Source organism: Zosterops lateralis (genome assembly GCF_965231275.1).
Source record: "Zosterops lateralis genome assembly, chromosome: 29".
Classification (NCBI taxonomy): Eukaryota; Metazoa; Chordata; class Aves; order Passeriformes; family Zosteropidae; genus Zosterops; species Zosterops lateralis.
In genome coordinates this window covers 4,640,781-4,914,633 of record NC_139789.1, presented here as the reverse complement: position 1 = coordinate 4,914,633, position 273,853 = coordinate 4,640,781, and the positions used below count along the sequence as shown (strand labels likewise).

Here is a 273,853-nt window from a genome sequence, read left to right as displayed (position 1 = left end):
CAAAGCAAGATGCTCAGACACAGATTTTTTTTGGCCTCCAGGCAAACAGAGGTGCTCCAATGCCAACCAGGACAGTTGGGAACACAACCTGACAGACGCTCAGAATTCAGCAGGGATGTCACCCAAATTTCTTAAAAAAGCACTCAAATATTCCAGTTTTTTTTTTTCCCCTTATCACTGAGGGAAATTACCCAAGAAAAATCCAGCTGAAAATACTGAGCAAGAGAAACCTCTCTTTAGATTTCCTACCATGATAGAACCTTGTATTACATACCCTCTGCTAACAGCCTCCTCCTCCTCCAGCTCCCAGGGATGCTTTTTCTCCAGGAGGAAAAGTGAAGGCAGTTGCCTGAAGAAGTTAAATTAGGTGCTGCTTTTACTTCAGCAAGAAGCACAGAACCTGCACTGTTTCAGTATTTGCACTGCCAGGCTGCTCAGTAACAAACCTGCTCCAAAAATAAAGCGACAAACAAGTGAAAGAAAGAACACACTCTTCTCAACTGGCAAAAAAAAAAAAAAAAAAAAAAAAAAAAAACCTACCTAAAAAATAAAGTCAGATGTTTCTCTGCTCTCCGCAAGGACACCTGAGAAAAAGTTCAGGTTGCGACGAATTCCAAAAATAAACACGAAAAATTTGCAGATAAGAAGAGGAAAAACATACCAAGGCTGCTGACTAAACACAGAGAGAGACCACAGTGCCACGAAAAGACTCCCCAAGTCTGAGCCCAAAAACCCCCAGAGAATTCAGACATTCAGACAGAGAATCTCTCTTGCCTGACACAGGCAGCTCAGCCAATTCACACATGCAAAAGAAGTGGTGTGGCCACTGAGCCGGCACTTAATTGTCTGACCAGAATTTTTTTGGTCTAAATTTAACAATCCAGGCAAAGGAGTTTTGCTGGAACGTTTTTGCTTCTCTTAGCCCGAGTTAGGGTAAATGTGTTTCTTCCTGCTGTCAGTAAATTTAGCCTTAATGACAAGTAAAAAGGTCTTTAGATGGAGTTAAATGGCTTTAATTGTAGGAGAGAGCTCAAACTTGCAGCCCAATGCAGGCAGCACCCACATTAGGTATGGCTCCAAATGGTTGCAGGAAGGTTGTGGAAACATGCCTGGAACTATAACATCAAACCTTCCAGGTAATAAATCTATTTCTTCTCCTCCCTTCACGTTAAGAAAACCCCAAAGTGTGCTAGATTTTAATGCATTAAGAACAAAGTCTGTAATTCAGGAGCAGAAAAAAATGTTTGCTGTTGGTTTTTAATCACTGCCACGCTCCATGTCAGCCCAGAGTGCCTGTTCCAAGCAGATCCAAGATATCCCATTTACGTCCCTAAAGGTTAAATATGTTTTTACTTTATCCATTACCGCCTCCCTCTTCCCATTTCCACATTTGCAAAGATTAAACACTGAAGCCGCTTCCTGAGCAGAGCTGGGTGTTTTGGGACTCTCCACCAGCTCCAGGATTCCAGGCCTGGGAGAACTGGTTTGTGACAATGCGCTCGCTTGGCTGCATCGTTCTCCTCTGGAAAAAACACACTTTATTTCTGGAATAAAAACAAACCTGTGACATCTGTCGGGAACACAGCTTTCAGACACTCAGCCACCTCAGTGGCATTAGGGAATGAGGCAGGAAGCATTTGGGATTTGCTGCTTTGTGGGAAAAGCAGCAGCAGCTTCCCACAAAACACACAGATAACCAAAAGTTTCCCTTTTAGTGCTGATTAAATGCGAGAGAAGGAAGCAAAGAGCTTGTGGCCAGGACCACCGGGCTCCCATCAAAACACAGCTGCCCTGCAAGGACACGGGGTGGGAACAGCCAGCAAGGTCACAGCCACGGGTGTCACTGAAAGCACTTTTCAAAAGAAATTGGTCGCAGAGCTCCTACGCACTTCTTAAGGGACTATTTATGGGAGCAGAAGTTGTTCTTAATTCTGCAAGAAGCAGAGGTCACGATTGGGGCTCCGGCAGCTCTGAGGGTTGAACATCTCTGGAAGGGGGGAACAGGTGCTTGCCTGGCTTTAAAAAAAAAAAAAAAAAAAAAAAAAAAAAAAAAAAAAAAATCTATTTTAATGCCACAGGAACTCTCATTTCAGAGCAAAGTCCTGCTCAGTGCTGTCTGCAGTCAGCAGGATCTGCCTCAGACGCTGCTGAAGGAAATGAAGACACCCTGGTGACAGAGACTCCGACCTTCCCTGCTCCGTCATTTTTTTTTTTTACAACAGTTTCACTCTGAATCACGAATTTACGCCTCCGTTTGGGGCCGGGTGTTGGAGCCCCACGAAAAAAAAAAATCAAGGGAATTAATGAGCTGCTGCCACCTAATCAGGGCGTCCCTCTGGCAAGTGGCAGACGCACAAGGGAGCACTTCAAAGGGCCTGGAAGTCTCTCCCTGGGAGCGAGGGCTGCTCCCTTCCCCAGCATCCATCCTGGTGGCAAGGTGAGCCCAAAGCCAGAGTTGGCTTGCTGGCCTTATATGGCTTCCAAGGCACAATTTCCGCTTGCCCAAGCTCAGGCAGGGTGGAAAAAAATTTGCTTCCTTTGCTACTCCGCCCATGTTGGGCTGTGAAAAAGCATCTAGTGAAATCCTGGATGGGAAGGAAAGGGATGGGAAGAATTTCAGCTCCCTGGAAGAGGTGAAGCCACGGTTTTGGCAGCACCTTTGGGTCACCTCAAATGCTGGAGGAGCCCACACACAGGGAGGGGTGCAGAGAAAAGTTGGAATCACAGCTTTTATTCTCTGCATGCTCTGTGAAAAATTCTGATTTTTCTCACTATTCAGCTGCACTTGTGCCTTTCACATTTGATGGCAGCAAGATTTGCAGGTTAACAAGGAGTTGGGAACATTATTTCCTTTCATTGGTGCAGCCGTAATACACTTTATCATATACCAGGAGCACAGAAAACATCCTTGGCTCAGGTTTCCACACTGTTTTATGCACAAGTCAGAATTGCTGTGAACAATTCGACCTCCTGGTCACAGTCAGGTCCATGTTATCCAGGTTTAGTGTCATTATCAACTTCTCTGAGCATCACAAACAGACCAACCCTCCTATTCAATAAATAAACACAGCCACATCCATCATCCTCAACATCCACCATCCTCAACATCCACCATCCTCAACATCCACAAGTAATGGCAAAAAAACAGAGCCCAGCACATGCAGGCAATTAAAAAGCTGCTTAATTTTCAATAAATGCTCTCCTCCTGTGCATTATAAAGTTGTTTTTTTACTAAAAAAGTCTGCAGAGTCACTTTTTTTCCCCAGCTTTGCTGGCCTGTATCAAGATCATCCTTTTTTTTTTTTTTTTCACAGCAGATTTCTCTCAGTGCAAGAAAAGCAGGCAGAGATTTATCTGCAGCCATCAGTGGTTTGTCCTCACTCTCACCTGCTGGTCACCAAATGGCAGAACCCAGCTCATCCACACACACAGATTTCTCTCAAAAGAGAGAAAAATTATGGCAAAAGAGCTTATAAAACCAAGTTTTGCCCATTCCCTTGTTCCCTTTTTTCTTCTGGGGACTGAGAAAGGCAGAAACACACAGCCCGTTTGATTTTCTCATAGAAACCAGGAGCCAAAACCAACTGAAATCAGCGCCGGAGCTGGAAAGGTACAACAAAACTCACACAAACATAAAGTCTAGACACTGAAATGTGGAAATATGATTCAAATAACCACAACTGGCACATAAAGCACTGATTGCAGCCCGTCGCAGAACGGGCCTCGGTGGAGGGAGGGATAGAGAAGGAAGATGAAATTAGCTTTTCCACCTCAGATGTAGAAAATATAGATCCTGTGGGCACAGTGATATGGATTGAGACGGAGTTTCTTCCGTCCTGCCAGGATTTTTTTGTTAAGATTTTAAGTAAAAAAAGTCTGCTCTTGCTAAATAACAACAATCAGATGAAACTGCCATCTACAATCACGGAATGGTTTGGGTTAGAAAAACCACTAAATTCAGTTTATTCCACTCCATGCCATGAGCAGGGACATCTTCCACTATCCAAAGTTGTTCCAAGGTGGTTTTGGACACTTCCAGGGTTGGAGCAGCCCCAGTTCCTCCAGACCTGCTCCTATCTCCTCACTGATCCCATATGAACCTGCCCCAGCTATCACATGGCTGCTCTTATCAAAAGCACGGCTCAACTCACACATCTATATGCTCAAAACACAGAGCCCAAGCAGCCAAGAGGATGTTTGTACTGATGAAATCTAAATACTACCAAAGATTTAAGCAATTGGTCGCTCTCAGGAAGTTTTGTGGTACCTGCTGAACTGCACCACGTGTGGACGTGAAGCTGAAGGACAAAGTCTGTGTCTACCATTAAACCCAACAGAGTCCAAAAAGGAGAAATATCTCAATTTTTCACAAAAATTTGAGCTGAAGTGTTTTCTCCTGTATAAAAGCCTGCACAGAGGGAGAAAGCAGAGGGTTAACCACGATCAGGCTGGAGCAGAGCAGGGAAGATTCCAGGTGGGTGGAGGTGGGCAGCTCACTCAAGCCCTGCTCACCAGAGCTGACCTCTTTTTTTTTGAGTTAAACAAATGCTGGTTTCTTTAAATTAGAAAAAGGCACTAATCCAATGTAAAGAAAGGAGAGACCAAGAGCACGGAGCTGTGTTTTTTCTAGACTGTAATGCAAAAAGGATTGGATTTTGGGGAAGTCTGCTCTCTCAGTACAGCAGGGACACACACACCACTCAGCAAACCGACTGCTGAGGGGTTTAGCAAGCTCTTTAATATATAAATTCTTGAAAAAAAAACCCAAAATCCCCAGTTAAAAGGCAATACCAGATTACCAGGGTATGTAAAAGTTACCTTAGGTACATGGGATGTTCCTAAGCAACACATGAGCTACTACAGAAAACTCTTATCAGCAAATCCAAGCTCCTTTCCTGGGTAATTCATCTAGGTCAAGCTAAGGCACGTTGAACACCAAAGGCCAGTTTTGGTGATGCCTCTCTCTCTGTATCCACCCTGGATGAAATATTAGCACAGTTCAGGTTATCAGCATGTATTTTTCCTGAGCATTAAATTCACTGCAGATCCTCCAGAAACAGCATTAACCTTAATTATTCAGAGGTAACTCGATCCCAACCTTCCTGATGTTATGACGCTGAGTGACGACCACTTTTCCCTCACCTTGCCAACTCCTCCTTCCCCAAAATCCAAACAAATCCGGGATATTACACAACTATGACCCCCAAAAATGAGGGTAACCCAGCACAGGATCTCAGACACAGGGGATCCCTTCAAAGTCTACCTAAACTCCATCCATTCAAACGCATTCTCGTGTGCATTAGCAGCAAAAGCACTAAGTCAGCCAAAATGTATTCTTCTCCCATGGATTAGCTGGCACAAATTAGTACGGGAGTGACGCATGCAGTCTGTCCCTTCCCATTTTTCAACATGCACAAACACCGGGGATTTGGAGACGCTTCGCAAGTTTCTGCTTACAAGTTACAGGCCGGGTTTAAATGGTCTGAAACGCGCAAATTGTTCGGAGATAACACTGGAGACCTCAAATGCTCCTTTCCCAATAAAAACCTCCCCTCCCTCGGCGGCGATAAAGGCGCTGCTGCTGTCCCAACAAGGCAAAGGAACTGTTTCAACAGCCACCAGGCCCTTGTGCCAAGCTGCACCAGGACAAAAAAAACCAACTCGACAGGACAGAGAACTTGAGAAAAGTCCTGATGATGTTGGAGGATTGCTCTGAGCTGACCAGCAGGAGCCACTCCAGGCGGGACACGGGTCCTTGGGAGACACGTTGTTCAGGCTGGAGTTTAAAAAGATTATTGTAATAGTTTTCTTTTTTGCTGTTTAAGTGGAATGAGAAGTCAGAATATGCTGGAAAAGAGCAAGGGTTTGATTTTGCTGGGTAAGGAACACAATCACCACATCCAGCTGCCATCGATAAAATATCCCACTTAAATTTAAAAAAGTAACAATCCAGCCCCATATAAATAACATAAAGGGTTAATCTTCTAGCTTGCTTCCCCCTGCATTGCCAGAGAGCAAAAATTATTAATTCAAATTCAACCTCTCCAATTAATGGCAGGGTATGTTTTGCTGATAAAAAGCAGATCATGTTTGATTTAAGAAAAAAAAAAAAAAAAAAAAAAAGAAGAAAAAAGAAAGCATCATCAGTCACAAGGATTCTGTCACAAACTTTCTATTTTCCCTTGGCACGTCACCAATTAGACCTAGTTCTTTAGTCTGCTACCACCAGTATGAAAAAAAACCATAATGGCTTTATAATTTGCCACCGAATCCCATAGCAACTGTACGTCACTTTAGATGTAAATTACAGACAATTCCTTCCAATGCCGTTTGAAAACTATAGAGATGAATCTATAATTTGAGCAGATCCAAATGCTATACAGTCGAGAGAGAGGGGAAGAAAAAAAAAAAGCTTCTCTAAATAATTGAAAGGAAACTGCCACGGGCCAAAACATTGCTTGTGCACAATGTTCAGAGTCTCTTTGTCCCCTTCCTTCCAAATGGGAGGTGCCACATTCAGGTCAACGTGAAGAACATTGAGCAGGAGTTGAGCAGTTCAGGGCGTTCTGCAGATCCTGTCCCATTTTTGCTGATGAGCCGTACGTGTGTGCGATGAGCTTCCTCTCCAGCCTCCTCTGATTCATTCAGTCATGTCACCGACTCATGTTCCCGATGTCGTAAGAGCCTCAATTTTGATGGACTACAGCACTCAGTGAATTAATAGGACAGGAAAAAACAGGTTACGGGGAAAGGAGGAATGATGCAAAAAAAAAAAAAAAAAAAAAAAAAAGCTTTGAGATAATTCGATGAATTTTGATTCGAAAGCCGGATTTGTTGTTCTCCTCCTGACACCTGCGAGCAGCTTTCAATTCTCAAGTCAGCATGAATACACATTACCCTAAAGACCCTGTAATGACAGCACAGCCTTCATTTTGTGTTTCGTGCTTTGAACACAGCAAGATGAAGGAATCTCCAAAACCTGCTCCAAAAGCCAAGGCTGGGAAGTTATTTCAATAAATAGCAACTCCAAGGGGTCGGGTTAACCCTCATTTTCAAGGGATTGTTTCTCTCCGGTTGGTTTTAGAGCAGAAAAATGATGATTTGGGAAGCCACTTCTATCAGACCACAGTCCCAAAACTCAGCTGGGTGAGCACAGGGACAACGTGCTTTGGTTATCTCAGCTTAGTCCCCAATAAATATTTGTGCATCTGCCAAAGTTCACCAGTGAATCAACCGGTGGCTTCAGTTCAAAAACACTCCGGGGTAGAAAGGGGCAGAGAGGGACAACGAGAGCAGGACGTGCTGCTCAGCTGCATCACCAAGAGATGCTACAATCTTCTTTAAATCCTCCTAAAACCACCAGGGCAAGGCAGGAGCAGAGTTCAGCCATCCTTAGGTCAACATATTAAGTGACAGGAAAAAGGTGTGCGACTGCATCACGTTGCTTGCTATCAAACAACCACAGAGAGTGGTTTACAGAAATGTGTGGAAGTTGGGAAATTCCCAGGTTAAGGTTCCAGGAACAGCCCTAAAACACTGTTTATGTGCCATTGGCACCTTCACCACAAAGGAGATGGAGCCACTGCCAAGGGACACTCAGGTTTGCCGTGCAGTGTCTGAATCAGGCAGGAAGATGGGGACTTACCCAGCAGGATGCTGCTGAAAAAACAGGTGTGAAAAATAAAGGATGAATGATAGCTAAGGGTGGTAGGTGAGGATGGTAAAATATCTCCTCATTGAGGACAGGAATGAAAGAGGAAAGCAGAAGTTCCCTTGTACCTGGACAGGGGCTGGAGCAAAGCTGGGGGAAGAGGAGAAGTGATGGGAAAAGTCATAGAATCATCTAATCCCAGGATCATTTGGGTTGAAAAGACCTTGAAGACCACCCAGCTCTACCCCCTGTCACAGACAGGGACATTTTCCACCAGATCAGGTTGCTCCAAGCCCCATCCAACCTGGCCCTGCCTTTTTGGGGGCAGTGGGAATGCCTAAGCACGTACACACCCCCAAAAGGAAGGCAGCAAACTGCAGGCTACTCTAGAATTACACTCCCTGGAGAAACCAGAGTTGTGAGCACACCAGACTGGCTCCATTTCATCAGTGGACAGACCAACTCAGGACACACTTCCCACCACTGCTCAGCCCTCTGAGCTCAGGAGACAGAGCTCTCAGTTTCACAACTGTGGGGAAACAGTTTCAGGGGCAGCAAGTTTCACAAGGAGCAGCTGGGTGACATCTCACCATGTCCCCTCTGAAGACAGTGCTAATTCTCTTTTTAAGGCTCCTATCTCTTTCAGGTGAGCTACTGAAGAAATCTTCCCCAGGACTGAGAGAACCAGCAGCTCTGTGAGCTGGAGCTCCACGTCCTCTGTACCTGACACAGGAACAGCTGGCTAGAACAACAAGAGTTGAGGATCAATATCTCAGAATCACAGAACGGTTTGAGCTGAGAGAGACCTTAAAGCTCAACCTGTTCCAAACCCCTTTCATGAGCACCTTCCACTAGACCAGGCTGCTCCAAACTCCATCCAGAATGTGGATCCCTGACCATTTTCTTCCCTAGGACACAGACAACTCAGCAGAAACCCAAGAGCACAGCTCAGCAGAGGCCCAACAAGACAAATATCTGTTTCTCCACAAGCCTGCTGCCTGATCCACACATGGTGCAGTTCCACACCAAGCCTGCAACTGCTCTGGCACCAGGGACACTCCAAACAAATGGCAGCTCGCCCGGCTGGGTGATCATTTTTGGATTATGTAATCCCAATACATTATTATTAGACCAAGAACAAACTCGACCAAGGAACTGAAGACATTTCCCTGCCCGTTCTGGCAGAGGGACAGAGCCCTTGTCGCAGGGATCGCGCACGGACGTGCTACCCCGGTGCCCCAAACAGGTCAGACTGCACACATTGGAACTCCAGGTAACACAAAGAGCAGGATTGGATTCCAGGCCATTATCCACATTACACAACTCTGGCCCTCAGTTCCACCACCGTTTCAGACCAAACCAAACCGAGCCGAGAGGAGCCTGAGCAAGTTTTTTCCATTTAACGACTGAGGCCCAAAATTTAAAGCGGAGCTGGAGTGGACAAACACAGGCTGCAAAAGGTGTGTGCTGGAGGTGGTTCCTGGCAGGGGCCGGGCACTTCCGAGGAAGCTGAGACATTCAACAAGCCGAGGAAACTGTTTATAGAACCGATGCAGAAGGAGCATATGTGTTTAATAGCCCACTAATTGTTGCGTTATTCACTACACAAACAAGCAGCTCTTCTGCCCTTATCCCTTCCTGCCCAGTTAATCACCAGGAGCCTCTGACTATTTCTCTTTTGGGTGGCGGTGAAGGAAGCAAAGTTCATTAGTGGCCTTTGGCCACCAAACAATCCCGAGCCCAGACTTCATTTAGAAAATAAACACCACTATTCATGTGTGACATGGACTCGGAATAGCTTCCCAAAAATATTTAATGCAGCTGCCTGGAGTCTTCCTACTCTCCCTCCCCCAAAATAAAAGGCTTTCCCAATATATAGGGGAAGAATTATTCGGATTATGTGTTTCATTTTTCACAGAGGAAAAAAAAAAAAGCTAATAATTCAGTATACCCAAGTCACTTATTCCTCCTGACTTCTCATAATGCTGATAAACACTCATTAAAATATAAGTTGATAAACCCTGGTATAGTCATTACCTTCGTCCTCATACAGAGATTGCCCAATTCAGGGATGTGATGTAACCAACACCCTAAATTAAAAATAGTGTTGTGACAACATATGGTTTATCCTACAGAAGCTGGCAGGCAGGACGTTCCTAATGACAAACGGGTTTAGGCTCCCAGCTTCCCCCAGCAAGGTGAGGAGACAGAAATGCTCGTCGCAGGATCAGAGGCGGCAAGAAAAAAAATAAAACAAAAATAAAATCACACTAAAAATTAACAGTTTTGAACCTCTCTCCGGTCCATCCCAACACCAGCTGCCGTGCTTTGCCATTATTCTCTATTTACATGACTAATAAGCTCTTCTGGACGCATTTCAAGGAAAACGGCACGGAAAAGACAATCTGGAAATTTCAAAATACAGCCTGAACGTGCCTTTCCTCTCCTCCCTCTCCCCAAACCACCACCACTCCCGGGAGGAGAACACCGAACCGGCGGGGGATGAACAACCGGGGTGTCCCGGGGAGGGGACAGCGATGGAGTGACCCCAGCCCCAAATCCGGGATGGCAACACCGGGAATGAACCCACCGCCCTCCCTCCAGCTTTGGAAACCCACGTCATGTTCACCGGGGAAACCGGGAGGGGGGAACCGACGTCCTTTAGCCCCCCTCCCCAGACATTTACGGGGATTGACGGCAGCTCCCCGTCACCTCCTGGGGAGGGGGGACACACTGAGAGCCCACCCACCCCTGTACCGAGACCCTGGGGTCCTGTCACCCACCCCGGGGGGACACACTGGGGGTCCCCGCTCACATATAAGGATCCCCCCACAATAATTACAGAATGAGGGGGGGGAAAAGCACCGACACCTCCCGGAGCCCCTTCTGGAGGATCACGACCCCTCCCCGGTCACTCACCCACCGGGGGGACCCCGCAAACACCACCGGGGATGAGGAACACAGCGGGGCGTTACCGGGAGTCCCCTGCGGTGTCCCTCGGGCACCGGGATCGCCCCCCCCGGTTCCCCGGTCACTCACGGAGAGACGTGGGGGGGGAAGGCCGGGAGGCTCCGCACTCCCTCAGCTCCTCACTGGGAAGTCCCCCCGCCTCAGGCCGCACTCCCACCTCACAGGGAGCTCTCCCCCCTCTCACCTCCCCTCACATCCCGCCGCTGCCGCCCTCACAGCTCCGTCCGGGGGGCCTCGTGGCGGCCGCCCGCTCTCCCTCGGCCTCCGCCCGCCTCACAGCCGTCACCCCCTTACCTTACAGGCCTGGTAGCTCTCGAAAGCGCGCAGGGCGCTCTCCGTGAGCTTGACGTGGAAGACGGAGACGCGGGTGCCGCGGCCGAGGCGGCCGCAGGACAGCCCGTACCCGCGCTCCGCCTGCAGCGCCGCCATCTTGGGACCGTCTCCCCCTCCGCGCCTGGGCCGCCGGGGCCGCCCGCCGCCGACACGCCCCCTCTTATGAATTATTCATGATGCGCCTCTCCGCCGGCCACGCCCACGCGGGGAGCCTGTTGCTGGGGCGAGGAGGTGGGCAGCGGGCGCGCTGATTGGTTGGGTGATGCCGGGCGCCGTGCTGGATTGGTCAGTGGGGAAGGGGGAGGCGGGGGTATGTAAATAGAGCGCGGGGCATGCTGGGGAGGGTGGTCTGGTGCAGACGGGGAGCGCTGCGGGAGCGTGGGGAGGGGGCGGCGGGTGGGGGAACCCCCCCCCCCCCCCCCCGCGATGGACCCCTGGGAATGAGCCTCTGACCCACCCCGGGCATTTAACCCTCCGGGTGTGGGCTCCTTGGAACCCCTGACCACAAACACTCAGCCGGGAAACTCTTGAACCCCCTGGACCTCCCAAGCATTACATCCAAGGGCGTGAGACCCCCAGGCATGAACCCTTTGGGTATGAGCCCCCTGGGCATGACCCTGTGTGGTGGACTCCCCCAGGTGTGAATCCCCCAGGCATGAACCCCCCAACCCTGCAGACCTCCCCAGTCATGAGGACCCCAGCATGGACTCCTGATCCCCAGGTAGAGCCTGAAGGTTCCAGGCTTCCCCCAGGGCAGATTTTGGGATCCCAGGCTTCCCCCTAAGCATTTTCCCCCCTTTAAGACTCTATGTGTCCCCATGTGTGGCAATAAAGAGGCCCGAATGTGAAGGAATTGTCCTTTATTTGGGAAGTTCACAGTCAGTTTGGGGTGCAAGGACAGTGCTACAGCCCCCCCAAGAGCAGAGCTGAGGCTGGGCAGCGGCGGGCGCTGGGGGGGCTGCAGGGCAGGGAGGGACCCCCGATGGGCTTGGACCCACAGGAAGACAGCCTGGACAGGGGGTCCCCAGCGCTCCCCTCCTCCATCCCTCCCACCGCGGGTTTCTTTGGCTTCCTTTGGACATTGCACGCTCCAGGGATGTGCAGAGGAGGGCAGCAGGTGCCTCCAGGAGGGCTGAGTCCCTGCCAGCCCCCCAGGAAATCAGGGAATGTCGCTGCATCTGCCCCTGGGCACATCCACATCGCTTCCCACAGCTTCCTTCTCCGTGCCTCTCCCTGCCCATCCCGTCCTGGCAGCAGCATCACAACACTCGGGATGGGCACAGCCAGGACATGAGGCACCTCTCGCTGACCCCCACACACTCAGGGCTGGGGGCTGAGCCCCTGATTGCCAGGGGGCTGCCTGGGGGTCCCTGCTCTGCCAGCAGCTCCCTCCCCACAGCTGCACCTGCCCAAGGTGCCAGGAGGGACATGGGGAACGTCAGGAGAAGAGATCCAGCACCTCTGGCAGAGAAAAGCATCCGTGTTCCTGGAGCTGCGAGGCCGTGGGAAGGGGTGGCAGAGCCTGGGGGGAGCCCCTCGGCAGAGACAGAGAGAGGCAGGACACACACACGGGTCCTGTGCCAAGGGGCCACCCCGGTGCCACCCTCAGTTCCTGGCCGCGATGACCACGGACAAGGCCACGCCGCCCAGCGCGATGGCCGTGGCACCAAAGAGCCACTTCCAGGGGATGGACTGTGGAGCAGAGCATGGTGACGTGAGGGGCTGTGCCCGTGGCAGGGGACACGTGTCACCCCACCTGCCCTGCCTGCCCTGCCTCCTGGACAGGACATCCCAAAAAGGCCACAAGGACAGCGTGTGCTGCCCGGCTGACAGCGCTTCCCAACGGGCAGCTGGGAGCAAAGTCCAGACCCTCCAGCTGGCATGGCTGGGATCCGGTGGACACAGCCAGGAGCACGGGCTGTTATCAGTGTTCTCCAGGCACAGCCCCCCTGCTCCCACAGGATCACTGTCCTGACACAGCCCGTTCACATCCTGCTCAGGAGCAGGGCTGTGTCCCTCCTGTGGGACCTGGGGGACACTGACACACCCCCTATAGATCCCCAACCCGAGAAAGCCTTACCCAGGGCAGTTTGTCTTTGCATTTCCCAGGGGTGCCAGCAGCACTGGGATTCCCCAGCATCTTCCTGTACATCTCTGTCTCCACGTTCCTCTGGTCCGCGTGTTTCTTCACCAGCTTGGAGAGCTCAGCGTGGATGGTCTGGGGAGGACAGTGTGGTGTTATCAGCCCTGCACCATCCCTGCCTGCCAGGGAGGGCACAGCAGGTTCCACCACCCCTGGGAAGTGCAGGAATGTCGTGGAGGAGCTTAGAAACAGCTGAGGGGGTGATCAGGCCTCATCCTGCCCCAAGGCCATGGGGCTGCACCAGGCTGGTGTGGGACACCCTGTGGGTCCAATGCCCCTCTGTCCTTTTTGGCTGCTCAAGCCACTCCCCGCCTTGCAGCAGGGAGCAGAGCCCAGGGCTGATGCCAGACATCAGGAAAGGGATTTTATCCTTTAATCGAGACAGGAAAGTGTCTGCCTGGAGGACAGACATGCGCCAGCTTCTCCCACTTTCTGTCTGGAAAGCAGGCTGGGAAAGCGGGCTGAAAACTCAGCCTGGTGGGAAGTGGGATTGCAGCAAGACCCGCAGCGTGTCCACACCTGCCCTGCTGGGGCAGGAAAAGGCCCCTGAGTCCTGTGTAGGGCCCAAAGGATTCCCAAAAGCAGCAGGGAGCTGAGCAGGGCAGTGTGGCAGGAGGACGTTGTGGTGGCCCTGGTGGCACGGCCATGCTGTGCCCTCTGCTGGGGGACACATCTCCAGAACACCAGCTCTGCCAGCCTGTGCCACGCTGGGAAAAACTGCCTCCAACACAAAAATCTGGACGTGTGGAGGACAAAACACTCCTCCTTGGAGCTCACCACGGCTGTCACATCATCAGACAACCACCAGCTGCTCCCAGAACACTTCCAAGGGGTCAGGAGAGGGAGGCAGGTGGAGCCCAGCATTTCTGGAGTGTTTTCAGCACCGGTAGCCGTGGCCCCTGAGTCACCCACGCCGCGACTGGAGCCCGGCAGCAGCCGGGGAGGGCAGTAATTTGCTGTACTTGTGGTTTCACTGGACACGTCACTGCCGGGCATTTGGATTTTCCAGCCCTCTCCAATTAAAAGCTCCATCGGAACTGGGGAGCAGCCGCCCTGCCCAGGGACGTGCCAGGGGAATGGTTTCCAGTGCTGCTCCTTCTCCAGCCTGACCTTGCTGGGAAAGGAAGGGTTTGGGGTCCTGCTCGCCCTTCCAAAGGTGCTCAGACCACCCCTGAAGGTGCTGTGGGGTCACCAAGCACCTGTTTGTGCCACATCCCACCCGTGACCTTCAGGGATCATGACACAAAATCCTGATGGGTCTGGTGAAATCCCCATGAAAGAAATGGATACAACAGACCCAGACAAGCATTAAAGCCCATCTGGAGAGGCAAGACCCTCAAGGACAACCCTGTGCAGGCAACACCTCCCTGTCTCCTCCCAGTCTCGCTCCTGCTGGGGTCATTTCCTGGCACTGGTTTTTGATTTCTCCCGAGGCTCCAGTCCTGCAGCTGATCGTTAACTGACAGGAAATTCCTGACCAGGAGCTCGCCCTGCCCGGGCGCTGGACCGAGGTCTGGCTGCTCCCACCACCTGGTGATTCACTCCTGGGGCTGCTTGGCGAGTTTGTGGGGACTCAGCTCTGCTCCACTTCCCTCAACCGCAGCACGAACTGCCCGAGCCACCTGGGGAACCTGGAGCAGCCTGGACCATCCCCAGGGGATGGCTGGAGTGGCAGGGAGTCCTGTCACTGTCCAGGACCAAAGGTTAACCAGGCAACCTCACAATGTGGAGATAAGGGACCCACCAGCCCAGCCACACTCCACGTGGTCCATCACTCCCCAGGCTCTGGGGGTTATTCCCAGCCTCCCTTCACAGAGCTGGGGACAGCTCCAGGGGGCTCTCAGCCTTCCAGAGGGGACAGGGACAAGAGAGAAGCATCCAGGACACCCCCAGCTGAGGGGGATCACGGGCAGCACACACCTCCAGCCTACCTTGTTTGAAGGCTCCAGCTTCAACGCTGCCTTCAGGATGGGAATGGCCTCTCTGTATTCTCCCTGCTGAGCCAGCACCTGGTGGAGGGTGACACATGGATGGAGCAGAGCTGAGGCCTGTCCCTCAATCCCCTGCCAATGCCACGGAGAAGGGACCCCTCCTCACCTTCCCCTTTCTGAAGAGAGCCTTGATGTTCCCCGGCTGGTGCTCCAGCACCTGGTTGCACGACTTGAGAGCTGCCTTGAAATGGTCCAACTTCAGCTGCGAGGCCGCCAGGTTGTTGAGACACTTCACCTTCACGTCCAGCAGCTCGGCCTCCTCGTCTGGACTGAAATCCACTGCACAGACCCCCGAGGGTGGGTTACAGCAGGGCCAGGAGCCCAGGTGAGCTTGTCTTGAGTGGGAATAGGTACCTTTGGAGCTGGAGCCCACGATCCTGAGGGCGATGTCGTAGGAGTTGATGGCCAGCACGTAATCTGCCTGCTGGTAGAAGAAGTTGCCTCGCTCCCTTTTGCGGTTGGCCAGTTGGATTTTCTCCTTCCCGCTGAGCAGCTCCAGGTCTGGAGCGTCCTGAGCTGCCAGCAGCTCCACCTCCAGCGTCAGGGATGTGTTGGGAGGGATGTCAGGGCTCCTGCACAAAGCCAGGCCACCACTGTCACCTCTCAGGTGCTGGGGCTGGATGGATTTAGCACAGAAATCCAAGCCAGGGAAGATTCCTGGGGCAGGGAATGATGTGGATCTTTTTACTCGAGGCAGGACATGCTGCTCGTGGCCAGTGAGGAGGAAGCAGAGGTTGGACAGCTGGGCTGTCACCAGGAGAGCAGGGCACAGCTTCCCCAGCCCTGTTTGGGACCACCTGCTCCACCTGAAGCGCTGCCAGCTCACCTGCCCTGAGCTCCGTAGCAGTACTTGGCGTCTGACACGATCAAAGCTGTCTCCCCCATCTCCAGGAGCTGCACACACAGGTCCAGAGCCTGCAGGGAACGACGTGGGATCACGGAAAGGACTGTAAAGATCATCCAGTTCCAACCTCCTGCCACGGGCAGGAACATCTTCCACAAGATCAGATTGTCCCAAGTCCCTCTAACTTGGCCAAAATCATGGAAAGGGAGCACGAGGAAGGGCAGAGGGGCCACTTTGATCCACAAATGGGATGTCACTGATCACAACCCCCCCTGCAGCCCCTGAGGTGAGCTCCTGCTCCCCAGGACAGTGACAAAGCCAGGTGAGCTCCCACCCAGTGCTCACCTGCAGGACATCACAGTCCCCCAGCGTGAAGGTGAGGGCAGGGTCCTCCTCCACCACGGTGCCATCCTCCAGCGTGGCCTTCAGGCGGATTGTCACGTCCTGGCCCTTCTGGGGCCGGCTGTCCACCCCCTGCCCTGCCACCAGCGTCTTCTTCCTGAGCAAACCATTCCCTGGGCACGGAAAAAACAGAGACACATCGGGACACGGTGGGGAGGGAAAAGATCCCACCCTCCTCTCCTTCCTGCCCGGCCTTCCTGGCACCTGCAGCGCTGAGGAAACCCGAGAGGCCCCAGAATCTTGGGGGACTCACCCAAAACATCGAGCCACTCCTGGGGGTCCCCGGCCGCCTCCCCCGTGCCCGGCTCCGGGGGCTGCGCGTCCTCCCGCGGCCGGCCCACGTCCTCCAGCGGGGGCAGCTCGCTCAGGTCATCCTCGTCGTCCTCCCCTTCCTCTTCCAGGACCTCGAAATCCTCCGCCGTGTCCAGCTGAGCCGCGTCCGCCTCCTCCTCCAGCTCGGTGCCGGTGCCCGCCCGGCCCGGGGAGCCGCTCCTGGGTTCCTCCCCGCTGGACGCCATGGCGGCGGAGCGACCTGGAGCAGGGGAGAGAGAGGACAAGGATGGGGCCTGCTCTTACCGGAAAAGACGCTCCGCCGGACCGGGAACCGCCGGGACCCTCCGGGAGCGGGGGATGCGCAACGGGACAGCGGAGACTCCGGAGCGGCGGGGAAGGATCGGGCCTGGCGGGGGCGGGGGCTCGGTCCCGGTGGGCTTGGGGGGGTTTTCCCGGTGGGATCGGTGGGGGGAGGGGGGTCCCGGTACCGGGAGGGGGGGGGGGGGGAGGGGGTACCCGCCCCACGTGACCACCGCGCGCCCCCCGCCGCTCCCACCTGGCCCCCCGAACGCGCGGGCGCAGGCCCCGCCCCCACGCTCCTATTGGCCCGGCCCCGCCCACCGCGCGACGCCATTGGGCGGGGAGCACGCCCGTCAACTGCACGCTCCTCCCCTCGACGCCTTAAAGGCGCCGCTACCGGCGCGGCCGCCCTGGCGGGGAAAACAGCGGAACCGAGGGTTCGGCACCGGTACCAGGGGTTCGGCACCGGTACCGGACACGCTCCGTGATGCCCGCGGGGGTCGCGACCCTCTCACCCGGCCGGTCTCTGACACTTCCGGCTCGGCGCGGTGACGTCGAGGGGTCGCGCCACACGTGATCCCACACCCGGAAGCAGCGCGGAGCCGCCGCCGGTGCCGCCCCCGGTACCGCTCCCCTCCCGTCATGTGAAGCGGCGGGACGGGCTCCTGCAGGTGCGGGGGCATTGCTGGTGGGAGGTGACAGGGACAACAGTGAGTGTCCCCGAGGGAACCGGGGGCTGGCGGCGCTACCGGGGGGCTCGGGGACCCCCGTTACCGGCGTGTGGGGCCGCCCCGGGACGGGGCACAGCAGTGGGATAGCCGGTACTGGGTGCACGGCAGGGCGGAGAGGGACCCGCTATCACGGAAGGGAAGAGGGGTGGTCTCCGTTACCGGCGCGGAGGCTCCGGTATCTCGGGTGAGAAACAACCGATTAAACCCGAGACCCCGGGGCTGAGCCGCCCCCCTCGGTCCCGCAGGCCACGATGGAGCCCACGGCCTCGCAGGTCTTCTGCGGGAGAGTGCTGGGCATGGTCAACGCCGAGGACGTCAACGCCATCATCCTGGCCCAGAAAAACATGTGAGTCCCTTTGGGAAACAGCCGGTGGGGAAACCCGGTACCGGCACCCGGAGCTTTGCCGAGCTCCCTGTGCCTCCCCCGAGCAGGTTGGATCGGTTTGAGAAGACCAACGAGATGCTGCTCAACTTTAACAACCTGTCCAGCGTCCGCATGCAGCAGATGAACGAGCGTTTCCTGCACCACACCAGGACCCTGGTGGAGATGAAGAAGGACCTGGACAGCATCTTCAGGAGGATCCGGTGGGAAACGGGGTGGGAACGGGCAGGGAGATGGCTCGGGGGCAGTAGGGGTGTTAAAGTGGGGCACAGGTTGGAGTTTTGGGGGGTAATGAGGAGGGAAATCTGTTGGGGAAGGGAAAATGTATGATTGAGTAGCGAGTGGAGGTTGGAGATTTGGGTTTCTGTGATCCTGCTCTGGGTGGGATGGGCTGTGCTGCCTCAGGAGTGCTCAGGGTGCTCACAAAATGTGGGATTTAGAAATTCAGAAGCACTCCGTGTGCTGGGGAGGGAATCTCTCAGCTTTGGGATTTGTTTGGATTGTCTATGTGACTGCTGGAGGCTGAGGGAGCTGTAGGGCAGCTCAGCTCCAGATCCCTCAGCTCCCCACGGACTCGGATTGTTCTCTCCTCCCCAGGACACTCAAAGGGAAGTTGGCAAAGCAGTACCCGGAGGCTTTCAGCAGTGAGTGATTCCTAACACGGGGGTTTACACAGTCACAGAATGGTTTGGGTTGGAAGGGACCTTAAAGCTCATCCAGTGCCACCTCTGCCATGGGCAGGGACACCTCCAACTGTCCCAGGCTGCTCCAAGCCCTGTCCAGCCTGGCCTTGGGCACTGCCAGGGATCCAGGAATAGCCACAGCTTCTCTGAGCACCCTGTGCCAGGGCCTCCCCACCCTCCCAGGGAGGAATTCTTTCCCATTATCTTATCTATCCCTGCCCTTTGGCAGTGGAAAGCCATTCCCCTTTCTCCTGGCACTCCACACTCAATTTTCCTCCTGTGGGAAGAGTCTCTGTTCCTAAGAACACATGAGGCATTTCTAAGGAATCAGGAGTCCATGTGCTGGCCTGTGGCTGCTTCCCTAAAACTCCAGAAAACTTAATTTCACATAAAACCCCAGGAAATTGCAAACAACCCCTAATTTACCTGCTGGTGATTTGGCCAGATCCTTTAAATCCCTGCTACAAGCAGAATCAGGGAATTTTCTCTCCTGGTGCCCCAACACCCCAAACAAGCAGAATCAGGGAATTTTCTCTCCTGGTGTCCCAACACCACAAACTTTAACAAGGAGAATCAGGGAATTTTCTCTGCTGGTGTCCCCAGCACCCCAAACTTTTAACACCTCCCTCTCTCCCCCTCCCAGACATCCACGAATCCCCCATCCTGGAGGACGACGACGACTTCGACCCCGTCCCCAAGAGCACCACGACCACCATTGCTACCTCTGAGCAGAGCACGGAGTCCTGTGACAGCAGCCCCGATGTCATTTCCCCCACCACCAGCCAGGATTTTGAGGATTTATCCCAAGGCCAGTACGATGGGCCAGCCGTGAACGGACAGAGTCTCACAGATGAGGACACGGCCAACGGCCTGGACTAGGAGGCCACATCCTGCCCCCCTTTGGAGAACTTTCTAATCCTGTATTTATATTTGTGTGTCTCTATTTTTTTTTCGCTCGGGAAGAGGGGAAGCGAAGGATGGCTGGGAGAAGCTGAGGGAGGAAGGTGCTGCCTCTTTCTTGCCTTGATACTGCTGCTGAGAGAGGGGTAAAGGCACCGCTGGCTTCAGGGGGAATCAGTAAATCCTGGGTTGGAAATGCCTCTTGTCCTCCCTCGTTCCTGTGCTCAGGAGAGCAGCTAAACTTCATCAACTATGTAGATTTTTTTTTTTTTTTTTTTTTGGTGCAGAAATGCTGTTTTTGGGGCCACAGGTGTTTATATTTCATAAGGAATGCTGCCTCTGTGCCCACCAGCTCTGTCCCTGCTGCTGATGGACTTGTGCTGGCTGCGTTTTCCACTGCTGGGATGAGCCAGAGCTGTGTTTCCCTTTGGTTCTCACACTCAACCCCTCACATGGTGCTGCTGGTTGCTCCACAGGTTGCTCCAGGAACAGGAGCTGTCCAGGTCTTTCTTTTCCACCAGCTTTGTGGTGTGGTGGAGGAATTGTTTGGCTTTGGGGTCCTGATGGCCTGGGAGGGGGTGAGAGTGGGGTTTGGAGGACTGGGTTTTGGGGCTGATCCTGGAACAGGAACTGTAGGACCCACTGTGAGGTTGTGGAGTCAGCATGGGGATGGTTCCAGGGCTGTCTGGGTCCATGGGGTCAGTGGTCTTGGCACTTTGGGGCCAGTCATGGGTCCAGTCCTGTGGCTGTGGGGTCAGTGTGGGGCTGGTCCCAGGGCCCTGTGGGCAGTGCTGGGTTTGGTGACCAGTCCCAGGGGCTGTGAGCAGTGCTGGGTTTGGGGACCAGTGCTGGGTTTGGTGACCAGTCCCAGGGGCTGTGGGCAGTGCTGGGTTTGGGGACCAGTGCTGGGTTTGGTGACCAGTCCCAAAGGCTGTGAGCAGTGCTGGGTTTGGTGACCAGTCCCAGGGGCTGTGGGCAGTGCTGGGTTTGGGGTGGGCAGTGTCTGGAGACTCGTCCCAGGGGCTGTGGGCAGTATCAGGTTTGGGGACTGGTCCCAGGGCTGTGGTCAGGGTTGGTCCGGTCCCAGGTCCGTGCAGACCCTCCCGTGGCCTGTCCAGTGGTGCCGGTGTCACCCCGGCAGTGACGGGGCAGTACCGGGGTCACCCCGGCAGTGCCGGGATTATCGCGGGGCGGCGCCGGTGTCACCCGGCAGTGACGAGTCTGTCACCGCGGGGCGGGGCCGCTGTCCCCACAGGCGGGGCCGGTGTCCCCACAGGCGGTGACGGGGCTGTCGCGGTGCCGGTGTCACCCCGGTAGTGACGAGTCTGTCACCGCGGGGCGGGGCCGGTGTCCCCACAGGCGGGGCCGGGTCCCCACAAGCAGTGACGGGCCGGTCGCGGGGCGGGGCCGGTGCCCCCACAGGAGGGGCCGGTGTCCCCACAGGAGGGGCCGGGCCGTCGCGGGGCGGTACCGGGACTGTCGCGGGGCGGTGCCCGTGTCCCCACAGGCAGTGCCGTGTCCCCACAGGCTGTGCCCAGTCCCCACAGGCAGTGCCGTGTCCCCCCAGGCGGGGGCGCTGTCCTCACAGGCGGTACCCATGTCCCCACCGGCAGTGCCGTGTCCCCCCAGGAGGTGGCGCTGTCCCCACCGGCAGTGACGCAGCCGCAGTTCCGGTCCCGCCCCCCTTTCCCTCAGCAGCGCGGCCACGGGTGCGCGCGGTGCGGGACCGGAGCGGGCCGCGGGCCGGGGGTGCGGGCCCTGCATCCCGGGAGGGGCCGGGGGATCCCGGGATGGGGGCTGGAATACGGGAGGGAGGCTTGGGACCGGGGGAGAGGGGGCTGGATCCCGGGATGGGGCTGGAACCCCGGGCGGGGCCCTGGATCCCAAGGGAGGGCCCGAAACCCGGGGTGAGGGCTGGATCCCGGGAAAGCAGGGCTGGATCCCGGGAAAAGTGCTCGGGAACGGGGTTTTCAGAGGGTTTGAGGGGTCGGGGACGGGACACGGCCACAGCGGGGCCGGCCCGGGCTGACTCGGCCGCTCCTCCCTCAGGTGAGAAGGCGCCAAGATGCAGATCTTCGTGAAAACCCTCACGGGCAAAACCATCACCCTCGAGGTGGAGCCCAATGACACCATCGAGAACGTGAAAGCCAAAATCCAGGACAAGGAAGGTACTGGCGGGGCCGGGGGTCGCGGGGTGGCCCCGCGGGGGTCCCCCGGTGTCCCCAGCACGGTGATTGTGTCCCGCAGGAATCCCCCCGGACCAGCAGCGCTTGATTTTCGCGGGGAAGCAGCTGGAGGATGGCCGCACCCTCGCTGACTACAACATCCAGAAAGGTGCTTATTTTGGGGATTTTTTTTTTGGAGGGCGATTTTGGCGTGCTAGTGCTCCTTTCCCCACAGTGTGACACTGATCTCTCCTTACAGAATCCACCCTGCACCTGGTGCTGCGCCTGCGAGGGGGGATCATCGAGCCCTCCCTGCGCCAGCTGGCCCAGAAATACAACTGCGACAAGATGATCTGCCGCAAGTACGTCCCTTGTGTCCCCTCCCCGTGTCCCCTCAGCCCTTTTCCTCCTCCCAGAGCCCCTTCCAGGTCCCTGTGTCCCCTCCCCATATCCTCTCAGCTCTTTTTCTGCTCCCAGAGTCCCTTCCAGGTCCCTGTGTCCCCTTCCCGTGTCCCCTCAGCCCTTTTTCTGCTCCCAGAGCCCCTTCTAGGTCCCTGTGTCCCCTTCCCTGTGTCCTCTCAGCCCTTTTTCTGCTCCCAGAGTTCCTTCCAGGTTCCTGTGTCCCCTTCCCGTGTCCCCTCAGCCCTTTTTCTGCTCCCAGAGCCCCTCCCCAGTGACACGGGGGGCTCTGCTGAGCTGTGTCCCCCTCCCCTCAGGTGCTACGCCCGCCTGCACCCCCGTGCTGTCAACTGCCGTAAGAAGAAGTGTGGGCACACCAACAACCTGCGCCCCAAGAAGAAGGTCAAGTAGAGCCTCCAGCCTTGCTTGCGCTGGCAAATAAAGTATTGCAACGCTTAGTCCTCGTTTTCTGGTTTTTTTTTTTTTTTTGCCGAAATTGGTGTGGTTTGCAATAAGTGGGGGTTGTGGTAGGGCAGGAGAGGAGAGGGAGGGATGGAGGGGTGGTGGTGGTCAGTGGCTGCAGCAGTGTGTGCACGGGCTGGGCCAGCACTGGGATACCCCTGCTCACCTGTGGGGATCATCCAGGGACTGGACCAGCACCAGGACCACACACAACCCCCCTGTTCATGCACTGGGACCCCCCCAGTCACAGGGGGTGATTCTCCAGGACCCCCTACATGTCCCTACTCATGCACTGGGACCCCCCAGTCATAGAGGGTGACTGTCACCAGAACCCCCTACACGTCCCTGTTCATGCACTGGGACCCCCCCAGTCACAGGGGGTGATTCTCCAGGACCCCCTACACGTCCCTACTCATGCACTGGGACCCCTCTGGTCACTAGTGCAGGGTCTGGATGGACACCAGGACCCCCAGGCCATGTGCCCACAGCACAGAGGGGCACCGGGACCTCCTCGGTCCTGGGCTCTCCCTGTTGGGCTCCAAACCCACCAGGACCCCCGGCCGCGTGTCCAGGGACCGGCACCGGGACCCTCCCTATTCACGGAGATCCCACTGCATCCCCCTACCCATCCTATGGACCGGACCGGGGACCCGGGACAGGGAACCAGAGACCCGGGACAGGGCACCGGAGCCCTGGGACAAGGGAACTGGGGACAGGGCACCGGAGACCTGGGACAGAGAACAGGAGACCAGGACAGAGAACTGGAGACCCGGTACAGGGCACTGGAGACCTGGGACAGGGAACCAGAGACCCGGAGACCGGGGACAGAGAACCGGGGACCAGGGACAGGACACCGGAGACCCAGGATAGGGAACTGGAGACCTGGGACAGAGAACAGGAGACCTGGGACAGAGGACAGAAGACCCGGGACAGAGAACTGGGGACCAGGGACAGGGAACCGGGGACCCAGGACAGGGCACTGGAGACCCGGGACAGAGAACCGGAGACCCGGGACAGGGAGCCGGAGACCGGGGACAGAGAACCGGGGACCAGGGACAGAGAACCGGGGGCCAGGGACAGAGAACCGGAGACCAGGGACAGAGAACCGGGGGCCAGGGACAGAGAACCGGAGACCCAGGACAGGGCACTGAGGACCAGGGACAGGGCACCGAGGACCAGGGACAGAGAAACGGAGACTGGAGACAGAGAACCAGAGACCTGGAACAGAGTACTGGGGACCCGGGACAAGGGAACCGGAGACCGAGGACAGGGAACCGGGGACCAGGGCCAGGGCCCCGGGAGCGGCAGCACTGCCGGTCGGTGCCGGCAGGGGGCGGCGTTACCGCGCTCCGCCCCGCGGGCCCGGGGCCTGCGCCGTGCGGCCGGGCCGGGCCATGGTGAGCGACACCGGGACGGGAACGGGACCGGGAGCGGCCCCGGGGGCGGGACGGGGCATCCCGACAGTTACAGGGGGGGTCCCGGTGCCGGTCCGGGTATGGCCAGAGGGGGGTCCCGGTGGATCAGGGGGTCCCGGGACCGAGCCCGTGCACACATGGCCGGGATGGGGGTCCCGGTGCCCACCGGTATCGCGGGGACATGTCCAGGGGGTCCCGGTGTCGCTCCGGTTCGTGCACAAATGGCCTGGGGGCTCCCGGTGGGTGGGCAGGGGGCTATGGGGGGTCCCGGTGTCTGTGTGCACAGAACCGGGGGGCTCCCAGTGGGTGGGCAGGGGGCTATGGGGGTCCCGATGCCCAATTGTGTTGTGTACACAGAACCGGGGGGCTCCGGTGGATGGGCAGGGGGCTATGGGGGGTCCTGGTGTCTGTGCTGTGTACACAGAACCGGGGGGCTCCGGTGGATGGGCAGGGGGCTATGGGGGGTCCTGGTGTCTCTGTTGTGTGCACAGAACGGGGGGCTCCCAGTGGATGGGCAGGGGGCTATGAGGGGCCCCGGTGTCTGTGCTGTGTACACAGAACCGGGGGGCTCCGGTGGATGGGCAGGGGGCTATGGGGGGTCCCGGTGTCTCTCTGTGTTGTGTGCACAGAAGCGGGGGACTCCGGTAAAGTCCAGAACCCCCCCGAGACCCCCAGAACCGGGCGAGCACTCATTGCCCCGCACTGCTCTGACCCCCCTGGGCGGTACCGGCGATACCGGGTCACCGGTGCCACCACCGCTGTCCCCTTGTGTCCCCGCAGACGGGCCAGACCGTGCGGGAGCTGCTGCAGCGGCTGCGGGAGCTGCAGAGCCAGAGAGTCCAGACCTACCGGCTCTTGGAGGAGTGAGTACCGGACCGGCACCGCCCCGGGGGGCGGAAACCACCGGGGGCACGGGGGACACGCGGGGCACCCCCAGCAGGGGAACCGGATCCTTCATCCCCATTATTTTGCATCCTGTTGGGCCGGGGCCATGGGGGTGGCTGATGAGCTCCAGCTGGCAGCGCTGGACACCTGAATCCTATTTTAGCATCCAGCAGATGATGATGGACTTCCTGGGATGCAGGGGTTGAGAGTGTAAAGGATGAAAAAAAAAAAAAAAAAAACAAACCTCCAACTTTCCCTGCTAAAAAAAAGAGTTTTCTAACCCCTGTTCTTGGTGAGGGGTGAGGCTGCCTGGTTGTGCTGCCAAATCCAGGCAGGAAAACCCTCCTGGTGTAAAGGATGGGAAAAAAAATCCCAAACCTCCAACTTTCCCTGCTAAAAAAAGTTTTCTAACCCCTTGGTGAGGGGTGAGGCTGCATGGTCATGGTGCCAAATCCAGGCAGGAAAACCCTCCTGGTGTAAAGGATGGAAAAAAAAAATCCCAAACCTCCAACTTTCCCTGCTAAAAAAAGAGTTTTCTAAACCCTGTTCTGGTTGAGGGGTGAGGCTGCCTGGTCATGGTGCCAAATCCAGGCAGGAAAATCCTCCTGGTGTAAAGGATGAAAAAAAATCCCAAATCTCCAACTTTCCCTGCTAAAAAAAAGAGTTTTCTAACCCCTGTTCTTGGTGAGGGGTGAGGCTGCCTGGTTGTGCTGCCAAATCCAGGCAGGAAAACCCTCCTGGTGTAAAGGATGAAAAAAAATCCCAAATCTCCAACTTTCCCCTGCTAAAAAAAGAGTTTTCTAAACCCTGTTCTGGGTGAGGGGTGAGGCTGCCTGGTCATGGTGCCAAATCCAGGCAGGAAAACCCTCCTGGTGCTGCCTGTGGTGTGTGAAAAGGGGACTCAGCTCCACAATGGGCACCCCAGGTGTGGTGACAGTGGCTTTTCCTGTCCCCAGGGGTCACCGGGCGTACCTGGGCAGTGCCCCCCACTATGACTTCCCCCGGTACCGGCAGCTGGTGCACGAGGTCACCGTGGCCTTCAGTGGCATCTCCCGGGAGGTGCTGGACATCACCGGACGCCTGCGGGACCAGCTCGGCCGCCCCGACCTGGCCCAGCACCTGGCCCGGCTCCAGGACAGGGAGCAGGAGAAGCTGCAGCTGGTGGGTGTTTGGCTTGGGGAGGGGTCTTTGGGGCTGGTTTTGGGGGGTCTCAGCTCCAATGGTGTCCCCCCACAGACAGCACAGCTGCAGCTGGCCCGGCAGCAGGCACAGGACCAGCCCGAGGTGGATGTCCATCAGCAGGAGGTGCAGGAACTCAAGCACAAGTAGGTGATGGCCCTGTTGCTGTCTCCCCATCATTTTAGGAAAGCACCATCCCTTTAGTCCAGGACCCTCCCTGCCACCCCTTCACCCCATATTTTTGGATAGCACCCCCTCCCCAACCCACAGAATCCTGGAGTGCCTTGACTCAGAAAGGGACTCTCAGGAATCACAGAATCCAGGCCAGGAGCCCCTTCCCTGTGTTTCCCCGGCCTCCCTCCGGCCCAGGGGGGCCCAGATGGTGCCTTCGGGGTCTGGCGGCGCTGCGTGGCCGCGTCCCCTCGGCCTCCCCGGGCTGAGTGTTTCATAAACAGCGCGGGGAAGGCGAGGCGGCCCACATAATACGCTCCATATGGGCTTTATTTATAGTTTCCATCCGCTCTCGTAGGCTAATTAAAACCATTGAGGCAATCAGCGAAATTCTCCAGGACCTTAAGTACGATTCGGAAGAAAGTTGAGTGATGGGTGTCCCCGTGGGAACGGCTGGAGGGGCCAGGCTGGTGGAACAGGGGCCCCCTGTTCATCCCCCACCCGCTCCCGGTGCACCTTGGCAAGGTGGGCATTGTCCTCTGGGTCTCTTTTCTGGAGAAGGGGTGGGGAAGCCCCCTCTGGGACAAGTGGGGTCCCCCAAAATCTTGAGTATCCCTCAGCAGAGGGGTCCAGCATGGGGCTGGTTCCCTTTCCTGGCTGTGTCACGGCTGTGCCAAAGGCAAACCACACCCTGCAGTGCCATATTTTGGCCCCTATTGAGGTGGGCACCCCCATGGACAGCAACCCCCCCCTCAAAACCAGATTTTGGAGACCAGCTGTGCCCCCAACCCCACTGCAGCTCCGGCGCTCCACGAGCATTTTTTTATATTGTCACCCCAAATAAACCTGTCCCCACCGAGCTGGCCTGAGTGGTGTCATCTCAAGGGTTGGTGTGACCCCCTCTGCCACCCTCTCCACCTTGTCTCTGTCCCCTGGGAGCCCTGGGAGGGGTGACAAGGCCACGGGCCCCATTTGGCTGCCCGCTGTGTCCCCGTCCCCGCGCAGCGCGGCCGCTCCGCTGACGCAGACCCCGCTGGGCTTTCAGAGGTTTATTGGCATTAAGCTTAAATCTGTTCCTAATTGACTGAAATGGAACCAAAATAAGGCTGGTTTGAATCAAAACTGGAGCAGGCGCTGGGCAAACCCCAGCAGCCTCCAATCAGCCCGCGTGGCTCCCCAGGGATGGACCCCCCCAACCCCGCTGTGCACTCACAACGTGGGACCCCGGTGAGAAAATCGCTTCCCAAAGGGGAACTGCGGCGAGGGTGGGGGTCACCCGGGAAGCCCCCGCCTCTCTTTTCATCCCAGAGGCTGCTCTGGCTGGCAGAGCAAACCCCCCGTGCCCCCCACGGTTGGGCAAGGCTGCGGGGTCTTCTTGTTGTCGCGGGGTCGGGATCCCACAGAGCCCCCAGGGCTGGGCCAGCCCGGCCCCCCAATCTCACCCCACCCCATTCCCCAGGGCTGGGGGGCCGCGCTGCGCCCCGGCCGCCTCCCAACTCCCCCTCGGCGGGGCCGGGGCGGACGCGGGTGGTCCCGGGTGGGCGCCGGGCGCCCCGTCCCATCCTGCCGGCGCTCGGTCCCCCGCGGGCTACAACTTATCGCCGGGAAGAACCTGCGGAGAGGAGCAGAGCCCCGCGTCGCCCCGGGGTCGCCGTCACCCCCCAGCATCCCTGGGGTGGGGGGTCACCCCTGGTCCCCCCCCCACCCCCCTCCCCGAGCCCACCCAGCCGGGGAGGAGAAGAAGTGAGAAAGGCTCCTTACCTACCTGGTTGCGTGTTTTGTGCGATTTCTGCAGCCACACGCGCCACTGGTCGTAGAGTTTGATGCCCAGGTTGGAGCAGCCGTAGGCGTGTTTCTTCACCCAGCCGAAAAACTGCTTCAGCTCCCGCCGCAGCGTCGTGTTCTGCTCCCCTCCTTTGGGGTCGCAGCCCCCCGCCACTCGCTCTGCGGGGACAAACAGGGGTCAGTGTGACATGGGGGACAAAGGGGGTCAGTGTGACATGGGGGACAAAAGGGGGTCAGTGTGACATGGGTGACAAAAAGGGGGTCAGTGTGACATGGGGGACAAAGGGGGTCAGTGTGACAGATGGAGATAAACGGGGTCAGTGTCACAGGTGGGGACAAAAAGGGGGGTCAGTGTCACACGGAGGGCAAAGGGGGTCAGTGTCACACGGGGGGGACAAAGGGGGTCAGTGTCACAGGTGGGGATAAAGGGGGTCAGTGTCACATGGAGGGGCAGAGGGGTCAGTGTGACAGGTGAGGACAAAAGGGGGTCAGTGTCACAGGTATGGACAAAGGGGGTCAGTGTCACACGCGCCTCAACACCCTCCCCGTGCTGTGAATAACGAGGGCTGGGAGAGGAACACGAGCAGCTTTTGGCTCCCAGCTGGGAAAGCCAGAATTGGCTCCTTTGTAAGAAATCCAGGTACTGGGCATGGGGCAGGGAAGGGCCCCCGGTGCTCAGGGAGGGGAATGCAGTACCAGTGACACCCCCGAGCCCTGCCGGGGGCACTCACCGCTGCGCGGGGTGGAGGCGGCCGTGGGGTTGCTCCAGTCGCTCCAAATCCCGGCTTTCTTGGAGCCGTAGATGCTGAAGGGGTTACAGCGCACCTGGACGAAGTAAACGGTGCCGGGGCGCAGGCCGGCCAGGCGACAGGAGGTCTGGTTGCCCACATCATCCACCACCTGCAAAAGGGAGGAGATTGGGGGATTGGAGCATCCCCTCGGCCACCCCGCGCTGTCCCACCCCGCGGTGCCCACCCACCTTCCACTTGGAGCTGTCCTCCACCCGGTATTGGATTTGGTACTTGGCTTGGAAGAGGAAATCCTTGAGGGCCGGCGGGGAGCTCCAGCGCACGCTCAGCTGGTCCTCCAGGTCGCCCACCCTACTGACGTGCACGTCCGACGGCGGGTCCGTGGTCACTGCAGGGACAAGGGCAAAGGGCTGGCCGGGGACCCACCTCGAGGCCGTGACGATTAAAAGAGCCGCGGATGTAAAATCGACTCGACTCGGAGCACAACAGCCTAATTTGATTAGGAGCAATTCTGCTCACATATCGCCCATTTCCTGCTGTGCCCCCAGCCCCAGCTCAGAGTCACCCCCTCCCCTCGAGGTCACCGTGGCTCACCCACGTCGAGGATGTCCAGCATCACCACGTCGGACACGGCCACCCCCAGGCGGTTGGACGCCTCCACCCAGATCTCGTAGGGCGTGAAGAGGGCCAGGTCCTTGGGGATGTGGCAGGAGTAGGTTCCTGCAGTGTGGTATTCCTGGCAGGTGTTGTCCTGGCCGTACCACCTGTGGGCAGGTGATGGGTGAGGTACCAGCATTGCTCCCCCATTCCCGGGATGTCCCGTGGGTTGTTTTTTGGCCAGAATTGAGGGACCAGCCCCGTGCTTCACCCAACTCAACCAAGGCCACATCAGCTTTTCCTCACCCTCCCCAGCTCTGTGAGGAAACTCATCACTCCAGCACCACCCCTGAGCAGGAGGCATCGAGCTGCTCGTTCCCTGTTTCCCATTAAATCTCACTCCAAGGTTTTTAACAACAACGGGGATGAAGGTGAGCACCCACCTGCGCTTGTACTTGAGGGTGTAGTTGGTGTGCAGGAAGGTCTCCCCTTCTGTCCCCGGCGCCCACTTGCAGGTCAAGTCCTTCATGTTTTTGGACCAGCAAGTGATGTTGACTGGTTTTTCTGGGGGTACTGGGAGAGACAAAAAACAAAAAAAACCAAGAGTTTCCAGAGCTGTTTTTTTTTTCCAGCCACAGAGACACAAAACCCCAAATCCGAGCTGCATTCCCAGCTGAGCCTCTGTATTCCTGGGAATGCGTAGCGACCCAAAAAACAATCCCAAGCTGCATTCCCCATCCTGATTCCGTATTCCAGGGACGTAGCATCGTCCTTAAAATAGCCTGAGATAAAATCTTACGATTATTGGTTCGGACAAGCGAGTTTTAACCGAGGCTTTGCCGAAACGGCCTCTGAGCTACGGGCGGGTCGGGGCTCCACCAGAGCAGCTCCTGGCTCGTTTTGGTGAAAACCAGGACGCTGATCCCTCCCTGGGGATCCCTGGCTTCTCTCCCTGGTGCTGGCTGGACCCTGGCACAGAGCAGCTGACCCTGGCATGGAATTGCCAGACCCCAGTACAGAGCAGCTGGACCCCAGCACTGGCTGGACCCCGGCACAGGGCAGCCAGACCCCAACACAGTGACCAGACCCCAGCATGGAGTGGCCAGATCTTATCACAGAGTGACCAGACCCCAACACAGAGTAATCAGACCCCAACATGGAGTGACCAGACTGCAGCATGTAGTGACCAGACTAGAGCATGGAGTGATCAGACCCCAGTACAGTGACCAGACCCCAGTATGGGGTGGCCAGACCCCAGCACAGAGTGACCAGACCCTGGTGTAGAGTGACCAGATCCCAACATGGAGTGACCAGACCCCAGCACAGTGACCAGACCCCGGCACAAAGTGACCAGACCCCAAGATGCAGTGACCAGACCTCAGCAGAGAGAGCCCAGACCCCAGCACAGAGTGACCAAACCTCATCACAGAGTGACCAAACCCCACCACAGAATGACCAAACCCCATCACAGAATGCCCAAACCCCATCACACAATGACCAAACCCCATTACACATTAACCAAACCCCAACACAGAGTGATCTGACCTTAACACAGAGTGACCAGACCCCAGGACACAGTGACCAAACCCCAACACAGAGTGACCAAACCCTATCACACAGTGCCCAAACCCCAACACAGAGTGCCCAAACCTCATCACAGAATGACCAAACCCCATCACACATTAACCAAACCCCAACACAGAATGCCCACACCCCATCACAGAACGACACCACCAACGTACATCCAACATAAAGGCAGGAGCCGGCCAGGATGCCACCATCTCTGCTGTGACACACCAGGTTGTCCCCCGACTGCTGCCTGGAGCCGTTGAGACGCGCCAGGGCCACGCTGAGCGTGGAGGGGCCCAGAGTGGAGTAGGAGGCGGCCGGGAGGCGCCGCCCGTTCAGGGTCCAGTACAAATCCTCGGCTTTGAGCGGAAAGTCCGGGCTGACCGTGCAGGTGGCCACCAGCGAGGAGCCGATGAGCAGAGTGGGGTCTTGGGGGGAAATCACCGCGGGGTCTGCAGCCGGAGAGATGGAGAGCCAGGGGAAAAAAAAAAAAAAAAATCGATTATGGAGGGTTTGGTGTTGAGCTGATGAGGTTATGGCTGTTTAAATGCATCTACATCTGTTTAAATATATTTTATATCTATTTTACACTGATTTAAATGCCTTTATGTGTTTTAAATGCGTTTTGTGTCTGTTTAAATGCATTGTTTTGATATTTTACGTCGCTTTAAATAATCACGTCTATATAAATTTAAATCATCATATGTGTTTTATATTAATTTATCTATGTTTTATATTAATTTAAATACATTGTTCAGCTATTTTACATCCATTTAAATAATCATAAGCCTATACTGATTTAAATCAGGTATCTATTTAATACAGATTTAAATCACCACGTATCTATTTTATATCAATTTAAACACATTGGTTTCTATTTTACATCAATTTAAATACACTGGTTTCTATTTTACATCGATTTCAATGCGTTTCATATCTATTCTTTACTTCTGCACATTTTACATCTAAAGACATTTTACATCTTTTATATCTATTTAAATATTTTTATATCTATTCTGTATCTCAATACACACCTATTTTTATCTGTTTAAATACACCTTAAAGGTACTTTTATATCTACATACATTTTATATCCAAACAATTTTAATATCTATTTTTATATCTACATCTATTTTAGAACTTTAAAAAAAAATACTTTTAATATCCACTTTTTATCTTTTTTTTTATTTTTTCCCCAGGGCTGGGGTGGGGCTGGGTTGCGGCTTTGGAAGTTTTTCTGTGACAAAAAGGAAAATTTGAGGGGATTTTTTTTTTTTCTGCCCCTCTCTCCTTTTCCAGCACTGCCAAGATCCGGCATTTCCCCCTCGCCCGAAGGTGCCTCATCCCCACCATGTGCTCCCAACCCCCTGGACATCCCGAGAGCCCCTCTGGGAGGGAAAATTCCCAGCCTGGATTGTCCCAGGACCACAAGGCTTTTCCCAGTCCAGTTTATCTTGGGACCACAAAGCTTTTCCCAGCCCAGTTTATCCCAGAACCACGAGGCTTTTCCAGCCCTTTTTATCCCGGGACCACGAGGCTTTCCCAGCCTGGGTTGTCCCTGGACCACGAGGCTTTCCCAGCCCAGTTTATCCCAGAACCACAAGGCTTTCCCAGCCTGGATTATCTCGGCACCTCGAGGCTTTCCCAGCCCTGTTTATTCCTGACCATGAAGCTTTCCCAGCCCAATTTATCCCAGGACGACGAGGCTTTTCCAGCCCTGTTTATCCTGGGACAACAATGCTTTTCCAGCCCTGTCTATCCCGGCACCACGATGCTTTTCCCAGCCCAGTTTATCCCAGAACCACAAGGCTTTCCCAGCCCAGTTTATCCCGGCACCTCGAGGCTTTTTCCAGCCCGAATTACCCCAGGACTACGAGCCTTTCCCAGCCCTGTTTATCCCAGGACCACAAGGCTTTTCCCAGCCTGAATTACCCCAGGACTGTGATGCTTTTCCAGCCCTATTTATCCCAGAACCACGAGCCTTTCCCAGCCCAATTTATCCCGGGCTACAAGGCTTTTCCTGCCCTGTTTATCCCTGAACCACGATGCTTTTCCAGTCTGGGTTATCCCTGAACCACGATGCTTTTCCTGCCCTGTTTATCCCTGAACCACGATGCTTTTCCAGCCTGGTTTATCCCGGGACTACAATGCTTTCCCAGCCCGAATTACCCCAGGACTATGATGCTTTCCCAACCCAGTTTATTCCAGAACCACGAGCCTTTCCCAGCCCAGTTTATCTTGGGACTACAAGGCTTTTCCCAGCCCGAATTACCCCAGGTCTATGAGGCTTTTCCCAACCCTGTTTATCCCGGGACTATGAGGCTTTTCCCAGGCCGGTTTGTGCAGAGACCACGAGGCTTTCCCTGCCTTGTTTATCCCGGGACTATGAGCCTTTCCCAGCCCAGATCACCCCAGAACCATGATGCTTTCCCAGCCCAGATCACCCCAGAACCACGATGCTTTCCCAGCCCAGTTTATCCCAGGACCACGATGCTTTTCCTGTTCTGTTTATTCCGAGACCCTGAGGCTTTTCCTGCTCTATCTATCCCAGCACCACGAGGCTTTTCCAGCCCTGTTTATCGCAAGACCACAATGCTTTTCCCAGCCCGGTTTATCCCGAGACTATGAGGCTTTTCCAGCCCAGTTTATCCCAGAACTACGAGCCTTTTCCAGCCTGGATTACCCCAGGACTATGAGGCTTTCCCTGCATGGTTTATCCTGGGACTATGATGCTTTTCCAGCCCTGTCTATCCCAGAACTGCGAGCCTTTCCCAACCCTGTTTATCCCGGGACTACAAGGCTTTTCCCAGCCTGAATTACCCCAGGACTAGGAGCCTTTCCCAGCCCTGTCTATCCCGGCCCTACGAGCCTTTTCCCCCAGGTTTTATCCCGGCCCCAGGATGCTTTTCCCAGCCCGAATTACCCCAGGACTATGAGCCTTTCCCAGCCCTGTTTATCCCAGAACTACGAGCCTTTCCCAGTCCAATTTATCCCGGGCTACAAGGCTTTTCCTGCCCTGTTTATCCCAGAACCACGAGCCTTTCCCAGCCCAGTTTATCCCAAGACCATAAGGCTTTCCCAGCCCTGTTTATCCCAGGACCACAAGCCTTTTCCAGCCTGAATTACCCCAGGACTGTGATGCTTTTCCAGCCCTATTTATCCCAGAACCACGAGCCTTTCCCAGCCCAATTTATCCCGGGCTACAAGGCTTTTCCTGCCCTGTTTATCCCTGAACCACGATGCTTTTCCTGCCCTGTTTATCCCTGAACCACGATGCTTTCCCAGCCCAGTTTATCCCAGGACCACGATGCTTTTCCTGTTCTGTTTATTCCGAGACCCTGAGGCTTTTCCTGCTCTATCTATCCCAGCACCACGAGGCTTTTCCAGCCCTGTTTATCGCAAGACCACAATGCTTTTCCCAGCCTGGTTTATCCCGAGACTATGAGGCTTTTCCAGCCCAGTTTATCCCAGAACTACGAGCCTTTTCCAGCCTGGATTACCCCAGGACTATGAGGCTTTCCCTGCATGGTTTATCCTGGGACTATGATGCTTTTCCAGCCCTGTCTATCCCAGAACTGCGAGCCTTTCCCAACCCTGTTTATCCCGGGACTACAAGGCTTTTCCCAGCCTGAATTACCCCAGGACTAGGAGCCTTTCCCAGCCCTGTCTATCCCGGCCCTACGAGCCTTTTCCCCCAGGTTTTATCCCGGCCCCAGGATGCTTTTTCCAGCCCAAATCACCCCAGGACTATGAGCCTTTCCCAGCCCTGTTTATCCCAGAACTACGAGCCTTTTCCAGCCTGATTTATCCCAGGACCACGATGCTTTTCCTGTTCTGTTTATCCCAGAACCACAAGCCTTTCCCAGCTGGGTTTGTGCAGAGACCACGAGGCTTTTCCAGCCCGAATTACCCCAGGACTAGAGCCTTTCCCAGCCCAGTTTATCCCAGAACACAAGCCTTTCCCAGCCCTGTCTATCCCGGCACCATGATGCTTTTTCCAGCCCGAATTACCCCAGGACTAGGAGCCTTTCCCAGCCCTGTTTATCCCAGAACTACGAGCCTTTCCCAGTCCAATTTATCCCGGGCTACAAGGCTTTTCCTGCCCTGTTTATCCCTGAACCACGAGCCTTTCCCAGCCCAGTTTATCCCAAGACCATAAGGCTTTCCCAGCCCTGTTTATCCCAGGACCACAAGCCTTTCCCAGCCTGAATTACCCCAGGACTGTGATGCTTTTCCAGCCCAGTTTATCCCAGAACCAGGAGCCTTTCCCAGCCCAATTTATCCCAAGACCATGAGCCTTTCCCAACCCTGTTTATCCTGGCACCATGAGTCTTTTCCTGCCCGGTTTGTGCAGAGACCACGATGTTTTCCAGCCTGGTTTATCCCAAGACCACGATGCTTTTCCCAGCCCGAATTACCCCAGGACTAGGAGCCTTTCCCAGCCCTGTCTATCCCGGCCCTACGAGCCTTTTCCCCCAGGTTTTATCCCGGCCCCAGGATGCTTTTCCCAGCCCGAATTACCCCAGGACTATGAGCCTTTCCCAGCCCTGTTTATCCCAGAACTACGAGCCTTTTCCAGCCTGATTTATCCCAGGACCACGATGCTTTTCCTGTTCTGTTTATCCCAGAACCACAAGCCTTTCCCAGCTCGGTTTGTGCAGAGACCACGAGGCTTTTCCCAGCCCGAATTACCCCAGGACCACGATGCTTTCCCAGCCCTGTTTATCCCGGCACTACAAGCGTTTCCCAACCCTGTTTATCCCGGGACCATGAGCCTTTCCCAGCCCCATTTATCCCAGAACCACGATGCTTTTCCAGCCTGGTTTATCTCAGAACTACGAGCCTTTCCCAGCCCTGTTTATCCCAGAACCACAAGGCTTTCCCAACCCTGTTTATCCCAGGACTACGATGCTTTTCCAGCCCTGTGTATCCTGGGACTATGAGGCTTTTCCAGCCCAGTTTATCCCAGGACCATGAAGCTTTCCCTGCCAGGTTTATCCCAGGACCACGAGGCTTTTCCAGCCTGGATTACCCCAGGACTATGAGGCTTTCTCTGCATGGTTTATCCTGGGACTATGATGCTTTTCCAGCCTGGTTTATCCCAGAACCACGAGCCTTTTCCAGCCCTGTTTATCCCAGAACCACGAGCCTTTTCCAGCCCTGTCTATCCCAGAACCACGAGCCTTTTCCAGCCCTGTCTATCCCAGAACCACGAGCCTTTTCCCCCAGGTTTTATCCCGGCCCCAGGATGCTTTTCCCAGCCCGAATTACCCCAGGACTATGAGCCTTTTCCAGCCCTGTTTATCCCGGCCCCACGAGCCTTTCCCAGCCCTGTCTATCCCAGAACTACGAGCCTTTCCCAGCCGTGTTTATCCCGGGACCACGAGGCTTTTCCAGCCTGGATTACCCCAGGACTATGATGCTTTCCCAGCCCAGTTTATCCCAGAACTACAAGGCTTTTCCCAGCCAGGTTTATCCCAGAGCACGATGCTTTTCCTGCCCTGTTTATCCCAGAACCACGAGGTTTTTCCACCAGGGTTTATCCCAAGACCACGATGCTTTTCCAGCCCGAATTACCCCAGAACCACGAGCCTTTCCCAGCCCTGTCTATCCCGGCCCCAGGACGCTTTTCCCCAGGTTTTATCCCGGCCCCAGGACGCTTTTCCCCAGGTTTTATCCCGCCCCAGGATTTTTTTCCCAGGCGCGCTGCCCCGGCGCCTCTCCCGGGGTGTTCCGTGTCCATCAGCCCTTTATCAGCTCCATCCGCACGCGCCGGGCTAATATCCCAAATTACCTCCCGGAAAGTTCCCGCGACCTTCCCCTCCCCTCCGACCTCCGGGCCCCGATCGCTTTTCAGCGCCCGCAGAGTTCCCAAAAATCCCCGTCAAACCGGAAAAATCCTAAATTTAGGGGGGTTAGGGGGGTCTGCCCTGCCCTTCTCCGCCTCCCATCCCTCTGGAATTAATGCTCCCAAAATTTCTTGTTATGCCGGGGGAGATTTAATTAGAAATTAGGAATTAAAGCATCAATATCCATGGATTGGTACCAAACACCCCGAAATATTCATGGGACCCCGAAATATTCATGGGACCCCAAATTTCCACGGGATGGAGTTGGGTGCCCCAGGATACCCCGGGATGGTGATGGATCCATCTCATTTCCCAAAAAAAAAAAAAAAAAAAAAAAAAAATCCCTTTCCCGAGGCTGGTGAGGCCTCTGGAAATCTCTGTATTTTTTATTTTTTTCCCTGGATTTTTTATTTTTTTTTTTTTTTTTTTTCCTCCTCCGAGCAGGATCCTCTGGAAGGGCAAATTTTCTTTCTTTCTGTATTTTTTTTTTCCCCAGGATTTTGTTCTTTTTTTTTTTTTTTTTTTTTTTTTTTTTTTTCTCCTCTGGAGTGGCCAATGTTTTTTCTCTCTATTTTTTTTCCCCTGGATTTTTTTTTATTTTATTTTATTTTTTTTTTTCTTCCCCTCTGGAGGGGCCAATTTTCTTTCTCTCTATTTTTTCCCCCTGAATTTTGGGGCTTTTTTTCCTCCTCTGATCAGGATCCTCTGGAGGGGCCAATTTTCTCTCTCTCTATTTTTTTCCCCTGAATTTTGTTGTTTTGTTTTTTTTCCCTCTTCCGAGCAGGACCCTCTAGAGGGGCCAATTTTCTTTCTCTCTGTATTTTTTTCCCCTGGATCTTGGGGTTTTTTTTTCTTCTCCTCTGGAGGGGCCAATTTTCTTTCTCTCTCAATTTTTTTTTCTATTTTTTCCCCTGGATTTTTTTTTTCCCCTCCTCCGAGCAGGACCCTCTGGAGGGGCCAATTTTCTTTCTCTCTGTATTTTTTTTCCCTTGGATTTTTTTTTCTTCTCCTTTGGAGGGGCCAATTTTCTTTCTCTCCGTATTTTTTTTCCCTGGATTTTGTTTGTTTTTTTTTTTTTTTTTTTTTTTTATTCAGGACTCTCTGGAGAAGCCAATTATATCCACATATATATCCACATTATATTCTTTTTTTCCCCCTGGAATTATTTCCCCCTCCTTCAGCACCGAACATGTGTTTTAAAAGGGAAAAGTGTGAAATTTTCCGAGCGCGGAGAGGGAAAAGGGCCGGAGAGAGAGAGAATGTGGAATGTGCAAGTTGCAACGAAAATAAAATACCTGCTCGGGGGTTTTATGGCTTCTCTATTGCAAAGGGAAAAAAAAAAATAAATAAAAAATACTGATCAGGTGCTAAGTAATGCTATAAAGTAAAACCACATTTCCAAGGTGTCGGGAACGTTTATGCTTTTCTTCCGAAGGGCCGGGTTTCATTTTAGTTTTATATCGGAGTTTAAAAGGGTTGGGAAAGGAAAAAAAAAAAAAAAAAAAAAAAAAAAGGTGGAGGAGAGAAGGAAAAAAAAAATAATAAAAAAAGCTCTGATAAGTGTCAGAGATCACAGAGTTTAAAAAAAAAAAAAAGATTTATTGAGCTGCGCAGGGGGTTAAAGGAAAATAGAAATAATTGTTCCTGAAGAACAAAAGGGAATTTGGGGAAGCTCCGAATTCCACAGGAAAAAATAAAATTAGATATAAATGTGTAGTTAGAGCTCTTGCAGTGAGGTTTGAGGGGAGACACAGTACCCAAAAAAATCCACTTTATCCCTCTTTTCCACTCTTCTCCCCAGTATATATATATATATTTTTTTTTTTTCCTTTCTCATCCCCGAGTGGCATTTCTGGTGCCCATCCCTGGGCTGGAGGAGGGATTTATAAAAAGCCCAGGCATTCCAGTGCGGCCGAGGGAAATTTTCACTCTCTAAAAGGACATTTGGCTTCTCCTTCGCCAGAGCCGCACGTCGAGGGGCGGCGGGGCCAAGGCTGCCCAAGACCCCCCTGGGGAGGGGGAAAATGGGGGGCCTGGAAGGGGATTGGGGGGAAAAAGATAAGGGGACAACCCCACTGAGGGTTCGTGTTATTTGTTCCCAATGGGATCAACCCCTCCAGATATTGGGGTGGGCATTGGGGGGGCCAGGGCTGCCTGAGACCCCCATGGGGAGGGGGAAAAATGGGGGTCCTGGAAGGGGATTGGGGGGAAAAAGATAAGGGGACAACCCCATTGAGGGTTCGTGTTATTTGTTCCCAATGGGATCAACCCCTCCAGATATTGGGGTGGGCATTGAGGGGGCCAGTGCTGCCCAAGACCCCCGTGGGGAGGAGAGAAATGGGGGTCCTGGAAGGGGATTGGGGGGAAAAGATAAGGGGACAACCCCACTGAGGGTCTGGTTGTGGCTTTGTGTTGTTCCCAATGGGATCAACCCCTCCAGGCACTGGGGTGGGCACTGGGGGGGCCAGGGCTGCCCAAGACCCCCATGGGAAAGGGGAGAAATCTGGTTAATTGGGAGGAAAAAGGTGAGGGGACAACCCCACTGAGGGTCCAGCTGTGGCTTTGTGTTGTTCCCAATGGGATCAAACCCTCCAGGCACCAAGAGCTGCTTTAACAACCCCCAAAAGAGATTTTTTTTGAGCGTTTTTTCTCCCCACCCAACACCTCCGGCAATTCCTGCCCCGATTAACCCCTTTAGGACCCCACCGAGGGTCCGGCTGTGGCTTTGTGTTATTCCCAATAGGATCAACCCCTCCAGGCACCAAGAGCCGCTTTAACAACCCCAAAAGGGATTTTTTTGAGCCCCTTTAGGACCCCACCGAGGGTCCAGCTGTGGCTTCATGTTGTCCCCAATAGGATCAACCTCTCCAGGCACCAAGAGCCGCTTTAACAACCCCCAAAAGGGATTTTTTTCAGCGTTTTTTCTCCCCACCCAACACCTCCGGCAATTCCTGCCCCGATTAACCCCTTTAGGACTCGTCATTTGAGGAGTTTTTTGGCTCAGGGAGGTGCCGCTGCAGTTTTTTTTCTGGCGGGTCCCGTTCGCCCGTCGGGAGCCGGGAACATCCATCGCCTTGAGAAATTCCCATCATAGGGAGGAAACCAAACTTCCTGCGGCGGGGAGAGAGATCTCACCCTCCCCTGGCTCCCACCGCGGGGTTAAAGGAAAATAGGGCAGCGGGGCGGCGGCTGGGATGGGATTTTTGGGGAAATCCATCGGGTTTAGGGTTTTTTTCCCAACCCCAATCCCCGAAATCGCTCCAGGGCTCAACCCACAGGTGGCACCTCCTGGACCTGCCCCAGATTTGGCATCACTGAGGGGCTTCTTAAATTTTTTTAGGGGGGTGTCGTTGTTTTCCGTAGGGTAAAAAGGGAGATTTTCATTGTTCCGGGTGGGAAAAGGGGATTTATTGTTCTCTGGGGTGAGGGGGCGGCTCTGGAGGGGAAAAGGGGAACCCCCTTGTTCTCGAGAGGGGGAGAGGGGGGTCTTGGGGGGTTTTTTTTGGGGAAAAAGGGGGTGATGGCTCCAGGGGGTGCGAGGGGAAGGGGCTCTCTATTGTTCTCGGGGCGGAGAGCGGGGGTTTCCATTGTCCTGGGTGGGGAAAGGAGCCGCATTGTTCTGCGGGACGGGGGGGGCTGGACGGGGACAGGGGGACAGCGGCCCTTCTCGGGGTCCCCCTGCTCCATGGGGAAAACAGGGGGGGGCTCTGCTCTGGGAAAAACGGGGGGTCTCTCCCCTCCGCTCTCAAGGATGGGGGGCAACACCAAAAAAAAAATAAAAAAAATAAAAATAAAATTCCTCTATTGTTCTCTGCGGGCAAAGGGCGGGCAGGGATGGGTTTGGGGGGTCCCTCCTGCCTTGTCTGGAGGCCCTGGGGGGGTCCTGGCTGCTCTCCAGGGGGGGGGTCCCGGTTCCCCTCAAATCTCAGCCCCGAAGTGCGCCCGGTGCCGCCTCCGCCTCTCCCAGGATTGGAGACAACAGGACACCCAAGGGTGGGGGGCTCCGATTTGGGGAGGGGGATGAGACAAGCGGAAAAAAGCAGAAAAACCCCCAGGGGGGCTCCTCACAGCCAACGGGAGCTCCCCGGGGGGCTCCGACGGGACCCCCGCGGACCTCGCGGCGCTGCGGGTACTCACAGGAGAGCGGCTCGGCCCGGGGCTGGCCGGGACACAGGAGCAGCGCCAGGAGCAGCAGCGGGGGCGGCATGGCCTCTCCTCCTCCTCTCCCCCCCGGTGCCCGTCGGTGCCCGGGGCGGCGGAGCGGAGCGCACCGGCACGTCCGGGGAAGTCCCGAGCAAGTCTGAGCAACCCCCGGTTACCAAAGGCCCGAGTGAGAGCGGCCCTGGCCCCGCCCCGGGACCGCCCCCGGGGGGCACAAAGGCACCGGCCACCCCCCTATTCCCCTATTCCCCTATTCCCCTATTCCCCTATTCCCCTATTCCCCTATTCCCCTATTCCCCTATTCCCCATCCCGGGACCGGCCCCAGGACCGCCCCCGGGGGGGCAGAAAGGCACCGACCTCCTCCCTCTATTCCCCTGTTCCCCATCCCGGGACCGCCCCCGGGGGGGCAGAAAGGTACCGACCAGCCACCCCCCCCTATTCCCCCATTCCCCATCCCGGTACCGGCCCCGGGACCGCCCCAGGGGGGGCACAAAGGCACCGGCTATCCCCCTATTCCCCTATTCCCCTATTCCCCATCCCGGGACCGGCCCCAGGACTGGACCCCCCTCTGTTCCCCATCCTGGTACTGGCCCCGGGACCGCCCCTGGGGGGGCAGAAAGGCACCAGCCACCCCCCTCTATTCCCCATCTCGCTCCGGTACCGGCCCCGGGACCGGCCCCGCCCCATTCCCCATCCTTTCCCGGTACCGGCCCCGGGACCAGCCCCCCACCCCATTCCCCGTCCTTTCCCGGTCCTTCCCCGGCCCCGGCCCGGCGCGGTGCCCGCGGGACGCTGAACGCCCCCGGTGTCCCGTTCCCCCCGACAGTCCCGCCGGTGAGTAAGAGCCGCCCCGGGGCCCGGGGGTGACTCAGCCGGACCCTCCCGCGCCCCCCCATCCCCGCCCTGCCGTGCTTTCCCCACGCTCCGAGATCCAAACCCCTTTTATTGCTGCTTTTGGGGTGGAAAACAGGAATATCATCCCATAAATCCCGATTTTTTTTCTAGCGAATCCATCATTTCTCTGCGTTTTCCGTCTCCAAACCTCAAAGAAGTGGGAAAAACACCCTAAATGGGTCCAAATCTCCCCAAATTTGGGTTGTGTTTGTCCCCAGGGGTGGTGGCGGGTCTGGTGGTGCCACCAACGTGGGGACAAAGGGAAAAAAGTGGGAAAAACATCCCCAAATGGCTTTAAATCCCCCCAAACTGGGGCTGTGTTTGTCCCCAGGGGTGGTGGCGGGTCTGGTGGTGCCACCAGCGTGGGGACAAAGGGACATCCCCCCCTGTCCCCCCCTGGCACCGAGAGACCCCCAGACAGGTCACAGAGCCCCTGGTGGTGGCAATGCCACTGTCCCCAAGTGTGACAAGAGGGGACACCGGGGGGGTGGCAGGGGACACTTGGGTGGCCCCATAGACTCGGGGTGGGGGGTGACACCCCCTGGAGCTCCGAGGTGTTGGACAGGGATTGCAGAGACTAGAAAACATAATTAAAAAAAAAAAAACACAATCCCCCCCCCCCAAAAAAAACAAAACCAAAAAACCCCCAAAAAAACCAAAAAAAACCCCAAACCAAAACAAAAAAAAAACCCAAAAAAATCCCAAAAACAACAACAACAAAAAAAAACCAAAAAAAGAAAAAAAGAAAGAAAAAAAAAGAGAAAAAAACCCCCACCAAAACCCCAAAAAAACCCCCAAAATAATAATTAAAAAAAAAAAAAAGAAAAAGAAAAAAAAAAAAAAAAGGCGAGGAGGAGGGAGCCCAAACAATGCCTTTTTTTTTTTTTTTTTTTTTTTTTTTTTTTTTTTTTTTCCCATCGTCCCGTTTTTTTGGAAGCTTTTCTGAACTGTTTTTGTTGAAATTTCCCAAAAATGTCAGACTCCGGGAGCCACCCAGCCTGAGAAACTTCAGCCCCAGCGGCCGCGGTCTGGCCGAGTGAATCACGGCTGCGGATCCCCCTCTGGGAAAACCACCCGGGGCTGCAGCCAGGGCTGGGAAAAAGGGGAAAAAATGAGAAATTCCCCCTCTGGAGCCGGACCCAGGAGCCAGTGCCCACCTGCATTACCCAGACCATTCCCCCATCTATTTTTTCCATCCCTGGTTGAGGTTCTTAAGTTTGAACCGGGAATTTGGGGGCTTTAGAGGAGGATGGGATCTGCAGCCAGGGCTGGGAATCGAGCAGAAAAAAGAATTTCCCCCTTTGGAGCCGCAGCCTGGAGCACAGTGCCCACCTGCATTACCCAGACCATTCCCCATCTATTTTTTCCATCCCTGGTTGAGGTTCTTAAGTTTGAACCGGGAATTTGGGGGATTTAGAGGAGGATGGGACGAGGGGAAAAAATGAGAAATTCCCCCTTTGGAGCCGGACCCAGTTGCACAGTGCCCACCTGCATTACCCAGACCATTCCCCATCTATTTTTTCCATCCTTTGGTTGAGGTTTCTCAGTTTGAACCGGGAATTTGGGGGATTTAGAGGAGGATGGGATCTGCAGCCAGGGCTGGGAATCGAGCAGAAAAAAGGAGAAATTCCCCCTTTGGAGCCGCAGCCTGGAGCACAGTGCCCACCTGCATTACCCAGACCATTCCCCATCTATTTTTTCCATCCCTGGTCGAGGTTTCTCAGTTTAAACTCGGAATTTGGGGGATTTAGAGGAGGATGGGATGCCCTGGAGGGGGTTGCCCAGCTTTGATTGTGGCAGAAGCATCAACAGAAGGTGTTTTGATGCTCTGATGGGGCACAGGGGGGACATGGTGACACCTGGATATGGCACAATGTCACCCCAGGTGGCACAGGGGATATTTAACCTCCCAATTCACAGCATGGGGACAGAGTGAGGGGACAGGGGTGTCCCCAAGCCTGGACAGTGCCAGGGTGGGCGTCAGCAGCCGGAGGTGACCCAGCCGCGCTCTGACTCAGCCCCAGCTGCGCTCAGCGCTGCCCTTTCACTGTGACCTTTAAAGCTGCTCCCTCCGGCCCACGGGCTCGCAGGACGGGCTGGGGGAAAGATCCAGCCCGGATCCCCCTCTCTGACCCCCCAAATCGGGGTTTTTTAGGTGTCAGTACCGAGATATTCTGAGTTTGGGGCTGTCCTGTTGTTTCCCCAGTGTGGATCCATTCCCAGGGTCTGCCCTCGGCGCCCAAATCTCTGTTTCCCCCCCAAAAAGGATGTGGGTGACCCCAGTGACAGCCCCAAAAACCTCTCTGAGCATCCTCGGTTCGGTTTTCCACCTCCCCGTCGTCATTTGTCACCAAAAAAGGGCCCTGGATTAATTTAATTGCTTGATTTCCCAGCCACAGCTCACTCCATAAAATCCTTGGACGCAGACAGCATCTGGCTCAAGGGCCAGGGTGTAAAAAACAAACAAGAAAAAATAAAAATCAAAAAAAAAAAACCCAACCCCAAACCCCGGGAAAAAGCGGGAGGAGAGCTGCCTCGACTGCCTGCATCCTTTTAAAGTGACCTGGGGGAAAAATAAAGAGGCAAGAAATGCAAAGAATCCAGCAGGCAGAGTTTGCTTTCTATTCCTCTCAGTCACATTTCCACATCCATGGGTAATTTATAACCCGCTTAACCCTTTCCCTGCCACCCCCCCCCCCCTTTTTCTCCTCACACTTTTTTTTCCTTCCAGAGCATCCTCGGGGTGGCCGCACCTTCCCGTCTCTGTTTGCTTTGGGAAGCACAAAAAGTCCTGTAAAGGAGTTTGAGGAGCTCTGGAGGAGGGGGAAAAAATGTTGAGAGGGTCCTTGAGCACAAGGGATGGGCTCTGCAGGGTTGGGATGGGGAGTGAAGAATCATGGAAAGGGCAGTGGGGACACCCCAGATAAAGTGGGGAGAGCCTGAGGTTTCCTGAAAAGCTCTGGAAAATAAATAAAAATAATTTTAAAAAGGAGGAGAGGAGAGGAGAGGAGAGGAGAGGAGAGGAGAGGAGAGGAGAGGAGAGGAGAGGAGAGGAGAGGAGAGGAGAGGAGAGGAGAGGAGAGGAGAGGAGAGGAGAGGAGAGGAGAGGAGAGGAGAGGAGAGGAGAGGAGAGGAGAGGAGAGGAGAGGAGAGGAGAGGAGAGGAGAGGAAAGGAAAGGAAAGGAAAGGAAAGGAAAGGAAAGGAAAGGAAAGGAAAGGAAAGGAAAGGAAAGGAAAGGAAAGGAAAGGAAAGGAAAGGAAAGGAAAGGAAAGGAAAGGAAAGGAAAGGAAAGGAAAGGAAAGGAAAGGAAAGGAAAGGAAAGGAAAGGAAAGGAAAGGAAAGGAAAGGAAAGGAAAGGAAAGGAAAGGAAAGGAAAGGAAAGGAAAGGAAAGGAAAGGAAAGGAAAGGAAAGGAAAGGAAAGGAAAGGAAAGGAAAGGAAAGGAGCGAGTATTTCTCAGTTTGGATGGTTTTGCCCGTGGAAAAGCTTTTATTTTTGTGTGTGTCCATGGAAAGGTGAGCAGACAGAGCTCGGGCAGGTGCGGAGGGAGCGATGCCCACCCGGAGCATCCCCCGGGCTCTGCCAAGCCCCACCTGCAGCGCGGTGATTTGCGGTGATTTACGGTGACATCCCCCAATCTACTCCATTTACTCGGCCATTCGTCGCCGGTGCCGGACCCGGGGCCGGGGCTGGCGGGGCTCCAGGAGGGGGAAGGGGAGAGCAGCGCCCTGGCAGCTCCCCCGCCCGCCCGCAGCTCATTTTCTGCCGGCCCTGCTTTGATTAATAAGATGAATAAACTGTTGAGGCGAGGAGAGGCCTCGCTCCCTGACCCTGGTGTGTCCCCCAGCGCCCCCAAACTTTCCATCGCTGTCCCAGGGTGTGGAGCATCCCTAAATCCTAAACTGGGACAGGAGAACCCCCCCTTCCCCTGTGCCGGGGTCTTGCCATGTGTTCCCCATTAGGGCCGGAGGTTACTGAAGCCCCCAGCCCTCCCCTTTCTCCCCCTCCTCTTCCTCCCCCCGGGCCCTCTTTGGGGTGCTGCCATAAATAAATAAAGGGGAATGGGCAGGGCAGGGGTGAGGGGGGGGGGCGTGGGTGGTGACTTTGATGTCGTTTAAAGCTGGGAAATCAGGGCTGTAAATCTGGGGAGGGGTCAGGGAGAGAGCCCAGCACGGGCCTGAGGAGTGGGGGTGAGGATGGGAGGAATGGAGGTGGTTTGGGGGACACAGAGGGGGCACAGAGGGGTTTAAACCCCACCCCCCCCCCCCCCCGGGGACAAGGGGATGGTCCCTTGCTGAGGGACTGGTCCATAAATGCCAGTGGGTGGCACTGGGGCCGCCCTGTCCCTCTGTGTGACCCCAGGGCCAGTGTGACCCCCTCAGTCCCCCTGCTCTCCTCAGTCCCTCTGTGTCAGGGTGGCCCCCCCAGTCCTCTTGTGTCCCTGCACATCCTCCTGAGCCCTCCTGCATCCCCCAGTGCCCCCCTCAGCCCATGGTCCCCCTACGCCCCCTGGATCCCATCAATCTCCTGGTTCTCATGTTCCCTTTGTCCCCTTGGTGTCCATGAATCCCCCAATCCTCCTGCATGCCCTGGTGTCCATGAATGCCCCAATCCCACTGCATCCCTGGCCTTTGGACTCACCAATTGTCCCACATCCCGGGGTTCTCCTCATCCCTCTCTGCCTAGACATCCCCCAGTTCTGTATCTTGGAGTTCTCCTCATCCCCCAATTCTGCATCTCAGGGTTCTCCTCATCCCCCAATTCTGCATCCTGGGCTTCTCCTCATCCCCACTGCCCGAGCATCCCCCAATTCTGCATCCCAGGCTTCTCCTCATCCCCCAATTCTGCATCCTGGGGTTTTCCTCATCCCCCACTGTCTGAGCATCCCCCAGTTCTGCATCCCGGGCTTCTCCTCATCCCCCAATTCTGCATCCCGGGCTTCTCCTCATCCCCAGTTCTGCATCCCGGGCTTCTCCTCATCCCCCAGTTCTGCATCCCGGGCTTCTCCTCATCCCCCAGTGCCCGAGCATCCCCCAATTCTGCATCTCAGGGTTCTCCTCATCCCCACTGCCCGGCCATCTCCCGCACCCCTCTCTCCCACCCCTCCGGTGCCGGTGCCGGTGCCGGTGGCGGTGGCGGTGCCGGTGGACCTGCGGCAGGCTGCGGCTGCTCCCCCCGCCCGCCCCCGTCTCCCCCCGCCCGGCGCACGGCGCGTCACGGCGGGGCCGGCGGTGGCGGCGGTGGGTGCGCTCGGCTCCGCTCCGCTCCGCTCCGTTCCGTTCCGTTCCGTGCCAGCCATGGCGGCCCCGGCCCGCCGGCCCCGGGCCCTGCTCGCCCTCGGCCTGGCCCTTCTCGCCGCCGCCACCGGCACAAGCGCCGACCCCTTCTCGGCGCAGCTGGGAGACACCGGCGGGTGCCGCGGGCAGTGCGGCCGCAGCCTGCAGCGCCGGGCCGCCGCCGTGAGTCCGGGCCACCGGCGGCTCCGGGGGTGGGAGGGGACCGGGGGCACGGGGGGCATCAGGAGCATCAGGGGTACCGGGAGCATCGGGGGTACTGGGAACACTGGGGGCATGGGGAGCATCAATAACATTGGGGGTACCGGGAGCGTCGGGGGCACTGGGAGTACTGGGAGTGCTGGGAGTGCTGGGGGGCACTGGGCCATGGAGAGCATCAACAGCATTGGGGGTACCGGGGGCATCGGGGGCACTGGGAGTACTGGGGGCACCAGGGGCATGGAAAGCATGAATAGCATTGGGGGTACCAGGAGCATTGGGAGCACTGGGAGTACTGGGGGCATTGGGAGTACTGGGTGTACTGGGATACTGGGGGGCACCGGGGGCATGGGGAGCATCAACAGCATTGAGGGGGTACCAGGAACATCAGGGGCACTGGGAGCACTGGGTGTACTGGAGGGCATCAGGGGCATGGGGAGCATCAAGAGCATTGAGGGTACCAGCAGCATCGGGGACACTGGGAGTACTGGGAGTGCTGGGAGTGCTGGGAGTGCTGGGGGGCACTGGGGGCATGGAGAGCATCAATAGCATTGGGGGTACCAGCAGCATCAGGGGCACTGGGAGCACTGGGGGCACCAGGGGCATGGGGAGCATCAATAGCATTGGGGGTGCCAGGAACACTGGGGGCACTGGGAGTACTGGGTGTATTGGGAGTACTGGGGGGCACTGGGGGCATAGGGGGCATCAGTGGCATTGGGGGTACCAGCAGCATCGGGTGCACTGGGGGCACTGGGGGCACAGGGGGCAGTGGGAGCACTGGGAGTACTGGGGGCACAGGGGACAGTGGAAGTACTGGGTGTACTGGGAGTAGTGGAGGGCACTGGGGGCATGGAGAGCATCAACGGCTGTGGGGGCCCCAGGAGCATCGGGGGTATTGGGAGTACTGGGGGCATGGGGAGCATCAATAGCATTGGAGGTACCAGCAGTATCGGGGGCACTGGGAGTGCTGGGTGTACTGGGGGGCACCGGGGGCATGGGGAGCATCAATAGCATTGGGGGTACCAGGAACATCAGGGGCAGTGGGAGCACTGGGGGCACTGGGAGGCAGCAGGGGCACGGGGATCATCAGGAGCATTGGGGGTACCAGAAGCATCGTGGGAACTGGGAGTACTGGGGGCACTGGGGGCACTGGGGGCACTGGGGGCATGGAGAGCATCAATAGCATTGGGGGTACCAGCAGCATCTGGGGCACTGGGAGTACTGGGGGCACTGGGGGTATTTGGGATGTGGAGACTGTCAGTAGGATTGGGGCACAGGGAGAATCAGGGGCACTGGGAGTACTGGGTGTACTGGGGGGCACCGGGGGCATGGGGACCATCAATAGCATTGGGGGTACCAGGAACATCGTGGGTACTGGGAGTGCTGGGAGGCACTGGGAGTACTGGGGGTATTTGGGACATGGAGACTGTCAGTATGATTGGGGCACCAGGAACATCAGGGGCACTGGGAGCACTGGGGTTACTGGGGGGCACCAGGGGCACTGGGAGCATCAGGAGCATTGGGGTCACTGGGGGAACTGGGAGCATGGGGAGCACCAGTAACACCTGGCACAGTGGGACTGCCAAGAGCAGTGGGGGCACTGGAGGGGACACCGGGGGCACTGGGAGCACTGGAGGAGACTGGGATGCCACAGGGCCACCAGGAGCAGTGGGGACACCAGAGGGGACACTGGGGGCACTGGGAGCACTGGAGGGGCCTGGGAGGCCACAGGGGCCACCAGGAGCAGTGGGGACACCAGAGGGGACACTGGGGGCACTGGGAGCACTGGAGGGGCCTGGGAGGCCACAGGGGCCACCAGGAGCAGTGGGGACACCAGAGGGGACACTGGGGGCACTGGGAGCACTGGAGGGGCCTGGGATGCCACAGGGGCCACCAGGAGTAGTGGGGACACCAGAGGGGACACTGGGGGCACTGGGAGCACTGGAGGGGCCTGGGAGGCCACAGGGCCACCAGGAGCAGTGGGGACAGCCCTGACAGGCCACACTGGGCCACACCCCCATGGAGGGCACCAGGACACCCCCAACGGTCTCCTCCAGCAGCTTTGGGGTGCCCCAGTGAGGACATTCGTCGGGGGCACTGGTTTGGGGTGCCCACAGTGTCACCAGTGACCCCTCTGTAGGCTCCATGTGCCCCCCACACCCCCTCAGTGTGTCCCTGGCCCCCCAAATCTGCACCCTCACCTCCTGCCAGCCCATGCCAGCGCCTGGCTGGTGCCAACAGAGGTGGGGAGACCCTCCACACCCTCCACGAGGACTTGGCCAAGTGCAAACCCACCCTGGGGTGCACCCAGGGGGGCTGTAGGGCAGCTCCCCCTCCTCTGGGACCTCCAGATTTGGGGGTCCCAGCCCTCTCCACAATCCCGGGCAGGGGCAGCACTGCCCGGTGCCCCCCCAGCTGGGTGTGGGGGGATGTCCAGCGCAGCCATCGGGCTGAGCCCGGTGCCAGCTCCACGCTCTCCTCCTCCTCCTCCTCCTCCTCCTCGCCGCAGGATGCTGTTCTCAACGCCTGTTACCGGGGCTGCCGGCTGTTCTCCATCTGTCACTTCGTGGATGCGAGCGCCGAGCTCAACACCACCAGAGCCGAGTGTGAAGCAGGTGAGAGGAGCCAGTGGCCAAGCCCCAAACACCGTCGCCAGGGTGGGGGGATCCCCAAAAATCCCACCGGGAGCAGCGTGACACCCGACACCGTCCGGAGCGTCCTGTCAGATTGACACGCCCTGGGTGTCGGTGGGGAGGGGGACGGGGGTCCCAGGGGCTGGGCACCCCCAAAATCTGATCTCTCCTCTCTCCCAGCCTGTGCTGAAGCCTATGGCAACGCAGAGGAGCAGTTTGGGTGTGTGACCGGGTGCCGCAAGCAGCTGCCCGAGGTGGAGGAGAGCAGGAAGGAGAAGGTGAAGGGAGATGGGGAAATCCTTCTTGGCACAGGAGCCAGCACAGACCCTTCTCTCCTTCGGGGTGGGGGACACCACAGATGTGCAGCCCATCCATCCCTGGATCCATCCATGGATCTATCTATCCATCCATCCATCCATCCATCTGTCCATCCATCCATCTAGCCCTGGATCCATGGATCCATCCATCCATCATCCATCCCTCCATCCCTCCCTCCATCCCTCCATCCATCCCTCCATCCCCCCATCCATCCATCCATCCATCCATCCATCCATCCATCCATCCCTCCATCCATCCATCCATCCATCCATCCCTCCATCCATCCCTCCATCCCCCCATCCATCCATCCATCCATCCATCCATCCATCCATCCATCCATCCCTCCATCCATCCATCCATCCATCCCTCCATCCATCCCTCCATCCCCCCATCCATCCATCCATCCATCCATCCATCCATCCATCCATCCATCCATCCATCCCTCCATCCATCCATCCCTCCATCCCCCCATCCATCCATCCATCCCTCCATCCATCCCTCCATCCATCCATCCATCCATCCATCCATCCATCCATCCATCCATCCATCCATCCATCCCTCCATCCATCCATCCATCCATCCATCCATCCCTCCATCCATCCATCCATCCATCCCTCCATCCATCCATCCATCCCTCCATCAATCCATCCATCCCTCCATCCATCCATGTAGATGAGAACTCCAGCTGTGCCAGGTTGATCCAAGCCACCACCGGCTGCTTTGTTGCAAGTATAAAAAGAAAATTAACTTTTTTGGGGCTGGACTGGGCTTGTGCCAGGCAGGGAGAATTCTCTCACAGGGAATTCCCAGGGGGAGAGGATCTGGGTGGGGATCGTGGCAGATTCCCCCAGTTTTGATTTGTTATCCTTCCCAGCAATCAGCAATGCTTCCCCCTCCTACATTTAATTAATCCAGCTTTTGCCCAACTAATTAAATTAGACTTTGGCCCAAGGAAGAGGCTTTTGGTTTGGTGCACATGCAGGAAAAGATGAATCTGTGCCGTAAAAAAGAGTGGAAAGCTCCTTTGAACAACCCTCCCTCCTTTGCAGCCCAGTTTTAAAACCTTCCCAGTGCCTGATCCCATTTCCCAGCCCCTCTCCAAGGCCAGGATGAGCATCTGGGGGTGACCAGGGGTGACAGGGAGGGCCCTCAGCCCCCTCCACCCACCCAAAGCATTTTTTCCTCGGGTTCCCAGACGAGCAGGCAAAGCAGATTTAGCATAATAATTAGATACAGAATCTGACCTATTTATTTCCTGTTTGCTGGTTTGACCGTGCAAGGGGCTGTCGGAAAATGTTCGGAGCCAGTGGCAGGGGAGCAGCCAAGCGGATTCCAGCAGGGATGCTTTAAAAATAACAAACTGCCGAGACGGCCAAGAATCCAGGGCACTGAGAGGCTGCCAGGAGAGGAACGCCCTCGGCATCGCGGCTGCTCCGCTCCCATTGTCTCTGCTGGAGGAGGGTGATCCCACCCCAAAAGGACGCTCCTGGGGCTGGGTGATGGCCCCAGAGTTGGGTGGTCACCCCAGAGATGGGTGGTCACCCCAGAGATGGGTGGTCGCCCCAGAGATGGGTGATGGCCCCAGAGATGGGTGGTCACCCCAGAGATGGGTGGTCACCCCAGAGATGGGTGATGGCCCCAGAGATGGGTGGTTGCCCCAGAGATGGGTGATGGCCCCAGAGATGGGTGGTTGCCCCAGAGATGGGTGGTCACCCCAGAGATGGGTGGTCGCCCCAGAGATGGGTGATGGCCCCAGAGATGGGTGGTCACCCCAGAGATGGGTGGTCACCCCAGAGATGGGTGATGGCCCCAGAGATGGGTGATGGCCCCAGAGATGGGTGGTTGCCCCAGAGATGGGTGATGGCCCCAGAGATGGGTGGTTGCCCCAGAGATGGGTGGTTGCCCCAGAGATGGGTGGTCACCCCAGAGATGGGTGATGGCCCCAGAGATGGGTGGTCGCCCCAGAGATGGGTGGTCACCCCAGAGATGGGTGGTCGCCCCAGGGATCACTTGGTGGCCTTTTTAGGGCTGCACCATCACCCTGGAACATCCCTTTCCATCCCTGGGAGGTTGCACCCAGCTCAACCCAGCCATGACCCCGGGGTGGGATGTTGCTGGACTGGGTGATGAGGTGACAGTGGTGATGTGATGTCCCCTCACTCCTTTGCAGAGCCTGGAGCTGAAGGCGCCGTCGTTTTCCATGTTGGATTTATTCTCCACCTTCTGCAACGACATTGTCAGCTCTGCCCAGAGCTTCATCTCCTCCACCTGGACCTTCTACCTGCAGGCGGACGATGGCAAGGTCGTGGTGTTTCAGGTGGGGGTGTCCTCAGGACCCTCCCTGTGGGTGCCCAGAGGGGTGGGGACCCCCTTCCTCACTGCCTTCTCCCTCTTTCCCTGCCCACCCAGTCCCAGCCTGAGATGGAGTTTCCAGCAGCCGAGGCACTGGAGATCCAGCCAGCACAGCCGGGATCGGGATCAGGATCCAGCCCTGGCATCCCCCAGCCCCACACAGGTGTGGAGGGGTCTGGGCTGCTGGGAGGGGGCTGGGACCCCCTGAGCCCTCCAGAGCTGAATAAATTTCCCACTTCTTGGGTCTGATCAGCTTCCCACATCCCCATCCACCCCAGGGATGGGACTCATTAAGCTGCTGGGATCCTTTAGAGGCTCCTGGGGGGGGAGAGGGGGACCCCAATCCTGTGCTGGCGAGGGGATGGGAGAGGGGAGGATGTGCCCACACGGGTGCCCAGGTTCACCATCACCTCTCCCCTCCCAGCCCCCCGAGCAAAAGGGGACAAACCCCCCATGAAGGACCCACGAGGCAAAGCCAAGACTCACCCCCCGGAGCCCCCACAGCAGGAGCACGACTTCCTGGGCTGCATGTCCAAGTAGGTGGTCTGGGACCTGCTGGAGTTTGCAGAGCAGATCCCCCTCCCCAACCCCAATTCCCAGCCCGTGCCCTGCCATAAACTGGTCCCTTCTCTTTGGCGGGGGGTGGTGGGGTGCTACAGGCGCTCGGGCCTTCCTCGCTGGATCCTGGCCGCCTGCCTCTTCCTCTCCATCATGGTGATGCTGTGGCTCAGCTGTGCCAGCCTGGTCACTGCCCCCGAGCAGCACGTCAAGACCCAGGTATGGGGTGAGCACAGGGATACCCAGCATTGCTGTGAGCTGTTTGTGGTCCCCAAGTCACTGTGTGGGGTGTGGTGTCCCCAAGGTGGGGGTGAGGATGTCCTGGTGTTTCCAAACTGGGGGTGAGGGTGTCCTGGTGTCCCCAAACTGGGGGTGAGGATGTCCTGGTGTCCCCCAAACTGGGGATGAGGATGTCCTGGTGTCCCCAAACTGGGGGTGAGGATGTCCTGGTGTCCCCAAACTGGGGGTGAGGATGTCCTGGTGTCCCCAAGGTGGGGATGAGGATGTCCTGGTGTCCCCAAACTGGGGGTGAGGGTGTCCTGGTGTCCCCAAACTGGAGATGAGGGTGTCCTGGTGTCCCCGAACTGGGGATGAGGATGTCCTGGTGTTTCCAAACTGGGGGTGAGGATGTCCAGGTGTTTCCAAACTGGGGGTGAGGATGTCCTGGTGTCCCCAAACTGGAGATGAGGGTGTCCTGGTGTCCCCAAACTGGGGGTGAAGATGTCCTGGTGTCCCCAAACTGGGGGTGAGGATGTCCTGGTGTCCCCAAACTGGGGGTGAGGGTGTTTTGCACCCCATTCTGGGGCTGCACTGTGCTCTTTGCCTCTCTCCAGCCTCTGAGCATCAACGGGGACAAGGAATATCTGGAGGACCTGGATGGCCCCGGCGCGTTCCCGCTGCCACCCGTTATCACCGTCACCCTGTGCCCCTCGCCCGGCGGGGAGGACGCGGGGCCGCTGCCCCTCAAAGTCGACCTGGACAAGACCATCCTGTAGCCATCCCAACCCCATCCCAACCTCCCTGTCACCATCCCCATGGCATCGCCCTCCATCCCACCCTGCTGCCCCTGGGGCTGCCCCACATCTTCAACTCCCTATGGGGCATCTCTGGGTCTCTGCCTCCCCCAGGGATGTGCTGTGAGTTGGGATCTTGCCTTGTAGAGGCAAGAGGGAGCTGCCAGAGCCGGGAAGGCCGGAGGGAGCAGGACTCTCTGTCTCCTCCCGCCCGGAGCCGCCGGGGCCCCGCAGCCCTCCCGGGCATTGCTCCAGCACTGGGCAGGAGGGAACCGGCTGCGGTGGGGGATGGAGAGTGTCTGCAGCCTTCTGAGCTTTGGCTCGGCACATCCCCGGCCTCCCACCTTGGGCTGAGCCTCCGAGGCGCCGGGCCCGGCCCTGGGAAGTGCCTTTCCGCCGGCCGGAGCCGATTGCCTCGGGGAGCCGGAACGTGGCGAATGGATTTGGCCTTGGCAGCCGGAGACAGGAGCGGATCCCGCCGCCTCCGTGCCCACGCCAGCACCCGGCCAAGCCCCTTCCCGGAGCTCTGGAGGGGCCCTGGGGTGGCTCCTTCCCCTCCCTGCTCCGTGGTGCCCTTGGTGAGATGGGTCTGGTGCCAACAAGTTGTTGTGGGACCAAGGAGAGGGCGAGGGCAGAGTTTCCTTGACTTCAAGCTTGGACAGGAGGTGGGAGCTGCTGGGATGGCTCCAAATGGGTTCAGTATCCCATAGGAACAGCTCCATCCTGGGCCTGGCATCCCATAGGGACGGCTCCATCCTGGGTTCAGCATCCTATAAGGATGGCTCTATCCCGGGTTCAGCATCCTGTAGGGATGGCTCCATCCTGGACTTGGGATCCTGTAGGGATGGCTCCACTCCATCCTGGGTTCAGCATCCCACAGGGACGGCTCAGCATCCTGTAGGGGCGGCTCCATTCTGGGCTCAGCATCCCATAGGGATGGATCCATCCTGGGTTCAGTATCCTGTAGGGATGGCTCCATCCTGGGTTTGGGATCCTGTAGGGATGGATCCATCTTGGGTTCAGCATCCCATAGGGATGGATCCATCCTGGGTTCAGTATCCTGTAGGGATGGATCCATCCTGGGTTCAGTATCCTGTAGGGATGGATCCATCCTGGGTTTGGGATCCTGTAGGGACGGCTCCATCCTGGGTTTGGGATCCTGTAGGGATGGATCCATCTTGGGTTCAGCATCCCATAGGGATGGATCCATCCTGGGTTCAGTATCCTGTAGGGATGGATCCATCCTGGGTTTGGGATCCTGTAGGGACGGCTCCATCCTGGGTTCAGCATCCCATAGGGACGGCTCCCTCCTGGGCTTGGGATCCCATAGGGATGGCTCCATCCTGGGCTCAGCATCCTGTAGGGACGGCTCCATCCTGGGTTCAGTATCCCATAGGGATGGATCCATCCTGGGTTCAGCATCCCTGCCCGATGCTGGGACACCCCTGCAGGGCTGTAGCTGATGGCAGGACCCGTTCTCTGTGTCCCTGGGCTCCAAATGAGACCAAACACAGCTCCCCTTGGCCCACCCCTGGGCATGGAGGTGTCTCTCCCCTGCCCATCTCCTCCCCATTGTCCACCACTCGATTTTCAAGCATCATTCTGTGGTTTGATGGGCACCCATGGGGACACCCCAGTGCCGGGAGGGTGTCGGTGCCACCACTCCTGTCTCACCTAACACGTCTGTACAGATTAACTTATTACCCTCCCACCCTCTCCCCTGGGTTTTTTGGGCTCTCACCTGTGCCATGGTGGGACGGGCAGGTCTCTCTCATCCCCGTCCCCACCATTTTTTTTTGTGCTGCTCCTTTATCATTCCACCCATCCGACATATCTGGGTTTGGGGAATGGGGTTGGGAGGGAGGGGTGTGTGTGTTGGGGGTGTGTGTTTGGGGGGGGTCTTGTGTCTGTTTTTGGGGTTCACTTCTTGTTGTTGATTTTTGGCCGCGTGTGAAGCTCAGTGGAGTCTGTGATGTCCCTGAGCTCCAGGGGACAGGACAGGCCGTGGAGCCCTCCAGGCCTCTCCTCCACAGGGCAAACCCAGCCCAGAGCTGGGATAGGGGGAATAGAATAAAAGGTTTGTACCAGAGCTGGGAGAGTCAGTGGCTTCATGGGGTGCTCGTCCCAGGATGGGAGCAGATATTCCAAAATTTCTGAAAATTTTCATGTCGATACTTTTTCAGGCACAGTTTTTTTGCTTCCTTGCACACAGGACAAATAACAAAACATGCCTGGCAACACTTTCTCCAAGCTTTGGCTTCACTAGGTGTGCCTGGAGAAATAAAGACACACAATGGATCCCCCACACGGGGCCAGCAGGAGGGCACGGGGCTGTTCCCGTCCTGCAAACTGATCTGGGATAAAAACCTCTGGCAAAGCAGAGAGAAATCCCTGCTGGGCTGTTTGGCACGGACAGGGAGCAAAGCTCCTCTCTGCTGCTGGGTGGGAGGAGATGCTGTGGGGAAAGGACCCCAAAATATCCCCCCTGTGAGGGCGAGGAGGGGAAATGGGATGGAGCAGCAGGGGAGGGCTCTGTGTGTGTGTGGAGGGGTTGGGAAATGAGGGTTGTTCCCGCTGAAACCAGCCAGGGATAGTGTCTACAGCAGGGAAAGGGTTAATCGGGCCAGGTGCTGGTGTCACACAGAGGTGTCACACACAGTGTCACACAGCAGTGTCACACACCGGTGTCACACACAGTGTCACACACAGTGTCACACACCAGTGTCACACACCAGTATCATACACCAATGTCACACACAGTGTCACACACCAATGTCACACACCAGCATCACACACAGTGTTACACACCAGTGCCACATACAAAGTCACACACCAGTATCACATACAGTGTCACACACCGGTATCACACACCAGTATCACAACCGATGTCACACACCGGTGTCACACACTGGTATCACACACCAGTGTTACACAACAGTGTCACACACTGCTGTCACACACAGTTGTCACACACAGTCTCACACACAAGTGTCACACAGTGTCACACACTGGCATCACACACAATGTCACACATTGGTGTCACACACACAGTGTCACACTCCAGTATCACACACAATGTCACACACACAGTGTCACACACCAGTATCACATACAATGTCACACACCAATATCACACCCCAATGTCACACACAATGTCACACACCAGCACACACAGTGTCACACACACAGTATCACACACAATGTCACACACACAATGTCACACATTGGTGTCACACACACAGTGTCACACTTCAGTATCACACACAATGTCACACACAGTGTCACACACCAGTGTCACACCCCACTGTCACACACCAGCACACACACCACCCCAAGCCTGTCACATCCCACCTTTCCCCTGCCGTGCGTTTCTCCCAGCACGGTTCCCAAACCCAGGCCAGGCCCGAGCTGTGCCGTGCCAGGCACTGCAGGACGGCTCACGCGAGGGGCTCAGCCCCATCTGCACCATCCAGCAGCTCAGCAGGGTCCCTGCTCCGAGCCAGCCCCCGAGGAACCCCCCTTTTTTTCCCCGGGATGCCGAGCCAGGCATGCAGAGGTGCTGGGGATGGATGTCGGGCCTTTTGGCAGGAATCACAGCCAAAAAAAGATCTCCAAAGGGGTTGGTCCTCTCCCTGCCAGCATCCTCTGCTGCTGGAGCACGTCCCTTGCCTGTCCCTCCATGGGGGGTGAGGTGTCAGCCCCTCCCGGGTGCTGGAGGGGACTCAGTGCTCTCACCATGGGGACTGGAGGGGGTTTTCCCTAAATGGAATGGAGAAGGGATGGTTGTTCCCAGCTCGCTGCCTGGGAGGGAGGATGCTCCAGGCAACCTTGGCCACATGGGGAGGACATAAAGGTGAGTGTGGACACAAGGACAGCATGAGGATGGTGAGGATGGACACAAGGATGTGAGGCATGGGAGGCAGGGTGGGTGCCGTGGCCTCATTTCCCAGCCCAAAATGAGATTTTGGAGGCTTGCACAGAGTCCTCAGCAGTGCAGAGGGGTGGCAGGGCAGGATGAGAGGGAAAAGCTGAAAGATGGAGCAGCTTTTGGGTTGGGCACAATCTGATGATTGCCAAGAACCCCCCTGGTCAGGCCCAGACCACCGAGTGCCCCTCAGATGGTGGGGACACCCCTCAAAGGGTGGGGACACCCCTCAGGGAGGTGTTTTTCTGCAGGATTTTCACAGGGGGAGGTGGGATGGGTGCAGACAGCTAGCAAACCCTGCCCACCACGGCCAGCACATCGAGCTGCAGACCGTGGACAAGCTCCTTGCCTTTAAACCGGAGTCAGATTCCTCCCTGCTGGCTCAGGGGGCAGGAAACTGTGCCCAGGAGCAGGTGAGGAGGGAGCCCACTCTAAACAAGAAGGAGATGCATGAAATTTGTTGGTTCCACTCACCCCAGCAGGCGGCCGGGGGCTTCTCCACCCGACGCCTTCTCCTCCTCCTCGCTCCCTTTTTTGTTTTTTTCACAGGGGAAAGGGGAATTCGTGGTGTGTGGCCTCCATCAGCCATCAAGGGCAAGCCAGGCTGTGGTGGTGGTGGTGAGGGCATGGGGGCAACCCTGAGCCCATGGTGGGGTGAGAGTTTGTGTGCCCAAATTCACGTCCATGTGTCCATCATTGTGTCCTTGTGTCCATCATCGTGTCCTTGTGTCCATCATTGTGTCCTTGTGTCCATCATTGTGTCCACCCTCATGTCCTTGTGTCCACCTTCATCTCCTCGTGTCCATCCTCATGTCCACATGTCCATCCTCATGTCCATGTGTCCATCCTCATGTCCACGTGTCCATCCTCATGTCCATGTGTCCATCCTCGTGTCCTTGTGTCCATCCTCATGTCCTTGTGTCCATCCTTATGTCCACATGTCCACCCTCGTGTCCTCGTGTCCATCCTCACGTCCTTGTGTCCATCCTCATGTCCTTGTGTCCATCCCCATGTCCATCCTCATGCCCTTGTGTCCACCCTCATGTCCTTGTGTCCACCCTCTCATCCTCACGCTCATCCTGATTTCCACATGTCCACACTCACCCCTGTGTGTCCACATGTCCAGCCACAGCTCCACAACTAATCCCAGATGGATCTTTGGCAAGAAATAACCTCAAAAATTGGGAAAAATCCAGCAAGTTTCCCCCCTACACTCCCACCACAGACCCCTGTGTCTCAGTCTCTGTGCCAGCAGTGGGTGCTGAGGGTTGTGGGGGTCTCACAGCTGTAATCAGGGTCAAAGCCCCCCTGGCTGCTCTTGGTGGCTGCACTGGGCTGCTGTTGTCCCCTCCAGAAAACCTCAGCTGCTGGGAGCTGGCCTGGCTCCACCGGGCTCACACAATGCCTGGAGGAGCCGGGCCAGGCAGGGATTTCCCTCCCCTGCTGCCATCTGCTCCCAACCCTGCCTTTGTCCCTGTTTCTCACCCCATTCCCCTCAGGAGCACTGTCCTGCAGCCCTGGGGCTGTTCCTCCAGGGTGTGTCTGCTCAGGAAGAGCCCCGGGGTTCTTTGGGATGCCTCAGAGGGCAGAAATCCCAGGACTGGGTCAGAGGGAGGAGGAGAAGGACTCCTCGAGGAGAAATCCATGCGCCAAACCCCCTCTTTGATGATTTAGGAGCAATTATTCCCTTCCCACTCTCATCCCAGGGAGGACACCAGGAGGTTGAGGGATTCTTGTCTTGTAGGAAGAAGGAGGGGATGACTCTCATTCCTCCATGAGAATCTCCAGTCTGGGTGAAATGGTTTGGAGGTGATGGAAGCAGAGCCTGGGCTCCTCTCTCAGCTGGGAAAGGATCTTTTCCAGCAGCTCCAGCTGCCTCTCCCTGCTCCTGCCAGCACAAAGCTGCGATCCTGAATTCCTCACCAACACTCAGAGCTGTAAAGTCACTTTTAACCCCAAATCTCCATCCAGGGATCCCCATCAAAGCACCTTCCTGATCCCACATGAGGAGCTGAGCCCTTCCCCTTCCCAATCCTCCTTTGAATCTTGCCTGGAAGCCACCACAAAACCCACCTGGCCTTCAAAGATGGAAACCCCACGGCGCTGCTGGAATCGGGGGAAAAAAAAATGAAATTGGGAAAACACATCCATGGCTTTCCTCTCCCCGACCCACCCCACCGAGCCGGAGCCACGGGCGGTTCAACAACAACAAAACCAAAGGGAAAAACAATCTCCTGGTGCTAATGGGATTGGTTCTGTCCCTACCACGCACATTCCAGCCCGGCTCGAGGGACCGCTCGGGGGGCGAGAGGGGGGAGAGGAATAAACGAAGCCAAATTATTTTTTCCCCCCTGTCTTCAAATGTCAGAGCGGAGCTCGGTGCCGCTGGTGCAGCTGCTGGGCCCTGCCTGGTGCTGCTGTAGGAAAGGGGAGCACCCTCAGAGCTCAGGCAGTGACAGGGATTTTCCATTTTGCCTTCATTACTTCTTGGAACGCCGGGCGGCCGAGGGGGTTTCGCTTTGCTGTGTTCTCCTGCCAGGTGAGGAGAGTGAGCCAAGCTGGTCTGGGGAGAGCTGGGGGGTGTTTGTGGCTGTGGTTTGGCTGGGGGAAGGGTCTTCCATGGGCTGGGGTTGTGTGGCAGCACCTGCTCCCCTCTGGAGCCATCCCTGGTTTTGGGGGGATGGATTGACCCGTGTTGGACATGGAGGTGACCCATGGGATGGTGGCCAAACGGTGCTGGGAATGGCCAACATCACCAGCTGAGTGGGATCCAGCTCCTGAGGCACTCAGCTCTCCATGTGGGAGTGGAAGGATGTGGTTTGGCTGGGGGAAGGTTCCTCCTCAATGGGCTGGGGTGGTGCTGCAGCACCTGCTCCCCTCTGGAGCCATCCCTGGTTTTGGGGGGATGGACTGACATGTGTTGGACACAGAGGGATGGTGGCCAAACGGTGCTGGGAATGGCCAACATCACCAGCTGAGTGGGATCCAGCTCCTGAGGCACTCAGCTCTCCATGTGGGACTGGAAGGAGCCCAAAATTCCTGCAAGAAGGTGTTGATCCTTTCCCCCAGCCAGACCTCAAGTGGTTCTATGTGTTCTCATTCCTGCTCCTCACCAGCACAGGGCACAGCATTCCCACTCTCTGTGTTTTATCCCCATGGCACTGCTGCTCCACAGGGTGAGGGGCACAGCCTGGGGATGGGAATCCAGCTGAGGGCTGGGCTGGATCTCTCCTGGCACAGACGGGATGCTGCTGTGCTGGTGGTTTGTGCCAGAGCTGAGCTGGTTGGGTTGGATTGTCACAGAAATTGGGGAATTTGGGATTTGCGGGGTCTACAGAGCTCATCCCGAGGGACTTGGGTATCTCACATCCCTGGGGGCCCCACATCCCTGGGGGTCTCATGTCTTTGAGGGTCCCACGTCTCTAGGATCCCACATCCCTCTCTGGGGGGTCTCACATCCCTCCCTGGGGGTCTCACATCCCTGGGGGTCTCACATCCCTGGGGGTCTCACATCTTCGAGGGTCCCACATCCCTGAGGGTCCCACATCCCTGGGGGTCTCACACTGCTGGGGGTCCCACATCTCTGAGGGAATCTCATATTTCTGGGGGTCTCACATCCCTGGGGAATCTCACATCTCTGAGGGTCTCACATCCCTCCCTGGGGGTCCCACATCCCTGGATATAGCCACATCCTGGTGGCTTCTCTCCACCATGGAATTCTCTGCCGTGAGCCCTGGCAGTGGTTGGTGATGCTGAAGGGGGAAGAAGAGGAAAATCCACCTCCATCAACCTGCAGCAGCTCAAACATCTCCACGGGGAAATGCACCCAAAAAGGGACAGGTAAAAGGGAGGGAGGAAGGTTGGTCCATCCTCCTGGCACAGCAGACACACCCCAGACTCTGCTCCTGACCTTCCCCGGGCTCACTCCAGGATTAAACAGGGATTATTAGCAGGGCACCAGAAATCCAGAGGGAATAAAAACAGGGAGAAGCATTGGAGAAACCCCTCTGGGCAGGAGGGAGATGGAGCTGGGATATCACCAAGGCAGAGAGTGAGGGAGGTCATCACAGCCTCCTGCACAACAAGGGAAAATAAAGCAGCCAAAAATGTAACAAGAATTGGGCAAAACACCAACCCAGTGCTGGGAAAAATCTAAAAAATTGGAATAAAACCCCCCCCAAAAAACTCTGGATGCTGGTGCTGGGAGCTGCTGAGGAATTCCTGCTCCTGAGCAGGATGAGATGAGGAGGTCTGAGGGAAAGGCAGCATTGCCAGCTCATGATTTTGTCATTACTCTCCCAGTGTTGGCTGTGGATTTTAAAGCCCAGCTGTGGGAGCCGTGGGATACACAAGAGCTTGGCTTGCAGCAAAAGGTACATGGAGAGACCTCATGTTTTGCAAGGGGAAAAAAAAAACAACAACAAAAAAAAAAGGCAAAAAAAAAGGTGAAAATATGACTTAAATAAATCCTGAAAACTTGAAATCGAGATCAAAAAGAAGAAGAATGTAAATAAAAAGTTTGGAGTTTATTCCCTTTTTTTTGTTGTTTATTTTTATTTTATTTTTTTTTAACTCAGTCCAGTTAGAGTTGGGATTTTCCAGGCTCTCCACAGTAGGAATTCCAGGCCTGCCTGGATATCCTGAGTGCACGGGATAAATATATTACAGTTGTGTGAGTTGCTCAGAGTGCTGTGCTAACACTGGTCATAAAACTCACCTTTAGATATAAGGCAGGCTGCTCGGGGAAAGGGGGCTAAGTGCACTCAACAAATAACGAAGGGAAATAAAAATAAATATCAAATGGCCCATAAAAATCAAACAATAATGGTAACTAAAAAAGTCCCCTGGATTTGCTGCCAGAGGTAAAATCCCATCAGCAATATGAAATAACAAGGAAATACCCCCCACATGACACAAGTCTGGTCACCAGAGTTTTTATGGAATATATCTTCCTTCCAGGGTCTCATAAATGCATTTTTTTTATTATTTTTTTCCCCTGCTTTGAGAGACCTTCTGGGGTTCAATTTAACTGGGATCTGGGGAACATGTGAAAGGCATTTACAGCATCCAGCCCCAGGTTTTCCTGCAGGGGAAGCAGAGGTGTGTGACACCTGGGATGGAGATGGGCCACGGCCCTTCCTGGGACAGAAATAACTTCAAATGTCGGGGTGGACCTAAAAATAATAGAGGGGAAAGGGTTTGTTTGAAGTGTCTCTCACAGATCAGGGAGTGCTGATCAGGGGAGGGGAGGATGGGGGAGATGGGGAAGGGGCTCAGGAGGAGAAAAGGGGCTCAGGAGGAGAAAAGGAGGGTCAGGAGGAGAAAAGGAGGGTCAGGAGGAGAAAAGGGGGCTCAGAAGGAGGAAAGGGGCTCAGGAGGAAAAAAGGGGTCTCAGAAGGAGGAAAGGAGGGTCAGGAGCAGAAAGGGGGGTTCAAAAGGAGGAAAGGAGGCTCAGAATGAGAAGAGGAGAAAAGGAGAAAAGAAGGCTCAGGAGGAGAAAATGGGTCTCACAAGGAGAAAAGGGGGCTCAGAAAGAGGAAAGGAGGTTCAGGAGGAGAAAAGGGAACTCAGAAGGAGGAAAGGGGCTCAGAAGGAGGAAAGGAGGGTCAGGAGGGGAAAGGGGGGTTCAAAAGGAGGAAAGGAGGCTCAGAATGAGAAGAGGGGTCTCAGGAGAAAAGAAGGCTCAGGAGGAGAAAATGGGTCTCACAAGGAGAAAAGGGGGCTCAGAAGGATTAAAAGGGGCTCAGAAGGAGGAAAGGAGGCTCAGGAGGAGAAAAGAGGGCTCAAAAAGAGAAAAGGAGGCTCAGGAGGGACCTCCTGGCTCTGCGCAACTCCCTGACACGAGGGCACAGCCAGGGGGGTCGGGCTCTGCTCCCAGGGGACAACAGGACAAGAGGGAACAGCCTCAGGCTGGGCCAGGGGAGGCTCAGGTCGGATTTTGGGAAAATTTCCTCCTGGAAAGGCTGGTCAGGCTTTGGCAGGGGCTGCCCAGGGAGGTTTTTGGAGTCCCCATCCCACCCAAGGAACTCCTGGCCGTGGCACTCAGTGCTCTGGGCTGGGGACAAGGTGGGGATCAGCCACAGCTCGGCCTCGGTGGTCTGGGAGGTCTTTTCCAACCCAAATAACTCCGTGATTCCATAAATTGACCCCTGGAGAAAGGGGAAAGGTGTCAAATGAAGCCGAGCTGGAAACGGGACAATCACGAGGTGTTGGGAAAGAGGGGCAAGAACCTCCCCAAACACCAGAACAACAAAAAATTCACCCCTGGAGAAGAGAGGAGAGCTGGGACAGCCCCAAATTGCAGAAAAGGAAAGGGATAGAACACACCAGGAGGGTCCATCCATGGTTTTTTCCCGTGCTGACATCTCCTCCTCTGTGCAGGTCGTGTCTAAAATAACGAGGCCCCAAGGTCCTGGCCGGGGTCTCCGTGTGCTGCAGCAACACAAAAAGCAAATTAATAAGCACAGCTTCCCTTTCTCCCCAAGGTTTTGCGAGGCTTAATTAATGAACGTCTGTAAAACGCATTTGGAGCTGGGAATGAAATGTGCTGTGGAAATGCCAAATATTTTTAATGCTCCAGCAGATTTAGGAGGTTTAAATAAGAAAAATACACAGCTTTTTTTTGCCTTTTTTTTTTTTCCCCACTTCGAAACAGATTGCTCTCCTCGAAGCAAAAGGCTCCAGAACATGAAGTTTTCATCAGGCTGGCTTGAAAAAGGGGGGAGTTTTCACGGCTCTCCAAGCGCGTTTATTCTCATGTAAAAACTCCCCCCTTTTCTACCCTTTTTACAGATGTGGACACCGAGCATGGGAAATCAAAGAAATCTACCCCCGGCCCTTGGCAAAAACCAGCGCTCCGAATAATTTCCTGATTCCCACCGATGCCTGGAATGCCCCCCGGAGCAGATGGGAGCCGGCTTTGGGAATTACACGGAGCCCGAGTGGCCTCGGTGGCTTTGGGGAGAGCTGGGAGGGCTCTGATGCCGACCATGTGTGGGGACCGAGGAGGGTTTTTTTGGTTTTTTGGCACAAGGACGCGCAGGGAATCTCCGGCGACAGGACTGCACCCTCTGGAGGGTAGTGCTGCTCCTGCAGGAGGGGTGATTTTGGCCAAAAAAATATTTTTTTTTAATATATACAATATATATGTATAAAATATATAAAAATATATATATATTAAATTTATTAAATATTTAATTATTTAATATATATAATATAAATATAAAAATATAAATATATATGTGTATATATGTGTGTGTATAAATATGTATATATGTATATGTATATATATGTATATATGTATATATATGTGTGTATATATATGTATACATATATGTATATATATATAAAATATATATATAAATATATATCATATTATATATTATATATAAATATACTATATAATTATATAGTATATTATATATATTTATTATTATGTATTATTATATATATATATATATATATATATATATATATATATATATATAAATTTAATATATGTATTAAATCCTGCTCCAGGTGGCCTGGCAGGAGGTTTTGTCCTCTTCCATCAGGGATGTCCCAGCAGTTCTGGGTGATTCTGCAAGCGATGGGTCCTGCAGGTGACACTGGGTGACATTTGGTGACCTCCAGGTGATATTTGGTGACCTCCAGGTGACATTTAGTGATCTCCAGGTGACATTTGGTGATCTCCAGGTGACATTTAGTGACCTGCAGGTGGAATCTCGATGGAAAAGTCCTGGGATTTGCAGCAAAGGACATGGGCTGGGCAATGCTGGGATGGGAGGAATTGGTGGCCTGTGAGGTGGTGACAGACCCCTGGGACACTGCAGCTGTAGGGAGGTGACATCTCCCTGGATGTCCTTGGGGACAGAGCACCAAGTCCTCAGTCTGGGGGGGGGGGGGGGTGTGACAGAGTCCTGTCCCCTCAGTCTGGGGGTGACAGACCCTGGTCCCCTCGGTCTGGGGGGTGACAGACCCTGGTCCCCTCGGTCTGGGGGGTGGCAGAGTCCTGTCCCCTCAGTCTGGGGGTGACAGACCCTGGTCCCCTCGGTCTGGGGGTGACAGACCCTGGTCCCCTCAGTCTGGGGGGTGACAGACCCTGGTCCCCTCGGTCTGGGGGGTGACAGACCCTGGTCCCCTCGGTCTGGGGGGTGGCAGAGTCCTGTCCCCTCAGTCTGGGGGTGACAGACCCTGGTCCCCTCGGTCTGGGGGTGACAGACCCTGGTCCCCTCAGCCTGGGGGGTGACAGACCCTGGTCCCCTCAGCCTGGGGGGTGACAGACCCTGGTCCCCTCGGTCTGGGGGTGACAGACCCTGGTCCCCTCAGTCTGGGGGGTGACAGACCCTGGTCCCCTCGGTCTGGGGGTGACAGACCCTGGTCCCCTCAGTCTGGGGGTGACAGACCCTGGTCCCCTCAGTCTGGGGGTGACAGACCCTGGTCCCCTCGGTCTGGGGGGTGGCAGACCCTGGTCCCCTCAGCCTGGGGGGTGACAGACCCTGGTCCCCTCGGCCTGGGGGGTGACAGACCCCCGGTCATCCAGTCCCAGAGAGAGGTGACAACCCCCGATCCCCATGAGGAGGTGACAGCCCCTGATCCCCCAGCCCCATGAGGAGGTGACAGCCCCCAGCACTATGGGGAGGTGACAACTCCATATCCCCCAGCCCTGAATGGAGGTGACAATCCCCGATTCCCCAGGCCTAGAGGGAGGTGACAACCTCTATCCCCCAGCCCTGTGGAGAGGTGACAACCCCTGGTCCCCATGGGGAGGTGACAGCCCCGATCCCCCATCCCTAGAGGGCGGTGACAATCCCCCATCCCCCTGAGGAGGTGACAGTCCCCGGTCCCCATGGGGAGGTGACAATCCCCGATCCCCGTGAGGCGGTGACACCCGCTCCCCGCGGGGCGGTGACAGCCGGTGGCGGTGGCGGTGGCGGAGGCGGCGCCAGGCCCGGTGGGCGCGGAGCGGAGCCCGCGGCTCCCCCTCTCCCTCATTCCCTCCCTCCCGGTTCCGTCCCCGCCGCCGCTGCTCCTTTACCGGGGCCCGGCGCCTCCCCCGGGCCGGCGGCGATGGCGGAGTCCGGCGGGGCCGAGTTCGGCGGCGCGGAGCGGCCCAGCAGGTGAGCGGGGCGGCGCGGCCTAGGCCGGGAGCGGGGCCGGGCCCGGCGGGCGGCGGGGCCCGGGGCCTTCCCCGGGTCTGGGGGCACGGAACGCCGGCATGGCCTGCCCAGTGCCCTGTGCCCTGTGCCCTGTGCCCTGTGCCTGGTACTCGGTGCTCGGTACTCAGTGCCCGGTGCTCGGTCCTCGGTGCCCTGTGCCCGGTACTCAGTGCTTGGTGCCCTGTGCCCTGTGCCCGGTACTCGGTGCCCTGTACCCGTTGTTCGGTTCCCAGTACTCGGTGCTCGGTGCCCTGTGCCCGGTGCCCTGTGCCCCATGCTCAGTCCTCGGTGTCCCCGGGCTCGGTGCCTGCTGCTCGGTGTCCTGTGTTCAGTGCCCTGTGCCCGGTACTTGGTGCCCAGTACTCGATTCCCGGTTCTCGGTACCCTGTGCCCGGTTCCTGGTTCTCGGTGCCCTGTTCCCGGTGCACCAGCTCTGCGGGTTTGTAAAGCCACCAGGTGTTGCAGTTCCAGACATTCCCAATTTTTTTTTGGTGTTTCGGGCCCATTCTGCTGCTCCCTCATCCCCTCTGCTTTGCCTTCAGAACCCCCAGTCCTTGATTTTAGGGGGTCACTTGGGCTTTGAAGGCAGAACAGGGCAGGTGGTACCTGTCAGGGTGATGTGGTATTTTTTGGGGTGATGTGATACCTTTGGGGTGAAGCTCTGGGTATTGCAGGTGGTACCTGTTGAGGTGATGTGGTACCTGTTGATATGATTTGGTACCTGTTGGGATGATGTGGCACCTGTCAGGGTGATGTGGTACCTGTCGGGGTGATGTGGTACCTGTCGGGGTGATGCTCTGGGTGTTGCAGGTGGTACCTGTTGAGGTGATGTGGTACCTGTTGAGATGATTTAGTACCTGTTGGGATGATATGGTATCTTTTGGGATGATGTGGTATCTTTTGGGATGATGTGGTATCTTTTGGGATGATGTGGTACCTGTCAGGGTGATGTGGTACCTGTCGGGGTGATGCTCTGGGTATTGCAGTTGGTACCTGTTGAGGTGATGTGGTACCTGTTGAGATGATTTGGTACCTGTAAGAGTGATGTGGTACCTGTCGGGGTGATGCTCTGAGTGCTGCAGGTGGTACCTGCTCACGGAGGAGTTTATGTTCCCAGGGTTTTTCTGTCTGTCTCCACCCCGAGTCCGTGTCAGACAGTGCTTGGGAAGTTGTGGTGTCTGTCTGGGGGTCTCAGGGGGTTGTGTCTGTCTGGGGGAGTTGTGGTGTCTGTCTGGGGGTCTTGGGGGAGTTGTGTCTGGCTGGGGGAGTTGTGGTGTCTGTCTGGGGGTCTCAGGGAGTTGTGTCTGGCTGGGGGAGTTGTGGTGTCTGTCTTGGGGTCTCAGGGGGTTGTGTCTGTCTGGGGGAGTTGTGGTGTCTGTCTGGGGGTCTCAGGGGGTTGTGTCTGTCTGGGGGAAGTTGTGGTGTCTGTCTGGGGGTCTCAGGGGGTTGTGTCTGTCTGGGGGAAGTTGTGGTGTCTGTCTGGGGGTCTCAGGGAGTTGTGTCTGTCTGGGGAAGTTGTGGTGTCTGTCACAATGAGTTGTGGTGTCTGTCTGGGGGTCTCAGGGGGTTGTGATGTCTGTCTGGGGGCGTTGTGGTGTCTGTCTCGGGGGATGTCAGCCTGTCACCTCCCTTCAGAGCACCCTTTCTCCTCAGCCTCTCTCTTTGCTGCCTCCTGAAATAACCACCCGTGTGTGTCACACCGTGGAGGGGAAGCTCTCCCAGGCATTGTTCAGTCTGGAGAAGCCTCTCTGAATCCTCATCCTATTTTTTTTCCCCCCCTGATGACCATCTGTGTGCTCTGTGAAGCTCCATGGCTGTGTCACCTGTGGCGTCTCATTTCATCCCTCTGCGCCTCCCCTTTCCTTTCTCAGGCAGGAATTCCAGCACTTCTCACTCCAGGTGTTGGTAGCACTGCTCCTCTGGCACTTGGGAGTTCCCTGGGTGTGTGCAGCACTGAGAAATGGAAGTAATTTGTTTCAGGGCTGTGATAAATCACCCGGGCTGGAGCTGCAGCAGTTTTATTCCCCGGAGCTGCAGCTCAGTCAAGTTCCCTATCGCTGCGTGTTTATTTTCTTTGTTAATTTGAAAGCAAAGCCCGTTCAAGTTTGGATCCTGCTTCTTGTTGGTCGGCAGTTTAAAGGCTTTTTTACTTGTCTGAAGGTGGATTTATTGGGGAAACACAAGGAGAAACCTGATGGAAGACTTTGGATGTGCTGTGAGGATAATTCCAAGGACATTCATCCCCTGTCCACAGTAATTCCTTGTTAGGTGCTTCCACTTGTGACTTTTTTGCACTTTATTTGCTCCCTGAGGAGGACAGAAGCTCGGGGCTGTTTCACACATGCCATTTGGATGGTGCACTGCAGCTCCAACGCCACGGGCACAATTTCCATCTTTGGAATTGCTACTGCTTGTCCTGGAGCTGCCCCTGGAGCAGGAAAATTCACTTCTCTGCTCCTTCATTCAACACAGAACAGGCTGTGCAAGACCAGGGGGACAAAAAGGCCTGGACACGCTGATGGCACCAGATAAAACCACTCCTGGGCATTGAAAAGTGAATGACTTCAATCTTCTCTTTGGAAATAAACTTTGGGGTTTGGGTGGTTTGTTTTTTTTCTCCTCTCTTCCTCCTTAGGTAGAATTTCATGACTTACAAAATGGGTTTCATATTTTACTCCCAGTTCTTTTTATCACATAGAGGGAGAGTTTCAGGCTGCAGAATTCACTCCTGTAGCACTGGGGATGTGCTTTGGGAGAGGAAATGTGAAACCCTCCAGGACCCTCAGCAGGAGAAACTTCTGTGCTTGAGCCATCAGCGTTGGTGAGGTGGGGTTGTGCCAAGCAAGGTCACAAAAATCTGGGAAAAACATCATTCCAGATGATGGAGAGAATGTCCCTGTGCAGGCTGTGCAAGACCAGGGGGACAAAAAGGCCTGGACACGCTGATGGCACCAGATAAAGCCACTCCTGGGCATTGAAAAGCAAATGGCTCCAATCTTATATTTTGAAATAAACTTTGGGGTTTGGGTGGGTTTGTGGTTTGTTTTTTTTTTTTTTCCTCTCTTCCTCCTTGGGTAGAATTTCATGACTTACAAAATGGGTTTCATATTTTACTCCCAGCCCTTTTTATCAGGTAGAGGGAGAGTTTCAGGCTGCAGAATTCACTCCTGTAGCACTGGGGATGTGCTTTGGGAGAGGAAATGTGAAACCCTCCAGGACCCTCAGCAGGAGAAACTTCTGTGCTTGAGCCATCAGCGTTGGTGAGGTGGGGTTGTGCCAAGCAAGGTCACAAAAATCTGGGAAAAACATCATTCCAGATGATGGAGAGAATGTCCCCGTGTGCAGGCCTTTCCATGGGAATTAATTGAGACAAGCTGCTGAGGAATTAATTGAGAATAATTCCTTGAAAGACTCAATGAAAACCAGGATGAGCAGGGAAGATCTTCTCACAAATGTCTGGGCTCCCATCAAGGGAATGTTGAGCTCCCCAAACTTTATTTTTTCTGAGAAAGTGGTGGGAAGGAGAGAATTCAGGGATTTGGAGTAAAACCACAAAAGAGAGAAAGATAAAAGCTGTGAGCCTGCCTTGCTCTGGTGTTCTTATCATCTCTTCTACAGCTTCACCCTTCAATCAGATAATTTTTTTTCCCCTTTTGGAGCTGAAGTGGAGTTTTTGTGGGGTTTCTATGATCCATCCTCTTCTTGCCACATGGCAAGTTTCAGACAGATTTAGTTGTTAGATCTGGTAGACGTGGTGTAAATGTTTATGCTCGAGCTGAATCACTGTAAAAATAACTGCTGCCTGCTCTTGCAGTGTTGGGAGAGTCCCGAGCTGGGCCTAAATTTAGACCAAAAATAAACTTGGGGGATGCTCTACAGGTTCCTTTTCCTACCTCCAAGTGTGGTGAGGCTTTGTAAGGAGGAGCTTTGCCTCTCACACTTTCTCACTTATTAAGAAATGCTGGAATTGCACAGAAATTTGGGATTTTTAAGAAAAGCTCTTTTGGTGGCTCTTTGCAGGGCAGGGCGGCACAGAGACAGAGCTGGGAAAGAAAATAAAGTTTTGATGAGGACAAACATGAGTGCAAAGTTCAGGTGAGGAGAGGGATGGGCTTCAAGCAGATTTGAGCTGGAATTTGATGCTGGAAAATTATTTTTTTATAAAATTATCAATTATTTTATTTCCGTGGAGGAACAAGGGCTTTGCTGCTGCTCTTTGCTATTCCATCACTTCATGCTGGTTTTCCCTGAGCTCCTTGACTCCTTCCAAGCTCTAATTTTGAGGGTGGAGATGCAGGGAGGGGAAGAGCAGCGTAAACTTCTCCTTTTTTATTGCCACACTGCCCAGGCTGTGCAATCCATGCCTGGCACCAGCTCTGCTCCCTCTGGAAACTCTGGAAAAGCCGGAATTTTTCCTGACTTCTTCCCAGGTGTGGAGCAAAAAGGGCTTGGGATGGTTGTGTGGGACAAAGTGAGGAGGGATTTTCTTAAAGTGGGTGAAAGAAAAAAGTGCCAGGGCTGCTGGCAGAAGGGAAGACAAGTCCTGACAGATTTTTTTGGATGTCCTGGATCCAGCTCTGCTCAGCTCCCAGAGGTGACACAGGGAGGGAGGGCAGTGTCCAGCAGTGCCTTGTGTGGCCCAGGTGACACTTTTGGGGTGGCCTTGGTGGCTCTGCTGTGCTTCCCGACACCACTAGGTGCCTCCCGGCCTTTGCACTGCTGGGAAAGGCTCAGGAGCACCCGCTGCTCCCTCGGGCTTGTTCCATCAGCAGGGCACAGCTCGGATTTTTTTTGGATTTTTATTATTATTATTATTATTATTTAAAATTTTTTGGAATTTTTTTTTGGATTTTTTTGGAATTTTTTTGATTTTTTTTTAAATTTTTTTTGAATTTTTTTGGAAATTCTTTTGGATTTTTTTGGAAATTTTTTTGATTTTTTTTTTGGATTTTTTTGGATTTTTTTGGGTTATTTTGGACGTGGCACTGCTGTAGTTTCACTTTTGTGTTTGACCCTGAGCTGGGGAAACATGGAATATTGAAGTCAGGGAATATTGAGTGTATAACGAGCCTGAACTTGGGGTGTACATGGATTTTATGGGATGTAAACTCCACACTCTGAGTGTCCCCCGTGTGCCTGATGCTGTCACTGCTGTCACATCCCTGTGGCTGTCACAGTCATGGACACGCTCCGAGTGGTTTTTTGTATTTGCTCTGTTTGTTTTCCTGCCTCAGAGGGATTAGGGTTGGGGCTGACAAAAAATAATCAGTAAAATCAACGAAATAAATAAAAATTTGTGGGATGGGGGGAGCATCTTCTAATTTTCAATCTCTGTGACAAGAGCAGGTCGAGGTGGTGACAAAGTGCTGGTGATTGTCACCTCTCCAGCTTTTGGGCAGGACTGAGGAAAACCCCAGTACAGGACAAAACCCTCTAAATATGAAAAAAAAAAAGAGAAATGGCAAATCCAAAAGTGACATTTTTTGCCCCTCCAAACCCCATGTCCAAACCTTGGCTCATGGACCTCTCACCTGAGATTCTGCTGGTCCTTGAGGCTGACAAAAAATAATCAGTAAAATCAATTAAATAAGTAAAAATTTGTAGGGATGGGGGGAGCATCTTCTAATTTTCAATCTCTGTGACAAGAGCAGGTCGAGGTGGTGACAAGGTGCTGGTGATTGTCACCTCTCCAGTTGTCACTGGACCAGCTTTGGGTAGGATTGAGAAAAAACCCCAGTGCAGGACAAAACCCTCTAAATATGAAAAAAAAAAAAAAAAAAGAGAAATGGCAAATCCAAAAGTGACATTTTTGCTGCTCCAAACCCCATCTCCAAACCTGGGCTCGTGGACCTCTCACCTGAGAGCCCACTGAAAAAAATAATCAGTAAAATCAATCAAATAAGTAAAAATTTGTGAGGTGGGGGGAGCATTTTCTAATTTTCAATCTCTGTGACAAGAGCAGGTTGAGGTGGTGACAAGGTGCTGGTGATTGTCACCTCTCCAGCTTTTGGGCAGGACTGAGGAAAACCCCAGTGCAGGACAAAACCCTCTAAATATGAAAAAAAAAAGAGAAATGGCAAATCCAAAAGTGACATTTTTGCCCCTCCAAACCTGGGCTTGTGGACCTCTCACCTGAGAGCTCGCTGGTCCTTGGACAAAAAATGATCAGTAAAATCAGTCAAATAAATAAAAGTTTGTGGAATGGGGGGAGCATCTTCTAATTTTCAATCTCTGTGACAAGAGCAGGTCGAGGTGGTGACAAGGTGCTGGTGATTGTCACCTCTCCAGCTTTTGGGCAGGACTGAGGAAAACCCCAGTGCAGGACAAAACCCTCTAAATATGAAAAAAAAAAATCCAAAAGGGACATTTTTGCCCCTCCAAACCCCATGTCCAAACCTGGGCTCTCACCTGAAAACCCCCTGATCCTTTTGGCACCAACCTGCTTTTCCCACTGCACCAACACAAAGATACCTCTGGCTCTTTGACAAACATTCAAAAAAAAAAAAAAAAAAAAAAAAATCCGATTCTGGGATTTTTTGTTGCTGTTTTTCTTCCTCTCCCCCTCCACCTTAATTTATCCTGGGTACAGCATGTCCTGCCCAGATCCTCATGTTAAAACCCCAGGCTGTGGCAGAGTTTGAACATTTTCACATCTTTCACCCTCCACTTTTTATTTTTTTTATTTTTTTTGCTGTTTTACCAGGCCAGCCAGTCTTTTTTTGACAGCCATCCAATTTTATTAGTGCAGAAAACCAAAATCCCACCTCTTTTGGCTTGCAAACAACCTCCTGATTGATGCCTGGGAGCAGAATAAATTCTGCTGGGCCCCGAGCGAGTCCGGCTCAGAAGAAAAGAAAAACAAGAGATTTTAGTGGGGAAAACATCTGAGACTTCTAAAGGCATTAAAAAAGAATAATATTTAAGAAATAAATAAATGGGAAAAAGCTTCTTGCTGCTTTACCTTTGGACTCCAGGGTGTCTTTGCTTCCAGCTTTGGGGGGAAATGGGACTCAGATAAGGAAATCAGAGGATCAGCAGGACCTGAGACAGAAAGCGCTGGGAAAATAAACCAGGTGCCTCTTGACTTCTGTAAAATCCAATTTTAATTGCTGTTTTCACTGAGTTGCAGGGCTGGATCAGGCCAGCAGTGCCCAGTGCTGACCAGTCCAGCTGCTGGAAGAGAGACCAACCTTTGGGGCCCTGAAATAGAATTAAAAAAATGATAAAAAAAAAGGCTTTGTTTGCTGGGCTTTGTCCTTTTTTTTTTATTTTTTTCTTTCTTAAATACTGGATGTTTCTTTGCTCTCCCTTTGCCAAACAATAAATTCCCTTAAATTTTTGAGGCTGGAGACTTTTCAAACTTTTCCTCTCGCGCTTGAGGCGTTTTCCAGGGGTCCATTATTTTCACACAAAGTATTTATTTCTCCTCCTGAAGCTCAAGCCTCATTTATAATCTCTTTATTTGAGCCCTGCAAATTTGCCAGTCACTTCTAAATGGCGATATTAGTCTCCTTTTATTTATTGCTTTGATGAAAGAGATGGTGTCAGGAGTGGAAAATGAGTGGAGGGAAATGGGAGGAATTAAGGGAAGGAGTTGGAAAAAGGGAACAAAGAAATCGATTAAACGCCTTTTTTTTTTTTTTTAATTTTTTTTTTCCCACCCATATCTTCCTTGAGGATGATTGTGTTTAGCTGGAAAACATCCCCTTCATTCAGAGTGTTAATATTTAATTAGCTGCTGATCATTAAGTAGGTTAACAGGGCAAATATTTCTGTGTTTTATCTTCTTTACCCCCCAAATTTCCAAGAAAACTCCTCGCTGTGTCTTCTTAGTGGGATGGATGCAAAGGCCACGGGGAATATCATCCCAAAAATCCCAAATGAGAGTTTAGGAGGCAGCAAATCCTCAGTGAAAGGCTCAGCCTTTCTGCCCTGCCCAATTTTTTGAGTGTGAAGTGCTGAAAACTCATTTTCATCCTTTTGGGCATGTGATATAAAACCTCAGGATCTGAAATATTACAGTCACCATGGCTACCAGTGACTTATCTGAGGGAGTTTGACTTTTGTTTTGATTTTAAGTGTCTTAATTGTAGTTTAAAAATCAGAATCTAAATGCGGTTTTTTTTTCTCTCTCTTTTTTTTTTTTTTAACTTAGGCATGAAACTAAAGGCATTAAATGATTTGCATTATTAAAATATCTATAATGCTGCCTGTCAAAGGTTCCTAAAGAAACTCCTTAATATTCATACTTTATGTTCTAAATAAAGTTACTCTCCAGCTTTTATGAGAGTTCTGCTTCTCTCACCACAAAAAAAAAAAAAAAAAAAAAAAATTCTTTGTAGGTGCTTTGTTGGTTTTTTTGCAATCCCAACCCTTTTTGTTTAGCCTTGGAAAAGCTGTGCCAGTCCAGGTATGGACTTTTTCCACACATTTTGCTGTTTTTTCTTCTCTTTCTGTCCCCCCTGCGGGGTCCCACCTCTGGAGCTGGTGTTTGTTGGAAGAGTTTGGCTGTTGGAAGTTTGCCCTGCTCAGGAGTCCTGCCAAAAAAATAACAAAAAACCCTCGAATTTCTCCTGGATGAAAAATGACCGAGCACCACCTGCCCAAAAAGTGGGGAAAATGTGAGGATGGAGAGCACCAGGCTGCTCCTCCTTCCATGTTGTAAAAGAAGAAAGAAGAACACGACCAGCAGTGGTGCAGCCAAAGATTTATTTTATTTTTTTTTCCTCCCTTAATTCAATCACTAAAATATTACAATCTGTCCTGCTCTTAATTCTCTCCACTTGTACTTGTGCAGCGGTTGCAAACACGCTGAAAAAAAAAAAAAAAAAAAAAATATGAACTCATGCTCTTGGGTAAGCCTTTAATTCCAGCTTTGATGTTTTTTAATCATCGGCGCAGATTTGGTAAAAAAAAAATAAAAAAAAAATAAATAAAAAATGATTCATTAGCTCGAAACGCATCTCGGATTCCGCGTGACGCCGCGGAGAACGGAGGAGGCAGAGCTCGTTCTTGGGATGTTCTTTGTGCCTCAGCTGATTCTTGAAGTGTGGCCTTCAACATCTCCAGCTCTGGGGTGTCCAGATGCCTCCTCTCTGCATCTGGATTTGGTCAAAGCATTAATTCAGAAATGTGTGAGCTTGAGGTGAGGGTTTTCTCTCTGGGTGCAGCAGCAGCAGGAGGATTTCTGGCCCTGTTTGCCTTCCCTGCCTGGAACCACTCCCTGAATCCTCCCTGGATCATCTCCACACCCTCCCTGAGCTCCAGGGTTCAGTTTGGGGTTGGTTTTTCCCCAGGCTGAGCTCTACCCCAATGTGGTGCAGACATGGAGAGGTCACCAGTTGTGTCCACCTCGCGGGGAACGGAGGAGGCAGAGCTCGTTCTTGGGATGTTCTTTGTGCCTCAGCTGATTCCTGAAGTGTGGCCTTCAACATCTCCAGCTCTGGGGTGTCCAGATGCCTCCTCTCTGCATCTGGATTTGGTCAAAGCATTAATTCAGAAATGTGTGAGTTTGAGGTGAGGGTTTTCTCTCTGGGTGCAGCAGCAGCAGGAGGATTTCTGGCCCTTTTTGCCTTCCCTGCCTGGAACCACTCCCTGAATCATCTCCACACCCTCCCTGAGCTCCAGGGTTCAGTTTGGGGTTGGTTTTCCCCCAGGCTGAGCTCTACCCCAATGTGGTGCAGACATGGAGAGGTCACCAGTTGTGTCCACCTCGCGGGGAACGGAGGAGGCAGAGCTCGTTCTTGGGATGTTTTTTGTGCTTCAGCTGATTCCTGAAGTGTGGCCTTCAACATCTCCAGCTCTGGGGTGTCCAGATGCCTCCTCTCTGCATCTGGATTTGGTCAAACATTAATTCAGAAATGTGTGAGTTTGACGAGCTTGGGGTGAGGGTTTTCTCTCTGGGTGCAGCAGCAGCAGGAGGATTTCTGGCCCTTTTTGCCTTCCCTGCCTGGAACCACTCCCTGAATCATCTCCACACCCTCCCTGAGCTCCAGGGTTCAGTTTGGGGTTGGTTTTCCCCATGTGGTGCAGACATGGAGAGGTCACCAGTTGTGTCCAGAGAAGGACTAAGCAAAACACAAGATAATTTTTTAAAAATACTTATAATTTACGTGAAACGGGGTGAGAATCAGGCTGTGAAGATTCAAACACTTGAAAGCAATCAATATATATATATTATACATATTTTATATAATATTTTATATACATATTTTATATATTATTATTTATTTAGCTTTATTTTTATCTATATTTTTATTTATATATTTATTTTTTACTTTCTGGCATCCAACTGCTGCCTCTCTTCTTCCTTCATTCCCAATGCTGGAGTGTTATATATATATATATATATATATATATATATATATATATATGTAATATACATATTTTATATATATCATTTATTTATTTAGCTATATTTTTATATTTTTCATTTATATATTTATTTTTCACTCTCTGGCATCCAACTGCCACCCCTCTTCTTCCTTCATTCCCAATGCTGGAGTGTTTAATATATATTTTTTGTGCTTGGGTGTTTAATATATATTTATATTTTAAATATATTTTAATATATATATTATATAATATATATAATATATATTTACTATCTATTTTAATATATTTTAATAAATATTTTAATATACATATTTTATATATATTATTTAGCTTTTTTTAATATATTTATTTTTCACTCTCTGGCATCCAACTGCTGCCTCTCTTCTTCCTTCATTCCCAATGCAGGAGTGTTTAATATATATTTATATTTTAAATCTATTTTAATATATATATATTATAATAATATCTATTTTAATATATATTTTAATATATATTTTATATACATATTATGTATATTATTTATTTAGCTATATTTATATTTTTTAAAAATTTATATATTTATTTTTCATTCTCTGGCATCCAACTGCTGCCTCTCTTCTTCCTTCATTCCCGATGCTGGAGTGTTTAATATATATTTATATTTTAAATCTATTTTAATATATATATATATTATAATAATATCTATTTTAATACATATTTTAATATCTATTTTGTATACATATTTTATATATATATTATTTATTTAGCTATATTTATATTTTTTTATTTATATATTTATTTTTCACTCTCTGGCATCCAACTGCTGCCTCTCTTCTCCCTTCATTCCCAACACTGGAGTGACACCCAAGGCCATGAATTCATGTCCAGCCAAACCTGCTCTTATCCCAAATCCCATTTTTTAATAAATTCAGGTGCAGCCCCACACCTTACCCTACTCCCCTGAACCTCCAGCTTTTTTGAGGAAAAATTCCAGCAGCTCTCCAGCCCTGCCTCTCCAACTAAAAGGAAAAAAACAGAATAAACACTTTCTCCCTGTTGTGCTGAAAGGCTTTTATCTCCCAGGCACATCCTGAGCTGCAGAGGAGGAGGAGATGCAACTCTCTCTTCCCCAAGTTTTTTTCTCTTCCAGGCTGTTCCTGCTGTAACAAATTATTAAGCAACAAGTACACGGCATTTGGAGATGTGGGATGAGATAGGGACAGCCTCACAAAGGCTCTCTCAGATGTTCAAGGCTTCCTTTTGTGCTTTTATATATTTATTTTTTTACTCTTTTTTTACTCTCTGGCATTCCAACTGCTGCTCCTCTTCTCCCTTCATTCCTGGTGTTGGGGTTGGAGCCAAGGCTGTGGATTTTGTGGCCCAGCCAAGCCTGTTCTTATCACAAATCCCTTTTTTCTCCCCGCAGAGCAAACACTGCTTGGTGCTGTTCTCTCACCTCCTTTTGTTTTCCATAAATCCCTTGTTTGATTTCTCATGCTTTGCTTTGGATTTTTTGTTTTGTTTCCAGCTTATTTTTTTTTCTCCTTAAAATCCTTTTTTTTTTTTTTTTTTCTTTTTTTTGCTGGACATTAACGATGCTTTTCTTTTGTTTTGCTTTTTATTTTTTCCCCCCTCCTCGGGGTATTGTGTAATCATTGGATCCTTTTATTCCATCCCTGTAAATAGACAAAAGAACCAGAACAGGGAGTTTTTCCTGGAGTAGCTGTTCCATTACCTGTTGAAATGGATCCCACATCCAAACACCTTTATTCCACACAGATGCACCAACCCGCCCTGAGCTAATCCTGTAAAAGTGAATTGAGGAAAAGGAAAAAAAAAAAAAAAGAAAAAAAAAAAGAATATTTGTGCTATTTGTGCAGGTGATGCTTGTTGTTTGAACCTTTGCTGCCAGCAAAGGATCCAGGGACAGCATTCCCATAGGGAAGGCTGGGAAAAGGAATTTTTGAAATTAGTACCAAAAAAAAAAAAACAAAAACCAAAGAAAATTCCCATGAGGAGAATCCTGCAGGAGATCAAGTCACAACAAACTCAGGAACTGTGGCAGATCCGTCCCTGTGGATTTTACCTGCCCAGCCTGGAGCTGTGTGATTAAAGCTGTGTCCAGAGGCAGCATCACCTCTGTGCTGCTGTTGCCTCCTTCCTCCCCCAGCAAATCCAAATTCCAGAGAGGAGAGAGAAAGAACTTTGAGAATCCAAACCTCTCTCCCTCCAATCCCTTCCCTCTTTCTCCTCGGGAAGAGTGGACAGACTTTTCTTGGCTTGCAGAGTGTGCATAAAGGTCCTGTCAACAACTGCCTTTTTGCTAATCCCTTTTTATTCCAGCTGAGGCTCTTTTAGAGCTCTTTGATTTTAGGGTGGGGATTTCAGACCACCCTGAGCACCACCAGCCATCCCAGCAGGAGCTCTGATGGATTTTTTGAGGCACATTCCTAATCCTAAAGAGCTTGAACCAGCCTGCCAAGGTTTGTTTTGTGCATCCCAGAGCTCTGATGGACATCCCAGATTTCCCCTCTGCTCTTGCAGGAAATTGCAACCCGATAGGAGCAGAGGCCTGTCCCTTGTCCCTCATTGTTTGAGGATTGTTTACATCCCCTTTTTTTGTTATCCCATCTCCCTGACTCTTCCCTGACCTCCCTGGCTGGTTTGGTCCATTGTGTGTGTGGCTGTTGTTGTTCCAGGGAGTTCTGGAGGGAGGGAGGAGGGTTGGAGCAAACCCTGGGATTACTCAGCCCCAGCCTACTCCTTTTTGGCTCCCTTGTTTTACTCCTAATAATAATATAATCATTTATTCCTAAATAATAATAATAATAATAATATACTCTTTTTTGGCTCCCTTGTTTTATTGCTAATAATAATATAATCATTTATTCCTAAATAATAATAATAATAATATACTCCTTTTTGGCTCCCTTGTTTTATTCCTAATAGTAATAATATAATTTATTCCTAAATAATAATAACAACAATAACAATAACTAACATTAATAATAATAATAATAATAATAATAATAATAGTGATGATAATTCCCTCTAAGTGCACTCTCCCACTGTGGATTTGGGAGCAATTCTCCTGCAGCTTCCCAGACTCGGGATAATCTCTTCAGGATATTTTTTTGATGTCATATTTCCATAAAATATCCCTCAAAAACACAGAGACCAAGAGGAGCAGGACACTCCTGGAAACATCAGCCCCATCCTCAATATCAATCCCTGCCTTTCCTCCTCAGGAGCACCCAGGATGTTGATCCTGAAAAAACCAGATTAAATTTCCCAACGAATTTGGGAATTTCCCAGGGAATCTTGCAGGGAATTCTTTGCACAGCCTCTCTCTCTCTCTCCCTGGAGCAGAACTCCTGCTGTTCTCACTGACAAGTGCATCTGAGGCCAGGCAGATCCCAGGGATGCTGCTGGGGAACACGTGTGAGAGGCTTTGGGAAAAAATAAAGAAATGTTTATTTACGCTGGGAGGGGACTGTTGACTCTGCAGCTCAGACGGTTCTTCAGGGCAGAAGAATTGCTGTGCAATATTTTGCTTTTTTTAAATTATTTTTATTTTTTTTACTCTTCTCCTGGGGGTCAGGCAGAAGGGAAAGGATCAAATGGGGCTTGGCCAGAGCAGGGAAATCCAGCAGCTGCAGGCAGGGGAAGGTGATGAGGAGAAGCAAAAACTTCTGTGACTTGAAGTCGAGGTCAGAGTGGACTCTGAGACACCAACATTTCTTGGAGATTGTGGAGATTTGGGTGGTGTCTGGAGCCCCTGCAGGGTTGTCAGTGCCAGAGAATATCTGGAAAATGTGGAAGTGTTCCGTGCTGGGAGAAGGGAACTCCAGGTGTTCTCTGGGTGGGAATTTACCTTCCAACCAGCTCCAATCCCTGCCTGTCCCCGTCTGCCCGGGTGGGCACCTGACTGTTCTGAGCTCAATTCAAACCAGCCTGTCTCTCTTGTTCTGTTTTTAGCATGGCTGACAAGAACAGCACCCTGAAATGCACCTTCTCTGCTCCTGGCCACAGCACCACGCTGCTGCAGGGACTGGCCTCGCTGCGAGCCCAGGCTCAGCTGCTCGATGTCATCCTCACTATAAATAATGAAGCGTTTCAGGTTCATAAAGTTGTCTTGGCTGCCTGCAGTGACTATTTCAGGTGAGAATCCCACAGGGGGAGCAGGAATTTTTTACCTTTCCCGTGGGTTTGTTGTCTCCCCATCCTCCTCCACCCCAAATTCCCCATCAAACTCCAAAAAGTCCCACCCTACAGAAGCTTTTGGAGGTTTGGTTTGCTCCACAAGTGTCCTGCAGGCAGGTAGAGGTTCAGAATCAGTTCCTCTGCACTCAGATTTGTACAACTACAGCTGCTGGGCCAAGGGAGAAGTCCAAGCTCAGCTTTTGACCTCACCTGGGCAGGTGTTGGTGCTGTGGAGCCACTTGAGCTGATTTGGAGGTGGCAGTGAAGGCATCTCATCCTCCTGTTCTCTTTAAGCACCACTGCTCTGTCTCTAGGGCTCCCTGCCCCTGGGCTGAGGGCACCAAGGTCCTCCTGTGACCCCAAGAGATCTGGGAGAATTGTCCCAGCTGGTGTGGGTTGAAAACAGAAACACCACGAGGAGCTCTCGTAGCCAAATTAATGCAGAGGGAACCAATTGCTGGGCAGGGAATTCAGTGCTGAGTGAAAATAGGTGTTTTATCCATCTTGCCTCTGTCACACAATCACAGAATTGTGACTGAGGTTGGAAAAGATCTCCAAAGTCATCATTGCTCAACCTTGGAGCACTGAGTGCCACGGCCAGGAGTTCCTTGGGTGGGATGGGGACTCCAAAAACCTCCCTGGGCAGCCCCTGCCAAAGCCTGACCAGCCTTTCCAGGAGGAAATTTTCCCAAAATCCGACCTGAGCCTCCCCTGGCCCAGCCTGAGGCTGTTCCCTCTTGTCCTGTTGTCCCCTGGGAGCAGAGCCCGACCCCCCTGGCTGTGCCCTCGTGTCAGGGAGTTGTGCAGAGCCAGGAGGTCCCTCCTGAGCCTCCTTTTCTCCTTCTGAGCCTCCTTTCCTCTTTCTGAGCCTCCTTTCCTCCTCCTGAGCTCCCTTTTCTCCTTCTGAGCCTCCTTTTCTACTTCTGAGCCTCCTTTCCTCTTTCTGAGCCTCCTTTCCTCCTCCTGAGCTCCCTTTTCTCCTTCTGAGCCCCCTTTTCTCCTCCTGAGCCCTCTTTTCTCCTCCTGAGCCTCCTTTCCTTCTTCTGAGCCCCCTTTTCTACTTCTGAGCTTCCTTTTCTCCTTTTGAGTCCCTTTTTCTCCTTCTGAGCCTCCTTTTCTCCTTCTGAGCTTCCTTTTCTCCTTTTGAGCCCTCTTTTCTACTTCTGAGCCTTCTTTCCTCCTTCTGAGCTCCTTTCCTCCTTCTGAGCCCCCTTTTCTCCTTCTGAGCCTCCTTTTCTCCTCCTGAGCTGCTCCTCAGGGCTGCCTCTCTCTGTCAAACCCTCTTGGAGCAGCTCTGACTGGGATTGACTTGGAGTCTGGGATGTTTTTTGGGGCAGCACCGAAGTGAGGGACGTGCTGGAGACACCGGGAGCAGGGAAGGCTCAGACTCGTGGAGAACTCATGGAGAACTCGAGCTGGGAGTTATTGCAGACTCTGGGAAGGGTGGAGAAGGGGCTGTTGATGGGATTTACAGTCCCTTGATGTGTAAATCCCTCCCAGCAGGTAAACAAGACCAAGAGAGGCTTCACTGCCATCCCTCTGCCCATTCTTCAGCTGCTCTGCCTTCATTTCTCAGCCTTTTCCCTCCTCCCTCCCTGGGGGAACACAAACCTTCCAGGCTTATCCAGCAGGCACACAATTAATCCTGGAGCTGTTCTCCCTCCCAAAAAAAAAATGCTAATGGCAGTGTTTTCGTCCTCCCTGCTGGTGCAGGGCCACTGCCAGGGGTGGTTTCACTGTCCAGATCTGATTCCTGAGTAGGTTCCTCCTCAGAACTTTCAGTGGTGCTAAAGAAGGTTGTCCTGGGGAACAATGGTAGAATAATCCAGCTTTTGAAAACACTCTGTTGGTTGATTTTTTTTTTTTTTTTTTCCCCTGCGGGAAAGGGGGGAGGGAAAAGAGTGAAATTGAGGCATTTATATAATCAGCATTTTAAAAACCATAACGTTTTTTGGAAGGGAATCGCATTCTGAAGTCGATGATTTGTGTCTTCAGCGTGGCAACACTAAAGGCTTTTTCCTCTCTCCCTGCTCAGCTGCTGCAGGAGCACACACGTGGCTGGGTGTCCTCTGGGGCCAGGGATCAGGGCTGGGACATGGGATGTGCAGGGATTTCAGCAGAATTCTCTCATCTGCTGCACGGATAAATAATTGGGAACAGCGTTCCTGGTCACTCGGGCTGATCTCACGTGCAGATATTTCCTTATTTAGGTCATTTTTAGGATTTCTTGGGTTTATGCTGGAAGGCAGCAGGTTTTCTAGCCTGGTTTGGACAGGAAACTTGGAAACTCCTGGCTTTTGACAGCGTTCCCAAGATATTCCTTTATTCCTGTGTGGGTGCAGGGTCTGCTCAGCATTTTTTGGGGCTGACTCGCACCTTGGAGTCAGTTCTGGTGACACCACGGGTTTACCTTTCCCATGGAGAAGAGCAGGTGGGGAAAAAACAGCCCAAAAAGTGAAGTTTTGAGACATTTTGTGTGACAATTCACGGATTTGTTGGGATTTGTGTGCAGTGGCAGGGAGTGTTGTCACTCCATGTCACCTACTCTGATTTTCCTGACCCACAACTGCTCCTTGAGCACCACAAGGTGCAAACGTTCACCCTCAGCCACCCCTGGGCAACAAAACCCCTCTGAAACGGGCTGTAAATGTCCCAAAGAGCCAAAAATGACTCCAAACCCCACCAGTGCAGCCCCATCTACTGCTCTGGGATCCTCAGGCCTCGCAGCCCTGGGCGTGGAATGTCCCTCCTGGTTTTTGACAGCGTTCCCAAGATATTCCTTTATTCCTGTGTGGGTGCAGGGTCTGCTCAGCATTTTTTGGGGCTGACTCGCACCTTGGAGTCAGTTCTGGTGACACCACGGGTTTACCTTTCCCATGGAAAAGAGCAGGTGGGAAAAAACCAGCCCAAAAAGTGAATTTTTAAGACATTTTGTGTGACAATTTATGGACTTGTTGGGATTTTTGTGCAGTGGCAGGGAGTGGTGACACTCTGTGTCACCCTGTGTCACTCCATGTCACCTACTCTGATTTTCCTGACCCACAACTGCTCCTTGAGCACCACAAGATGAAAACCTTCATCTCCAGCCATCACTGGGCAACAAAACCCCTCTGAAATGGGCTGTAAATATCCCAAAGGGCCAAAAACGACCCCAAACCCTACAAGTGCAGCCCCATCCCCTGCTCTGGGATCCTCAGGCCTCGCAGCCCTGGGTGTGGAATGTGTTTCCTGTGGAATTTAGGAGCCTCCCAAGGAGGTGATCCAGGGCCTGAGAGCTCTGCTCTGTGGCCTGGGCGAGTGGTGAGCTCACAGCTGTGCTGTAACTGAGCCTTTTCCCCCCCTGATTTTTGTTTAATTGCCTGTCAGCCCCCTGCTGCAGGGGCTGCTGCTCCCCTGGTTTCAGGCCTTGGGAAGGAGCCTTGGAGGGGAGGTTCTGCTTTGGAAGACCAAAGCTGTTCATGAGATGTGTTGCACCTGCGATTTTTGAGCCGTTTCGTGGTTCTCTGTGAGGTAACAGGATAACAGGGGCTTAAAGGCTTTGCTGCCAGGAATCCCTGGCCTCCCACCACAGGTGTGTTCCTTCCTTGTGCTCCCAAATCCTAAACCTAAAACCCTTCAGGGTCCCAATCTCTGCTGGTGCAGATCCCATGGGATCTTTTTTTGTTGGAATATCAAGGATTCATTGATGTCCAGAGTTGTTCACTCCCTGCTCTGGCAGCCCTGCCTCCTCCTGGAGCTTGGTCTTGTGGTCTGCTCTCATTCCCACTGCCAGTGGGATTGAAAAACTTCTCCAGTTGCTGAATATTCCTCCTCAGAGCACTGTTTATGCAATCCTTATGTAAGTCATTGCACGCTCTCAGTTCCTCGTGGCTGGTAGAGATTTAGCCTTGATTTATTCCCCCCTTCCCCACCCCGAGAGAATCAAGAGCGTTAAATAAAATCCACTTTGGAGGTGCTGCTTTTTTTTTTTTTTGCTTAAAATGCAGGGGGGATTTTTTGTTGTTTTGTTTGCGTCACCGACCTGCAGGGCGATGTTCACGGGCGGGATGAGAGAGGCCAGCCAGGACGTGATCGAGCTCAAAGGAGTGTCTGCCAAGGGCCTCAAGCACATCATCGACTTCGCCTACAGCGCCGAGGTCACCCTGGACCTCGACTGCATCCAGGACGTGCTGGGAGCCGCCGTCTTCCTGCAGATGGTGCCCGTGGTGGAGCTGTGCGAGGAGTTCCTCAAGTCTGCCATGAGCGTGGAGACGTGCCTCAACATCGGCCAGATGGCCACCACCTTCAGCCTGGCCTCCCTCAAGGAATCCGTGGACGCCTTCACCTTCAGGCACTTCTTGCAGATCTCCGAGGAGGAGGACTTCCTCCACCTGCCCCTGGAGAGGCTGGTCTTCTTCCTGCAGAGCAACAAGCTCAAGAGCTGCAGCGAGATCGAGCTGTTCCGCGCCGCCGTGCGCTGGCTGCAGTTCGACCCCGCGCGCCGCGCCGGGGCCAGCCAGGTGCTGCGGCACATCCGCTTCCCCCTGATGAAATCCTCCGAGCTGGTGGACAGCGTGCAGACCTTGGACATCATGGTGGAGGACGTGCTGTGCCGACAGTACCTGCTGGAGGCTTTCAACTACCAGATCCTGCCCTTCAGGCAGCACGAGATGCAGTCGCCGCGCACGGCCATCCGCTCGGACGTGCTGTCCCTGGTCACTTTTGGTGGCACTCCTTACACCGACAACGACCGCACCGTCAGCCCCAAGGTTTTCTGCCTGCCTGATGCTGCTGGACGCCAGTTCCGTGAGCTCACCGAGATGGAGGTGGGTGTGGGAGCACCTGGGGATGGCGGGGAGAGGGGAGTCTGCACACCTGAGATGCTCTGGAATGTGTGGTTTTATTACAAGGGTTATGGGTAAAAGGGCCTGGCCTTCAGTCGCCAGCCTGGGCTGAAGGGAAGTCCCAAAGAGAGAGTGATAGAAGAGGGTAAGAGGGGTAAAAGCAAGAGAGCTAAGAGGTAAGAGGAGTAAGAGAGAGGTAAGAGCTAAGAGGGATGTAGAGGCATCCGTGGACAAGGAACTCTGCAGAGCCGAGATATTCTAGAAACACGAGGTTTTATTGCAAAGGTTGTGGGTAAAAGGGCTTTGCCTTCAGCTACCAGCCTGGGCTGAAGGGAAGCCCCAAAAGAGAGAGGGAGAGAGAGAGGGTATGAGGTGAGGGAGGTAAAAAAGCTAAGAGAGGTAAGAAGAGGTAGAAGAGTCCTGTGAGTCCTGGGCAAGGCATTGATGGGCCATGAGCAGAAGAGCCCAAAGGAGGGGTCTGGGAAAACACTGCCCCACCTGGTTCCAACAGCTCATGGGGATGGAATAAATACTGTGTGCACATCCCACACTACAACCCAGGCCAATTTCATATACTTTTTATATTTCTATATTTTTTAGCATCTCTTTGCCAGGCTTTTATATTTTTTACCATCTCTTTACCAGGGCAATCCCATTTATAAATCTTTTCCCGCCTCACCTTTCCCAACAGGTGGGCAGCAGCCACTCCTGCGTGGCCGTGCTGGACAACTTTGTCTACCTGGTGGGGCAGAGCATCTCACATTGGCTCCTCCCCCTGGGCAGAGCATCTCACATTGGCTCCTCCCCCTGGGCATTGGGAGCATCTCCCAATGGGATGAGGAGTCGTGCAGTGGCTCCTTGATGGCCCATTAAACAGAGAGAGCTCCTGGAGGGAGTTCCCTGTGAGTCCTGGGCAAGGCATTGATGGGCCATGAGCAGAAGAGCCCAAAGGAGGGGCCTGGGAAAACACTGCCCCACCTGGTTCCAACAGCTCATGGGGATGGGGATGGAATAAATACTTTGTATAAATAAATAAATCCTACACTGCAACCCAGGACAACTTCACTCACACCTTTTATATTTTTTACCATCTCTTTGCCAGGCAATCATATTTATAAACCTTTTCCTTTACCCAACAGGTGGGCAGCAGCCACTCCTGCGTGGCCGTGCTGGACAACTTCGTCTACCTGGTGGGGGGCCAGCAGCTGCAGTACCGCAGCGGGGAGGGCGCCGTGGACGTCTCCTACCGCTACGACCCTCACCTCAACCAGTGGCTTCGAATCCAGGCCATGCAGGAGAGCAGGATCCAGTTCCAGCTCAACGTTCTCCGAGGGATGGTCTACGCCACGGGCGGCCGCAACCGCTCGGGCAGCCTGGCCTCGGTGGAGAAATATTGCCCCAAAGACAACGAGTGGAGCTACGTGTGCTCTTTGAAACGCAGGACTTGGGGCCACGCCGGGGCCACGGTGGGGGACAAACTCTACATTTCAGGGGGTTACGGCATCTCCGTGGAGGACAAAAAGGCGCTGCATTGTTACGACCCTGCTGCTGATCAGTGGGAGTTTAAAACCCCCATGAACGAGCCCAGGGTGCTGCACGCCATGGTCAGCGCTAACGGAAGGATTTACGCCTTGGGAGGAAGGATGGACCACGTAGATCGTTGTTTTGACGTCCTGGCAGTGGAATATTATGTCCCTGAGACAGATCAATGGACCACGGTGAGCCCGATGCGCGCGGGGCAGTCGGAGGCGGGTTGTTGCCTCCTGGAGAAAAAGATTTACATCGTGGGGGGTTACAACTGGCACCTCAACAACGTCACCAGCATCGTGCAGGTCTACAACACCGAGACGGACGAGTGGGAGAGGGATTTGCACTTCCCTGAGTCTTTTGCTGGTATTGCTTGTGCCCCCGTGATCCTCCCGCAGGTGACGAGTCAGAGGTGACTCCAGGGAGGGGGTTTGGGGGTTGTGAGAGAGGAAAAAAAGGATAAAAACAGCTCCAGGGTCCAGAAACTTTCTGGTTTTTCTGCTCCAGAAAGTCCTTCCTGCTGCTGTTGTTGGTGGTGGAGTCCTGGCAAGTTCCATCAGCAGCACTTGTCAGCCAGGCAGACTGAACAGATGTTACAGCTGGGAAAAGATTTTTTTCTCTCCTCTCTCTTTCTCTCTTTCTCTGTTTTTTTTTGGTGGTTTTTTTTGTGGGGGGTGAATTTTGCCAACTTTTCATATTTTTACCGGCGCTGCAAACATTGGCAGCTCAGGAGTCACTCAGCACTGGGGTTCTTCTTTCCAAGAGATCAGGTTTGGGGAGGTGTTTTTTTTAATCAATAGCTCCAAAAATCATTGTGTGTCGATCTGTTGGGTTTTTAGCAAAAAAAAGAGACAAAAAAAAAGCCAAAACCTGTGTAACACACTGACCTCCAGAAGCAATAAAAGGACAGTGGGAGCTACAAGAGCTCAGGTGCTTGGATTGGGAAAGCAGATCTTTCAAAGGTGACTTTTTCCATTTTTTTCCCCTTCCTGAAGGAGGGAATATTTATCCCTGCAAACCTCTGGCCTTCACTGCTTGGATCACTCTGCAATTCCTCACCCCCTCCAGCTCCTCCAAGTGCAGAAATTCCCCTTTAATTGGGGTTTGCAGCACTAAATCCACGGTGAAAGCTTGATTACATATAAACAGGAGGGATTATTTGGGTTCAGAAGTGCCAAAAAACATTTGGCTGCCCCGGCAATAAGAGCTCTGCAGTCGTTCCATCAGTGAAGCTCCTGCAGATTCTGGGTCAGGATTTTCACCTTTCCCAACACTTTTATCCCAACTCTTCCTCCAGGGAAAGGAGGTGGGTGCTACTCTTTCAACAGCTGAAAGTTTTTCTTCCTTCCCATGTGAATGAGCTGCTCAAAATCCCAAAATTATGGGAGTCCCAATGGAATGTGGTTTTGTTGTTGTATTTTAAAATTAAGAGGTTGATCTAAGATGGCTTTGTCATTTTTTTGTAAAAATCTTCACTGCACAGAAACACCTCTCCTTGAACTTTCCTCTCCTCCAAGCCATTTTTCCCCTTTATTTAATTTAATGAACGAATTGCAAAAAAAAAAAAAAAAATCTCCGGTTCCATCAGGAATCCAAGGGCTTCGTTTTGTACCTGTGTCAGCTTGATTTGGATGCACAAAATCTCCTTTTTGCAGAGGAGCTGTTTCATTCTGCTGTGAAATAAATCCTGGCCTGCAACCTCTAGTGACAACTGGTGAATCCCTGGAGAGGTGTGTGTGTGTAAAACATGAACTCCACACACACCTCAGAGGTTTTTTCTGAAATTCCTGAATTTTCTGGAATTCCAGAATCCCTTGGGTGGGATTTCTGAATTTCAGGCTCAAAGCCATGCAGAATCTCCTCTGTTCCTCTCCATTTTTATTTTTATTTTTTTTTTTTTTTGTCTGCCAATAATAAATGGATGAAAAGGACGTGTTGCTCTGTGAAATGCTGCACTTGGAGGGTTCTCAGGTATTTAATTGACTCCTTTTCTCTGCTCCTTTGGTTGCCAAAAACACCCAGGATGATGGGCTTGGCAGAGACAAGGAGATGCTGAGAGGATGAACTGGAGCTCAGTTCAAACTTCAGAGTTACAAAAAAAAAAAAATGGATTTTCCTCCTTGAATCGTTCCACATGTTGATAAAAAATGTTGTTTCTCAGGTTATTTTCTCCCTTTCCCAAGTGCAGGATCTGCTCAATCCTCTTTTTGATGGTGTCATTCCTTCATCCAGAGGGACAGACAGGGGGTTTAGGTGGGATATTTGGGATAAATCCTTCCCTGGGAGGGTGGGGCAGCCCCTGGACCCCTAAAAGTGCCCAAGGCCAGGCTGGAGCCACCTGGGACATTGGGAAGTGTCCCCATGGCAGGGGTGACACTTCAAAATCCCCTCCTAATCCAACCCACTCTGGAATTTCATGATCTTACACTGCTTCAATAATTCTTCCCTGTTTTATTTTAATTTTTCCCCATTTCCTGTGGCAGCAGAGGATGGTTTGTGGGTCTAATCCATGAGTTTTTCTGGATGTGCAGCCACGTTTCCCATCCCACACACTGGGAAGTGTCCCCATGGCAAGGGTGACACTGGATGGGCTTTAACCAACCCAACCCACTCTGGAATTCTGTGATCTTACACCACTTCAATAATTCTTCTCTGTTTTATTTTAAATTTCCCCCGATTCCTGTGGCAGCAGAGGATGGTTTGTGGGTCTAATCCGTGAGTTTTTCTGGATGTGCAGCCACGTTTCCCATCCCACACACTGGGAAGTGTCCCCATGGCAGGGGTGACACTTTAAAGTCCCCTCCCAACCCAACCCACTCTGGAATTTCATGATCTTTCACCACTTTAATAATTCTTCCCTGTTTTATTTTAAATTTCCCCGATTCCTGTGGCAGCAGAGGATGGTTTGTGGGTTATTCTCTAATCCCTGAGTTTTTCTGGATGTGCAGCCACGTTTCCCATCCCACTCACGCCCCAAGACCATCCCTGGAATTTCTTCTTGAGGAAAAAAAAACTTTTCCTTTTTCCCTTCAGCCTTCTCAGGTTTGTGTGTGTTTTGGGGGAAAAAGAGGAAAATCCTTGGAAAACTTGGAAAAAAACCCTGTTTAGTCTCCATTTCTAGGACAACATTGAAAAAATAAACCTAATCCAGGTGTTCATCCCTGTTGGAATAATTTGTTTTGCTGCCAGGAGGATGCACAAAGCCCTCCTGGAATTCTATTTATTAAACAATTAAATCCAAACTGGGATTCCCATTTTCCTGCCACAGAGGAGCAGGAGTTGGGAAAGAATCTGGAAGTTCTCTGGATCTTTTGTTGCTGGAATTGTTCTTTTTATAGCAAATTGTAAATAATTATTTCTCATCGAGAGAGATGGAAATCTTCTGGTTGTTCTAAATTTAGCAGAGATTCAAATATTTTGAGACCATAAATATTCTGGATCATAAATTTATTTTTTTTTTTTAGCAGCAGAAAAATTTTAATTTTTTTTTGATTCATCCAGAATTCAGATTTTCTTTTCTTTTTTTTTTTTAGCAGCAGAAAAATTGCAATTTCTTTTGATTCATCCAGAATTCAGATTTTTTTAACAGCAGAAAAAAATTGCAATTTCTTTTGATTCATCCAGAAATCAGATTTTTTAAAATCTTTTTAGCAGCAGAAAAAAAATGCAATTTCTTTTGATTCATCCAGAATTCAGATTTATATATATATATATATATTTTATTATTTTTTTAAGCAGCAGAAAAAAATTGCAATTTCTTTTGATTCATCCTGAATTCAGATTTTTTTTTTAGCAGCAGAAAAAAATTTAATTTCTTTTGATTCATCCAGAATTCAGATATTTTTAATTTTTTTTTTAGCAGCAGAAAAATTTCAATTTCTTTTGATTCATCCAGAATTCAGATTTTTTTTTTATTTTTTTTAGCAGCAGAAAAATTTCAATTTCTTTTGATTCATCCAGAATTCAGATTTTTTTTTTATTTTTTTTAGCAGCAGAAAAATTTCAATTTCTTTTGATTCATCCAGAATTCAGTGGTTTTTTTTTTTTTTTTTTTTTTTTTTTTTTTTTTTTTTTGTGTGTGTGTGTGTGTGTGTTTTTTTTTCTTTTTAGCAGCAGAAAAATTGCAATTTCTTTTGATTCATCCAAAATTCAGACACTCCCAGTTATCCTGGTGCCACACCAAAAAAAAAACCAAAAAAAAACCCAAAAAAACAAACAAAACAAAAACAAAACCCAGGCAGAAATTTCCCCATTTTTCCAGGGCTGTGATAAGAACTGGGAGCTGCTGAAAACTCCACAAAAAAACCAAACCATTGAGGACATTTATCACGGGCAGGATCGCTGGAGCCAGACTACTGTCAGGATAAATAAAACATGTTCCCCCAGTGCAGCCCTAATTATGATTTTTAGCCAGTTGTGTAACGTGCAGAACTTTATTTACAATAAATCTTCCGGATTTCATCACTTGGGGGTGGCTGAAAGAGCAGGAAAAAGTGGGATGTGGTTGGAGAAATTAAAAGCTGGGGGGGTTTCAGGACAGAGAGGGAGAAAAATTGGCTTTTCTGGTTTTTCCAAAGAGGGCTCAGCTCTCCTGGAGCACAGAAATATCCCCCAGAAATCTCCCCCAGAAATATCCCCCAGAAATCTCCCCCCTAAAAGGTGTTTTGTGCTCTGCATGTTAATGCTGAGTGGGCACAGCAGCTCCCACAGAACTTTTTGTTTTTCTCCTTCCCCAAAACTCCTCCCTGAGCTGCAGGAGCTGTTTGGAGCTTTCCCTGTTTGATAGCTCAGCTCCAGGGGGGGAATTTCAGCTTTTATTTGTGGGTCAGGTATGGTTTTGACTGCTTTGACACCGAGAATTCCAAAAAAAATTAACAAAAAAATGTGGTTTTTTTCTGCTGGGAAACAGCTGCTGGTTGAGCTGGGCCACCTGAAATCAACCTCAGATCTCCAGGAAAAGGGTGAGGAGGAAGAGGAGGGTGACAATTCTCATCCCTGGGAGTGTCCAAGGCCAGGCTGGAGGAGTTTGGAGCTCCTGGGACAGTGGAAATTGTTCCTGGATGTTCTTTATCCAACCCACACCACTCTGGGATTCTCTGAAATGAAAAAAAAAAAAGCTGTTTTCAGAAAAAACAAAAGTTTTCAGAAGGTTTTCTAAGCTGGAGGAGAGAAATCCAAACTGCTTGGCTCAGTCCCTGAGGCTTTGCAGTTTTTCTTTCACACCCAGGCCCCTGTAATTACCTAAAACTGCTTTATTTGGCTTCTTAAGAAATGAAGATCTCCTTTTTTTTTTTTTTTTTTTTTTTGGGGTGTTATTTGTGCAGGGAGTGATGCCTTTGAAATCCCTGAGCCTTTCCCCACATCAGGAGCACCTAAAGCAGAACAGATCCTTGAATTTATTTAATTTTAATTTTTTTTTTATCATTCAGGTCTCAACCATTTGCTAAAAAGGTATTTTTTTTCCATGTGGTTATAAAGTGCTGTTTGTCATCAGGCTGCTAAACCTTGAATTTATTCAGCTTGAAATGCCAAATTATTTTTTTCTTCTGATCCTCCTGAGGATTCAGAGCCGTTCTCTGGCAGGATCAATCATTGAGCCCCTCCAGGAGAGGTTTGGAACAGGAATATTTGAATTTCAGGGAGGTTTGGAGCAGGTAACGTGCCTGGGCTGTTCCTTTTTCACATCCCAAAATGATGAGAGTCAGAATTTGGGGTTTGCACGGGAGGGGAGGGAGAAAATCTGATTTTTTTTCCATGGAAAAGTGGGCAGAATTAACCCCTGGATGTGCCCTCTGAGTGCTGCAGCTCCTGGGAAAATCACTGGGGAAAGAAGGACCTTGATGGGTGATTTTGATGGGAATTTGGGAAGAAATCTTTCTCTGGGAAGATGGAATGGGATGGAATTCCCAGAGCAGCTCTGGCTGCCCCATCCCTGGGAGTTCCCAAAGGTTGGATGGGACAGTGGGAGGTTTCCCTGAGCAAAGGGAGCCACAAAAAACAGGAATTCTGTGGTGGCTGCTCAGTCTCCTGCTGAAAAAATCCACTTTAGTGATGCTCCCACTTCACTGAAATGAGGGAAACCCCAGAGATGCCCTTGGTTTGTCAGGATTTTGTGCAAAAAATCACCTGGAACTGCAGAAAAAACCCACCCTGAATTCTCCTTCATGCCTTGATTTATTTATTTTTAATATTTTTAGAGTGAAAATCGGGCTTTGGACTTGTCCAAAGGGAGGAGGGACAGTTGAGGGATGAGCAGGGCAGAGGTTGGATTTGAAGCAGGGCAGGATCACAGGGATGGTTTGGGATGGAAAGGACCCTAAAAATCCTCCTGGCACCTCCCAGGGACACCTCCCACCACCCCAGGGGATCCAGCCTGGCCTTGGGCACTTCCAGGGATCCAGGGAATGCTCTGGGAATTCCAGCCCAGCCCCTCCTCACCCTCAGAGCCAGGAATTCCTGCCCAAAATCCCATCAAAGTTCCCCTTTCCCAGTTTGAAGCCATTCCCTGTGTCCTGCCCCTCCATCCCTTGGAAATTCTTGTATTTCCCTCCTTCCCTGAGTGTCAGGCACCTCCTGACTCGCCTCTGGCAATTCCCACATGGAATTCTCTGCCTCCCATCCCCTTTGGGAAGGCACAGAGTGGCTGCTGCTTTCCCAGCTGCCCACGGCACTTCAGTACCCTGGGAATGATCCCTGGAACCCCAAAATGATCCCTGGAACCCCAGAATGATCTCTGGAACCCCGGGAATGATCCCTGAGTCCCAGGAATGATCCCAGGAATGATCACCTCAGCATCCTGGCAATGATCTCTGCATACCAGGAATGATCCCAGGAACCCCACAAATGATCCCTGTGTCTTGGGAATGATCCCTGAATCCGGGGAATGATCCCAGGAATGATCCCTGGATCCCAGGAATGATCACCTCAGCATCCTGGGAATGCTTCTTGTGTCTTGGGAATGATCCCTGAGTCCTGGGAATGATCCCAGGAATGATCCCTGCATCTTGAGAATACTCCCTGGAACACAGGAATGATCCCTGAGTCCCAGGAATGCTCTCTGTGTCCTGGGAATAATCCCTCTTATGTCCCAGGAATGATCCTGGGAATGCTCCCTGCACCCCAGAATGATCCCTGCCTTCCAGGAATGATCACCTCAGCATCCTGGGAATGCTCCCTGCCTTCCAGGAATGATCCTGGGAATGCTCCCTGTGTCCTAGGAATGATCCCTGCATCCTGGGAATGATCCCTGGAACCCCACAAATGATCCCTGTGTCCCAGGAATGATCCTAGGAATGATCACCTCAGCATCCTGGGAATAATCCCTGAATCCTGGGAATGATCCCTGCACCCCAGAATGATCCCTGGATCCCAGGAGTGATTCCTGGATCCCAGGAATGATCACCTCAGCATCCTGGGAATGCTCCCTGCATCTCAGGAATGATCCCTGAGTCCCAGGAATGATCCTGGGAATGCTCCCCGAGTCCTGGGAATGATCCTGGGAATGATCCCTGCACCCCAGGAATGATCCCTGGATCCCAGGAGTGATCCCTGAATCCTGGGAATGCTCTCTGCATCCTGGGAATGATCCCTGCCTTCCAAGAATGATCCCTGGATCCCCGGAATGATCTCTGTGTCCCAGGAATGATCCCTGAGTCCTGGGAATGATCCCAGGAATGATCCCTGCACCCCAGAATGATCCCTGGATCTCAGGAATGATCACCTCAGCATCCTGGGAATGATCCCTGCCTTCCAGGAATGATCCTGGGAATGCTCCCTACATCCCAGGAATTCTCCCTGCACCCCAGGAATTCTCCCTGCATCCCAGGAATTCTCCCTGCATCCCGTGTGGAACGAAGCCAAGCCCCAATCCTGGGAAAAGGGGACAGAGAACAGAACCCTCGTTGTGGCTGCCAGAACCTCTGGGAGCAGGGAAAGGCTCCGAGGTGTGGAAATGAGAATTAATTTCTCTCAGCAGTGGCTGAGTTTGGCTTTCTGTAATTTTAGAATTCTCCGGGAATGGTGAGGGAGCAGAGCTGGAAGGGTGACAGGGGAATATTGGTGCAGGGAGCTGAGCCAACCCTCTGTGTGAGTGGATTTGTTGGGCTCTCGGAGGGGAGAGGGGTTCAGGTGCTTTTATTTGCCCTCTGGAAACGAGGACATCTCAAATTAAAGAACTTTTCACCAGTTCCAAGTGAAACAAGAGGATGTTTTCCTGCCCTGAGCACGGTTTGGAGCCCGGTTCAGAATAACTGGGGGGCTCTGAGGATATTCTTCTGCGAGGATAATGGGAATGTCAACAGGAACGTTAAGTAGGAAGTGTGAAAGATCAAAATCTTGGTGTCTGCAGGCAAAAAAAAAAATAAAAAAATAAAGAAACCTCAGCTCATTTTTGGATCACAGCACAACTCCAGTGCTGCCCTGGTGTTGTTGAGTCCCTCGAGCTCACAAATCTCCCCTGGGAAAGCTCTGAGGGAGGGAAGGAGCTGGATTTTGTGTGTCAGGGAGGGATAAAACCCTCCCTGCAGAGAATCTGCCCCTCTCCACTCGGGGAGGAGGATTTTTGGCAGATTTGGCCACAGCAGCCCCGGCCTGGGGGGTTCTTTGTTTGCTCTGGAGCCTCAGTTACCAAAATCTCTTCCCAAACTCCCTGGGAGGAGCTGGAGCTGCTGCCCTGGGGGATCCCAGTGGGGATTTCTGGTGAGATGGGGCAGTGCTGGTGGGATGGGGATGATGAGATGGGGCAGTTCAGGTGGGATGGAGCTGTTCAGGTAAAATGGGGATGATGAGATGGGGCAGTTCAGGTGGGATGCGGCAGTTCAGGTGAAATGGGACAATTCAGGTGAGATGGGGCAGTTCAGGTGAGATGGGACAGTTGAGGTAGGATGGAGCTGTTCAGGTGAGATGGGGATGATGAGATGGAGCTGTTCAGGTGAAATGGGACAGTTCAGGTAGGATGAAGCTGTTCAGGTGAGATGGAGAAGTTCAGGTGAGATGGGGCAGTTCAAGTGAGATGGGGCAATTCAGGTGAGATGGAGCAGTTCAGGTGAGACGGACCAGTTCAGGTAGGATGGGGCAGTTCAGGTGAGATGGGGATGATGAGATGGGGCAGTTCAGGTGAGATGGGGCAGTTCAGGTGGGATGGAGCTGTGAGATGGAGCTGTTCAGGTGAGATGGGGCAACTCAGGTGGGATGGGGATGATGAGATGGAGCTGTTCAGGTGAAATGGGACAGTTCAGGTGGGATGGGGATGATGGGATGAGACAGTTCAGGTGGGATGGGGATGATGAGATGGGGCAGTTCAGGTGGGATGGGGATGATGAGATGGGGCACTTCAGGTGAGATGGGGATGATGAGACGGAGCACTTCAGGTGAGAAGGAGCCCAGAGATGCCCCCAGACATGCTCCAGGTGAGGCAGGAGACAGAAATGAGGCTCCAAGGAAAGGAAAGGAGCAATCCCGGCACCCCTGAAGCCTCTCCTGCCCTCCCCTGGCTCTGCAGGGGCAGCAGCCCCCAGCCCACCCCAAACCTGACCCTCTGAGCCCCTGAGATGTCCCAACAGCCCCAAACACTCCATTTGAGAGAACTTTGTGCTGCAAACCCGGATAAAACTCGGGGATTTCAGGCATCGAGCTCGGGGCTCACACTGGAATTCGATCTGATAAAGCTGCACACAGGGAAACAATGAGAAATGAGGGGAAGTTTTTAAGGGAGGAAACTGCAGCCCCCCTTCCCTTTGCCTCCCTGGCCATCTGCACTCCCTCCCCGCCAACCAGGAGGGGAAAATCCCATCCCAGGAGGCGAGAAAGGGGAGAATTTATCAAGCTCCATCTCAGGCACTTCATTTCTCGGTGCTGTAGGAGAGGCAGAGTGGCAGCTGGGGCTGGAGATGTTTGATATCACCACCTTTGGGATGAAATCCAGGACGGCTCCGCCGATTATTTATCATTGTCTCGCTCCTCCAGCGAAAAAAAAAAATAAAATAAAACAATGTGGATAATCAGTATCTCCCCGTTAAATCTCCATGATTGATGTGCTTTTAGCACGACAGGCCAATTGTGCAGGTCGTGTACACACAGAAAGAAAGGATTTTAGGGGGAAAATGGTGTTTATTCCTGGAGGAAAAAGGGGTTGGAGCAACATCTGCCAGGAGAGAGGGAGGAACTGGCCCTGCCAGGGGCTGGAGGAGCCGAGATGGTATCGCAGATTGTAAACATTAAATGTGAGTTGGCAGCCGGGATTTAGGGCAGGACGTGACTTTTGTGGAGATCCCGAGCCCGGGATGAGGATTCACATCCATCCATCAGGGGATAAACTGTGGGAAAGGATGAGAAATAAATGTTAAAGTGGCTGTTTTGGGGTGTACTGGTGGGGCATCCACTGGTGGCACTTCAGGGACTTTCTAAACATTTTAGAAACTTTTAAAACACTTTAGGAAGGAATTTATTCTGCACAAGCTACAGAAGTTTCCCAAAGAGTTTCAAACCTCCACACTGCCAGTAATTTTAGCAAACAAAAGAAGAAATTGCATTTCCTTGGCTACGACATACTGGATTCTTTATTAATTATTGTTCTGCCTTCCACCTTCATCAATCCTCTCCCTTCTCGTGTTAATTAATCCTCGGGCTCAACCTTTTCTCTTCCTCTGTCTGAGTTTTTCATGGTCCAGGTGAGTTGGCACCAAGCCCTGGGGTGAAAAAGGGCACAGGGACACAACAGGGGACAAGGGACAAGGGCTGATCCCGAGCCCAGGATGAGGATTCACATCCATCCATCAGCAGGATAAACTGTGGGAAAGGATGAGAAATAAATGTTAAAGTGGCCGGGCTGGGCTCTGCTGGTGGGGCATCCATTGGTGACACTTTGGGGACTTTCTAAACACTTTAGGGACTTTTTTAACACTTTAGGGACTTTTTAAACACTTTAGGAAGGAGTTTGTTCTGCACAAGCTGCAGAACTTTCCCAAAGAGTTTCAAACCTCCACACTGCCAGTAATTTTAGCAAACAAAGGAAGAAATTGCATTTCCTTGGCTACGACATACTGGATTCTTTATTAATTATTGTTCTGCCTTCCTGTTAATCGATCCTCTCCCTTCTCGTGTTAATTAATCCTCGGGCTCAACCTTTTCTCTTCCTCTGTCTGAGTTTTTCGTGGTCCAGGTGAGTTGGCACCAAGCCCTGGGGTGACAAAGGGCACAGGGACACAACAGGGGACAAGGGACAAGGGCTGATCCCGAGCCCGGGATGAGGATTCACATCCATCCATCAGCAGGATAAACTGTGGGAAAGGATGAGAAATAAATGTTGAAGTGGCTGGGCTGGGCTCTGCTGGTGGGGCATCCATTGGTGACACTTTGGGGACTTTCTAAACACTTTAGGGACTTTTTAAACACTTTAGGAAGGAGTTTGTTCTGCACAAGCTGCAGAACTTTCCCAAAGAGTTTCAAACCTCCACGCTGAGAGTAATTTTAGCAAACAAAAGAAATTGCAGTTTCTTGGCTACGAGCTACTGGATTCTTTATTAATTTTAGTGTTCTACCTTCCTGTTAATCGATCCTCTCCCTTTTCGTGTTAATTAATCCTCGGGCTCAACCTTTTCTCTTCCTCTGTCTGAGTTTTTCATGGTCCAGGTGAGTTGGCACCAAGCCCTGGGGTGAAAAAGGGCTCAGGGACACAACAGGGGACAAGGGACAAGGGCTGATCCCGAGCCCGGGATGAGGATTCACATCCATCCATCAGCAGGATAAACTGTGGGAAAGGATGAGAAATAAATGTTAAAGTGGCCGGGCTGGGCTCTGCTGGTGGGGCATCCATTGGTGACACTTTGGGGACTTTCTAAACACTTTAGGGACTTTTTAAACACTTTAGGAAGGAGTTTGTTCTGCACAAGCTGCAGAACTTTCCCAAAGAGTTTCAAACCTCCACGCTGAGAGTAATTTTAGCAAACAAAAGAAATTGCAGTTTCTTGGCTACGAGCTACTGGATTCTTTATTAATTATTGTTCTGCCTTCCACCTTCATCGATCCTCTCTTTTCTTGTGTTAATTAATCAATTTTCTCATATTAATTAATCCTCGGGCTCAACTTTTTCTCTTCCTCGTGGTCCAGGTGAGTTGGCACCGACCCCTGGGGTGACAAAGGGCTCAGGGACACAACAGGGGACAAGGGTGACAACAGCAGGAGGTGACAACTCCACAGGAAGAGCCCCCGAGGATGAGAGAAAAGCCCAGTTGGGCCTTTTGTGGTTTGAAGTTGTCACTGGTAAGGCAGGACGCTGTTCTCAGCTCCTGGCTCATTAGCTGGGAGAACTGTTAATTAGGGATAATTAAGGGCTCACACTCCTGTGATCCTGCTCTGGTTCAAATCCAAGCTCTGCTCTGTCCATCCCTCACTTGTCCCTCCTCCCTTTGGACAATTACGAGTCCAAAGCCCGATTTTCACTCTGAAGATATTATAAAGAAATAAATCAAGGCGTGAAGGAGAATTCAGGGTGGGGTTTTTTTTCTGCAGTTCCAGGTGATTTTTGTGTGAAATCCTGACAAACCAAGGGCATCTCTGGGGTTTCCCTCATTTCAGTGAAGTGGAAGCATCACTAAAGTGGATTTTTCAGGGACAGGGACAGAGGGACAGGGATGGAGAGAGAGAAGGGGACAGGGAGAGGGGCAGGGGTGGGGAGAGGGACTGGACAGGAATGGGGACAGACAGGGACTGGGACAGGGATGGTGACAGGGACAGGTACAGGGACAGGAACACACAGGGACTGGAACCGGGACAGGGATGAGGACCAGGATGGTGACAGGGACAAAGTCTGGGATCGGGATTAGGACAGACACAGGAATGGGGGCAAGGACTGGGACCGGGGCAGAGATGGGGGACAGGGATAGGGGATGGGTACAGGAACAGAGGCAGGGATGGGGACAAGGATGGGGACAGGGATGGGGACAGGAAGAGAGACCAGGGGAGAGGCAGGGATGAGGGACAGGGATGAGGGACAGGGAAGGGGACAGGAAAAGGGACAGGAATAGAGGCAGGGATGGAGGACAGGATAGGGAATGCGAGACATGGATAGGGATGGGGGAGAGGGATGGGGACAGAGACCGGGGCAGAGGCAGGGATGGGGGACAGGGACAAGGACCGGGACAGGGTTAGAGATGGGGACAGGAACAGAGATGGGGACAGGGATGGGGACAGGGTTAGAGATGGGGACAGGGATGGGGCCAGGCTCAGGCTCGCTCCCAGGCCCCGCGCGCGCCCCCGCCCCGGGGGAAGCCCCTGCCCCGCGCACGCGCGCGCGCCCCCGCCCTCGCCGTCCCCTCCCGCGCGCGCGCCCCCCCCAATCTCCAGCTCCGCGCATGCGCAACCTCCGCCCCCTCACCGCCCCCTCCCGCCCCGCCGCCGCCGCCGCGCACGCGCCCTGCGGCCGCCCCCCCTCCCCATCCCCGGGCCCGCGCATGCGCCTCGCACCCCCCCCTCGGCCGCGGGGAGGGGGATGCGGACGGGGGAAGATGGCGGCCTCGAACAACCCGCGGAAATTCAGCGAGAAGATCGCGCTGCACAACCAGAAGCAGGCGGAGGAGACGGCGGCCTTCGAGGAGGTCATGAAGGACCTGAGCCTGACCCGCGCGCACCGGGTGAGACGCGGCGCCGCCGCCCCCGGGGCTGAGGCGGGTGGAGGGAGGGAGGAGAGGGGGAAGGCGGGTGTTGTGAGGGGCGGCGCCCCCCTCCCCCCCCCCCCCCCCGGAGCCCCTCGGGCCGGGGGCAGCGGCGGCGGGCGGGGCGGGCAGCGCCCCCTGGCGGGGGCGGCAGCGCCCGTGAACCGGGATTGGGGGGGGATTGAGGCCCCCTCAGCCCCCTCCCCTCACGGCCCCCGTTTTCCTCCTCACCCACCTCCGGTTTGGCGGCCCCGCACCGCCCACCGGGCCCGCAGCATCCTCCGGAGAGAGAGCCGACACCTGCCGCGGGGCCCGCGGGGCATCACGGCACGGCACGGCCCGGAGGGGGCTGCGCTGGCCTGGCCTGGGCCGGGCCGGGCTGGGCTGGGCTGGGCTGCGGCACCGCCGTGTCCCCTGCGAGGGGATGAGGAGGGTCCCGGTTTAGCACACAGGGACAGGCCCCAGGTCGGAGGGGCATCCCGGATGCTCTGGTGGTGGTGTCTGAGGGGAAGAGCTCAATTGCATCAGGCCCGGCTCTGAGGGGGGATCTCGGTTCCATCACCTCGGGACAGGCCCTGGCTCTGAGGAGGGATCTCAGTTCCTTCCCCACGCTCTGAGGGGTCCCTGTTCCTCATCCCGGGACAGACCCGGCTCTAAGGGAGGATCTCAGTTCCTTCCCCATGCTCTGAGGGGTCCCTATTCCTCATCCTGGGACAGGCCCCGGCTCTAAGGGGGGATCTCGGTTCCATCACCTCAGTTCCTTCCCCGCGCTCTGAGGGGTCCCTATTCCTCATCCCGGGACAGTCCCGGATCTGAGGGGGAATCTCGGTTCCTTCCCCGGGCTCTGAGGGGGATCTCGGTTCCATCACCTCAGGAGAGGCCCCGACTCTGAGGGGGGATCTCAGTCCCTTCCCCTCAGTCTGAGGGGTCCCCGTTCCTCACCCCGGGACAGTCCCGGCTCTGAGAGGGAAATCCCGGTTCCTCCAGCCCCGCCTGGAGCATTCCCCAGTTCCCCATCCCCGGGGGGCTCAGCTTGGCTCGCAGGTATCTCGGTTTATCCCCGGACTCTGCCGTGAGCTCCTGGTTCCTCAGGCCGGGGCAGGGGTCTCTCCTCAGCCCGGGGGTCTCTCAGAGCACCCCCCGCTGCTCTGAGCCGCCGGACTCGCTGCTGTTCCCCTTCCACTCCTGTTTGTCGTAGGTGCAAATTGCTGCGCTTCCCAAAGCCTCCCTTTTGGCTGCTGGTGTCTCTGCAAAGCCCATCAGCAGAAATTCCCGGCGTAACCAATGCGTTTTCCGGGCACCAGAGATGCTTTTTTTGTATTATTTTTTTTTTCTGGTCCAGATTCAGGGGCTTGTTCTTGTTGGTCGAGTGTTTTGGTTGTTTTTTTTTTTTTTTAACTGTTTCGAGAAAATTTACGAGAATGACAGAACACACGGTTGGGTTTGCAGTGAAAGGTTCCCTTTTATTCCCCCCTGTGTCAGGAGAGGGGTAAAATATTTGTTATGAATTGGTGATGGTGATGTTTGGATGTAAAGGAAAGGCTCCAGAGGCTGGAGAGGGGTAAAATATTTGTTTTGAATTGGTGGTGGTGCTGCAAAGGAAAGGCTCCAGAGGCTGGAGAGGGGTAAAATATTTGTTTTGAATTGATGGTGGTGATGTTTGGATGTAAAGAAAAGGCTCCAGAGGCTGGAGAGGGGTGAAATATTTGTTTTGAATTGGTGGTGGTGATGTTTGGATGTAAAGAAAAGGCTCCAGAGGCTGGAGAGGGGTAAAATATTTGTTTTGAATTGGTGGTGGTGATGTTTGGATGTAAAGAAAAGGCTCCAGAGGCTGGAGTTTCTCACCTGGATGTTGGATTTTCCTGCTGGAGTGAGTTGGGAGCAGAGGGAGGAGAATTTGGAGGTGTTTGTTGTCACTGGAATCATCTCCTGTGCCTCAGTTTTGCCTTCAGTGGTCAGTCCTTGCTGTCACTCCAGAGCTGGCTGTTCCCTCAGGGAGTTCTTGGAATCTGCAATTACAGGTTGTCCTTCAATTAACTCACTCATTGAGCTCTCACCTTCTGCAAGAGAAATCAGAATCCAGATTCGTTTCTCCTGGATCCCATTTCAGTTTCTCCTCCAATCTGAGCTCTCCAAAACCCATGTTTTGCCCTTGGAAAACCCATCCCACTTTGAAGAACCTGGTTTTGAGGAAAGAACCCAACACGAATAACTTTTCTGAGCATTCTGGGTACTGAAGTGATGGAAACACTGAGCAGAGAGCTGAGTAAAATGTCTCCTTTGTAGACTTTTTTTTTTTTTCTTTCTTTCAAATTCCATGATTTCATCAGGGTTTAAAATGCAGAATGAAAGCAAAAAAAAGGAAAAAAAAAAAGGGGTTAAGCACAACTTTTGCTGTTTGCTCTCATTTCCATTTGGCAAAGTCAGTTCGAAAAACGCCTTACTCAGTCGGTGGAAAGCAGCCCAAAATTTCTCTTGCCTTTTCATTATTAGTAATTGTCTTTTTTTATTTTTTTTTTGCAATGTTTACCATCTTGTCTGCTTTATTGTTGGTTACTGCTGGGAGCAAAAGCAAAAAAATTCTGAAAATTCTGAACTTCCTTTCTATCCACAATCATCTCCCACCTATTTACAATGTTGACTCCATGTGGGTTTTTTAAATTCTGATCCAAACCCTCACCAAAAAACAACAACAAAAAAAAAAGAGAAAAAGAATCAACTTTGTTTTCATTGTGTGGAGCAGCAGAATCCTGTTTTTGAGCTGGCACAGTGGAGTTTTTGGCATTTCAGCTCTGCTGGGAGGCACAGACCTTGCACAGAGCGGAGGTGGGTGGTCGATGGAAGCTCTGGAGCTGCTTAATTGTCTTGTGAGTGGGACCTTGGTGTTCACAATCCAGAGCTTTCTGCTCTCCCATAGTAACAAAGTGGGTGAGAACAGGAGAGGGGGAGTTATTTTATTTTATATTTTATTTTTATTTTTTTTTTTAATTTTTTTTTTTCCCTCAGTGACATTGACTCCTGTGTTTTGTTTGTGGCTTTCCTCCTTCTCTTTTATTTTATTTTATTTTTTTTTTCCTCAGTGACATTGACTCCTGTGTTTTGTTTGTGGCTTTCCTCCTTCTCTTTTATTTTATTTTATTTTATTTTTTTTCCTCAGTGACATTGACTCCTGTGTTTTGTTTGTGGCTTTCCTCCTTCTCTTTTATTTTATTTTATTTTTTTTTCCTCAGTGACATTGACTCCTGTGTTTTGTTTGTGGCTCTCCTCCTTCTCTTTTTTTTATTATTATTATTATTTTTTTTTTTTTTTTTGCTGTGAGGTTTGGAATTTCAGGACTGCGCTTGTTTACCAGGGTTTGTCTCAATTTCTCAGCTCAGGGATGTTTTGATGCAGCTTTTTACTCATCCAAGGCTGTTGCTGCCCTTTCAAATTGTAATTAACCAAAAAAAAAAAAAAAATTAACGTGCAGATAATGCTGAGCCCTTCACTATGTGACTCTTGAAATGCTAAAAAATATAAGATTTTAAAAGACAATTTGTGACCTGCATTTTAAGGGTTGTTCTTGGAGATTTTCTCAGTTTTCCAGGATTATTATTTTTTTTTTAATATTCACTTAAAGTCATTTAATTTTGAGGGATTTGAGCTCCCTCTGATGGGCCTCACAGTTTTACCTTGGGGAGAAAAAAAAATACCCCCCAAAACTTCAAAAAGCTGCCAGTAGAAAGAAACCCAAGGAATGAATTAAACCCGGGTTTGTGGTGATGTTTGAAAACGTGGTGCAAAAATTTCATCACCCTTTACTTGTGTATTTTAAGGTGTTACCCAAAGTGGCTTTTGTTGAGTTCCTGAAAAACAATGTGAACTAAAAAAAAAAAAAATCTGGCTGATTTGAATACAAAATCCTGTTATAGTTGGATTTCTCAAGTTGTAATAGGATAGATTTGATTTTTATTCGAAATAAAAATGAAATAAAACCCCCCAGTTTGTGTGTAAAACCCACACACATCCCCCTGCCACAGAATTTGTACTGAAAAATGAGACACTCAGCGGCTTTTTGAGTTCCTGTAGAAGAGATCAAAATGTTTTTTTTTTTGTACATCCCCAGCTCAGTTAATATGCAAACCAGTATTTAAAAGCTTAGTTAAATCAGGAATGCTAATCTGCTTTTTAAAAATGAGAAAACACTAATGATGATGATGATGATGATGATCCAGAGTGACTCCTGGTGTCTTCAGCAGGTTTTTATTAAATAAAGTGATACAAAAGAAATTCCTGATGACGTGAGAGTGGCTTTGAATATCTGAGAGATATTAAAGAAATGCATCAAAATCAGGACTGAGCCCTCCTAGCACAGAGATTGATGTTTCCAGCTGGCAGCTCAGGGTAAAAACAAATTTCTCTCCACATAAAAATGGGAATTTTTCCAGCTCTAGAGGGGTAGTTTTTTTCTCTTCATTAACTTTCCCAAAGTTTGAGCTCTGAGTTTGCACATTTGGGGACACCAAACCCCTTGTCACTGGAGGACACAAAATAACCACATTCACTCATCAGGTTGAGAATTAAAAGAGAAAATTTATTATTATTTGAGATTTATATAGAGTTTGGAATTTTTTGAAGGATTGGAGACAAGAGTGACACCTTTCTGACCCCAGTGGTCAGCTTAGAAATCCATCAATTTGTCTTTCCTTCAAAAAGGAATTACATATTTACAAAAAATAAGTTTTTATTTATGTCACAAATGTGAAAAATCTCCTGTAAAAAAATCAGAAGGGTGAAAAAATCAAATTAACACCCCCCTGGGCACCCTTTCCATGCAGAAATTCCTGTTCATGTCCAGCCTGGAGAGCTCGAGGCCGTTTCCTTTGTCCTGGGAGCTTTGTGGCCATCCTGAAGCAGAACCCCAAATAAAACAGGGATTTTGGAAGCCCCTGAAGATGCCTCCACCTGGAGCCAGCAGTGCCTTTAATTCTTTGAAAGAATGTTTGTAAAATCAGCAGGAGTGAGAGGCAAAAGGGACCTGCCAGGGCAACAAAGAATTTCTGTGTTCTTGTGCAAGCCTTGGCTCCCTCAGCCCGCCTGAGCTGTCCAAGGTAAACACTGTGAGCTCTGCTCTGCCATCCTGGGAAACCTGCACTGAGCAGGGCAAGCTTTCTTCTGCCTAAACCCAAACCAGCTTTTTTTAAAATTATTTTTTATTATTATTTTTTAAAATTTTTTATTTTTTAAAAAAATTTAATTTAATTTTTTTTTTTAAGGCTAAACCCAAAACACCTTTTTTTTTAAATTATTTTTTATTATTATTTTTTAAAATTTTTTATTTTTTTAAAAATTTAATTTATTTTTTTTTAAGGCTAAACCCAAAACACCTTTTTTTAAATTATTTATTATTATTATTATTTTTAAAATTTTTTATTTTTTAAAAAATTTAATTTAATTTTTTTTTAAGGCTAAACCCAAAACACCTTTTTTAAAAATTATTTATTATTATTATTATTTTTAATTTTTCATTTTTTAAAAAATTTAATTTAATTTTTTTTTTAAGGAGACAATGACTTTTTTTTTATTTTATTTTTTTTATATATATATTTTTTTTACTGATTGTCCCATCACTCCCACACAACACAGCTGCTGCTGGACAAAAAAAAAATAAATCTTTTCTATGTACAATGGCCAAATTTCTGGGTGTTGATGATGTAGCAGAGCTGGGAAGGCTCTGGGAGCACACGAGGCTGAATTGTACAACTGCTGCATTTTTATTTTTTTTTTTTTTTTTTTGGTGTTTGGTTGTAATTCTCAGGGTGAACATGTGGGACTCAGCTCCGGCTGCTGCTGCTGCCTTTGGGTTTTTATTTAGCACCAGCACTGGGTGGTAATTTGCATTTATAGAAGGTGTTTAGGAAGAGGATTTTGTTCTCAAGGTGAGGTACAGTCAGTTCTTCCAGTTCTTTGGGCTTGAGTTGGGGTTTTCCCCTCAAAACAAGAGCTGAGCCTGTGGTTCCACTGAAAAGGGCGACGTGTAGATACTCATTCTCTCAGTTTAACACTCAAAAATTGAAATTTATGGTGCTGCCTTTAACTTCCAGCTGCGACCGTGGAAGTGACAGAGGTGCCAAAAGAACAGGAGGGGCTGGGGCTGTGAGAATCTGAGTTCTGTGCTGGCCAGGGGGTGAAGGAGGATCTTCTGTGTGAGTAAAACATCACCCCACAAATCACAGCCACGGGAGCTGCGCCTCAGAGTCCTTCTCAACAATTATTTGGTGTTGAAAAATGATTTTAGTGGCAGTGAGGGCAAACTGTCTTCAGGATCTGTGAGGTGGGAAGGACAAAAAGCTCTTCCTCCTGCACAGAGGAAAAGGAGGGGAAACTCTGGAAAGCCCAGAGTGTGGTTGTGGTTTTGTGAGGACGTGGCCTTGGGAACCATTTTTTCCCTTTTTTTGGTTTTCTCCATCAGATTAAGTTCTTATCGATTTTTTTTTTTATCGAGTGAACAGCATTTTTATTTTACCAACTACCTCAGAAACAGCATTTATTGAAATCTGCCATCCCTGCTGCTCTCACTAACACTTTCCTCTCTGGTTTATAATCAATTGATCGATGCCATTGATTTTGGTTCGGAAACACTTCCTGCATTTTAGGAATATCAAAGCCCTGACTCTGCTGAGGCAGCACCAGGCAGATTTCAATGAAAATTTTCATTTTTTTGTCCAGCACCATCCACCCCACATGTGGCTACAGCAGGGATGGACCAAATTAAACCAAACCCACGAGTTTGGGGCTTTTGGAGAGGAATTTTATCCCAAATTCCCTGCACTGTGTGAGTTTTCAGTGCAGATTTCAATGAAAATTTTCATTTTTTTGTCCAGCACCACCCACCCCACATGTGGCTACAGCAGGGATGGACCAAATTAAACCTTTTATCCCAAATTTCCTGCACTGTGTGAATTTTCAGTGCAGATTTCATTGAAAATTTTCATTTTTTTGTCCAGCACCACCCACCCCACATGTGGCTACAGCAGGGATGGACCAAATTAAACCAAATTCATGAGTTTGGGGTTTTTGGAGGGAATTTTATCCCAAATTTCCTGCACTGTGTGAATTTTCTGTAAGAAATTCCTCCCTGTGAGAGGGTGGGGAGGCCCTGGCAGGGGTTGCTTGGATAAATTCTGGATTTCTCATCTCTGGAAATGTCCAAAGGCAGGGGTTTGGAGCAGCCTGGGATAGTGGAAGGTGTCCCTGTTCCACAGGGTGGAATTTGATGATTTTTTAAGGTTCTTCCAACCCAAACCAGTCTGGGATTCTGTGAAATTATCGAGTGTTCCCGAGCACTTCCATCATCATCATCGCCGTAATCAAACCCTAATTTGGCCAAAAAAAACAAACCAGCCACCCTCTCAAAAAAAAAGATCAATGGGGATTTAACCAAAATGTATTAAAGGCTAAATATTTCTCTGTGTTCTCCATTCTCCACCTGTGATGGCAAAGGAAGATTTTCTTGAGGAGTGAAGGGCAGTTTGGTCTGTGGCATCGATCTCTCCCTGATGCTCTGTCACACACTGACATCGATATTTCTGTGCCTAATGCAGGAGCTGAAACTCAAGTAGACTTCAAGGCACTTATAGCAAAAAAAAAAAAAAGTGAAGAAAATAAGCTTTTCTGGGTTAAAATCATTGCTGGTTGTGCTGTTTGGGGTTTTGCCCTGATGTTTTTGTAGCTGTGCTGGAGGAGCTGTTGCTGAGAGTTTCCTCAAGGCTTGGAGTGAAAAGCAGCAAATTCAAATTCAGCTGGATTTTTTTGGGAACAGAGTTCATTTAGTGACAATGACCAGCTGTGACCTTGTTACTACTTCATTTATTTTATTTTATTTTTTTATTTCTGGTCTCAACTTCTCTCACATTTATTAAACAAATGTGATCCCAAAGGCTGGGAGTGTCCATGGGATGGTGGGAAGTGTCTCCTTAATGTCCCTTTCCAACCCAAACCACTCTGCACTTCTGTGAGCTCGAGATGACAGCTGGATGTGAGTCTTTATTATTATCATCAGCACCTCTGGAGTTAATATTTCAAAATGTTGCTTTGATTTGTTTGAAATTATTCGCATTTTTGTGTTGTTGGGAGCGATATCCAGCCATGAGGATCTCCAGCAGTTCCTGAACATTGAATTGATCATTTCATGTTTTATTTAGGACTGTACAAATCATAAAGTTGTCACTGAGTGTTGACAACATCCTTGTTTGGCAAATGATTTCTCTGGAATTACAAACTCTTCTCCTTGTACCAGAACAATCCAACAACAACCACACACCCACAAAAAAATAAAACAGCTTTTAAATAATGAACTGGAGGAGGCTGAAGTGCTGCAGCAAGAATTATCCCACAACTCCCTGAAAGTCTCTGTTTCACAGGCAGATTTTTCTCTGAGTGTCTTTTTTTTTTTCCGTCTTTTCCTGCTCTATCACTTTTCCTGATGATTGGGAAAATCTCCTCTGTGCTTTCCCCTGCTGGTTTTTCCTGCACTCACTTATCACTCCCGAGCAGTAAGATGTGTTAACTGCACTCTGCAGCTCTGGCAGATGAATTTTCAATTAATTTTTGGTACCTAACTATTACTATTTATGTGAATATTATTTTCCTTGGACGGCTGAGGTCTCGGAGGGGAGAGAATTGGAGTTGATATCCCCAAATATCCCCAAATATATGAATTTTCAGGCAGATGTTGATAGTTCCCACCTCAGACAGTTGTTGGTGACAGGATGGGGCCTCTTCAAACCTCTTGTGATTTTTTTTTTTTGCAGGAGATTTTTTTTTTTTCCAAAAAAAAAAAAAAGGATTTCAACATCTGTAAACTGGATTAAAGGAATAAAAAACCTCCTTGAGACAAGGGAAGGGAGAGGTTGTTTCATACCCTCACTTCTCACTTTTTGATTTCCTTGCAGAGTCTTCAGTGTAGATTTGTATTCCTGGCAGCAAGAGGGATAAAGAAATATCTGATTTAATATTTATTTAATATCTTAAAGTTTCCAGCAGGCAGCTCAGACTCAAATGTCTGATTGACCTTCTCCTTGTAATTAGATTTTTGCCTCTGGTTCAGGGAGATGATTGTGCTCAATGAGCCTTTTGCATTCGAAGAATTCGGGCTCTGATGATATTTGGGATATTTTTGATACCTGGAGGGGTTGGCTGAGGCCACATTTTTAAGCCACAAACAATTTTTTCTGTCACTTTTGGCCACTCTGAGGGCAGAGTGAGCTGCCCCTGAACCCCACAAAGATTTCAAACACTCCCTGCTTGGTTCCCAATTTACGAAAATCGTGGGGTTACATAACTGAAATTTTTCATTCTTTCGCTAAAAATAAAAAATGGAACATAAAAGCTATTTTTATCTTACTTAATGAGGGCATCTCTGCTTTTATTTCAGCTTTTCTGAGGCGTTTCAATAGGAGGGATGGGGATGGTTGAGGAACTTTTTGTTGAAGCTGGACAATTGTTTCCTGGCCTTTTCCATCACATCCCTGCTCAGAGGAAATAATTCTTTTTTTTTTTTTTTAAAGAAAAGAAAGTTCTTTTTAACTCAGTGAGAAATTTCTTTTAGGTTGGTTTGTAGTAATTAGTGCTGTGTGGGGTAGGGCTGTATCTTTCATTTTTGGGGTTGTTTTTTAGGTTTGTTTTGGGTTTGTTTTGTCTCCTGCTCTCCACGAGTCACCCAAGCGCCCAAAATTTGATTATAAAACCAAAAAAAAGTCCTTCTTGCCTCCCAATTCTTTACACAACTCATTATCAGCTAAAACACAAAAAACCAAACAAGATTTCAAGACCTAAACAACACCAAAAGAATTTTTTTTTTTGCCTCCTGGACATCAAACAACAAAACCAGCTTGGAGCAGGAACTCTCCTCCTCTTTTGCTTTAAATCAAATTATCAACATCATCCACTCTGTAAAAAAACCTGGCAGGGCAAAAGGGAGTAGTAATTAGTGCTGTGTGGGGCAGGGCTGTATCTTTCATTTTTGGGGTTGTTTTTTAGGGTTATTTTTTGGGTTTGTTTTGTCTCCTGCTCTCCATGAGTCACCCAAGCGCCCAAAATTTGATTATAAAACAAAAAAAGTGCCCAAAATTTGATTATAAAACCAAAAAAAAGTCCTCCTTGCCTCTCAATTCTCCACACAATTCATTATCAGCTAAAACACAAAAAAACAAACAAGATTTCAAGACCTAAACAACACCAAAAGAATTTTTTTTTTTGCCTCCTGGACATCAAACAACAAACCCCAGAGCAGGAACTCTCCTCCTTTTCTGCTTTAAATCAAATTATCAACATCATCCACTCTGTAAAAAAACCTGGCAGGGAAAAAGGGAGTAGTAATTAGTGCTGTGTGGGGCAGGGCTGTATCTTTCATTTTTGGGGTTGATTTTTAGGGTTATTTTTTATTTTATATTTTTTATTTTATATTTTTTTTTGCCTCCTGGACATCAAACAACAAACCAGCTTCGATCAGGAACTCTCCTTTTCTGCTTTAAATCAAATTATCAACATCATCCACTCTGTAAAAAAAAACCTGGCAGGGAAAAAGGGAAGGTGGCACTCCCTGAGCTCTGCCACGGGCTGGGGTTTGTTTTTTTTTTTAAAGCTGTAAAAAATCAGGTTTTGTTGTAGCTTTGCTTGGCTCCCTGCCCGGCGATAGAGCACAACTCGGAAGAATTGTCACTATTTTAAGGCTCCCAGTTTTTTGCTGTATCCTGTTTTTGCTGCTGCTCAGTTGTGACTGGGAAGTTTTTTTCAACAGTAAAACCCTTTGTTTCACCAGAAATAGCTGAGTGGTTTTTTTTAAAAAAAAACACCCAGTCAAAGCCTTGTGGTGTTATTTTATTCTTTATTATTATTTGGTTTATTTATTCAGGTCCTGCAAGGTTCATAATGATTCTTTCCCCTCAGACCCCTCCAAGTGATTCAAATTCATTCATTTTGGGGAGAAAAAATACAGTTTTTCTCTGTTTTTGCTGTTCAGAGATTAGAAAAGAAAGAAAACAGAAATAAATAATCCCAGTATTAAATGCTGTCACCTCCTCTCTCCCCTCCTCTTTCTGGTTCCTTTTCTTTGGGTTCACTGAGTGTTTTATTTGAGTGTTTAAATCCAGTCACAGCCTTGTGGCATTAAAGTTTTATTCTTTATTATTATAGTTTAGTTTATTTATTCAGGTCCCTCAAGGTGTGTTCATAATGATTCTTTGCCCTCTATCCCCCCTCAATCATTAATATTCATTAATTTTGGGGAGAAAAATGCAGTCTTTCTCTGTTCAGAGATTAGAAAAGAAATAAAAAATAATCACAGTATTAAATGCTGTCACCTCCTCTCTCTGGTTCCTTTTCTTTGTGTTCACTGAGTGTTTTAATCCAGTCACAGCCCCCGTGGCATTAAAGTTTTATTCTTGATTATTATAGTTTAGTTTATTTATTCAGGTCCTGCAAGGTTCCTAATGATTCTTTGCCCTCAACCCTCCCCCAAGTGATTCAATTTCATTCATTTTGGGGAGAAAAATGCATTTTTTTTGCTGTTTAGAGATTAGAAAATAAATAAAAAATAATCACAGTATTAAATACTGTCACCTCTTCTCTCCCCTCCTCTTTCTGGTTCCTTTTCTTTGTGTTCACTGAGTGTTTTAATGCATTTGGGGTGAAAATTAAACTCCCTGCAAATCAAGGCTGGCCTGGTGTGCTCAGCTCAGCTCTGAGGAAAAAATTCCTTGGGAAATATCTCAGTGACAGAAACAAAACTGCTGCTCTTTCCTTGCTGCTAAATCCCAAGATATTACAACAAACAAAAAAAAATTGATTTTTTTTTCTTGAGAAAAAAGAAAAAAAAAGAAAAAAAAAAGAAAAAAAAAGCTATTAATTTTTTTTTTTTTAAAGCATTTGAGTGCAGTGTGGATTTTAAAGGTTGTAAATAGTGCTGGGGTGTGAGATCTTTTCCACTTTGACAGGAATTGGAGGAGGCAGCTGGGGGAGAGCTCCCAGCCCGGGTGATTTCACAGTTTTCTGGCTCAGACAAGCAGGGGAGCTCCTGCAGGAGGATCTGATGGGGCCTTGGAGTTTGGAGATGACTCATGAGAGGACAAAACAATCCACTGAAGTGATTTGAGGTCTTAAATAATCTTCTTCAACAGGAAGGTGAAGAAAACATGAACTGATGAGTAATAATTGGCTTCTCTTGGAGTGCTCAGAGTGCAGGGCTGGGGCTTGGCCAGAGCTCAGCCCCTTCCTCCTCCTGATCAATAATGGCTCAGCCCCTTCCTCCTGCTGATCAATACCAGCTCAGCCCTTTCCTCCTGCTGATCAATAACAGCCCCTTCCTCCTGCTGATCAATACCAGCTCAGCCCCTTCCTCCTGCTGATCAATAACAGCTCAGCCCCTTCCTCCTGCTGATCAATAACAGCTCAGCCCTTTCCTCTGCTGATCAATAACAGCTCCTGCTGATCAATAACAGCTCAGCCCCTTCCTCCTGATCAATACCAGCTCAGCCCTTTCCTCTGCTGATCAATAACAGCTCAGCCCCTTCCTCCTGCTGATCAATAACAGCTCAGCCCCTTCCTCCTGCTGATCAATACCAGCTCAGCCCCTTCCTCCTGATCAATAACGGCTCAGCCCCTTCCTCTGCTGATCAATACCAGCTCAGCCCCTTCCTCTGCTGATCAATAACAGCTCAGCCCCTTCCTCCTGCTGATCAATACCAGCTCAGCCCCTCCTGCTGATCAATAACGGCTCAGCCCTGATCAATGGGTTTATTGGCCTGGACTCCAGTGCTCCAGGCAAAGGATTGTGTTTGGGTTGGAGTTCTCAGTTGGGGTTCTTGGGGTGCTCTGGGCAGGGCCAGGAGCTGGGTTTGGTCCTTGTGAGTCCCTTGGAGCTCTGCCTGTTCTGGGATAAATTCATTTTAGTTTGATCCTGATGGGTCCCTGATAACTCAGTGTGTTCTGGGATAAATTCATTTTGGTTTGATCCTGATGGGTCCCTTATAACTCAGTGTGTTCTGGGATAAATTCATTTTGGTTTGATCCTGATGGGTCCCTTATAACTCAGTGTGTTCTGGGATAAATTCATTTTGGTTTGATCCTGATGGGTCCCTTATAACTCAGTGTGTTCTGGGATAAATTCATTTTAGTTTGATCCTGATGGGTCCCTTATAACTCAGTGTGTTCTGGGATAAATTCATTTTGGTTTGATCCTGATGGGTCCCTTATAACTCAGTGTGTTCTGGGATAAATTCATTTTAGTTTGATCCTGATGGGTCCCTGATAACTCAGTGTGTTCTGGGATAAATTCATTTTGGTTTGATCCTGATGGGTCCCTTATAACTCAGTGTGTTCTGGGATAAATTCATTTTGGTTTGATCCTGATGGGTCCCTTATAACTCAGTGTGTTCTGGGATAAATTCATTTTGGTTTGATCCTGATGGGTCCCTTATAACTCAGTGTGTTCTGGGATAAATTCATTTTAGTTTGTTCCTGATGGGTCCCTTATAACTCAGTGTGTTCTGGGATAAATTCATTTTGGTTTGATCCTGATGGGTCCCTTATAACTCAGTGTGTTCTGGGATAAATTCATTTTGGTTTGATCCTGATGGGTCCCTTATAACTCAGTGTGTTCTGGGATAAATTCATTTTGGTTTGATCCTGATGGGTCCCTTATAACTCAGTGTGTTCTGGGATAAATTAATTTTAACTTGGTCCTGATGGATCCCTTTTAACTCAGTGTGTTCTGGGATAAATTCATTTTGGTTTGTTCCTGATGGGTCCCTTATAACTCAGTGTGTTCTGGGATAAATTCATTTTGGTTTGATCCTGATGGGTCCCTTATAACTCAGCCTGTTCTGGGATAAATTCATTTTGGTTTGATCCTGATGGGTCCCTTATAACTCAGTGTGTTCTGGGATAAATTCATTTTGGTTTGATCCTGATGGGTCCCTTATAACTCAGTGTGTTCTGGGATAAATTCATTTTGGTTTGATCCTGATGGGTCCCTTGTAACTCAGTGTGTTCTGGGATAAATTCATTTTGATTTGATTCTGATGGGATCCCTTCTAACAGTCTGTTCTGTGATAAATTCATTTTAGTTTGTTCCTCATGGATCCCTTGTAACTCAGCCTGTTCTGTGATAAATTCATTTTAATTTGATCCTGATGGGTCCCTTATAACTTAGTCTGTTCTGTATAAACTTATTTTAGGTTGGTCCTGATGGAATCTCTTTTAACTCAGCCTTTTCTGAACTTATTTTAGGTTCACCCTGATGGATCCCTTCCAACTCAGCCTTTTCTGTGATAAATTCATTTTAACTTGGTCCTGATGGATCCCTTTTAACTCGGTGTGTTCTGTGATAAATTCATTTTAGTTTGTTCCTCATGGATCCCTTCTAACTTAGTCTGTTCTGTGATAAATTCATTTTAGTTTGTTCCTCATGGATCCCTTCTAACTTAGTCTATTCTGTGATAAATTAATTTTAATTTGATCCTGATGGGTCCCTTATAACTTAGTCTGTTCTGTGATGAATTTGTTTTAGGTTGATCCTGATGGATCCCTTTTAACTCAGCCTGTTCTGTGATAATTTCATTTTAACTTGGTCCTTATGGGTCCTTTCTAACTCAGTCTTTTCTGTGATAAACTTATTTTAGGTTGATCCTGATGGATCCCTTCTAACTCAGTGCATTCTGTAATAAATTTATTTTAGGTTTACCCTGATAGGTCCCTTTTAACACAAACTTTTCCGTGAGAAATTTATTTTCATTTGTTTTACAGTGAGTTCTGTGTTGCAGCTCAGCTGTGTGGGGTAGGGCTGTGTCTCTGAGATTGTTTTTTTGGGGTTATTTTTTGAGGTTGATTTGTCTCCTGTTCTCCAGGAATCACCCAAGTGCCCAAAGTTTGATGATGACAAAGAAAAGCTCATTCTTGCCTCCCAATTCTCTGTTTCCTGGTCATGCAGCTGCAAAAATTAGGAATTTTTTTTTGAGTTTTACTCCCAAATCTGCAGGGTGGGAATACCTTCCTCATCTTATCACAGCCTGGAGATCAGAACTGACTCCTTCCCTTCTGTCAGAGCACAGAATTTCCAGTTCTGCCTTAATTTTTGGAGAGTTTTTGCAGCAGCTGCAGGTGTTGGAACCTTTGAGAGCTCAGGATTTTCCTGGGGAGCCCCTGCAAGTGGCAGGATTGAAGCAAAATGCTATCAGGTAACCTTTCAAAAATAATCAAATTTACAAATTCCCCATCCAGCTGTGCCCTTCCCTGTGTCCGGCAGGTTTCGTTATAAAAACACCTTTTTTCTAAATCCCAGTTTGTTTTTTCATGGAGCTCCTGTTTCATTCCAGGAGATGAAAAAAGAGGATTTTCCTTCTCCTTTTTTTCTGTGCTGAGCTGGTGGGAGCTTGGACAACCTTTGCTCCTGGTCCTTGGAGGCATCACCTCTCATTTTGTTGGTAATTTTTGAGAAAATTTGAGTGTTTTAATGCACTGGGGATGAAAATTAAATTAAAATCAAGTCTGGCCTGGTGTGCTCAGCTCAGCTCTGAGGAAATGTCTCAGTGGCAGAAACAAAACTTCTGCTCTTTTGTGGCTGCTGAATTCCAAGATATTACAACAGCTCAAAAATAATAATAAAAAAACAACAAAAATGCTTTTTTAAAAAAAAATTTGGCTTTTTCCCTGCATTTTTTTGTTCTTCCTGGCTGGGTTTGCTTGGCCTGAGAGTCGTGTTTGTGTCCTGATCCTTGGAGGCATCACCTCTCATTTTGTTGTTAATTTTGGAGAAAATTTGAGTGTTTTAATGCACTGGGGGGTGAAAATTAAATTAAAATCCCTGAAAATCAATCCCTGGCCTGGTGTGCTCAGCTCAGCTCTGAGGAAATGTCTCAGTGGCAGAAACAAAACTTCTGCTCTTTCATGGCTGCAAAATTCCAAGATATTACAACAGTTTCCTTCCCTTCAAAAATAATAATAATAAAAAAACAACAAAAATGTCTTTTTTTAAAAAAAAAAATTGGCCTTTTCCCTGCATTTTTTGTTCTTCCTGGCTGGGTTTGCTTGGCCTGAGAGTCGTGTTTGTGTCCTGGTCCTTGGAGGCATCACCTCTCATTTTGTTGGTAATTTTTTGAGGTTTTTGAGAAAATTTGAGTGTTTTGGTGCATTGGGGGTGAAAATTAAATTAAAATCAAGGCTGGCCTGGTGTGCTCAGCTCAGCTCTGAGGAAATGTCTCAGTTGCAGAAACAAAACTTCTGCTCTTTCATGGCTGCAAAATTCCAAGATATTACAACAGCTTCCTTCCCTTCAAAAATAATAATAATAAAAAACCAACAAAAATGCTTTTTTTTTCTTAAATTTTGGCTTTTTCCCTGCATTTTTTTTTTGTTCTTCCTGGCTGGGTTTGCTTGGCCTGAGAGTCGTGTTTGTGTCCTGATCCTTGGAGGCATCACCTCCTGTTTTGTTGTTAATTTTTTGAGGTTTTTGAGAAAATTCGAGTGTTTTAATGCACTGGGAGTGAAAATTAAATTAAAATCAAGTCTGGCCTGGTGTGCTCAGCTCAGCTCTGAGGAAATGTCTCAGTGGCAGAAACAAAACTTTCATTGCTGCAAAATTCCAAGATACTACAACAGCTTCCTTCCCTTCAAAAATAATAATAAAAAACCAACAAAAATACTTTTTTTTTTCTTAAATTTTGGCCTTTTCCCTGCATTTTTTTTTTGTTTTTCCTGGCTGGGTTTGCTTGTTTAAATCCTTAAAAGTGATTTTAAGTGTGACAAGTCCTGGTGCTGGAGGAATAAACAATGATGAAGCAATTCCACAAACGCCGGGGTCACATCCAGTTCATCCCATATTTCTGCAGGTTTTGTTTTTTATTTTTGAGGTAATTTTCACTTCATTTCTAGTAGACATTTGGCTTCCTGTTTTGGCTCTTTGTCTTTTATTTCCCTGTAAAATCCTCCTCAGATCCTCCTCAGGTGGATTGGCACAGGCAACGAGGAAAACTCATCTTCAACCTTCAAATCTTTATTTTTATCACCTAAAAAACACCCTGAAATTTCTTTAATTCAACGATTAAGAGAAAATCCTGGTAAAAAACAAGGAAAAGGGAATTTCTTTGGCCACAGTTTTGTTAATTCCAGCAGCTCCTGGTGCTTTTCCACCTCCCCAACCTGAAAATTAAAATTAATAAATGAACAGACACAAAGTTCTGAGCACAGAATGAATTTCAGGGGGTTTGGTGCCTTCAAAGGGACATTTCTCCCCACTCAAAATCCTCCTGGTGATAAAAAAAAAGCAAATAAAAGCTGAAAAAGAAAAGAGACTTTAACAGGGGTTGAATGATTAAAACCTCATTAAAATTGAATTATTTAAAAAGTTCTTTAAGGTGCCCAGAACTCTCTGAGCACCCAGATTTTGGCTCCTCAAGGGAATCATTTTCTGTTAAAAAAAATTTATATTAAAATTTGAATTTTAAAAACTCAACATTTGCTATTGAAATAATTCCTAAAATTAATACACTGCTCTTTTATGAACTCACTGAAAACTGCCTGGGATTTCTTTAATTCAATAAGAGAATTCAATGAACTCGCCCTCCCTGGAAATTGGGAGGATTTTTCTGCTGGAATTGCCTGGGATTTCTCTAATTCAATAATAGAAAATCCTGGTAAAAACCAAGGAAAATGGAATTTTTTTGGCCACAATTTTGTTAATTCCAGCAGCTCCTGGTGTCTCCCCACCTCCCCAACCTGAAAATTAAATTAAAAAAAAAAAAAAATTAAAAAAATAACTTAGAAGAACTGTTGCAAAACATTTTGTTCCGAGCTGCTGTTGGAATTTCTGAAATCCCAAGTGACCAGAACAGCTGCTCTCACTGTGGATTATCCTTTTTCCTCTCAACTTCAGCCTTCATTTCCTTTCCCCTCCTTCCAGGGAGGACCAGCTGTGCCTTTGGAGCTGCGCAGGAAATCGGTGACTGCTGAAAATCTGCTTTTTCCTGAGTGTGACAGCCCAGGAAAAAAAAAAAAAAAATTATAACAAAGCTAAAGGTTTTTTTTAAAGGAGAAAAAAGAAATTATAAAAACTTAAGTTTTTTTTTTCAAAGGGAAAAAAATGAAATTATAAGAAAGCAAAGGGGATTTTTTTAAGGGAAAAAAGGAAATTATAAGAAAGATAAGGGGTTTTTTAAAGAGGAAAAAATGAAATTTTAAGAAAATGATGGGGGTTGTTTTAAAGGGGAAAAAATGAAATTATAAGAAAGATAAGGGTTTTTTTTAAAGGGGAAAGGAAATTATAAGAAAGATAAAGGTTTTTTTAAAGGAGAAAAAAAAGAAATTATAAGAAAGATAAGGGTTTTTTTAAAGGAGAAAAAAGAAATTATAAAAACTTAAGGTTTTTTTTTCAAAGGGAAAAAATGAAATTATAAGAAAGCAAAGGGTTGTTTTTTTTTTTTAAGGGGAAAAAAGGAAATTATAAGAAAGATAAGGGATTTTTTAAAGAGGAAAAAATGAAATTTTAAGAAAACTAAGGGGGTTGTTTTAAAGGGGAAAAAAGAAATTATAAGAAAGATAAGGGATTTTTTTTTTTAAAGGGGAAAAATGAAATTCTAAGCAGTTAGGTGTGGAAAGTGCAAGGCAGTGAAAAATCTCTTATCAGCAAATCTTTGCTTCCTGCAGTCACCAGATATCTGAGTTTTATCAAACGGACACTCCACCCTCGATTATCCTTCTGCCAGGCCACGTTTCATCTGCTAAAAATGACATTTTAAGAAAAAAAAAACCACATTTAAAGTGGATTTGGGTTGGTTTTCAGGGCCAAAATTGGTCAAAGTTCCCAATAAGTTCTGCCCATAAATTTGTGATTTACTCAGAATTTTTCAGGGAAGAATTTCAAAAATTTATATAAAATATTATATATTATTATGTAATTATATATTATATTTTATATCATAATATATATTATAATTATATATCATAATGTATAATATACATTATAATTAAATATATAATATATAATATATTATATATTATAATTATATATAATATATATAATATGTATTATAATTATATATTATATATAATAATATATAATATATATAATATATATATTATAATTATATATAATTATATTATGATACATATTATATTATGTATTATATAATTATATATAATTATATATCCTCAATACAATAAATATTGAGTTCTTAATAATTAAATAAATAAAATTAATTAATTCTTCATTTAATTTCCATCTACATATTAGAAATGTGTAGGAAAATTGGATTTATATTTAGGGATTTGTTTCTGTTTTTATTTATTATTTTTTTTTATTTATAGAACTTGAATCTCTCCTTACTGTGTGTCCAACAAATGATAACCCAAATGGAAAAAATTTATATATTTTATATAAATTATATGGTTTTTTTTTTTTGTGATTAAATTGGATTTTAAAGAAAAAAAAATAAAGATGTAAAGTTAAGTGGAGATAACCCTGGGGCTGGGAATTTTTCTATTAAGAAAAGACTTTTCCTTTTTTTTGTTGTTGTTTCTTTTTAAAATCAACCCCCTCTCAAAAAAACCCAATTGTGCCACGGACCTGCTCCACTCTCAGGGTGGATGGAGAGGAAAAGGAAATTTTATTTTAGGGACAGAATTAGTTTTCCTAAAGGGTGGAGAATTGATCAGAGAAATTGTGGATTTCCCATCCCTGGAAGGGTCCAAAGCCAGCTTGGAGTAACTTGGGACAGTGGAAGTTTTGGGGTGGAATTAAATAATGTTTAAAGTCAGTTCCCAAACTTTTATTCTGGATTTTGGTGCTCCTTTCTACTGTGGTATCTCAGAGAAATTTGCAGCTTTTTTTTTTTTTTTTCTGAGAAGGAAAAAAGAGCTGATTTTACTCTTGATTTCCTGCTGGAAATTATTGTGGATTTCCCATCCCTGGAAGTGTCCAAGGCCAGGCTGGAGTAACTTGGGACAGTGGAAGTTGTGGGTTGGAATTAAATAATATTTAAGGTCGCTTTTTAAACTTTTATCCTGGATTTTGATGCTCTTTCCCACTGAAGTATCTCAGAGAAATTTACAGCTTTTTTTTTGTGCTAAGAAGGGAAAAAAAGCAGATTTCACTCTTGATTTCCTGCTGGAAATTATCATGGATTTCCCATAAATAACATTTAAAAACCCTTCCCATTTTGGTGCTGCTTCCCACTAAGGTATCTCAAAAAAATTTGCACCTTTTTTTTTTTTGTTCTGAGAAGGAGAAAAAAGCAGATTTCAGTGCTGATTTCCTGCTGGAAATTATTGTGGATTTCCCATCCCTGGAAGTGTCCAAAGCCAGGCTGGAGCAACCTGGGACACTGGAAGTTGTGGAGTGGAATTAAATAATATTTAAGGTCGCTTTTTAAACTTTTATCCTGGATTTTGATGCTGCTTCCCACTGAGGTATGTCAGAGAAATTTGGAGGGGTTTTTTTTTGCTGAGAAGAAAAAAAGGGCTGATTTCCTGCTGGAAATTATTGTGGATTTCCCCTAAATAACATTGAAAGACCCTTCTGATTTTGGTGCTGTTTCCCACTATTAACTGAGGCATCTCAGAGAAATTTGCAGCTTTTTTTTTGTGCTAAGAAGGAGAAAAAAAGCAGATTTCAGAGCTGATTTCCTGCTGGGAATTATTGTGGATTTCCCATCCCTGGAAGTGTCCAAGGCCAGGTTGGAGTAACCTGGGACAGTGGAAGTTTTGGGGTGGAATTAAATAATGTTTAAAGTCAGTTCCCAAACTTTTATTCTGGATTTTGGTGCTCCTTTCTACTGTGGTATCTCAGAGAAATTTGCAGCTTTTTTTTTTTTTTGCTGAGAAGGAAAAAAGAGCTGATTTTACTCTTGATTTCCTGCTGGAAATTATTGTGGATTTCCCATCCCTGGAAGTGTCCAAGGCCAGGCTGGAGTAACCTGGGACAGTGGAAGTTGTGAGGTTGAATTAAATAATAATTAAGATCCCTTCCCAAACTTCTATCCTGGATTTTGGTGCTGCTTCCCACTGAGAAAGAAATTTACAGCTTTTTTTTTTGCTGAGAAGGAACAAAATCAGAGGTGATTTCAGTGCTGATTTCTGCTGGAAATTATTGTGGATTTCCCATCCCTGGAAGTGTCCAAGGCCAGGCTGGAACAACCTGGGACAGTGGAAATTGTGGGTTGAATTAAATAATATTTAAAATCAGTTCCCAAACTTTTATTCTGGATTTTGATGCTGCTTCCCACTGAGGTATCTCAGAGAAATTTGGAGGGATTTTTTTTGCTGAGTAGAAGGAAAAAAGAGCTGATTTCACTCTTGATTCCCTGCTGGAAATTATTGTGGATTTCCCATCCCTGGAAGTGTCCAAAGCCAGGCTGGAGTAACCTGGGACAGTGGAAGTTGTGGAGTGGAATTAAATAATATTGAAGTTCCTTCTCAAACTTTTATTCTGGATTTTGATGCTGCTTCCCACTGAGGTATGTCAGAGAAATTTGGAGGGGTTTTTTTTGCTGAGAAGGAAAAAAACCCAGAGCTGATTTCACTCCTGATCTTCTGCTGGAAATTATTGTGGATTTCCCATAAATAACATTTAAAAACCCTTCCCATTTTGGTGCTGCTTCCCACTATTAACTGAGGTATCTCAAAGAAATTTGCACCTTTTTTTTTGTTCTAAGAAGGAGAAAAAGTGATTTCAGTGCTGATTTCCTGCTGGAAATTATTGTGGATTTCCCATCCCTGGAAGTGTCCAAGGCCAGGCTGGAGTAACTTGGGACAGTGGAAGTTGTGGGTTGGAATTAAATAATATTTAAGGTCGCTTTTTAAACTTTTATCCTGGATTTTGATGCTCTTTCCCACTGAAGTATCTCAAAGAAATTTACAGCTTTTTTTTTTTTGTGCTAAGAAGGAAAAAAAAAGCAGATTTCACTCTTGATTTCCTGCTGGAAATTATTGTGTATTTCCCATAAATAACATTTAAAAACCCTTCCCATTTTGGTGCTGCTTCCCACTGTTAACTGAGATATCTCAAAAAAATTTGCACCTTTTTTTTTGTGCTAAGAAGGATTAAAAATCAGATTTCACTATTGATTTCCTGCTGGAAATTATTGTGGATTTCCCATCCCTGGAAGTGTCCAAGGCCAGGCTGGAGCAACCTGGGATAGTGGAAATTGTGGGTTGAATTAAAAGTTTGTTCCCAAACTTTAATTCTGGATTTTGGTGCTGCTTCCCACTGAGGTATCTCAGAGAAATTTAGAGGGATTTTTTTTGCTGAGAAGGAAAAAAGAGCTGATTTCCTGCTGAAAATAATTATGTATTTCCCATAAATAATATTTAAAAACCCTTCCCATTTTGGTGCTGCTTCCCACTGTTAACTGAGATAATCTCAAAAAAATTTGCACCTTTTTTTTTGTGCTAAGAAGTATTAAAAATCAGATTTCAGAGCTGATTTCCTGCTGGAGTGACAACAAGATCCTGAGCTCCAAACCCAACTTTCCAACTAAAAAAACCCGGAGCTCGGCGGTGCTCGGGACAACACACACAAAAAAAACCCCAAAAAAATAAAACCCAACCCTGCTCAGCTTCCACTTGATCTGCACAGATTGCAAGTGGCAGTTGTTGATGGGCTCCAATAAATGCGGAGTCTGGGGGCCACTCTGTGCTGAAAAAAAAGCCAAAAAGCAGGAGCTGAGCACAGCCTGATGTGCTGATGGATGAGAGCAACGAGCTCCTCTCATTTTTTTGGCACAAATCCTCCACCAGAGTGTTTATCCTTGTTGGAATTAATGATTCCAGCTCCCCCAGCTCTTTGGGGGTCGCCTCATTTCCATGGAAAGATAAATATTCCTGACCTCCCCTTGTCTTGTGTTGTTTTTGAGGTGGGAATATCCTGAGGATAAAAATCTCTAAATCTTAAAAAAAAAAAATCACACAAAGCCACCTCCTCCTCCTCCTCCTCCTCCCTGGGTGCCTTTTGGAGGTTTTTGAAAGGAAACCAACACCTGTTGAAATAGTTACTTCAGTGTTTGGCCCAAATCCCAAAAAAAGCTTTCTTTAATTTTTTATTTTTATTATTTTTTATTTTTTCCTTAACAACAAAAACATATGCAAAGGCCAGGGGGAAAAAAAAATAAAATAATAAAAAAAGCACAGCTAGTTCTGATATTGTGCTTTTTGTGCTCTGAGTTGGAGGGGCTGTGACTCATTGAAGTGATACCAGCACAGGGTTTTCTTTATTTTCGTGTTTTGTTTCAGGAATTGCGTGGCAAAATATTGAAATATTGCACAAGAAAAGCAAAGAGGCCTTTCCTGCTCCTTACATGGGATATTTAGGAGCCATTTGATAGGGAAAACTGAGAATATTTTATAAATCTTCATCTTGAGGAGATAATCTGCTTTTTTGGGGGAACTTTAGGAGCCATCTGATTGGGAAAACTGAAAATATTTTATAAATCTTTGGCTTGAGGGGATTATCTGCTTTTTTTAGGATCTTTAGGAGCCATTTGATTGGGAAAACTGAGAATATTTTATAAATCTTCAGTCTGAGAGGATTATCTGCTTTTTTTTTGATCTTTAGGAATCGTTTAATAGGGAAAACTGGGAATATTTTATAAATCTTTGGCTTGAGTGGATTATCTGGTTTTTTTTAGGAATCATTTGATAGGGAAAACTGAGAATATTTTATACATTTTTGGCCTCAGGGGATTATCTGCTTTGTTTTGGAATCTTTAGGAATCATTTGGTAGGGAAAACTGAGAATATTTTATAAATCTTCAGCCTGAGGGGATTATCTGCATTTTTGGGGGATCTTTAGGAATCATTTGATAGGGAAAACTGGGAATATTTTATAAATCTTCGGCCTGAGGGGATTATCTGCTTTTTTTTTTGGATCTTTAGGAATCATTTGATAGGGAAGACTGAGAATATTTTATAAATCCTCAGCCTGAGGGGATTATCTGCTATTTTTTAAGGGAAAAAACAAACCTCAACCACTTTGTGTGTGATGTTTGATGATGTAAGAACTGAGGTTTTTGAGATCACCCTGGCAAAGGCTGGAGCTGATCCTGGAGCTGTTTTCCCACCTCAGAGCTCCTGGAATTCTTAGGATTAGGAGAGATTTCATCTCCTAAATCAGGGATTAGTTTGGTCCCTCAGCTGGAGCACAGAGATTTTTGACTGCCTGTGCTGTTGGAAATTGGTGACTTCTGGGGGGAAATTCTGTGAATAAAAAGAGATTTGAGTTTTCTAGGAATCGTTTGTTTGAATGTCAGGGAAATGCATGAGCTGTCCTCAGGCTGAGCTTGTACTCAGGAACTATTTTAATATAAAATTCCTCGCTGGGAGGATGGAGAGGGGCTGGAATTGAATTCCCAGAGGAGCTGTGGCTGCCCCTGGATCCCTGGCAGTGTCCCAGGCCAGGCTGGAGCACCCTGGGGTGGTGGGAGGTGTCCCTGCCCCTGGCAGGGTGGGCTGAGATGATCCTTAAGGGTCACTTCCAGCCCAAATCATTCTGGAATTCTGTGATCCTCTGTGGATACTCCTCGAAGTGTTGGTATGGAATAAACAGGCTGGGCCTTTTCTCTGCATCCTGTCTGGGTGCTGGCAGTGTGGTGTGGGCACTCTGAGCATCCCTGAGCATCCCTGAACATCCCTGAGCTTCCCTGAACATCCCTTAGCAGATCTGAACATCTCTGAGCTCCCCTGAGCATCCCTGGACATCCCTAAGCTTCTCTGAACAACTCTGAGAACCCCTGAGCTTTCTGAAGATCCCTGAACTTCCCTGAACATCCCTGAACATCTCTGAGCTCTACTGAACATCCCTGAACATCCCTGAGCATCCCTAAACATCCCTGAACATCCCTGAGCTCTGCTGAACATCTCCGAGCAGATCTGAACATCCCTGAGCATCCCTGAACATCCCTGAGCTCCCCTGAACATCCCTGAGCTTCCCTCAACATCCCTGAGCATCTCTGAGAACCCCTGAGCTTCTTGAGCACTCCTGAACCTCCATGAGCATCTCTGAGCACCCCTGAATATCCTTGAGCTCCCCTGAACATCCGTGAACATCCCTGAACCTTCCTGAATATCCCTGAACACCCCTGAACATCTCTGAGCTCCCCTGAGCTTCCTGAACATCCCTGAGCCCTCATGAACATCCCTGAGCACCCCTGAATATCCCTGAGCTTCCCTAAACATCCCTGAGCACTCCTGAGGTCCCCTGAACATTCCTGAATATCCCTAAACATCCCTGAGCTTCCCTGAGCACCCCTGAGCATCCCAGAACTTCCCTGAGCTCCCATTAACATCCCTGAGCATCCCTGAACATTTCTGAATATCCCTGAGCATCCCTGAGCTCTCCTGAACACCCTGAACGTCCCTGAACTTCCCTGAGCATCCCTGAACATTTCTGAATATCCCTGAGCAGTCCTGAACATCCCTGAACATCTGAGACCCCCTGAACATTCCTGAACACCCCTGAACATTCCTGAGCATCCCTGAATATCCCTGAGCACCCCTGAACATCTCTGAGCTCCCCTGGTCTCCCCTCAGCATCCCACATAACCATCCAGAAATGCCTCCAACCCTGGACAAACACCTGGAATATTTTCCTGGAGAGCCACACCTGGAATTGAGTGAAGCTTTCCTGACCATCCCCTTCGTTTCCACGTGTACCTGTCCCCCAGGGAGGGAATTCTTGCTGGTGGTTTGATTATTCCTTGGCTGAAAGGGGTTTTTCTGTGAAAACCTCTCTTGTCCTTTGTTTGAAAACCTGGCTCTGCCTTTCCCTTGGAAACTTTTCCCTGCCCTTTCTCCAGGGCTTTTCCTGTTGCAAGAAACTTGTGGAGAAGGTCGACCCTCCTTTGTAGAAATTGGGTTGATGCCTTTTAATGATTTCCATGCTCAGCGATCACAGCGTGGAGTTGTGCTGGTAAAAACAGTTAAAATTGTCTTTTTCCTCTTCTTTTTTTTTTTCCTTTCAGCTACAGCTGCAGAAAACCCAATATTTGCAACTGGGGCAGAGTCGTGGCCAGTACTACGGGGGGTCATTGCCAAATGTGAATCAGATTGGGAACAGTGCCATGGATCTCCCCTTCCAGGTGAGTTCTGAGGCTTTTTCCTTGGATTTGGTGATGAATTCTGGCCTTGGGTGCTGCTCTGTCCTCCCAAGGAGCTGCTGGTCCAGAAATCAGCACCTTGATTTAAAAATTTCTGATGGGATTGGAATGTTTGGAGATTTTTTTTTTAATATTGATAGTGGTAGATTTTAGTTCTCCTGTCCCTGCTTGTGAGGCTTTGGGGTCAGGAATACTCTGAGAGATGCAATTCATGAGGAATTTTGGGAAGATGATGTAAATTCGAGGCAAAATGAGAGGAAATAAAGGTGGTTTTGGGAGCAGGGAGGTGGAGGAATTGATGTGCTTGTTCTGAGGGAGGAATTTGGGGAGAGAAGAGCAGTGGGACACAAAGTGATATCAGAATAATCACTTTTCTTTGGGCTGGCAAGACAGAAAATATAAAAATGTCCTGGCTGGGTTTTGTGACTCCAGGGATGATGCACTTTAAACAGAAAATCAGAGTTTCAGGTGAATATTTTGCTGTTTTGAAGCGTTTTTGAACAGAGGATTTTGTCCAAGGACAGGATTAGTTGGTTGATATTTGTGGACTCCTGATCTCCACATTTAATTGATTTAGAGTGCACAAAATAATGAACATTTCTACATTGTTTTATTTTTTTTTTCCTCTTTTTGAGCAGTCACAGTTACAGTTGAGCTGACGAGGATGTGGTGGGAAGGAAATTTGGCAGTTTGTGGTTTTCTGATGAAAGGTGCTTAATAAAGGTGGAGAAACTCCTGCTGACCTTGTCTAACTTGCTTCTTGAAATAAGTGCAGAGTTTGGGCAGGTTAAAAGCTTGAATCTCGTGCAAGAGGAGAGGGAAAAGTCTATTTTAATCTTTAATTCTTTAGGGAATACAGAGCAGAGGGTTGTAGTGGATTCAAGTCCTCAATGTTACTCCGCTCTGTTCAAGTTTTTCTCTTTAGCTGTTTTGTTAAGGAGGTTAAAAATCCCTTTTAAACAATAATATCTCAGTATTTCTCTGCTTGATGCCCATCACTGATGGTTTTTTTACCTGGACTATTTAAATCCTGACTGCTGCAAAGGGAATATTCAAAAACTTATGAATGACTGGAGGAGGAGACAAAAACAAACCATCCTTAAACCCTGGGGGTTTTCTCTCTATTTTTCACACACTCTAAAAAAACCCCCAACAAATTGATATTGTTCCAGATAACAAACTGACAAACAACAATGTGTTTGTAGCAACAAGAGGAGGGGAAAAAAAAAAAAAAGCTTTCTAGGTTTTTTCTAATTTAATTTAAAGCTGAGAAAAATAAAAATCCACGGCCGGGAATGGCGCGAAGGCAGAGCCTGGGTGGTTTTGCCCGCCCAGAGCTTTGGTGTCTGAGCATCTTCTGCTTCTTTGATTTGCAGCACAACGGAGCTCTGGCTGAAGCCTTTGGAGCAGTTCCTGTCTCTTTGGTAAACAAGTTTTTAGGTTTGTGCAAATACGTATTTAGGACTGGTCCCGTTTGCCCAGGTGGATACGTATTTCTGCACACCCGCCCTGCCCTGCCGCGCACAGGATTTATTTGATTTCACCTCCACCAGCTCCACAGATTTTGCCACACAAATCCACAGGTTTTTTTTTTTTGCCATGCATCCCAGTCTGGAACATGCAAATAATTCCTGTGCAGATTTCCTCCCCTCTCCCCACCCTGGATTTGCTGTCGTGTGGTTATTTCTGGTTTTTTTTTTATTTTTTGGGGGGGTGTTTATTTTTGGTGCAGACACAGTGGATTATTCAGTCTTGGCCTGTGGGTTCAGCAATCTCTGAGCATGTGCACTCAGCCTGCATGTTTTAAAATCCATGGGAAAGGGCAAGAATGAATTCCCAAATCCTGCTTGGCACCAGGAGGCACCAGGAATATCAGGCAGCAGTAGGTACCACTCCTCCTTCCCCCTCATCCACCTCAGCTGAGTTTATTTCCTGATAAACCCAAAAAGGACACTTGGAGAGCACTGAGCTTTTTCCTTCCTGTCTGTATTGAGCTGATTTTTTTCATAGTTTGGGGGTTTTTGGGTCATCTCAAACTTTTGAGTGTTTTTCAGGGGAGTGAAATCCTTTTAGTTCTTCATTTTCCCAAATAAAATCAATGCTATTAATTTTTTTAATCCATTTTTTTTTCCCTCTAGTTAAAAATCTCATGCTGTGCAGGTATGAGGAATTTTAATTCAGGATCATTGTCCTGATGTTTAACCCTAAATAAGTTTTATAGGAACTTTGCTGAGAGCAGCCAGACCTGTTGGAGGTGACACCCATTTCCTCAGGTGTTTTTTTGTTTCCCTAAATTCAGGATTCTTTGAGGATCTTGATTCCTGGAAAGCCAGGGAACAACATTACCCCTAAAATCTCTTTTTCTATAAACTGCAGCCCCGAGCTGGGACAACATCCCACATTTCTTTGGGTCACTGCTGCACTCAAATGAGACTTTTATTGTGTTTTTAATAAGAAAAATCTGCCAAAAAAAGGGTAAAAACCTTAGAAAAAGCCGTTTTTACGTTTTGAACTTTTTATTTTTATAGTTTTAAGCTTTGGTCTCTCTTGAAAATTCCAGGTGAGCTCTGCCCTCCCTGTGCTCGGGGCTGGCTGCTCCTTTTTTAGCAGCTCTGTGCTGACACCACTGACATAGGAAATTGCTTTTCCTGTTGACCTTCCAAGCACGTATTTGCAAATTTTGCTGCCTTTTGGGCTGTAACAACAGCAAAAAAAAAAAAAAAGGAGGAGTTTGAGACCTTTTTGTCGCTTTGGAGCGATGAATATTCCCACTTTTATCTGGGGATTGTTGTTCAGTGCTTGCAGCAGAGATTAAAGCACTTTGTTTGAATTTAAAACCCTCAAAATCGAGATTTTATTTGAGATTTCTCAGCCAAGTGAGGAAGCGAAGCACCAAACCCCCATGATCCAAAATGCTGAGAGTCCTGTAAAAAGTCACTGTGCTCCTTTCTGGTCCCCTGTTGCCTTAAATATTCTGCTGCATGTAAAACGTTGGCCCTGAGATGAGAAAATAAACAGCAGAGCCCCTGAGCAGCTCTGTCAGCACAGGCTGTGTGTGCACAGAGGGTGAGGAGCCCAATGTTTGCTGAAGAGAGAAAAGAGTTTAAAATGGTAGAAAGACTCTTTTTAAAAAAAGTTCGTACAAATGAAGAATGCAAAGATTGATGGGAATAAAATAATCTTTTCAACAGCCAAAGCTGACACTTGGGGAAAGGAAAGGAAAGGAAAGGAAGGGAAAGGAAAGGAAAGGAAAGGAAAGGAAAGGAAAGGGAAAAGAGAAAAGAGAAAAGAGAAAAGAGAAAAGAGAAAAGAGAAAAGAGAAAAGGAAAGGAAAAGAAAAGGAAAGGAAAGGAAAGGAAAGGAAAGGAAAGGAAAGGAAAGGAAAGGAAAGGAAAGGAAAGGAAAGGAAAGGGAAAAAAAGGAAAGAAAAGGAAAGAAAAGGAAAGGAAAGAAAAGGAAAGAAAAGAAAAGGAAAAAAAGGAAAGGAAAGAAAAGGAAAGAAAAGAAAAGGAAAGGAAGAAAAAGGAAAGGAAAGAAAAGAAAAGGAAAAAAAAGAAAAAGGAAAAAAAAAGAAAAGGAAAAAAAAAAAGAAAATGAAAAGCAAAAAAAAGAAAAAGAAAAAAAAAAAAAAGAAAAGGGATGAATGTGGAAGCCAGATGGTTTCATGGCTTGGCAGACAGGACAGTGCATTTGCCACGTGCAGCACCTGAATGGAGGAGGAAATTTTGGATTTCCAAACAGATGGTGTTGAGGGACTCAGCAAAGCTGTTCACATTGGCAGGGACTGCAGGGCTGCGGAGGATTTTTTCTCCCCGGAGACCCATAAATTGCTGGTGGAGGAAGGAGCAGAGATTGACCCCTCAGCACTTCCTTTGTGTCCCCCCCTCAGGTATACACTGGGAAGGGCTGTGGAAAATGGGAAAGTTTTCCAGTTTAGCCTGGGAATTCATCTTCCCTTGTCCTTCCCCTGCCATCCTCCTGCTCTGAAGTCATCTGCTCAGGATGTCAGTGCTGATAAGAGTCCAGGTGGGATCATCCCAACCTGGGGTCACTGGAGGAGCCGAGAATCACTTCAAAACCCATCAGACAGAGGAGGAAGGAAACTGCTTTTATTTTTTATTTATTATTATTTTTTTCTTTTCATTCTCTCAGTGTCCCCCTTAAAAATAAATCTGCTGCAAGGAGGAGTGAGAGCAGGCAGCGTGTCCTGGGCAATGCTGAGCTCAGCGTGCAGCTCCTGCCCCGGGATTGTCGGCTGGGTCACTGAAGGAGTCGATAATCACTTCAAAACCCATCAGACAGAGGAGGAAGGAAACTGCTTTTCTTTTTTATTTATTATTATTATTTTTTTCTTTTCATTCTCTCAGTGTCCCCCTTCAAAATAAATCTTCTGCAAGGAGGGGTGAGAGTGTCCTGGGCAATGCTGAGCTCAGTGTGCATCTCCTGCCCTGGGATTGTCCCAACCTGGGGTCACTGAAGGAGTCAATAATCACTTCAAAACCCATCAGACAGAGGAGGAAGGAAACTGCTTTTCTTTTTTATTTATTTTTTATTTTCATTCTCTCAGTGTCCCCCTTAAAAATAAATCCTCTGCAAGGAGGGGTGAGAGCAGGCAGCGTGTCCTGGGCAATGCTGAGCTCAGTGTGCATCTCCTGCCCTGGGATTGTCAGCTTGGGCACTGAAGGAGCCGAGAATCGCTTCAAAACCCATCAGACAGAGGAGGAAGGAAACTGCTTTTCTTTTTTATTTATTTATTTATTTATTTATTTATTTTCCTTCTCTCAGTGTCCCCCTTAAAAACAAATCTTCTGCAAGGAGGGGTGAGAGCAGGCAGCGTGTCCTGGGCAATGCTGAGCTCAGCGTGCAGCTCCTCCCTGCATTTCTCCTGCCCCGGGATTGTCGGCATGTTCCTGCTGGATGCTCCCTGCATGCTGCACCAAGGGCATGTGGACAGCAGCTGGCAGCTCCTGGGGGTTCAGGGGTGCCAAGGTGTGAGGGGCAGTGCTGAGCCAAGCCAGGGCAGCTCCAGCATGGCCCTTTCCTGCAGGAAACAGCTTTCCTAAAAATAAAAAAAAATAAGAATTGTCGGAGGAAAACCGAAACAACGCAACGTCCACATCTTGTTTTGCGCCTGTCATAAGAGGAGGAGGAGGAGGAAGCTCTGTGCAGGCTGGGGATGGGTTTATTCCCCCGTGGATAATCCCTGTGTCTCTCCCAGACCCCGTTCCAGTCGTCGGCGCTGGACACCAGCAGGACCACGCGGCACCACGGGCTGGTGGACAGGGTGTACCGGGACCGCAACCGCCTGGGCTCACCGCACCGCCGCCCGCTCTCCGTGGACAAACACGGCCGCCAGATATCCTTGGCTGCAGGGCTGGGCCCCCCCTGCTGCCTGCAGGGCACCCCCCTCCTCCTCTGCTCAAAAAAGGAGCCAGATGGGTTTAGCGCTCTGTGGAGTTGTAATCAGGGGGGTATAGAAACTTCTAGAGTTTTTCCTTTAAAAGGTCTTGGGGTGAGTTTTAAGCTTTTCCCTATATGGAAACACCTGTTGGGGTGTGGGGTGTATTCCTGCATTGCTCCCCTGCTCACCCACAGCTCCCTGTCACTGCTTTTCCCGAGCTCTGATCTCATTTATAAATTCCTCCTGTTTGTAAAGTAACAGTTCAGCTCTCTGGGGGGATGATGATCCATGTGGAGCTGAGAGATGCTTGGATGGGTTGAGAGCACCACCAAGCCATGGTTTCATCCATAAATTCCTCCAGTTTGTAAAGTAAGAATTCACCTTTCTTCAACTCTTCATGGGGATGATGATCCACATGGATCTAAGGGATGTTTGGATGGATTGAGAGCACCACCAAGTCATAGTTTCATCCATAAATTCCTCCTGATTGTAAAGTAGGAGTTCAGTTTTCCTCAGCTCTCTGTGGGGATGATGATCTGTGTGGAGCTGTGGGATGATGGGATGGATTGAGACCACCACCAAGCCATGGTTTCATCCATGAATTCCTCCTGTTTGTGAAGCAAGAGTTCAGTTTTCCTCAGCTCTTCATGAGGATGATGATCCATGTGGATCTGAGGGATGCTGGGATGGATTGGGGACACCCATCAGGGCTTCCCTCAGGGCAGAGGTGCCCTGGAAATGTGGTGGCTTTCTCTGTCTTGAAGAAATGGAATTTCCCTTCAGAGCTGAGCAAAACCCAAGCCAGGATCCTCCTTTTGCAGCTCCTGGTGCATTTCAGTGCAGGTTGATTCATCCTTTTGGCATTTGGGGATGGGGATGAGCTGATCATTCCTGACAGGTTTAAAATCAGCTGGGATTGATGTGGCTGGAGGGGATGTGTGACACGAAGGGTGGAGACACCAGGACTTCAATCCATGAAAAAACAGGATTTTTACTGCTCAAACATTCCACCAATCCACATATTAATTTTGGGATCGAGATCCTTTTACAGCTCCCCACAGAGAATCCGTGAATTTAGTGCTTCTGACAGGATAATTGGAATTATTCTTGGGAAAAGATTTGCTGCTGGAGTGGGAAGTTTTTGCTGCCTTAACCTTGGCCCACGTGGACAGCTGCCCCTATGGCACCGTGTACCTGTCACCACCATCAGACACCAGCTGGAGAAGGTGGGTGTCACCATCCCTTTGTGGGGGGTTTGGGGCTGTTCTCTGACCCTGCAGCACCTTGGAATTGTTGTTTTTTAAAATTCAAAACACTTGAGGTTTTAATCCAATAGTGCTGCTTTTAAATGAGCTTTAAAATTAAGGTGTTTGGAGTAATAGCTTTATTTAATGGTACCTTTTTAAAGGTAAAGCTTTAAAGTTTAATCTTTTAAAAATATTTAAAAATATTAAAAAATCTAGAAGTTTCCAGGCACAGCCCAAAACTTGGATATTTCTCTGAGTCCAGAAATGGGGCTGGGAATGTTCCAGTGGAAAGGAACACAGAGTTACACATTCTGAGAGTGGCCTCACTCACAAAGTTCATCCTGAAATGTGTTGGCCATAAAAATTCCCCTCTCCACGACATCCTGAACCACTCCTTGTCCTCCTCCCAGCCAGGAATGTTTGTTTTTCAGCCACCACAATAACCAAACTATGGCTAAACAGCTTAAAAATGGCATTATTTGATGATGTTTAGTCTGAACAAAGCAGATAAAACTCTGTTCTAACAAGGGCAACCAATTCATCCTGTGTTCCCCTCCTCAATCCCATTATTGGAACAATTGTTCTTCAAACTTGAACTAATTTGTTCTGCAAATTGATTGTTTCACAAGGAAATTCTGCCATATAGAGGTTTTTGGGTTTTAATGCACAATATCGAGGTTTTACTGAGTTGTTGCATTTATCTGAGGGGAAAAAGAATTTATTTAATGAAGCTGATGAGAAAAATCTTGTGGGTTTTGCTTTCTCTCAGGACAAACTCTGACTCTGCCTTGCACCAGAGCACCATGACTCCAGCTCAGCAGGAATCCTTTTCAGGAGGGTCACAGGACATGCAGCAGAAAAGAGGTGAGCAGGAAAATAAAAAAGATTAAAAAAATATATATTTATAACAGTGGAATCCCCACGGATTGGGCTGCATGTGTTTGGAAATTCAGGAGTGCTGACACTTCCTGTGACACAACAATTCACCTTCCTGGGTGCTGAAATCCAGGGAAAACGACACAAAAAAAAAGGGAGAATGCTTTCCTGAGCCCAAATTTTATCATTTTTGCCTTAGGGAAGGATCCTCTGTGCTGGTGGGACTCTGGTGCTGAATTCTCAGCACTCCCAGAGCTCTGGAGGAACTCCTGGAGCAGCGTGGAATTCCCAGAATTTCATGGAGGGAAGGAGCAGAGGCTTCACCCTGTGGTTATTCCTGACCCAGGGAACATCCCCTGGGAGAAGGAGCAGATCCCAAATAAATCCCAGAACAATCCCAGGCTGGAGCAGCCCCTGGGAGAAAGAGCAGATCCCAAATAAATCCCACAACAACCCCAGGCTGGAGGAGCCCCTGCCCCAGGGAACATCCCCTGGGAGAAGGAGCAGATCCCAAATAAATCCCAGAACAATCCCAGGCTGGAGCAGCCCCTGGGAGAAGAAACAGATCCCAAATAAATCCCAGAACAATCCCAGGCTGGAACAGCCCCGGCCCCAGGGAACATCCCCTGGGAGAAGGAGCAGATCCCAAATAAATCCCAGAACAATCCCGGGCTGGAGCAGCCCCGGCACCCTCAGTTGTGGTGCCCTCTGCTGGGCCCTGTGCCTGCTCCAGCCAGCTCGGGAAAATCGGGAATTGTTCATCTTAAAGGTCTTTTCCAGCCTTTAAATTCCCTGATCCTCAGAAAATTCCTAAATTGAATCATTCAACCAATACTCAGGGGTTGTGAACACACAACACAAGCCTGTGTTGTCCTGCAGCTCTTCCCTGTGCTGCTGGAAGTGGAAATCCTTGTGAAATGTTCATCCTAAAGGTGTTTTCCAGCCTTAAAATCCCCTCATCCTGAGGAAATTCCTAAATTGAATCCTCCAGCAAACATTCAGGGATTCTGAACACACAACACAAGCCTCGGACACTTCAGTCCTGTCCTTCAGCTTTTCCCTTTGCTGCTGGAGCTGGAAATCCTTTAGAAATGCTCATCCTAAAGGTCTTTTCCAGCCTTTAAATCCCCTGATCCTCAGGAAATTCCTAAATTGAATCATTCAACCAATACTCAGGGGTTGTGAACACACAGCACCACCCTGTGCTGTCCTGCAGCTTTTCCCTGTGCTGGTGGAGCTGGAAATCCTTGAGAAATGCTCATCCTAAAGGTGTTTTCCAGCCTTTAAATTTCCTCATCCTGAGGAAAACTCCTAAATTGAGTCCTTGAACCAACACTCAGGGATTGTGAGCACACAACACAAGCCTGTGCTGTCCTGCAGCTTTTCCCTGTGCTGCTGGAGCTGGAAATCCTTGGGAAATGCTCATCCTAAAGATGTTTTCCAGCCTTTAAATTTCCTCATCCTGAGGAAAACTCCTAAATTGAATCCTTCAACCAACACTCAGGGGTTGTGAACACACAGCACCACCCTGTGCTGTCCTGCAGCTCTTCCAGGTGCTGCTGGAGCTGGAAATCCTTTAGAAATGTTCATCCTAAAGGTGTTTTCCAGCCTTTAAATCCCCTGATCCTCAGGAAATTCCTAAATTGAATCCTTGAACCAACACCCAGGGATTGTGAACACACAGCACAAGCCTTGGACACTTCACTCCTGTTCTTCAGCTTTTCCCTTTGCTGCTGGAGCTGAAAATCCTCGAAAAATGTTCATCCAAACCAGAATTCCATAAATCTGGATTTACACTCATCAGCGTGAGATGATTTTATTGATTCATCTCTCTCTGGCTGGGATTTTTTTGTTTGTTTATTTGGTATTTTTACCACCTTAATCAACAAAGAAACATCTTTGGGATGTGGAGAATGAAATTCCAGCTTTGTGGGAGGAGGGATTGGATTTTCCCCACTGGAATTTTCCTCCTGGAAACCCTTGGGATGTTCAGGCTCTTCATCACTTGTGCAAATTGCAAAATTTGGGAAAATAAATGTGAAATAAATCTCCCATGGACATCTAGGCAGGATAAATTGGAAGCCAGAATGTTTTAAGTATTATTTTATTATTTGAGTGATTTTTTTTTAAGTCTCACTGATTTAATAATTAATTAAATACAATTTCAATCTGGTTTCAGGAATCTTTTGGTTTTTTAAACAACAAGATCCAACTGTTTCACACTCCTTGATAATTTAAACTCTGTAAGGTTTTCTCAGTGAGAAGCTGAATATTATTAATTATTAATTATTCCTTTTAATCTCATTTTTTATTTTATTTTCCCAGTTTTATTGCTGACTGTCCCTGGAATGGAGGAAACCACCTCTGATGCTGATAAAACCCTCTCCAAGCAAGGCTGGGACACTAAAAAGGTGGGAATTGCACCTTTCAAAACATAAAAATCTTATTTTCTGAACATATTTAGATAATAAAATAATTACTGTCAATATTAATAAATTATTGAGGAGATTGGAGATTAAAAGTTGTATTTAAAACCAAATATTAACCATTAGATCAGAAAGGATTTTATGTGTGTGTGAATGAGGAAAAACTCTTGAAATTGAAGATTTCTTGTGCCAAATAAAAAAAAAAAAAAAAGATAAATATCTTCACAGAGCACCCAGATCTTACACAGAAATGATGAAATTAAAATCAATAATTGAAATATCTCCAAGGCAATACCCTTTGCCTTTCAATCTCTCTCCCTTTTATTCCAGGCTGGGTCATCGAGACCTAAATCCTGTGAAGTTCCAGGAATCAAGTAAGTTCTCTGCAATTTTATTTTATTTTATTTTATTTTTAAGAGCACTGAGATCTTTATGAAAAAAAAAAAATAAAATTGTGGATTTAATATCCTTGAACATCCTGTTGCTTTGGAATTTTCTGGGAAGGTTCTGGGTGTATAAAACCTAGAGAGTCAGAAATTAAAAAAACACATTTTCTTTATGGAATTTCTTGTTAAAAAGAGTTTTCAAAAAGCTCAACAGTATTTTCTGAATGAAATTTTCTCATGAAAAACGTTTTTGAAAGCTCAAAAATTTATTTTGTATGGATTTCCTTGTTAAATACATTTTTAAAAGCTCAAAAGTATCTTCTTTATGAAATTTTCTTGTTAAAAGCATTTTAAAAGCTCAAAAAGATCTTCTGAATGAAGTTTTCTTGTTAAAAGCATTTTTAAAGACTCAAAAAATCTTTATGGAATTCCTTGTTAAAAGCATTTTAAAAAGCTCAAAAACATCTTCTTTAGGGATTTCCATGTTAAATACATTTTTAAAAAATAATAAAAAAAATCTTTATGGAATTCCTTGTTAAATACATTTTTTAAAGCTCAAAATTATCTTCTTTATGGAGTTCCTTGTTAAATAATTTTTTAAAAAAATAAAAAAAAAAGTCTTTATGGAATTCCCTGTTAAAGGCATTTTAAAAAGCTCAAAAAAAAGTTCTTTACGCAATTCCTTGTTAAATAAAATTAAAAAAAATCCAAAAAACACTCTTCATAAAATTTTCTCATCAACCAAACTTCAATAAGCTCCATCCAGGCTGAAAAAAATCTTCTTTACGGAATTCCTTGTTAAATATTTTTTTTTAAAAAAATCAAAAAATATCCTTTATAGAATTCCGTGTTAAATAAATTTAAAGAGCTCAAAAATATCTTCTTTATGGAGTTCCTTGTTAAACAAATTTTAAAAAATCAAAAAATATCCTTTATGGAATTCCTTGTTAAATACATTTTAAAAAGCTCAAAAACATCTTCTTTATGGAATTCCTTGTTAAATATTTTTTTTATATATAACAAAAAAAAAATCTTTACAGAATATTTTTATTAAAAGCATTTTAAAAGCTCGAAAATATCTTTTTTACAGAATTCCTCATTAAATAAAATTCTAAAAAAATCCAAAAAACACTCTTCATGAAATTTTCTCATTAACAAAATTTCAAAAAGCTCCATCCAGCGTGAAACATCAAATTAATTTTGATTTTTTCCTTTCCAATTCAGCATCTTCCCGTCGGCGGAGCAGGAGAACACTACGGGGCTGATCCCCGGCACACACAACACGGGCGGCTCCCTGCCCGACCTGACCAACATCCACTTCCCGTCCCCCCTGCCCACGCCCCTGGACCCCGAGGAGTCCCCGTTCCCCGCCCTGAGCAGCTCCAGCAGCACCGGGAACCTGGCGGCCAACCTGACCCACCTGGGCATCAGCACTGCCAGCCAGGGTGATGAGGCTTTGATGTTTTATTGGGTTAGACCTACAAAAAAAAGGGGAATTTATAGTTAGTTATAGGATTTTTATCTTGTGTTCTTGATGGTCATACCTACTTTTAAAAAAAAATTAAAATTTATTCTTATTACTGTTATTATTATTATTATTATTATAATTATTATTATATAATTATTAATATATTATTTATATATACATTAATATAATAATAATAATAATAATAATAATAATAATAATAATAATAATAATAATTTGAGGGAGTTTGAGCCCTGGAGCTCTTGGAGCCGTGGAATTTGAGTTCCCACTCCACTCAAAACGTTTCCAATTTTAATTTTCCCAACTTTTCCTTGCTGCCAAGCCCTCAGTGAGGGCTGCAGAGCCCCGTGCCCTGCTCAGGAACATCCCAGAGCCCCGGGCTGTGCCCCAGAGCACCGCGAGGGGATCCGGGCAAGGCAACACCTGTCACAGGTGCCAGGACTTTGATACCTGCAGCGTGTCAGGGAGCCAGTTCTGGGCTGGACACCTTGCCTGGGCACCTGCCTGGCCTGAGCCCCCTTTCCTTGGCAGCCTGGCCTTCCTGGCTCGCTGGCAGCCTGCCTGGCCAGCCCTGAGCCTTTGCCAAGTGCCCGGGAGCTCCTGTGGCTGCTGCTCTCTGCAACAGCTCACGCTCCCTTTGGCCTCAAATCCCTTCCCAAGGTTGCTCAGTTCCTCTGGGGTGAGGCAGAAAAAGAGGAGGAGGTTTCTAAACTACTCTCAGATTTTTTTTTTTTGGCTTGATCTGAACAAAATGATAATATTTGGGTTGTTTATTTTCGTTCCCTGCTGGGTCGTGGCTCTTGGGAGTGTGGTGGCCATTTCCTGCCCTGCCGTGCCATTAAAAATGGGGCTCTTCCTGCATAACCAGTTTGGCTTCTGCTTTTCCCATTAAAGAGGTGTTTGCTTTTACAATACCTCAAGTGCCCTCTGATAAGCTCCCAGGATCTGTTATCTCACTCCCAGAGTGTGAGCCCAGACAAACAGAGCAGAACCTGCTTTTCCCCGGTGCCCGCGGTGCCTGGAACTGCTGAGGCTGCTCTGCCCCTTCCAATTCCTCATCCTGGCCTCCAACCTGACCAACCGTGCCTGGGCTCGAGCCAGGACAACCCACAGGGTTCTTCCTCTCACCCTGATGCTCTTCAACCTCAAAAAATTAATTACAAATCACCCAACGAGCTCTCGCCCGATCGGCCGAGGCGTGTTCGGTGTTGTCCGCTCCGGCCTCTCTGAGTTTGGGAGTCAAGAAAAGGATTTAACCATTGAAAGGATTTGAAAATTTGAGGATGGAGTGGGGCAGCACTTTCAGCATCCCTGGAAGAGATTTTTTGGTCTCCAAAGTTTCAGAGATGAGTTTAGAAATTGGGATTTAAGCCACGGATTTTTTTTTTTTTCCCATAATTAGCAAAGTAAATGATAATGAACCCAAAATGGTGAGGCTGAAATGGCTTTGAAAATGTTTTCTGATCTGTCAAAGAGAGAACAAATTAAAGATTTACCACCTGATTTTATTCCAGCTTCTCTCTGGAGGTGACCCCACACTTCATCCATTCCCCACTCAGCATTTGCTGCTTTTCAAACATTTAGGAATGAGAACAAACCAATTCCAGTGCTCTGCACTCGATTGGGGATGAAATTTTTAACATTTGGTTCTCCTTGAGAGTAGCTGCTTCCTTTCCTTTCCTTTCCTTTCCTTTCCTTTCCTTTCCTTTCCTTTCCTTTCCTTTCCTTTCCTTTCCTTTCCTTTCCTTTCCTTTCCTTTCCTTTCCTTTCCTTTCCTTTCCTTTCCTTTCCTTTCCTTTCCTTTCCTTTCCTTTCCTTTCCTTTCCTTTCCTTTCCTTTCCTTTCCTTTCCTTTCCTTTCCTTTCCTTTCCTTTCCTTTCCTTTCCTTTCCTTTCCTTTCCTTTCCTTTCCTTTCCTTTCCTTTCCTTCCCTTCCCTTCCCTTCCCTTCCCTTCCCTTCCCTTCCCTTCCCTTCCCTTCCCTTCCCTTCCCTTCCCTTCCCTTCCCTTCCCTTCCCTTCCCTTCCCTTCCCTTCCCTTCCCTTCCCTTCCCTTCCCTTCCCTTCCCTTCCCTTCCCTTCCCTTCCCTTCCCTTCCCTTCCCTTCCCTTCCCTTCCCTTCCCTTCCCTTCCCTTCCCTTCCCTTTTCCCTTTTCCCTTTCCCTTTTCCCTTTTCCCTTTTCCCTTTTCCCTTTTCCTCCCCTTCCCCTTCCCCTCCAGCCCCTCTTTTTTTTCCCCAATTTATAGAATTATTTTGGGTACAAAACCTCCCCCAAAGCTTTGCTGTGCCCCTGCTGAGGGTGTTTTGTTGCTCTCAGCAGGAATGACGACGACGCCGGCCCCGTCCCAGCACCGCCAGCCCAGCGTCAGCCCCCTGTCCTTGGGCGCGGACTCGCGGCGACCTCAGTCCCAGCAAATGTCCCCCACGCTGTCCCCGCTCTCCCCCATCACTCAGGTAGGAATCCAAAAGGGGAATTCAAAGTTTTCTGATAGTATTTTCATTGGTTGGAGGTTTGCTTCAAAGAGCCACGGGGATATTGGGAAGGAATTCCTGGTGGGGAGGGAATGGGATGGAATTCCCAGAGCAGTTGTGGCTGCCCCGTCCCTGGAGGTGTCCAAGGCTGGGTTGGAGCAGCCTGGGATAGTAAAAAGTGTCCCTACCCGTGGGACAAGATGAGCTTTAAGGTCCTTTCCAACCCAAACCATTCCATGACTCCATGAACTTCATCTCTTGTTCTGTGATTTCCTCCTTTAAAGGTGTTCCTTAATTCAGAGCTTTAAAACAGGAGAGGTTTGTAGAGGGGACAGACTTTACTTCCTCTTTTCTACAACTGCGATCAAAACCATCTCTTAGACCACTTTTTTTTTTGTGTTGTCCCGAAGTGAGCTGTGAAATTGGAAAACCATTTCTCTTAATTTGTGAGAGAAGCTCAATTAACTTTTTTAATTGATTATGTTGTGGCTCTGTGACTGCCCAGGTTGATGATTTCTAACCTTGAGATTCAACTGGGCTTTTAAAGTATTAAGAAGTATTTTAAAATATTGGTTTATACAGAATAGCTTGGGTTGGAGGAAACCTTAAACCTCATCTATTCCACCTCTACCAGGTGCAGAAACACCTCAGAGCACCTTCTTTCCTCTCTAAACCATTTGTTGCCATTTTTTCCAACACAAACCAACCCCGACTCAATTTTTTTTTTTTTTTGGCGCCAAGAAGAAATCCCTGATCCTCCTCTTTCCTTTTCCAGGCCGTGGCTATGGATGCATTGTCCCTGGAGCAGCAGCTCCCCCCTTACCCCTTTTTCACCCAGACCAGCTCCCAGCAGCAGCAGCAGCCAGCAGTGGCCAGTTCCCTGCCCCAGACCCCTCCTCTGCTGCAGAGCTCGGGGCTGCAGAGGGGCCCCCAACTCCCTCCTCTGTCTGTCACGGTACCTTCCACCATCCCCCAGTCACCTCCAGGGAGCCAGAGCCAGCCCTCCATGGGGATTGACATCAACTCGGTGAGTTTGGGAAGGGATTTGACTTGGGGAAAAAGCTGGGGGTGTGGCAGAATAGGCTGGGAAATCAACCCCAAACTGATGAGGATTTTATGATGAGGATTTTATGATGAGGATTTTATGATAAGGATTTTATAATGAGGATTTTATTGATGAGGATTTTATGGTGAGGATTTTATGATGAGGATTTTATAATGAGGATTTTATTGATGAGGATTTTACGATGAGGATTTTATGAAGTAAACTTTTCCGTAGTTTTGGGTTGAATGTACCTTTCGATGTTTTCTAGAGGAAAAAAAATTTTATTCAATTTTGTCCCAAGGTTTGATTAGACCCAGCTTAAATCTGTCAGCATTTATTGGGAGATTTTTTCAGGGTGTTTAATGTACCCCCAACACATCATGATACAGATTAGGGGAACTCCCAGAGCCTTGAGGGAGAATCCAGCTTACAACAACCATTTTCCAATTAAAAAAAATCTGAAAAATTTATTTTCCAAAAGTTGTCGAGAACCAGGTATTTTCTGCAAGTTTCACTACTTTAGAACCTCTTTTATTTTGAGGAATTTTCAGAGCCTGTATTCCAAAATGGGATTTTTGTGGCTACCTCCACAAATCAATTTTTTAATTTTTTAACAGTTTGGTGCTCCTTGAGAGCAACTGCTTCCCTTCCAGGATGGGAAAGGGAAGAGGGAAAGGACAATCCAGCAGTGGAAAAGATCCCACCCCACTCAAAACGTGTCCCTGTTTTGATTCTAATCCTCATGTAGCACCAGTACAGACAATTCTGATCTCATCCTTTGCTTTCTGTGTTGCTTTTCCTCATCCTAAACCTCTTTATGACCTGAACTTTTAGGCTGCTGTGCTTATCTTCTAAAGCAACTCAAGTAATTCCTAAATAAACAGATTTAAAGGCACTTTATCAAAAGGCCTTTGGAGCTGTCAACTTCTACACAGGTTTTGTAAAGCAGAATTGGAGTTTATTTGTAGTTTGGGTGGCTGCTGACAGGTTTTAAGTGGCAATGCAGAGCAAAAAAGGGAAATTTTCTCAAGATTTACAGAATTTGGGGTCAAAAATGGGTAGTGCAGAGTTCTCCCACACTGCAAATCTGATTAAATTCACTGGATTGCAGGTTCTCCTCAATCATCCCTTAATTTCTAATGGAAGTAAAATAAGAACTGGGCTATTCTTTATGTTAATTAGTGCAGCATTATTTAAATACCATTAATACTATTAATTTGTTCTGAATCAGGCTTCTTTATTATAGGGAAAAAAAAAATTAAATCTTTGAAAATAACTTCTCAAAACCCCTGAAAAGAGTCTAAAAACCCCAGCTGCAAGGCTGCAGAACACAGTGTGAATTCCCTGAAGGAATTTGGGGACAGGTTTGGAATTCAGGTTTTTATCCTCCAGGTGTTCTCACCTGCACTGTGCTGATAACACACCTGGAGGCACAGCAGGACCCCACTGAACACACATGTGGAAATGACATTCTTTTTGAATTATTCCCACCTTCCAAGACTTCTTTGCCCCTAAATCCTTGGCTGACCTGATTTTATTTTAATACATTTTGAACCAAGTTTAACCGCGAACAGACAGAAAGCTTTGCCTGGGGCTATCCCAAATCCCAATTTCAGGGAGAAAACCCGAAGAGGATGTTTTCACTCATCTCCAGCAGTGCAGCAGTTTGTATTTTTGCCCGTGGAAGGCACGATGTTTAACTCTGTGTTGTTCTGTAGGCCTCCCTCCAGCAGTACCGCAGTAATGCTGGCTCCCCAGCCAACCAGTCTCCCACCTCTCCTGTCTCCAATCAAGGCTTCTCTCCTGGCAGCTCCCCTCAAGTAAGGGACTCTGTGCTTCCAACTAGGCCTTGCTTCTTTCTTGCTTTCTTTCTTTCTCGTGTGTGGTTTTTTTTATTTTATTTTTTTTTTAATTTTTTTTTTTTGAGCTGGATTTGTCCCATCACTTGCCTTTCCCCATAGTTTTGGTGACTAATCTGTGTGTGCCTCTCATTTGTCACTGACCCATCTCCATCCCCACTCGCTTCCCCAAAGGGGTTCAGGAGCTGCTGAATTGTCTTTTTTTTTATTGTTTTTTTTTTGTTTTGAGTGAGCAGAGAGTCACAGCATCGAGGCTGATGGTTGGACACTGGGGTGCTGTTTGTTTTCTGGGGGGGCAGAACCTCCTTCCAGTCGCCAGGATCCCGGGGGAGCTGATGGGGGTGAGGCTGGGAGGGCAAGGAAATGGGGATTTCAGTGCCTCCTGCAGCAGGAAAACTCCTGTGGCACTCAGTATTGAAATATTTGAACTAAATATCGCCAATATTTAGATCAAGACCTTTTTTTATATAAAATTTCAGTGCCTCCTGCAGCAGGAAAACTCCTGTGACACTCAATATTGAAATATTTACACTAAATATCCCAAACTGCACTAAATATCCCAAATTGATTGAGATCAGGACCCTTTTTTGTATGAGATTTCAGTGCCTCCTGCAGCAGGAAAGCTCCTGAGGCACTCAGTATTGAAATATTTACACTAAATATCCCAAATTGATTGAGATCAGGACTTTTTTTATATGAGATTTCAGTGTCTCCTGAAGCAGGAAAACTGAGGCACTCAGTATTGAAATATTTGAACTAAATATCCCAAATTGATTTACATCAAGACCTTTTTTTTATATGAGATTTCAGTGCCTCCTGCAGCAGGAAAACTCCTGTGACACTCAATATTAAAATATTTACACGAAAAATCCCAAACTGATTTAGATCAAGACCTTTTTTTGTATGAGATTTCAGTGCCTCCTGCAGCAGGAAAACTGAGGCACTCAATATTGAAATATTTACACTAAATATCCCAAACTGCACTAAATATCCCAAATTGATTGAGATCAGGACCTTTTTTTATATGAGATTTCAGTGCTTCCTGCAGCAGAAAAACTCCTGTGACACTCAATATTAAAACATTTACACTAAAAATCCCAAACTGATTTAGATCAGGACCTTTTTTTTTTTCTATGAGAACACACCCAGAGAGAGAAAACACTGGAGGAAAATGCTGTTAAAATGAGCAGCTTGTGGCTGGCAGGGAATGGATTCTCCACACACTCCTTTGCACGCCAGCTGCTTTTCCTTGCCTCTGCCTGTATCTCCTGACACATCCCCATATCCTGGGTGGAAATCACAACTTGGGAGAGTGTGTGAATCCTCTGAAGGGGGATTTTTTTACCTGCCAGCAGCAAGAAATTCAAAACCAGGAAAAAAAAAAAAAAATTGAGGGTGGCCCAAAATGTAAGAAAGTGAATTTTGTAAGAAAGTGAATTTTGTAAGAAAGTGAATTTTGTAAGAAAGTGAATTTTCAGTGTTTGATGATGCTGGAAGAGCCCCAGCTGGCTGCTCTGGAAAATCCCCACCTGGAGAAAAGAAGTGCAGGGAATCCTTCCAGAGCATCACGAGAGTCTGAAAATCCATTTTCTGTTTCATCACTGAATACTGAAGGCTTTAAGGAGGATCTTTTCTAAATAAATGCTGCCCCTTCCATGGTTCAGAATCTCCAGGTCTCCTTCCTTAGCCAGGTGATGGTGAGCTCAGCCCTGGATCCGAGTGACAGGAATTGTATTTCTGCTTTTCCTTAACCCTGCCTTTAATTGCTGCTTAACCTCTCTCTTTTCTGCCTGTTCCTCTGAGTTCTGCTGTGCTCTGTGTGCCTCCAAAAAACCAGCCCTGTCCCCCTGAGCTGAAAACTCTCAGTTCTCACTGGACTGCATGTCCAGATTTGGGGTTTATATTGATTTTTCCTCCAAAAAACCAGCCCGGTCCCCCTGAGCTGCAAACTCAGTTCTCACTGGACTGCATGTCCAGATTTGGGGTTTAGGTTGATTTTTCCTCCAAAAAAACAGCACAGAGCATGCTGCAAACTCTGAGTTCTCACTGGACAGCATGTCCAAATTTGGGGTTTATATTGATTTTTCCTCCAAAAAACCAGCCCTGTCCCCCTGAGCTGAAAACTCTCAGTTCTCACTGGACTGCAAAACCCCAAATTTGGGGTTTATGTTGATTTATTTTCCTCCAAAAAACCAGCCCTGTCCCCCTAGAGCAGAGCATGCTGCAAATTCTCAGTTCTCACTGGACTGCACGTCCAGATTTGGGGTTTATGTTGATTTTTCCTCCAAAAAACCAGCACAGAGCATGCTGCAAACTCTCAGTTCTCACTGGACTGCACGTCCAGATTTGGGGTTTATGTTGATTTTTTATTTCCCCCTTTGATTTCTCAATCACTCTGGCTTGGTTTTGTCCCCAGTGGTGAGTCCCAAGGACCAGAGCACACACTGGGCTGTGATTTTTCCTGCTGGTTTCATCTTGTAGAAACTTGCTCAGGTTTTTGCCTTTTTCCTCTGTTTGACAGGGACACCACAACTCTGAGTGGAAGGCAGAGGATTTATTAATTCTGTTTTCTTTCGTTTGGGCCTCTTAAATACCCACAGAATTCCTTAGTTTTGCTAAATCAAAACCGAGGTGGGTTTGGTGCCTCCAGGAATGACCCAAAAGCTGGTGATGGTCACAAAACATGAAATGTGGAGAGAAGAAAAACGAGTTTGGAGGGGAAATTTGGGTTGGTTGTGCAGCAGAATCCTTTATTGTGCCCATAGTGAAGGCAGAATATTCCATTGTGGAGCAGCCTGGCCCTGCTGATGGGGATGCAGTGACCAGGCACAGGTGTCTCCCTGTGCTCCTCTTCCTCCCCTAAATTTATTTGGCCTTTAATCCTCACATTCCCTTAAACCACAAACCCCAAAGCTTTGATTTGTGTCCCACATCCACCACAGATTGTTCTCCACACTCCCACCTCTCCCAAAAACCTTCTGCTCCCATTTCCCAGCTTTGTGTGTGTGTCCCACCAGTGCTCCCAGTTCCCTGCAGGGCTGGGAGAGCTGTGCCTGCATCCCCAGCTCTGTGTTTGCATGATTTCCACCCCTCTGCTCCCCTCCTCTCACCCCCTTTCCACTCAGACACAAACCATTCCTGCTCTAGTGCCTCTGACCTGGACAAACCTGGTAGGTATTTTTAGATGGATCACCCCAGGCAAGGATTTGTGCTTTGGATTTTTTTTTTTCCTCACTCCCCGAACCCCCAGAAGATGCTCTGGTGACTCTCCAGTGGTTCTGGGGATGGTGTTTGCACACTGTGTTGTTGATAAATTATTCTAAGGCTCTGAAGGAATGACATTTCCAGTGGGAATTTTGGGTTTCCTTTGGGATTTTTTATGTTTAAAGCTGTTGGAAGCAGCACACTCCACAGGAGGAACAAATCCAGGCTGGGTTTGGGTAGGAGACTCTGACCTGGACTTGCACATTCTTCTTTCCTGTTCATTATTTCCCCAGAATTTTTTTGGGATGGGACAGCACTTGGTGAAACACAAAAATTTTTAGGGATTGTTCTCATTTTGGGAATTGTCTTTTCATTCCCATTCTGTGGAGTGAAACCACAGGAGTTAAAGGGACAAAATACCTTGATCCTCTTTGGAGCTCTCAAATTAGATTTTAGTGCTGCTTTTGCTTCCTGTCAAGTCTGTGCCATCCCAAAATTCAGATTTTCCTTGGAAGTGGTTAAAACCATAGGTTGGACTGGATTTAGCTTAGTAAAAAAACCCCACAATTTTTCTTTAAATTGCTTTAAGTGGTGCTTTGCTTTTCTCTTATCAGCATCTTATCAGTGGCTTTTGTGGTGTTTGATCCCTCCTGGTGTTTGATCCCTTTTTCCCAGGATCCAGCAGCCCTCAGAGTGTTGATGTCCAGGTGATAAATCGGAAAAGTGGCAGGATTTTATCCCAAACTCAGGATCTGCTCAGGCAGGATTTTATCCCAGACTAAGGATCTGGTCTTGGTCACCTTCAGAATAATTGATAAAATGATGGAGAATTAACTGAGGGACTGGACAGTGATTTAGCAAGGCTGAGGAATTTCTCCTGGAATTCTTCACTGGGAATTTTTCCCCCTGACTTTTCCTTCTCTGCAGCTCCCATGGAATGACTTTAAATCAGGAATTTTACCCTTTGAGGCTGCAGATCCAGAGCCAGAACAGCCTCTCCTGCCTCAATTTGGGGTTCCTTGCACCCAAAATCCCCCCCAAAAAGCAGAAATTGCAGTTGTGTTGTCCCTCCCCATGTTTCTGTGTCTGTAAATCCCAATTTTCTGTCTCGTCTGTGCTCTGGGGGAATCCTGTGGGGTTTTGTGGTGTCAGCTCTGGGGACTGGGGACATTCCCAGCTGTTCCCTGGGGATTTTATGGGATCTTCATGGTCCAGAGGGATTTCCTTCTGCTCTTTGTGGGATCCTGTGGGATCCCCTGGGCCCCGTGGGATTCCCTGTGGGATTCCCTCCTTCTCCCTGGGGATCCTTTGGGATCCTTTGGGATATTTTGGGGCCTGTGGGACTCCCTGTGGGATCCCCAGAGGACTCGTGAGGGCTCTGTGCTGATTTCTCCAGAATTCCCATTTTTTTCTGGAATTCCCAGGTCTCTGTGGAATTCCCGGGTCTCTCTAGAACTCCCAGATTTTTCTGGAATTCCCAGGTCTCTCCGGAATTCCCGGGTCTCTCTAGAACTCCCAGATTTTTCTGGAATTCCCAGGTCTCTCCGGAATTCCCGGGTCTCTCTAGAACTCCCAGATTTTTCTGGAATTCCCAGGTCTCTCCGGAATTCCCGAGTCTCTCTGGAATTCCCAGATCCCGCTGGCATTCCTGGGTCTCTCTGGCATTCCTGGGTCTCTCCAGAGTTCCCGGATTTCTCCAGAATTCCCGAGTCTCTCCGGAATTCCCAGGTCTCTCTGGACTTCCTGAGTCTCTCCAGAATTTCCAGGTCTCTCCGGAATTCCTGGATTTCTCCAGAATTCCTGGGTCTCTCTAGACTTCCTGAATCTCTCCAGAATTCCCAGATCTCACTGGAATTCCTGGATTTCTCCAGAATTCCTGAGTCTCTCCAGAATTCCCAAATCTCTCAGGAATTCCTGGGTTTCTCCAGAATTCCCAGATTTCTCTGGGATTCCCAGGTCTCTCTGGACTTCCTGGGTCTCTCCAGAATTTCTCAGGAATTCCCGGGTCTTTCTGGAATTCCTGGATCTCTGTGGAATTCCTGGACCTCTCCAGAATTCCCAGATTTCTCTGGAATTCCCAGATCTCTCTGGAATTCCTTGGTCTCTCCAGAATTTCTCTGGAATTCCCAGATTTCTCTGGAATTCCCGGGTCTCTGTGGAATTCCTGTATCTCTCTGGAATTCCCGGATCTCTCTGGAATTCCCAGATTTCTCTGGAATTCTCGGGTCTCTGTGGAATTCCCAGATCGCTCCGGAATTCCTGGGTCTCCGGAATTTCTCTGGAATTCCCGGATTTCTCCGGAATTCCCTGGGGAGGAGGAGGAGGAGGAGTGTGAGGAGTGTGGGGTTTGCACCATAAAGCCTCTGTTTTGTTTTCAGCATTCTTCCATGCTGGGCAGTGTATTTGGGGACTCCTATTATGAGCAGCAGATGACAGCTAGGCAGGCTAATGCCCTCTCCCACCAGGTGAGCAAATTCATCTCGGGCCGCCCCGGCCCCTCCCGCCTCAAATTAATCCCAATTAATTCATTGATTGATTAATTTTTTTTTTTTTTTTTTTTCTGTCCCGTTTTGTCCGATGTAGAGTTTTTTTTCTTTCTTTCTTTCTTTTTTTTTTTTTTTATTTTTTTGTTTGTGTTTTTATTCAGCAGTTTCTTGTTTGGTTTTGTTCCCTCCCTCTTCTCCTCTCTCACTCTTTGTCTTCCCCATCCCACTCAGGTGTTCTGCCAAAAAAAAAATGGGAGATTAATTTAAAAATTAATTAAGTAATTAAATAATTAAATAATCCCTCTGGATCATGACAATCCCATTTATTGAGTTATTTATTAACTTATTTATTTAGTTAATTAGTTTTAATTATGAATTTTAAAATAATAATAATAAATGAAGCTTTTTTTAAAAATTCAGATAATGTCAGGCAGTTTTAAAGAGAGGAAATAAGTGGGAAAAGAAAAGGTTAAAGTGGTAAAAATCAGCTCGAAAAAAAAAGGAAAAAATAAGTTTTTGGAGAGGAAAAACGAAAATAATTCTGACAAAATTGAAGGTGATTTTTTGAAATTAAACATTATGGAAATACATTGAAAAATTAAAATAATTAAATAAAAAATTAAAATAAAATTAGAAGAATTAAAAAATAAAATAATTAAAAAATTAAAATAATTAAATATTAAATCGATTAATTTAATAATTAATTAATTAATTAGTTAAATTATTCAAGCTCTACATTTCTGACTAGAGTTGCAATTGGGAAGGATTCCCTTGTAGTTGATGACAAGATTGACTCAGAAATTTGGGAATAATCCATGGCTGGTTTTATTTGAGAATAGTCAGAACCTCCCTTGCCTTGGCCAACCAGAACATGGATTAATTAAATTACAGAATAAATTATAGAATAATTAAATTACAGAATAATTAAACCTGGGGTGTGTCCTGGAGGGAAATTCTGACGGGCAGAGCCTGAATCCCCTTTATTTTCCTTTCAACCCTCCCTTTTCTTTCCTTTCTCCCCAGTTTAATTTGTGCCTCCCTCTCCCCAATTGGGCACCTCAGGGCTCTGAGCCCCTTTTTGAGCAAAAAAAAGATGAATTTGTTTGCCTGTCTCTCGTCCTGTCCTGGAGCTGTGTCCTCATATCCCCTCTGTGCCTTCCCAGGAGATTTTTTTGGGGGGAATTAATTAATTTTCCTCTTGTTCTGCAGCTGGAGCAGTTCAACATGATCGAGAACGCCATCAGCTCCAACAGCCTGTACAGCCCCTGCTCCACCCTCAACTACTCCCAGGCTGCCATGATGGGACTGACGGGCAGCCACGGCAGCCTGCAGGACTCGCAGCAGCTCAACTACTCCAGCCACGGGAACATCCCCAACATCATCCTGACAGGTCAGTCCTGTTATCCCCAGCATCATCCTGACAGGTCAGTGTCAGTCCTAGGGACAGACCAACATCATCCTGACAGGTCGGTCCTGGTCCTGCCCTGGGGACACACCTGGGGGTCGAGCAGGGCAGGGGTCAGGCTGTGGGTCCTCCTGGGGTGGTGAAGTGTTCAAAATTGGGGGAAAAGGGGTGGGAAAAGGGCTGAGGGGGCTTGGTGGGTTCTGCATCTGAAACTGTTGGAGTGTCCAAAGTTGGGAAAAGGGCTGAGAGGACTCAGGTTCTGCATCTGAAGGTGCTGGAGTGTCCAAAGTTGGGATAACAGGTGGGAGAAGGGCTGAGGAGCAGCTGAGGCAACTCAGGTTCTGCATCTGAAACTGTTAGAGTGTCCAAACTGGGATAAAGGGTGGGAAAAGGGCTCAAGAGCAGCTGAGAGGACTCACGTTCTGTATCTGAAACTGTTGGAGTGTCCAAAGTTGGGAAAAGGGCTGAGGAGGCTGAGAGGACTCAGGTTCTGCCTCTGAAGGTGTTGGAGTGTCCAAACTGGGATAAAGGGGTGGGGAAAGGGCTGAGGAGCAGCTGAGAGGACTCCATGGGTTCTGCCTCTGAAGGTGTTGTAGTGTCCAAAGTTGGGATAACAGGGCTGGAAACAGGAGCAGCTGAGGGCACTCTGTGGGTTCTGCAGCTGAAGGTGTTGGAGTGTCCCAAATTGAGATAAAGGGGTGGAAAAAGAGCTGAGGAGGCTGAGGGGATTCCATGGATTCTGCATCTGAAGGTGTTGGAGTGTCCAAAGTTAGGAAAACAGGGGTGGGAAGGGGCTGGGGAGCAGCTGGGGGCACTGCAGAGGAGGCTGAGGGCACTCTCTGGGTTCTGCAGCTGAAGCTCTTGGAGTGTCCCAAATTGGAATACAGAGATGGGAAGGGGCTGGGGAGCAGCTGGGGGCACTGCAGAGGAGGCTGAGGGCACTCTCTGGGTTCTGCAGCTCAGGTCTCTGCTCTGGGAGCAGGGACAGGAGCCAGGGAATGGCTGGAGCTGGGCCAGGGATTTGGGATGGAGATCAGGGAAAGGTTCTGCCCCTCAGAGAGCTCTGCCCAGGCCCCTCAGGGAATGGTCCTGACCCCAACCAACCCTGCCACAGCTCCAGGGGAGTTTGGACAACACTCTGCAACAGGGTGGGATTTTGGGGATGTCTCTGCAGGATCTGGATCCATGATCTTGCAGGATATTCCATAATCCCAGCCTTGGGGTTTCTCTTGGGAATTGTTGCTCTTGAGGGGTTTGTTCCACCTGGCCAGCCCAGGTGTGTATCCCATTGCTCACCTGTGGTCCCAGCACCAATTTTCCTATGGATTTATCCTGAATTCCCTGGATCCTCTGCTACAGTGAGGAAAAGCTGTGGGAGCCAAACTCAACCCAAGCTGGCCAGCAGAGGGTTGGAGTGTCACATATGGTGGCCAGTCTGGTCACAGTGGGGTTTTGGAAACAATCCCTGGCCAAGGGATACTGTGGCTGCAGCCAGGGATTGCTGATGGGAACTGAGATTATTCCTCCTAAACCTGAGGGAGAGAAAAGACTCGAGTTACACCAGACCTGAATTTTGGGTTGTGTTTGATGGTTTGGAGGTGCCTTGAGGAATCTGAAATCTGCAGGAGGGTGGATATTCCTCATCCACCTAAACCTGAGGGATATTCCTCCTAAACCTGAGGGAGAGAAAAGACTCAAGTTACACCAGACCTGAATTTTGGGTGGATGTTTGATGGTTTGGAGGTGCCTTGACAAATCCGAAATCTGCAGGAGGGTGGATATTCCTCATCTCAGAGCTCCATAAATATTTCCAGAGTTTTGGGGAGCTCTTTCCTACATTTGACCCCCCTCCTTGTGTGTTCCCTCCCCTGCAGTGACAGGAGAATCCCCCCCCAGCTTATCAAAAGAACTGACCAGCTCCTTGGCGGGCGTGGGGGACGTCAGCTTCGACACGGATTCCCAGTTCCCTCTGGACGAACTCAAAATTGACCCTTTGACCTTGGATGGACTTCACATGCTCAACGACCCCGACATGGTCCTCACCGACCCCGCCACAGAGGACACGTTCCGCATGGACCGCCTGTGACCCGCCAGCACCTCCCTCCAGCCCCCCGAGGGTCCATCCCAGAGGGTCCATCCCGTCCTGGAGGATCCATCCCGCCTTTGGAGGATCCATCCTGGAAGGGAGCAGCTGCTCCGTTGTCTTTTCTCTCCCCTCCCTCTCCCCCTGTACAATGAGTAAAAACAAACCACAGCTTGTTGTTCTGAGCTTTGCCGCGCTGCCGAGCCCTCCCCGTCCTCAGCGATGTCACCCCCTGAGCCGCTCGTTGCCCGTCCAGCTGTAAAGGAGTTGTCTGGTTTTATTATTTTTTTATTCTTCTTCCCCTCTTTTCACAGTTTTTCATTGGCTTTTTTCCCCTTTTTTCCCTTCCCTCCTTTTTCCGTTCTTTTCCCCCCCAAAAAGCTCCGGCAGGATGTTTGTCTGTGTTGTCTTTGCACTAGAGAAGGGCTTTTTGGGCAGCTGAGGAAGGGCCAACACCAAATCCTGGGGCTGCTCAGTGATGTCACCCCCTGAGCCGCTCATTGCCCTTCCAGCTGTAAAGGAGTTGTCTGGTTTTATTATTTTTTGTATTCTTCCCTCCTCCTGTCATGGTTTTTCATTGGCTTTTTTCCCCTTTTTTCCCTTCCGTCCCCAACCAAACCCCTTTTCCATTCTTTTCCCGTCCAAAAAGCTCCGGGAGGATGTTTGTCCGTGTTGTCTTTGCACTAGAGAAGGGCTTTTGGGGCAGCTGAGGAAGGGCAGGAGGTGCTGGCAAAAAATCCTGGGGCTGCTCAGTGATGTCACCCCCTGAGCTGCTCATTGCCCGTCCAGCTGTAAAGGAGTTATCTGGTTTTATTTTTATTTTTATTTTTTTTCTCCCCCCCCCGACAGTTTTTCATCGGCTTTTTCCTCTTTTTTCCCCTCCCCAAAAAGCTCCCGCAGGATGTTTGTCTGTGTTGTCTTTGCACTAGAGAAGGGCTTTTGGGGCAGCTGAGGAAGGGCCAACACCAAATCCTGGGGCTGCTCAGTGATGTCACCCCCTGAGCTGCTCATTGCCCGTCCAGCTGTAAAGGAGTTATCTGGTTTTATTTTTATTTTTATTTTTTTTCTCCCCCCCCTGACAGTTTTTCATCGGCTTTTTCCTCTCCAGTGTTCCCCTTTTTTCCCTTCCCCAAAAAAGCTCCAGCAGGATGTTTGTCTGTGTTGTCTTTGCACTAGAGAAGGGCTTTTTGGGCAGCTGAGGAAGGGCAAACACCAAATCCTGGGTTCGAGGGGCTGAGCCCCCTCCTCTCTCCTGGATTTGGGAGCCCAATCCTCCTTCCCTGGGATTGTGACTCTGCTCTGTGACACTTGTCACCCCTCCAGGTGCTGTGTTTGCCCCCAGGTGTGTCCCCAACCTCTTGTCCCTCCCTCCTGCCCCAGCAATCCCAAAAAATCCACTTTAAACACTATTTTTTTTTCCCCAAGCTTTTTATGGGCTTTATTTTTATTTTTTATTTTTTTTAAATATATATGTAATATATATCTATTTCTATATATGGCTACATATATAGAGAGCATTTCTGAGCACACATGAAAGTTCTATAATTCATTACTTGATTAGACAGAGGATCAGAACATCTTAAAGCAGCTAAAAAAAAAATAAAAATAGAGACTAACCTGCATAATCCTAATTTTTACTTTGTGAGAGATTCCTGGGCAACAGGAAAGGCATTTCCATAGCAATGCCAGGCTCGTAGAATCATAATTTTTTAATTTTTTTATTCTTATTCATTACTTATTCTGTTACTTATTTATGATTTTTTTTTTTTTGGTCGTTGTTGTTGTCATTTCTTTTTTTTTTTTTTTTAATTTAAATATTTGGATATTAGGAAAGTAGCTCAACTACATACAGCCAATGGAAGCACTCTACATAATATTTGTACAGTACTTTTTTTTTTCTTTTTTTTTTGTGGTTTTATTCCAGAAATATATATTATATATATATATATTATATATGTAGGTATTTTTAAACTAACTGGAATTTTAAACAGATGTTAAGCAGGAATAAGGAAGCCTAAGGCAAGTTTAGATATTTTCCTTTGGAACAGGCAAAACAGGGTGGTTGGAACTTAAAAATTCCTTCATTCACCCGGGGGAAAAAAAAAAATAAAAAATAAATCTCTTGCTCCACAATGACCAGGATTGAATCCTCCAAAATTCTGTTTAATTAAACAAAGAATTGATTATTTCTGGTGGTCCTTGTGAATATTCTTTGCTCCAAATTAAAATAAAAAAATAAATCCCATCCAGATCCCTCATGTTGGGAATTGGGGGTCGATGGTGATTTCGGGATTTGTGGGAATGAATGAAGGAATTTAAAGGGCACTGCTGGAACATCCTCATCCCACTGGGATCTGCTGGGATCTCCCAGCACCGGGCACAGGGCAGGGATTAATCAGGAATTAACAGGATTATGAATTAATTAATAATGTAAACGAGGGTGAGCTGGTCCTGGAGGGGGAGCCCCCACCAGCCTGGGCTGGATATTCCATCCATCCCCTAAAATCCCATCCCAGTTCCCATTTGGGCTTTGTTCACCCCTTCCCACCCCTCCTGCACCACCTGGATTTGCTTTTTTCCCCTCCAGCCTCGTCCCTTCCAAGGAAATCCCAACCTTGACACTCCCAATCCCAAATGGGAACATCTCTGGGCTGCTCTTAACGAGTTCCCCCGCAATTAATGAGTCCCCCCCTGCAATTAACGAATTCTCATTGCTCTCCTGAGTTCCCCTAATGAGTTATACCAAGTTTCTGTGTGCTTCCAGAAATCCCTGGGCTGCCGGGCTGAGCTTCCTGCCTCCTCTGCTGAGCAGGATCAGGATTGGGATCAGGAGCAGGACCAGGATCAGAATCAGGATCAGGATCAGGATCAGGATCAGGATCAGGACCAGGATCAGGATCAGGATCAGGATCAGGACCAGGATCAGAATCAGGATCAGAATCAGGATCAGGATCAGGATCAGGATCAGGATCAGGATCAGGACCAGGATCAGGATCAGAATCAGAATCAGGTTCAGAATCAGGATCAGGATCAGGATCCAGGATCAGGATCAGAATCAGAATCAGGATCAGGATCAGGATCAGAATCAGGATCAGGACCAGGATCAGGATCAGAATCAGGATCAGAATCAGGATCAGAATCAGGATCAAGATCAGGATCAGGATCAGAATCAGAATCAGGACCAGGATCAGGATCAGAATCAGGATCAGGACCAGGATCAGGATCAGAATCAGAATCAGGTTCAGAATCAGGATCAGGATCCAGGATCAGGATCAGGATCAGAATCAGGATCAGGATCCAGGATCAGGATCAGGATCAGGATCCAGGATCAGGATCAGGATCAGGACCAGGATCAGGATCAGGATCAGAATCAGGATCAGGATCAGGATCAGAATCAGGATCAGGATCAGAATCAGGATCAGAATCAGGATCCAGGACCAGGATCAGGATCAGAATCAGGATCAGGATCAGAATCAGGATCAGGATCAGGATCAGAATCAGGATCAGAATCAGGATCCAGGACCAGGATCAGGATCAGAATCAGGATCAGGATCAGGATCGGAATCAGAATCAGGATCAGGATCAGAATCAGGATCAAGATCAGGATCAGAATCAGGATCAGAATCAGGATCAGGATCAGAATCAGGATCAGGATCAGAATCAGGATCCAGGATCAGGATCAGAATCACAATCAGAATCAGGATCAGAATCACAATCAGAATCAGGATCACAATCAGGATCAGGATCACAATCAGGATCAGGATCACAATCAGGATCAGGATCTCCCCGGCCCTGGGACATCCCCTCACCTTCTGTGCCATTTGTTGACCATTTGCACTAAAAATGTGGATTATTTTTTTTTTATTGGCTTCCCTGTGTCTTTTGATTTTTTTTTTTCCCTCCAGAGTTTTCCCTGCATCTCTTGGGAATGTTTTGGGATTTTTTATTTTGGGTAAGGCTTGAACCTCATAGAACAGGATCCCTCCTGGTGGCTGCTCTGCTTGTTTCAGATCCCTTGTGCTTTTTCAGTATAAGGAGGAGATAAAAGGCAGCTCAAACAGGAGAAAACAGGAGGAATTTGGGTGCAGGTGGCTCAGAGCCCTTTGCTGGAGGTCCCTGAAACGCTCCCGTAGCTCCGTGTGGGAATCCCATGTTGGAATGACTCCTGTGCATGTGGCAACCCCCGTCTGTGAAATTTAAACACCAGAGTCACTCCAGAGTGAAGGATCTGAGCAGGAGCTGAGATTCCTCCTCCCTGCAGCCCCAGCTCCAGCTCCTTCCCCAACTTTTTAACTCCCTGTGTAAATAAGAGCTCTTTGTTTCTTAGACTTGTACGTAGACCTTGAAAATGGCCTTAATTTCAAACTGACACACCTTGGATGCAACTGGCACAGTTAAAAACCCTCCAGCTGAGAGAAAATCCAGGTTTAATCCCTTAGGAAAGGGAAAGAGCTGGGATGTCCCATGGAAATGCTGAGTGTGACAGGAGAGGCTTGAGTTGTGGGCAGGGAAAAGCTGCTTCTCATCCCCTTTGAGATCCAGGAATTCCAGCAGCTCCTGCTTTTCCCTTCCCTCAGGGGAACCTTTCATCTGGGAGCTGCCCCAGAGAGGATTCCCCCCCTTCTCACTCCTTAAAATGCCAGTTTTTGTGGCATCAGGCTGGTGTGGAAGCAAAACCCAGAGAAAAAGCGTTGGGAGTTGGATCCCAAGTGTTCCCAGAACAGAAAAATCTGTTTTTATTTCACATAAATGTGACAACCCTGTGCTCGTCTCAGTGTGTGGGAGCAGAAAGGGAAAACCATCACTTAGCCCAAAAAGGAAAAAAAAAAAAAAATTGAGGAGAAAATATTGTTAATTGCTGTTCTTGCTGAGTTTGATGATTCCCGTGGTGGTGAAGCTGTCTGGTGTCTCCAGGGGTGACTGTCCCACCCTCCCTTTGTGTTTTTTTTATCTCCATAAAGAACTAACCCCCTCCCCAATTCCCAAGCTAGACTGTTGCATTTGCCAATACAATGGGGAAGAACAGGAATAAACCCTCGGTGCATCCAAAAAACTGTGACATTTTATTTTTTATTTTATTTTTTATTTTATTTTTCCCCTCCAGCAGCCAGCCCAGCCCAGCCCCTGGGTGCTGTGGGGGGCGTGGGGAGGCTCCTGTCCCTGTACATAGATTTTTTTCCCCCCTCTGGGCATGCCAGACCAGCTTCTGCATGGCAGGGAGCGCTTTGCCAGCCCCCCCTGTGCCCCCCACCCCGGGCTGATTTTTATTTTTATTTCCAAGAGGGGAAAGAAAACCTTTCCAAGGAAGGGAATCGTCGGTTCCTGGGTTTGTTTGGTGGTTTTGTTTTTTAACAGAGCTCAGAGTGAACCTTCAGCTCAGAGGGAGGTTGGGGTTTGATGGTCCTGGAGGTTTTGCCAACTTTGATTCGGTGGTTCCTTTCCAGTCTTGATTCCAGAATTATTTTCCAACCTTAATTTGGTTTTTATTTCTCCTGCCTCGATTCGGTCGTTCTTTTCCCAACCCTGATTTGGTGATTCTTTTCCACACTTGATTCAGGTATTTTTTTCCAACCTTAATTCAGTGATTCTTTTCCAGTGGCTCTTTCCCAACCTCAATTCCACAATTCCAAAAGTTTATCTAAAACCAGTTTACCTAAATTTCCCTCCGTCCTAAAAACTCTGATTTCTTTCCAAACAACAATTAAGGCTTGAGCTGTTCCCTTAAGGAAAGACCCTGGAAACCCCCTCTGGACAGGAAGGCAGCAGGAAGGCCCCTCCTCTCCCTGCAGATCCCCCACTTTGGCTGTTTATTTTTATTTTTTTGGGGGGGAAGAAACCCCCCATAAACCAGCGCGTTTATTCCTCGGAGCAACGGCCCCCCCGTCACTGTGATGGCAATGTGAAAGCGCAGGTAGCCTTTGTTACGTGTCTCTGTCCTTTTTACAAAACAACCAGGAAAAAAAAAAAAAAGAAAAAAAAAAAAAAAAAACACCCTAAAAAAAAAAAAAACCCTTCCCCTCTTAGAATTAAAAAAAAAAACTTTGTAGTGTTCCTGTTCTTTGTATTTTGAGTTGCATCTTATTTATACGGCGCAGTGTAGGCATGGATTGCATGTCGGTTTTCTATGCGGGCACCACGACATTCTGACTGTGTATTATAAAAATCATTTTTACCTTTTTAAACAGGGAAAAGAGAAAAAAAAAAAAAAAAAAAAATGAAACCAACGAAACAAAACAAAACAAAAATAACGACAACAACAACAACAACAACACAAGAGAATCATTGTGTGGAATTTCTATACTGCAAAGCCAAACACTACATGGAGTCCTCTCTCTCTCTCTCTTGGTTTGTGTTATTTATTTTTTCCTGGGGCGGGCGGGGGGCGGGCGGAGCCGTGTGTGCGTTGCCTTATGTGGGCTTGACCAATTTTATCAAAATAAAGGCCTGAAGGGGTAAAAATCCGCTGGTTCTTTTCTTCGGGGGGATGGAGGGGTGGGATGGGGAGAGTGTGGAAAGAAAGGGAGAGAAGCCTGGGAAAAAAAGGGAGAATCTCATGGAAAGAAGGGAAAAAATCCCATAGAAAAAAGAGAGAGAATCTCATGGAATAAAAGGGAGAGGATCCCATTAAAAAAGGGAGAGAATCCCATTAAAAAAAGGGGGAGAATCCCATTTAAAAAGGGGGAGAATCTCATGGAATAAAAGGGAGAGAATCCCATTAAAAAAAGGGAGAGAATCCTGTGGAAAAATGGAGAGAATCCCATGGAAGAAAGGGAGAGAATCTCTTGGAATAAAAGCGAGAGAATCCCATAGAAAAAAGGGAGAAAATCCCATGCAAAAAAGGGAGAGAATCCCGTGGAAAAAAAGGGAGAGAATCCCTTGGAATAAAAGGAGAGAATCCCTTGGAAAAAAAGGAGAGAATCCCTTGGAATAAAAGGGAGAGAATCCCTTGGAATAAAAGGGAGAGAATCTTATGGAATAAAAGGGAGAGAATCTTATGGAATAAAAGGGAGACGATCTCATGGAAAAATGAAAGATGTTTGTTGTTCCAGCAGGGCAGGGCTGAGGAGGGGGAGGTTCTTGAGGACAAGGTGCCTCCATCCTTTGGCATTTCCAAGAAAATTCCCAATCCAGCCCAGGGCTCCCTGAGCCCCCTGAGCTCAGCCCTGGAGCTCCTCCCTCCCTTCCACATCTGCACAGAAAAACTTCAGAAGAGTGGAGACAACACACGCACGACCAAGGAGAAACCCAGAATTTATTATCCAGCATTCCAAGTGTTCATTATCCAACATTCCAGAACAAAGATACTCTCCTTAAAGTGCTTTTTTTTTTTTTTTTTTCCATTTATCAAAAATAAACGCGTCCTCCTCAGACTCCTGCTGGCTTTGCTTTGCAGCAGGTCTTGAAAAGGAACCAAAAAAACAACAACATTCACACTCAGGAGCTTTGGAGCAGGGAGAAGATTCCTGGGAATCATCCACGAAAAACTTCCTCCAACCCTCCCAGCTGCTGTGGGGAGCTCAGAGCAGCTCAGGCTTCTGGTCACACTCCCTGTCTCCACCTCTGCCCTTCCCAGAGGATTTGTTGTGAGGTTTTCAGGGATTTGCTGTCGGGGAAGGGGAGCTGGAGGCTGTGAGGGCGCAGAGGGAGGTGCTGACAGCTCTTGGGGCAGGATTCCAGAGCAGGAGCAGGAGGTGGGGAGCAGGATGGGGACGTTCCGTGGGGATTAGTCCTGCTGGACCCGGAACGTCTCGTAGTCCTCTGGGATGGTGTCTGGGGATTAAAGCAAGGAGAAATCAGGGGCAGGAAGAGCAGGAGAAATGGATTGAGGTGCTGTTTGCTGCCCCATCCCTGTGGCTCTGCAGGGCTGGGAAATGGAGGAGAATTCCACACCTGCCTTCCCTCCCCAGACTCACCGTTGCAGCGGTAGCGGAGGTTGGACCAGATGATGTTCTCCTGGGAGAAGCAGAAGACCCCGAGGCGTCCCCCCCTCATGGTGGTGTCCAGGACAACTCCAGTGTCTGCCACCACCTCGGGGCCTTCATAGAACCGAGCCCTGGAGGGAACCAGGCAGGACAAGAGCTCCAGGGATGCTCCACCCAAGGGAGGCTGGAGCAACCTGGGACAGCGGGAGCATCCCTGCCCATGGCAGAGCTCCCCTTCAAAACCATCCAGAGCTCCGTTCCAAAGGCAGAGCTCCCTTCCAAAACCATCCAGAGCTCCCTTCCAAAGGCAGAGCTCCCTTCCAACACCATCCTGGGCTTCCCTGAGGCTGCTTTTCCTGCTGGGACTGGTCCTGCCCTGGGGCTCACCTGATGTAGCCGACCTGGGGCCGGTGCTGCAGGAACCAGCGGTACGAGGTCTTGTCCTTCCAGCCCGAATTCCGGGGATCTTTCCACAGCAGCTTCACCTGGTCTGCCGTGTCTCCCGTGTGCCACAGGGAATTCCTCAGGTACTCCCCAGGGCCAGTTTTGGATTTCACTGCCTGGGACAGAGGAGAGAGCCTGGTCAACGTGAGCAGCAGAAAAGATTCAACCAGAGCAAAAACCCAACAGCAAAAATCCACCGAGGAATTCCTTCTGCTGAGTTCCTTCACCTTCAGCTGAATTCCAGGCTCTGCCACGGCCCTGAAGGGGTTTGCCTGCCAGTAGGTCTGTTCCATCTGCTTCCACATCACCACGTAGAAGCTGGAGCTGTCCTGGTAGCCGAAGATGAACCCGGCGTAGTCGTCGTCCGTGGCCGTGTTGACGTGGAAGGTGCCCTCGAAGTCCACCCCGTTAAAGGCCGTGTACCCTGCAGGGGCAGCACAACAGAGGCTCTGCACTCCGGGACACAACAGAGCCAGGATTCAGCTGGGGAGGAGGAGTTTGCCAAGGGGAATCGAGGCTCTGAGCACTACAGGGAACAGTGGATGGAGGCACTAAGGAGGGGCTGATGAAAGCTGCAGAGAGTGATGGTTTCCCAAAGGGAAATTCCTCACCTACAGCCAGGCCAGGGTCGCTGTTCATGGTCTGGACAATCTCCATGCCCTGAGAAACGAGGAATTTTGACTCCTTAGTGCAATTCCAGACACACCAAATTCCCTCCTGTGCTGCTCCAGGGCTGTGACACTCCAGGATTTGGGCACTGCAGAACCACAGGGGCCGTGGAGCCTTTCAGGGAAAACCCTCCAGGATTGTCCCCAATCCCCACCTGGTTGAGGACGATCCAGTTGGGGTCAATCTGAGCGTCCCCCTCGGGGTCCAGCACCACGGTCTGGAAGGCCCTGAAGTCTGTGAGTGTCACCTCGGCGTTCTCGGGGCACACGTCGATCCTGTCGATCACCATGTCCCTGTCGAAGTCGTCCTCACAAAGGTTCCCCACGCCGTCCCCTGGGCACCAGGAGGAGGAGGAGGAGGAGGAAGAGGAGGAGGAAGGAGGCTGGAGCAGCAGCTCCTGCCCTGGGTTTGCTCAGCACCAGGGGCAGCTGAGGGCACCGAGGGACTGGGACACCCCGAGGAGGTGCAGAGAGACCTGGGGGGTTCTGCTGCTGCCAGAGAAACCCCTCGAGCCCCAGGCACTTCTGGGAGAGAGAACCTGGCCCCAAATGTGATCCCAAACATGATCTCAAATGTGATCTCAAACCTGATCCCAAACCTGATCCCAAACGTGATCCCAAACCCAAATATTATCCCAAGTCTGACCCCAAACCTGATCCCAATGTTGTCACTGTGGACATCTGCAAGTGCCACAGGCCTGGCTCGAGTCAGGCCGGAGAAAACCCAAATCCCTGCAGATCCCAGAGCTGGCAGTGACCCCAGGGATCCCCCAGGGATCCCCCCAGGAATCCTCCAGGGATCCTCCAGGGTTCCAGCCAGGGATTCCAGCCAGGGATTCCAGCCAGGGATCCATCCAAGAATCCCCCCAGGGATTCACCAAGGGGTTCCCCCAGGAATCCCCCCAGAGACCCACCCACGGGTCCCCCCAGGGGTCCCCCCATGGACTCACCCTGGGATCTACCCAGGTATTCCCCCAGAGATCCACAGGGATCCACCCAGGGATCCACCCCAGGAATCCACAGAGATCCCCCCAGGGATCCACCACAATCCCCCCTCACCATCTGAGTCCTCCTGGGTGGGGTTGGGGACCAGCCTGCAGTTGTCGGGCCCGGGGGGTCTGAAGTCGGGGATCCCGTCGTCGTCGTCGTCCTCGTCGCACTCGTCCCCCAGCCCGTCGTTGTCCGTGTCCACCTGGGAGCTGTTGGGCACCGTGGGACAGTTGTCCCGCGAGTCCTGGTGACCGTCACCATCGCTGGGGACAAACAGGGACAGGGACATGTTACCTGGGGGGTGTCACACTCCCTGGGCTGGTCCCCTGAAAAATCACGGCGTTGACATGGAGGTTTGGAAAAGGATTCCAAAATTGAGTGAGAGCACTCAGTTATGGGATGGTGGGTGAATAGAAATGGGATTATTCCAGTTTGGATAGAAGTGTGTGATGTCAAAGGGTGCAAAACTTGGGGTTTAAAATATGGTTTAAAATATAGTAATATATATTATATATAATTAAAATATAATTTAAGATATAGTTCATATATGATTAAAATAGAGTACATATATAATTAAAATATAGTTTGAATTATAGTAATATATAAAATTAAAATGTAATTTAAGATATAGTTTATATATAATTAAGATATAGTATATATAATTAAAATATAGTTTAATATATAGTAATATATATAGTTTAAATATAGTTTTAAATAGGGTAATATATAGTATATATTATATATATACTATATATATAAAATATATAGTATATATAGTACATATAGTACATATAGTATCTATAGTATATATAATATATAGTAAATATAATACATTTTATATAGTGTATATATAATATAACTATATATAAAATATAATATGTAGAATATATATTTTGATATCTTATATAGTATATAATATAATATAGATACACACTAGATGCATTTTATATATATATATATATAAAGGAAGATGGAGGATTTAGGCCAGTTCTTCTTTTTCACCTTCTTCTTTGGGTGGGTTTTTGTAATTGGGTAGAAAAATCTGCATGGCAGACCAGGGGTGGTTGGTTATTGGGTTAAAAGTAAAAATAATTGAGGTGTCATTTCGTAATTAGTTTGTTAAAAGACCTTGTAGAGAGACAGAGAAAAAGCCATTTTTTAAATTCTAATTTTGTTAGTTGGATCTCACAACTTGTGATTCTGTAACATAGATAAGAATTAATAAACATCCGAGTCCAAACACAAAAACTGTGTGGTCACTTTTTGCGGAGTCTGAAGAAAATTCCACCTCCAAACCTCCATTTTTTATAGGATAAGGCCAAGCCAGGTTGTCACAGCCCTTTGGTTTGTTCATCCCCAAGATTTCAGGCAAATAAATAGAATTTTTGATTTTTTGCAGCTCACCTGTCCTGGTTGGTGTCGCAGACATCTCCCACCAGATCGTGGTCAGTGTCTTTCTAGAAAAAACAAAGAAGAATAATTTAAATTCTCCAGAGGAAAAGGCAAGAGAGAGAACAGAGAGCTGCCAACAGCAGGAAAGAGTTTCTGTGGGATGTTTTTGGGGGGAGATTCTGAGGAATTCCAGGAGTTGGGACAGGGAGAGCCCAGAGTGCCAAACTCCCTTTGGGAGGGAATTTCCTTTTGTGCCACACAGGGGGGTGGCAGTTGTCATTGTCACCTGGGCACAGGTGACAGAAATGTCCCTGCAGGGACAGGGAGGGATTTGTCTGTACCTGGTCGGGGTTGCTCAGGGTGGGGCAGCTGTCACTGTCACCTGGGCAGAGGTGACAGGAGTGTCCCTGCAGGGACAGGAGGGGGCTGTACCTGGTCAGGGTTGCTCAGGGTGGGACAATTGTCATTGTCACCTGGGCAGAGGTGACAGAAATGTCCCTGCAGGGCCGGGGAAGGGGCTGTACCTGGTCAAGGTTGCTCAGGGTGGCAGGTGTCATTGTCACCTGGGCAGTGACATTGTGGGGTGACAATAATGTCCCTGCAGGGCTGGGGAGGGGGCTGTACCTGGTCAGGGTTGCTCAGGGTGGGGCAGCTGTCACTGTCACCTGGGCAGAGGTGACAGGAGTGTCCCTGCAGGGCCGGGGAAGGGGCTGTACCTGGTCAGGGTTGCTCAGGGTGGCAGGTGTCATTGTCACCTGGGCAGTGACATTGTGGGGTGACAATAATGTCCCTGCAGGGCCGGGGAAGGGGCTGTACCTGGTCAGGGTTGCTCAGGGTGGGGCAGCTGTCACTGTCACCTGGCACAGGTGACAATAATGTCCCTGCAGGGCCGGGGAAGGGGCTGTACCTGGTCAGGGTTGCTCAGGGTGGGGCAGCTGTCACTGTCACCTGGGCAGAGGTGACAGAAATGTCCCTGCAGGGCCGGGGAAGGGGCTGTACCTGGTCAGGGTTGCTCAGGGTGGCAGGTGTCACTGTCACCTGGGCAGAGGTGACAGGAATGTCCCTGCAGGGACAGGAGGGGGCTGTACCTGGTCAGGGTTGCTCAGGGTGGGGCAGGTGTCACTGTCACCTGGGCAGTGACATTGTGGGGTGACAGGAGTGTCCCTGCAGGGACAGGGAAGGGTCTGTACCTGGTCAGGGTTGCTCAGGGTGGGGCAGCTGTCACAGGCGTCCCCAACGCCGTCCCCGTCCCTGTCTGTCTGGTCGGGGTTGGGGACCCTCCTGCAGTTGTCCATGGGGTTTTTGATGCCTGGAAAACAGGGGAGAGATGATCCCCAGAAATCCAGGGGGGTGAATTCGTGGGTGTCACCCTGATCTTTTTCAGCCTTCTGATGAAAAAATTCCATTATTGTAGAGGAGTTTCTCACAGATTTTCAGGTAAACAAAGTGATGTTTACATTCCTCTATGGAGGAAAGACAATTGATGAACTTCTAATTTGAGCAGTGGGATTGGAGAGGTGACAACACCATTGTCCAATCCCTGGTTGTTGTCCAAAATCTATATAAAGTGAAGTAAAACAAAATAAACTTTCCTCTTTTGACTCTGACAACCTGACTGCACGAGGATCATTAATTTTGTGTCCTGTACCAACACCCCCCAGGATGTTGTAGCCAGGAGCTGTTGGGATATTCCCAAATTTCTCCCTTCAAACCCAGCAGGAAGCAATCAGCACCAGGCCGGGTGTGATTGTGGGTGACAAAAATAATAATAAATTAAAATTATGGGCAACACCCTGCCCGAGGCTCAACCCTGGGGACATGAGGACTGCCCGGATTGTCACCCAGGGAGCTGAGCTGGCCCTGGTGGCAGCAGGGCCCAGGCTCTCACCGTCCCCATCCATGTCATCGTCACACTCGTCCCCTCTGCCGTCGCCGTCGATGTCCCTCTGGTCGTTGTTCTTCACCTGCCGGCAGTTGTCACACGCGTCCCCAAAGTTGTCCTTGTCGGCGTTGCGCTGGTCCGTGTTCCTGGTGTACACACAGTTGTCCTGTGGGGGACAGGGGACACGGCTGGGACAGGGCTGGGGACAGGGGACACGGCTGGGGACACGGCTGGGGACAGGGGACACGGCTGGGGACAGGGCTGGGGACAGCAGTGCCCCCAAGGCATGTCCCCAAGGGCATGTCCCCAGGGTGTGTCCCCAAGGAAGTGGCCATGAGGGGTGTCCCCAAGGCCAGGCTCACCCAGGACAGGCTCCCCCTGTTCCAGCACTCCTGGAGAGCCCTCAAAGCCCGGAGGTTTCTCTGCCTGGTTTGAGATCCTGGGAGTGCCCAGAGAGGCCGGGCTGGGACCTTGGGATTCCTATTTGGGACCTCAGGATTCACATTTGGGACCTCAGGATTCCCATTTGGGATCTCAGAATTCCTACTGGGACTCCTGAATTCCTACTGGGACACTGGAATCCTATTGGGACCTCTGAATTCTCAGTGGGACTCCTAAATTCCCATGTGGACCTCAAAATTCCCACTGGGACCTCTGAATTCCTACTGGGACCTCTGAATTCATACTGGGACCCCCCAAATTCTCACAGAGACCCCTAAATTCCCACTGGAACCTCTGAATTTACAGTGTGACCCTTAAATTCCCACTGGGACCTCCAAATTCCCCCTGAAGGTGCTGCTGCCTTGCAGGAGGACCCCTGGGAAGGGCAGGAGCACCCCCGGGAAGGGCAGGAGGACCCCAAACCTCAGCGTTGGGGATCCCATCCCCGTCGGCGTCATCGTCACAGGCGTCTCCGATCCCGTCCCTGTCCGCGTCCTCCTGGCCCGAGTTGGGGACAGTCATGCAGTTGTCCTGTTGGGAGAGGGACACAGGGAGGTGGGAACAGCTCTGGAGGACTCCAGCAGCCCCCAGGGCGTGTCCTGGGATGGAATTCCCAGATTTCCTGGTGTCAGTCTGTCCAAGGATGTGATGTGCCTCACAACTGTCTCCAGTGGTTGGGGATTGGGACCCCAGACCCCAAAAGGAGCCCCTGGCCTGGCTGAGGTGGGACTTGGCCAAGTCTGGGAGGGCTGGAATTGCATCTCCATGAGGACGGAGTGCAGGGACAGTGGGACTGGTCACAGTGGGCTGAGCCCAGGCTGCCTGTCCCAACTGCTCTGGCCGTGCCAGAGGTGGGGCTTGGAGCTTGTTCCTGAGCACCCAAACCTCAACACAGGTGGTCCCTGCCTTGGCTCTGTCCCCTCACTTTGGTCCCTTTGGCTCTGTCCCCTCACTTTGGTCCCTTTGGTCCCTTTGGCTCTGTCCCCTCACTTTGGTCCCTTTGGTCCCTTTGGCTCTGTCCCCTCACTTTGGTCCCCACCTTGCCCACCCTATAAAACCTCTGCAGACCCCGCTCACTTCTGTGATCCCCCCACTGGAGAAGATCCCATCTATGGCATCTCCAGGCCTCGAGGACTCGTCCCTCCACGTTGGCAGCTTTAATCCCCTTCCCCTCTTTCTCTCTCTTTCCCACTATTTTTTATTTTCTCTCCGCACTGTTGCATTTGTTGGCACTAAATAAAGATGCATTTTTGATGGAGTAAACTGAGTTCTCCCCTTGCTGTGTCTTTTGCTCTCTGAGATCCCTAAAAAGAACCATCAGGTTCCCTGCATATGTTTGCAGACCCTTATTGCTATAATCCCCAGCCTTCTGATGGTAGTTTACATTTACACACCTTCCTGCAAAGTCTCTCAAAACAATCCATATTGTTTTCCTTCCTCTTGGTGATGAGACTTCTGTATTGACCACTGGAGTCAGAGAGGTGTCCTCTCAATGACCAATCCTTGACCAAATCCCAAATACCATATAAACCCTAAATCATAATAAACTGTTCTTCTTTTCCCTGTGTCTACCTGATGGGTGAGTGTGGTTCTGTCCTTGTGGTGTAGGATGTGCATAAAGTATTTATTCCATCCCCATCCCCATGAGCTGTTGGAACCAGGTGGGGCAGTGTTTTCCCAGGCCCCTCCTTTGGGCTCTTCTGCTCATGGCCCATCAATGCCTTGCCCAGGACTCACAGGGAACTCCCTCCAGGAGCTCTCTCTGTTTAATGGGCCATCAAGGAGCCACTGCACGACTCCTCATCCCATTGGGAGATGCTCCCAATGCCCAGGGGGAGGAGCCAAGCATTCCCACCTGGAGAGAATCTGGGATTTGGGACAGGACAAGCAGCCCTGAGCCACTGGATTCCCAGAGGAGCAGAGCTCCCAGACCTTTCTGTGGGATGAGGAAGAGCCCCTCACCTGGACTGCTCCCCCCACCCTGCTCAGGGTGTGTTCTGACTCTGTCAGTGCTCCTTTGTGTTATTGCATTGATTTTCTTTTATTTTTTATCTTTCTTCTTATTAAATTATATTTCTGACTTGGAGCCTCTCGCTCGTTTTGCTTTTCAAACCACGGCAGGTTGTTTTCGTGTCCCTGGCTGTGACAGGCCCTGACACCTGGGGATCACAGGAGCAGCCGTGCCCTCTCACCTTGCGGCATTTCTTGTCGGAGCAGCGCTGCTTCTCGTCGGGGACTCCATCAATGTCCGTGTCCTTCCCGCACACGTAACCGTTCCCTGCCCAGCCCACCAGGCACTGCCACAAACACACACAAAAATCAGCAAAATCAGCTCCCCAAGAGGGTGGCAGACCCCCCAAAAATCTGAGAGAAACGCTGTAAATTCCCGCAGTGTGAATTTTTCTCCTGGGAGAAAAATTTCTGGGATTTCAGCAGCTCGGATGTGACTTTCTGCTGAGATTGTGAAGAGGGAGGAGTTGGCTCTGAGTGGATTTTCTCTGCTCAGCTCCAGGGAATTCTGTTCCCAAAATATCTGCAGAGCTTCAGGGAAAACTAAAAACCCCCCCAAAAAAGCGGGAACAAACCAAAAGGAAAAAGCTTCAGGGAAAACCAAAGGCCCCAAAAAAGCAGGATCAGCACAGGGAGGAGCAGAGGGGACAGGGATGGGTTGGGAAGGGCGATCTCCAGGAGAGGGCAGTGACAGACCTGGGACAGGAGAGCAGGACGAGAGGCCCGACCCCAATCCCAGGGAATTTGGGGTCACAGCAGAGCCCAGGCAGGACCAGACCCCGATTGTGGGGGGATCAGAGCAAACCCCAATTGTTGGGGGGGTTGGAGCAGATCCAAACCCTGGGGAGGGGGTTGGACCAGGAGTGTGGGACCCCACCCCAAACTTGGAGAAATTGGGATTAAACCCAAATCGCAGAAGGGAGAGACCAGACCCAAAACCAGTCTCGGGAGGGTGGGACCCGACCCCAGTCTCGGTGGAGATTGGGACCAGACCCCAATCACAGGGGGGTCAGATTAGACCCAAACCTCACAGGGGGGTAGGACACAACCCCAAACCCAGGAGGGTGGGACCAGACCCCAATCCCAGGAGGAGACCAGACCCCAATCCCAGGAGGAGACCAGACCCCAATCCCAGGAGGAGACCAAATCCCAATCTCAGGAAGGTGGGACCTGACCCCAATCCCGATATGGTGGGACCAGACCCCAATCTCCATTGGGTGGGACTCAATCCCAATGCCAGGAAGGTGGGACCCGACCCTTATCCCGATACGGTGAGACCAGACCCCAATCCCAATGTGGTGGGACCCAATCCCAACCCCGATATGGTGAGTCCTGATCCCAATCTTGGAAAGGTGGGACCTGCCCCAAATCCCAGGTAGGTGGGACTAGACCCCAATCCCAATATGGTGAGACCAGACCCCAATCCTGATATGGTGGGACCCAATCCCAATCCTGGGAAGGTGGGACTCAACCCCAATCTCTAGAAGATGAGACCTGATCCCAACCCCGATATGGTGAGACCAAACCCCAATCCCAGGAAGGTGGGACCCAACCCCAATACCGATGGGGTGAGACTTGACCCCAATCCCGATATGGCGGGACCCAACCCCAATCCCAGTGGGGTGGGACCACCCCCACTGTGCCAGGGCTGTCCCCGCTGTACCTGGCAGGACAGGGAGCCGTCCCTCTCCACGATGCACTCGGCCTTCTCGTGGCACGGGCTGATCTCCCCGTTGGGGCAGCGCCGTGTCCCGGGGCCCGTCTGGCTCCTGCAGCCGCTGCTCTGATCCCCCACAAAGCCCGGCTTGCAGGGCCCGCACTTGTAGGATCCCTGCGGGGAAATGGGGCAGGAAATCGAGGGCAAATCCCGGTAAATCTCCGCTGCAGCCGTTCCTTGGGACACCTCCCACCATCACTGGGACACTGCCAGGGATCCTCTGCTCTGGGAATTCCAGCCCAGACAGGAATTCATTCCCAATGTCCCATCCATCCCTGCCCTCTGGCAGTAGGAACCATTCCCTGTGTCCTGGAATTCCAGATTTTGTCCCCAAATCCCTCCCCAGCTCTCCTGGAGCCCCTTTAGGGACTGGAAGCAGCTCCAAGGTTTCACTGGATCCTTTTCCCACTTTCCTTGGGCACTTCCAGGGATCCAGGGGCTGCTCTGGGAATTCCAGCCCAGCCCCTCTCCACCTTCACAGCCAGGAATTCCTGCCCAAAATCCCACCCAGATCCCTCTTTCACAGTTTAAATCCATTCCCTGTGTCCTGGAATTCCAGTCCTTGTCCCAAATCCCTCCCCAGCTCTCCTTTAGGGACTGGAAGTGGCTCCAAGGTTTTCCTGGAGCTTCTCCTTCCAGCCTGGCCTTGAATCCTCCCAGGGAGGAATTCCTTCCCAATCTCCCATCCATTCCTGCCTGCTGTCAGTGGGAGCCATTCCCTGTGTCCTGGAATTCCACTTTTTGTCCCAAATCCCTCTCCAGCTCTCCTGGAGCCCCTCAGGGACTGGAGGTCTGGTTGACACCATCTTGTCACCCTGTTCATGGGATCAGGGAATCCCAGAGTGGTTTGGGCTGGAAGGGCCTTAAATCCCATCCCAGGGCAGGGACCTTCCCCCATCCCATCCCAGGGACCTTCCCCCACCCCATCCCAGGGACCTTCCCCCACCCCAGGCTGCTCCAAACCCCATCCAGGCCCTCCTTGGGCACTTGAGGGATCCAGGGACAGGCACCACCTCCTGTGACAGTGTCCCTGCTGTTCCCTTTGTGCCCGAGGCCCCTGCAATCCACACACTCCCCTGGAAACACTGAGGCTGGAAAAACCCTCTCAGGTCATCGAGTCAAACCATTCCCAGCCCTTCAGGCCCTGGAAAGGGCTCTGAGGTGTCCCTGGAGCCTTCTCCTCCCCAGGTGAGCACCCCCAGAGGGGCTCCAGCCCTGGACCCTCCCCACATCCCCTGGATTTACCCGGGTGTTGATGCAGATGGAGTTTGGGACACAATTACTGGCAGCTCCAGTCTCACACTCGTTGATGTCTGTGCACACCTGTCCAGGGAGAACAGGACACGCCTTCACCTCCACCCCAAATCCCAAATAATCCCAAATAATCCCCAAATCCCAGGGTCTGGGCGGGGCCAGGTGCAGAAGCAGAGCCCTGGCACACCCCACTAGCCCAGGGCTAGTGAGTTTTCCTGCTGGAAAGCTCGAGGCAGATCCCAGCAGGATCCCAGGGTCAGCAGAGATCCCAGAGCTGAGCTGCTGGAATATCCTCACGGTGCCAGGGCCTCCATGGGTTTGGAATCTCAGTGGCTGCATCCCACCACCAGCCCCAAATTCCCAGAGCCACGTGGGGGGGACAATTAGCCCTAAAAACCCCAATCAGGCCAAGCTGTTGGGATTTTTAATCTGCCTGGAGCTGTCAGAGAAGCTGGGAGGGGGGTTGGCAGCAGCTGCATGAAACTCTTCTGTGTCCCAGCAAAAAGGATTCCTATTCCCATTCCCATTCCCATTCCCACTCCCATTCCCATTCCCATTCCTGTTCCTATTCCCATTCCCATCCCCATTCCCATCCTTGGGAATGCACAGCCCCAGAGGTTTTGGGATGTCCTGTCCAGCCCCAGTTTGGCACGGGTTTGGTGGCTCTGGGTGCCAGGACACCCTGGGCACTCTCCTCTCCCTCCATTCCCACTAATACATGAAATCCCAGAATCCCAAAACTGTTTGGGTTGGGAAAGGACCTTTAATCATCCCATTCCCACTTCCCAAGACACCTTCCACTATCCTATGATGCTCCAACCTACCCTGGGACACTCCTAAAGATGAAAATTCCCTCCCAACCCTTTCCCCACCCTCCCAATCATCAATAACCCACCACCACCTCATTATTCCTCCCCATTCCTTGGCAGAACTTCCATTCCCAGCCCTAGAAGGGAGGGAATTCCGTGCTTTGGAGGGACACAGAACATTCCAGGCACTCCTCACCTGTTTGTTGGCCCTGGCAAAGGCCAGGCCCAGCCCTTCCAGCAGCTGCCCGGTGAAGCCGGGCGGGCAGGGGTCGCAGCGGAAGCCGGGGTTGGTGTTAATGCACTGGACTTTCGGGAAGCAGGGGTTGGCATTGCACTGCGAACAAGAGAGAGGGTGCCCAGGGTTGTGCCAGGGACAGGGGGGGTGTTGCAGTGATTTTTATCAGCTTTTTGATGGTTTATATTCTGTAGTGGAGTTTTGGCAAGAGTTGTGACATAAATAAAATTATTTGGTTAACTGTGCGTTCCTTCCTGGGGGAAGGATGGATTGATTGGACTTTTAGGGTGATCAGTGGGGTCAAAGAGGTCTCAACCTCATGGTCTGATCCTTGATCAAACCCCAAAACCTATTTAAATCTCAAAATAAACTCCTTTCTTTCTCCTCTCACAACCTGAGGGTGTGAGTGTGATGTTTTTGTGTCCATCTGACGACAGAGGGGCAGCTCCTGATATTTCTGGGTTTGATATATCAGTGGCCCTGATATTTCTGGGTCTGATATATCAGTGGCCCTGATATTTCTGGGTCTGATATATCAGTGGCCCTGATATTTCTGGGTCTGATATATCAGTGACCCTGATATTTCTGGGTTTGATATATCAGTGGCCCTGATATTTCTGGGTTTGATGTATCTGTGGCCCTGATATTTCTGGGTCTGATATATCTGTGGCCCTGATATTTCTGGGTTTGATGTATCAGTGACCCTGATATTTCTGGGTTTGATGTATCTGTGGCCCTGATATTTCTGGGTCTGATATATCAGTGGCCCTGATATTTCTGGGTCTGATATATCAGTGGCCCTGATATTTCTGGGTCTGATATATCAGTGGCCCTGATATTTCTGGGTCTGATGTATCTGTGGCCCTGATATTTCTGGGTCTGAGAGATTGTTTTTATTTTTTTTTAGCCTGCTGGTAGCTGCTAATTTTTTTTCCCAAGGAAAAAATTTCTCCAAAAAGCTTCTTCTCAAAACAATCTGGGTGAACAACTCTCTTTTCTCAGAACAATCTTTCTCCAGGTGGTGTTTTGACCAACAGAATTAGAGAGGTGTTGTTCCTATTCACATCAATCATGTTCAGTCTGTATGGGAACACCTTATAAAAGAATTAGACAATAAAGCCTTTTTTCTGTGCTCTTTGCCTTCTGAAATATTTGGAGTCTGTCATTTTTCTGTTGTGTCCTACAATGACACTGGGGCACATCCAACTGGTTTTTAAATTGAAATGCAACTGAGGCTCTGCAAGAGTGGGAAAATCAAGTTTAGGAAGCACAGAACTCAGGAACCCCACAAAAAAAAAAAAAAAAAAATTTAAAAAAAAAAAAAAATCCATGGATGAGCAGAGCTTTGCACACACACAGAGCTTAAAATTGGTGGAAAGCCACATTTCCTAAAAAAAAAAAAAAAATTCCTAAAAAAAATTACACATTATCTGCCCAGCAAGGTTTGATTTAGGGGCAGGAATAAAGCCCTGTGGTTTAGATTTGCTGTTTCAAGGATTATTTGGGGATTGTTTGAGCCCATTCCACAGCTAATAAATCTTATCTCTAACAGCTCTGCTGTTCCAAACTCCTCTCTCTGTGTGGCACAAAAACCTCAGGATTTATTTTGCTGGGAGAAATTCCGACTGGGCCGACCCTAAACCCTCCCTGGGGAGGAGAGCCAGGCACAGAATTCCATCCCTTGGAGGAATTCCTTTGCCTGCAGGAATTCCTGAGTTTTGCCAGGCAGGGAATTCCAGCTCCTGCAGGGACTGTTTGAGGTTTTCCTGCCAACCACGAGGCAAATCCTGATTTAAAATCAGCAAATCCTGAAGATTCCCAGGGCCAGAACAGGGACAGGATTGGGATCTGAGGATTCCCAGTGAGAGAACAGGGACAGGATTGGGATCTGAGGATTCCCAAGGCCAGAACAGGGACAGGATTGGGATCTGAGGATTCCCAGTGAGAGGAAAACAGGGACAGGATTGGGATCTGAGGATTCCTGGTGCCCAAACGGATATCCCCGGTGACAGAACACGAATCCCCAGTCCCAGAACAGGAATCCCCATCCCAGCACAGGGACAGAATTGGGATTTGAGGATTCCCAGTGCCAGAACAGGGACAGAACAAAGACAGGATTGGGATCTGAGGATTCCCAGTGCCAGGAGAACAGGGATGAGCTGGGATTGGCATCTGAGGATCCCCAGTCCCAGCACACGAATCCGCAGTCCCAGCATAGGGATCCCCATTCCCAGCACAGCAATCCCCGGTCCCAGCACAGCAATCCCCAGTCCCAGAATGGGAATTCCCATTCCCAGCACAGGGATCCCCACTCCCAGCACAGGGATCCCCACTCCCAGCACAGGGATCCCCACTCCCAGCACAGGGATCCCCATCCCAGCACAGGGATCCTGTACCAGAACACAAATCTCCATCCCAGAACACAAATCTCCATCCCAGAACACTAATCCCCATCCCAGCACAGCGATCCCCATTCCAGCACAGGGATCCCCATCCCAGCACAGGGATCCCCATCCCAGCACAGGGATCCCCATTCCCAGCACAGGGATCCCTGTCCCAGCACAGGGATCCCTGTCCCAGCACAGGGATCCCCATTCCCAGCACACGAATCCCCATTCCCAGCACACGAATCCCCATTCCAGCACAGGGATCCCCGTCCCAGCACAGGGATCCCCATTCCCAGCACAGGGATCCCCATCCCAGCACAGGGATCCCCGTCCCAGCACAGGGATCCCCATCCCAGCACACGAATCCCCATTCCCAGCACACGAATCCCCATTCCAGCACAGGGATCCCCATTCCCAGCACAGGGATCCCCGTCCCAGCACAGGGATCCCCATTCCCAGCACAGGGATCCCCAGTCCCAGAATGGGAATTCCCAGTCCCAGAATGGGAATCCCCATTCCCAGCACAGGGATCCCCATTCCCAGCACAGGGATCCCCATCCCAGCACAGGGATCCCCATCTCAGCACAGCAATCCCCATCCCAGCACATCAACCCCAGCCCTCCGGGCCGTACCTCGTTGATGTCGGTGCAGTGGGTGCCGTTGCCGGTGTAGCCGGCCGGGCAGGGCCCGCAGCGGAAGGTGCCCCCGCTCTCGGTGCAGGGCACGCCAGGGAAACACGGGTTGGGCACGCAGCGGTTGAACTGGGTCATGGTGATGACGGGACCCGTCACCTCCGGCCGCATCCCTGCGGGGCAGCACGGGGTCAGGACAGTGAGCCAGGGCCTCCAGAATAACCTGGGGTGTCCCAGGGCCACCAAAAACAACCTGGAGTGTCCCAGGGCCACCAAAGGGTGTCCCAGAGCCACCAAAAAACAACCTGGGGCGTCCCAGGGCCACCAAAAAACAACCTGGGGTGTCCCAGGGCCACCAGCTCAGCTCCGAGGCGTCCCAGAGCCACCATGGGGTGTCCCAGAGCCACCAAAGCCACCATAGGGTGTCCCAGAGCCACCAGCTCAGCTCCGAGGCGTCCCAGAGCCACCATAGGGTGTCCCAGAGCCACCAGCTCAGCTCTGGGGTGTCCCAGGGCCACCATAGGGTGTCCCAGAGCCACCAGCTCAGCTCCGAGGCGTCCCAGAGCCACCATAGGGTGTCCCAGAGCCACCAGCTCAGCTCTGGGGTGTCCCAGGGCCACCATGGGGTGTCCCAGAGCCACCAGAATAACCTGGGACGTCCCAGACCCACCAGCTCAGCTCTGGGGTGTCCCAGAGTCACCAAAACAACCTGGGGTGTCCCAGAGTCACCAAAGCCACCATGGGGTGTCCCAGGCCCACCAAAAACGACCTGGGGTGTCCCAAAGCCACCACAAGGTGTCCCAGACCCACCAAAAACAACCTGGGGTGTCCCAGAGCCACCAGATCAGCTCTGGGATGTCCCAAAGCCACCAGCTCAGCTTTGGAGTGTCCCAGAGCCACCAGCACAACCTGAGGTGTCCCAGGGCCACCACAGGGTGTCCCAGAGCCACCAGCTCAGCTCTGGGATGTCCCAAAGCCACCACGGGGTGTCCCAGAGCCACCAGCTCGGCTCACCAGGAATAACTGTGATCCAGCTGTTCCTTTTAGGGCACAGCTGGACTTTCCCCCCCTTGTTGGCACCCAGAGGAGCAGAGGGGACACAGAGGGGGGACACAGAGGGGGGACACAGAGGGGACACAGAGGGGACACAGAGGGGACACAGAGGGGACAGCCCGGCACTCACCGCAGGCATCGCACTCCATCACCGTGTTCTTCAGGAATGTGATCTCCTTGATCTGCAGGGAACAACAATGGGATTGGGATTGGGATCTGAGGATTCCCAGGGCCAGGACAGGGACAGGATTGGGATCTGAGGATTCCCAGTGAGAGAACAGGGACAGGATTGGGATCTGAGGATTCCCAGGGCCAGAACAGGGACAGGATTGGGATCTGAGGATTCCCAGTGGCAGCAAAATATCGTGGCTGGGCCTGCTCAGCTCCCACCCAGCAGCTCCTGCCCCAAAATCTGGGAATTCCCTGGGAGAATTCATCCCTTGGGATTCATTTCTTCAGGGGGTTCATCCCTTGGGATTCATTCTCTGGAAACTGAGAGAATTTATCCCTTGGGATTAATTCCCTGGAAACTGGGAGATTCATCCCTTAGGATTCATTCCCTGGGAATTTGGGGAGTTCATCCCTTGGGATTCATTTCCTGGGAATTTGGGGATTTCATCCCTTGGGATTCATTCCCTGGGAGCTGGGGGATTCATGTCTTGGGATTCATTTCTTGGGGGGTTCATCTTTTGGGATTAATTCCCTGGAAACTGTGAGAATTCATCCCTTGGGATTCATTCCCTGAAAACTGGGAAATTTATCCCTTGGGATTCATTTCTTGGGGAGGTTCATCCCTTGGGATTTTCATTCCCTGGGCAGTTCCCACAGTTGGTCTCTCACAGAGGAGAAAACTCGTCTTGAGTGCATGGAAAAAAAAGAGGGAAAAATCCATTTTCTGCCCCAGGGGACGCTGATCCAACAGTCCTGGAGAGGGAAAGCAGCAGGAGATTCCCTTGGGAATCCAGCCTTTGCCTCTGGACACTTTCATTGCTTTAATTGAATCCTCAGTGCCAGAATCCCAAAATTATGAGGAAATGCTGAATGAGGAAAAGTCAGTTTTTGGGAAATCTTTGAATAATTTGAATTTCCACCTTGTTTTTCCACTTAAGAATGGGAGTTTGGCTCCTGAGGGAGGGTTTTGGGGAGGTGTTGATGAGAGAAACATGGATTAAAAAAAAAATAAAATATGAAATAATAAAATGGAATGAAATGAAATAAAATAAAGAAAAAAATAAAGAAAAAGAAAATAAAGTAAAATGAAATAATGGAAAATAAAATAATGGAAAATAAAGAAAAATAAAATAATGCAAAATAAAAATGCAAAATAAAAATAATGGAAGATAAAATAATGGAAAATAAAATAATGGAAAATAAAAATATAGAATAAAATGTAGAATAAAAATGTAGAATAAAAATAATGGAAAATAAATGGAAAATAAAATAATGGAAAATAAAAATAATGGAAAATAAAATAATGGAAAATAAAAATAATGGAAAATAAAAATAATGGAAAATAAAATAGTGGAAAATAAAATAGTGGAAAATAAAATAGTGGAAAATAAAATAGTGGAAAATAAAAATAATGGAAAATAAAATAAAATAAAAAAATTAAATAATGTAAAATAAAATAAATATAAAATAGTGGCAAGAGGGGGAAGAACAAACAGGAAAAGCTGCTGGAAGGGAGCCCTGGAATGACTCCTGGAGCTGCCAGGAGCCCTGGCTGCCCCAATGCCCAAAAAAACAGAGTTTTTTATGCAGGGCCTGGAATGTGAGAGCAGCTCTGATGTTTTTGCAGGATTCCAATCCCTCCCTTCCCACCTGGAGCAGCAGCAGAATGAACCTTTCTGTGCCCTCCAAGAGAGGAGGACAAAACTCTGCTAAAAATCCTGATTAAAACCAGGAAAAGGCACCCAAAAATCCCAAATTTCCCCCCAAAAAAACTCTGCTGGAGCCAGGAGGGTTTTTAGGATTTAAATAACATCAAAGAGCTCGTGGGACATCCCAACCCAGGACCACACACACAAAAAAAATAAAATAAAATAAAATAAAATAAAATAAAATAAAAAGGGCAGCAAAGGCTCCTCCAGCTCCCAAATTTGGCCTCTCCTTTGATCTCCTGAGCCACAAAACCGAGGGAAAAATAATTTTGTTTTCTCAGTTCAGCCCATCCCTGTTTTCAGGGTTTGCTGGAGAATTTTGGGGATTCAAAGGAATTTCCAGTGATTCCAACTCTTCATTGAGTGCCCCAAGTTGAGGTTTTTTTCCCCCACTTGAAGGGGTTTTTCCACCTCATTTTTTTCAATTTGAAGGGATTGTTTTTCCACTTGAAGTTTTTTTCCAAATTGAAGGTTTTTTCAGCTGGAATTTTTTCCCAATTTGAAGTGTCTTTTCACCTTGAAGTTTTTCCCATTGGAAGGTTTTTTCAACTGGAATTTTTTTCCCAACTTGAAGGTGTTTTTTTTCACCTTGAAGTTTTTCCCAATTTGGTTTTTTTTTTTTTTTCCCAACTTTATCTCCCAATTACAAACCACCTCTGGGTTCTGTTTTGTAGAAATAATTTGCTGCTCACTCTGCACAGGAAGCAGAGAATTCCCAGGAATTAAATCCAGGAATCCCAATTTCAGAGCAAAGCAGAGAATTCCCAAGAATTAAACCCAGGAATCAACTCCCCGATTCCAGAGAAAAGCAAAGAATTCCCAGAGTTCAGGAAATCAGGAATTATGCCCAGGAATCAACTCCCCAATTTCAGAGTGAGCAGAGAATTCCCAGAGCTCAGGAAATCAGGAATTACACCCAGGAATCAACTCCCCAAATTTCCAGAGCAGAGAATTCCCAGGAATTAGACCCAGGAATCCCAATTTCAGAGAAAAGCAGAGAATTCCCAAAGCTCAGGAAATCAGGAATTAAACCCAGGAATCAACTCCCCAAATTCCAGAGAAAAGCAGAGAATTCCCAGGAATTAGACTCAGGAATCAACTCCCCAATTTCCAAAGCAGAACAGAGAATTCCCAGGAATTAGACCCAGGAATCAACTCCCCAATTTCAGAGCAAAGCAGAGAATTCCCAGAGCTCAGGAAACCAGGAATTAGACTCAGGAATCAACTCCCCAATCCCAGAGTGAGCAGGGAATTCCCAGAGCTCAGGAAATCAGGAATTACACCCAGGAATCAACTCCCCAAATTTCCAGAGCAGAACAGAGAATTCCCAGGAATTACATCCAGGAATCAACTCCTCAATTTCCAGAGCAAAGCAGGGAATTCCCAAAGCTCAGGAAATCAGGAATTACACCCAGGATTCACCTCCCCAATTTTCAAAGCAAAGCAGAGAATTCCCAGGAATTAGACTGAGGAATCAGCTCCCCAATCCCAGAGTGAGCAGAGAATTCCCAAGCTCAGGAAATCAGGAATTAAACACAGGAATCAACTCCCCAAATTTCCAGAGTGAGCAGAGAATTCCCAGGAATTAGACCCAGGAATCCCAAATTGAGAGCAAAGCGGGGAATTCCCAAAGCTCAGGAATTAAACAGAGGAATCAGCTCCCCAATTTCCAGAGAAAAGCAGAGAATTCCCAAGAATTAGACTCAGGATTCACCTCCCCAATTTTCAAAGCAAAGCAGAGAATTCCCAGGAATTAGATCCAGGAATCCCAATTTCAGAGCAAAGCAGAGAATTCCCAGGAATTAGATCCAGGAATCCCAATTTCAGAGCAAAGCAGAGAATTCCCAGGAATTAGACCCAGGAATCCCAATTCCCAGAGCAAAGCAGAGAATTCCCAGAGCTCAGGAAATCAGGAATTAGGAATTTTTATTTTTTTTTTTTTTTTCCACCCACCTGCTGCTTCAACAAATCCCGAACTTCCAGCAGCACCCGGTTGGTTTCCCTCATTTCTTGCAGCATTTCTGGCCCCATTTCTCCTCCTCCTCCTAAATAAAATAAATAAAAAAAAAATCCCAAAATTGTTGGGAAAAAATCTCAGAGAATCCCAAATTTATAATTTATAATCCAACCGATTAAATAATTAAATATTCAGGGGTTCAGCCGCCTCCACCTTGAGGAATTTTTTTTTTGCCGGAATTTTTTCGGGGATGGATTTTCACACTTGGGAAAAGGGATTTGGTGGCAAAAAAAGCAAAACAAATCCCGGATTTTTTGGGGGCAGAGGGGGAAAAGCTGCCTGAGGTTTTCCCAAGTGTGGAAAAGGCTCCTCTCACCTGCTCCCAAGGCATTCCCGGGGTTCCTGCTGAACGAGGTGGGATCTTTGCGGGCGGCGGCGCTTGGGAAGGGCCGGCTGAGATCTTGGGGAGACAAAGGGGGGGCTCAGCCAGGGGGGAAAAATCAGGAATTCTGGAGGGTCAGGAGGAACTTCAGGAAAAAAATTAGATTCCAGGGAAAAAAAATCAGGAATTCTGGAGGATCAGGAGCAGCTCCAGGAGAAAATCAGGTTCCAGGGGAAAATCAGGAATGTTGGAGGGTCAGGAGGAACTCCAGGGGAAAATCAGGAATTTGGAGAGTCAGGAATGTTGGAGGATCAGGAGGAACTCCAAGGGAAAAAATCAGGCTCCAGGGGAAAAAAATCAGGAACTCTGGAGGGTCAAAAGCAACTCCAGGGGAAAATCAAGGATTCTGGAGGGTCAGGAGGAACTCCAGGAGAAAAATTAGACTCCAGGGGAAAAAATCAGGAATTCTGGAGGGTCAGGAATGTTGGAGGGTCAGGAGGAACTCCAGGGGAAAATCAGGAATGTTGGAGGGTCAGGAACAGCTCCAGGGGAAAAATCAGGCTCCAGGGGAAAAAAAAAATCAGGAATTCTGGAGGGTGAGGAGCAGCTCCAGGGGAAAATCAGGAATTGTGGAGTGTCAGGAGCAGCTCCAGGAGAATATCAGGAATGTTGAGGGGTCAGGAGGAACTCCAGGGGAAAACTGGGAATTTTGGAAGGCCAGGAACAGCTCCAGGGGAAAAAATCAGGAATTCTGGAGGGTCAGGAACAGCTCCAGAGGAAAATCAGGAATGTTGGAGGGTCAGAAGGAACTTCAGGGGAAAACCAGGAATGTTGGAGGGTCAGGAATTCTGGAGGGTGAGGAACAGCTCCAGGGGAAAATCAGGAATGTTGGAGGGTCAGGAACAGCTCCAGGTGAAAATCAGGAATTGTGGAGGGCCAGGAACAGCTCCAGAGGAAAAAATCAGGAATTCTGGAGGATCAGGAGCAGGTCCAGAAGAAAATCAGGAATTCTGGAGGGCCAGGACGAACTCCAGGGGAAAAATCTGGAATGTTGGAGCGTCAAAAGGAACTCCAGGGGAAAATCAGGAATTCTGGAGGGTCAGGAGCAGCTCCAGGAGAAAAATCAGGAATTCTGGAGGGTCAGGAACAGCTCCAGAGGAAAATCAGGAATTCTGGAGGGTCAAAAGGAACTCCTGGGGAAAATCAGGGATTCTGGAGGGTCAGGAGCAGCTCCAGGGGAAAAAATCAGGAATTCTGGAGGGTCAGGAATGTTGGAGGGTCAAAAGGAACTCCAGGAGAAAATCAGGAATTCTGGAGGTCAGGGGTTCTCCCCCTGTTTATTCCAGGGCAGCCTAAAAAAAATCCTTAAAAAATCAGAATTGAATTAGAATGTGATCAGGGTTAAATCAGGGTTAAATGAGAGTTAAATCAGAATTGAGTCAGAATGTAATCAGGGTTAAATCAGAGTTTAATCAGGGTTAAATCAGAGTTAAATCACCATTAAATCAGAGTTAGATCACAGTAAATCAGGGTTAAATCAGAATTAACTCAGAGTTAAATCAGAGTTAAACCAGAGTGAAATCAGCATTAAATCAGAATTAAATCAGAGTTAAATAAGAGTTAAATCAGGATTAAATCAGAATTAAATCAGAGTTAAATAAGAGTTAAATCAGGATTAGATCAGAATTAAATCAGAGTTAAATAAGGGTTAAATAAGGGTTAAATCAGAATTAAATCAGAGTTAAATAAGGGTTAAACCAGCATTAAATCTGAGTTAAATCAAAGTGAAATCAGCATTAAACCAGCATTAAATCAGAGTTAAATCAGCATTAAATCAGAATTAAATCAGTTAAATCACTATTAAATCGCCATTAAATCAGAGTTAAATATGTGTTAAATAAGGGTTAAATCAGCATTGAATCCAAGTTAATCAGAATTAAATCAGAGTTAAATAAGGGTTAAATCACCATTAAATCAGAGTTAAATCAGAGTTAAATAAGGGTTAAATCACCATTAAATCAGAGTTAAATCAGAGTTAAATAAGGGTTAAATCACCATTAAATCAGAGTTAAATCAGAGTTGAATCAGAGTTGAATCAACATTAAATCAGAGTTAAATTAGAGTAAAACCAGCATTAAATCAGAGTTAAATAAGGGTTAAATCAGAGTTAAATTAGAGTGAAGTCAGAGTTAAACCAGCATTAAATCAGCATTAAATCGGAGTTGAATCAGAGTAAAATCAGAGTGAAATAAGAGTTAAATCAGGGTTAAATCAGCATTAAACTGGAATTAAATAAGAGTTAAATCAGAGTTAAATCAGAGTTAAATCAGAGTTAAATCAGAGTTAAACCAGAATTAAATCAGAGTTAAATAAGGGTTAAATCAGGATTAAATCAGCATTAAATTAAATATTAATCAGAGTTAAAACCAGAATGAAATCAGAGTTAAATTAGAGTTAAATCAGCGTTAAATCAGAGTTAAATCAGGATTAAATCTGAGTCAAATCAGAGTTAAATAAGGGTTAAATTAGAGTTAAACCAGAGTTAAATAAGAGTTAAATCAGCATTAAATAAGAGTTAAATAAGAGTTAAATGAGAGTTAAATAAGAGTTGAATCAGAGTTGGATCAGAGTGAAATAAGAGTTAAATCAGAGTGAAATAAAAGTTAAATCTGAATTAAATCCGAGCTAAATAAGGGTTAAACCAGCATTAAACCCGAGTTAAATCAGGGTTAAATTAGAGTTAGATTAGAGATAAATAAGAGTTAAATCAGAGTTAAATAAGGGTTAAATCAGCATTAAATCAGAGTTTAATCAGGGTTAAATCTGAGTTAAATAAGAGTTAAATCACATTAAATCAGAGTTGAATCAGAGTTGAATCAGAGTGAAATAAGAGTTAAATCAGAGTGAGATCAGCATTAAATCCGAGTTAAATAAGAGTTAAATCAGGGTTAAATAAGAGTTAAATCAGCATTAAATTGGAATTAATTAAGAGTTAAATCAGAGTTAAACCAGCATTAAATCAGGATTAAATCAGAGCTAAATAAGGGTTAAACCAGAGATAAATCCGAGTAAAACCAGCATTAAATCCGAGTAAAACCAGCATTAAATCCGAGTAAAACCAGCATTAAATCCGAGTAAAACCAGCATTAAATCCGAGTAAAACCAGCATTAAAGCCAGTGAAAGCCCCTCACCGATCCTCCTCTGCTGGCCCAGGGCGGGGGGGAGGGCGAGCAGGAGCAGCAGGAGCGCAGGGGGGACCATCCTGGGGCTGGGGGCTGCTGGGGCTATTCCTGTTCCTATTCCTGCTCCTGTTCTTGCTCCTGCCGGGAGCTCAGTCCTGCAGCTCTGCCCGCTCTCCCCATCGGGGCTGTGCTATTTATCCCCGGGATCCCGAGGTCCATCCCTCCCCATGGGGCTCTGCTGTTTGTGACCTGAAATCCTGAGATCCTCCCCTGAGCTCTGTCTGCTGCAGTGCCGGGACAGGGCTGGGCGTTATTCCCTCATCCCCTCAGCCCCCCAGCCCCTCATCCCCCCAGCCCCTCATCCCCTCATCCCCTCATCCCCTCATCCCCTCAGCCCCTCATCCCTCATCCCCTCATCCCCTCATCCCTCATCCCCTCAGCCCCTCATCCCCTCATCCCCTCATCCCCTCATCCCCTCATCCCCTCATCCCCTCATCCCCTCATCCCCTCATCCCCTCAGCCCCTCATCCCCTCATCCCCTCAGCCCCTCAGCCCCCCAGCCCCCCAGCCCCTCATCCCCTCAGCCCCTCATCCCCTCAGCCCCTCATCCCCTCATCCCCTCATCCCCTCATCCCCCCAGCCCCCCAGCCCCTCAGCCCCTCAGCCCCTCATCCCCCAGCCCCTCATCCCCTCATCCCTCAGCCCCTCATCCCCTCATCCCCTCAGCCCCTCAGCCCCTCATCCCCTCATCCCCTCAGCCCCTCATCCCCTCATCCCCTCAGCCCCTCATCCCCTCAGCCCCTCATCCCCCCAGCCCCTCATCCCCTCATCCCCTCATCCCCTCATCCCCTCAGCCCCCCAGCCCCTCATCCCCTCATCCCCTCAGCCCCCCAGCCCCTCAGCCCCTCATCCCCTCAGCCCCTCATCCCCTCATCCCCTCAGCCCCTCATCCCCTCAGCCCCTCATCCCCCCAGCCCCTCATTCCCTCATCCCCTCATCCCCTCATCCCCTCAGCCCCCCAGCCCCTCATCCCCTCATCCCCTCAGCCCCCCAGCCCCTCAGCCCCTCATCCCCTCAGCCCCTCAGCCCCTCATCCCCTCATCCCCTCATCCCCTCAGCCCCCCAGCCCCTCAGCCCCTCATCCCCTCAGCCCCTCAGCCCCTCATCCCCTCATCCCCTCATCCCCTCAGCCCCTCAGCCCCTCAGCCCCTCATCCCCTCATCCCCCATCCCCTCATCCCCTCATCCCCTCATCCCCTCATCCCCCCAGCCCCCCAGCCCCTCAGCCCCTCATCCCCTCAGCCCCTCATCCCCTCAGCCCCTCAGCCCCTCAGCCCCTCATCCCCTCAGCCCCTCAGCCCCTGGGGACCTGCGCTGGGGTAAACAGGGGAGAAACTCAGCAGCGGACTGCCTGAAGTGTTATTTTTTTTCTCTCTCTTTTTTTTTTCTTTCTTTTTTATTTTTTTCCTTTTTTCTTCTTTTTTTTTTTTTCCCTTTTTTTTTCTTATTTTTTTCCTTTTTTTCCCCTTTTATTTTCTTCTTCTTTTTTTTTTTTCTTATTTTTCCCCCCTTTTTTCCCCTTTTATTTTCTTCTTTTTTTTTTTTCGTTTTTTCGTTTTTTTTTTTTCTTCTTTTCTTTTTTCCTTTTTTTTTTCTTTTTTTCCCTTTTTTTGGTGGTAAAAGAGGGTAGGAAAGTTCAGAATTCTCTTCTTTTTTTTTTTTTTCCTTTTTTTTTTCCTTTTTTTTTGGTGGTAAAAGAGAGTAGGAAAGTTCAGAATTCTCTTTTTCTTTTTTTCCTTTTTTTTTTTCCTTTTTTTTTTTTCCTTTTTTGGTGAAAGAGGGTAGGAAAGTTCAGAATTCTCTTTTTAATTTTTTTTTGGCATCCATTGTCTACAGTGATGTGGGTACAAGGTGGTTTGAGGGGATTGGGGCAGAGTAGAAATGACCCTTCTTTGGGTATGAAATTGGTATGAAATGGTAAATAATAAACACAAAATTATCTGTATAAAGGCAGAGTGACCTCCCATCACGGGGGGAATCACATCATGTCTGAGCTGCTGTGAACACCTTGGGGGACACAGAGAATTGTACAATAACAATTAATAAACAATGTGAGAAACCAAGAAAACCAAACCTTGAGACTCCACATCATCCTCACACCGAGCACAGACTCAGCTCATACCAAATGTCAGAGCCCAGGGCATCCCTCTGGGCACCCTGGAAGGTCACAGAGGTCTGGAACCCAAAAAAGAGGGTCTGGGGTCTGCCCAGGGGGGCCTGGGGTCTGTCCAGGGGTTTGAATCCTGCCCAGGGGGGTCTGGGGTCTGCCCAGGAGGGTCTGGGGTCTGCCCAGGGGGTTTGAATCCTGCCCAGGGGGGTCTGGGGTCTGTCCAGGAGGGTCTGGGGTCTGTCCAGGGGGTTTGAATCCTGCCCAGGGGGGTCTGGGGTCTCTCCTGGGGGTTTGAATCCTGCCCAGGGGGGTTTGAATCCTGCCCAGGAGGGTCTGGGGTCTGCCCAGGGGGTTTGAATCCTGCCCAGGAGGGTCTGGGGTCTGTGCAGGGGGTTTGAATCCTGCCCAGGAGGGTCTGGGGTCTCTCCTGGGGGTTTGAATCCTGCCCAGGAGGGTCTGGGGTCTGTCCAGGAGGGTCTGGGGTCTGTCCAAAGGGGTTTGAATCCTGCCCAGGGGGGTCTGGGGTCTCTCCAGGGGGGTCTGGGGTCTCTCCAGGCGGTTGCAGACCCTGCCCCAGAGCCCAGGAGGACACAGGCTTTGATTTCAGTCCATGAGAAAAAAACCCTTCCAACACAGGGAAGAGTTACAAGTCACAAATGTGTGAAAGATAACAGTGTGGTTAACCAGGGGGTGGAAAGTTTTGTAGTTTTTGGGGTTTTTAGAATGAAGGTGCAAAGGGACAAGGTGGAGGAATTAGGGTGGAACCCTGAGTTCTTCTTGTTCTCCCTTGGCATTTTCTGCAGTGACGTGGGTACAAGGTGGTTTGAGGGGATTGGGGCAGAGTAGAAATGACCCTTCTTTGGGTATGAAATTGGTATGAAATGGTAAATAATAGACACAGAATTATCTGTACAAAGGCAGAGTGACCTCCCATCACGGGGAGGTGTCTGAGCTGCTGTGAACACCTTGTCCAGACACACAAAGAATTTATAAAATAACAATTAATAAACAATGTGGAATTTATAAAATAACAATTAATAAACAATGTGAGAAACCAAGAAAACCAAGGCCTTGACACTCCTCATCGTTCTCACACCGAGCTCAGAGTCAGATTTAAATCCTCCAGAGGGAAAAACACTCCCATGAACCCACCAGAACCACCAGCCTTGGAATTTGGGTTGGGCAAGGAAAGGAAACCCTGAAACCTGAGAATGGACAGATATTATATATAATCTGTATATATTATATGTGTATATGTATATCTGTATATATGTATATATTATATATTATATATTATATATTATATATTATATATTATATATTATATATTATATATTATTAATGTATTATATATTATCTGTATAAAGGCAGAGTGACCTCCCATCATGGAGAGGTGTCCGAGCTGCTGTGAACACCTTGGGGGACACAGAGAATTTTAAAATAACAATTAATAAACAATATGAGAAACAAAGAAAACCAAACCTTGAGACTCCACATCATCCTCACACGGAGCTCAGAGTCAGATTTGAATCCTTCAGAGGGAAAAACACTCCCATGAACCCACCAGAACCACCAGCCTTGGAATTTGGGTTGGGCAAGGAAAGGAAACCCTAAAACCTGAGAATGGACAGGTATTATATATTATATATAATCTGTATATATTATATATTATATGTATATATAATATATATTATATGTATATATGTATATATGTATCTGTTATATATATTATATTATATGTATATATAATATATAATATATGTGTATATGTATATATGTATCTATTTTATATATATATTATATATTATTAATATATTATAAATTATCTGTATAAAGGCAGAGTGTCCTCCCATCACGGGACAGTCACATCGTGTCTGAATTCCTGTGAACATCCAGCCAAGGGATTGATCCTTGTGGGATTAAAAGTTTGGAATTTCCCAGTTTTTAGTATTTATGAATAAATCAATCGCCTTGTCATTATTATTATTATTATTATTATTATTATTAAGAAATAGATTTTTTTCCCCTTGGTATCCTGGGAAATCTGATTTCTAATCTGGATTTTTTAGTATTTGTGGATAAATCAACCCCTTTGTCATTATTATCATTATTATCATTATTATTATTATTATTATTATTATCATTATTATTATTGATAAGAGATAGGATATTTTCCCCCTGATGTCCTGGGAAATCTGATTTTTAATCTGGAATTTTTTAGTATTTGTGGATAAATCAACCCCCTTGTCATTATTATTATTATTATTATTATTGTCATTATTAAAGATAAGAAATAGGATTTTTTCCCTCTGATGTCCTGGGAAATCTGATTTTTAATCTGGAATTTTTTAGTATTTGTGGATAAATCAACCCCACAATCAATCAAAGGGAAGAAAAAACACATTATTTCACCAGAGGCCTGATAGGATATAAATAAATTAATAAAAAATAGGGGGTTTTTGCCAAGTAAATGAATAAAAAAAGAGGGTTTTTTTGCCAAGTAAATGAATAAAAAAATAGGGGTTTTTGCCAAGTATTTGTGAAAAAAAAGAAATAAAAAAAGAGGGTTTTTTAGCTGTGGAAAAGTCATAAAATGCAGCAAGAAAAGATGTAATTCCCATGGAATGAAGAGTGACCAGGGGTCACCCCTGGGGTCACCTCAGGGACATGGAACAAAAAATCTGTTTTTTTGAGGAGCAAAAAGAGCCCCAAATCCTCGTTCTGCAGGAAAAATAACCCTAAAAGTGCCTTAAAATTGCCATTTATAGATACCAAATATTATTTATATACTTTGAATGTGTTTTTAATTTATTTTTGGTGGTTTTTTTCATATAAATTTGCATTAAAAGAAAAAAAAGAACAAACCCATGTCACCCCAGGGACATGGAACAAAAATCTGTTTTTTTGAGGAGCAAAAAGAGCCCCAAATCCTCGTTCTGCAGGAAAAAAAACCCTAAAAGTGCCTTAAAATTGCCATTTATAGATATCAAATATTATTTATATACTTTGAGTATATTTTTTAAATTTTTTAGTTTATTTTTCATATAAATTTGGATTAAAAAAAGCCCAAACCCTTGAAAGTCCAGCCTCCAGGGAATTCTGTGTGTTTAATTTTTTTAGAGGCCCAAAATCCATCAGTTTTGGGGAGGAGAAATTTGGAGAGAGCTGAGATTGGTTTGTGATCTCCAGCCAAAAAATTAAATTAAATTATTATTATTTTTTAAAATTTAAAGCCCATCAAGAGTCATTTGCTGTTCCTGGGAAGAGCTTGGCACTTCCAAAATTTCATTTTTGTATAATAAGAGATATTATTATTATTATTATTTTATTAATATTATTATTATTATTATTATTACCTGGACATTGGTAATAATCCTATATATCTTATATAAATATTTATATATATATCTTATATATATATATATATTTCTATATATTATTTATATATATATAATTTATATAAAATATTATTATTATTATCATTATTATTATTATTATCATTATTATTATTATTATTACCTGGACATTGGTAATAATCTTATATATCTTATATATATATTTTTATATATATCTTATATATATATATTTATATACATTATTTATATATATAATTATATATATTATTTATATAAATTATATTATTATTATTATTATTATTATTATTATTATTATTATTACCTGGACATTGGTAATAATCTTATATATCTTTTATATATATATATTATTTATATATATATTTATATATTATTTATTTAAATTATTATTATTATTATTATTATTATTACCTGGACATTGGTAATAATCATATATATCTTATATAAGATATATATTTTTATATATCTTATATATATAAAATATTATTATTATTATTAGTATTAGTATTATTATTATTATTACCTGGACATTGGCAATAATCTTATATATACATATATATACATATATTTATTATATATATTTATATTTATTATATTATTATATTATTATATTATTATATTATATTATTTATTATATTATATATATTATATTTATTATATTGTATAATATTTATATTTATTATATATAATTATATTTTATTTTATATACATAATATATATTATTATACATAATATATATTATACATAATTATATATATTATACATAATTATATATATTATATATACATATATATATTATATGTATATATATAATGTTTATGTTTATTTTGTTTTTTTGGGTTTTTTTTTGGTTTTGTTTCGGGGTTTTTTTTGGTTGGTTTTTTTTTTTTGGTTTTTTGGGATTTTTTTTGTGGTTTTTTCGCTTTTATTTTGGTTTTTTGGGTTTTTTTTGTTTTGTTTTGGGGTTTTTTGTGGGGTTTTTTGTGGGTTTTTTTTGTTATGTTTTGTTTTGGGGTTTGTTTTGGTTTGTTTGTTTGTTTGTTTGGGGTTTTTTTGGGTTTTTTTTTTGTTTTTTTAGGTTTTTGGGGGGGTTTTTTGGGGTTTTTTTGGGTTTTTTTGGGTTTTTTGGGGTTTTTTGGGGGGGTTTTGTGAGGGTTTTTTTGTTTGGTTTTTTTTTTTTGTTTGTTTGTTTGATTTTTGTTGGGGGTTTTTTTGAGGGTTTTTTGGGTTTTTTTTTGGGGGGGGTTGTGGTTTTTTTGGGCATTCCCAGGTTTGTTACACTTTATTTTTATTTTTCCCCTGCCTGGAGCTGAGCTCACAAATCCACAAACAAACCAGCAGAAATGAAGCTCCTGCTGCCTGAAAAGTGGAAATATTAAATATTTTCCATTTCTCTGTTTTTGGAGCCGCCTCTGCCAAGGGAAGGACAAAAGTCAGAAGAAGGAAAATGTTAAAATGTTATTTTTCAGCCTTGGAAGGTCAAAGTCTAAAAATAAAATGGAAAAACATCTCTGGGGATGGGCTGAGGAGGGTTTCACTGCGATCTGATGCTTTTGTGATGTAAAAAAATCAAAATTATTGAGGAAATCTGAGGAAAAACTTCAAAAAAATTTCTCATTTCCAAAGGTTTTAATTTTCTATTTTTAAATTTTTCTACTCCAGGGGGATCCAAAGTGTTTAAAGTGAAATTCTCACTGTTTTAAGGGATGAAATTTAAAGAATTAAATATTTTTTATTATTATTTATTTTGTTCAAGGAGCAGATTTGTATTTTCACTGGAGTTTGGAAAACTTGAAATTCCATAAGATCCTGGAATTCCAATAAATCCCAATTAATTCCAATAAATTCCAAATAAATCCCAAAAAATCCCAAAAAATCCCAATAAATCCCAATAAATTCCAATAAACCTCAATAAATCTCAATAAATCTCAATAAATTCCAAATAAATCCCAATAAAATCCCAATAAATCCCAATAAATTCCAATAAATTCCAATAAATTCCAATAAATCCCAATAAAAATGATGTTTGGAAACCCAAATTTATTTGAAAAAACCATCCTGGTCTCAAAGTGCCAGTTCCTGAAATAAACCCCAATAAATTCCAATAAATCTCAATAAATCCCAATAAATTCCAAAAAATTCCAATAAATCCCAATAAATCCCAAAAAATCTCAATAAATCCCAAAAAATCCCAAAAAATTCCAATAAATCCCAATAAATCCCAAAAAATCCCAATAAATCCCAAAAAATCCCAATAAATCCCAATAAATCCCAAAAAATTCCAATAAATCCAAATAAATCCAAATAAATCTCAATAAATCTCAATAAATCCCAATAAAAATGATGTTTGGAAACCCAAAATTTAAGGTTAAAGTTTAAAAAATTCAAGATAAATTGCACAATGGAGCTGCCTCCAGGTTTAATTCACTTTGCCACTGATGAAATGGAAATAAATTTAAAAAAAAAAAGGCCTTAAAGTGATTTTTTAAAGGTCTCAAGGCCTTGATTTCCTGTGGAATTCAGATTTAGAGACACAAACCACTGGAAAAATAAAAAATAGAGTGAAAAAATTAAGGATGGAGTTAAAAAATCCAGGATGGAGTTAAAAAAATTAATGATAAAGTGGAAAAATTAAAGGTGGAGTTAAAAAAATCCAGGATGGAGTTAAAAAAATTAATGATAAAGTGGAAAAATTAAGGATAAAGTTAAAAAAAATGGCAAAGTTAAGAAAAATTAAGGTTAAAGTTAAAATAATTAAGGATAAAGTAAAAAAAAAGAATGATAAACTTAAGAAAAATTAAGGTTAAAATTTAAAAAAATGAAAGATAAATTGCACAATGGAGCTGCCTCCAGGTTTAATTCATTTTTCCACTGATGAAATGGAAATAAATTTTAAAAAAAAAGGCCTTAAAGTGATTTTTTAAAGGTCTCAAAGCCTTGATTTCCTGTGGAATTCAGATTTTAGAGACACAAACCAGACCTGGGCAGGCTGGGCCTCCTCAAGGCTGTGATGAAATTCAGCTTTTCATGGATTTATTTATAATATTTTTCCTCATTTCTGGGTGTTTATCTCCAATCATCGCTGCTGCTACTGCTTTCCATCATTAATTAATAATAATTAATAATAAAGTTGTTTTTCTGGCAGCTCTAAGGGGATCATTTTAGGATCTGTTTGTTGGGATTTTGTTTTAGCAACAGGAAAATGAGGATTTGAACAAGTTCAAGCTGGAAAATCTCCCTTTTGTGGAGGTTTTTTAAAAGCAGAAATTTGGTTTTTGGGAAAATGAGGATTTGAACAAGTTCAAGCTGGAAAATCTCCCTTTTGTGGAGGTTTTTAAAAGCAGAAATTTGGTTTTTTGTTTGGGAGAAAAGGGAGAAGCTGCAGGGGCTGGTTGTTGCCGTGGAATATTTTGGGATTTTGCAGATGTTGAAGTGGGAAATTCTGATTTTCTTTCTGATGGATTTGCTCCCAGGGCTGGTTTTATTTCAGATCACAGAATTCCAGGCCTGGTTTGGGTTGGAAGGATTTTAAATCCAAAAATCCCATCCAGTTCCGGCCCTGGGACATCTCCAGGGATCCAGGGGCAGCCACAGCTCCCCCGGGAATTCCAGCCCAAAATCCCATCAAACCTCACTCTCTATAAATTTAAAGCAAATTTGCTGCAGGGAAATAATTATTTGGTATTTTTTCCTCTTGTTGAAGTCCAGTTTCCATCCTGATGCTCCTCAGAATTCTGGTTTTGTCCCGTGTCCTTCTCAATTTCCAGGGAAATAGTTGATTTTTGGGATGAATGTGCAAAAATCCTTTGATTTTTAAAGGGTCTTTCCTTGCCAGAGGTTGTGAGGGAGAGGGAAAAGGGAAAAGGGAAAAGGGAAAAGGGAAAGGGAAAAGGGAAAGGGAAAGGGAAAGGGAAAAAGGAAAAGGGAAAAGGGAAAAGGGAAAAGGGAAAGGGGAAAGGGAAAAGGGAAAGGGAAAGGGAAGGAGGAGAAGGAGAAGGAAAAGGAGAAGGAAAAGGAAAAGGAAAAGGAAAAAGAGAAGGAGAAGAAGGGAAAAGGAGAAGGAGAAGGAGAAGGAGAAGGAAAGGGAAAAGAAAAGAGAAGAGAAAGGGAAAAGGAAAAGGAAAAGGAAAAGGAGAAGGAAAAGGAAAAGGAAAAGGAAAAGGAAAAGGAAAAGCAGTGGGAGAACTGGGCTGATCCTGAACTTCCAGATCTCAGTGAGAAATGGGAGAACTGAGGTGATCCTGAATTTCCAGAGCTCAGGGAGGAGTGGGAGAACTGGGCTGATCCCGAATTTCCAGAGCTCAGGGAGGAGTGGGGACGCTCATGGGGCTGGGCTGGATTACTGGATCACCTGCAGCAGATCCCAGGAATCTGCTCGGGGACAGCAGGAGGTGACAGCAGTGACAGCAGTGACAAGTGACAGCTCCAGGGTTTATCCAGACCCAGGGATCACCCTGGACACGCTCCTGCATTAAAAACAAGCTCCAGGAGCTCTGCTGGATCCAGAATCTCCTCCGAGCTTTCCTGTTGGACATTCCTGATCCCACACCGGTGATCCCAACCCTTCCCAAACCCCTGAGCCAGGACAACACCTGGAATTCACCCGGACTCGAAGCCAGGAGGCCAAAGAAGATCCCACAAAACTCCAGGGACAGAGGGTGAAAAATCCCAGGGACAGAGGGTGACAAATCCCAGGGACAGAGGGTGACAAATCCCAGGGACAGAGGGTGACAAATCCCAGGGGAGGTTGGGATCAGGAAGAGCTTTCCATCCTTCCCCAGCCTGTCCAGATGTGGCTGGGAATGTGGGGATGTGATTTATTCCCTCCCCTGCTCTCCTTCTGGGGGGTTTAACCAGCTCAGTTATCAGGAGGATTTATTTGGAGAGAATTATACCAAGGATAAGGTGAGATATCCCAGAAGAGACTCTTTTCCCTGGGATCTTTGTCCCAGGTGTTTATTCTTTGAATTTCCAGGGGAAAAGAGGTAGAACAAAGAAAAGGGGAGACAATTTATAACCTCCCAGCTCAGAGGAGAGACAGCTGGACCACAGCTAAAGGGGTCAGAGAAGGAAATAAGGGTCACTCTAAGTGGTGAGGAATTCCAGGGGGTCAGGAGGGAGTGTTAGGAAAGACGGGACAAGAAGGATTTATGAATATGACTGCATGGTAAGAAATACTGCAGATGTAAAACCTGAGTGAAATAGGAATGAAATCGAATTTCGAGATGTGATCATGGGCAGGGAGGAAGACAGTGATGAGCTGGAGATGGGTGAAAAGACAGAAAAACAAAAAAACACAAAACACAAAAATGTTGCCTTTCCACCTTGGCAGAGGCATCAGGGAACAAGTAGATAAGAAGGAAATCTATAGAGTTTAGAATATAAAATGACATGGTGATGTAGCAGTTCTCACAGGCTGCAGGCAAAGTTTGTAGGTTTTGTATCTCACACGGTTGGTCAATGTGAATTAGAATATTCAACAGAAAAGGAGATAGAATGGATTGGAACAGGAGGATCTTCTCTTCTCTTCTCTTCTCTTCTCTTCTCTTCTCTTCTCTTCTCTTCTCTTCTCTTCTCTTCTCTTCTCTTCTCTTCTCTTCTCTTCTCTTCTCTTCTCTTCTCTTCTCTTCTCTTCTCTTCTCTTCTCTTCTCTTCTCTTCTCTTCTCTTCTCTTCTCTTCTCTTCTCTTCTCTTCTCTTCTCTTCTCTTCTCTTCTCTTCTCTTCTCTTCTCTTCTCTTCTCTTCTCTTCTCTTCTCTTCTCTTCTCTTCTCTTCTCTTCTCTTCTCTCCTCTCCTCTCCTCTCCTCTCCTCTCCTCTCCTCTCCTCTCCTCTCCTCTCCTCTCCTCTCCTCTCCTCTCCTCTCCTCTCCTCTCCTCTCCTCTCCTCTCCTCTCCTCTCCTCTCCTCTCCTCTCCTCTCCTCTCCTCTCCTCTCCTCTCCTCTCCTCTCCTCTCTCTCACCTCTCTTGCTCCTGTTTTCTCCCCACATTTTCCCCTGTTCCTACCCCATTTCTACCCCTTAACTCTCTTTTATTTCTCTCTCCCCATTCTCTCTTTAGGCCTTTGCTGGTGGCTGAAGACAAAACCCTTTTTACCCTTGTAATAATAAAATTATTACAAATTACAAAACCCTTACCACCCTTGTAATTAATAATAATAATAATAATAATAAACCCAGGTGTTTCTAGAACATCTCAGCTCTGCAGAGTTCCTCGTCCCTGCCCATCCACAGAAAAAAATTCTACAAGGGAGAAATTATTTTTTTTTAGAGAATTACAACAGGGATGGTTTAAAAACCCTGCAGGAAACGGCCCCACATTTTTTCCTTCACTATTCACGGATTTCGAGCTGGTTTTGTAACAATGAGCTTCAATCCTTCCAGACAAAGAAAGCCGAGGAAACTGGGAATAATTAAGTGGAATTGTGCTGGAAAATCAGGATGTTTTGTCTGCGAGGGATGAGAAGTGATGAGTGGGGTGAGGCCATCGCGTCTTGCTGGGAATTGCTGGGATTTAACTCTCAGAATATTCAAGTTTTCCCACTAAAAAAGTCCTTTGGCTGCGATTTCTCTCTTTTTTTTTTTTTTTTTTTTTTTTTTTTTTGGAGGATTTTCTTCTGGAAAACACCTTCGCAGAGCCATAATGACAATAACACACAGATTTACTGCTCCTTGTTCCTGAAGAAAAAAAAAAACCAAAACAACTCTCTGGGATGACAGAACTTAAAAACAAAAATTAAAAAAAAAAAAAAAATTGAAGCAAGCCTGGCTTTTCCTTTTTTTTTTAATTTTAATTTTTTTTATTTTATTTTTTTTAATTCAATTTTTTTTAATTTTTTTTTTTTTTTTCCTTGTGGTCAAAGCTCCTGAATTTTGGACTGCAGAGGAATAAACAGGAATTGGCTCCTCTCAGGCAGGACTGGAAGTGCTCAGGGTGAGGTGGGCAGACAGCACGTCCGCGATTTAATAACTCTGGGAGCTCTGAGCTGCCTTTGAAACGCCTCCCAAGGATTTTTAACTCCAAAGGAACATCTGGCACCGACCCCTGGACAGGCAGAACCCTGGAGCTTCAGGGGATCTGGGAATCTCCTGGAGCTGCGCAGAAAAATCTGCATTTTGGTGCAAAAAATTTTGCATTTTGTAGCAAAAAAATTTCATTTTTTAGCCAAAAAAAAGAGCATTTTTTAGGAAAAAAGATTCGCATTTTATTGCAAAAAAATTTCGCATTTTGTTGCAAAAAAATTTGCATTTTGTTGAAAAAAAAATCACATTTTGTTGCAAAAAAATTTGCATTTTGTTGGAAAAATTTTGCATTTTGTTGCAAAAAAAAAAAAAAAAAATGCATTTTTTGGGGGGTAAAAGGGAGTTTCTGCCATGAGGAGAAATGGGAGTTTGAACATGATGAAGCTGGAAAAATCCCCCTTTGTGGAGGTTTTTAAATCAGGATTTGGGTTTTGTTTGGGAGCAGAAAAGGGACAAGAATGAGGGTCCTGCAGGGTCTGGTTGTTTCCGTGGGATGTTTTGGGATTTTGCAGATGTCAAAGTGGGAAATTGGGATTTCTCTCTGGGGTTTTTGATTCACCCCTAATAACAAGGACAGGGAGCACAGCCAAACCCAGGGGCAAAAAAAGGGGAATATTTGGGTTGGAATTCTAAAGAAAAACTTGATTTTTTGCAGGATTTCCCTGGAAACAAGAGCTGGGAACATCCACCAGAGAAAAATCAGGATTTCTCAGCCTGGAGGAAATGAGGAGTTGGGAGTTCCTTTCCCAGGAATTGTTGCCCTTTCCATGAGAATCCCAAGGAAATTCCAGGAGATTTTCCATGTCTGGAGATTTTTTAAAGAAACCAACCCAAATCTCCTGAACACACAGCAAAAAAAATCAACTTTTAATGAATTAATCCAACATTAATCCCACTTCTCTCACCTCTTCCTCTCACTGGCTACAACAAGGGCTGAGTTTCCTCTCCCAATTTTCTCCTTTTTCCATTAAAAAATCCCAGCAGGGAGAAATCTGGGATAATTTAACAGCTGGAAAAGGAAACAAACCCAACAAATCAGGTTCTTTTCAGGACACCAGTGATCAAAGAAATGCTCTGGACAAATGATTTTTTCAGCCAGTTCTTGGCAGGAGAAACAGGAACCTTTTCCCTGCTGGAAATGAGATTGAAGTTGTAAAAAGAGGAAGAAAGGATCGATCATTGTGGGTTAATTCTTTTTTTTTCTTGACTGGAAATATCGAGTGGGGCAGAGAAAAGAGGGGGAAATTAATTGATTGTTGAATGTAATATTCTCTGGTTTGTCTCAGGAAGAGATTAAATTCATTTAAATTCCCTTAAATTCAGTTAAATTCATTTAAATTCCCTTAAATTCAGTTAAATTCCCTTAAATTCAGTTAAATTCCCTTAAATTCCCTTAAATTCACTTAAATTCCCTTAAATTCATTTAAATTCCCTTAAATTCACTTAAATTCACTTAAATTCACTTAAATTCCCTTAAATTCAGTTAAATTCCCTTAAATTCCCTTAAATTCCCTTAAATTCACTTAAATTCACTTAAATTCATTTAAATTCCCTTAAATTCCCTTAAATTCCCTTAAATTCCCTTAAATTCACTTAAATTCATTTAAATTCCCTTAAATTCCCTTAAATTCCCTTAAATTCCCTTAAATTCACTTAAATTCACTTAAATTCATTTAAATTCCCTTAAATTCATTTAAATTCACTTAAATTCATTTAAATTCCCTTAAATTCCCTTAAATTCCCTTAAATTCACTTAAATTCACTTAAATTCACTTAAATTCCCTTAAATTCATTTAAATTCCCTTAAATTCACTTAAATTCCCTTAAATCCCCTTAAATTCGGTTTTAATGGGAGTCATTTAATACTTGTGTGAGGAAAAAGGGCTTTTTTTTCTTAGAGAGAAAACCTTTCTGAATGACAATGAGGATTCTCCAGGACAGCTTTGGGGTGGTTTTTTGGGGTTTTTTTTTTTTCCCTGTAGAATCAGGAGATTTGTGAAGAACACAAAGAAAAGAGGGGCAGAGGAAGCACCAGCACATTTCCCACATTATTCTTTGAAGAGAATTAAAAAGAGAATTTTTTTTCTCTTTATAATAATTCTCTCATTAAATAATAAAAAAATAATTATATTCTTAATATATTAATTATTAATTATTAATTAATTATATTAATGTTAATATAATAATATAATTCTCTCATTAAAAAGAGAATCTTGAATAAGAAAATTGATTTATGATAATTTTTTTTTCCTTTTCTGGGGGTGGTGGGGCAGAGCTTTGTCTCGATCCTTTTCTCCTGTCCCTCCTTTCAGCTGATATTTCATCCCCAACAAACCAGAAGGAAATTTTATTCCCCCAAATTTGCTTTGAATTCCTTTGGGAACTGCTCCCAAAAAAAAAAAAAAAAAAATGCTCCCAAAATCCAGCAGAGAGTGACAACCCCAGGACAGACCCTGGTGTGTCATTCCCTCACCTTGTCTCCCTTTCTCAGGGATTTCCTAAAGAATTCCAGGTTTTTCTCTCCCTTTCCCAAGGATTTCCTAAAGAATTCCAGGTTTTTCTCTCCCTTTCCCAGGGATTTCCTAAAGAATTCCAGGTTTTTCTCTGCCTTTCCCAGGGATTTCCTAAAGAATTCCAGGTTTTTCTCTCCCTTTCCCAGGGATTTCCTAAAGAATTCCAGGTTTTTCTCTCCCTTTCCCAGGGATTTCCTAAAGAATTCCAGGTTTTTCTCTCCCTTTCCCAGGGATTTCCTAAAGAATTCCAGGTTTTTCTCTCCCTTTCCCAGGGATTTCCTAAAGAATTCCAGGTTTTTCTCTCCCTTTCTCAGGGATTTCCTAAAGAATTCCAGAGGTTTTTCCAGCAAAAAATTGTGACCAGGATGAATCCACAGAGATGTTCTGGCTGTGGGGAAGGAGCAGGAAAACTTTGTCTCTGTCCAAACAAAAAAATTCCTCCAATTAAAAGGTGAATTTCCAAACAAGAAAGAGAAGAATTTCCAGAATTAAAAACCTTGGGGGAAAAACACTTTCCATGCAGGAGAATCTTCTCATTTTGGAGCAGCAGCTCCTTGCTGAAGGTTAATTAACAAATACAAATCAAAACAATCAATTAAAAAGCTTAAAAAAAAAAAAAATCTGTACTTGTGGAAATGCTCATTTCACCCCCTCAAGGCTTTTTGGGACAACAACTGGCTCCCAAATTAATTTTTTTTTGTTTTTCACCCCTTTCAGCTCCTTTTATCACCCATCTCTTCTCTCACACATGTTTTATTTTTGCTCAGATTTGAGACATTACAGATTGTTGGCCCCATCTGCAAATGGTGCTGTGCTTTTTTGGACATCCTCGATGAGCTCAGAGGAAAATTCACCATCATCCATCCAGAGGCTCTTGGGGTTGTTTTTTTTTGGGGGGGTTTTTGGTCATTTCCAGAGAAATGGAAAAAAACGGTGTGTGCAGGGAAATTCTCCAGAAAGGAGGAGGAGGATGGAGGCTGATCCAAAACCTCGGGAGTTTTCCAGAAAATTCTCCCAGGAATGATCTGGCTCTGGGGAGTGCTGGCAGTGCCTTCTCCTGACCCCACCCGGAGCTGAAAAACAGCCTCAAGGGCAAAGCTGCTCTTTTTTTCATAAAAAAAAATCAGGATTATGGGCTGTGGAGAGATCCAGGGTCAGTCCTTGCTTCACCTGAACTGCTCTTCCCACCCAAAAATCACAAAGGTACAGGTTTGGCCTGATTGTGACAGTCCCAAAATCCTTTAATTTTAATCCCAGATGGAAACCAGATCAATCCTCTACTTTTTTTTGGTTGGTTGGTTGGTTGGTTGGTTGGTTTTTTTTGTTTTTTTGGGGGGGTTTTTTGGGGTTTTTTTGGGGGTTTTTTTGGGGGTTTTTTTGGGGTTTTTTTTGTAGTGTTCCCTCTATAAAATCCCTTTAATTCCTTTTTGGCCAGCACAGGGTCAGGTTCTTTCTCCCCTGAGGGTTCCCCCCTGGAGCCAGAGCACGTTGGGTGTGACATCAACAGGGAGAAACATCCACCAGGAGAGAGAATTCCAGGAGCTCTCCCTCCATTCCAGCTGCCTCCTGGACACCTTTCCAGCCCTGCACAAACCATTCCAGCTCCACCATTTCTTCCAGGAAAAGCTCACACACAATTCCAGGAACCCCAAGCCTCAGGTGGAGAAATAGGAATGACAAAAGCGATTTTTATTATTTTATTTTATTTTATTTTCTGTTGGCAAAGTTGAGCGTCCCAGACATGAAATGTAGCAAAAGCTGCTCAGAGTGGGCTGAGATTTCCCAAGAAAATCAAATATCCAGGCATGGCTTGGAGAGGGGAATTTCTGGAAAAGAGGAATGAACATGCTCAACCCTGCGGAGTCAGCAAAATCTGATCTCACAGCCCTGAGCTCATTCCTGGCTCCCGACACGGAGGGGAAGAGGAGTTTGTTCCTGGGGAGATCCAAGTCCTAAATCTCCTCCTAAAACAGGAGCTTTTGGTCATTTCCAGCTGCAGGTGCCCCTTCCTTTGCTTGGGTTTTTATTTTTTCCTCTCAGCTGAGGTTTGTGGTGGAACAGGGAACAAGGAAAGGACAAAATGTGCGAGGTTTTATCCAAAGGCTGACCCAAAACTCAGCTTTTTCTGGCTGAATTAATGGGAAATCATTTCAAGCTCCATGGAAAGGGCTGATCCTATAGCTTGGCCTGAGGGTGATGCTCCATTTCAGCCCAAAAAAAGCAATTTTGGGATGATATTTTGCATGTCCAAATCCACTGGAACAACATCTTGTGGTTGTTTCAGCCTTTTGGCCTCCCCAGGCAAGGGGGTGGAGGCAGATTTTGGCTGGATTTGGGTTAAACCCCAGGAGGGGAGCTCAGGATCTCTCTGGGATCACAACAACCCTTCAGGCTCTTCCTCAAACTCCCCAAAGATCTGCAGAGAGCAGAATAAAAACCCTGTTTGAGGTTTTAACACCTTCCTCCCCTCCATTTCCTTGGAGTCCTCACCCTCACACACAATTCCAGTTTTTTTTTTTTTTAATCCACCTTTTCCTCAGGGTTTATTCTGCTTTAGTTTTTCCACCATTTGACCTTCCAGGCTTTGGACTTTTCCATTTTGCTGCAGTTCCTCCCCAGCCTGGCTCCTCTTGCCCAAACTCAAACATTATTTTTCAGCTGAAATGACATCATGGCTGAAAATGCTGCTTGAAAAAATTATTGCTCTCCAGACCTCCCTCAACATCCCCTTTTGCAATCCCCTCTTCCAGCACAGCCCTGCTCTCATCTGGAGCCAGGAAGGGTGGCCTAAAACTCTCATTGCTTGTCCACATCCATTCCAATACTTTTATTTTTTGCAGCCAAAAAACTGACAAAAACAACAACAAAAAAATTCCAATTGAACGTTTTCAATTTCTTAATAACACTTGCTAACAAGCCCATAAAAAAATAATTCTGTGTTCTGGGCCTTGTCCATATGACATCAGGCTCATGGATTTCTGGAGGCTCCTAAAGCTGTTTGCAAACTTCTGTTTGCTCATAAATCAAGGCCATTTTTTAGTGATGCCATTTTTTTTTTTTTTTTTTTTAGTGAAAACAGCCCCAGTTTCAGAGTTTCCAGACTCCTCCATGAGGGTTTTGTTGTGGAATTCAGGGATCCCACCAAGGCTCCACTTCCATCAGAGCATCTCTGGGATGTGAATCCTGACTTTTCCTGAAAAAAAACCTCCTTATCTCTGAATTTCCAGGTCTTTCCCAGTGATTTTTTTTCCCTCACACAGCACAGGGAGAAGCCAAGAGGCTCCTGTGGCTCTGGGGGAGCAGCTGGATCAGGGGCAGGGAGGGGCTGAGGTGTTTTCAGTGTGGTCCTGAGGAGGGGACAGCACCCAGCAGGGGCAGCTTGGGGTGACAGGATCCTCCTGAGGCTCTGGGAAAAGAGAAAATTGGTATTTCTTGGCCTGAGGAGGGGACAGGGTCCCTCCCAAGACTCTGGAAAAGAGAAAACTGATAATCCTTGGCCTGAGGAGGGGACAGCCCCCAGCAGCAGCAATTTGGGGTGGGAGAATCCCTCCTGAGGCTCTGGAAAAAGGGAAAACTGATAATCCTTGACCTGAGGAGGTGACAGAATCCCTCCTGAGGTTCTGGGAAAAGGGAAAACTGACAATCCTTGGACTGAGATGGGAACAGGACCCAGCAGTGGCAGCTTGGGGTGACAGGATCCCTCCTGAGGCTCTGGGAAATGGGAAAACTGATAATCCTTGGCCTGAGGAGGTGACAGGATCCCTCCTGAAGCTCTGGAACCACAAGGAAAAAAGGAAAACTGATAATCCTTGGCCTGAGGAGGTGACAGCACCCAGCACTCACATTTTGGGGTGAGAGGAGGCTCTGGAACCACATGGAAAAAAGGGAAAACTGATAATCCTTGGCCTGAGGTGGGAACAGGACCCAGCAGGGGCAGCTTGGGGTGGGAGGATCTCTCCCAAGGCTGTGGAAAAAGGGAAAACTGATAATTCTTGACCTGAGGTGGAGACAAGACTCAGCAGCAGCAATTTGGGTGACAGGATCCCTCCTGAGACTCTGGAAAAAGGGAAAACTGATAATCCTTGGCCTGAGGTGGGGACAGGATCCCTCCCAAGACTCTGGAACCACAAGGAAAAAAGGAAAACTGATAATCCTTGGCCTGAGGCTGTGACAGCACTGAGCAGCAGCAGTTTGGGGTGAAAGGATCTCTCCCAAGGCTGTGGAAAAAGGGAAAACTGATAATCCTCGGCCTGAGGAGGTGACAGGATCCCTCCCAAGACTCTGGAAAAAGGGAAAACTGATAATCCTTGGCCTGAGGAGGTGACAGGATCCCTCCTGAGGCTCTGGAACCACAAGGAAAAAGGGAAAACTGATAATCCTTGGCCTGAGGAGGGGACAGGATCTCTCCCAAGACTCTGGAAAAAGGAAAAACTGCCAATCCTGGCAGAGGAAGCCCCGTGATGCCCCTGAACACGGCTGGGATCGGGGGAACGCTCCCAGCACGTCGGGGCAGACGCAGAGCTCAAGGATCTCTCTGTTTCGGGGCGTTGGTGGCACCGTGGAATGGGAATGTTCCCTTTGGGCACCCACAGCCCCTTTGATCCCACCCACAGGGGTGTTTGGTGACATTCCTGGGTTCCTTCCCAAGGAGCTCCTGATTTCTGGGAAAATGACACTGGGGCCATTCACGGCCTGAGGGCAGCCCTGGCTGGGTTCCTCCACAAATCCACAAAAATTCTGCAAGGAAAACATTCCTTCCCCTTCCTAAAAAACCAGCCCTGTGTCCCCCCAGGGCGGGACAGGCACAGGGAAAGGGATCCCATGATGGCAGAAACAACTGCGAACACCCAACACTCCTGGGCTCCCTCCTTTCTGCTTTAGTTTTATTTTTATTCAAGAAAAAAATAATGAAAAAGAAAAAGAAACTTGGTGAAATATCACCAGTTTTTTCCTAGAGCTGGGGAAGCAAAAAATGACTTTGTTTTCCAAACTAGGAAGAGAGAAGATCAAGTTTAACATAGAAAAAAGGGCTGAAATTTAACATCAGAAAGGACTCCATTCTGGTTTATTTTTATACAAGAAAAAAATAATGAAAAAGAAAAAGAAACTTGGTGAAATATCACCAGTTTTTGCTATAGCTGGGGAAGCAAAAAAATGACTTTGTTTTCCAAAGTTGGGGGGTTTGGAAGGAGGAAAAAGGGCCAAGATGGCAAATTTAACATAGAAAAAAGGGCTGAAATTTAACATCAGAAAGGACTCCATTCTATTTTATTTTTATTTTTATACAAGAAAAAAATGAAAAAGAAACTTGGTGAAATATCACCAGTTTTTCCTAGAGCTGGGGAAGCAAAAAAATGACTTTATGCTCTTTGTTTTCCAAACTTGGGGGATTTGGAAGGAGGAGACAAGGCCAAGATGGCAAATTTAACATTAAAAAAGGAAAATTCTTCAGGGATGGAGGCCAGAAAATGAGATTTTTTTTCCTGGTTTAAGGTGGGTTTTTTTTGGGTGAAGGTCTTTGGTCCTGGTGTGGCCAAACACACCTTGGGACACTCAGCCAAACCCCAATTATTGATTCTTTTCCATTATTTCAGCATTAAAAACCAAATTAAGATTTCTCCCCCTGCAGGAAAGAAAGATTTCCTTGGGAGGAGGAAAGAAAACATAGATTTGTTTTTCCCTCACACCAAAATCCAGGTTGGGACTCCAAAATTCCTCATTTTTAAATGATTTTTTATTTTTTCTTTGAACCTCCAACCCTCAGGTTTAACCCTGAATTTTCTGCCTTGCTCAAAAAATAAAATAAAATAAAATAAAATAAAATAAAATAAAATAATATATATATATATTAAAAAAAACCCTCTAAAACTCCACATATTCCCAAAATTTCCATGAAAATTCCCTGTTTTTCTTTTTTTTCCAGGAGGATGAGCAGCCCCAGGCCTGTGTTGAGTCTGGATTTTCCATCACTCCACAATCTGCTCCATCTGCCCAGGAAATCTGCCAAAAATCCCAACAAAACAGGGACATTTTGGAGCTCCAAATTTTTTTGTTTTTGAAGCTCAGCTCCAGCAACATCTGCTTTAAAACAAATCTCATTTTTTTATTTATTTTTTTTTTTTAGTTTTCTGAGAGGTTCCCATTAATTTTTAGGGTTTTTCTCGTTTATTTTGGGTTTTTTTTGCAATAAATTTGGGTGTTTTTCTCATTTATTTTTGGTGTTTTTACCATTAATTTTTAAGGGTTTTCTCATTTATTTTTGGAGTTTTTCCCACTTATTTTTAGGGGTTTTCTCATTTATTTGGGTTTTTTCCCATTATTTTTTAGGCGTTTTCCCATTTATTTTGGGGTTTTTCCAATTAATTTTTGGGGTTTTCCCCGTTTATTTTGGGGGTTTTTACCATTAATCTTTAGAGGTTTTTCCCATTTATTTTTAGGGTTTTTCCCATTTATTTTTGGAGGTTTTACCATTTATTTTTTGGGGTTTTTCCATTTATTTCTGGGGTTTCCCATTTATTTTTGAGGCTTTTCCCATTTATTTTGGGGGGGTTTTCCCATTAATTTTTGGGGATTTCACCATTTATTTTTGGGGTTTTTCCCTATTTATTTTTGGGGGTTTTCCCATTAATTTTTTGGGGTTTTTTCCCATTTATTTTTGGGGTTTTCCCATTAATTTTTAGGGGTTTTCTCATTTATTTTTAGGAGTTTTCCCATTTATTTTTGGGGTTTTTTCCCATTAATTTTTGGGGGTTTTCCCATTAATTTTTGGGGGTTTTCCCATTTATTTTTGAGGTTTTTTCCCATTTATTTTTGGAGTTTTTCCCACTTATTTTTATGGGTTTTCTCATTTATTTGGGGTTTTTTCCCATTATTTTTTAGGCGTTTTCCCATTTATTTTGGGGTTTTTCTATTTATTTTGGGGGTTTTTTCCATTAATTTTGGGGTTTTTTTCATTAATTTTTAAGAGTTTTCCCATTAATTTTTCGGGTTTTTCCCATTAATTTTTAGAGTTTTCCCCATTTATTTTTGGGTGGTTTTCCCATTAATTTTGGGGTTTTTTTCCATTAATTTTTAGGGTGTTTCCCATTAATTTTTAGGGGTTTTCCCCGTTTATTTTTGGGGGGTTTTCCCATTTATTTTTGAGTTTTTTTCCCATTTATTTTTGGAGTTTTTCCCACTTATTTTTATGGGTTTTTTCATTTATTTGGAGTTTTTTCCCATTATTTTTAGGCGTTTTCCCATTTATTTTGGGGTTTTTCTCATTTATTTTTGAGAGTTTCCCATTTATTTCTGAGGTTTTTCCATTTATTTGGGGGGGGTTTCCATTAATTTTGGGGTCTTTTTCATTAATTTTTAGAGTTTTCCCCATTTATTTTTAGGGTTTTTCCCATTTATCTTTGGGGTTTTTCCCAGTAATTTATTTATATATTTATATATATTATATATAAATTCTTTATTTATATAAATATACATTTATTTTTATATAAATATATAAAAATGACCACTCACTTTCTCAACACTAAATGGATTTTTCAATGTGATGTTAAAATGCTGTCACAAAAATTTAAGACTAAAGTCTATAAAATTATAATTTTTAAACAATAAAGGTCTTTTTTTTCCTTTTATTTTCCTTTTTCCCAACATTTTTATCTCATTTTTATTCCCAGCCAGGCCTGGAAGTGAAGCTTTGCTGACATTAATCCCCAAAAACCTCCACTCTGCATTAATTCCAATCCAGGGCATTTCAGGACTGGGATTTTTAATTCCACAAGAGCCCAAAAAAAATATTCAATATTTACTTTTTTATGGGGCTTTTGTTCCTTGCAGGAATTTTATGGGATCTGAGACTTCCTGGAATTTGCATTTGTGAAAATTCCCTGGGAATAAACAGAATAAACAGAAATAACTCCCCAACCTCCATAAACCAAAAAAATTCCCTGAGGGATAAACAAAAATATCTCCCCAAAAGCCACAAAAATCCTGTGGGATTTGTTGCTCCAGGAGTTTGGGATGGAACAAAATCCCAGCCAGACAAACCTCCCCCTGTTCTGACATTCTAAAGGGGAAAAAAAATGAGGAAATTCTGGAAAATAAATAAAAATAACAATTTAAATTTTTTAATTCATCATCTGTGAAGATTTATTAGGTTTTTATGGGGTGGAGGGAGCTGTGGGAGGGTTTTGATCCCAGAAATTCCCAAATAAAAGGGGAATTTGTTGCTCTGATCCCACCTCGAATTTAATTTTTTGGATTATTTCATCCCCAGCTTCTTTTGCTTTCCTTCTGTGTCCCTCTCGTGGTGACTCAGGAGAAATGGCTCAACTGCATTGGGAAAAAAAAAATTCCTCATTTATTTTTTTTTCCCTATAGATTTAACTTAAAAAAAAAAATAAAATTAAAAAATATTTTATTGGAATTTTGTCAGCATACAGAATTTTTTTAATTAAAAAAGTGATTTTTTTTGGGTTTTTTTGTTTTTTTTTTGTTTTTTTCTTGTTGTTTTTTTCCTTGTTGTTCTTTTATTTATTGGTATTGGGGTGTGGCGAAAGAAGTAAAATTTTAATTTTTACTTTAATTTTTTTTTAATAACTAAAATTTTAAGGGATTTTCTCAAATGAAAATTTTTTAAAATTTTAAGGAAAAAAGGGGAAGAAAAAGAAAAAAAAAAAAAAAACAACAACCAGAGAGAAAATGAAAAAAAAAAAAAAAAATGGAGAATTTGGATGAAATTATTTATTATAAAAGACACTGGAAGAGATTGAGGATTCCCCATCCCTGGAAATGTCCAAGCACAACCTGGGATTGTGGGAGGTGTCTCTGCCCATGGCAATAAATGGGATTTAAGGGTTAAGATTTCCTGGAATTCTGTGATTTTTAAACACTCTGAGCTCTCTGAGCATTAAATAAAAAATGTATTAACAGAGCAGGGGGAAATAAAGTGATTAATTTGCTTAATGAAGCAAAAAATACCCAGAAACATGGAATTTTCATGGAAATTTGGGAATATGTGGAGTTTTAGCAGGTTTGATTTTATGTGGTGACAAGCTGATTTCTCTTCAGCTTTTTTAATTTAATTTTTTTATTATTATTTTGGGAGCAAGGCAGAACATTCAGGGTTAAACCTGAAATTTGGAGGTTCAAAGAAAAAAATAAAAAATTACTTAAAAATCAGGAATTTTGGAGTCCCAGCCTGGCTTTTGATGTGAGGAAAAACCAAATCTACATTCTCTAGATTTGAATCTTGAGCTCCTCCCTCCCCACCTGATCCTTTCTCCACCCCCTTAACCCAAATTGTTCCATCCCAGGATAAAAATACCCTGAAACAAGGAATTTTCATGGAATGTTGGGAATATGTGGGGTTTTAGCAGGTTTGATTTTATGTGGTGACAAGCTGATTTCTCTTCAGCTTTTTTAATATATTTATTTTTAATTTTGGGAGCAAGGCAGAACATTCAGGGTTAAACCTGAAGTTTGGGGGTTCAAAGAAAAAATAAAAAATCACTTAAAATCAGGAATTTTGGAGTCCCAACCTGGCTTTTGGTGTGAGGAAAAAACAAATCTACATTCTCTAGATTTGAATCTTGAGCTCCTCCCTCCCCACCTGATCCTTTCTCCACCCCCTTAACCCAAATTGTTCCATCCCAGGATAAAAATACCCCAAAAATCCCATTTTTCCCCCAGTTTTTGGCCAGTCTGGGCTCCATTGGCTGTGCCCCCCTCACGTCACAGAATTATCTCCATGGCTGGGAATTCCTGGAGACCAATCCCAGCCCTGCCCAGAGTGAGGAGGAGGATTCCAGCAAATCCCCGGAGCTGCTGAGCCTTTGGAATTCAAAATCAGGTTCAGGGAAAGGCTTTTCCTCGTTCCCAAGGGTTGGGATTTCTCTCTCAGCATTTCCTGCTGCTCATTTGGTTTGTCAGGAGAATCCACCTGCATATTTTCACCTCCTGGAAAGAGAAAAAACATAATTTTGACAGATTAATTCACTCACATTTCTTTTCTCTTTTTGTGAATTCCAGCTTTCTGATCTGCAGGAAAATGGGGAAGTTCAGCATTGTGTTTTTTTCAGGGAGTTGTGCCAGTTTTTTTTTGCTTTTTTAAATTCTGAATTGTTTGCCCAGTGTGAGTCATGGTGCCTTCCCTCTGCAGCAACCCGGGTTTGAGGGGGAAAATTTGCACAGAACACCAAAAAAACCAAAAAAATACAAAAAAACCCCCCCAAAAAATACAAAAAAATACAAAAAAAATACAAAAAAAATACAAAAAAAAATACAAATAAAATACAGTCTGGGAGCTCTGTAGCTCTGTGGATCTATTTTATCCTTAAAAGCTTCCAAGTGACCCCCCCCCAGAGCTTCCAGCATTGCAACAAAGCAAAAATATCATGAAAATTCAAATTATTCTGCTTTGTGTTGGTACAAACAAAGAGAATTTCAGCCTCCAGTTTAAACCCAGCACCGGTTTGGTTTTCCAGCTCCTTCTGGCCCGTGGTGGGGGATCTGCAGCTTCAGCACCTCAGACAGCAGCACCAAAGTGTCCCCAAAGGCCACCCCGAGGGGACAAAGCCACCTCCTGCTGGCACAGGAGGGATTTTTCCACGTTTGTCCTTAAAGGCCCCGTTATTCCCTCCCCTGAGTTGTGTGAGAGGAGCCTCGGCAGAGCTTTGATCCCTTTCCAAGGCTTTTGAGGATTCTGTCGAGCAGCCAAATGTTTGGAGTGTGTTGTGTTTATTAATAAATAAAAGTGTTCGCAGCAAGAAGCCACCTGGCTTTGGACTTTCTTTTTTTTTTTTTTTTTTTTTTTTTTCTCTCTAGTTCCACTTTCATCCTCAAATGTTATTTCACGCTTTTCTCCTCTATCCTGCTTTGGTCTGAAGAGTTTATTCTACTCAAAAAGCTTAAAAACAAAATTAATTCAGTCTCTGTCTCTCTTCAATTCCTGTGCTCTCTGGAGTTGTTTTATTTATTTTTTTTTCCCTCTTTTTGCTGCACAATATTCCCAGGACAAGGATGTTTTCCAATCTCCATCTTTTCAGCCCACCAGCTGCAGATCTGGAACACGTTGTTTCAGGCCTGGCTTTATCCTGCACCAAAAGCAAGAACATAAAATCCAAGTTATTTATAAGAGAAGATACATATTTGCATCTTAACGTGGTAGGGAAGAGGGATTGAATATCCAGCCTTTCCCCAACACACAGAAGTTTTCTTAAAAGGGATTTATTGAGGGTAAAAGGGTTTTTTTTTGTTTTGTTTTGTTTATTTAAAGGTAGAAATGTGGTAGAAATGCATAACTTTGACCTCGGAAACTGCTCAGAGCAGCTCAGCTTTCACTCAGGGCTGTGGGGTATTACAGGTGTGACAGGAATTACAGCAGGAACAGGAATTACTGTAATTCCTGCTCTTAATTCCCACTTAACCCCCCGTGTCCCTCCCGTCAGCTCCAACAGGAACAGGGAGAGCTTGGGTGGGCACAGGGGGTGAAGTGACCCCATTGTCACCACAGGGTCACCCACCTCAGCCCCTCCATCCCCTCAAAAGTGTCCCCAAATCCCCCTGAGAGTGACCTGTCCACCACCTCAGCCCCTCATGAGTGTCCAGTGTCCCCAAATCCCCCCTCAGAGTGACCTGTCCACCACCTCAGCCCCTCAGGAGTGTCACCAAATCCCCCTCAGAGTGACCTGTCCACCACCTCAGCCCCTCAGGAGTGTCCAGTGTCACCAAATCTCCCTCAGAGTGACCTGTCCACCACCTCAGCCCTTCCATCCCCTCACAGGTGTCCAGTGTCACCCTGTCCACCACCTCAGCCCCTCACAAGTGCCCAGAGCCACCAATTTCCCCTCAGAGTGACCTGTCCACCACCTCAGCCCCTCATGAGTGTCCAGGGCCACCACACCCATCCCACTGACCTCTCCACCACCTCAGCCCCCACAGCCCCCCGCCCCTCACCTCGGTGTCCCATTGGCTGTCACAGCCGTCACTCAGAGCCAGGCCCCGCCCATCATTTAATTTCTGGAACCCATTGGCTGCCGGAGCCGTCACTCAGCGCTAAGATCCGCCCACCAACGTGTGCCCTGGTGGGTGGGGCGCGCACCCCCCGCCCTCCCGCCCTCATTAGCGGCCACATCTGTCACTCAGAACCAAAACCGCCCCTCCCCGTGTGTGTGGGGACGCATCCCCTCCCCAGGCGGCTCTGGACCCCCTCTTCACCCTTATCGCGATGGCCCATTGGCCGCCACACCCATCACTCAGAGCTAAACCTCGCCCCCTCCCCAGCGGGCTGGCAGCACGCTCACCCCCTTACCTCAACAACCGATTGGCCGCCACACCCATCACTCATACTTAAAACTCGCTCCTTACCCACCGCGCGCAGCGGGCCGACAACGCGCTCACCCCTCACCTCAACAACCCATTGGCCGCCGCGCCCATCACTCAGACCTAAACCTCGCCCTCTTCGCAGCGGGCTGGCAGCACGCTCACCCTCTTACCTCAACAACCCATTGGCCGCCACACCCATCACTCAGCGCTAAACCCCGCCCCTTCCCCACAGCACGCAGCGGTCATTGGCCGCCGCGCCCATCACTCACACCTAAACCCCTCCTCATCCCTCAATGAAGCATATTGGGCATGCAGCGCGCCCCCTGGCGGCCGTGCCGCTCTCTCTCGTGCGTGCTGCGTGTGCGTCACCGCCCGCCGTTCCCTCCCGCGCGCGCGCGCTGCCGTCGCCGCGTTCCCCCCCCCCGTCCCCCCCCCCACTCCCGCGCGCGCGCGCTCCGCGTCACCGCTCACGGGCCGCGGCCGGACGGACAGACAAACTCGGACCCGGCCGGACACACGGACGCGGCCCTTCCTTCCCCAACTCCCTCCCTCAGCTCCTCTCTCTCTCTTACCCCCTTCCTCCCGGCACCAGCGGCTGGTTCGGTTTTTTTTTTTTTTTTTTTTTTTTTAATTTTTTTTTTTTCTGTTGTGTGTGGGGGGGGCGCGCGGCCTGGTGGCGCGCGGCGGATCCGCCGCTCGCGTAGCGCGGCCGCTCAGGGGAGGGGGGGGGAAAGGCCTGGGGAGGGTTTTTTTTTTTAATATTATTATTTTTGAGGAGAAGGAGAGAGAAGGAGTGTAGCTCCTAAAGGCCAAAAAACACCACGATGAGCGTGGAGGCGTACGGCCCCAGCTCGCAAACCCTCACCTTCCTGGACACGGAGGAGGCCGAGCTGCTCGGCGCCGACACTCAGGGCTCCGAGTTCGAGTTCACCGACTTCACCCTCCCCAGCCAGACCCAAACCCCGCCCGGGCCGGGCCAGGCGGGGCCGCCACAAGGCCAAGGACCCCCCGGGGCCGGGCAGGGAGCTCCGGGCCCGCTGGAAGCGCAGGTGAGGAGGGATTTGGGCTTGGGGAGAACCGGAGAAAAGGGTCTGGAAAAGGGGTTGGGCCGTTCGGGCCTTTCCCAGGCGGGAGCCGCGTGTGGAGCGGCCCCGGGAGAGGCGCGATTGGAGCGGAGGAAACTTCCCTGAGTCGTGAAAAAATATATCAAAAATCCCCCCGGGTTTTGGGTGTCATCCCATTGGATTTTGGGTGTCGTACCCCCGGGTTTTGGGTGTCATCCCATTGGATTTTGGGTGTCATTCCCCTGGTTTTTGGGTGTCGTCCCACCCGGTTTTGGGTGTCGTCCCATTGGATTTTGGGGTGTCGTCCCCCCGCGTTTTATGTGTCCTCCCCCCTGTTTTTGGGTGCCGTCCCCCCGGGTTTTGGGGTGTCGTCCCACCCGGTTTTGGGTGTCGTTTCGGCTTTTTTTTTTTCTCCTTAAAACAAACCCTTTTTTTTTTTTTTTTTTTTTTTTTTTTTTTTGCGGGTGGTGGTTGCTTTATCGGAAGTTGGTTGCTGAGGAAATTCGGCCTTTTTTTTACTTCCTGCCGTTGAAATGACGCTTTAATTTCATCTCGTTAATACTATGAACGTTAATTTTTAATTTTAATTTCCACCTTTTTTTTTTGTTGTTGTTGTTGGTTTTTTATTTTTCCTCACGGTTGTTGGGCTGGTTTGTTTGAGGGGTTTTGTGGCAGGGCCAGGCCCCAGACGAGTTCTGAGTTTCTCTGGTTCCTCGTGGCTTTAGAAACAGCTTTTAGTTTTGTTTCCTTCTTTTCTTTTTTTCTTTATTATCGCGCCATTTGATGTGTTGGCACCTAAAAGACAATGAAATTGTATTTATTCAGCGATTCACAGCTCGTGGGCAGGTGAGGAATTAGGATTACGGAGATAACAATCTCAGTGTGTCTGTAGTAAACAACAAAAACACCCCAAAACTCTCCTTTATTTTTTAAAAAAAGCCACACTTTTCTCCAGTTTTAACATCATGGAATATTCAGTTTTCTCGCAAAAAACCCGTTATTAACCATTAAATGCTTTTACATCACCCACAAGGTGTTCAGGGATGAGTTTAAGGAGCTTTAGGTGAGTTTTTATCCCCCAAACCTGTTTATTTTTTTCTCCTTTTCTTTGTAAAACCTGCCCCAGAGTGGAGCAGCTCCACAGGTGTTTAAGGCAGGATTTCTCCTGTTTATCCCAGCACAAAATAAATCAAATTTTTAATGCCTGAAAGTGCTCAGTGACACCAGGGATGTGCTCAGGTTTGTAAAGGCAGAGTCAGCTCAGAGCTCTTGGGTTGTTTTATTATTTTATTTTATTTATTTAATAGAATTTCTCCAGTTTGGGCATTGAGGAATCAGAATTATTTACTGCCAGTGGTGAAATCTCTGTGCACACTCAGACTAGACATGAAAAAAAAGAGAATTTTAATCACATTTAAACCTTTAATGGGCTCTGATCACTCCAGAACTCCCAGCAGAGAATTTGTGGCCAAGGAGGAGAAAAACCACCCCAAAATCAGCCTCATAAGCTGAAAGTCCAGACAAGAGAGTTATTAATTGGCCTTTTTTTTTTTTGTCTAAACTTGTTTGAAAAACCTTTGAAGTCAAAGTAAAAAAAATAATAAAAGCTCTAGAGAGCAGATTCAGGTACTGGTTTTGTCTCCTGGCTAAAAGGAAGAAGTTTTATGTTGAATTTTTTAAAAAATCAGGTTGGTTTTATGTTTCTGCCAACTTTTGTGGTCACCCTGGTGCTGATTTTGACGTTAAAAATGTCATTTTTGGGGGAGGGACTCTGAGGGCTGGAACAGTTTCCTCCTGAGTGAAGTAAAAGCAACTCCAGGATCTGCTCAGACCTGCCCCTCTCAGGGCTGATAAAATCACAAATTAAATGTTTTTTTTTAAAAAAAAAAGTTCTGGGCAAAATCTTTTTGCTGCCCTCACCAAATAATTGAAGTTTGTTGTTCTTAAATAATAATAATAAGTTCTCCAACTGGTCAGAGTTTGTTAATTGAAATATCAGCCCTGTGATTATAATTAAAGCTCATTAAATTAATAACTTTATTTGGGGCTGAGGAATGTTGGAGGTGGAAACTTCTGCTCTGCTGTTTCTGGGGTCTTTTTATAAAAATAAAGATTGAGGGGAACCTCATTTTTTTTAGGAAAACTTGATGGATTTAGTCTAAACCAACTTCCTTCCCCAATATATTTAATTAATATTTTAACAATTGATTAGTGCTCAATTGACAGGAGCAGAGCACAAACATTCCCTGGTGTTTGTTTTTTTTTCTACACAAAACTCTATTTTTATTGTTTCCTAGAATTAGATAAACATAAAAATCGATTTTTTTTTTCCAAGTATTTTAAAAATAATTTCAAATTCCCAGAGGAGCTGGATCCCTGGAAGTGTCCAAGGGGTCAAGGAAAGTGGGATGGGATTTAAGGGATGGGATTTAAAGTAATTTCAATCCTGAGATTCTCTGAAATTCTCATTCCTGCCTTGGTTTTTTCCCTCCTGTGGGTGAGATTTTCCTGCTGGGACCCTCAGTGTGGATTAAACCTAGTCCAGGTCCAGCCTAGAGAGGCCGGGTTTAATTCCCAGCCCTCATTCCAACCCTGAAATTCTCTGAAATTCTCATTCCTGCCTCACTTTTTTCCCTCCTCTGGGTGGGATTTTCCTGCTGGGACCCTCAGTGTGGATTAACCAGCTCAGCCTGGGTTAGGTCTGGCCTAGAGAGGCTGGATTTAATTCCCAGCCCTCATTCAGACTCCCAAAATTCTCTGAAATTCTCATTCCTGCCTCACTTTTTTTCCCTCCTGTGGGTGGGATTTTGCTGCTGGGACCCTCAGTGTGGATTCAGCCTGGTCCAGGTCCAGCCCAGCGAGGCCGGGTTTAATTCCCAGCCCTAACAAATATCCTGCCCTCATTCCAACCCCGAGATTCTCTGGACTTCTCATTCCTGCCTCACTTTTTTCCCTCCTCTGGGTGGGATTTTCCTGCTGGGACCCTCAGTGTGGATTAACTCTGCTCCTGGAGGGCTCAACCTAGTCCAAGTCTGGCCTAGAGAGGCTGGATTTAATTCCCAGCCCTCATTCAGACTCCCAAAATTCTCTGAAATTCTCATTCCTGCCTCACTTTTTTCCCTCCTGTGGGTGGGATTTTGCTGCTGGGACCCTCAGTGTGGATTCAGCCTGGTCCAGGTCCAGCCTAGCGAGGCCGGGTTTAATTCCCAGCCCTAACAAAGGTTGTTTTGTCCCGGCCAGGCGAGTCCTCAGGTCCCTCCCAGGGGCGAGGCTTTCCCCGACTTCCTCCTTGGGAAAGGGAAAGCGACTCTCCCTCCCTCCCTGGCTGGGGGAGCACGGGCTCTGCTCTACAGCTCTGAAAGGAAAATTAAATCCAACAACAGCTGCTTTTGCCATCCAACCCCAAAATTGTGGGGTTTGGGGGGGATTACCTGAGGTGGGGATGTTGTGGTGGTGAAATGGAGCAGCAGAATGGGGGTGAAACATCAGTACAGGAGTTTTCTAGTAGAATATCTGTTTTATATATTTTATATTTTATATCTGGAAATGCTGGAGTGCAATTTGAAGTTGTTGTTGCAGCTTGAAATGCAGAGGTGGCTGCAGGTGTGCTCACCTGGGCTGTGCTCCTGGAGCAGCAGTGGAGGTGGGAATGTTCTGTTACCACTGATCCAGGCACTCACAGGCAGCAGAATCCCACAGTTCTGGAGTGATTTGGGTTGGAAAACCTTAAATCTTAAAAATCCCAAAGGTAAAGGCACCTTCCACTGTCCCAGGGAGCTTCAAACCCCGTCCAGCCTGACCTGGGGCACTGCCAGGGATCTGGGGGCTGCTCTGGGAATTCCAGCCCAACCCCTCACACCAGGAATTCCTTCCCAAAATCCCACCCAGATCCCCCATTCACAGTTTAAATCCATTCCCTGTGTCCTGTCCCTCCATCCCTCATCCCAAATCCCTCTCCAGCTCTCCTGGAGCCCCTTTAGGGACTGGAGCAGCTCCAAGTTTTCCCTGGAGCTTCACTTTTCCAGCCTTGGGCACTTCCAGGGATCCAGGGGCTTCTCTGGGAATTCCAGCCCAGCCCCTCACAGCCAGGAATTCCTGCCCAATGTCCCACCCAGATCCTCCTTTCCCAGTTTAGAGCCATTCCCTGTGTCCTGGAATTCCAGTCCTTGTCCCAAATCCCTCTCCAGCTCTCCTGGAGCCCCTTTAGGGACTGGAAACAGCTCCAAGGTTTTCCTGGAGTGTCACTTTTCCAGCCTTGGGCCCTTCCAGGGATCCAGGGGCTGCTCTGGGAATTCCAGCCCAACCCCTCACAGGCAGGAATTCCCTCCAAATATCCCACCCAGATCCTCCTTTTCCCAGTTTGGAGCCATTCCCTGTGTCCTGGAATTCCAGTCCTTGTCCCCTTTAGGGACTGGAAGTGGCTCCAAGGTTTCCCTGGAGCTTTTCCTTCCAGCCTGGCCTTGAATCCTCCCAGGGAGGAATTCCTTCCCACTCTCCCACCTAAACCCACCTTCCTTCACCTTGGAGCCATTCCCTGTGTCCTGGAATTCCAGTCTTTGTCCCCAAATCCCTCCCCAGCTCTCCTGGAGCCCCTTCAGGCTCTGGAAACAACTCCAGGATTTCCCTGGATCCTTCTCCCACCTTTCCTTGGTCACTGCCATGGATTGAGCACTCACAGCTTCCCTGTCCCTCACTGATTTCTCTCCTTTGTCTCCCAGTGAATATTTTGGGGCCAGCAGAGGAGCCAGGAAGGCTCTGGGAGTTTTTTTGGGAGTAGTTTTGTGGCACCTCACTCAGTGCTCAGCCCTGCCAAACTCGCCGTGCCAGAAACTGCAGCCAACAATTTATTTTATTTATTTATTTTTTAGTTTCAAAGAGAGCAGTGGCCCCTCTGCCACCAAGAGCTGCCCGTGCCAGGTTTTTAATCCAGTGCACACAGGGCTGACATCACAGGAGGCTTGGGAACAATCATTTATTTCCTCCTGCCAAGGGCTGGGGCTGCATTTCACAGCGAGGTGACATCACTGCTGCCTCCCCGAGGGCTGGGGCAGCCCGGCCTCTCCTGCACCTGGCAGCTTTTCTTTTATGGCTTCAAAAATCCCAAACTAAACCCTGTACCTGGTAGTTCTTCTTTAAAAATCCCAAACCAAACCCTGCACCTGGGAGTTCTTTAAAAATCCCAAACCAAACCCTGTACCTGGGAGTTCTTTAAAAATCCCAAACTAAACCCTGTACCTGGGAGTTCTTTAAAAATCCCAAACTAAACCCTGTACCTGGGAGTTCTTCTTCAAAAATCCCAAACCAAACCCTGTACCTGGGAGTTCTTCTTTAAAAATCCCAAACCAAACCCTGCACCTGACAGTTCTTCCTTTAGAAATCCCAAACCAAACCCTGTACCTGGGAGTTCTTCTTCAAAAATCCCAAACCAAACCCTTTACCTGGGAGTTCTTATTTAAAAATCCCAAACCAAACCCTGCACCTCACTGGTCTTCCTTTTTTTTGCCTGTAAAAATCCCAAACCAAACCCTGCACCTGGCAGCTCTTCTTTTTCTGGCTTCAGAAATCCCAAACCAAACCCTGTACCTGGGAGTTCTTCCTTTAAAAATCCCAAACCAAATCCTGTACCTGAGATCTCTTCCCTTTCTGCCTTTGAAAATCCCAAACCAAACCCTGCACCTGACATTTCTTCCTTTAAAAATCCCAAACCAAACTCTGCACCTGGGAGTTCTTCTTTAAAAATCCCAAACCAAATCCTGTACCTGAGATCTCTTCCTTTTCTGCCTTTGAAAATCCCAAACTGAACCTGCACCTGACAATTCTTCCTTTAGAAATCCCAAACCAAACTCTGCACCTGGGAGTTCTTCTTTAAAAATCCCAAACCAAACCCTGCACCTGAGATCTCTTCCTAAAAAAATCCCAAACCAAACTCTGCACCTGACAGTTCTTCTTTTTCTGCCTCCAAAAATCCCAAACCAAATCCTGCACCTGACTTTTCTTCCTTAAAAAAATCCCAGACTTTGCACCTGACATTTCTTCTTTTTCTCCCTTTAAAAATCCCAAACCAAACTCTGCCCCTGACAGTTTTTCCTTTAAAAATCCCAAACCAAACTCTGCCCCTGACAGTTTTTCCTTTAAAAATCCCAAACCAAACTCTGCCCCTGACAGTTTTTCCTTTAAAAATCCCAAACCAAACTCTGCACCTGACAGTTTTTCCTTTAAAAATCTCAAACCAAACCCTGCACCTGAGATCTCTTCCTTTTCTTCCTTAAAAAATCCTAAACCAAACCCTTGCACTTGACAATTCTTCCTTCAAAAATCCCAAACCAAACCCAAACTTTGCTGCTTTTTTGTTTAAAACAGGAGACCTTTTTTTTTTTTTTTTTTTTTTTTTTTTTTTTTTTTTTTTTGAGCCTCTTAAAAATTAAAATTAAAATCAACCCGTTTTAAAATAATACATTTGTGGGGTAGAAATGAAGGAATTCAGATCAACTCCAGGCTTTGGAATTTCCACCTGTGGCACCATCAGCTCTTGTTTATATTTTATAAAATGCCTCTATTGATAAGAAATTGATATTTTCAGGTGGATATTTTTTGTTTATATTTTATAAAATGCCTCTATCAATAGAAAATGAATAATTTCAGGTGGATATTTTTTGTTTCTCTGTTATAAAATGCCTCTGTCAATAGGAAATGGATATTTTCAGGTGGATATTTTTGTTTATGTTTTATAAAATACCTCTGTCAATAGGAAATGGATATTTTCAAGTGGATATTTTTATTTCTCTTTTATAAAATACCTCTAGCAATAGGAAATTGATAATTTCAGGTGGATATTTTTGTTTCTCTTTTATAAAATGCCTCTATCAATGGGAAATGGATAATTTCAAGTGGATATTTTTTGGTTTCTCTTATAAAATACCTCTATCAATAGGAAATGGATAATTTCAAGTGGATATTTTGGTTTCTCTTTTATAAAATACCTCTATTGATAAGAAATGGATATTTTCAGGTGGATATTTTTGTTTCTATTTTATAAAATATCTCTATTGATAAGAAATGGATAATTTCAGGTGGATATTTTTGTTTATATTTGGATTTGGTTTGGATTCCTTTTTCCATCTCCCCTTTTTTGCACATTCACTTCCTTTGGCCTGATGCTTTTAATATTAAAAGGCAGAGCTGGGAGATGACAGCAATAAAAACCCAATTATTTTATTTTAATTTAATTTATTTTATTTTATTTTAATGCTCCTCATTTCATTTGCAGAACTTTGAAGGGGAATTTTGATTTGGAGTTTAAACTCTTGCAATTGGCTGTTCAGTTTTTAATGTTCAATTTTTACTGAGCTGAGTTTGCTTCATTAAAGCTCAAAGAAGGGCAACTTTTTATTTATTTTTTTAATTTATTTTAGTAAAGAAAGGTTTTGTGTTCTCCCTGGGAGCTGCTTTTTGTCAGAGTTAAATTTCCACCTCTCAGATAAATTGTATTAAATATAAATTATTAAAATTAAATTAAAATATATTTATTTTCAGATATAATTTATAAATAGGTACTATATATAATATGTTTAGATGTATTATATAGATATATTATATAGATATATTATATAGATAAATTATATATGTATTTTATATTATATATAAATACATTTATATACTTCATATAGATATATTTATAATTTTTAAAGATATATTTACAATATATATAAAATACATATTTATACATTAAATAAAAATTATATTTTATTCATAGACAAAGGCCTTGAGTGATCTTTGTCCTATTTGGCCTGGTTAAAATTCAGAAATAAATCTTTATTTTACAAAATTTTGGGGCTGTTAATTATCCCTGAGATGGGGAAATGAGCCCAGGCCTCCCCTCAGTTGTGCTGTGAATATTGTGAATATTCCAATCACTTTGGTCATTTCCCACATTTTCCACTCAAATTTAACATGAATTAGGATCAACTTATCCCTGTTCAGCTTTGGTAGGATTTTGACTAAAGAAATCAGAGAAAAAACCAAATTTTGGGGTTTTTTCCTGCTCAATCTTGAGGTGCTGAACCCCCAGGACTGGAGGAATGAAACCAAAACACCTGAAAACCCCAAAAGGCTCCACTTTGCCAAAATCCCAGCGTGGCCTCCACCCCAAAAAATGGATTGATTTTTATAAAAATGCCAAAAAAATGGAGTTATTTTTAAAAAAACTGGGGGGGTGTGAAATTTGCTGAGGCAGCACCAAAATGTTGCAGAATTTCCACAATTCTAAATAAGTGAGGGGAAAAAAAAAAAAAAAAAATCCTGTGCAGTAAAATTCCTGTTTCCAGGTAAATCCCTGAAATAAAAAAAATAAATAAAATAAAGAAAGAGTGGGAAAAAAACAGCTGCTGGAATTGTTGAAATGGAATTTTTTATTTTTTGTTTTTTTGTTATGCAAGGCTGTGGGAAAAACTGTAAGTGCAGCAAAGCAAACTCCTTGTTTTCCTGCTTTTATCAGTCGGAGTTTAAATAACCCTGAGCAACAGGAGGTGCTGATGGAGCAGGTATTGATTAGATGGAAAAATAACAATCTGCAGGAGAGCAAATCTCCTCCTGTTCCTGGGAGCTTTATCCCAACTTAGCACTTGGGGTTGAAATAATCCTGGGAAAAAAAAAACCCAAAAACAAAAAACAAGGAGCCGATGAAGCAAGTCTTGGTTATATAATGGGTGTGTTCCAACTCTTTGGCAGCATTTTTTTTTCCCTTTTCTTTTTCCCCTTTTCCTTTTCCCCTTTTCCTTTTCCCCTTTTCCTTTTCCCCTTTTCCTTTTTCCCTTTTCCTTTTCCCCTTTTCCTTTTCCCCTTTTCCTTTTCCCCTTTTCCTTTTTCCCTTTTCCTTTTTCCCTTTTCCTTTTTCCCTTTTCCTTTTTCCCTTTTCCTTTTTCCCTTTTCCTTTTTCCCTTTTCCTTTTTCCCTTTCCCTTTTTCCTTTTTCCCTTTTCCTTTTTCCCTTTTCCTTTTTCCCTTTTCCTTTTTCCCTTTTCCTTTTTCCCTTTTCCTTTTTCCCTTTTCCTTTTTCCCTTTTCCTTTTTCCCTTTTCCTTTTTCCCTTTTCCTTTTTCCCTTTTCCTTTTTCCCTTTTCCTTTTTCCCTTTTCCTTTTTCCTTTTCCCCTTTTCCCCTTTTCCCCTTTTCCCCTTTTCCCCTTTTCCCCTTTTCCCCTTTTCCCCTTTTCCCTTTTCCCCTTTTCCCTTTTCCCCTTTTCCCTTTTCCCTTTTCCCCTTTTCCCCTTTTCCCCTTTTCCCCTTTTCCCCTTTTCCCCTTTTCCCTTTTCCCTTTTCCCCTTTTCCCCTTTTCCCTTTTCCTTTTCCCTTTTCCCTTTTCCCTTTTCCCTTTTCCCTTTTCCCTTTTCCCTTTTCCTTTTCCCCTTTTCCCCTTTTCCCCTTTTCCCCTTTTCCCCTTTTCCCCTTTTCCCCTTTTCCCCTTTTCCCCTTTCCCCTTGCCCTTCCCCTGTTTCCCCTGTTTCCCCTTTTTCCCCTTTTTCCCCTTTTTTCCTTTTCCCCTTTTCCCCCTTTCCCTTTTCCCCCTTTTCCCTTTTCCTTTCCTTCTCTGGAGGTTTCTCAATTTTTGGGGTGTTTGGGGGTTGATTTTTGGGGTGTTTGGGGGTTGATTTTTGGGGTGTTTTAATTTAATCACCTTTTAATTCCAGGTGAATGGTCCAGATGGGATCCTGCAGAACGGGGCAGTGGATGAGAACGTGGCCAAGACCAGCCAGCTCCTGGCAGAGCTGAACTTTGAGGAGGATGAGGAGGACACTTATTACACCAAGGATCTCCCTGTGCACGCCTGCAGGTGACAATTTGGATTTTAGGAGCTCTTATACAAATTAATAACAAATCCCACCCCCAGCAATGGGGAAACTTTAAAATATTTGTGACTCAAAACAGAAATTTGGCTTCTCTTAGCTCTGATGTTCCCCAATTTCCACTTCCTTTTATTTTTGTGCCTTTTAAATCAGATTAAAGCTCATGTTTGGGTTTTCCTTTCAGCAATAACCAATCATTTATTTATTTTTTTTTTTTTTTTTTTTTTTTGTGGAATTGCAGTTACTGTGGGATCCACGACCCTGCCTGTGTGGTTTACTGCAACACCAGCAAGAAATGGTTCTGCAACGGGCGTGGCAACACCTCTGGCAGGTAAATGGGGGCTCTTTTGTATTCTGATTTTATATTCTGATATTCTATATTATATATTCTGATTTTGCCACCTTTTTTCATGACTTTCTGGTGGTTCTGCTGTGCAGGTGAGAGAAATCCTGATTCCTTTGAAAAAGCAGCCTTTGCTTTTATTTTTGCTAAAAATAAGTTTTATATTCTGATTTTGCCACCTTTTTTCCTGACTCTCTGGTGGTTCTGCTGTGCAGGTGAGAGAAATCCTGATTTGTTTAAAAATCTTTCATTTTGGCCCAAAATAAGTTTTATATTCTGATTTTGCCACCATTTTCCTGACTCTGTGGTGGTTCTGCTGTGCAGGTGAGAGAAATCCTGATTTGTTTGAAAAATCTTTCATTTTAGCCCAAAATAACTTTTATATTCTGATTTTGCCACCCTTTTTCTGACTCTGTGATGGTTCTGCTGTGCAGGTGAGAGAAAACCTTGGTTTTCCATCTGATTTATTTAAAAAGCAGCTCTTGCTTTCATTTTGGCCCAAAATAAGTTTTATATTCTGATTTTGCCACCTTTTTTCCTGACTCTCTGGTGCTTCTGCTGTGCAGGTGAGACAAAACCTGATTTATTTAAAAAGCAGCCCTTCTTTTTATTTTGGCTAAAAATATAAAAAGGACAATTTTCTACCCATTTCCTCTTTATCCACAAATGGAAACTCCTGAAAAAATATTCCCAACGTGGATGGAAAAGAACCAAAATCCAACCAACCAACCAACAGATTGATTAGAGTTTTACTAATAAATAGTATAATAGTATATTACTAATAATATAACTAATAAATCTGATTTTTGGGGGGTGAAATTGCAATAAATCTGTTTGTTTTTCAGCCACATTGTGAATCACCTGGTGAGAGCCAAGTGCAAAGAGGTGACTCTGCACAAGGACGGGCCCCTGGGGGAGACAGTCCTGGAGTGTTACAACTGCGGCTGCAGGAACGTTTTCCTGCTGGGCTTCATCCCTGCCAAGGCTGACTCCGTGGTGGTTCTGCTCTGCAGGTGAGATAAAACCTGAGTTATTTGAAAAAGATTTCATTTTGACCCAAAATATGTTGTATATTCTGATTTTGCCACTCTTTTTCCTGAGTCCGTGGTGGTTCCGCTGTGCAGGTGAGAGAAAACCTTTGCTGCACATCTGATTTATTTTAAAAACCCTTCATTTTTACCTAAAATAATTTTTATATTCTCATTTTGCCACCCTTTTTCTTACTCTGTGGTGGTTCTGCTGTGCAGGTGAGACAGAACCTGATTTACTTAAAAAACATTTCATTTTCACCCAAAATAAGTTTTATATTCTGATTTTTCCACCCTTTTTCTTGACTCCATGGTGGTTCTGCTCTGCAGGTGAGAGAAAAACCTGGTTTGTTTGAAAAAGATTTCATTTTGACCCAAAATATGTTGTATATTCTGATTTTGCCACTATTTTTCCTGGCTTTGTGATGGTTCTGCTGTGCAGGTGAGAGAAAACCTGATTTGTTTGAAAAAGATTTCATTTTGGCCCAAAATATTTTGTATATTCTGATTTTGCCACTATTTTTCCTGAGTCTGTGGTGGTTCTGCTGTGCAGGTGAGAGAAAACCTTGCCTGCCCATCTGATTTATTTAAAAAAAAAACAGTCCTTGCTTTCATTTTCACCCAAAATAAGTTTTATATTCTGATTTTGCCACCCTTTTTCCTGACTCCGTGGTGGTTCTGCTGTGCAGGTGAGAGAAAATCCTGAGTTTCAGCCCCGTTTTCACCCTCCACACTAAACTTCCCCTCAATCTTTTCAAATTTCACATTTCCTGTGTGTGTTGTGTCCCGCAGGCAGCCGTGTGCCAGCCAGAGCAGCCTCAAGGACATCAACTGGGACAGTTCCCAGTGGCAGCCCCTGATCCAGGACCGCTGTTTCCTCTCGTGGCTGGTGAAAATTCCCTCCGAGCAGGAGCAGCTCCGGGCCAGGCAAATCACAGCCCAGCAGATCAACAAGCTGGAGGAGCTCTGGAAGGTAAAACCTGAATTTTTTGGGGTTTATTTTACCATTTTTTGAAGAGAGGACAAGGATTTTTGGTAAAACTCACACAAGGTTTAAAAGTCGGTCAAAGGATTCAGGAAATGGTTGAAACCTCAAGTTTTTTGGGGTTTATTTTACCATTTTTGAGGGATTTCTTTGAATGGAGGACAAGGATTTTTGGTAAAACTCACACAAGGTTTAAATCCTTCCACCTGAAGGATTTGACCTGAATTGGTCAAAGGATTCAGGAAATCATTGAAAGCTTCACCAAGCTGAAAAATCCCCAACTTTTCCTTGCTCTCATATCAAGATTTACAAATATTTCTGCTTTAAGTGATGCCCAGCAGAGCAGGGAATTGTTGTTTCATTCGTTTATGGGGTTTATAAGAGGTTTTTTTGTGCATCTTTTAAAATTTCAATACAATTTGTAATGCCCTGGTGTAGTTTTAATCTCCGGGGCAGGCAAATCACAGCCCAGCAGATCAACAAGCTGGAGGAGCTCTGGAAGGTAAAGCCTCAAGTTTTTGGGGTTTATTTTATCATTTTTGAGGTTGTTTTTTGAATGGAGGACAAGGATTTTTGGTAAAACTCACACAAGGTTTAAAAATTGGTCAAAGGATTCAGGAAATGGTTGAAACCTCAAGTTTTTTGGGGTTTATTTTACCATTTTTGAGGGGTTTTTTTGAATGGAGGACAAGGATTTGAGGTAAAACTCACACAAGGTTTAAATCCTTCCACCTGAAGGATTTGACCTGAATTGGTCAAAGGATTCAGGAAATCATTGAAATCTTCACCAAGCTGAAAAAACCCCAACTTTTCCTTGCTCTCATATCACGATTTACAAATATTTCTGCTTTAAGTGATGCCCAGCAGAGCAGGGAATTGTTGTTTCATTCACTTTGGGGATTTTTGAGGGTTTTTTTTGAAGGGAGGACAAGGATTTTAAGTAAAACTCACACAAGGTTTAAAAATCGGTCAAAGGATTCAGGAAATGGTTGAAACCTCAAGTTTTTTGGGATTTATTTTACCATTTTTGAGGTGTTTTTTTGAAGGAGGGACAAGGATTTGAGGTAAAATTCACACAAGGTTTAAATCCTTCCACCTGAAGGATTTGACCTGAATTGGTCAGAGGATTCAGGAAATCATTGAAAGCTTCACCAAGCTGAAAAATCCCCAACTTTTCCTTGTTCTCATATCAAAGTTTCCAAATATTTCTGCTTTAAGTGATGCCCAGCAGAGCTGGGAATTGTTGTTTCATTCACTTTTGGGATTTTTGAGGGGTTTTTTTTGAAACAGGACAAGGATTTTTGGTAAAACTCACACAAGGTTTAAAAATCGGTCAAAGGATTCAGGAAATCATTGAAAGCTTTACCAAACTGAAAAAACAACTTTTCCTTGCTCTGATATCAAAGTTTCCAAATATTTCTGCTTTAAGTGATGCCCAGCAGAGCAAGGAATTATTATTTCATTCATTTATGGGGTTTATAAGAAGTTTTTTCTGCATCTTTTAAAATTTCAATACAATTTGTAATGCCCTGGTGTAGTTTTAATCTCTGGGCCAGGCAAATCACAGCCCAGCAGATCAACAAGCTGGAGGAGCTCTGGAAGGTAAAGCCTGAATTTTTTGGGGTTTATTTTACCATTTTTTAGGGTTTTTTTTGAAGAGAGGACAAGGATTTTTGGTAAAACTCACACAAGGTTTAAAAATCGCTCAAAGGATTCAGGAAATGGTTGAAAGCTCAAGTTTTTTGGGGTTTATTTTACCATTTTTGAGGTGTTTTTTTGAAGGAGGGACAAGGATTTTTGGTAAAACTCACACAAGGTTTAAATCCTTCCACCTGAAGGATTTGACCTGAATTGGTCATAGGATTCAGGAAATCATTGAAATCTTCACCAAGCTGAAAAATCCCCAACTTTTCCTTGCTCTGATATCAAGATTTACAAATATTTCTGCTTTAAGTGATGCCCAGCAGAGCAAGGAATTGTTGTTTCATTCATTTATGGGGTTTTTGAAAGGTTTTTTTTTGTGCATCTTTTAAAATTTCAATATGATTCGTAATGCCCTGGTGTAGTTTTAGGGGTGATATCACTCTCTGTATCAATTAAAACACAATTTTATCAATCCTGCTGTCAATATTTTTACATTTCAACCTTTAAAACAAAACATTTCTGCTTTAATTTCCAGGAAAATCCATCTGCCACCCTGGAGGACTTGGAAAAACCTGGTGTCGATGAGGAGCCCCAGCACGTCCTGCTCAGATATGAAGATGCTTATCAATACCAAAATATTTTTGGTCCTCTGGTCAAGCTGGAGGCAGATTATGACAAGAAACTCAAGGAATCTCAGGTAAAACGTGTGAGATTTGTTTTTTGAGGGGCTCCTGAGCAATCCTGGGGGGTCAAACACGGAATCACAGCACAAAAAGGAGGAAAATTTGAGTGAAATCAATGAAAATTTGAATTGTTGTGGTGTGGGAAATCAGCTCTGTGATGGGGAGAGCAGAGAAAATCCTCACTATGAGGAGTTTTAAAAGCTTGAAACACTTGGGAACTTCTCACCTTTCTTATGGTCGAGTTTTTCTTTCCAAAAAACCACCTCCTCTCCCAGAAATTCAGCTTTTTCTTACTCACAGAAGCTTCAGTTCCCCTGACCAGGGGAAATGGCAATTCTGGGAACTCCTGGAAATATTTAATGTCTGTTTGAGATGGGGGAGAATTAAGAATTACAGAGCTGGTGAGCAGGACTTTGCTTCTCATCATTAACTCTTAAATACAGAATTTACCTTCTGCAAAGTGCAGGAATAAATACAGATTTTTTTGTGGCAAGTTTTGTAATTTCTCCACAGTTTTGAAGCTCAGGGCTGTGGTGGTTGGAAAACAACTCTTGATAATTTTCTGCAAAGTGCAGGAATAAATACAGATTTTTGTTGAAATGGCAATTCTGGGGAACTCCTGGAAACATTTAATATCTGTTTGAAATGGGGGAGAATTAAGAATTACAGAGCTGGTGGACAGGACTTTGCTTCTCATCATTAACTCTTAAATACAGAATTCACGTTCTGCAAAGTGCAGGAAAAAATACAGATTTTTTGTGGCAAATTTTGTAATTTCTCCACAGTTTTGAATCTCAGGACTCTGGTGGTTGGAAAACAACTCTTGATCACCTTATGCAAGATACAGGAATAAATAGAGATTTTTGTAGCAAATTTTGTAATTTCTCCACAGTTTTGAAGCTCAGGACTGTGGTGGTTGGAAAACAGCTCTTGATAATTTTCTGCAAGGTGCAGGAATAAATACAGATTTTTGTGGAAATGGCAATTCTGGGAACTCCTGGAAACATTTAATATCTGTTTGAAATGGGGGAGAATTAAGAATTACAGAGCTGGTGAGCAGGACTTTGCTTCTCATCATTAACTCTTAAAACAGAATTCACCTTCTGCAAAGTGCAGGAATAAATACAGAATTTTTTGTAGCAAAATTTGTAATTTCTCCACAGTTTTGAAGCTCAGGGCTGTGGTGGTTGGAAAACAACTCTTGGATCACCTTCTGCAAGGTGCAGGAATAAATACAGATTTTTTTGTAGCAAATTTTGTAATTTCTCCACAGTTTCAAAGCTCAGGACTCTGGTGGTTGGCAAACAGCTCTTGAAAATTTTTTGCAAGGTGCAGGAATAAATACAGAATTTTGTGGAAATGACAATTCTGGGAACTCCTGGAAACATTTAATGTCTGTTTGAAATGAGGGAGAATTAAGAATTACAGAGCTGGTGAGCAAATCTTTGCTTCTCATCATTAACTCTTAAATACAGATTTTTGTGACATTGGAACAGCAAGTTTTGTAATTTCTCCTCTGTTTCAAAGCTCAGGACTGTGGTGGTTGGCCAACAGCTCTTGATCACTTTCTGCAAAGTGCAGGAAAAAATACAGATTTTTTTGTAGCAAATTTTGTAATTTCTCCTCTGTTTCCAAGCTCAGGACTCTGGTGGTCAGCAAACAACTCTTCAAGAAAGAAATAGATTTTAAAAAATAGATTTTTTTCGAATTAAATAATATTTTTTTCCCCTCAGACCCAAGATAACATCACAGTCAGGTGGGACCTGGGCTTGAACAAGAAGAGAATCGCTTATTTCACTTTGCCAAAGACTGATTCAGGTAAAGAAAACCCGAATTATGTCATCCTCAGGGATTTATTTTATTTTTCTGAATAAAATCACCCTTCAGAGCACTCTGAGGAGTGGTTTTTGTGGCTATTTAAAGCATTTTTTTCCCTTTTTTTATTTGCAGACATGAGGCTGATGCAGGGGGACGAGATCTGCCTGAGGTACAAGGGGGACCTGGCCCCTCTCTGGAAGGGGATCGGACACGTCATCAAAGTCCCGGATAGTATCCTTTGCCTGGGGAGCCCCCGCAGGGCCATGAATTAATTAATTAAAAAAATAATTCTCTGTTAATTTAAAATCTGTGGGGGGTGGGCAGAGTCTGCTGAAGAAAAAAAATGAACAAAAATTGGGGGAGAATAAAATCCAAATTTTTGCTCGAAATTTACTGCTTAAAGAGGTTCTACATATGAATTAATTAATTCTCTGTTAATTTAATATTAATTCTCTGTTAATTTAAGAGTAATTCTTTGTTAATTTAAAATCTGTGGGGTGGGTGGGATCTGCCAAAGAAAATAGTCAGTGAAAATTAAGGAGAATAAAATTCAAATTTTTGCTCAAAATTTACTGCTTAAAGAGGTTCTACAGATTAATTAATTTTCTGTTAATTTAAGATCTATGGGTTGGGTGGGATCTGCTAAAGAAAAAAGTCAATGAAAATTAAGGAGAATAAAATTCAAATTTTTGCCCGAAATTTACTACTTAAAGAGGTTCTACACATGAATTAATTAATTATTTGTTAATTTAATATTAATTCTTTGTTAATTTAAGAGTAATTCTCTGTTAATTTAAAATCTGTGGGGTGGGTGGGTTCTGCCGAAGAAAAAATTCAATGGAAATTGGGGAGAATAAAATTCGAATTTTTGCTCGAAATTTACTACTTGAAGAGGTTCTACATATTAATTAATTATTTGTTAATTTAAGAGTAATTTTCTGTTAATTTAAAATCTAAGTGGGGGAGGGAGTCTGCTGAAAAGAATCAACAAAAATTGAGGGAGAATAAAATTCAAAATTTTGCTCAAAATTACTACTTAAAGAGGTTCTACACATGAATTAATTAATTCTCTGTTAATTTAAGAGTAATTCTTGGCTAATTTAAAATCTAAGAGGAGGGGGTCTGCTGAAGAAGAATGAACAAAAATTGGGGGAGAATAAAATCCAAATTTTTGCTCGAAATTTACTATTTAAAGCGGTTCTACACATGAATTAATTAATTTAAAAATAATTCTCTGTTAATTTAAAATCTGTGGGGTGGGGGGGGATCTACCAAAGAAAAAAATCAATGAAAATTGGGGGAGAATAAAATCCAAATATTTGCTCGAAATTACTACTTAAAGAGGTTCTACACATGAATGAATTAATTCTCTGTTAATTTAGAAGTAATTCTCTGTTAATTTAAAATTTATGGGGTGGGGGGGTGGAGTCTTTTGAAGGAAAATCAACAAAAATTGGGGGGAGAATAAAATTCAAATTTTTGCTTGAAATTTACTACTTTAAAAGGTTCTACAGATTAATTAATTATCTGTTAATTTAAAAGTAATTCTCTGTTAATTTAAAAGTTATGGAGTGGGGTGGGAGGGGGTTCTGCCAAAGAAAAAAATCAACAAAAATTGGGGGAGAATAAAATTCAAATTTTTGCTCGAAATTTACTACTTAAAGAGGTTCCAGAGATGAATTAATTAATTCTCTGTTAATTTAGAAGTAATTCTCTGTTAATTTAAAAGTAGCTCTCTGTTAATTTAAAAGTAATTCTTGGTTAATTTAAAATCTAAGAGGAGGGGGTCTGCTGAAGAAGAATGAACAAAAATTGGGGGAGAATAAAATCCAAATTTTTGCTTGAAATTACTGCTTAAAGAGGCTCTACACATGAATTAATTAATATAAAAATAATTCTCTGTTAATTTAAAATCTGTGGGGTGGGGTGGGATCTACCAAAGAAAAAAATCAACGAAAATTGGGGGAGAATAAAATCCAAATTTTTGCTCAAAATTACTACTTAAAGCGGTTCTACACATGAATGAATTAATTATTTGTTAATTTAAGATTAATTCTCTGTTAATTTAAAAGTAATTCTCTGTTAATTTAAAATCTAAGAGGAGGGGGTCTGCTGAAGAAGAATGAACAAAAATTGGGGGAGAATAAAATCCAAATTTTTGCTTGAAATTACTGCTTAAAGAGGTTCTACACATGAATGAATTAATTCTCTGTTAATTTAGAAGTAATTCTCTGTTAATTTAAAATTTATGGGGTGGGGTGGGGGGGGATCTACCAGAAAAAAATCAACAAAAATTGTGGGAGAATAAAATTCAAATTTTTGCTCGAAATTACTACTTAAAGCGGTTCTTCAGATGAATTGATTAATTTAAAAATAATTCTCTATTAATTTAAAATCTGTGGGGTGGGGGGGGGATCTACCAAATAAAAAAATCAATGAAAATTGGGGAGAATAAAATCCAAATTTTTGCTCGAAATTACTACTTAAAGCGGTTCTACACATGAATTAATTAATTTAAAAAATAATTCTCTGTTAATTTAAAATCTGGGGGGGGGGTTCTGCCAAAGAAAAAAAAGAATCAACAAAAATTGGGGGAGAATAAAATCCAAATTTCTGCTCGAAATTACTACTTAACGAGGCTCTACAGATTATGGTGACGAGATCGCCATCGAGCTGAGGAGCAGCGTGGGAGCCCCTGTGGAGGTCACCCACAACTTCCAGGTGGATTTTGTGTGGAAATCCACGTCCTTTGACAGGTAATTTACCCACCTTGGCAAAAATTCAGTGTTTTGTTTTTTTATTCTTTGCCTTCACTGAGGATTTTTTGAAGAAAAATAAATAATTTTGTCTTGTTTTGGTGTTAGAAATCTCAGTGTGTGGTGAGCTGTTGGTTCAGAAATGGAATTAATGGCATAAAATGGGCAGTTTTTCCTCATTTTGGAGGGTTTGTTGTAAAGACAACAAAGGGAGAAATTTACCTTGAAAGATGAGAAAAAAAAAATGATTTTGTGGCTCAGCATCCCGGAATTGATTTAAACAATTTAAATATCAAAATTTGGCTGTGGGGCCCACAGGCTTCAGCCAAGTCTGTGTTTGGTAAGACAGGACTTGGCTTCTTATTCTATTCTTAGAATTTCCTAATCATTTCCAAAATTTATTTCCTGATATTTTCCTAAATTTATTTCCTAATCATTTCCTAAATTTATTTACTAAATTTATTTCCTAATCATTTCCTAAATTTATTTACTAAATTTATTTCCTAATCATTTCCTAAATTTATTTCCTAATAATTTCCTAAATTTATTTCCTGATATTTTCCTAAATTTATTTCCTAATCATTTCCTAAATTTATTTCCTAATATTTTCCTAAATTTATTTCCTAATAATTTCCTAAAATAATTAACAGTATATTCTATTATTATTACCTACTTTTACTTTATTATTTTATTCGTTGTGGCTGCAAATTTTCCTCAAATCTTGCACTTAAATTCCTGTCACAGCTTCTTGCACCTCAAATTTCTGTCACAAATTCTGTCACCAAAGGCTGGTGTTGCTTTCCACATTTTTCTGGAAACACCCTGTAATATTCCCATGGGGAAAAAGCAAAATATGTGTTCTCAGTGTGTAATTTTTGTTGTTTTAATTCTGTTTATAAGTTATGGACATTGTTGTTTTTCCCTTTTCTGTCTGCTACCTGGAGTAGGACACTTGGACCTCAAATTTCAGTCACAGATTCTGTCACCAAAGGCTGGTGTTCCTTTCCACATTTTTCTGGGAACACCCTGTAATATTCCCATGGGGAAAAAGCAAAATCTGAGTTGTCAGAATGTAAATTTTGTCATTTAAATTCTGTTTATAAGTTACAGACATTGTTCTCTTTCCCATTTGTGTGTGATACCTGGTACAGGACACTTGCACCTCAGATTTCTGTCACCAAAGGCTGATGTTCCTCTCCACGTTTTTCTGGGAAAACCTTGCAATATTCCCATGGGGAAAAGGCAAAATCTGTGTTCTCAGTGTGTAATTTTTGTTGTTTTAATTCTGTTTATAAGTTACGGACATTGTTCTCTTTCCCATTTGTGTCTGATGCCTGGAGTAGGACACCTGCACCTCAAATTTCAGTCACAGATTCTGTCACCAAAGGCTGGTGTTGTTTTCCACATTTTTCTGGGAGCACCTTGCAATATTCTCATGGGGAAAAAGCAAAATCTGTATTATCAGGATGTAATTTTGATAATTTTAATTCTGTTTATAAGTGTTGGCTGTTCTTCTGCCTCCCATTTGTGTCTGATATCTGGAGTAGGACATTTGCACCTCAAATTTCTGTCACCAAAGGCTGATGTTCCTCTCCACATTTTTCTGGGGACACCTTGCAGAATTCCCACGGGAGAAAAGCAAAATTTCTGTTGTGAGAATGTAATTTTTGTAATTTAAATTCTGTTTATAAGTCATGGACATTGTTCTTTTTCCTATTTGTGTCTGATACCTGGAGTAGGACACCTGCACCTCAAATTTCTGTCACCAAAGGCTGGTGTTACTTCCCACATTTTTCTGGGAACACCTTGCAATATTACCATGGGGAAACAGCAAAATCTGTGTTGTCAGAATGTATTTTTTGTCATTTTAATTCTGTTTATAAGTTAGGGACATTGTTCTCTTTCCCATTTGTGTCTGATGCCTAGAGTAGGACACCTGCACCTCAAATTCCAGTCACCAAAGGCTGGTGTTGCTTTCCACATTTTTCTGGGAACACTATAATGTTCCCATGGGGAAAAGGCAAAATCTGTGTTCTCAGTGTGTAATTTTTGTTCTTTTAATTCTGTTTATAAGTTACGGACATTGTTCTCTTTCCCATTTGTGTCTGATGCCTGGAGTAGGAGACTCGCACCTCAAATTTCTGTCACAGATTCTGTCACCAAAGGCTGGTGTTGCTTTCCACATTTTTCTGGGAACACTTTATAATGTTCCCAGGAGGAAAAAGCAAAATCTGTGTTGTCAGAATGTAATTTTGATCATTTTAAATTCTGTTTGTAAGTTATGGACATTGTTCTCTTTCCCATTTGTGTCTGATGCCTGGAGTAGGAGACTCGCACCTCAAATTTCTGTCACCAAAGGCTGATGTTCCTCTCCACGTTTTTCTGGGAAAACCTTGCAATATTCCCATGGGGAAACAGCAAAATCTGTGTTGTCAGAATGTATTTTTTGTCATTTTAATTCTGTTTATAAGTTAGGGACATTGTTCTTTTTCTCATTTGTGTGTGAGACCTGGAGTAGGAGACTCGCACCTCAAATTTCTGTCACAAATTCTGTCCCCAAAGGCTGATTTTTCCTCTCCACATTTTTCTGGGAACACCAAGGAAATACCTTCTAATATTTACATGGGGAAAAGGCAAAATCTGTGTTGTCAGAATGTAATTTTTGTCATTTTAATTCTATATAAACAGAATTTTGTCCTAAACAAAGTTAGGGACATTGTTCTGTCTCCCATTTGTATCTTATACCTGGAGCAGGACACCCGTGGGTGCTTCCCTTGAGGCCACACTCATCTTTAATCATTAATTAGGATTAATTTCCCTGCTTTTTCCCTTCATTTCAGGATGCAGAGTGCCCTGAAAACATTTGCAGTGGACGAGACCTCCGTGTCTGGCTACATTTACCACAAACTGCTGGGCCACGAGGTGGAGGATGTCATCATCAAATGCCAACTGCCCAAACGCTTCACGGCCCAGGGGCTCCCTGACCTCAACCACTCTCAGGTAACCTCTTACTATCCAAATATTTATAAATACAGCTTAAAAAATTAAAATGCTCTGCTTGGAATGTGAAATAGAAATGAAATTTAATTTTTTTTTTTTTTTTATTAGGTTTATGCTGTCAAGACCGTCCTGCAGCGTCCTCTGAGCCTTATCCAGGGTCCCCCTGGCACTGGGAAAACAGTGACATCGGCCACCATCGTGTATCACCTGGCCAGGCAGGGCAATGGGTGAGGCCTGCTCTCGTTGGTTATTCTTTTGGAGTTTATTCTTTTGGATTGATCCGTGCAAAGGGTCACCTCGATTTTAAAAGCAAAGATCGTTTGTGTTTTCTGGGGAGATTTGTACAAAATTCCCTTCCCCAGAGTATTTTTGGGGAGTGTGTTATTGCTTATGTTTTATTGCAAGTCTAGTGGGAAAAAAAATCCAGTTTATTGAGAGTTTTGGGGCTGATTTCGGGCTGCTTTTGGGTTAATTTTTGGCCAACTTTTGGCTGGTTTTTGACTGATTTTCAGCCAACTTTTGGCTGGTTTTTAGCTGACTTTTTGGATGGTTTTTGACTGACTTTTGGGTTGACTTTTCAGCTGGTTTGGGTTGGTTTTTGACTGACTTTTGGCCAATTTTTGGCTGATTTTTGACTGACTTTTGGGCTCGGTTTGGGCTGATTTTTGGCCAACTTTTGGCTGGTTTTTAGCTGACTTTTGGGGCTGGTCTTTGGGCTGGTTTTTGACTGCCTTTTGGGCTGGTTTTGGGCTGTTTTTTGGGGCAGATTTTTGACTGATTTTTGGCCAACATTTCGCAGGTTCTTGACTGACTTTCGGCCTGATTTTGCACTTGTTTTTGACTGACTTTTTGACTGGTTTTTGGGCTGACTTTTAGGCTGTTTTTTGACTGACTTTTGGGCCGATTTTTGTCCAACTTTTTAGCTGTTTTTTAGCTGACCTCTGTCTGTTTTTCCCAGGCCTGTGCTGGTGTGTGCCCCCAGCAACATCGCCGTGGATCAGCTGACGGAGAAGATCCACCAGACCGGCCTCAAGGTGGTTCGTCTGTGCGCCAAGAGCCGCGAGGCCATCGACTCCCCCGTGTCCTTCCTGGCCCTGCACAACCAGATCAGGAACATGGACAGGTGAGGGATGAGGAAAAAAACTCCATTTGGAGTGTTTTGAGGGGTTTTGTCACCGCAGCATTGTTGTTCTCGTGGTGGGGTTATTTTGTTTTAGTTAAAAATCACTTTCAGTGCAATCCTACAGAGTTGGTTGGGCTGTAAATTAAAATTCTTGGGTTTTTTTTTTTTTCAGCATGCCAGAGCTTCAGAAGCTGCAGCAGCTCAAGGATGAGACTGGAGAACTTTCCTCTGCTGATGAGAAACGTTACCGGGCGCTGAAGCGCACGGCGGAGAGGGAGCTGCTCATGGTGAGGCCTGGGGCTGCCACCCCAAATCCCTGCAGCCATCCCAGTGCTGCCACCCCAAATCCCTGTGCTGCCCCCCCAAATCTCTGTGCTGCCCCCCTAGATCGCTGCTGCCATCCCAATGCTGCCACCCCAGATCCCTGTGCTGCCCCCCCAGATCCCTGTGCTGCCCCCCTCAAATCCCTGCAGCCATCCCAGTGCTGCCCCCCCCCAAAATCCCAGTGCTGCCATCCCTGATCCCTGCAGCCACCCCTGTGCTGCCACCCCAGTTCTGCCATCTCAGATCCCAGTGCTGGATCCCAATGCATCCATCCCAAATCCCAATGTACATCCCAGCACTGCCATCCCAGATCCCAGTGCTGGATCCCAGTGCTGGATCCCAATGCAGCCATCCAAAAACCCAGTGCTGGATCCCAATGCTGCCATCCCAAACCCCAGTGCTGATCCCATTGCTGCCATCCCAAACCCCAATACTGACCCCAAAACTTAGTACTGCCACCCCAAGCCCCATTGCTGACCCTACTCTGTCCCCCCAGAATGCTGACATGATCTGCTGCACATGTGCGGGTGTGGGCGATCCCCGTGCTGCCATCCCAAACCCCAACACTGTCCCCAAACCCCAACACTGACCCCAAACCCATTGCTGTGTCCCCCAGAACGCCGATGTGATCTGCTGCACGTGTGTGGGCACGGGCGATCGCAGTACTGCTCCCTATACCCCAGTACTGCTCCCTACACCCCAGTACTGACCCCAAATCCCAATACTGATCCCAAACCCTAATAATGACCCTTTCCTGTCCCCCAGAACGCGGATGTGATCTGCTGCACGTGTGTGGGCGCGGGCGATCCCCATGCTGCTCACATTTCTGCCATCCCAAACCCCAGTGCTGCCATCCCAAACCCCAACACTGACCCCAGACCCCAATACTGACCCCAAACCCCTTGCTGTGTCCCCCCAGAACACCGATGTGATCTGCTGCACGTGTGTGGGCGTGGGTGATCCCAGTGCTGCCATCCCAAACCCCAATACTGCTACTCCAGACCCCAATACTGACCCCCAGTACTGCTCCCTACACCCCAGTACAGCTCCCAAACCCCAACACTGACCCCAAACCCCATTTCTGACCCTTTCCTGTCCCCCAGAACGCCGACGTGATCTGCTGCACGTGTGTGGGCGCAGGCGATCCCCGCCTGGCCAAGATGCAGTTCCGCTCCATCCTCATCGACGAGAGCACGCAGGCCACCGAGCCCGAGTGCATGGTGCCCGTGGTGCTGGGGGCAAAGCAGGTAAATGGGCCCTGGAGTCCCTTCAGAATGGGCTTGGGGAGGAGCACTGAGCAGCCACGTTCACAGGGGAGGCACAAAAAATTGTTCCTTTTCCGTAGCATGAACCTGACTGATTTTATTTGGGGTTAGTGGTGTTAACTTTGGGTTAGCCCTGTTCATTTTGGGCCAGTCCTGTCCATTTTGGGCCAGTCCTGTCCATTTTGGGGCCAATCCTGTCCATTTTGGGGCCAATCCTGTCCATTTTGGGGCTAGTCCTGTCCATTTTGGGGCCAGTCCTGTCCATTTTGGGGCCAATCCTGTCCATTTTGGAGCCAGTCCTGTCCATTTTGGAGCCAGTCCTGTCCATTTTGGGGCCAGTCCTGTCCATTTTGGGCCAGTCCTGTTCATTTTGGGCCAGTCCTGTTCATTTTGGGGCCAGTCCTGTCCATTTTGGGGCCAGCCCTGTCCGTTTTGGGGCTAGTCCTGTCCATTTTGGGGCCAGTCCTGTCCATTTTGGGCCAGTCCTGTCCATTTTGGGGCCAGTCCTGTCCATTTTGGGTCAGCCCTGTTCATTTTGGGGCCAGTCCTGTCCATTTTGGGCCAGTCCTGTCCATTTTGGGTCAGCCCTGTTCATTTTGGGGCCAGTCCTGTCCATTTTGGGCCAGTCCTGTCCATTTTGGGGCCAGTCCTGTTCATTTTGGGGCCAGTCCTGTCCATTTTGGGCCAGTCCTGTCCATTTTGGAGCCAGTCCTGTTCATTTTGGGGCCAGTCCTGTTCATTTTGGGGCCAGTCCTGTCCATTTTGGGGCCAGTCCTGTCCATTTTGGAGCCAGTCCTGTTCATTTTGGGGCCAGTCCTGTCCATTTTGGGGCCAGTCCTGTCCATTTTGGGGCCAGTCCTGTCCATTTTGGGGCCAGTCCTGTCCATTTTGGGCCAGTCCTGTCCATTTTGGGGCCAATCCTGTCCATTTTGGGGCCAGTCCTGTCCATTTTGGAGCCAGTCCTGTCCATTTTGGGGCCAGTCCTGTCCATTTTGGGCCAGTCCTGTCCATTTTGGGGCCAGTCCTGTTCATTTTGGGGCCAGTCCTGTTCATTTTGGGCCAGTCCTGTCCGTTTTGGGCCAGTCCTGTTCATTTTGGGGCCAGTCCTGTTCATTTTGGGGCCAGTCCTGTCCATTTTGGGGCCAGTCCTGTCCATTTTGGGCCAGTCCTGTTCATTTTGGGGCCAGTCCTGTCCATTTTGGGGCCAGCCCTGTTCATTTTGGGGCCAGTCCTGTCCATTTTGGGGCCAGCCCTGTCCATTTTGGGGCCAGCCCTGTCCATTTTGGGGCCAGCCCTGTTCATTTTGGGGCCAGTCCTGTCCATTTTGGGGCCAGCCCTGTCCATTTTGGGGCCAGCCCTGTTCATTTTGGGGCCAGCCCTGTTCATTTTGGGTCATCCCTGTTGGTTTTGGGGTCAGCCCTGTTAGTTTCTGTTTCCATGGCCTGCTGGAAGGTGTTGGTGCAGTTGGAACAATCTGGAGAGTGAAGAAGATTTTATATTTAAATTATCATCTGAAAAGAGAGTGACACTGAAGGTTTCTGAGCCTTTGGGGAGAGCTGAAGTTTATCAAAAGTTAGAATAATTAATTCCTAATGTCAGGGAACGGTTTAAACTGACAGAGAGTGGGTTTGGATTTTATATTTAGGGGAAATCGTTGCCTGTGAGGGAAAGGAGGGGCTGGGATGGAATTCCCAGAGAAGCTGTGGCTGCCCCTGGGAGTGACCAAGGCTGGAAAAGTGAAGCTCCAGGGAAACCTTGGAGCTGCTTCCAGTCCCTAAAGGGGCTCCAGGAGAGCTGGAGAGGGATTTGGGATGAGGGATGAAATTCCAGGAGACAGGGAATGGCTCCAAACTGGGAAAAGGGGCATTTATGGGGGATATTGGGCAGGAATTCCTGGCTGTGAGGGTGGGGAGGGGCTGGGCTGGAATTCCCAGAGAAGCCCCTGGATCCCTGGAAGTGCCCAAGGCCAGGCTGGGGCCACCTGGGAAATGTCCCAGGGGTGACACCAGGTCCGATTTAAGATCCCCCAAACCCAGTTCGCAATTCTGAATTTTCCAGCAGCATATTTCTATTACTTTAAACAAACTCCAACCACCAAACTGAACCATCCCCAAACTCTTCCTCCCCACAACTGATCCTGGTGGGTGACCAGGTCTGGAGCCACCTGGGATGGTGGGAAACATCCCAGGCATGGCACCAGGTCTGATTTAAGATCCCCCAAACCCAGATCGCGACTCTGAATTTTCCAGCAGCACATTTCTATTATTCCAAACAAACTCCAACCACCAAACTGAACCACCCCACACTGTTCCTCCCCACAGCTGATCCTGGTGGGTGACCAGGTCTGGAGCCACCTGGGATGGTGAGAGATGTCCCAGGGATGACACCGGGTCCGATTTAAGATCCCATCAAACGCAAATCGCGATTCTGAATTTTCCAGCAGCACATCTCTATTATTCCAAACAAACTCCTACCACCAAACTGAGCCATCCCCACATTCTTCCTCCCCACAGCTGATCCTGGTGGGTGACCACTGCCAGCTGGAGCCATCTGGGATAGTGGGAAATGTCCCAGGGGTGGCATTGGGTGCGGATTTAAGATTTCCCGAAACCCCAAATGACAATTCTGGATTTTCCAGCAGCACATTTCTGTTATTCCAAACAAACTCCAACCACCAAACTGAACCACCCCAAACTCTTCCTTCCCCACAGCTGATCCTGGTGGGTGACCACTGCCAGCTGGGGCCGGTGGTGATGTGCAAGAAGGCGGCCAAGGCGGGGCTGTCGCAGTCGCTGTTCGAGCGGCTGGTGGTGCTGGGCATCCGGCCCATCCGCCTGCAGGTGCAGTACCGCATGCACCCGGCCCTCAGCGCCTTCCCCTCCAACATCTTCTACGAGGGCTCCCTGCAGAACGGGGTCACAGCAGGTAAGGGGTGCTGGGAGCCTTGGCTGTGTCAGGGGGTGGAGCAGGAGGGTCCTGGTGTTCCCCTCAAATGGAGTTTTTGGTTGTGGCAGGGAGGAGTGTTGGGTAGGGGTGTTGGCAGTGGGGGCTGACAGAAGTGTTGCCTTTCTGTAATAGAAACCTCACTGGCTTTGTTTGGAGTAAACCCTGTTCATTTTGGGGTTAATCCTGTCCTTTTTGGGCCAGTCCTGTTCATTTTGGGGCCAGTCCTGTTCATTTTGGTGTTACCCCTGTTCATTTTGGGGCCAGTCCTGTTCATTTTGGGGCCAGCCCTGTTCATTTTGGGGCCAGCCCTGTTCATTTTGGGGCCAGTCCTGTTCATTTTGGGGCCAGTCCTGTTCATTTTGGGGCCAGTCCTGTTCATTTTGGGGCCAGTCCTGTTCATTTTGGGGCCAGTCCTGTTCATTTTGGGGCCAGTCCTGTTCATTTTGGGGCCAGTCCTGTTCATTTTGGTGTTACCCCTGTTCATTTTGGGGCCAGTCCTGTTCATTTTGGGGCCAGCCCTGTTCATTTTGGGGCCAGTCCTGTTCATTTTGGGGCCAGTCCTGTTCATTTTGGGGCCAGTCCTGTTCATTTTGGGGCCAGTCCTGTTCATTTTGGGGCCAGTCCTGTTCATTTTGGGGCCAGTCCTGTTCATTTTGGGGCCAGTCCTGTTCATTTTGGGGCCAGTCCTGTTCATTTTGGGGCCAGCCCTGTTCATTTTGGTGTTACCCCTGTTCATTTTGGTGTTACCCCTGTTCATTTTGGTGTTACCCCTGTTCATTTTGGGGCCAGTCCTGTCCATTTTGGGGCCAGCCCAGTTCATTTTGGGGTCTGTCCTGTTCCTTTGAGGCCAGTCCTGTTCATTTGTGGGTCAGTCCTGTTCCTTTCTGGCCAGCCCTGTTCATTTTGGGGTCAGTCCTGTCCATTTTGGGGCTAATCCTGTCCATTTTGGGCTAGTCCTGTTCATTTTGGGGCCAGTCCAGTTAATTTGGGGCCATTTGGGGTCAGCCCTGTTCATTTAGGGACCAGCCCTGTTCATTTTGGGGTCAGCCCTGTTCCTTTGGGGTCAGCCTTGTTAATTTAGGGTCAGCCTTGTTAATTTAGGGTCAGTCCTGTTCATTTTGGGGTCAGCCCTGCTCATTTTGGGCTAGTCCTGTCCATTTGGGACGAGCCCTGTCCGTTTAAGTGTTACCCCTGTTCCTTTGGGGCCAGTCCTGTTAATTTTGGGGCCATTTGGGTTCAGCCCTGTCCATTTGGGGTTACCCCTGTTAGTTTCTGTTTCCATGGCCTGGAAGGTGTTGCTGCAGTTGAAACAATCTGGAAAATGAATAAAATTTTACATTAACATGATCATCTGAAAAGAGAGTGACACCAAAGATTCCTGATCCTTTGGGGAGAGCTGCAAATCTTCACAGGGATCAAAGCAGCCATTCCCTCACCTGGCTTTGGATTTTTTAAATTAAAAATAAATCTACATCACGCTTCACTCTGAGGCTCTTTGATCTGGAAATTACCAAGAGATGTGTTTGCTCAGCTGTGCCTGTTGCTGCTCTCCTCAGCTGACAGGGTGAAGAAAGGCTTCGACTTCCAGTGGCCCCAGCCTGACAAACCCATGTTCTTCTACGTCACCCAGGGCCAGGAGGAGATCGCCAGCTCAGGCACCTCTTACCTGAACAGGTGAGCAAAAAACTCACACCTGGAACATTATTTATGTTTTAATTACAGGGGTTTTGTGAGGGGTAAATCCTGAGGTCAGTGAAATGAAGGAGTTGGTTTGTGTAGAAAGGGAAAAGTCATTTTTAACCCTCAAGTTTTATGCTTGGTTTTTAAGATTAATTTATCTTAATAATTTATCTTAAATAGTAATAATTTAAGCCAGCACAGGACAGTGAATGGAGCAGGGGAATTATCAGGGCCTCAGAACAGAATAAAAACTCATCAAATGTTTCACACTTTAGGACAAGCTGCTGGAAAAACCTTATTTATGGTGTTCAGGATGTGGCTGAAATAATAATTAAAGTTTCTCTGTGTGTTAGAATGAATCCATTTCCTCAGTGCTTTGCACGATCTGTGGAGTTTTATAGATTTTTACCCAAAATAACTTCCACTGAGGTTTCAGTTCAATTTGCAGGGGTTTTTAGGAGGGGTAAATCCTGAGGTGAATGAAACGAAGGAATGGGTTTGTGTAGAAACTCATGGAGATGGTGATAGAATAAATTCTTTATACACACCCTAAACTACAACCCAGGACGCTTTCAAATCCCAAAAACTCCTGGAGATGGTGATAGAATAAATTCTTTTTGTACATCCCACACCACAACCCAGGACACTTTCAAAACTCATGGTAATGGTGATAGAATAAATATTTTGTGCACATTCTACACAACCCAGGACACTTTCAAACCCCAAAAACCCATGGTGACAGTGATAAAATAAATTCTTTGTGTACATTCTACACCACAACCCAGGACACTTTCAAAACTCCTGGTGATGGCAATAAAATAAATACTTTGTGCACACCCAACACCACAACCCAGAACACTTTTAAATCCCAAAAACTCCTGGAAATGATGATAAAATATATACTTTGTGCACATCATATGCCACAACCCAGGACACTTTCAAAACTCATGGTGATGGTGATAAAATAAATACTTTGTGTACATTCTACACAACCCAGGCCACTTTCAAACCCCAAAAACTCACGGTGATAAAATAAATAATTTGTGTACACCCTACACCACAACCCAGGACACTTCCAAACCCCAAAAACTCCTTAAAAAACCCTAATTTTTGCCTCATTTTCTGCCTGTCCAGGACTGAAGCTGCCAACGTGGAGAAAATCACCACGAAGCTGCTCAAGGCCGGGGCCAAGCCCGACCAGATCGGGATCATCACTCCGTACGAGGGGCAGCGCTCGTACCTGGTGCAGTACATGCAGTTCAGTGGTTCTCTGCACACAAAGCTCTACCAGGTACAAAAATCAGGGAAATTCTCCTTTTTTTTTAAAGTGTTTTTTCAATTTCAGGTTTTGGTTGTGTCGGTTGGTTGAGGTTTTTAGGGTGGTTTTGGTTAATGGGGATTTTTGTTTTGAATTTTTGGGTTGGTTTGTGTTGACGTCGATTTTTTTTTATTTTAATTTTCAAGTTAGTTTTTGTTAATGTTGATGGATTTTTTTTTTTAATTTTGAGTTGGTTTTTGTTAATGCAAATGTGGTGGTTTTTTTAATTTTTCAGTTGTTTTTTTGTTAGTGGATTTTTTTGAATTTTTGAGTTGGTTTTTGTTGATGTCGGTGGATTTTTTTTTTTTTAGTTGGTTTTTGTTGATGTTGATGGATTTTTTTTGGAATTTTTAAATTGTTTTTTTTGTTAATGTCAATGGATTTTTTTTTATTTTTTGAGGTTTTTTTGTTGATGTTGATAGAATTTTTTTAAAAATTTTTGAGTTGCTTTTGTTTAATGCCAATGGAAATTTTTTTTTTTTTAATTTTTGAGTTGGTTTTGGTTAATACTGATGGATATTTTTTTAATTTTTCAGTTGGTTTTTTTTAATGTCAGTGGAATTTTTTTTTTTAATTTTTGAGATTATGTTTGTTAATACAAAAGGATTTTTTTTTTAATTTTGAAGTTGGTTTTTGTTAATGTCAATGGAATTTTTTTTTAATTTTTGAGTTGGTTTTTGTTACTGCCTGTGGATTTTTTTTTTTTTACTTTTTGAGTTGATTTTGGTTAATACTGATGGATTTGTTTTTTCAATTTTTGAGTTGGTTTTTGTTAATGTCAATGGATTTTTTCTTTAATTTTTGAGTTGGTTTTGGTTAATGTAGATTTTTTTTTTTTGAATTTTTAAGTTGTTTTTTTTAGTGTTGGTGGAATTATTTTTTTTTTAATTTTTGAGTTGCTTTTGGTTAATGCCAGTGGAATTTTTTTTGAATTTTTGAGTTGGTTTTGGTTAATGTCAATGGATTTTTTTAATTTTTCAGTTGGTTTTTGTTAATACTGATGGATTTTTTTTTTTTAAGTTCTTTAGTTGGTTTTGTTACTGTCAGTGGGTTTTTTTAAATTTTTCTTTTTTTTTTAATACAAATGGAGTTTTTTTTTGATTTTTGAGTTGTTTTTTGTTAATGTTGATGGATTTTTTTTTTAATTTTGAGTTGGTTATTGTTAATGCAAATGTGGTGGTTTTTTTAATTTTTCAGTTGTTTTTTTTTAGTGGATTTTTTTGAATTTTTGAGTTGGTTTTTTTTAATGCCAATGGAAATTTTTTTTTTTAATTTTTGAGTTGGGTTTTGTTACTGTCAGTGGATTTTTTTTTAAATATTTTAGTTGGTTTTTTTTATACAAATTGAGGGTTTTCTTGATTTTCGATTTGTTTTTTGTTAATACTGATGGATTTGTTTTTTTAATTTTTGAGTTGGTTTTTTGTTAATGCAAATGAATTTTTGAAGTTTTTGAGTTGGTTTTGGTTAATGTTGATGGATGTTTTTTAATTTTTCAGTTGGTTTTTGTTGATGTCAATGGATTTTTTTAATTTTTGAGTTGGTTTTTTGTTAATGCAAATGAATTTTTGAAATTTTTGAGTTGGTTTTGGTTAATGTTGATGGATTTTTTTTAATTTTTCAGTTGGTTTTTGTTGATGTCAATGGATTTTTTTAATTTTTGAGTTGGTTTTTGTTAATGTTGATGGATTTGTTTTTTTAATTTTTCAGTTGGTTTTTGTTAATGTCAATTTTTTTTTGACTTTTTGAGTTGGTTTTTGTTAATGTCAATGGATTTTTTTAATTTTTCAGTTGGTTTGGTTAATGTTGATGGAATTATTTTTGTATTTTTGAGTTGGTTTTGGTTAATGCCAATAGATTTTTATTTTTTTTTTTATTTTGAAGTTGGTTTTGATTAAAATCAGAGTTTGGAGCTGCCAACGGGAACAGGGAAAGGAGGAAACTCTGCTAAAATCAGTGGGAAAAAAAGCTCCAAAAAACCCTCTGATCCCTGTGGGAACAAACCCTGGGCCTTCAGCAGCTCCTCAGGCCAAGGGACACACAGAAAACAAGAGAAATAAAACAAATAAAATAAATAAATAAAAATAAATATAAAAAATTAAATAATAAATAAATAAATATAAATAAGATAAATAAAAAATAAAATAAAATAAAAAATAAATTAAATAAATAAAAATAAATATAAAAAATTAAATAAAAAATAAATAAATATAGATAAAATAAATAAAAATTAAAATAAAATAAAATAAATAAATGAAAATAAATATAAAAATTAAATAAAATATAAATAAAATAAATAAAAACTAAAATAAAATAAAAGAAAAATAAATAAAACAAATAAAATACATAAATAAATAAAATATAACAATTAAAATAAAAAATATAAATAAAAATAAAATAAAATTTAAAAATAAATAAATATAAATAAAACTAATTAAATAAATAAATCAAAATAAATATAGATATTAAATAAAAAATAAATATAAATAAAATAAATAAAATTTAAAATAAATGAAAATAAAATAAAACATGAATAAAATAAATAAAACAAAATAAATAAGTAAAAATAAATATAAAAAGTTAAATAAAAAATAAATAATTATAAATAAAATAAATAAAAATTAAAGTAAATTAAAATAGAATAAGAAATAAATAAAAATAAATAAAATAAATAAATAAAAATAAATATAAATATTAAATAATAAATAAATAAAAATAAAATAAATTAAAATTAAAATAAATTAAAATTAAAATTAAAAAAATAAATAAAACAAATAAAATAAATAAAAAATTAAAATAAATTAAAATAAAATAAAAATAAAATAAATAAAACAAATAAAATAAGTAAATTAAAATAAATATAAAAATATAAATAAAAAATAAATAAAATAAATAAAAAATTAAAATAAAATAAAAATAAATTAAAAAAAATAAATCTGATTTATTGGCTGGGAAACACATCCTGCCATCAGTGCAGCTCCTCCAGCAAACAGAAAAACAAATTTATTACAAACAAAACAATTAATTCCGTCTTTAATCTTGTTTTTGCAAGGCTGGGAACTCCAGCAGTGTTTTCACTGCAGGGAAAACTCAGTGGAAATATTATTTTTCCCTGTGCCAGGAATGATGTTTCCCTCTCACTGAGCTCATTTTGGAACCTCTCATCCTTACAAAAAAAAAATTTTCAACAGTCAAAACTTTTTTTGGCAACAGCAAAGAGCTGCTTGTGCAGAGTTTTGGGGGAAAAACAGGAAAAACATAAAATTCTGAGAATGTGAAATGAATTTCCTCTGAGAGGGACAGAGAGAATTACCAAATAAATCATTCCTCACTCCAAAAAAACACATTTTTTCCAGCTGATGGAGATTTCAGTGCTTTTGGCTGTGCCAGAGCTGGTTTATTTTAGAGTTTGGATTTTATTTTATTTTGGTGGTTTGTTGTTGCAGGAAGTGGAAATTGCCAGTGGGAACAGAGAGAATTACCAAATAAATCATTCCTCACTCCAAAAAAACCCCACATTTTTCCCAGAGCTGTTTTATTTTGGATTTTGGTTTGGATTTTGTTTGATTTTGGTGGTTTGTTGTTGCAGGAAGTGGAAATTGCCAGTTGGGGAACAGAGAGAATTACCAAATAAATCATTCCTCACTCCAAAAAACCACATTTTTTCCTATCTGATGGAGGGTTCAGTGTTTTGCCAGGGCTTTTGGCTGTGCCAGAGCTGTTTCATTTTAGAGTTTGGATTTTATTTTATTTTATTTTGGTGGTTTGTTGTTGCAGGAAGTAGAAATTGCCAGTGGGAACAGAGGGAATTACCAAATAAATCATTCCTCACTCCAAAAAAACACATTTTTCCAGCTGATGGAGGGTTCAGTGTGTTGCCAGAGCTTTTTTATTTTAGATTTTGGTTTGGATTTGATTTGATTTTGGTGGTTTGTTGTTGCAGGAAGTGGAAATTGCCAGTGGGGACAGAGAGAATTACCAAATAAATCATTCCTCGCTCCAAAAAAACCCCACATTTTTTCCAGCTGATGGAGATTTCAGTGCTTTTGGCAGTGCCAGAGCTGGTTTATTTTAGATTTTGATTTGGATTTTGTTTTATTTTGTTGTTGCAGGAAGTGGAAATCACCAGTGGGAACAGAGAGAATTACCAAATAAATCATTCCTCACTCCAAAAAAACCCCACATTTTTTTCCCAGAGCTGTTTTATTTTGGATTTTGGTTTGGATTTTGTTTTATTTTGTTGTTGCAGGAAGTGGAAATTGCCAGTGGGAACAGAGAGAATTACCAAATAAACCATTCCTCGCTCCAAAAAAACCCCACATTTTTTTCCCAGAGCTGTTTTATTTTGGATTTTGGTTTGGATTTTGTTTGATTTTGTTGTTGCAGGAGGTGGAAATCGCCAGTGGGAACAGAGAGAATTACCAAATAAACCATTCCTCACTCCAAAAAAACCCACATTTTTTTTCCAGAGCTGTTTTATTTTGGATTTTGGTTTGGATTTTGTTTTATTTTGTTGTTGCAGGAGGTGGAAATCGCCAGCGTGGACGCCTTCCAGGGCAGGGAGAAGGATTTCATCATCCTGTCGTGTGTCAGAGCCAACGAGCACCAGGGGATTGGGTTCCTCAACGACCCCCGGAGGCTCAACGTGGCCCTGACCAGAGCCAGGTGGGGAAATGGGGCTGGGGGAACCTGGGGAGGGAGGGAGGGAGGGGCAGGACACAGGGAATGGCTCGGGTGGGGTTTTGGGAAGGGATTTTTCCTTCTGTGAGGATGAGGAAGGATTGGAGTGGAATTCCCAGAGGAGGAGATGGGGTTGATCCATCCCTGGAGTGTCCAAGGGCAGGTTGGAGCAGCAGGGAAAGTGTTTTGAGTTTTGAATTTTGAGTTTCCTCCATCCCAAACCATCCTGTGCCATTTTTATCTGCTCGCCTCAGCCCCTGTCACAATCAGGAAATCGGAGAAGTCACCACATCCCCCCCATTTTCAGCACCCTTAATCTGCTTCTTTATCACTTCCAGCAACCTTTTTCTTTGCCCATTTTGCCTTTTTTCTTAATGAATTTGATTTCAAAAAGGCTGAGAGATAGAATGAAGTCACCACATCCTTCCCATTTTCTGCACAGATCCCTTCACCTGCTTCTTTATCACTTCCAGCACCTTTTTTTTTTGCCCATTTTGCTTTTTTTTTAAATGGATTTGATTCCAAAAATGCTGAGAGATGGAATCTATGGAATCCACCACGATGCTGCTCAGCTTCCTCATGTTTCCAAGTTTCAAAACCAGCACAGGGTGGGTTTGGATGAACAAATCTGAAGGAGAAACTGGAAAAACTGGCTGCAGGTGTCTCCTTCCAGCTGTTGAGCCACATCTGGAATGATGCCTGGAACCAGCCAGGCTCCTGATTTGACATCAGGAAATTGGAGAAGTCACCACATCCTTCCCATTTTCAATACAGATCCCTTCACCTGCTTCTTTATCACTTCCAGCAACCATTTTTTTTTCCCATTTTGCTTTTTTTTGAAATTAATTTCATTTCAAAAAGGCTGAGAGATGGAATCCAGCACGATGCTGCTTTTGGTTTCCTCATGTTTCCAAGTTTCAAAACCAGCACAGGGCGGGTTTGGATAAACACAGAACAAGCCTGAAGGAGGAACTGGCTGCAGGTGTCTCCTTCCAGCTGTTGATGCACATCTGGAACAAGGGCTGGAACCAACCAGGCTCCTGATTTGACATCAGGAAATTGGAGAAGTCACCACATCCCTCCCATTTTCAGCTCCCTTAATCTGCTTCTTTATCACTTCCAGCAACCACTTTTTACCCATTTTCCTTTTTTTTTTAAATGGATTTGATTCCAAAAAGGCTGAGAGATGGAATCTATGGAATCCAGCAGGAAGCTGCTCAGCTCGCTTGTGTTTCCTCCAGCAACCCTTTTTTTTTTTTTTTTTTTTTTTTTTTTTTTCCCATTTTAGTTTCTTCTTTAATGAAATTGATTTCAAAAAGGCTGAGAGATGGAATCCAAGGAATCCACCACGATGCTGCTTTTGACTTCCTGGTGTTTCCAAGTTTCAAAACCAGCACAGGGTGGGTTTGGTTGCACACAGAACAAACCCAAAGGAGGAACTGGCTGCAGGTGTCTCCTTCCAGCTGTTGAGCCACATCTGGAACAATGTCTGGAACCAACCAGGCTCCTGATTTGACATCAGGAAATTGGAGAAGTCACCACATCCCTCCCATTTTCAATACAGATCCCTTCCCTTCACCTGCTTCTTTATCACTTCCAGCAACCATTTTTTTCCCATTTTGCTTTTTTTGAAATTAATTTCATTTCAAAAAGGCTGAGAGATAGAATGAAGTCACCACGTCCTTCCCATTTTCTGCACAGATCCCTTCCCTCCACCTGCTTCTTTATCACTTCCAGCAACCTTTTTTTTTGCCCATTTTCCTTTTTTTTTAAATGAATTTGCTTCCAAAAAGGCTGAGAGATGGAATCCACCATGATGCTGCTTTTGGCTTCCTGGTTTTTCTGAGCTTCAAAACCAGCACAGGGTGGGTTTGGTTGAGCACAGAGCAAACCCAAAGGAGGAACTGGCTGCAGGTGTCTCCTTCCAGCTGTTGAGCCACATCTGGAACAATGCCTGGAACCAGCCAGGCTCCTGATTTGACATCAGGAAATTGGAGAAGTCACCACATCTCTCCGATTTTCAATACAGATCCTTTCACCTCTTTCTTTATCACTTCCAGCAAACATGTTCTTTGCCCTTTTGGCTTCCTCATGTTTCCAAGTTTCAAAACCAGCACAGGGTGGGTTTGGTTGAGCACAGAGCAAACCTGAAGGAGGAACTGGCTGCAGCTGTCTCCTTCCAGCTGTTGAGCCACATCTGGAACGATGCCTGGAACCAACCAGGCTCCTCCTGCAGCTCCCATTTTGCTGCCAGAGGGAAATAACACCCCAGGTGCTGTTCTGACACCCAAATTCATTTCAACATCACCAGACTCACTCTGTTTCCCCTCTCCTCCTCCCAGGTACGGGGTGATCATCGTGGGCAACCCCAAAGCCCTGTCCAAACAGCCCCTGTGGAACCACCTCCTGAATTACTACAAGGAGCAGAAGGTGCTGGTGGAGGGGCCCCTGAACAACCTGAGGGAGAGTTTGATGCAGTTCAGCAAACCCCGAAAACTCGTCAACACCATCAACCCCGTGAGTGCCCTGCCCTGGCTCCCCCCAGGGCTCCTGACAGCAGCCAATTAACCCCTGATGGATTAATTAATCATAAAAGGGGTGGAATGAGCCACCCACAGAGCTTCACCACCCCCAGGAGGGGTTTTTTTTGTTTCCATTTTTGGTGCAGCGTGACTTAAAGGAGGAGAAAAGCGGCTCTTGCTTGTCCCCAGACTGAGCAAAATTCATTATTTCTTTTTTAATTTGCAGGATGAGGGGTAAATCCTGAGGTGAAGGAGTTGGTTTGTGTAGAAAGGGAAAAGTCACTTTTAACCATCAAGTTTTATGCTTGATTTTTAAGATAAGTTATTATTATTTAAGATAAATTATTAAGATAAATTAAAGCCAGGACAGTGAATGGAGCAGGGGAATTAATTACCAGCAGGCTAAAAACTTATCAAATGTTTCACACTTTAGGACAAGCTGCTGGAAAACCTTATTTATGGTGTTCAAGATGTGGCTGAAACAATAATTAAAGTTTCCCTATGTATTAAAATGAATCCATTTCCTCAATTTGCGCGATCTGTGAAATTTTATAGATTTTTACCCAAAATAAATTCCACTGAGGTTTCAGTTCAGTTTGTAGGGTTTTTATGAGGGGTAAATCCTGAGGTGAAGAAATTGGTTTGTGTAGAAAGGGAAAAGTCATTTTTATCTCTCAAGTTTTATGCTTGATTTTTAAGATAAGTTATTGTTATTTAAGATAAATTATTAAGATAAATTAAAGCCAGGACAGTGAATGGAGCAGGGGAATTAATTACCAGCAGACTAAAAACTCATCAAATATTTCACACTTTAGGACAAGCTGCTGGAAAACCTTATTTATGGTGTTCAGGATGTGGCTGAAACAATAATTAAAGTTTCCCTATGTATTAAAATGAATCCATTTCCTCAATTTGCGCGATCTGTGAAATTTTATAGATTTTTACCCAAAATAACTTCCACTGAGGTTTCAGTTCAGTTTGCAGGGTTTTATGAGGGGTAAATCCTGAGGTGAGTCAAATGAAGGAATTTGTTTGTGTAGAAAGGGAAAAGTCACTTTTTACCCTCAAGTTTTATGCTTGATTTTTAAGATTAATTATTTTTATTTAAGATAAATTATTAAGATAAATTAAAGCCAGGACAGTGAATGGAGTAAGGGAATTAATTACCAGCAGACTAAAAACTCATCAAATATTTCACACTTTAGGACAAGCTGCTGGAAAACCTTATTTATGGTGTTCAGGATGTGGCTGAAACAATAATTAAAGTTTCCCTATGTATTAAAATGAATCCATTTCCTCAATTTGCGCGATCTGTGAAATTTTATAGATTTTTACCCAAAATAAATTCCACTGAGGTTTCAATTCAAGGTTTTTCTTGGGGTAAAAAACGTGAGGATGAATCTCTGATTGCCCAAATCTCTGCAGGGGGCTCGTTTCATGACCACTGCCATGTACGATGCACGGGAGGCCATCATCCCTGGCTCCGTCTACGACCGCAGCAGCCAAGGTAAATAAAGGAAAATCCCCCAAAATTTCACCTCTTGGGGTTTATTTTTTCACTAATCAACCCCTGAGGGGTCACGTCTTACACACTTCAAGCTTTGAAAGTTTTTAAAAGGTTTTAAACCCGTGAAAATTTTGAGTTTTGTGAAATATTTAAATTTTAAACTGTAGAAAAATACGGAATTTGAGGGTTGAAAATGTTTGGGATGGATTTGGGGGCTGAAAATGCTTGGGATTAATTTGAGGATTGAAAATGCTTGGGATAAATTTGAGGACTGAAAATGCTTGGGATAAATTTGAGGATTGAAAATGTTTGGGATGATGTTGAGGCTGAAAATGTTTGGGATGAATTTGAGGCTGAAAATGGGATGAATTTAAGGACTAAAAAATGCTTTGGATGAATTGAAGGACTGAAAATGTTCAGGATGAATTTGAGGCTGAAATGTTTGGGATTTAATTTAACTGAAAATGTTTGGAAATGAAGTTGAGGGCTGAGAATGTTTGGGATGAATTTTAAGGGTTGAAAATGTTCGGGATGAATTTGAGGCTGAATTATTTGGGATTTAATTTAACAATGAAAAAGTTTAAGATGAATTTGAGGGCTGAAAATGTCTGGGATGGATTTGGGGCTGAAAAAAATTTGGGATGGATTTGAGGACTGAAAATGCTTTGGATGAATTGAAGGACTGAAAATGTTCAGGATTCATTTGGGGGTGAAATATTTGGTATTTTATTTAACAATTGAAAATGTTTGGGGGCTGACAATCTTTAAGCCTGGATTTTACTCTCTGTAAATAAAACCCCAACCTGAGACATGCAGAACAAGTCCAAAATGAGGGGAAAAAAGTGTTAGAAACACTTGAAGAATCTCCGATGGGGCTGTGAGGGGGAACTGTGGGATTGAGAGTGTTTTAAATGACCTGATGGAATTTCCAGGTGTGAATAAACGAGTCAGAAACTGCTCCCTCCTGGCCCTGGGGAGTTTCCACCTTCCCCACCCCTGCTCCATCCTCCTCCAGGGCTTGGAATTAACCTGAAATCACCCAAAACTCCTTCAACTCTCCTGTTTTCCCCTTTCCCCAGTGTAGGAGCATCCCTGACTTACAGGGACAAGGTACTCTGCCTGACCTGAGATATTCTGGAATATGTGGTTTTATTGCAGGGGTTGTGGGTAGAAAGGGCTTTGCCTTCAGGCACCAGCCTGGGCTGGAGGGAACCCCAATGAGAGAGAGAGAGAGAAAAAGAGGGTTTGGGCTAAGAAGAGGGATGTGAGAGAGCAAAGAGGCAGGGTCAGAGTGCAGGGGGAAGAGCAGGGAAAAGAACAGGGAAAAGAGAGAGGGACAAGACCAGGGAAAAGAGAGCGAGGTCCTGGTTCCAATCCATTCTATCTCCTTTTGTGATGAATATTCTAATTTACAGTGACCAGCCAATACAAGACACAAAATCCTATAGAATCTACACACAGCCTATAAGAACTACTATATTACCGTGTGTTATATTTTAAACTCTAAAATCCACTCTTTAGACTTTTCTGTTTTGCTCCATTGACCTTTGGGTCCCTCAGCCAGCAGAAAGGTCTTGTTCAGTTAAAAGGGATTCAATTAAAAAGGTGATTGTTCAATGAAAAGGGATTAAATTTAAAAGGTAATTGTTCAATGAAAAGGGATTAAATTAAAAAGGTAATTGTTCCGTTAAAAGGGGTTAAATTTAAAAGGTAATTGTTCAATCCAAAGGGATTCTCCTCCAGCTGCCCAGGCTGTTGTTTTCAGGTTATTGAGTAACTAAGACTCGATATCCTACAACTCAAAAAACCTTCCATTTCTATTTCAATTCTAGCTTTGATATTTTCAGAATCTTTTCCCAAGCAATCCTATTTATAAACTTCCCCTGATTCCTCTTTCCCCACCCCCAGGGCGTCCATCCAACATGTACTTCCAGACCCACGACCAGATCGGGATGATCAGCGCCGGCCCCAGCCACGTCACGGCCATGAACATCCCCATCCCCTTCAACCTGGTCATGCCCCCCATGCCCCCCCCGGGCTACTTCGGCCAGGCCAACGGCCCTGCTGCAGGTAAAACTGGGGAAAAGAGCCCCAAAAAATGTGCTGGTATCATTTTGGGTGAGCTGGGAGAGGAGGAAAGGGGTTTGAGCCTTGGGCGGGGGGTTGGAGAGCTCAGCACGGAGCTCAGGAAAACACTGGGATTGATTTTGGTCTCCAGCACTGAGAGTGGGTTTGGTTTTAGTCTCCAACACTGAGAGTGGCTTTGGTTTTAGTCTCCAGCACTGACAGTGGCTTTGGTTTTAGTCTGTAACATTAACAGTGGCTTTGGTTTTAGTCTCCAACATTAACAGTGGCTTTGGTTTTAGTCTCCAACACTGAGAGTGGCTTTGGTTTTAGTCTCCAACTCTGAGAGTGGCTTTGGTTTTAGTCTCCAACACTGAGAGTGGCTTTGGTTTTAGTCTCCAGCATTGAGAGTGGCTTTGGTTTTAGTCTCCAACATTAACAGTGGCTTTGGTTTTAGTCTCCAACACTGAGAGTGGCTTTGGTTTTAGTCTCCAACATTGAGAGTGGCTTTGGTTTTAGTCTCCCAACATTGAGAGTGGCTTTGGTTTTAGTCTCCAGCATTGAGAGTGGCTTTGGTTTTAGTCTCCAACATTAACAGTGGCTTTGGTTTTTGTCTCCAGCATTGAGAGTGGCTTTGGTTTTAGTCTCCCAACATTAACAGTGGCTTTGGTTTTAGTCTCCCAACACTGAGAGTGGCTTTGGTTTTAGTCTCCAACATTGAGAGTGGCTTTGGTTTTAGTCTCCAACACTGAGAGTGGCTTTGGTTTTAGTCTCCAACACTGAGAGTGGCTTTGGTTTTAGTCTCCAGCACTGAGAGTGGCTTTGGTTTTAGTCTCCAACACTGAGAGTGGCTTTGGTTTTAGTCTCCAACACTGAGAGTGGCTTTGGTTTTAGTCTCCAGCACTGAGAGTGGCTTTGGTTTTAGTCTCCAACATTGAGAGTGGCTTTGGTTTTAGTCTCCAACACTGAGAGTGGCTTTGGTTTTAGTCTCCAACACTGAGAGTGGCTTTGGTTTTAGTCTCCAACACTGAGAGTGGCTTTGGTTTTAGTCTCCAGCACTGAGAGTGGCTTTGGTTTTAGTCTCCAACATTAACAGTGGCTTTGGTTTTAGTCTCCCAACACTGAGAGTGGCTTTGGTTTTAGTCTCCAACACTGAGAGTGGCTTTGGTTTTAGTCTCCAGCATTGACAGTGGCTTTGGTTTTTGTCTCCAGCATTGAGAGTGGCTTTGGTTTTAGTCTCCAGCACTGAGAGTGGCTTTGGTTTTAGTCTCCAGCACTGACAGTGGCTTTGGTTTTAGTCTCCAGCACTGAGAGTGGCTTTGGTTTTAGTCTCCAACACTGAGAGAGGAATTACAACCCACCAGGATGTGAAAACAGCAGTTTAGCACAGCACAAGATGAAAAATTCAGTAGTTTTGGGGTTTATAGGAAAGAGGCAAGTGGGGGATAAAATGGAGGAATTTGGGTGGTACCTTGTGTTCTCCTTCTTCCTCATCCTCCATCCCCTGAGGTGGTGATGATAAAAGGTGGTGAGAGTGGACTGGGTCAGAGTAGAAATGTGGGCACTGGGCATTGGTATAAAATTGTAAATAACAGACACACAGTCAGTTATTTGTATAAATTTAAGGGGACTCCCCATCAGTGCTCAGTCCCCTCATGTCCCAGCCCTGTCCAGACCTTGGCTGGGAGCAGAGAAAATTCTGAGATATCAATTAATAAACAATACACAACACTATAAATCATTTATAATATTTATTATCAATCATAATCAATAAACAACACGAGAAATCTCAAAACAAAGCCTTGAACACTCCACTTTTTTCTTCCAACACAACTTGGGGCTTTTAGAGGGACAAGGAGTTTTAAAGAACCTAAATCTGGGGTGAGGAAAAAATCTGTGGAGGGATCAAATTTCCTAAAAATAAAAAAAAAAAAGTGTGTTTGTAGATATAAAACTTCTCACTGAGCTCTTTTTTTTCCCCCCCAGGCCGTGGGGCTCCCAAAGGGAAGACAGGCCGTGGAGGGCGACAGAAAAACCGCTTTGGGATCCCTGGCAGCAGCCAGTCCAACCTCCCCAACAGCCAGGCCAGCCAGGACGTGGTGTCCCAGCCCTTCTCCCAGGGCCCCCTGACCCAGGGCTACATCTCCATGAGCCAGCCCTCTCAGATGAGCCAGCCTGGGCTCTCCCAGCCGGAATTATCCCAGGTCAGCAAGGATTTTTTAAGGATTTTTTGGTTTTTTTCTGTGGTTTGTGTCAGTTGATCATCAGGGCCTGCAGCTCCTCCTCCTCCTCCTCCTCATTCCTGGGGGAAATGAAAGTGAAAGTGTTCCCACAGTGACTCAGCTCTGCAGCATTTTTACACCCTGCACTGTTTGGGGGAGTGGAAGTGAGATTTTGCTTCAGCTGATGAGCAGCTCAAAAAACACTTAATTTTAGGGAAATTCTGCACCAAAAAAAAATTTAAAAAAAACCCCAAACTCTCTCAGCTTTATCATTAACCTTCTTCTGCTTTTCACTGGAGCTGGACACTGACTGTGAGGCTTCCCTGGGCTTTCCCCTGCAGGACAGTTACCTTGGTGATGAGTTTAAATCCCAGATTGACGTGGCGCTGTCACAGGACTCAACCTACCAGGGGGAACGAGCATATCAACACGGTGGAGTGACGGGGCTGTCACAGTATTAGAGTGTAAGGACCCCTCAGTGCCCTCTTGGGTTTAATCTGTCCCCTCCTTGATTTAATCTGTCCCCTCTTTGATTTAAACTGTCCTCTCCTTGATTTAAACTGTTCCCTGTTTGATTTTAGCTGTCCCCTCCTCCTGATTTCAACTGTCCCCTCCCTGATTTCAACTGTCCCCTCCCTGATTTCAACTGTCCCCTCCCTGATTTCAACTGTCTTCTCTTTAACTGTCCCCTCCCCTGATTTAATCTGTCCCCTCTTTGATTCAACTGTCCCCTCCCTAATTTAAGCTGCCCCCTCTTAATTAAGGTGTCCCCTCCCCTGTTTTAGACTATTCCCATTTCTGATTTAAACTGTCCCCTCCTTCTGATTTAAAATGTCCTCTTCTCTGATATTACCTGTCCCCTCCTGATTTAATCTGTCCCCTCCCCAATTTAATTTATCCCCATCCCTGATTTAAGCTGTCTACTCTTTGATTTAACTGTCCCCTCCCTTAATTTAATCTGTCCCTTCCTCCTGATTTAATGTCTCCTCTTTGATTTAAACTGTCCCTTCCCCTGATTTCAACTGTCCCCTCCCTGATTTCAACTGTCCCCTCTTTGATTTAAACTGTCCCTTCCTGATTTAAGCTGTCCCCTCCTCCTGATTTAAACTGTCCCCTCCCTGATTTCAACTGTCTTCTCTTTAACTGTCCCCTCCCTGATTTAACCTATCCCCTCTTTGATTTAAACTGTCCTCTCCTTGATTTAAGCTGTTCCATGTTTGATTTAAGGTGTCCCCATCCCTGATTTAAGCTGTCCCCCCCAATTTAAACTGTCCCCTCTCTGATTTAAACTGGAATTAAACTTCCCTCATTTAATCTGTCCCCTCCTTGATTTAACCTGTCACCTCTCCCGATTTAAACTGTCCCCTCCTTCTGATTTAAACATTCCTCTCCTTGATTTAAATTGTTCCCTGTTTGATTTAACCTGTCCCCTCCCGTGATTTTAGGTGTCCTCTCCTTGATTTAAGGCGTCCCCATCCCTGATTTAAACAGTCCCTCCCCTATTTAAACTGTCCCTTCTCTTAATTAAGATGTCCCTTCTCCTGATTTAAACTGTCCCCATCCCTGATTTAATCTGTCCCCTCCCTTAATTTAATCTATCCCCTCCTCCTGCTTTAAATTGTCACCTCCCCTGATTTAATCTGTGCCCTCCTTGATTAAACTGTCCCTCCCTGATTTAAACTGTGCTCCCCTCCTGATTTAAACTGTCCTCCCCTCCTGGTTTAAACTATGCTCCCCTCCTAATTTAAAGTCTCCTCCTGGATTTAAACTGTCCCATCCCTGATTTAAATTGTTCCCATCCCTGATTTAAACTGTCCCCTCCTTTCTGATTTAAACTGTCCCCTCTCTAATTTATAGTCCCCTCCTTGATTAAACTGTCCCCTCTCTGATTTAACCTGAAATTTAAATGTAAATTGTCTCTTCTCTGATTTAAACTATGCCTTCCTTCATTTAAACTGTCCCCTCCCTCATTTAACCTTTCCCTTGTTTGATTTAACCTGTCCCATTTGATTTAAACTGTTCCCTCTCTGATTTAACCTGTTCCCTCCCTCATTTAACTTGTCCCCTCTCTGATTTAAGTTCTCCCCTCCTGATTTTCCCCTCCCTGTGTGATCAGGCCCCCCTCTCTAACCAAACTCTCCTCTGCCCCCCCAGGTTGAGGAAGAAGAGCTAAGCTTGGCGTGGAGCTTAGTTCATCAGCATTTTATTCTGGGTAATAAAAAAAATAAAATAAAATGGATACCTGTTTTCCACTGCTAAAACTGAAGCACCACTGTGTGAAAGAGAGAGAGAGAGAGAGAGCAACAGGAGAAAGAAAGAAAGAAAAGAAAGAAACCAACCAAGGGAGAGAAGAGAGGAGAGAAAGGAGAGAAGAGAAGGAGAGAAAGGAGCGCGCGAGAGCCACTGCTGGAGCTCACTGAGACCAGGAGAGCGACCGAGAGGAGAGAGAGCCCTGGAGGACCGGCTGCGCCTCGCTGGGACAGGAGCCCACCCCAGGAGCAGAGCCCAGCTGAGTCCCTGCTCCCCCGTCACCCCCAGCTCCGGAGAAGGGCCTTAAAAACAAAACACACACAAAAAACAAAGCAGGTTTCAGTTCATTCCATAAACTTCTCTTTGCGAGCAGGAACCGGTTCAGAGCGGGGTGGGGAGAGGAAAACCCTCACCTCAGAGTTGGGCTTTTGGGGGGTTTTATTGTTGAGATGGGAAGTTTAAAAAGCTTTTTTTTTTTAAAGCAGGAACTGTGTTTAAAGCTGTGTTTTAGAAAGCAGAGTGTCTGAGAAATAGAGAGAAAAAAAAAACAAAACAAAGAGAGAAAATCCCTGCCTGGGTGACAGCCAAGCCAAGCAGAAATCCAGCTGCTGCTCAACTCTGAGGTGCAGGTTTTGTTGTCCAACACTGGCTCTGAAATTCGTGTTGTCATCGTGTCGCCCACATTCTGAACGAGGTGGTTTTAAAAAAAAAAAAAGAGATTCTTTCGAGAAAAAACAAACAAAACAAAAAAAAAACCAAAACCAAAAAGGAGCACTGAATTTTTTTTTTTTTTTAAAAAAGAAGTTTTGTCTCTGAATTCTTAGTGGTGGACCTGGGAGATTTAGATCCTTGTTCTGAGAAGCTTATATTACAAAAAAAAAAAAAAAAAAAAAATCAAAAAAAAATAAAAAAAAAAAATTAAAAATACAAAAAAAAAATTTCCAAAACAAAACAAAAAAAAAATTAGAAGCAACCATCCTTGAGAGAACTTTTCAGTGTGATTTTTCAAGTTTGCAGCAATCAGCCTCTTCTTCCTACACGGGATAGTTTAGAGAGAGAGAGAGAGAGAGAGAGGAGCCTGCGTGCTCCAGCAGGAAGGTTTCAAACAAACAAAACAAAAAGTGGGTTTTTTTCTGTAACGCTTTAATTGGCAACTGTCTGGACTCTACTCTGTGAAAAAAACAAAACAAAAAAACAAAAAACAGCCTTTCTTGTAAGATGAACTTTATGCTTGAAAGGGGAACGGGTTCTGAGCCCTTCGGCCCTGCAGGGAAGTGCAGCAAGGCCTGCTTTGGTCCCCAGGGAGTTTTTATTTTTTCTGGAGGAGAAAAGAGAGAGAAAGAGGAGCAGTTGGAAATCGGGGATTAATTTTTTTTAGGTGAGGAAATAAAAGAGAAGAGCAGGATGGAGAAAGGGACACAAAGCAGGCGGGGGGGGGAAGGTGGTGGCCTGGAGAGAGATGGGGACAGTGGGGTCAGGCTTGGGGGGCTGGAGGCAGGACAGAGGGACACAGGGAGGTGTTTTCAAGGAGAAAAAATAATTTTAAAAGGTTGGGATAAAACCAAAACAACCTTTTTTTTGCTGTGTGAAATGCAAAGTTTTTGAGCCCAGCTGGAGGGTCAGGACTGAGAGAAGCCCAACCACGTCCTGAGTTGTGGAAACACTCACAGGGGAGACTTGGGAGCTTTTCTTTTCTGTCAAAACATTTTTATTTTTTTAGCACAGAGATAGAATTGATTCCTCCAGCCCTTTTTTGGTTTTTTTCCTGAATTAGAATAATCTCTGCCTCCCAACTGGCAGCAGCAGAGATTGATCCAGGGCCTGGCTGTTGCTCAGGCTGGAGTTCAGCTTTACACTCAAAAAGGGCTCCAAGTGTTTCTACTCCTTGATTTGATTTAATTTAATTTTATTTTTTTGTGGGAGGGGGGGAAAACTCAAAATACCTCTCATCTGAATGTAACTTCAAAACAGCTCAAAAAAAACCCCCAATTTTTGTACCCTGGGAGGGGGAAATCCTTTAATTCTTGTCCTTCCTGGAGATTCCCTTTGCTGGATTTGCCCCCAGAGCAGCCCCTGGTGTGGGAACACCCCCAGCCCCGGGAGGGACGTTGCAGAAACTGCAAAAAAATAAAAATTAAACCCACAAAAAAACCCTCACAAAACCCATTATTTTCTCATCCAAAGCCTCCAGAGTTTAGTGAGAGAATGGAGAACACAGGCCACCTTCCTTCCTCGTGAGATGGACTTGTTTTATTTATTAACATTTTGCCGAAGGGCTTTTTTTAATTTTTATTTTTCTGTTATTTCTTTTTTTTTTCTTTTTTTTTTCCTTCGTAGGCTGCGTAGTGATGTAGAATTTTCGGGTAGGTTTAAGCTGAAAAAAATCCCTTCTGTGCAAAGCTATCCATGAGTAATTGTAGCCCCCCCTTTTTCCTCTCCCCTCACCCTTGGTTATTTCACTGCTGGGAATGCTTGCCTCTGCTTCGTGCTGCTTTTTATTTTTCTTTTTTTTTTTTTTTTCCTTTTGTAGCAGTTAAAAAAAAACTCAATTTTTGAGTTTGACAAATCCAGACATCAGTGCTAGCACGGTGTTTAAAAAAAAAAACTCTTCTTCTTTTTTTTTTTTAATTAATTAATTTTTTTTTTTTGTCTCAAGTTTTGTTTTAAAACCTGTTTGTCATCAATAAAAAAAAAAAAATAAAATAAAAAATACAAATAAACAGCTCTTGCATTCAAAGGTGGCCCTTAAGTTTCAATACAACAACATTCATTAAAGCTTTAGTCTGATTGTATAAACTTCAAGTTTATTATTATTATTTTTTGTTTTAAACACAAGACTAAGTACAAAAATTGAGGGGGGTGAATGTGCATAGCAAAGGGGGGGGAGAACTCAACTGGGGGGAACTGGGAGAACTGGGAACTGCCCCCAACCCTCTTCCCCTTCCCCAGGATTTGGGAAAAGATTCCAAGGCTGGGAAACACAGGAAGGGCTTTGTGAGCCCAGAAATAATTCAAGGTTTTATTTCTCTGCCCGTCTAAAATCAGAATTAAATTATTTCTACAGGAGGGAGTTTAAGCCCTTAAAACCCTGAAATGGAGCAGGGCAGGGGGTGGGTGGGTGGGAAAAAAAACAGGATTTGGGGATGTGAATCCAACTGAAGCTGCTCCAGGTTTGGGGTGTTTGGTTTTGGGTCTTCAGCTCCACGTTTTGGGTGTTAAAACAAAAAGAAAAAATTATCACAAGGGACCCGAGGTGGGGAAACTTCATCAGACCCCAAAGACAAAACATCAGCAGGAAAAGAGCAAAAAAAAAACAAACCCCAAAACAAACCCTAAAGTCTTCACAGTTCAAAAATAAAGAGAAAAATAATTCAAGTCTAACTCGGATTTCTTTTCAGTTCTCCCCAAAATCCCAAAAGTGGCAGGAAAGTCTCACTGTGGTGATTTTAGAGGCTCAGGGGTTCCAAACCTGGGAAAACCCCAATCCTACACTCTGGAAATGGAAAAAAAGTGGTCAAAACCAGGAAATTGCCCAAATTTGGGTCCCTTTTGCCCCTCCTGAAGAGCCCAGTGACACCACCAAGGGCCTGGCGCCGCCCAAAAATCCACAAATCGACCAAAAATTACCCAAAAAAGCGAAAAAATTGTGCAGAGTTTTGTGCTCTGCCCTTGCCTGAGGCTCGGCTGCCACCTGGGGACACTTGGGGACACTTGGGGACACTTAGGGACACTCAGGGACACTTGGGGACACTCAGGGGACACTCAGGGACACTCAGGGGACACTCAGGGACACTTGGGGACATTCAGGGACACTCAGGGGACACTCAGGGGACACTCAGGGACACTCAGGGACACTCAGGGACACTTGGGGACACTCAGGGGACACTCAGGGACACTCAGGGGACACTCAGGGGACACTTGGGGACACTCAGGGACACACAGGGGACACTCAGGGGACACTCAGAGACACTCAGGGACACTCAGGGACATTCAGGGACACTCAGGGGACACTCAGGGACACTTGAGGACACTCAGGGTCACACAAGGGACACTCAGGGGACACTCAGGGGACACTCAGGGTCACACAAGGGACATTCAGCAACTCCCAGGGGATTTTTTTAAGGTAAAATCTCCATTTTTTAGGCAAAAATCTCCCAATTTTGGCCACCCAACACAAGCCCTGTCCCCAAACAGCCCCATCTCCATCCAAACCCCAAAAAGGGCTCCCAGAGCAGAAGGGAAAAGCTCCTGCCGGGCTCTGCCTCCCCTGGGAAGGGATTTGGACACCCCTGGGCTGTTTCACCCACAAAAAAATCATTTTATACCCTGAGAAATCTGCGGAGTTCAGTCAAAAACCAAAAAAAAAAAAAAAAAAAAAAAAAAGGAAGGAGGGAAATATGGGATTCACAGCACGGCGCCACCACCCCCTGGACAGAGGGGAACCAGCACTGGGCTTGCTCATAACCCCACAAAAACCCCATAACCTCATAATAACCCCACAACAACCCCATAACAACCCCATAACAACCCCATAACAACCCCATAACCCCACAACAACCCCATAATAACCCCATAACCCCATCCCAATCAATCCTAAACCAACCCCAGCCCCAACCCCGGAGGATTTATATATATATTTTTTAAGCTAAATCTCGATTTTTTAAGCTAAAACCTCCAGCTCATTTGGCCAATCCCTTTATCCCCAAACCACCCCCCATCACCAACCAACACCCTGAAAAGAACCTCCAAAACTCCTTGAACCCAGCGGGGATTTCACACACCGAGATGGGGAATTATCCCACCCTTTCACCCCCCGGCTACCTGCAGCCACACTCATCCACCACCATGTCCTCGTGGTAATAACCCCGTAACAACCCCACAACAACCCCCTAACAATTCCACAATAACCCCATAACCCCATCCCAACTAATCCTAAATCAACCGCAGCCCTAATCCCAGAGGATATTTTATTTTTTTTTAGCTAAAATTTCCATTTTTAAGCTAAAACCTCTATTGCATTTAGACAACCCCTTGTACCCAAACCACCCCCATCACCGATCAAAAATAACACCCTGAAAATAACCCCTGAGGCTCCAGAACTCCTTGAACCCATTGGGGATTTCACACACCGAGGGGGGGATTTATCCCAACCTTTCACCCCCTGGCTACCTGCAGCCACACTCGTCCACCACCATGTCCTCGTGGTAATAACCCCATAACAACCCCACAACAACCCCCTAACAATTCCACAATAACCCCATAACCCCATCCCAACTAATCCTAAATCAACCGCAGCCCTAATCCCAGAGGATATTTTATTTTTTTTAGCTAAAATTTCCATTTTTAAGCTAAAACCTCTATTGCATTTAGACAACCCCTTGTACCCAAACCACCCCCATCACAAACCAACACTGACCGAAAATAACACCCCAAAAATAACCCCGTGAGCCTCCAAAAGTCCTTGAACCCAGCGGGGATTTCACACACAGAGAGTGGGGATTTATTCCACCCTTCCCTCCCTTTTATTCCCTTCTTCTTTATCCCCTGGCTACCTGCAGCCACACTCATCCACCACCATGTCCTCGTAGTAATAACCCCATAACCCCATCCCAATCAATCCTAAACCAACCCCAGCCCCAACCCTGGAAGATTTATATTTATTTTTAAGGTAAAATCTCCAATTTTTAAGCTAAAACCTCTATTGCATTTAGACAACCCCTTGTACCCAAACCACCCCCCATCACCGACCAAAAATAACACCCTGAAAATAACCCCTGAGGCTCCAAAACTCCTTGAACCCATTGGGGATTTCACACACCGAGAGGGGAATTATCCCACCCTTTCACCCCCCGGCTACCTGCAGCCACACTCGTCCACCACCATGTCCTCATAGTAATAACCCCATAACCCCATCCCAATCAATCCTAAACCAACGCCAGCCCCAACCCCGGAGGATTTATATATATATTTTTTAGCTAAATCTCAATTTTTTAAGCTAAAACCTCCAGCTCATTTGGCCAATCCCTTTATCCTCAAACCACCCTCATCACCGACCAACACTGACCGAAAATAACACCCCAAAAATAACCCTGGAGGTTCCAAAACTCCTTGAACACAGTGGGGATTTCACACACAGGGATTTCCACCCTTTCACCCCCCGGCTACCTGCAGCCACACTCGTCCACCACCATGTCCTCGTAGTGCCGCAGCACCACGTTGTCGCTGTTGTCGTAGTAGAGGATGGAGATGGGCGAGAGGCGCACGGGGACGCAGCAGGGCTGGGGGGTGCCCTGGGGGTCCAGGGAGTGCACCAGGGTCTGCAGCACCGCGTGGTTGGTGCTGTTGAGCTCTGCGGCCAGCGGGAAGGGACAGTCCCCGCGGCAGTAGTTGGCCAGGTAACCCTGCGGGGCGATGATCCAGTTCTCCCAGCCCACGTCGCTGAAGCTGATGTAAAGGCGGCGGGGTTTGCACAGGGGGCTGGGGGTCACCGGGGGGCTCCTTTTCCTCCTCATCCCGGAGGTCTGGGACTGCTGGGGGGTCACTGCAGGGCTCGGGGGGCTCCTTTTCATCCTCCTGGAGGTCTGGGATTGCTGGGGGGTCACTGGAGGGCTCGGGGGGCTCCTTTTCATCCTCTCGGTGGTCTGGGATTGTTGGGGGGTCACCGGGGGGCTCCTTTTCCTCCTCTCGGTGGTCTGGGACTGCTGGGGGGTCACCGGAGAGCTCGGGGGGCTCCTTTCCCTCCCCTCGGAGGTCTGGCACCGCTGGGGGGTCACCGGGGGGCTCCTTTCCCTCCCCCCGGCGGTCTGGGATTGATGGGGGGTCACCGGGGGGCTCCTCTCCCTCCCCCCGGGGGTCTGGCCCCGCTGGGGGGTCACCGGGGGGCTCCTTTCCCTCCCCCCGGCGGTCTGGGATTGCTGGGGGGTCACCGGGGGGCTCCTCTCCCTCCCCCCGGGGGTCTGGGATTGCTGGGGGGTCACCGGGGGGCTCCTCTCCCTCCCCCCGGGGGTCTGGCACCGCTGGGGGGTCACCGGGGGGCTCCTCTCCCTCCCCCCGGGGGTCTGGCACCGCTGGGGGGTCACCGGGGGGCTCCTTTCCCTCCCCCCGGGGGTCTGGCACCGCTGGGGGGTCACCGGGGGGCTCCTCTCCCTCCCCCCGGGGGTCTGGCACCGCCGGCTCAGTGTCACCAGCAGCAGCTCGGCGGACTGGAAGGAGTCGCTGATGGAGCAGAGGCTCCGCAGGCTCTCGCTGTCCCTTGTCCCGCTGGCCGAGATCTCCAGCACCAAAGTCAAATTGCCGCCCGCAATCTCCGAGCCCCCCAGGCTGAAGAGGAGGGATTTGTGCAGCTGGAGGAAGGAGCGCTCCAGCAGCGGGCCCTGGGGCGGCCCCCGGGGGGACAGCGGGTACAGCCGCAGCTCCAGGGCGCGCCCCGGCCGGGGGGAGCGATAGGAGTTGTGCTGGAAGCGCAGCTCCAGCCGGGCCGTGCTCAAGCGCTCGCCCTCCTCCAGCGCGGAGAGGTTGAAGAAGAGCAGTTTCCGCAGGCACAGCCAGTCCTGGGGCGGCTCCTCGGGCAGGAAACGGCCTGAGGGAGACAGAGAGAGAGAGACACGGGTGGGGGCGGCTGAACCTCGGGATGGGCAGGGCCAGATCCGGGGATGGGCTGGGGAACCCTCGGGATGGGCAGGGCCAGATCCGGGGATTGGGGATCCCTCGGGCTGGGGAACCCTCGGGATGGGCAGGGCCAGATCCGGGGATTGGGGATCCCTCGGGCTGGGGAACCCTCGGGATGGGCAGGGTCAGCTCCAGGGATTGGGGATCCCTCGGGATGGACAGGATAAACTCCAGGGATTGGGCAGGGTCAGCTCCAGGGATGGGCTGGGGAACCCTCGGGCTGGGCAGGAGCAGCTCCAGGGCTGATGGAAACCTCGGGCTGAGCAGGCTCAACTCCAGGGATTGGGGAATCCTCAGGCTGAGCAGGAGCAGCTCCCAAGGCTGATGAAACCCTCAGGACGAGCAGGATAAACTCCAGGGATGGGATCCCTGGGGCTGGGCAGGATAAACTCCAGGGATTGGGGATCCCTCGGGCTGGGGAATCCTTGGGCTGGGCAGGATAAACTCCAGGGATGGGCTGGGAGAACCCTCAGGCTGGGCAAAGATGAATTCCAGGGATTGGGCAGGATCAGCTCCAGGGATGAGCTGGGGGATCCCTCGGGCTGGGGGAATCCTCGGGCCGGGCAGGATAAACTCCAGGGATTTGGCCTGGGGAAACCTTGGGCTGGACAGGTTTAGCTCCAAGGATTAGGGAACCCTCGGGCCGGGCAGGATAAACTCCAGGACTGGGATCCCTCGGGCTGGGCTGGATCAGCTCCAGGGATTGGGGAATCCTCGGGCTGGGCAGGATCAGCTCCAGGGATTGGGGAATCCTCGGGCTGGGCTGGATCAGCTCCAGGACTGGGATCCCTCGGGCTGGGCTGGATAAACTCCAGGGATTGGGGAATCCTCGGGCTCCAGGGCTGATGGAAACCCCAGGCTGAGCAGGATCAGCTCCAGGACTCGGATCTCTGGGGCTGATCAGGATCAGGCATCTCCTCTGCACGCTCCTCTGGGGAGCTGTTTTCCCCTTTGCCCGCCCCAGGCTGGGGGATTTCGGCTGTTTGGGATGGACGGGGAGCAGAGGGGGGACTGCAGCGAATTTGGGGAGCTGCTGCTTTAACCAGCCCGAGGCAAAGGGGAACCACGAGAGAGAAAAGAGTCTGCAGTGCCCTGAGACCTCAGGGGCGGCAACCACAGAGTCCCCGGGGGGCTGAGAACGGCCCAGAGCGGCCAGATGTGCTCTGGGGCCGGCCAGATGTGCCCCGGGGCCGGCCAGATGTGCCCCGGGGCCGGCCAGATGTGCTGGGGGTTGGCCAGATGTGCTCTGGGGCCGGCCAGATGTGCTGGGGGTCGGCCAGATGTGCTGGGGGTCGGCCAGATGTGCTGGGGGGTCAGGCAGAGGTGTTGGGACAGTGACAAGAGGAGGGGACACAGCCCAGGCCGAGCATCCCATTCCTGCACCACAAAGATTGGGATCAAACCTGGGACAGGGAAGGGAAGGGAAGGGAAGGGAAGGGAAGGGAAGGGAAGGGAAGGGAAGGGAAGGGAAGGGAAGGGAAGGGAAGGGAAGGGAAGGGAAGGGAAGGGAAGGGAAGGGAAGGGAAGGGAAGGGAAGGGAAGGGAAGGGAAGGGAAGGGAAGGGAAGGGAAGGGAAGGGAAGGGAAGGGAAGGGAAGGGAAGGGAAGGGAAGGGAAGGGAAGGGAAGGGAAGGGAAGGGAAGGGAAGGGAAGGGAAGGGAAGGGAAGGAAAGGAAAGGAAAGGAAAGGAAAGGAAAGGAAAGGAAAGGAAAGGAAAGGAAAGGAAAGGAAAGGAAAGGAAAGGAAAGGAAAGGAAAGGAAAGGAAAGGAAAGGAAAGGAAAGGAAAGGAAAGGAAAGGAAAGGAAAGGAAAGGAAAGGAAAGGAAAGGAAAGGAAAGCCCCCGTACCTCGGTCAGTGAAGACACGGACGATATTCCCGGGCACATTCAGCTCCTCCACTCTACACGAATCCACCTCTTTATCCGGCTGCGTTTTCCTCTTGTGGAACATCCTCCAGAGCACGGGCGGCACCGGGCCGGGGTTTTTGGGGCTGGGCTTGGCGCTCAGACCCAGCGATTTCAGCAGGGACTTTTCCTGCGGGCTGAGCTCGGTGGCCAGGACGGGGCTGAGCAGAGCCCAGGCCAGGCTGCGGAGGAGCCACATCCCTGCTCTGCTGGTCCAGACAAAACCCAGCCCGGCCGGGGACTCGGGGGGTGTTAATTCCCACCCCCATGGAAGCCTTTGATGAGCTCGGTGTTTAATTAGCGCTGCGGGATTCCCAGGATGGGGCACAGAGGGTGGGATCCCTCTCCAGGCACCCCTTAACCCTTTCAGCCTCTCCTGCATCTCCACAGGCCGAGGGATGAGGGTGGGAAATCCAAAAGTCCTGCCCGGAGTTGGGGGCAGAGCAGGAGTCGGGTCTTCCTCCCCCCAGAAAATTTCATTTTTTAAAAAATTCGATTATTTCCAGTGCTTCTCTCTTAAAGGGATCAGCCTCCGGCACAGCAAAGAGTCAGAGTCCTGCTTCACACGGCCCCCCAAAAAATCATCGGCCCCCCAAAATTATTGGCCCCAAAAACCATCAGCCCCAAAATCATTTGCCTCAAAAAATTCAGCCACAAGACCATTAGCTCCCCAAATTATCAGCCCAAAAATCATCAGCCCCAAAACCATCAGCCCCAAAAATTACTGGCCTCAAAATCATCAGCCTCAAAAAACCATTGGCCCCAAAACTGTCAGCCCACAAAAAATCAGCCCCAAAAGCCATCAGTCCCCAAATTATCAGCCCCAAAATCATCAGCCTCAAAAACCATCAGGCCCAAAAAACATCATCCCCCAAAATTATCGGCCCCAAAATCATCAGGCCCAAAACCATCAGCCCCCCAAAATTATCGGCCCCAAAATCATCAGGCCCAAAACCATCAGCCCCCCAAAATTATCGGCCCCAAAATCATCAGGCCCAAAACCATCAGCCCCCCAAAATTATCGGCCCCCCAAAATTATCAGCCTCAAAAACCATCAGCCCCAAAAAACATCAGCCCCCAAAAAATTATCGGCCCCAAAAAACCATCAACCCCCAAAAATTGTCGGCCCAAAACCACCAGACCCAAAACCATCGGCCCCAAAAACCGCTTGCCCCAAAAACAATTGGCCCTAAAACCCATCAACCCCCCAAAAAATCAAGCCCAAAAACCACTGGCCCAAAAAAAATCAGTCCCAAAAATCATCAGCCCCCCCAAATTATCGGCCCCAAAATCATCAACCTCAAAAACCATCAGCCCTAAAACCATCAACCCCAAAAATCATCAGCCTCAAAAACCCTCAGCCCCAAAACCACCAGACCCAAAACCATTGGCCCCAAAAACCATCAGCCCCCAAAATTATCAGCCCCAAAATCATCAGCCTCAAAAAATCAACCCCGAAAACCATCGGCCCCAAAAATTATCGGCCCCCAAAAACCATCAACCCCCAAAAAATCAACCCCAAAAACCACTGGCCCCAAAAAAATCAGTCCCAAAAATCATCAGCCCCCCAAATTATCAGCCCCAAAATCATCAACCTCAAAACCATCAGCCCTAAAACCATCAACCCCAAAAATCATCAGCCTCAAAAAACCATTGGCCCCAAAACTATCAGCCCCAAAAACCATCAGCCCCCAAAAAAATCAGCCCCAAAAACCGCTTGCCCCAAAAACAATTGGCCCAAAAAACCCGTCAACCCCCAAAAAATCAACCCCAAAAACCATTGGCCCAAAAAAAAAAAAATCAGTCCCAAAAATCATCAGCCCCCCAAATTATCAGCCCCAAAATCATCAACCTCAAAACCATCAGCCCCAAAAATCACCAGACCCAAAATCATCAACCTCAAAAACCCTCAGCCCCAAAACCACCAGACCCAAAACCATTGGCCCCAAAAACCATCAGCCCCCAAAATTATCAGCCCCAAAATCATCAGCCTCAAAAAATCAACCCCGAAAACCATCGGCCCCAAAAATTATCGGCCCCCAAAAACCATCAACCCCCAAAAAATCAACCCCAAAACCATTGGCCCCAAAAAAATCAGTCCCAAAAATCATCAGCCCCCCCAAATTATCGGCCCCAAAATCATCAACCTCAAAACCATCAGCCCTAAAACCATCAACCCCAAAAATCATCAGCCTCAAAAAACCATTGGCCCCAAAACTATCCGCCCCAAAAACCATCAGCCCCCAAAAAAATCAGCCTCAAAAACCGCTTGCCCCAAAAACAATTGGCCCAAAAAAACCGTCAACCCCCAAAAAATCAACCCCAAAAACCATTGGCCCAAAAAAAAAAAATCAGTCCCAAAAATCATCAGCCCCCCAAATTATCAGCCCCAAAATCATCAACCTCAAAAACCATCAGCCCTAAAACCATCAACCCCAAAAATCATCAACCTCAAAAACCATCAGCCCCAAACCCAAAAAATCAGCCCCAGACCCCCCAGTCCCCCCCAGTGCCGGGTCCCTGCCCCAGCCAGGCTCCCCCAGCCCCTCCCTGGCCATCACAGCAGAGCTGCCACCACCCACATCAATGTCACAATTCCCCCAAAATTCACTTTTACCCTCCCCAAAGTCACCCCTGGCTCTGCTCCGGCCAATCTTGGGGCATTAATTCCCTTCCTGCCCTACAAATCCCACTGAAATCCCAGAAATTCCAGCACTGGGCTGTTCCTCTGACACCCTGAGAGTCACAGAGAGAGGGGACAAAGGTCCTGTCACAGCTTGGGGACATTTCCAGCGGCCCCATTGAGGCTTGGGCACGACAAAGGCTGGAGGGGAATTGATGGGACGAGACCAAACGTGGGGAAAATCCCAGAAATTCATGAATTCCCGATGCCCTGGATCCCCACTCCCTCCTCTGGGTGTCTGGGGAGGGAGCTGGGGGTCCTGGGGGTGGGACAGGGAGGGGACAGGGAGGGGACAGGGAGGGGACAGAGGGGTCTGAGGGACCCAAACCCACAGGGCTGCCCAGGACTGGGAACCTGCGGGGCTGGAGCTGCCTGGAAATTCAGCAGGAATTCCCTGTTCCTCCTGGAAAATCAAGTCAGGGAGCAGGAATTCTCTGTTCCTCCTGGAAATGCAACCCAGAGGAGCAGGAATTCTCTGTTCTTGTTGGAAATCCGGCCTGGAGAACAGGAATTCTCTGTTCTTGTTGGAAATCCAGCCCTGGGAGCAGGAATTCTCTGTTCCTCCTGGAAATCCAGCCCTGGGAGCAGGAATTCTCTGTTCCTCCTGGAAATTCAAGTCAGGGAACAGGAATTCTCTGTTCCTCCTGGAAATCCAGCTTGAGGAGAAGGAATTCTCTGTTTTTGCTGGAAATCCAGCCTGGAGAACAGGAATTCTCTGTTCTTACTTGGAAATCCAACCCAGAAAAGCAGGAATTCTCTTTTCTTGTTGGAAATCCAGCCTGGAGAAAAGCAGGAATTCTCTGTTCTCCCTGGAAATCCAACCCTGGGAACAGGAATTCTCTGTTCTTGTTGGAAATCCAGCTTGAGGAGTAGGAATTCTCTGTTCTTGCTGGAAATCCCACCCAGAGGAGAAGGAATTCTCTGTTCTCCCTGGAAATTCAACCCAGGGGAGCAGGAATTCTTTGTTCTCCCTGGAAATTCAAGTCAGGGAACAGGAATTCTCTGTTCTTGTTGCAAATTCAAGCCCTGGGAGCAGGAATTCTCCGTCTCTCCTGGAAATCCAGCTTGAGGAGCAGGAATTCTCTGTTCTTGATGGAAATTCAAGTCAGGGAACAGGAATTCTCCATTCCTCCTGGAAATCCAACCCTGGGAGCAGGAATTCTCTGTTCCTCCTGGAAATCCACCTTGAGAAGGAATTCTCTGTTTTTGCTGGAAATCCAGCCTGGAGAACAGCAATTCTCTGCTCTTCCTCCACCAAGAGGACAATCCTGGGGACAGTAGGAACCTGCAGGACCCTTTTTAACCCACCCCAAGACCCCCACGGGGCTTTTTTTGAACCCATTAAACCTCCTGGGCCTGCTGGGATGGAGCTCCCGAGGTGCATTTCCAGGCAGAGCTGCCCCTGGGAGCTGCAGGTGACAGTGAGGGTCACCTGGGTGACACCTGGAGCACACCTGGAGCACACCTGGAGCACACCTGGAGCACATCTGGAGCACATCTGGCCTCGGGCTGCCCTTCCCAGCAGCTTTTCCCTGCCCTGGTTTGGAGCTGGAGCAGCTGGGGAAGGGTC

General features: G+C 47.0%; 12 protein-coding genes and 1 long non-coding RNA gene across 23 annotated transcripts in view; 8 read left to right on the top strand and 5 right to left on the bottom strand.

The window, feature by feature from the left end:
- ELL (elongation factor for RNA polymerase II) overlaps nt 1-11,050 on the bottom strand; it is a gene marked incomplete at its 5' end in the record, with an annotated part of 55,675 nt that extends 44,625 nt beyond the window's left edge. Inside the window, one exon of one of the 2 annotated variants that reach the window (XM_083880005.1) lies at nt 10,916-11,050. In XM_083880005.1, coding sequence (XP_083736131.1) covers nt 10,916-11,050 — 135 coding nt within the window. Of the gene's footprint in view, nt 1-9,688; nt 10,219-10,915 lie in introns of those variants that run through there. The other variant, XM_083880006.1, reaches the window with a different exon arrangement.
- A 747-nt stretch (nt 11,051-11,797) lies between these two features.
- FKBP8 (FKBP prolyl isomerase 8) lies at nt 11,798-17,182 on the bottom strand. Its single transcript, XM_083879970.1, has 9 exons — nt 17,164-17,182; nt 16,588-16,866; nt 16,278-16,447; nt 15,915-16,003; nt 15,443-15,660; nt 15,195-15,367; nt 15,029-15,106; nt 13,035-13,172; nt 11,798-12,646 (listed from the first exon to the last, which is right to left on the bottom strand). The coding sequence occupies exons 2-9, from the start codon at nt 16,850-16,852 to the stop codon at nt 12,560-12,562; spliced, it is 1,218 nt and encodes a 405-aa protein (XP_083736096.1). The 5' UTR covers nt 16,853-16,866; nt 17,164-17,182; the 3' UTR covers nt 11,798-12,559.
- A 261-nt stretch (nt 17,183-17,443) lies between these two features.
- KXD1 (KxDL motif containing 1) lies at nt 17,444-19,630 on the top strand. 2 transcript variants are annotated; one of them, XM_083879971.1, is made up of 5 exons: nt 17,444-17,578; nt 17,884-17,984; nt 18,071-18,223; nt 18,618-18,664; nt 19,347-19,630. In XM_083879971.1, the coding sequence occupies exons 2-5, from the start codon at nt 17,890-17,892 to the stop codon at nt 19,580-19,582; spliced, it is 531 nt and encodes a 176-aa protein (XP_083736097.1). In that variant the 5' UTR covers nt 17,444-17,578; nt 17,884-17,889; the 3' UTR covers nt 19,583-19,630. The 2 variants fall into 2 exon arrangements, with proteins under 2 accessions (XP_083736097.1, XP_083736098.1); XM_083879972.1 differs by having other exon boundaries at nt 17,509-17,595; nt 17,863-17,984.
- Nucleotides 19,631-21,155: 1,525 nt separating this feature from the next.
- On the top strand, nt 21,156-22,625 carry UBA52 (ubiquitin A-52 residue ribosomal protein fusion product 1). Of its 3 annotated transcripts, none has more exons than XM_083879974.1 (5): nt 21,156-21,312; nt 21,653-21,771; nt 21,851-21,937; nt 22,028-22,130; nt 22,485-22,625. In XM_083879974.1, the coding sequence occupies exons 2-5, from the start codon at nt 21,669-21,671 to the stop codon at nt 22,576-22,578; spliced, it is 387 nt and encodes a 128-aa protein (XP_083736100.1). In that variant the 5' UTR covers nt 21,156-21,312; nt 21,653-21,668; the 3' UTR covers nt 22,579-22,625. The 3 variants fall into 3 exon arrangements, with proteins under 3 accessions (XP_083736100.1, XP_083736099.1, XP_083736101.1); XM_083879973.1 differs by having other exon boundaries at nt 21,248-21,321; XM_083879975.1 differs by lacking the exon at nt 21,156-21,312 and adding an exon at nt 21,329-21,352.
- Nucleotides 22,626-23,995: 1,370 nt separating this feature from the next.
- REX1BD (required for excision 1-B domain containing) lies at nt 23,996-28,139 on the top strand. 3 transcript variants are annotated; one of them, XR_014591970.1, is made up of 6 exons: nt 23,996-24,026; nt 24,825-24,907; nt 25,886-26,090; nt 26,166-26,254; nt 26,638-26,804; nt 28,075-28,139. XR_014591970.1 is itself a non-coding variant. In XM_083880213.1 (5 exons), the coding sequence occupies exons 1-5, from the start codon at nt 24,024-24,026 to the stop codon at nt 26,705-26,707; spliced, it is 450 nt and encodes a 149-aa protein (XP_083736339.1). In that variant the 5' UTR covers nt 23,996-24,023; the 3' UTR covers nt 26,708-27,003. The 3 variants fall into 3 exon arrangements, 1 of the variants encoding a protein (XP_083736339.1); XR_014591971.1 differs by lacking the exon at nt 28,075-28,139 and adding an exon at nt 26,903-27,003; XM_083880213.1 differs by lacking the exon at nt 28,075-28,139 and having other exon boundaries at nt 26,638-27,003.
- Nucleotides 27,868-41,035, bottom strand: CRLF1 (cytokine receptor like factor 1; the record flags this gene model as incomplete). The annotated part of the gene is made up of 8 exons (XM_083880212.1): nt 27,868-27,891; nt 28,045-28,223; nt 28,796-28,964; nt 29,044-29,201; nt 29,408-29,577; nt 29,854-29,983; nt 31,153-31,431; nt 40,966-41,035. The coding sequence occupies 8 exons, from the start codon at nt 41,033-41,035 to the stop codon at nt 27,868-27,870; spliced, it is 1,179 nt and encodes a 392-aa protein (XP_083736338.1).
- A 6,111-nt stretch (nt 41,036-47,146) lies between these two features.
- On the top strand, nt 47,147-54,232 carry TMEM59L (transmembrane protein 59 like; the record flags this gene model as incomplete). The annotated part of the gene is made up of 8 exons (XM_083879813.1): nt 47,147-47,343; nt 49,886-49,991; nt 50,190-50,287; nt 52,498-52,644; nt 52,737-52,842; nt 53,104-53,215; nt 53,339-53,456; nt 54,071-54,232. The coding sequence occupies exons 1-8, from the start codon at nt 47,182-47,184 to the stop codon at nt 54,230-54,232; spliced, it is 1,011 nt and encodes a 336-aa protein (XP_083735939.1). The 5' UTR covers nt 47,147-47,181.
- A 26,849-nt stretch (nt 54,233-81,081) lies between these two features.
- On the top strand, nt 81,082-90,375 carry KLHL26 (kelch like family member 26). Its single transcript, XM_083880131.1, has 3 exons — nt 81,082-81,808; nt 85,878-86,655; nt 87,813-90,375. Exons 1-3 carry the CDS (start codon nt 81,627-81,629, stop codon nt 88,614-88,616), a joined length of 1,764 nt encoding a protein of 587 aa, XP_083736257.1. The 5' UTR covers nt 81,082-81,626; the 3' UTR covers nt 88,617-90,375.
- Nucleotides 90,376-101,671: 11,296 nt separating this feature from the next.
- Nucleotides 101,672-157,123, top strand: CRTC1 (CREB regulated transcription coactivator 1). Of its 2 annotated transcripts, XM_083879977.1 has the most exons (15): nt 101,672-101,828; nt 127,835-127,951; nt 129,346-129,393; nt 133,188-133,342; nt 134,543-134,596; nt 135,387-135,481; nt 137,819-137,904; nt 138,250-138,293; nt 139,530-139,750; nt 142,110-142,243; nt 143,037-143,288; nt 145,025-145,126; nt 150,748-150,834; nt 152,065-152,245; nt 154,135-157,123. In XM_083879977.1, exons 1-15 carry the CDS (start codon nt 101,703-101,705, stop codon nt 154,344-154,346), a joined length of 1,914 nt encoding a protein of 637 aa, XP_083736103.1. In that variant the 5' UTR covers nt 101,672-101,702; the 3' UTR covers nt 154,347-157,123. The 2 variants fall into 2 exon arrangements, with proteins under 2 accessions (XP_083736103.1, XP_083736104.1); XM_083879978.1 differs by lacking the exon at nt 129,346-129,393.
- On the top strand, nt 111,263-111,918 carry LOC310920174. Its single transcript, XR_014591919.1, has 2 exons — nt 111,263-111,506; nt 111,870-111,918. It is a non-coding gene; the product is annotated as an uncharacterized lncRNA (long non-coding RNA).
- Nucleotides 157,124-161,862: 4,739 nt separating the features above from the next.
- On the bottom strand, nt 161,863-182,393 carry COMP (cartilage oligomeric matrix protein). The gene is made up of 18 exons (XM_083879838.1): nt 182,013-182,393; nt 178,310-178,361; nt 177,127-177,299; nt 174,069-174,206; nt 173,055-173,132; nt 171,756-171,923; nt 170,275-170,379; nt 168,506-168,613; nt 167,648-167,807; nt 166,950-167,068; nt 165,772-165,824; nt 164,437-164,630; nt 163,533-163,711; nt 163,321-163,369; nt 162,937-163,133; nt 162,653-162,825; nt 162,257-162,396; nt 161,863-162,113 (listed from the first exon to the last, which is right to left on the bottom strand). Exons 1-18 carry the CDS (start codon nt 182,088-182,090, stop codon nt 162,067-162,069), a joined length of 2,211 nt encoding a protein of 736 aa, XP_083735964.1. The 5' UTR covers nt 182,091-182,393; the 3' UTR covers nt 161,863-162,066.
- Nucleotides 182,394-213,407: 31,014 nt separating this feature from the next.
- Nucleotides 213,408-263,380, top strand: UPF1 (UPF1 RNA helicase and ATPase). Of its 4 annotated transcripts, none has more exons than XM_083879836.1 (25): nt 213,408-214,021; nt 223,719-223,861; nt 224,116-224,205; nt 225,063-225,230; nt 226,038-226,218; nt 228,410-228,571; nt 230,291-230,375; nt 230,508-230,606; nt 233,014-233,131; nt 235,972-236,131; nt 236,240-236,358; nt 237,090-237,254; nt 237,427-237,541; nt 238,498-238,534; nt 238,719-238,825; nt 241,555-241,768; nt 243,346-243,463; nt 244,604-244,760; nt 249,307-249,449; nt 251,807-251,981; nt 253,412-253,493; nt 255,402-255,563; nt 257,544-257,761; nt 258,121-258,243; nt 259,934-263,380. In XM_083879836.1, exons 1-24 carry the CDS (start codon nt 213,797-213,799, stop codon nt 258,238-258,240), a joined length of 3,363 nt encoding a protein of 1,120 aa, XP_083735962.1. In that variant the 5' UTR covers nt 213,408-213,796; the 3' UTR covers nt 258,241-258,243; nt 259,934-263,380. The 4 variants fall into 4 exon arrangements, with proteins under 4 accessions (XP_083735962.1, XP_083735961.1, XP_083735963.1 ...); XM_083879835.1 differs by lacking the exon at nt 238,498-238,534 and adding an exon at nt 238,344-238,380; XM_083879837.1 differs by lacking the exon at nt 238,498-238,534 and having other exon boundaries at nt 233,023-233,131; nt 238,682-238,825.
- A 2,622-nt stretch (nt 263,381-266,002) lies between these two features.
- On the bottom strand, nt 266,003-269,799 carry GDF1 (growth differentiation factor 1; the record flags this gene model as incomplete). Its single annotated transcript, XM_083880211.1, has 3 exons — nt 266,003-266,526; nt 267,160-267,608; nt 269,544-269,799. The coding sequence occupies 3 exons, from the start codon at nt 269,797-269,799 to the stop codon at nt 266,191-266,193; spliced, it is 1,041 nt and encodes a 346-aa protein (XP_083736337.1). The 3' UTR covers nt 266,003-266,190.
- Between the last annotated feature and the right edge of the window lie 4,054 nt (nt 269,800-273,853).

Bases quoted from the DNA above. Each gene is read 5' to 3' on its own strand.
- FKBP8 (XM_083879970.1), bottom strand. From the start codon at position 16,852: ATGGCGTCCAGCGGGGAGGAACCCAGGAGCGGCTCCCCGGGCCGGGCG. The intron at 16,448-16,587 runs GTGAGTCCCCCA...TTCCGTGCCCAG, and splicing joins GGAGTGGCTCGATGTTTTGG to GGAATGGTTTGCTCAGGAAG. The intron at 13,173-15,028 runs GTAGGCTGGAGG...TGTCCTCCCCAG, and splicing joins AGCTGGAGCCTTCAAACAAG to ACCATCCACGCTGAGCTCTC.
- CRTC1 (XM_083879977.1), top strand. From the start codon at position 101,703: ATGGCGGCCTCGAACAACCCGCGGAAATTCAGCGAGAAGATCGCGCTG. The intron at 137,905-138,249 runs GTGGGAATTGCA...CTTTTATTCCAG, and splicing joins AAGGCTGGGACACTAAAAAG to GCTGGGTCATCGAGACCTAA. The intron at 142,244-143,036 runs GTAGGAATCCAA...TTCCTTTTCCAG, and splicing joins CGCTCTCCCCCATCACTCAG to GCCGTGGCTATGGATGCATT.
- KXD1 (XM_083879971.1), top strand. From the start codon at position 17,890: ATGGAGCCCACGGCCTCGCAGGTCTTCTGCGGGAGAGTGCTGGGCATG. The intron at 17,985-18,070 runs GTGAGTCCCTTT...TCCCCCGAGCAG, and splicing joins ATCCTGGCCCAGAAAAACAT to GTTGGATCGGTTTGAGAAGA. The intron at 18,224-18,617 runs GTGGGAAACGGG...TCTCCTCCCCAG, and splicing joins AGCATCTTCAGGAGGATCCG to GACACTCAAAGGGAAGTTGG.
- KLHL26 (XM_083880131.1), top strand. From the start codon at position 81,627: ATGGCTGACAAGAACAGCACCCTGAAATGCACCTTCTCTGCTCCTGGC. The intron at 81,809-85,877 runs GTGAGAATCCCA...ACCGACCTGCAG, and splicing joins GCCTGCAGTGACTATTTCAG to GGCGATGTTCACGGGCGGGA. The intron at 86,656-87,812 runs GTGGGTGTGGGA...TTTACCCAACAG, and splicing joins GTGAGCTCACCGAGATGGAG to GTGGGCAGCAGCCACTCCTG.
- UPF1 (XM_083879834.1), top strand. From the start codon at position 213,797: ATGAGCGTGGAGGCGTACGGCCCCAGCTCGCAAACCCTCACCTTCCTG. The intron at 230,376-230,507 runs GTAAAGAAAACC...TTTTATTTGCAG, and splicing joins TTTGCCAAAGACTGATTCAG to ACATGAGGCTGATGCAGGGG. The intron at 241,769-243,345 runs GTAAGGGGTGCT...TGCTCTCCTCAG, and splicing joins GCAGAACGGGGTCACAGCAG to CTGACAGGGTGAAGAAAGGC.
- REX1BD (XM_083880213.1), top strand. The intron at 24,908-25,885 runs GTGAGTACCGGA...TCCTGTCCCCAG, and splicing joins ACCTACCGGCTCTTGGAGGA to GGGTCACCGGGCGTACCTGG. The intron at 26,091-26,165 runs GTGGGTGTTTGG...GTCCCCCCACAG, and splicing joins AGCAGGAGAAGCTGCAGCTG to ACAGCACAGCTGCAGCTGGC.
- UBA52 (XM_083879974.1), top strand. From the start codon at position 21,669: ATGCAGATCTTCGTGAAAACCCTCACGGGCAAAACCATCACCCTCGAG. The intron at 21,938-22,027 runs GTGCTTATTTTG...CTCTCCTTACAG, and splicing joins TGACTACAACATCCAGAAAG to AATCCACCCTGCACCTGGTG. The intron at 22,131-22,484 runs GTACGTCCCTTG...CCCTCCCCTCAG, and splicing joins GACAAGATGATCTGCCGCAA to GTGCTACGCCCGCCTGCACC.
- COMP (XM_083879838.1), bottom strand. From the start codon at position 182,090: ATGGGGCCAGAAATGCTGCAAGAAATGAGGGAAACCAACCGGGTGCTG. The intron at 173,133-174,068 runs GTGAGGAGTGCC...CTCCCTGGACAG, and splicing joins TTGCCAGGGCCAACAAACAG to GTGTGCACAGACATCAACGA. The intron at 167,808-168,505 runs GTTTGGGGTCCT...TGTCCCCCACAG, and splicing joins ATGGGATCCCCAACGCTGAG to GACAACTGTGTGTACACCAG.